Here is a 288,358-nt window from a genome sequence, read left to right on the forward strand (position 1 = left end):
GGGAAAATAGAGTACGATAGGAAGCTTGCCAGGAACATAAAAACTGACTGCAAAAGCTTCTATAGATATGGGAAGAGAAAAAGATTAGTGAAGACAAACGTAGGTCCCCCTTGCAGTCAGATTCAGGTGAATTTATAATGGGGAACAAAGAAATGGCAGACCAATTGAACAAATATTTTGGTTCTGTCTTCACGAAGAAAGACACAAATAACCTTCCGGATGTACTAGGGGACCGAGGGTCTAGTGAGAAGGAGGAATTGAAGGATATCCTTATTAGGCGGAAATTTGTGTTGGGGAAATTGATGGGATTGAAGGCCGATAAATCCCCAGGGCCTGATTGTCTGCATCCCAGAGTACTTAAGGAAGTGGCCCTAGAAGTAGTGGATGCATTGGTGATCATTTTCCAACAGTCTATTGACTCTGGATCAGTTCCTATGGGCTGAAGGGTAGCTAATGTAACACCACTTTTTAAAAAAGGAGGGAGAGAAAACGGGTAATTATAGACCGGTTAGCCTGACATCAGTAGTGGGGAAAATGTTGGAATCAATTATTAAGGATGATAGAGCAGCGCATTTGGAAAGCAGTGACAGGATCGGTCCAAGTCAGCATGGATTTATGAAAGGGAAATCATGCTTGACAAATCTTCGAGAATTTTTTGAGGATGTAACTAGTAGAGTGGACAAGGGAGAACCAGTGGATGTTGTGTATTTGGACTTTCAAAAGGCCTTTGACAAGGCCCCACATAAGAGATTGGTGTGCAAAATCAAAGCACATGGTATTGGGGGTAATGTACTGGCGTGGATAGAGAATTGGTTGGCAGACAGGAAGCAGAGAGTCGGGATAGACGGGTCCTTTTCGGAATGGGAGGCAGTGACTAATGGAGTGCCGCAGGGCTCAGTGCTGGGATCCCAGCTCTTTACAATATACACTAATGATTTGGATGAAGGAATTGAGTGTAATATCTCCAAGTTTGCAGATGACACTAAACTGGGTGGTGGTGTGAGCTGTGAGGAGGATGTTAAGAGGCTGAAGGGTGATTTGGACAGGTTAGGTGAGTGGGCAAATGCATGGCAGATGCAGTATAATGTGGATAAATGTGAGGTTATCCACTTTGGTGGCAAAAACACAAAGGCAGAATATTATCTGAATGGCGGCAGATTAGGAAAAGGGGAGGTGCAACGATACCTGGGTGTCATGGTTCATCAGTCACTGAAAGTTGGCATGCAAGTCCAGCAGGCGGTGAAGAAGGCAAATGGCATGTTAGTCTTCATAGCTAGGGGATTTGAGTAGAGGAGCAGGGAGGTCTTACTTCAATTGTACAGGGCTTTGGTGAGGCCTCACCTGGAATATTGTGTTCAGTTTTGGTCTCCTAATCTGAGGAAGGACGTTCTTGCTATTGAGGGACGTTCTTGCTATTGATGGAGTGCAGTGAAGGTTCACCAGACTGATTCCAGGGATGACTGGACTGACATATGAGGAGAGACTGGATCAACTGGGCCTTTATACACTGGAGTTTAGAAGGATGAGAGGGGATCTCATAGAAACATATAAGGTTCTGACGGGACGGGACAGGTTAGATGCGGGAAGAATGTTTCCGATGTTGGGGAAGTCCAGAACCAGGGGACACAGTCTTCGGATAAGGGGTAGGCCATTTAGCACTGAGATGAGGAGAAAAGTCTTCACTCAGAGTTGTTAACCTGTGGAATTCCCTGCAGCAGAGAGTTGTTGATGCCAGTTCATTGGATATATTCAAGAGGGAGTTAGATATGGCTCTTACGGCTAAGGGGATCAAGGTGTATGAAGAGAAAGCAGGAAAGGGGTGCTGAGGGAATGATCAGCCATGATCTTATTGAATGGTGGTGCAGGCTCGAAGGGCCGAATGGCCTACTCCTGCACCTATTTTCTTTGTTTCTATGTTTCCAGCATGTCTGCCGAACCTCAAACCGGTCTCGCTCCGCTTTGCGGAGGAGAGTAAAAATAACCTAAGAGACACGCGTTGTTCAGAGTGATTTAAATAAGCTGTCTCCAGGTTTTGGCGCGCTTTGATGTTAGGGAATTCTAGCGCCTCGGGTCAAGGTTCCAGAATCCCGGGTCAAGGTTCTAGAACCCCAGCCCGGATCCAGTGGCCAGGGGCCGGTCGCGTGCTGGAATGAGCGGATTCACAAGCAACTCGACTCAAGCGCCGCGCTGCCCCCCAGGAGAAGAATCTCATAATCCCACCGCTCCGCTGGAGCTCACCTCTTCGGTCGAGGCCGACCTCGGGCGATCCCGAAAGTTACCGAAGGGCCTCGGTTGTTTTCGTCACCGGCCCACCGGCTGGCAACAAATGCAGTAAAATCAAAACCCGGATGCGCAGAAATACTTCGTGTCGCTTTTGAATGTTAGTGCAACCCCAGAAAGCAACTATTGGCGGGCTGCAGTTTTTTGCGTTTCATGACTGTGACTTTACCCAAAAATCATCTACTTCCGCACAGGCCTGTAACGCAATATCCAAGATGGCGGCGCCTGGGAATGAAGATGAGGAACTAACGCAAGAACAGACAGAGAAACTGTTGCAATTTCAGGTAAATTCGTTAAACTAACATAATTTCACAGCGGATAACATAAGTTATTGTTCTAGGGTACTTTATAATTCATTTGTTAGATTCATTTAATCGTGCTGTAGCCTCTGCACCTGTGGCATTTTTCTCTGTACTCAACATTTTCTGGTAAACCCCCATCTGGCATGATGTACTTTTTTTCTTCCTCTGCCAATGGCAGTTTTACTTAACCATTCTAAACAGCAGGAACGCTGCCAGTTATAAAGTAGAATTAATTTAATCCACGTTTAGTGCTAAGTAAACATTACCTGACAAAAATCTTAACTAACCAATTTAACTTTTTCCAGAAGAAACATACCTAGTACATTGATGTTAGTCGTAGAATTGATGCATACTAAACTTACTGTGAAACATTTAAATTGAGGTTTTAGTAAAAGTATAGTATGCAATGCAGAAACTTATGCAAAAGAGTTTAATGTCAAAACTAGTAAACTAAAATGTAAGTATTATAGGTTTTGGCTTAGTGGCATTTTTAGGTGAGATGAAGCCAAGAATTTAAATAGATTCAATATTAAACTGTTTAAAAAAATATATGTAAGTTATTTGAAAACAATTTATAAAATTCTGTTCATTGGGAATGTACTGAAAAAAAAACAATAAATGAAGGTACATTTTTGGAAATTTTCTTTATAGTAATTAGTTGGAAGTTGTGAAAGCAGAAATCATAATTACAAGCAAGTGCTTTTGAAAAGAACCAATAACATTACAATATTCAGGACTCTTGAATGAGACATTGTAACCATATGGCTTTACATCTATATCCTGTAGTAAGGGTTTAAATCTGGTGGTATATAAAAACTAATTTGATTTGATGATTCTTGGACTGCCAGGTAAGCTGTTGCCTAGGCAAAAGTGGATGAAATTGAATGCACTTGCAGCTGTCTGGTGGATTCCTCAGATGGTTTGTTCTGGCCTCCGCCATTTTGGGGAAAGGGTTGCAGAGTGGAGGCAAGACAGTCTCCTGCCTGCCCTTGTAAAGGGTGGAGCATGAAAATAAAATAAAAGGACATGTCTGAAATGTTAGTTTAGGCCCTAAGGTACAATAAGCCATGGTGTTTTAAGTTATAACTGAAAACTTGTTAATTTGTTTTGCATATTTAAGTTAACAACTTGCATAACATAGTGACTTTAACGTAGAAAAATGTTCCAAGGTGCTTAAAAAGGGTGCCTATCAATCTAATTTTGACACCGAGTCACAGAAGGGGATATCAGGACAGATGACCAAAAGCTTGGTCAAAGCGGTCGGTTTTAAGGAGCGTCGGGAAGAGAGGTGGCGAGGGTAAGGGAGGGAATTCCAGCCAAGGCAGCTGAAAGCACAGCCACCAATGATGGAGTGAATAAAATAGGTGATGCGCAAGATGCCAGAGTTGGAGGAGCCTAGCGATCGCAAAGTCTTGTGGGGCTGGAAGAGGTTATAGAGATAGGGAGGCGCGAGGCCATGGAGGGATTTGAAAACAAGGATGAGGATTTTAAAATCGAAGCATTCTCTAACCATGAGCCAGCGCAGGTTAGCAAGCACGTGATGGGTGAATGAGACTTGGTGAGAGTTAAGATGTGGGCAGCAGAATTTTGGACGAGCACGTTTATGCAGGGTGCTAGATGGGAGGCCTGCCAGGAGAGCATTGGAATAGTCAAGTCTAGAGGTAACAAAGGCATGGATAAGGGTTTCAGCAGCAGATGAGCTGAGGCAGGGTCAGAGTTGGGCGATGTTACAGAGGTGGAAGTAAGCAGTCTTGGCGATGGAGCGGATATGTGGTCGGAAGCGCATCACGGGGACAAACTCAACACCGAGGTTGCACACAGATTGTCTTCGATTCAGACAGTTGCCATGGAGAGGGATGATAATGGTGGTCAGGGAATGGAGTTTTGGTGGGGACCAAAGACAATGGCTTTGGTCTTCCCAATATTTGGTTGGAGCAAATTTCTGCTCATCCAGTACTGACTGTTGGACAGGCAGTGAGACAAATTGGAGACAATTAACTTAACATGTAATTAGGTACTTAATTTTGAGTACCTTTTAGATCATTTATCTTAAGTACTTTAACTGTTGCGCACCAGTTCCTCAGATCTTGGTGTCGAGACAGATGAAGAATTTTGGTTGCAAATATAAAAAAAGAACCTACCTAAAAACACATACAAAGGCAATAAAAAGTCAGCCAATCACTTGAAGTACCAGAACACATACCTATGTATTTTTTAAATTGATAATTGAATGCAACCTTGCTGTCTGTACTTTTTTTTAATAAAAGACATTTTTCTTATTTCATTCCTCTGCATAGGACTTGACTGGTATCGAGTCAATGGACCAATGCCGCCGTACACTCGAGCAGCACCATTGGAACATTGAGGTGAAAAGGAAGCGAACTACAAGATTACGTGTGCAAAATATTATAATTGGCTATAGCGTTGATTTGAAAATCATTTTAAATGTGCTACTTCCTATTTAAGCAAACATTTCTGATGTTAACCTGTCATAGTTTGGCAATTCTTTGTTTTGATATGTGGATGTTAACATTGCAGCAGACATCAACAGAAAGTGATTGGTGTCTTAATATAAACAATATGATCTGTAATGTGTTAGCTGAAAGAACTTAACCCATTTTATGGATTTCTTTTTCTGATCATTTGGATTACTCTTAATCCTATTGTTCCGCCTCTTTTTCCCCTCCACCCCCATTTTATCTTCTAGGCAGCTGTCCAGGATAGGCTAAATGAACAAGAAGGAGTTCCCAGTGTCTTCAACCCACCTTCCTCTCGTCCACTTCAAGTCCACACAGCAGATCACAGGGTCTATAGTTACGTAGTTTCAAGGCCTCAGCCTAGGGTGAGAACACATTATGGTTGTTTTAATCAGATTAATTTTTTGCACCTATTTTGTAAAAGTTAATTGCATTACAGTTGAAATTGTATTGTAGAATTGTATTTTGAGTTGTTTATAACTAAATTTGATTTTTGTTTTTGGCTTTACTTAGGCTTATTTTGTAACTCAATATTAGTAAAATGGTTGGGAATTCCTTATCAGAGATGTTGAACTTTAGTTCCATCTTACATTATCTGCATAATCCACATTTTATTCCCTTTTGCTCATGTTAAGTATTTCTTGGTAGGGCAGAGGAAATCATGCAATTAGTTATGACAGTTTCGAGAGGTAGATCAATGATGTCTGTTGGGGTGGCGAAAGATCAGGTTCAGGAAATTAGTTTATGTTGAAGGGTGATTTCTGAACACATTTAAATACTTGTTGTTTGCATTGTATCTGCTCTCCATATATCCAATGTAGCTTTGTATTCATTATGTGCCCTGGACAGTTAGTATGGTCAAGTAAATAAGTAAGTTCTGCTCACCTCATCCTGTGTGCTAAATTAGACTAAATTTAAATTATTCTTGTTTTATTGAACAAGCAACAAAAAATACTGGTTCATACAGTTTTATACTCAAGTGGATAACAATGATAACTGTTGAATTTTGCAGGGTCTTATAGGATGGAGTTATTACTTGATAATGCTTCCATTCCGATTCACCTATTATACGCTACTGGACATCTTTAGGTGAGATATTGAGAGAATTTTCAAAAAATCATAATTTTAGAAAAGAAAATTATTCTGAATTTGAACTCTGTTTTGCATAGGTTTGCTATACGGTTTATACGACCAGATCCGAGAAGCCGTGTTACTGATCCTGTTGGGGATGTAGTTGCATTTATTCAAAATTTTGAGGAACAATATGGAAGGATCCATCCAGTCTTCTATCAAGGAACCTACAGTCAGGTTTGTACAAAAGGTCATTTTTAAACTTTTGTTTTTAAGTTTGCAATTGAGGACATTTTACAGTCCTAATGATTTGAAGTTTATCTTTTCTGAGTGGACTTGTGCATTTTAATTAACCCACTCTCTCCAGCTCTGCACAAATTATTTCCCATTCTTTTAAGATAGTGAATCATATTGAGGTGCAGTTTCACAAGATAGAATTCAGGCTACTCCCGATATTTTTTATTTGTGCTTCATGCAAAAAGTCGGTTTCCTAAGCAAGCCAGCGCTTCGTGTGGACTGAAAATGAGCCGTGCACTTAAGTGTATGAGGCTGGTTATCTACTGTACATTATGAACCTTTGTACTATGGGAGCAAGCACCGGAAGTAGTATGACTTGCCTACCAACTGTGCTTCAGGTATCTCGGTAAACATAAAACAGACCATATAGCTCCGGATAAAAGCCACAATTCAATTTAATTTAAAAAAAAAATTGTTCTGGGATGTGGGTGTCGCTGGCAAAGCTAGCATTTATTGCCCATTCCTAATTGTCCTTGAGAAGGTGGTGATGAACTGCCACCTTGAACCGCTGCAGTCCATGTGGTGAAGGTACTCCCACAGTGTTGTTAGGGAGCAAGTTCTAGGTTTTGACCTAGCAGTGATGAATGAAATATCCAAGTCAGGATGATGTGTAACTTGCAGGTGATGGTGTTCCTTCTAGGTGGTAGAGGTCAGGGGTTTGGGAGGTGCTGCTGAAGAAACCTTGGCGAGTTGCTGCAGTGCATCTTGTAGGTGGTACACACTGCAACCACGGTGCGCCGGGGGGGCGGGGGAGTGATTGTTAAGGTGGTGGATGGGATGCCAATCAAGCGGGCTGCTTTGTCCTGGATGGCATCTAGCTTCTTGAGTGGTGTTGGAGCTGCACTCATCCAGGCAAGTGGAGAGTATTCCACCGCACTCCTGACTTGTGCCTTGTAGATGATGGAAAGGCTGAGGTGAGTCAGGAGGTGAGACACTCTTCACAGAATACCCAGCCCCTGACTCGCTGTTGTTGCCACAGTATTTATGTGGCTGGTCAAATTAAATTTCTTGTCAATGGTAACCCCCAGGATGATGATGGTGGGGGATTTGGAGATTGTAATGCCATTGAATATCAAGGAGAAGTGGTTAAATTTTAATTTGTTGGGATAGTCATCACCTTGCACTTGTGTGGCGTGGATGCCATTTACAGCCCATGCTTGAATTGTAATAAATAAAATTGTACAGAAGCAAGAATAAATCAGCAGGTAAACATTATAAATAGACATGTCCTCTCCCTTTCAAGTGGACATTTCCACTTTAGACAGGAATTGTTTCTCTGCACAGACACATTCTGAGCAGATGCCCAGTTATAAACTTATTGCACTACTTGACCTAGCTACAAATTAATAGAAAAAGATAAAATATTGAATTTCTTTTGAATTGAAACTGCATGGCCTCTAGTTTCCAACAAATGGGTAAGCCTCTGATGCCTGGTCAAAATAACTATTCTTTACGTTTGGGCACAGCTGATCACACATGTTTGGGCACATCTGATCACCGCTTATCCAGATCATGTTTATGGCTGATATCCACACCGGCACTTTTGACAAGGGTCACTGGATAATAATTAGGAGCAAAACCCTGGCCAATTTTCCCCACTCAAGAACAATGAAGCCAATTGTTATGCATCCACTGCATGCTAGAGGAGATCCCTTTCAAATAGTTTGAACTAGCTTTAAAATAGCTTTAATCTCATTTTTTAATAATTTATTTTCACCGGTTGAATACAGGCACTGAACGATGCCAAACGGGAGCTTCGCTATTTATTAGTTTACCTTCATGGAGACGATCATCAAGACACAGATGAGTTCTGTCGGTAAGTAAGTGAGTGTGTGGGGCATGTCATACTTCTGAGCTGGTTTGTCATTTAATCTGAACCAACACTCGTCCATTGACCTTTTCTTATGAATTATAATTTGAGTTTTAAAAAAAAAAAAAATGCTGCTACTTACATGGAAATTGTTTGAACATTTTGAGGATGTTTCCAGTAGAGTGGATAAGGGAGAACCAGTTGATGTGGTATATTTGGACTTTCAGAAGGCGTTCGACAAGGTCCCACACAAGAGATTGATGTGCAAAGTTAGAGCACATGGGATTGGGGGTAGTGTACTGACATGGATTGAGAACTGGTTGTCAGACAGGAAGCAAAGAGTAGGAGTAAATGGGTACTTTTCAGAATGGCAGGCAGTGACTAGTGGGGTACCGCAAGGTTCTGTGCTGGGGCCCCAGCTGTTTACACTGTACATTAATGATTTAGATGAGGGGATTAAATGTAGTATCTCCAAATTTGTGGATGACACTAAGTTGGGTGGCAGTGTGAGCTGCGAGGAGGATGCTGTGAGGCTGCAGAGCGACTTGGATAGGTTAGGTGAGTGGGCAAATGCATGGCAGATGAAGTATAATGTGGATAAATGTGAGGTTATCCACTTTGGTGGTAAAAACAGAGAGACAGACTATTATCTGAATGGTGACAGATTAGGAAAAGGGGAGGTGCAAAGAGACCTGGGTGTCATGGTACATCAGTCATTGAAGGTTGGCATGCAGATGCAGCAGGCGGTTAAAAAAGCAAATGGCATGTTGGCCTTCATAGCGAGGGGATTTGAGTACAGGGGCAGGGAAGTGTTGCTGCTACAGTTGTACAGGGCATTGGTGAGGCCACACCTGGAGTATTGTGTACAGTTTTGGTCTCCTAACCTGAGGAAGGACATTCTTGCTTTTGAGGGAGTGCAGCGAAGGTTCACCAGACTGATTCCCGGGATGGCGGGACTGACCTATCAAGAAAGACTGGATCAACTGGGCTTGTATTCACTGGAGTTCAGAAGAATGAGAGGGGACCTCATAGAAACATTTAAAATTCTGACGGGGTTAGACAGGTTAGATGCAGGAAGAATGTTCCCAATGTTGGGGAAGTCCAGAACCAGAGGTCACAGTCTAAGGATAAGGGGTAAGCCATTTAGGACCGAGATGCGGAGGAACTTCTTCACCGAGAGAGTGGTGAACCTGTGGAATTCTCTACCACAGAAAGTTGTTGAGGCCAATTCACTAAATATATTCAAAAAGGAGTTAGATGAGGTCCTTACTACTAGGGGGATCAAGGGGTATGGCGAGAAAGCAGGAATGGGGTACTGAAGTTGAATGTTAAGCCATGAACTCATTGAATGGCAGTGCAGGCTAGAAGGGCCGAATGGCCTACTCCTGCACCTATTTTCTATGTTTCTATTATACACATCAGTTGTAAAGACGCGTTCACATTATGGTAGGGTGGGTGGACGCTTGTGTGAAGTGTAAACACCAGCATAGACCACTTGGGCCGAATGCCCTGTTTCTGTGCTGTAAATTGTATGTAATTCTATGTAACAATACTGTGCTGCAGTCACCAGTCTGTAAAAGATTTTCATTGTCCCGGCTGGATCATTAAACCGGCAGGGTGAATTGCCGACCCATTGGAAATTAAATTGAGTGCTTTCTGTAACGAGCAGCCGATCTGCTCTGCCGGTTTACTGGCCAAGGGGTGAAAATGGAAATTACTGCCCTTGCTTCAAAAATAAAGTCTTTATGGAGGGTTCCTGGTGGCTCGGTGTGTAAATGTACCAAATTATATGGTACTAAAATAAGAGGAGCCCAGGTTTGATTCTGGTCTGCTGAGCTGCTGGTGTTTGCTATAAATACAATAATTGCATGTGGGTAAAAGACAAGGAAAGGATTGGACTCTTTCACTTGGGAGTTTATAATTGAATAGCCAGTTGACACTTGTTGCCCTGGCTGTTGTGTGAAGAATGGCTATTTAAGTGAAATAGTAGTGTTCCAGTGACCATGGAAATGTAGTGTAGTATTTGTCGCTGCCTTTAGGAGTGGGGTATAAAGGGGAGTAAATTTGGGACGAAGATGTAAAGAATGCCTTTCATCGATTGGGAATGTCTCTAATGGCAGGGATTCATAGTGACCCCTTTGGGAGCTCTGAGCTGCTGCAGAGTGTGGTTTGAATTTAGAAATATTTGAAATTCTGATGACAGTAAATACTTTATTTGCAGAGGTCTGTACTTTTGATTTATGCTCCATTTATACTGAATTAATTGCGGCATTATCAAGGACAGTTTCATTATCCAGTTTTCACCCCTGTGATTTGTGCTGAGGTAAGATTTCACACGCACCAACTTGCCTCCAGTAAGTTGCCCAAGTGGCCATTATTCATGTGCATGTGTAGGGAGAGAGTGTAAAGATGCTATCTGCGCTCCTCAAATTCTGGCCTCTTGAACATCCACCATTGGTGGCCGTACCTTCAGCTGCCTAGGCCCTAAGCTCTGGAACTCCCTCCCTAAACCTCACCGCCTCTCTACCTCTCTTTCCTCCTTTTTAAGACGCTCCTTAGAATCTATCTCTTTAAACAAGCTTTTGATCATCTGCCTTAATTTCTTCTGTGGCTCGGTGTCAAATTTTCTGTTTGTCTAACACTGCTGTGAAGCGCCTTGGGATGTTTTACTATGTTAATTTTATTTATATAGCATTTTTATTTATTATTTGAGCAAAGAGGTATGTATCACAGCAGTCTATTAATGTTCACGTGAAAGGTTACTGAATGATGTTTAAGTGGCTTGCTGACATCCATTGAATTAGACCTCAGCATAACAGTAGGATTTGATAGCTTATTTATGATGGATGACTAAATGTCAGTTTGTTTCTACCTCAGTAATACAGTGTGCACCCCAGAGGTTGTAAACTTCATCAACACTAGAATGCTTTTCTGGGCCTGTTCCACCAGTAAGCCAGAAGGCTACAGGGGTAAGTGTTTAAAAAAAAATCTTTACAAAAGTAAAGTCTGCTGGTGCACTGATCAATTTTACCCTGTTTTAAATTTAATGAGATGATTGCATGGAAAATAAAATCCTGCCTGAAGCTATGGGTCATTCTACATTTCTTCCAGCTCTAATAACTGTTCCTGATGCCAACAATAGTTCCCATGAATGATTGTGGTTGTCAGCCTGTGCTCAATAGCTATGCTGTTAAATATATATGTATTATTAGACCTCCTACAGCATAACTCAATGACTATTATCTTTTGTTATAGTGTACAGTGTGTATGCCTTACCTGTTTGTGCTGTCAGTTAGTGCTTCTGTCCGTGTCTTTTTATTTGCATTGAGTTATTAATCACTTTGTTTTTCTGTTTTGCATTTCTCTGGTCTGTTTTGGTTGTCCCTTTCTTGCTCTAATACTGGAAGGCCTGTATTACTGTTGCTTAATTACCCTTGGCTCCTCCAATAGCTTCCTGCTTTCCCCCTCAGCCAACTGCTTGATTCTACAACCAACCAACTCCATTCCATTTAGTAGCCTCCTGCCGCTCTTCATCATCATTATCCAACCTGCAACCTCTTGATCCCTTTTGGTAATATTAGTGGCTATTGTTGCACTTAACTTTTGAAATGCTGCTGAGTTGTCTCCTGTGTAGCAGTAAAAATTGCACTGGTATTTCAAAAGCAATTAACATTACTAAACAGGGTCAGAAGGCCAGAGGTTGGTTAATTGGAAAGATAGTGGAGGAGGGAAGGGGGGGTGGTCAGGATATCATAAATTTGGTGACTAGAGCCATGAAGGTGAGCGAGTGGGAGCAAGAGGCCTTGGCAGAGGGAGGCAGCAGGCGCAAATGGTTTAGAGAGTGGGCTTAAGGTCAAAGGATGGGGGCTGCAACAAAATAAAACTTGCTTACTATGGCTGTTGAACCATGGCAATTCTTGCTACAGTACTGGAAGGCAAATATAATGGTAATTTTAACAGGTGTTGCCTATTAAAGCTAAAATAATTAGCCATTACCAAATGTCCGGTTATGATCCAAGAAGTAAGAGTGTGATGAAGGTAGAACGTCTGAAATCTGGAAACCTTACGACTGAGGCCGTTACGGATTTTGGAACTTCTTTTGGACGTCCCGAATATGAGCGAGAGGGAGATATATAATGTGGGGGGGGTGGAAGGAGGACAGTGAGGAAAGGGGTGGGGTGGGAAGAAAAGAGAGAGGTATGGGGGGAGGGGAGAAGAGAGAGATCCGGGCGGCTGAGCGGAGGAGTCTGGCGGCTCAGCGACAGGTCCGAATTTCGGAACATTTTCCGGATTCCGCACGACCCCACCACTGATCGGTCCGTATTTCGGAATTCTGGATTTTGGACGCTTAACCTGTAATGGGAAGTGCATGCGGTTGCAATACAATTAATTATGTATCTATCTATATAGAAGAGATTGGAATGTTTATGGATTGACAGATTGCTGGTTTTCCTCTTTTGCAGGATGAAGTATTTTTCAGATTTCACCTCCCTAGTCATAATTCTATTTAGATCACTTGCTTGTTTGCAAAAATCTTGCAATATTATACTTAGAAATACATGACTGATGTCATTTTATCTCCCATCAGAAAAAATAGCCCAATGCATCTTGCATAACCTGTGTGGCAGAAGCTGAACATTTCTACCACACCTGGTCTAGAACCTTGAAGTGAATTTTGTTCAAGTAAAATACAGAGCATGAATTCCCCATCAAGATCCTTTTGTGTGAATTGTGCTAATTACTTCCATGCTAATATGTTTAGTAAATTAATGAGGAAATCCATGTTCCCTTTTGATCTTTTTCATGTGTTTTTAATAGAGTAAAAATCGCTTCCATCAACATAGTTTACTTTTCTATCAGATGTTATTTTTATTCTCCTCCCTGTGCACCGTTGGCAGTTTCATTGAGCGTCAAGAAGACGTTTGTACTGAAATTGGGAGATATTGTAACTAAATGTCCAATTTACACTAAGTGCAAGTGACTCGGGTAGAAATTGCCCTCCACCCGAAATGGGGTGCACCAACCGTTTTTTAAAGAGTTTTTCTCCACCCCATAATACCGGGGAAATTAAGCACTTTGGTTTTATTCTCTGTGGTGCGGTGTTCCGGTCAGAAGTGCCCCTGCAGTGGGTCTGCCGCCCCGATCAGTTGTCAGCGCTGTGCTGATGACGTCAGCATGACACAGACATGTCCCGTCGCGCTGATGCGTCACAACATCTCCCCCCTTCAGTTAAAGGGGAGAGTAACTGCGAACTCTACAGCCACTTCAGTGGTGCCCACTGGGTCTCCAGGGAGGGTTTCGGCCGGGCCAGCGGCCTGGCATCCCAAGAGGGGGTGCCAGGTTGGCTGTTGGCAGCCCGGCCGAACACTGGGGCATAATTGCCAGGCCGATCTGGTAATCGGCCGGCAAAAACAAAAAAACATGGCGGCCGCGGCAGTGCACCCTCGCCTTTAAGGGCGGCCATTTCACAGAGTGCAGACAGCAAAAGCTGTCGGGGGCACCGACTGGTGGCGGGGCCACTCTCGGGTAGTTTCACGAGGGGATCCCTGCCTGATGGTAAGCGGTCGGCGCGTGTGCGCTGCGGCGGGTAAACAGACAGAGCGGTCCCAGACACCGCTCCAGAGGAAGGGCAATCTCTCAAATGGCGGTCCCTCCACGAAGAGACGGCGGCAATTCCGCGCCGCCCCGTGGCAGCTGCTTTCCGCCGTTCAGAGGCCTTATCGAAAGGGGCAATTTTGACCCCCAAGTTTCTTGCTTTTGGGCTTGACCACTGTTGGAGATTTTTATTTTCCAGATTGCTTTTGCAAATACTCATGGTTACATATGATGGGACAGCTTGAACTACGTCCAGAGTTTCCATTCATAATTGCACTTTTTCCAAAATCAAGTTTTTTTTTTAATAACCTAAAGAATTAGTTACAGTGTGAAAGCAATATAAAACCCACCAAGTGGCATCCAAAATAATAAGAAAAACTTGAGCATTCTTGTTGGTTAATAGTGGTAGATGAAAGAATAAAAGTTCCATGCTTTAGACATTAGGTCCGTGATCCACATTATTTTTGAAACTTAGAATATTATTTCTAAAGTATCTTGAATGTAGCTCCAGCGTTATAGCATTTGACTTTGCAGTCAGAAGACTGGGTTCACTTCCCAACCTTATCTGACATTCAAACTGTATTTCACTCAGTGACTAGTTAGTTGGGTCTTGCAACTGTTTTGCTGGGCCTCGAGGTCAAAGCAAAGCTCAACATTTGGACCAATTTCTCCAGCTGCGACATGTCCACATTGGTGTGAAGAAGTCTGAGCACATGCCTCACTTTTTAAGCTAAATGAGTGCCATTCAGTATTTTGTCGTGTTTCTCTAGTATTTGGATGGTGCCTTCCCCAAGCAATGGTGCCGAAATCAGGAACTTGCCATGTGGAAAATCATGGGTACAGATCTATGTCCTACATTAGATCCTGCTTGTTGGAATACTGGTGCTGGATATTTTTAAATCTCACTGCCCTCCCTCAATCTGACGTGCTCTGGTTAACAGCGAACCCTTATGCATGCTTATTCCTGCCCCCTAGCTCTGTACAACAACTCCCTCCTTTGCAAGCCTGTTCCCTCCCACTTGCTCAGCCCACTTCCATCCCTCCCCTCTCTTGCACACATTTGCTCCTTTCACATCTTGCACATGCTCCTGTCTCTGTCTCTCTCTCTCTCTCAGCCGCTCCTCCTTCCCACCATCTAACTTGTCTGTGCATCTCTCCCTCATTCATTCTCTCACTCTCATGCACATCCACTTCTCCCTCAAGCATGCTCATCCTCTCTTTCATGTGCACACGTTCATCCATCTCCCTCCCAAGCAACTGTTTTCTCGCTCGATCTCTTGCACACCAGCTTTTCCCTTGTCCCCCTCTCTCCTGTGTTCATTTTCTCTCCTTGTCCTCCTTTCCCCTCCTGTTTCTGTTTGTGTTTCCTTTTGTCTGTCTGTCTCTCTCTCTGCCCATGTGCCTGCTGTCATTGTCACCTGATTTCTGCTCTGTAATTTGGATTCAGCTGTCACTACCCAGGTTACCCTTTAAGAACATCATTCCTTCCTTGAGTAATTGTAATCAATTATATACATATACATTTGGACTCTGGAATTTGTGGATGACACCAAATTGGGGAGTGTAGTTTAATATGGAGGAGGACTGTGGCAACACACAGGAAGACATTAATAAACTTGCAGAATGGATGTGTAATTGGCAAAAAAAGTTACATGCTACTTGGAAAATAAATGCTTAAATGAGGTAGAGGAGCAGAGGGAATCTAGGAGTACAGTTACACAAATCACAAAGTAGCGACACAAGTTAATGCCATAAATAAAAGCAAATAAAGCACTGGGGTTCATTTCTAGAGGGATAGAATTGAAAAGCAGAGATGTTATGTTAAACTTGTCTTTAACCTTGGTTTGACCACACTTGAAGTACTGTGAACAATTCTCCGTATTATTAAAAAGGACCGAGGCACTGGAGAAGGTGCAAAAAAGATATGTTTAGAACGGTACTAGATCCGAGAGGTTATACCTATTCGGAAAGATTGAACAGGTTGGGGCTCTTTTCTCTTGGATATAGAAGATTGAGGGGTGACCTGGTCTTTAAGATTATGAAAGGGTTTGAAGACGTAGAGAAGATGTTTCCACTTGCAGATGAGACCATAATTATAACATAGTAACTAATAAATCCAATAGGGAATTCAGGAGCAACCTCTTGACCCAGAGAGTAGTTAGAATGTGGAAATTGCTGCCACAAGAAGTAATTGGGGAGAATAGTATAGATGCATTTAAGGGAAAGCTAGATAAGCACATGAGGGGGAAAGGAATAGAAGGATATGTTGATGGGGTTAGATGAAGAAGGTTGGGAAAAGATTTGTGTGGAGCATTAAAACTGGCATGTATCTGTTGGCTCGCATGACCTGTTTCTATGCTGTAAATACTTTGTAATGGAGAATCATATTTCCAGTGGCAAAAGAACTTGCACTTGGTGGCATTGCTTAAACAGTTGCTGACTATTGGAAAACCAGACCAAGTTCTACCAAAAATGAGGTTTTCCGTTGGGCTATAACTGGGTGAAATATACAGTGGGATGGACTTGGTCGGTGAATTGTTGTGCAGCTCTGACCTGGATGGAAAGCTTCAGGTGGCTAGGTATTTATTTCAAGGAGAAACAAATGCAGGGATATTGGGAAAGAGCGAGGGAGTGGGACTAACTGGATTGCTCTTCAAAAGAGCTAGCGCAAACCCTAAGGGCCGAATGGCCTATCTGTGCTGTACTAATCTATAACTACTATAAGAAATCATTGCGGCGGAGCTAATTAATGCTGTAGCTGCATGACTTCAGCTGATCCGTGATTGATTTTGTATGTGGGATCCACAGTCTAAATCTTGGCGTAGCGGCAGCCAGGCAAAATGTGGGAAAATGAGATTAATTTAATGAATTTTTCAAATATAAGCTAACACATTTGGTTATATATTTCAGTGTCTCAAGCTTTACGAGAGAACACCTATCCCTTTTTGGCAATCATTATGTTGAAAGAACAAAGAATGACGGTAGTTGGTCGTTTGGAAGGCCTTCTTCAGGCTGAAGACTTTGTCAATCAGCTGACATTTATTATGGATGCTAATGCTACATATTTGGTATCAGAACGACTTGATAGGTATGATGTGGAATAACGCTTTCCTGCTGTAAATGTCAGATAATGTGTCCATGGTCTGGACTCTGCTAAGAGTAAGAGCTGTTTCAAATAATTTAGTGCTTTTTATTAAAAAAAAAGTACTTTGGTGTTCAATAAGCTTAGTATTTTAAAAATATTTTTAATTTTTATTCGTTCCGGGATGTGGGTATCGCTGACAAAGCCAGCATTTATTGCTCATCCCTAATTGCCCTTGAGAATGTGGTGGTGAGCTGCCGCCTTGAACTGCTGCAATCTGTGTGGTGAAGGTACTCCCATAGTGCTGTTAGGGAGAGAGTTCCATGATTTTGATCCAGCAACGATGAAGGAATGGCAATATATTTCCAAGTCAGGATGGTGAGTAATTTGGAGGGGAACTTGCAGGTTATGGTGTTCCCATGCCCTTGTCCTTCTCGCTGGGAGAGTTCACAGGTTTTGGAGGTGCTGCCGAAGAAGCCTTGGCAAGTTGTTGCAGTACATCTTGTAGATGGTACACACTGCAACCATGGTGGGCCAGTGGTGGAGGGGAGTAAATGTTGAAGGTGGTAGATGGAGTGCCAATCAAGCGGGCTGTTTTGTCCTGATGGTGTCGAGCTTCTCGTGGTTGTTTGAGCTGCACTTATTCAGGCAAGTGGCGAGTATTCCATCATACTCCTGACTTGTGCCATGTAAATGGTGGAAAGACTATAGGGAGTCTGGAGGTGAGACACTCGCTGCACAATGCCCAGCTTCTGACCTGCTCTTGTTGCCACAATATTTATGTGGCTGATCCCAGTTAAGTTTCTGGTCAATGATGACCCCAAGGTTATTGATGGTAGGAGATTTGGCGATGGTGATGCCGTTAAATGTCAAGGAGAGGTGGTTAGACTATCGCTTGTTGGAGATGGTAATTGCTTGGCACTTGTGTGGCACGAATGTTACTTGCCACTTGTCAGCCCAAGCCTGAATGTCGTCCAGGTCTTGCTGCATGTGGGCATAGACTGCTTCATTTTCTGAGGAGTTGCGAATGTAAGTGAACACTGCAATCATTCCCACTTCTGACTTTATGATGGAGGGAAGATGGTTGGGCTTAGGACACTACCCTGAGGAACTGCTGCAGCGATGTCCTGGGGCTGGGATGATTGACCTCCAACAACCACAAACATCTTCCTTTGTGCTAGGTATGGCTCCAGCCAGTGGAGAGTTTTTCCCGATTCCCATTGACTTCAGTTTTACTAGGGCTCCTTGATGCGGCACTCAGTCAAATGCTGCCTTGATGTCAAGGGCAGTCACTCTCACCTCACTTCTGGAATTCAGCTCCTTTTTCCATGTTTGGACCAAGGCTGTAATGAGTGGTCCTGGCAGAACCCAAACTGAGCATCGGTGAGTAGATTATTGGTGAGTAAGTGCCATTTGATAGCACTGTCAATGACACCTTTCATCACTTTGCTGATGATTGAAAGTACATTGATGGGGTGGTAATTGGCCAGATTGGATTTGTCCTGCTTTTTGTGGACTGGATATACCTGCGCAATTTTCCACATTGTTGGGTAGATACCAGTGTTGTAGCTGTACTGGAATAGCTTGGCAAGATACATGGCTAATTCTGGAGCACAAATTTTCAGCATGGCGGCCGGGTTGTTGTCTGGGCCCATAGCCTTTGCTATATCCAGTGCGCTCAGCCATTTCTTGATACTACGTGGAGTGATTCAAATTGGCTGAAGACTGGCTTCTGTGATGGTGGGGACCTCAGGAAGAGGCCATTATGGATCATTCACTCGGCACTTCTGGCTGAAGATGGTTGCAAATGCTTCAGCCTTGTCTTTTGCACTTGCGTGATGGGCTCCGCCATCATTGAGGATGGGGATGTTCATGGAGCCTCCTCTTCCCGCTAGTTGTTTAATTATCCACCACCATTCATGGTGGCAGGACTGTAGAGCTTTGATCTGATCTGTTGATTGTGGCATAATATAGATCTGTTTATAGCATGCTGCTTCTGCTGTTTAGCATGCATGTCATCCTGTGTTGCAGCTTACCCAGGTTGGTACCTCATTTTTAAGTATGCCTGGTGCTCCTCATTGAACCAGGGTTGATCCCCTCACTTGATGGTAATGGTAGAGTGAGGAATATGCCGGGTCATGAAGTTACAGATTGTGGTGGAATACAATTCTGCTGCTGATGACCCACAGTGACTCATGGGTGCCCAGTTTTGAGCTGCTAGATCTGCTCTGGATCTATCGAGCATGGTAGTGCCACACAACACGATGGAGGATGCCTACAGTATGAAGATGAGACTTCGTCTCCACAAGATACTGCGGTGGTCAATGCTGCCATGGACAGATGCATCTGAGACGGGTAGATTGGTGAGGACGAGGTCAAGTAGGTTTTTCCCTCGTGTTGGTTCTCTCTCCACCTGCTCCAGGCCCAGTCTGGCAGCTATGTCCTTAAGAACTTAGTAGTGGTGCTACCGAGCCACTCTTGGTGATGGACATTGAAGTCCCCCACCCAGAGTACATTCTGTGCCCTTGCTACAGTCTGCTTCTTCCAAGAGGTATTCAACATTGAGGAGTACTGATGCATCAGCTGAGGGAGGGCAGTAGGTGGTAATCGGGAGGTTTCCTTGCCCATGCTTGACCTGGAGCCATGAGACTTTATGGATTCCGGAGGCAATGTTGAGGACTCCCAGGACCACTTCCTCCCGACTGTATATCACTGCGCCGCCACCTCGGGTGGGTCTGTCCTGCCAGTGGGACAGGACATACCCAGAAATGGTGATGGAGAAGACTGGGACATTGGCAGAAAGTATGACTCGGTATGTATGACGATGTCAGGCTGTTGCTTGACTAGCCTGTGGGACAGCTCTCCTAATTTTGGCACAAGTCCCCAGATGTTAGTGAGGAGGATATTGCAGGGTCGACTGGGCTGTGTGTGCCGTTGTCGTGTCCGACGTCGATGCCGGGTGGTCCATCTGATTTTAATATTTCTATTGTTCGTATTGGGAATGAAACCATTTCAATTTTCGTCAGGCATTCCTAAGTTGGGTATGACAGCCATATTCTAAGAAAAATCCAGCACACACTCTCTCTGTCCCAACCGCAGAAAAGTAGTTGCTACTTGCACTAGGTTGATCAGCCAGTGCTGAATTTGAGCTCATGTCCCAGCTGTGAAAGGCCAGTGTCTAACTTGCTGCACCAAGAGCAAACTTTTACTCAATGGGTCGAGGGGTGGGTGGGTATGGGCAGTTAATTCTGGTTGGAAAGACTGTTAGATATATCGTGTATTTAACAAAATCAGAAATGTTTACTTTATAAATGAACGATTAAAGTTCAAAATGAGTTGTCTTCAGGAAGAGAACAAGGGAGAATAGAAGGGAAAATTGGAGGAGTAAAAAAATGATCCATTTTGAGGCTCCACTTACAACTTTGTTTCATCCTTTAATCATAAGTTATCATTGAAGTTCTTTATTTAATTTCTAAAAAGAGAATGTACTTAATGTAGCCTTTTCTCTGTGGTGTTCCTTGTATCAAGCGGCTTGTACTTGAGTTTAGTCTCTGTTGATATGTCGATGTTCGCGTCTCCTATCGATGATATGACAGTATCAGCCATGTCGCTGGGTGCACTCTTGACCAGAGGGGTGGGTAGTGTTTGAGCAAATAGAAGCTGCAACAAATATTGTGATGATGCTCTTTGGACCTGCCCTTTTTTAGTAACAAAACCAGAAATGCTTTCAAGAGTTTTCAGTCCTCTGAGTGGGCAGTCAGTGAAGTTGGGTAAGGGATAGAAAAAGAGCGGGTAATTCTTCTTTGGACTATTTCGCCATATCTTATGCAATCCCAAATAAATTAGCTTTTGTTTTTAGCCAATATTTACTTTGTTCTCCGGCAAAAGTGGTTTAATCAGGATTTGCTGTCTTTAAATAGTATGTAATTGAAGCTATTGGTGATCTGTTGACAGCTAAATATGTTCCTATACGATATTCTTGCTATTCAATCGACAGAGAGGAGAGGAATCAGACGCAAGTGTTAAGACAACAACAAGATGAAGCTTATTTGGCTTCACTTCATGCAGACCAGGAAAAGGAAAGGAAGAGAAAGGAGGAACAAGAAAAGAGGAGAAAGGAGGAGGAGGATGTCAGGCAGCAGATACTTGCAGAAGAAAGAAGACGACGAGTAAGAAGGTTTCTTGTTTAAGAAACTGTGAAACTATTTTGAAATGTGCTTTCATTGTAGGAAGGTTAGATATGTAATAAGACATTATCCATCCACTTGTGAAGGTTTAACAGATGCTCTTGCTTCCCTGATGGCTCAGCTGTTTAAGGCAGTGAATGCCTGAGCCGTACAGACCAAGATGGTCTGTAGTTCAATCCCTGGTTTAAATGATCTCGGCCATGTTTGGAGGTAAAAATTGGCCTCCCTGCCAATGGCTAAAGGAGGGAAAATTCAGCCAGGTTTCCTGTTCTTGATTATTATCCAGTAACATCTACTGACACTACACATGTTGGCTTTGGTTGAAAACTGTATCAGATTTGACTGCGATGACTGAAAATGGCCATGTCATAACAGTGTAAGTTACCCATCACAGTGAATTCTCACCATAATAATTCAAATAATATATGAAATCCCAAGCTGAGGTTCCTGTCATCCTGTATTAAATGTTATCTTGCATATTTGTGTAAATGTGAGGAAAAACAATTTTGTTTTGTGACTGCAGAATTTGCAGGATGAGAAAGAACGCAAGTCTGAACGTCTTCCCCCGGAGCCTTTTGCAGACAATCCAGACAGTGTTAAAATTGTCTTTAAGTTGCCAAATGATACTCGAGTGGAGCGACGATTTCTATTTACCCAGCCATTAACAGTAAGAATTTTCTATGCTTCCTATTTACATAGTGAAAACACTGGAAATGTTGTGTTCCTTAAATCCTTAAAAGCTTATCAAACTGCATTTCATACAGTTTGTTATTGGCATTCCTACAAAATGCAGTAGTTCTTTTTAGTGACTGCAATAAACTGTCTTATTTGTTGTACAAATGCTTTTTTTTGTTTACAGATTTGAGTTCGGCATGCTTGTGAAAGTGTATATTGATTAAAATTATGTGTGATAATGGTTATCGTATTGCATGAGATTGATTTTGGCCAATAATGCTTTTGTAATTATCAAACTGGCGTAGTTACCATGCAACACTTTCTTCTCCTTAACTCCTCCTCCCCCCCCCCCCCCCCCCCCACCTAACAGTTTAATAGTTGGGCAGTAGGTAACCAGATCTTTAAAGTCATGAAGCCTTTTCTTTTGTGATCGTCTAATCATTTTTCTATATTTGACCATTGCTCCCAAATACTATGGTGCAGAACAATACTGGAAGTTCTATTTATAATTTCATTTGTTGCCAAAAGTCTAATGCAAAGCAATACAAGATATTTATGCACCAGCGCATACAGGCAAATACCATGACAATTTCTTTGTCCACAAAATGGGACCAGAACACTGCTATTCCAGCTCCCCTGCTTGCTGTATGAGTTTACCCATTGGGTAACTGAACCACATAGACCAGCAATTCCCCATGCCCCTGCTAATTAAGCAAATTTTGACCATGGTTGTAGTAGGAACACTGCTTCAGCATATGGAATAAGGGAGGAGAAAATTGGCCCGTTCTCCCCCTCCATTACTATCCACTAATGCCTCCTTGAAGTGCGCCTGTGTAGACATTGTGGAGGACAGTATGTCGCCTGTGATCTCTTGCCCCCATCCCCCGAGTAGTTAATCTTGCAATCACCGTCTTGGCTTATACATCAACAATGGGCACATGAGTGAGGTACTGGTGAATGCCCAGCACTTGTAGAGGTCTGCTTCAACAATGAGTTGGCGCCAGGAGGGAAGGGAAACGAGAAGAAAGACTTGCATTTTTTTTGAAGGTATAACATTTTTTAAATTCTTCAAGAAATGAATATTTTTTTCTTTCATTGCAGGTAATACATGACTTTTTGTTCTCCTTGAAAGAAACTCCTGAGAAATTTCAAATAGTTGCTAACTTTCCACGCAGAGTACTGCCCTGCTTGCCCACAGAGAGAGAGCCAAATCCTCCCACCCTGCAGCAGGCAGGATTGAGCCGCTGTGAAGTCTTGTTCGTTCAAGATCTTACTGATGATTGAATCAGAAGCCAACTATATGGGATCAGTTTTTAATAGCTGCACAGTATAACAGATCAGAAACTTTCTCACAGACGAGCCAAGTTTCTGCTGCATTGGTTGGCAAAGGTCTATGCAGCTAGGTCGCTCGTCATTTCCTGGGATGAACTGCGCTGTCCATCACTATGCTATTTAAAAAAAAAAACACACAAAACCCTGCAATGTTCAGCGGTTTTTGATCAGAAGATATAAAAATAAATAAATCCATTTCTCCACCTTCATAGACCCAAGTTGCACCATTGGAGAGCCCCTACCCCTTTTTCTGCTAGTTTTGTTTTCCACTTACCTATATTTATGTTGTATTTCTATTAAAAGATGAAAAAAAGAAAGACCAAAGGAGGGTTGGCTGTTATTGAATTGTTAGAACCTGGACTGGTTTAAGTTCTTAATTGCCATGGCCTTTGCCATGGTGAAGCCTCAGTAAGTAGTTTGTCAGCCTATAGTGCCTGTGGTAACTAGAGCCTGCTCCATGTTTAATACCTGAGCAGGCTTGTCGTACTCGAGGTGTAATTTATTCCAACAGTATAAATTAAAAACAGTTTTAGAATTTTATTGTGTTGAATCATTTTTATATGCATAGATTTCTTTTTAAACCATTTTCTGTAACTTAATTACAACCGATAGTAGCTGTTCACAGTGCGCCAAGTAGTCGAGTTGATGTATCAACATTAAAAGACTATATTGTCTCCACTCATTTGTTCTCTGAGCTTCCTATCACAGTGTTTAGTTTTGTTTTACTCATTCTCCACTATTGTAGTGACACGAACAGTAATTTGTTACTTTAAATGATTTTTTTTGCTAGTTTTGATGCACCTATTTATAAAGTGCTGTAAATCTTTATTTCTTTATTATTGAAAAAAAGTACCTATCCTGTGAGAATATGACCAACAAAATTAACATTTCAGTGGAGAATGGCCCCCTTTTAAACTGTGCCTGATGGCTTCATGATCAGTTTGTCGCAAGGCATCAAGTATATGTACTGTTTCTTCGCTACTGTTCGGTCAGGAATATTGTTTAGGATTATTGCACTTCTTTCACTAAATGGCATCTTAACCATTTGCATGTTGTCCATTGTCTTGCTGTTCTACCAAGATGCATTATGACTTGTGTCTCAATCTTGAATAGATTTTGGGTGGCAGTTAATAATGAAATTATTCTACCACTGAAGCAGCTGTTGGCCTTAATATTATTCTACTAGTTCATTTAATTATAATGAAGTGATAACATGGGTATTGTTTTCCTTTTTTGTTTTGTCTGTACTCCAGGTAGGCGCTTGTGGCTTTTTTTTTGAAAACACCTATAACTTAAAGTTTTTTAAACAAAAACTTGTGGATATAGTTTTAATCATTCTGGAGTGAGTATATACACTACTCCAAGATTAGAGGCCTGAGTTTTCTTTTAGCGTGCATTATGAATGTAAATGTTTTCAATTTAAGTTGGGTTACAATTACTAAATTGATAGTGTTCAGATTTGGGATATTCATTTAAGCTTTTGTTTACAGCGTAGTTGACCTTGCATATAAAATGGATTTTTAAATATACCTATAATGCCAATCAGTACTATTTTGGTTTCTCATGACTGACATCCAAGGTAGTCAACACTTCCAGTTGCTATAATCATTTGAGTTGAATGTAGATGAAAGCAGTGGTGTTACAGAATGGCAGCCAGTATTGGTTTTGTTAAACTCCTCCAATGCTATGAACTTGTAATTAAGCTTATAGTTTTTCCTTTTTTTATTTTTAGAAACCTGACTGACATCAGTGACCATGGTTTCTTTAGTCTCTGTCTTGTGCTTGCTATTATCAATTATTGAATTATTCACATAATTGCCATTACATTCCATAGGTATGGAGCAGACTGTTAGGTTTTCATGTCAGGCTATAATCGGTGCAAAACAATGTAAAAATCTTTGCATTCTAAATGAATTGCTATGCATATGACTGCAAATTGCAGCTGCCAAGAGAAGCAATCTCACTTAATGTTTGTGTATAATACCTATTTATTGAGTAGCCTGTTCAGATTAGGAATTTAGATGTCTGAAGTGCAAATTTGTACTTCACGGAGTAAGGTTTTTCCTGTCTTGGATATTTGCTCCCAAAATATTGCAGCTTCAACATAACTTTTGTTGACCTGCTTGAATAAATCATGCCCTTCCAAGTGCATTTGAGGATGTTCACTCAAGTCAATGCAGTTAGTGTAAAGTTCTAAATTTCAGAATTGTGCAAACTACAAAGAAACAAGTATTGACTGGACGATCAAATCTTGGGGATACTTCTACGAGAGACATATCCCCAACAGTCTAATAATGCCCAAATAGCAATTTTCTCAGACATTTTAACTGCCAGATTGGTAGCCTACTGCTGTAATTCTTGTTCTTTTTGAGCACATGCATGAAAAGTATATTCCTGATAGTACTTGTAATAGGCTTACTTGTGAAAAATCCAGGCAAAGGGCCACCATTTTGTTGTTTCTGTTTTCTGTTTAATGTTTCTCAGACATTCAGTTTTTAAAAATGCCAAATTCAATTACTCAAATATTGAAAGTGAAAATGCTTTTTGTAAAGCCGTTTTGAAAAATTAATTTTTTTAATGACCATGCTAAGTTTCCTTGCTACGTTACCAGAGGATAATCTTTTTGTATTTCATGGATTTTCTTTGTAAATGTTTAGATCAACTTGTTTGTCACTTTTTTTTTACATTTCTGGAGCAGAACAAATTTTTGAACCACTTGTTCCTGTTCAGACTGAATAGATTTATGACATGCACCAAGAGTTAAGAGAACTCTAAATACCTGTACAAACCTTGAGCCAAAATCTGCTACCCTGTCCATCTTAAAAATTACCATCTTCAAAGCAGCCCCCTCCCCCCTCTGAGACTGTTCAAAAGATTAACAAGAATAGGGCATTGAGTGATACTGCATCTGAAATTGAATTCTGAATATAATTTTCCATGTTCAAAATCTGAAATTGAAGTTGCTATGTATGATGTAAATTCAGATACTCATCCCATGTCTTGTAACTTATTGAAGTTGAATGGAATACAAAATATTAATTACTTGAATGTGTGAGTAATTTGTAATTAAGATTTTTTTGTTTTAACTTTATAAATTGGTCAAATAGGTTTGTGTCACCCAAAATGTCGAAAGTATTACTGAATTTTATTTGTCCACTGCTTTTATCCTTGTTCTTAGATTTTCATTCACTGCAGCATAAAAAACAAAACCTTGTTTTCTATAAAGTTGTATGTTTCAACAGAAGAAGCCACTTGCACAAAACCAGCCTCTAGTATCCACTTTATCGTGTCATTCTTGTACAGAAATGGTAGAATACACACTTGCCTTGGCTCCGTGCTGGTGCTTTTGGTCTGAAGGTTGTGGGTTCGTCACGACAGAGACTTGAGCACATAGTCTAGGCTGACACTTCAGTACAGTGCTGAGGGAGTGCTGCACTGTCGGAGGTGCTGTCTTGTGGATGAGACATTAAATCGCATCCAGATTGCCCCCTCGGGTGGATGTAAAAAAAATCCCATGGTACTATTTGAAGAGCAGTGGAGTTCTCCTTGTATCCTGTCGAATATTTATCCCTCAACCAATATCATTTTCAAATCTCTGGCTGCAGGTGTGGTACTGGACGACTGCTAACATTGTACCGTTGTTTAAAAAGGGAGAGATTAATCAAGGACAAACCGAATGGATTTGTTAAGAGAAGGTAGTGTATGACTAACTTGATTGAATTTTTGGAGGTGGTAAAAAGGAGGGTTGATAAGGGTAGTGCGATTGACGTGTATATGGATTTTAGCAAGGCTTTTGGTAAGGTTCCACGTGGCAGACGGGTCACGAAAGTAAAAGCCCATGGGATCCAAGGGAAAGTGGCAAGTTGGATCCAAAATTGGCTCGGGCAGGAGGCAAAGGTAGGTGTTGTTGTGACTGGAAGGCTGTTTCCAGTGGGGTTCTGCAGGGCTCGGTACTAGGTTCCTTTTTGTCATATATATCAATGATTTAGACTTGAATGTCGGGGCTATGATTAAGAAGTTTGATGATACAAAAATTGGAGGTGTGGTTGATAGTGAAGAAAGTTGTAGACTGCAGGAAGATATCAATGGTTTTTGTCAGGTGGGCAGAACAGTGGCAAATTGAATTCAATACGGAGAAGTGTGAGGTAATGCATTTGGGGAAGGCTAACAAGGCAAGGGAATACACAATAAATGGTAGGTCATTGAGAAGTGTAGAGGATCCGAGGGATCTTGGAGTGCATGTCCACAGATCCCTGAAGGTAACAGGGCAGGTAGATAAGGTGGTTAAGAAGGCATACAGCATTCTTACCTTTATTAGCTGAGGCATAAATTCAAAGAGCAAGGAGGTTATGCTTGAACTGTATAAAACACTAGTCAGTCCACAGCTAGAGTACTGTGTGCAGTTCTGGTCACCACATTACAGGAAAGATGTGATTGCACTAGAGATGGTGCAGAGGAGATTTCTGAGAATGTTGCCTGGATGAGAATTTTAGCCATAGGAAAGATTGGATGGGCTGGAGGTTTTTTTTCAGAGGAGGCTGAGGGGAGACCTTATTGAGTTGTATAAAATTATGAGGGGCCTAGATAGAGTGGATAGGAAAGACCTATTTCCTTTAGCAGAGGGGTCAGCAACCAGGGGGCATAGATTTAAAGTAATTGATGGAAGGTTTAGACATTTGAGGGTAAATGTTTTCACCCAGAGGTGGTGGGGGCCTGGAACTCGCTGCCTGAAAGGATGATAGAGGCAGAAACCTTCATATATTTAAAAAGTACTTGGATATGCACTTAAAGTGCTATAACCTACAAGGCTACGGACCTAGAGCTGGAAAATGGGATTAGACTGGATGGCTCTTTGTCGGCCAGCACAGACACGATGGGTCGAATGGCGGCCTCCTGTGCTGTAAATTTCTATGATTCTAAAATATATTATCTAGTCATGATCTAATTTCTGTGTGGGATCTAGCTGTACGAAAATACGCTGCCATGTTTCCCTACATTGCAACAGTGATTACACTTCAAAAGTATTTAATTGACTGTAAAGCGCTTTGGGACTTTGTGAAAGGCGTTATATAAATGCAAGTTAAGTCTGTCTGCCCAGCCTAAGAGTTCACATTCAAGTTCAATAGCGCTGTGGATGAATGCATACCTCAATGGAACACATCCAGAAGCTAGTTTTCTAGCTTCAGGACTAGATGAAAATTAAGTTACAATGTAGTAAGTCACCATGTAATGCACATCTGCTTTGCTTTTAGTGCAGTTTAGTTTGTTGAATTAGCTGGTTGCAGCTGGGGTGGTAGAGATACTACAACTATAGTAAGGCCCTTAGGAAAGCTCATTCCTCTGCTGCCACAAAAGAGGCACCTGATTATTCTGTACTGACAACTGGGTCGTCGGTGTGTCATGCCCAGTAGTATGGTGGTATAGCATTGGGGGTGGAAGAAGTATTACATTGTCCAATTCATTCCAAAGCAGAATCCTGTTTTCCTTAAATAGTAATTTGGTTTTCGGTACAACTTCTACAAGCCCAGATTATTAATAAGGCTGAACAAAGGTTTTGTGGCACAAGTACATGTTTAATTAAAAAAGTAATTGTATTTCAGAACAATAAAATTGAATCCTTAATGTGGATATTCTTTTAAAACTTAGGAGAAAATAATTGATGAATTACAGGCATTTCCCAAACCTGAGATGTTAAACAACTTGACTTGGGTGGAGTGATGAGCGAGGTTTACTGGTCACAATCTTACCAATAGAATAGAGAGACCAGCTGGCTAGAGGAAGGCCATTGATTCATTTGATTGTAGACGATGTAATGGACAGTATACCAGGCATTTTCTCATCTGCATTTTAAACATCACTGCTTTGGTGTTGATTTTAAAAACAATGTTTTATACCTTGATAAGAGTTGATGGGTATTGTTTAGAGAGGCAGTAAAAGCACAGCAGGATTTAAAAACTACAAGCGAGTCCGTATCTTGTTATATTTCTATTAAAGTGAAAGTATTGATCACGGTTTGCGATATTTATTTAGAATTGATGGAGAATGAACATCGTAAGCAAAATATGTACAAAGGCTTTTGTAATGCTGAATGCCACAGCCCTGAATAATCTTGCTTGTAGAGGTTTAGGCAAATTATGTGTAGCTTCTCGGCTGCTGATTCATTTGTGCAATAGAAAAGTTCTGTTCCAACTAACTGAAATGAATACACAGCTGTACATTCAACTGAACTTAAACCACTCTAGTACTAAAAGCTTTGGGAATTTTTTAAATTGTGGAGTACTGCATGATTTCTGTATTGTAGCAAAAATTCATTCCTTGAATCTGATGAGGCAAAAATCAACATCAACAGGTTTGTGAAACCTTCAAGTTTGGCTGCCATTACTTCCCCCACACAGTTTGTTATACTCCTTTGCTTTACTGCAATAAATGAGATATTTATGAGGTCTCCATCAAAATTTGAGTTATTTGAATGACTGACACCTTGATAGCTGAGAGTTTATCCTGTTAGTAGCTGAGCTATACAACCCAGGCAGGTCTTATGTTTAATCCTCTGATTTTTAAGTCCGCATAATGCTGCGTTTCACCTCAAAACAAAAATTATCTGAGGTTTCTACTGTGATTTTCTTTTTTGTTTGGTTTGGTGGCTATGCCTTTTTAAGGAGTTTTGTTTTAAATTAGCTTTCAAGTTTCATTCTGTTGCTGACAAGACTTGAGGAAAAAAAGCAAAACATATTTCAAATATATACACTGATTGTTCAGTTATGCTTGACAGCCAGTTATTTTGAATCTGAATGTCAGTTATTAAAAACCAACAAGCTTTGGCAACTGGTAAAAGGGTATTGGTGTAGTTGAGACTGTCCATAAAAAAAATTAGTAGAGAAGCATTAAGATTATTACCTATCTTAAGTTAGTGCGAATGTATAGCTAATATTTGTTATCCTGTCCGCAGCTAGATTAAAGAATTCCTCCTGTAAGTTTGTGCGCTCAATTAGTGTATTTATCTTTTGTAAAATAAATTTATTTAAAATTAGAATCAGGTCTGAAGTTGTGATATTTATCAAACTGGATGCAGTTGATGATCAATGGAATGGCGGTTTGGTTTCCTTTTGTGGGTATGTTACTGCAGGCTTGCTGAAATATCAAAGCAATTGAAGACACTGGGTGATGGGACCCACCTATGAGTGATTTAAAATTAAGAAGCTAAAAATCTAAAGCAAGAAGGATCGAAAAGACTCTAATAGAATGATACAGCACAGGAGGTCATTTGTCACATCATGCCTGTGCCGGCACTTGGAAAGAGCTATCCAATTAGTCCCACTCACTTGCTATTTCTTCCCCCCCCACTGCCAAAATCAAGTATTTATCCAATTCCTTCCCTTATGAAAGTTATATTGAATCTGCTTCCACCACCTTTCAGGCAGTGCATTCCAAATCACAACATCTCGCTGTGTTTTAAAAAAAAAAAAAGTTTCCTCGTGTCGCCTCTGGTTCTTTTGTCAATTACCTTAAATCAGTGTCCTCTGTCCTCTGTTTCTGACCCTGCTGCCACTGGAAACAATTTATTCTTATTTGCTCTATCAAAAGCCCTTCATAATTTTGAACACCACTATCAAATCTCCCCTTGACCTCTCTGGGAACAATCCCAGTTTCTCTAATTTCTCCATGTAATTGAAGTCCTTCGTCCGTGGGACCATTTTATTAAATCTCCTTTGCACCCTCAAGACCTTGACATCTTACCAAAGTGTGGTGCCCAGAATTGACCCACAATACTCTAGCTGGGACTTGACCAGTGTTTCATAAAGATTTAGGATAACCTTTTGTACTCCTATTTATAAAGCCGTGCCTTTTTAACTTGTCCTGCCATCTTCAAAGAGTTGTGTATATACACCCCCAGGTCTCTCTTTCTGCACCTGTTTTAAAATTTTATCATTTAGTTTATATTGCCTCCTTATTCTTCCTACCAAAATTAATTACTTCACACTTCTGCATTAAATTTAATTTGTGTCTGCCCATTTCACCACTCTGTGTCCTCCTCACAGTTTACTATATATTTATATATACACTCTCTGCTTTCTGTGCCTTAGCCAATTTCATATCCATGCTTTCACTGCCCCTTTAATCCCATGGACGTTAAATTTGGTAACCTCTGATTGTTATCCAGCAGCCATCTGAAACCTTGATTATATTCCAGCCTCTAACTCGCTCTCGGGTATCTGTTATTCTGTACATAAGGCATCTAAGCATCTCGATTAGATGTTACCTTTAACTCACATTCAAGTATGCTATTTTATATATTAAACCACCCAGACCCCTTGATTCTGTCTAACTTATTCCTGAGTGTCTGTTTTACATATAAACCATTTGTACTGAATTAGATTCCAGTCTAACTCGGTCCCAGGTATCTATCTTTTTTCCCTCCTCCTGTGTCTCTGCCTGTATCTCTCGTATTGCACTCTACCTATACACTTCTCTATCTCATACGCTCTCTCAAATCTCTGTCTCTAGCTTATCTCTAAGATATGTCTGTCTGCCTGTCTCTTTTTGTCCAGAGAAATGAGATTATCTGTTAAATAGTGCCAAAGATACAGCAAAGCATGATGGCAAATGTTTTGAGCGAAAAAAAAAATCCTTGGGTCATAATGTTTTTGTCTGATCAAAACAAGATGTGTGTTTGAAGCAGCTATTTTTTGTGGTCAATCTTGAGATGGATTTTTCAGTGTTTCACAACTTCCTACTTGGATATTAGTTCTACTTGTTAAGTATCAGACATATCCAGCCTCTGGGAGTTACAATCCATCAGAGTGACACACAATCATGCTATTGTAGTGCATTCTTGGAATTGTAGTTCATCAGTGTGACATTGGTCGAATGATACTGGTGCATTATTAGTGTCAATTATTTGGTTTGGTCTCTTCATTCAGGTATGGCGCAAGCTGACATCACAACACGAGTCCCTGGCTCCAGGGGATATAAATACAGAACATTCTGAAAATATGCAACAAGTCAGGTACAGCATCTGTGGAGAAGTGACAATTTATCATTTCAGACATTGCCTTCGATCAGAACCAGCCATTACACCCAAGCTGGCAGAGGAAGAAAGAGACACAAAATGTCTGCTTTTTAATAACATGATCTTGGATCCAGGCCGCTTCTCATCTGCATATGCACCTCCACAGATACACTGGATATGTTGAGTCAATGGAGTAGAAACTCTTGATGTAAGGATTCCCCACACTGGCTACACCCTTCCAATGATGCCTGCATTGCAAAGGGCAGACAGGTTCGACCCCTTACAAGACAAGTCAGAAACCTGAAAATAACAGATCCAACACAACCAGCTATTTGCTATTTTCCAGGTGGGTGAGCTGGAGTCTTTATGGGAGATTGGCAGAATCCCTTTGGTCCCAATTATCTTTGTGCAGGGTGGGCTTTTGGGGAAGCAAGATGGTTACTCAAAAGGACTTGGAGTAATCATCGGTTGTGGCATTTGCAAATTTTGAAAAAATAAAATGACTAATTTTGATTTGAGTTACTGGTTCCTGCTGGGTAGTTTTTATTATCTGTGTATGTACGAGTGAATAAACATGGTTAACTTAATAGATCATGAAAATCATGATGAATTTTTAATGTGTTAGGCACATTTAAGGGATGACTGCTTAAAGCACAATTTTTACTGCATAAATATGTTACATCACTTGCAATTTAATTTTATAATTTAATTTGCCTAGTTTCTAAATTGATTTTGAAATTAAGAGTTAGAGATTAAAACATGGAACTATAATTTGTATCCATGGAGTCAGCACTATGTGGAGATTCTTACCAGTCAGTATTTAAATATGGAAGATGAAATGGAAAATGTGAACCTCTATCATAAAATTAAAAGCCTAAATTAATTGTGGTTGAGTCAAATTTTTGTTTCATTGATTCATTTTAGAAAAGTAAAGGAAGGATACACTAAGCTGTTAAGATTGATTTTTTTAGTTACTTAATGTTTTGTTTGATGCAGAGAATAGAATTTTAGTTTATCCCAAGCCCAATGGATACCGCTTAAATTAACTGCAGTCAATAACTAAAAAAGATGCTGAAATAGTAAGACCCCAACACTGCATGAGGTAGAAAAAGTCATAAGACAGCTTTAAACACAAGGCTACAGGTGCGGATGGAATCCCTGCTGAGGCATTGAAGTATGGCGGAGAGGTACTGCTGGCACGAATACACCACCTCTCTCTCTAAAAATGAGTCCTTAGGTGGCTGAACAGTCCCTGTCGCAAGTGGGACAGATATTCGTTGAGGGAAGGGGTGGATGGGACTGGTTTGCCGTACGCTCTTTCCGCTACCTGAACTTGGCTTCTGCATGCTCTCGGCGATGAGACTCGAGGTGCTCAGCGTGCTCGCGGATGCACTTCCTCCACTTAGGGCGATCTTGGACCAGGGACTCCCAGGTGTCAGTGGGAATGTTGCACTTTATCAGGGAGGCTTTGAGAGTGCCCTTGTAACGTTTCCTCTGTCTACTTTGGCTCGTTTGCCATGAAGGAGCTTTAACATGGTTAGCAATGAGCATTTTGGCTATGATGTATGATACTATTTGGCCACCACCAGAAATCCTATGAACTTCTGATGTGTGACTATCATTTGTAAAGTAATTATCTGAATAATTGTCAATTTTTGACTTACTTTCCAGAAAGGTAGGAAATATGAAATAAAACACTTTGCATAAGAAATGCTATATTTTAACAATATATTACCTTATTTGGTAAAACCACAACTGCAACCACAAGCAAAAGGCAGATGAATTTTAAGGAACCCTGCAAATATAGTTGCCCGAGAGCCACATGGAGTTTAAACTCTAGTACCTGGTCCTCAGAACCCAAGCAACGTAGTCCTATTTGCGTGCTTATTTCTCCTCTATCTCTGATTTGTCTCACTGCTTACCTGACATCCAGTACTGGATGAGCAGAAATTTCCTCCAACTAAATATTTGGAAGATCAAAGCCATCGTCTTGGGTCCTTGCCCTAAACTCTGTTCCCTAGCCACAGACATTATCCTTCTTCCTGGCCACTGTCTGAGGTGTAACAAGACTATTCACAACCTTGGTGTCGTATATGACCCTGAGATGAGCTTCCAACTACATATCTGCTCCTTGACCAAGACTCCCTACTGCCACCTCTAACATCGCCTATCTCCACCCCTGCTTTAGCTCATTTGCTGCTGAAACCCTCATCCATGCTTTTGTTACTTTTTGAACATTCCAACACATTCCTAACCAACCTCCATAAAGTTGAGCTAACCCAACACTCTGCTGCTCATATCCTAACTTGCACCGTCACCCCTAAGCTTGCTGACTTGTATTAGCTCCCAGTAGAGCTGGAGCGCCAGGCCCTGGAACATTGTGAGCTGCCCCGACATCTGTGAGAACACCACTGCAGGTTGGGGCTATAAATAGGGCTGGAGCGCCGGGCCCTGGAACATCATGGCAGAGGTGAGGTGAATGAGGGTACGGGGCCCAGCAGAGCCGAGGGCCCAGAGGCAGCACGGACCTGCCCATACTGCGATGTGTGCGTGCACTAGGTCCATGCAGCAGAGCAGGTTTCCAGTCGTCCTGGTTAATCCTTGCACTGGATAAAGGCCTAGCTCTGTCAAGCCCGTGTGGTGGCTGATGTGCAACAGTCATCACACGTTTTAAAAAAAAAAAATCCACGCACAGGCATCTTCCACCCCCTCAACTGGAACTTCGGGTCCTTCATTGAAACATCTGTGAACTCTCGTGGAAGCATGTCATCCTCGTTCGAGAGACCGCCTATGATGATGACGATGATCACATTAGCTCCCAGTCCGGCACCACCTCTATTTTAAAATTCTTATCCTAGTTTTCAAATCCCACCATGGCCTTTGCCCTCCCTATCTCTATAATATCTTCCAGTACTATAGCCCTCTGAGATCACTCTGCTCTTCAGGTCGCTTGTGCATCCCTGATTTTAATCCTTCCACCATTGGTGGCTGTGCATTCAACTGCCTGGGCCCCAAGCCTCGAATTTCCTCCCTAAACCCCTCTGCTTTTATCTCTGTTAAGACGCTCCTTAAAAACTACCTCTTTGACCTAGCTTTTAGCCACCTGTTCTAATATCTCATGGCTCGGTGTCAAGTTTTGTTTTCTAACACTCCTAACGTCTTAAAATGTCCCATGGTCCTATACAAATACAAGTTATTATTCACTGACTTGTCCTTTTTGAGAGCCTGGAGGTTTGAAGAGAGGTGTTCTCTCACTTGTTTCATTGCTGGATGACTCCCAAGCCCAAACACTGCGATCTGTTAGAAACTTGGGATTATTTGAAAATCACTGGGATTACGGCTATAAACTTTATATGTGCCCCAATCCTCCATAGTATGTATCTATACAGATAAAAGCTTGGACACTCCTGAAAGAAAAGGTTTAATGTTTTGCAACAGTGCTGTCCAGTACCCATTTGTCTATGAAGTTGAACAGTTTTTTTTTCTACTTGACCCTCCTCGACGACCAGATGTAATATACAATGACTCTGGTATCAGAGGTTTGCACTGTAAAATGGGTGGTCTGGATGATATTTTATCCTGGTCAATAAAGTGCTTTTAAAGTTATGGAAGCAGGTCTATCTTTTTAATGCTTGGATGACACTGGATTTCTCGTGGCATGTTGTCTAAAACAAGCTTCATGCCCATTAATTCTATCATCTGGTGAACAACCTGGTCCTCAGAAGGTATTTATGCCATCAAAGAGCACTTCCATGATGAACATTTCTGTGAGGCTCAGCTCAAACATCTCGTCCTTAGTTTCATGGTGGTACATGTTGCCTGATTGCATAGTATCTCCTATATAAGTCTTAGCTGTATCCCATGTAAGGGCTTGTAAGATTCACACTCGCCAGCTTTCTCAGTTTAAGCTATGTGGTGGACCTAATATATGGCAATGTCAGCCTTGAAGTGATGTCTAGCAATCTTGGTGTGTATCACTGAGCAGCCTCGACTGCAGAACTATTGTGCTTTTATGGCTGGGTTGTGGATTTTCGGTCTGGGTGATAGTGAAGGTAGATGCTTTTGTAATTGTATTCTGGATTTCGATTCTTCTGTTTTTACTTTGCCCAATCAGAGTCATCAGAGAGAAAACATCCTCATCCCTCTGAGCTGTGAAGAGTGGATTGATAAACAAGTTGGGAAGAGACCCTACACTTACACCAAGTTCCATGGTGGAGCTCTGGGACATCACCTTTGCTTGGTAGGACCAGAGGACAACATTGCAATTGGTGATTTGGTCTGGTCCCTTACATTGCCCCTGTATGTTTCTGCCTAGTTATAGATCTTTGTAACTTGCAAGAAGTGTCTAATGCTAACATCCAAATAAAACTACTGAAATCAAGACCCAATGCCAATTGTTGACTAAGCCTATTATTCAGATGTTGTATTGGAAGATCAGGTAGGAGTATCAGTCAATTATATCTCACAAAGAGCAGGGCATGAATCAGGGCACTTTCCCAACTATTGGTAGCAGGGAAAACACTTGAGCACATAATCTAGGCTGCAGGATTAGGTGTTACATTATCAGCTGTGCTGTCCTTCTGAGACTTTAGTTGAGACCCAGTAGGAAGTAAAAAATCCTGTGGCAATTTATTAATGAGCTGGGAGTTCTCCTGGTGTTCTGGTCAACATTTGCCCCCTCAACCAATATCAGCAACAAATGATTTGTTCATTTATCAATTTGCTGTTTGTGGGATCTTGCTTCATTTGTCTGCATAAGTGATTACACTTCAAAACTCACTGATTGTAAAGCATTTTGGGACAGAGAGAATACAAGCATCTATATAAATCAATTCTTTTCAGGGAAATATTAATGTTTACAGCATGAAATGCTCATCAATAGAGAGAAAAAAAGTATGAAAGGAAGTAAGCACAGTTTCAAAAGCAATAGGCCATGTCTTGTGAATCTTTGAGAAGGTGCTACAATATAATTTGGAGTTTCAAAGTATTTAGAAATCCCACTTGTGAACTTTGCCAAAGATAGAGGTCTATGGACTACATTACCATGGCAATTTATTAATCCGGTTATGAAAAGCAAATAATGAATGTTTCCAAGGAGAGGAGTGCTGGACTTCAAAACATGGAGAATTGCACTTAAAGTAAAGCTACATGGCCAGATTCCCACAACATTTGCTCTCACCTCAGAGTCTTGAGCACAAAAATCTAGGCCGACTGTGCAGTGCTGAGGGAGTGCTAGACTGTTGGAAGTGCCGTTAAACCAAGGCCCAGTCTGCTCTCAGGTGGATATAAAAGAGCCTTTGGTACTATTTCGAAGAAGGACAGGGGATTTTCTATCGGAGCAGGTTAAGTGTGTAACAAAATGTTTTGAATTCAATTGTGTGATCCTTCAATTCCACACCTGTACAAACAGTATCCTGGCCAACATTTATCACAATCAACATCACAAAAACAGATTATTTGGTCATAATCACATTGCTGTTTGTGGGAGCTTGCCATACACAAATTGGCTGCCTCATTTGTTACATTACAACAGTAATTACATTTCAAAAAGTACTTCATTGACTGTAAAGCATTTTGGGATGTCCTGAAAGGCGCTACATAACTGCAAGTCTCTCTTATCTGGCCAAATTTTAAAGGGTCCAAGGAACAGCAGGATAGAATTCAATGTGTAAAAAAAATGTAAATGAAATAGCTGCAGATAATAGAAAGGTCCTTGTGTTTCTTTACTTGTTCCGTTGCCATCTCCTTTTGACATTTATCTCTCCTGCCTTCTACCTGATCACAGACCTCCCCTTCCCCATGTCTCTCTACTTGCTTAAAACCCGTTGCATCTCTAACCTTTTCTAGTGCTAACAAAAGGTCCCATCAACCTGAAACGTTAACTCTGTTTCTCTCTCCACAGATGCTGCTGACATGCTGAGTGTTTCCAGCATTTTCTGTTTTTATTTCAGATTTTCAGCATTCACAGTACTTTGCTGTTGTATGGAAAGGTCCTAATTTGGGTCTCTGGTAAAAGTGGACAAGAAAAAAAAGATTTAGGTAGAACTCACTGAAAATGTCCCAGGCATGAGGCCATTTCCCAATTCAGCATTGATTGGATATCTCAATCAGATACGTCACAGGATGGTTGATAAGACAGATGGAAATTATTACACTGATACAGTAGGGATATGGCAAGGCATACTTGAAGCAAACTGGGGTCCTGACAGGGATACTAGGGCTCCATAAGATCAGATTTACCTTGTTTATTATTATTTCTGTTGCAGTATCCCAATTAATAAAATGTTTTCTGCAATTGTAACAGTTTTGCTTTAGGTTGCAACATAGTGGTTTGGAAGTTAGCACAGCAGGTCTCCCAGAATTGTCAATATTTGCAGGGGTTCCTCAGGAACATGTCAATATTTGCACAAGGTCACTTAAATGTTTGAAAACCACTGTTGCAAAGAAAGCTTTATTCTGATCAGTTGTAGCAGAGTTAGACAAGGAGAGTGCTTCATGCTGACACTGGGTGTTGTTTTGCAGCAATAACGCTCACTTTAATGAACACCTAAAATCCACAAAAAACTTGGAAAGAATGGTTATTTCAAGTTCCATGATTTTTCTCTTATGTAGGGAGTTTGGTGGGTGGGAAGTGGAAGAGATCCATGGATGTGGCTCAAAGTCTTGGAAAAAAACCAGATCATTAATTTCATTGATAAGCTAACCTTGCGTGTATGTGAAAGTTAATCATTAGTGCTTGTATTTAGTGCTCACATTAGCTCAGAGGGAACAAGGCCATTGTTGGTGAAGCACACAAGGAGTGTTATCATGTGAGTAAATTATTCTAACATTGCATGCATAAAACACAAAATGACCAGTTAGGCAGTCAAAAATATGCACAGAATTTCATAACCATTAAAAATAAACATTTGGGCCTTACAGGATATGGTGAAAGTTGACCACTTGGTTACAAAAAAATGCAATTAAGCCTGAATACAGTTAAGCCAAATCAATAAAGCAGTTAACTTAATAAGTGATGGATACTGCAGCTGCTTAAACACTACCTGCAGTGCAGCAACCACAAGAAGTTATTCATCAAAGCTCGAGTGAACCACAATCCAATGCACTGTCCTCTCCACCCATACCTGTTAAGTAGAAATGAATTCACGTATTGATTCTTATTCAGGCCGGGGAAGGGAAACATGTACACACACGACAATGTAGTAACGTGTCCGTGGTTCAGCACAAGTTAACATCCACACACTAACCTGTGTGGTGCTGGCAGTCACTCACTTTAATGAGCACATAAAATCCGCCAAAAAACTGTTGGAAACAATGGTCATTTCGAGTGCCATGATTTTTTTTCTTGTTATGTAGGGAGTTTGAGGGGGGACATCCATCTACCTCCCTTTAGGCTCAGTATCAGTAATACAATCTCTGAAGTTAGAAAATGAAATTCAGCCATGGAACATGGTTATGTTGGTATACATCATACATTTATTAGTGAACAACCCTCTCAAATCAGCCACAACAATAAAAAATGATTGCACTACCTGGTAAAGCATAACTAGCAACTTTCATAAAAAAAGTACAAATCTGTTAAAAATTTCGTCTCTGAAACAATTTGGTTTACAGATGTATAATACATTATAACTAGTTATGTTAAATGCTACAACAATATGATTCAAATGGGATGAAAACACAAAATGTTTAGCATCAGAACCATTTCCTATATATATATTAGCAAATTTCAAATACATACATGGCAAAATGAGGTAACTGTAACTGTGCAAGTACCAAAGCAAAAATCTTCCTAACACAGAACACAGGGCCCTGGCCCCTGGCCAATGGGTCTCCTACAGAGTCCGCCGTCCCTCAGGTCAGGACTAATTAAAACAGTAAACAATCCACTATCCCACCACATAAATCATTGGTAAACAATTGGTGGCATCTACAGAGCAATCAACAACCACAAATCCTAAATAATTTAGCTGCTTGGAATAATTTTTGCACCACAAAGGCTGTGAGCTTAGGTATGTGTGCAGTACAGTGCATGGCAGTAATAGCTGAGCACAGATTCCCACCCCCACCCACAGCTGGATAGAGCTAGTCATCACCAGTCCAAGCTGGCTGGACACGCATGCATATGTGCACATTAAATATTTTCCCTCCTCTAATCTTTCACTCAAACACACTCACGCACTGTTATTCATGCAAACAATACAGGAAATATTTTGGAAGTGGTTAGGATAGTGTGTGCAAAGGCACACAGGAGAACTAGACCAGTGTATGGTACAAATACAAGAAAACATGGATAGGTACATTCAGACATTACACAGATAACATACAGACACACGCACACGCACACACATCTCAAACATCCTGCTTCGCTCCATCAGTACAGTATGCTGGAGGGTTTATTGGGCAGAGTACCCCATCGTCTTCCACCTACTGTTTCTTTTCGAGCATATGATGAAATCACAACCCCTCGAATTTCGTGTCAATACTTGGAATGATCATACAAACTATAAAATGTTAATACACATCAAAATACACGCAGGTTAAAATCTTTGGAGTTTGGAACACAATGTTAGTACAACACAACTCCATAACTGTTTCTAAGCGAAGATACTAGGTGTTTGCTGAAGTCATCAAATCGCACGGTGCAAACAGAGGTAACAGGACTCCAGATAAGATCCTAGATTGCTGTTGTTCAAGGGGAAGGCTTAAGGTAACACGGATGAGTGGGTGAACAGTGTGCTCCCCCACGTCACCTAGGTAACGTCTTCAATATTGTGCTGTGGAAATGGCTTTACTCTAAATCTCGGTGAACTTCAGAAGCATCAGCTCGACAGATAGGACATGTACGATTGGTCTGGGGAAAGAAGAAACAAAAAATTACTATTGCTATTCCGAATGCTGCAACAATGATCTATATATTTATTAAAATCAATAGCACTATGCAAATATACCAATTTCTTCAAAATGAACATCACAGTGAAAGAAAAGCTCCATAAATTACAAGAGAGGTATGCTCCATTGATGTCTCTTCAGACGAATACACTGCCTGGCATTATGCTGTTCCGCACAAATATAGATATTATCTACAGTGAGGTGATGGACCCAAGTATCCTTAGTTTGTCTAAGGCATCTGGTCCTGATGAATTCATAACAGAGCATCAAAGGAGGTGGGAAATTGGTCACATCACAACAGATACTTTAAGGGAATCAATGAATATAGGAGTTGTATCAAAAGATTGAGCAGCAAAAAAACGTGGTGACAATTCATAAAAACAGAAAAATAATCCGGGGAACTATAGATGTACAAGCTTGACAGTAGTACTGGGTAAAAATAATAGAATGCATCATGAAAGAGAATGGTGAAGTCTCCATTGATAAGTAATCAATAGTTTTTACAAGTAGATCTGGCTTGATAAATCTACCAGAGTTTTTTCAGAATATAACCGAGTGAGCTGACGAGGATAAAATCTGTAACTTCAATCGGGTTGAACATACGAGGTGCACATGTGCCCATAGGGGATGCCCAAGTTCCGGGTTTAGGCATGCACTGAAACCTGGAACTTGTGATCTGCCAAGAATTCTCTTGATAGATCATATGAATCCCCGGGAAAGGGGCATTTTCTGGCAGAGTGTTTTGCCCAGCTTCTGTCCAGCGAATGCCCGTGAAATTCTTATGCCTACCAACGGAAGTTTTTTTTTAAAAACTGAAATTTTTTTTCAATCATTTTTACAGTAAAAGCCCTGAGCAAGTTTATTTTTTAGCCCTGTGAAAACATGTACATTTATTTTTCAAAACTTAAATTTGTGTTAAATATTTAATTAAATGCCATTTTAATTATTTTTAATTTATGTGACGTGTAGAGGTATTTTTTATATTCTTATTGATTCTTATGGGAGTTTCATACATACGGTCTCCCCATAAGCATGATTGGGGATTTCCCTTCTTTGATTGGTTGGGCCGGCCCACGTGATCCCAGGGTCACTTGCGAACCGCATGTGCCCGTGGTACATGGGCCTCTATGTAAGCCTACATGTAGAGGCCCAGGAGTGCAAGTATCTGAACCTCCTGGATCATCAAGCAAGCTTGTAGATGTATGTAGCACTCAAATCACTGACTCCACACAGTGAGTTGTAGTAACTGCTGTGACCTTCGTCCTTTATTGTGTAACTCCAGAGTGCCTCACAGGTGTGGTGGGCAGCCTTTTATACTCTGTCTTGCAGGTTCTATCGGGTCTCCCACCACAGCGCCCCTGTGGCGCACTATACATTTAATGTACCTGGACAATACATAACAGCACTCTTACTTCTGAATTAGTACTTCTGAACAAGAAGGTTGTGGGTTCAACTTCAGTGCAGTTGTGAGGCACTCTTAACTGTCATCAGCGGTGAAAAACAAAACAAAAACAAGATCCTGGGATCTATAGCTCAAAGAGACAAGCACAAGTCCCAGGAAGGGATAGTCAGCTTGTATGAAAAAGTAGGCTGCCTTCACCGTGAATATTTGTGTAGAGTTTAAGTACCGTACTGCAGGGGGACATTCTGGCTTTGGTAGGAGTCAAATAGGAACGAAGTTGATAAACTGGATTGAGCTTGAGTGCTACAAGGAATGGATATGGCTTCTAGGGATTTCTACATTGGAAAAAAATGGTTGTAGGTGATCTTATGAAGGCATTTAAAGAAAGAACTTGCACTTATAATACACCTTCCACATCCTTAGGATGTTCCATAACGCTTCACAGTCAATGAAATACTTCTGAAATGTGGTCGCTGTTATGCAGGTATGTGCAAATGAAGCAGCCAATTTGTGCACAGCAGGATCCCACAAACAAACGAGAGGTAATCTGCTTTCTGGTCTTCTCGCCCTTTTATTTGTATATAGTGCAAGGTGGGCCCAGGTTTGATCACTGGTCTGTGCTCATTTAGTAGAGCTCAGCAGCAGGGAAAAGTGGTGAGGGCATAAAAAAGAATTAGCCCCAAGCTCCCATTTCCCACGGTTATCGAATAGCCCCAACTGTGTGGAGTTAGGCAAGGGCAGCACAGATGCAACCCTCCCCCACGATTCCACACCCTGCTAACAAACTTTGACTAAGCTCACATTATGGAGCATGGCCACATGGACAGATGGGTCCTGTTTATGGCACCATGCCCCCAGCATGAATCAATACCTTCAGGAGAAAAGGGGAAAAGCAGTGAGAAAATACCTTTTTGTACAACTAAAAGTTGATGCCTAGTATTCGGGATAACAGAATATCAAAAGCAGCATCTTGATAATAATTGATAATTTAAAAAATGAGCTGGCACAATTAAAATAATCGTGCATTTTTAAGTTGCACAGCACTTAACCCTCAGTTTCAGCACAAGCACATTCCTCATGATAGCGAGGTGTTGAACTAACATACAGAAATAGGATATGAAAACATGTTTAGAAATCTAAAATAATTATTCACCATCACACATAAACAGTGCCTTCAGGGACTTAAGAATGCAGACGAATTTCACAGGAGAATTAACATGAACCATGTATCTCCCATGGGATCTTCCACATGGAACCCGCCAATGAATCTCCAGCACGGCAGTCATTTATTTTTACAAACAGGCCAGTACTCCCCCATCAAACAATGGGAAGGAGAGGGGGATTGTTCGTCCAGCAATTGTCATCATTCAATTAAACAGGATTATTGCGGTCAGTAATCATCTTGTCTCACTCTCTCACTTACTGAATATAGAACAGGTAGCTTGCAGAGAGTTACATGGTTGTGATTCAATTAAATGGTTCTGATGACATTATGAACCACAAGAGAATATCAGATTCCTGAAACTGAATTGCAGCTTTAAATGTACTGGCAGCTATTTGATATTCTCCAGAACATAAAACACGATAGGTGCTCCCCCTATGAGCCTATCGAGTAAATAGCTGCACTATACAGATTAGGAAGGTCCTGGGTTTGATCCCCACTCTGTGCCGAGGGGTAAAATTACCCGTGGTAGCTGCACCTGACTATTACCCAGAAGCCCCTGCTGGACATACAGCTGTGCAGATATTGGGTGAGGACATGTTTGAGTGAGTTGTGATTCCCATCCCCACCCCATTGGTCAATAGCTCACATGCATGGTCATGGCTCACATATGAATAATAACCATTTCGTGGAGATACTGAAGAGAGTGGACAGTGCCCATGGAACTGGACTCCAGCAGACCATTAACACCTCTAGAGGAAAATAAAAAACACATTTTTAATTTTACAAATAATATCCAATGACCATGTGGCAATGTCTGGTAGATTGGTGTGAATGAAATGACAATCTTGAGAAAATTAAAAAAAATAGATCATAAGTATAATGTTCTAAGTTTTTCTGCCAATGGATCAACAGTTGACATGACTAGCCTGTATATGTTCTGATGAGTACCCAACGGTATATTCTCTTTATTATTCATACAAATTTGTTTGTAGCTGACAGACATTAATCTCTAGTGGGGATAAATTCATTAACTCAAGGAATCATATATGAATCAGTCTTTGAACTCCAGAGCCATACAAAACAGATTTCTTACCTTCAGCCATTTATCAACACACTTTGCGTGGAACTCATGGTTACAGGGTAAGACTCTAAGTAGCTGCCTTGACTCAAAATCGCTAAAGCACACTACGCACCTAGACGGATAGAGAATGAATGTGCTGTTATAATGTACTTGAATGAATTGTAACCACAGTATCACATTGACTGCAAAAGCTTCTATAGATATGTGAAGAGAAAAAGATTAGTGAAGACAAACGTAGGTCCCTTGCAGTCGGATTCGGGTGAATTTATAATGGGGAACAAAGAAATGGCAGACCAATTGAACACGTACTTTGGTTCTGTCTTCACAAAGGATGTACTAGGGGACCGAGGGTCGAGTGAGAAGGAGGAACTGAAGGAGGAACTGAAGGATATCCTTATTAGGCGGGAAATTGTGCTAGGGAAATTGACGGGATTGAAGGCCAATAAATCCCCAGGGCCCGATAGTCTACATCCCAGAGTACTCAAGGAAGTGGCCCTAGAAATAGTGGATGCATTGGTGATCATTTTCCAACAGTCTATCGACTCTGCATCAGTTCCTATGGACTGGAGGGTTGCTAATGTAACACCACTTTTTAAAAAAGGAGGGAGAGAAAACGGGTAATTATAGACCGGTTAGCCTGACATCGGTGGTGGGGAAAATAATGGAATCAATCATTAAGGGTGAAATTGCAGCGCATTTGAAGAGCAGGGATAGGATTGGTCCAAGTCAGCATGGATTTATGAAAGGGAAATCATGCTTGACAAATCTTCTGGAAGTTTTTGAGGATGTAACTAGTAGAGTGGACAAGGGAGAACCAGTGGATGTGGTGTATTTGGACTTTCAAAAGGTTTTTGACAAGGTCCCACACAGGAAATTGGTGTGCAAAATCAAAGCACATGGTATTGGGGATAATGTACTGACGTGGATAGAGAACTGGTTGGCAGACAGGAAGCAGAGAGTCGGGATTAATGGGTCCTTTTCAGAATGGCAGGCAGTGACTAGTGGAGTGCCGTAGGACTCAGTGCTGGGACCCCAGCTCTTTACAATATATATTAATGATTTAGATAATGGAATTGAGTGTAATATCTCCAAGTTTGCAGATGACACTAAACTGGGTGGCGGTGTGAGGAGGACGCTAAGAGGCTGCAGGTTGACTTGGACAGGTTAAGCGAGTGGGAAAATACATGGCAGATGCAGTATAATGTGAATAAATGTGAGGTTATCCACTTTGGGGGCAAAAACACGAAGGCAGATTATTATCTGAATGGCAGCAGATTAGGAAAAGGGGAGGTGCAGCGAGACCTGGGTGTCATGGTTCATCAGTCATTGAAAGTTGGCAGTCGGTGAAGAAGGCAAATGGGCCCTACCTGGAATATTGTGTCCTAATCTGAGGAAGGACATTCTTGCTATTGAGGGAGTGCAGCGAAGGTTCACCAGACTGATTCCCGGGATGGCTGGACTGACTTATGAGGCGAGACTGGATCAACTGGGCCTTTATACACTGGAGTTTAGAAGGATGAGAGGGGATCTCATAGAAACGTATAAGATTCTGACTGGACTGGACAGGCTAGATGCGGGAAGAATGCTCCCGATGTTGGGGAAGTCCAGAACCAGGGGACATAGTCTTAGAATAAGGGGCAGGCCGTTTAGGACTGAGATGAGGAGAAACGTCTTCACTCAGAGAGTTGTTAACGTGTGGAATTCCCTGCCGCAGAGAGTTGTTGATGCCAGTTCATTGGATATATTCAAGAGGGAGTTAGATATGGCCCTTACGGCTAAAGGGATCAAGGGGTATGGAGAGAAAGCAGGAAAGGGGTACTGAGGTGAATGATCAGCCATGATCTTATTGAATGGTGGTGCAGGCTTGAAGGGCCGAATAGCCTACTCCTGCATCTATTTTCTATGTTTCTATATACAGAACTGTAATCAACAATGATTTTGCAAAACAACTCGCATTTAATTGTTTTACTTTTTTTGGTTGATGTTTGTACTCATAATTTGGGATATCTGTGCTAAGAAATGAAACATCCCAACCCTCTGCTCTTCCCCAATAATATGTATTTACCCCCATCACACAGCATCACTCTTCCTGCACCAGTGTGAATTTATTCATCCCCACACTAGCCATCCTAAAGGCTTCTCCAAGTGAAGCTGGTACTGCAGCAGCTGAAATTCTGCTCGGGTGGGTTGATAGTATGAACACCTGTGTGCTGGTACATTTATGAAGCGGAGATAGGGTTCGTCTCCCTGGGTTTCCATTTATAAACTGTGATTTTGTCATACGCTGGCAACACAGAGGTGGGATTGGGTTTCCTAGGTGCAAGTATAAATATGCTGCTAGCAGAATGAACTCAAACTCACCGTTCTACTTCCTCCCAGAATACCAATAAGCATTGTTCTGTGTGTTGTGTTTATTTTCAGGCAGCAAAGATCCTCCATCTTTATATGGACAGTATTTATTCATAACGTGTGGATGGGGAAAAAGAGACCAGAACAAAAAGACAAGCTAACAGTGTAAATGCTACTCACAAGGTTTGTTCTGACTGGTGATTTTCAGGGTTAAACCTATAGGACGGAAGCTGCTCTATGTCTGCTTTGGTGAGTCCCCGCGGCTTAGCTTCTCCCAGTCGCTCGGCCAAGTTAAGCAGTGCCTGTAAACATAAAAGGCCAATGATAGAGTATGAAGAATCAAAAGATTTCAGCGATATTTTATTCTGACAATACAAGTAAATACTAGCATAGTTTGTTCAATATCTCGGAGAGATCTGTAATCTTGATCGATCCAAAACATGAGGGGTGGAATTTCAGTTGGAATCCACATGGATTAAGTCTGAGGCGGAGACAGTAACTGAGATCTGCAATAAAAACAGAAAATGCTGGAAATCTCAGCGGGTCAGGCAGCATCTATGGAGAGAAACGTTTTGGGTCGATGACCCTTCGTCAGAGCTGGAGAACACTTCAACGAAGGGTCAGTGATCCGAAACGTTAACGGTTTCTCTCTCCACAGATGCTGCCTGACCCGCTGAGATTTCCAGCATTTTCTATTTTTATTCCAGATTCCAGCATCTGCAGTATTTTGCTTTTATACTGGTATAGTTTGTGCCTCTTCCCCCAGTTAAGCAAAAGCTGCTCTGGAAAATGTGAACTGAGCTTGTTTCTTGGTAACTGAATCAACTAAAGCTCCTAGTCTCAATGAACTTATCTCAAAAGTTTTATAAGGAAACGTTTGCAAGTGGGTGGATTGATTCAAGGAAACTTTTAATTCTATTTGAACGGCACTTCAAAAAAATTACGTTCAATTTACACAACTGCATTAAATTAGGATTGTAATGCAACAGGACTCGCAGCAGTGACAATTTACAAAATTGTTGTGTGTTTATTTCAATTTCCAGCAATTGTAGTTTTTCTTTTTTTATTGGTCATGCACACTCAACTTGACTGCAGTAATAAACACAGTGCACTCTACATCAAATACAGCAGTGTGTGCGGATGATTTAATGCTACATTATTTTAAAACTAGTATGGAAGGGCTGCTCCATATTCAGTTTATGAAAAACACTCAGGCCTGCAAATATTGTATAGAATCATACAAATGTTACAGCATAGAAACAGGCCGTTTGGCCCACTGAGTCTATTGCAGTGTTTTTGTCCACATGCGCTACCTAATCTAATCCTACTTTCCTGCTCAAATCTCATACCTATTATAGTAGTATTCTTTTTCAAACGAATTTCCTTTTAAAACAATTCATGGACTCTGCTTAAACAATCAGTGGCAGAAAATTATACATTCCAATCACCTTCTGTGTAAAGAGATATTTTCTAACCTAATTTGTGTGATTATTTTAACGTTAAGAGTCTTGCTGAAAAAGCAACACACTTTCCCCACCTCATCACAATCATTCAGAATCATCCTCCAGCACTCTCCGCTCCTGTCAGAGCCTCCAGCTTCCCTCAGAATCCTGGGATGTAAAACGTCTGATTTGTCTATCTTATGTTTGATCAACTTATTTTGTACCATTTCTCTTTGAATAATCATCGCCACTAAATTCTACACCCACCTCTGGTGGTACTACAATTCCAGTATCAACCTCCTGTGAAAACTGAAGCAAAGTACTTGTGTATTCTATCTGCCATTGCCTCACGCTTGTCGCCTTCATTTCTGAATGGCCCTATCCCTACCTTGATTATCCTCTTGCTACTAATGTGTCTATATAAAAAAAAACACATTATCCTTTATGCTTTTTTGCTAATTGCCTCCCATACATCCTTTCGGCCATACTAAACTCCCATTTTCTTATATCTATAATATATTAAATATCGGACATCTGCACAGACATCCTGACAACTTTTGACATTTTAAATTCCAACCCCACACTGATAATGGAAACTGCCTGTGTAAACATTCCATGCTGTAGTTACACCCTCCCAACAGTGTTGGTGCAGTAGCACCTCTCCCAGCTCCACAGCCTCTATTGCACAGAAACTCTTGATCTCCAACTAACTCTACTTTGCTTACCAAATTCCTGCATGTTGCTATTTAACAAAAAAATAAATTAAATTATATAAAAATAAGGACAAAATCGGACTTTAAATAGCAACTGAACTACATCTACATGCTCATTTCCAATTATCCGCCACCTCTAACTCTGCTTCACCTGAACGCAACACTTGTTCTTCATAAATCGTGTAACACCAAGGGAGATCAACCAGTTCTTTACATCCTTGTTGCAGTAACAACGCACTGAGAAAACAGTCCTGAACACATTACAAACCGCCTCCTTTCACCACAGACATTTTCTCAATCCCCATTTATTTTCTGATGATTAGAACTGCCTACAATTGTAGCTCTATTGTTAATATATGTCTCTCATTTGTCCACGAATTGCCTCCTTGGTTTCCTTTCCACTGTTTGGCAGTCCAGATCCATTACTTTTCCTCAGCTCAATTCAAAGGAATTCTTTTAGAATCACTTCTCTATTTAAATCCTTATGCACAAATGCAACAATACTGTCTCTAATTAATACTGCTATTGTTCCGGTTTTTCTTCTTCTGTATCCATCCTGAAAGTTTCATATCCAGAAATATTTATTTGCCAACCCTGATCCATCTGCAGCCAGCCAGTTAGTTACTACATGCTGCATTCATATTTCCCAATGTTCTCCCTTGCTCTTCTGAAGGCACCGACTCCTGCTGGAGTGCGATTCCAAGATCGGCGGTACCTCACCCAAGTGGATATTTGTCATGCACGTCCGAGACAGCAAGCATCAACAGAATACCTGACTGCAAAAAAGCTCCCTCCTGTTTCAACATGTCCACACATGTGCACTTTCCAGCAGGAGTTACAGGATAGCGATCAGGAAAACAGCAACAAGCATTCATATGGTGCCTTTGCGATAGTAAAGTAAATGTCCCAAGTTGCTTGACAGAGTAAAAACATGGACTGTGGCATAGAGCTGCAGTAGGTTGCAGAGGCAAGATGAGGTGACTCTATGGAGGAATTTATAAATGAGATTGAGAAGTTTGAACTAAAAATTTCAATTATTGTTTTGTACCATTGACCACAAATCAAGTACTGTCAATTTCACAAACTGTTCCTTTACTTTCTGAATCACCTTAATGCTCTACCTCCTTAATAACGGAGTTGGCTTCGAATGTTACCACAAAAACACAAAATAGATGCCTTGAAACTCTTCTGAAAGGATGTTTTAAGAACAGAAGAACATAAGAAATAAGAGGAATAGGCCATACGGCCCCTCGAGCCTGCTCCGCCATTTAATACGATCACAGCTGATCCAATCATGGACTCGGATCCACTTCCCTGCCCGCTCCCCATAACCTCTTATTCCTTTATCGTTTAAGAAACTGTCTATTTCTGTTTAAATTTATTCAAAGTCCCAGCTTCCACAGCTCTGAGGCAGCAAATTTCACAGATTTACAACCCTATGAGAGAAGAAATTTCTCCTCATCCTAGTTTTAAATGGGTGGCCCTTTATTCTAAGATTATGCCCTCTAGTTCTAGTCTCCCCCATCAGTGGAAACATCCTCTCTGCATCCACCTTGTCAAGCGCCCTCATAATCGTATATGTTTCGATAAGATCACCTCTCATTCTTCTGAATTCCAATGAGTAGAGGCCCAACCTACTCAACCTTTCCTTATAAGTCAATGGAATCAACCTAGTGAACCTTCTCTGAACTGTCTCCAAAGCAAGTATATCCTTTCGTAAATATTCCAGGTGTGGCCTCACCAATACCCTGTATAACTGTAGTAAATCTTTCCTGCTTTTATACTCTATCCCCTTTGCAATAAAGGCCAAGATTCCAACTGGCCTTCCTGATCACTTGCTGCACCTGCATACTAACCTTTTGTGTTTCATGCACAATTACCCCCAGGTCCTGCTGTACTGCAGCACTTTTCAATCTTTCAACATTTAAATAATAACTTGCTCTTTGATTTTTTTTCTGCCGAAGTGCATGACCTCACACTTTCCAACATTATACTCCATCTGCCAAATTTTTGCCCACTCACTTAGCCTGTCTATGTCCTTTTGCAGATTTTGTGTGTCCTCCTCACACATTGCTTTATGTGTACTGATTTTCACACTAAGTTTCCTAACACCTCTTCCGCAACTGTATACATTTATATTGCTTGTGATGGACACCTCCATTCCCAACCGCCACAGAGTCAACATCATGGACATTGACAGAATCCAACATGAGCCTGTTTCGCATGTGCACATTACTGCACTGCTGCTGTCCTGCACTACCCAGGGTATTACAATTTGACAGCTCCCTAAACTCATTTTGCAATCGTCGGCTCCATTTTTTGGTTGTTGTATTGTAATAAATTGAGTAGAATTTTTGAATAAATTGAGGTCAAGTTAATGCTGAAAAACCATTTAGAAGGTGCGAGAGAGTCCCCAAGTTAAGTGCATAATGCTGCAGATGTTAGTTTAGTAAAGCTCCAAGACTTGACAAATGAGAAGCACACACCTCATAATTTTCCACTTCCACATCCTCCACCTCGAGTTCCACACTAATGGCTGGTCCCACTGCAGGAGGCACTGGAAGCATTGATCTATTACAGGAAACAAAAGTAATTTAATCTTCCATGTGAAACAAATCCTTCATTTCATTTATTAGTTCAGAAGAACATATTATCTGTCAGGGTGGATTCCCCCCAATCCCTAAGCATAATAAGTAGCCTGCCTTTTAAAGTACCTCAAAACAAACCTTTTGATGCTGTAAATTACAACAGTGACTACACTTCATTGGCTGTAAAGCGCTTTGAGACATCCGGTGGTCGTGAAAGGTGCTATATAAATGGGTCTGTCTTTTTTCTTTTAAATGCTCCTCCTTCAGACTCAGAGGAATTCGGATCTTTACTTATGAAAAAATTAAAACATAGATAAACATTACTGATTCTTCAGCCAATGGAAACAATCTTCACTATTTACCCTTTTATCATTTTGAAAACCTTGATTAGACCCCTCCCTAATTTCCTCTGTCCAGTGAAAAAAGCCCCAATGTTGAAAGCCTTTCTTTATAGCTATAAGCTTTCATTCTCCATATCATTCTGTACCCTTTCCATGTCTTTAATATATTTCCTACAATGGGGTACTTAGAATTGCAAGCAGTACGACAACTGTGGCTTAACTAATGTCTTATACAGACTTAGCATAACTTCCTTGTTTTTTTATTCAATGTTCCTAAATATAAAATGCAGAATCCTATTTGCCTTTTTACGGCCTTTTCCAGTTGACGGGCACCCTGAAAGATCATTGTATTTCCATCCATAAATCTCTCGGTTTCACCTCTCTGAAAAGAATCTCATCATGTGGGGTATACTTTTTTTGTCGAAATGTCTACACCATATTTATCTGTTTTGAACTTCTTCTGCTAACTGTCTGATCACACTGCTAACCTGTCTATATTTTTCTGCATCTTCAACACAGTTCACTATGCTCCCTAATTTGGTATCTTCTGTAAACTTCAATAACATCCTCTTGAGCCTATGCCCAAATTATTTAAATACAAATGGAAAACAAAGAAAAAAAAACGATCTTAGCAGATCCTAGGGGCACAGCCCTGACACATTCTGCCACTCCCAAAAAATGTCCATTTACTTACATTATTTGATGCCTGTTAGCAGCAAATAATATGTAGCTAGGTTCTTTTATCCAAGCAAGTTAAATAAAATCCAAATAAAGCTTGTGCCAACTGTCTGGTTTTACTTTAAAAATAATGGCCAAGAGTTGTTTATGCCTGTGACAAACACACCCTTGCACGGATTAAATAGGAACTAGCCTTTGACCCAGTCTCTATGCTTGAAGCAGTAAAATAATTCAATAAAGTCAAGTGTCCATCTAACAGGCAGTACTGTTAGCAGAATGGACATTAAAAACAAATTGGGCTGCTGAGCAATTAAGCGCACAAATCTCAAGGTCATAAAAATTAATGGAGTATTTTGGAGAGCCGACACACTAGCTCCCAGCAATGAGTTCCTACAATTTTTGATTTAAAATCATCACTCACTGCCTTATTTTGAATGTAAACGGGATAGGGATTCTGGAACTATCAAACAATGATGGATAGTAGAAGAATTAAAGTTCCACTTCCACATCTGGAAAGGTCAGTGAAAGAAGATTTTGAATGTAATGCAGTGAAACTTCAGATCCCGAACCCCCTTCTCCCTCCCAACCAGCTTCTCGTCAGGAAAATGGACTTGGAGAGCAAAACCAAAAATCAAAATAGGGTTGGATGACATGGAACAAAGCAAAAGAAAACATGAGAGATGTACCAAGGGATGAAAACAGAAAATAAATTATAAGATGACTGAGGAGGGAGGGGGCAGTGGAAAGAGGAGAACACTAGTAACAATTAATTACCATATGGGGGAGAAAGAGACGGAGGCCAAGGATGACAGCTAGGCTGGATGCCTGTAGGATCATCAAAACATAAATGAAAAAACTGGGGAAACAAAAAAAACAAACGGCACCAGAGACATTTAGAAGAGACATGCAGTGAACAGAGAGTGAAAGCCAACAGTTGCAAAGAAATCAGCAATTATTAAAAGACTGACCCACAACTAAAAACAACAATCTGACGGCCTGGTGGATAAAAAGCACCACCTGGTTTAACACTAAACAGTACAGACCAGAAGATCCTAGAGTCCCAGTCTATGAGCTGCACTTAGAGCGTAACAATGCCCCTGGGCTCTATAGGGGAAGAATCAAATAGGGTTTCTGCTCCTAATCACTATCCAGCAATCATTGCTAGAAAGTGCACATGTATGAATTATGCTGGCCTGTGATGCTCCCTTTGGTTAAATAGCCTGTCAACAATAAGTGAAGAATGGCCACTCGGGCAGGATACCAGAGGGCTGCCACACCCGGTGGACCATACTCTAGCAAGGATCATAGCCTACAAGAGGAAGGGAGGAAAGGAGACAAAGTTAGCAACAAAAGAAAAACACCAAGAATAAATACAACAGGATAAATACATCAAAATCAAACATTAAATAAAACCAATGCTACAGTTGAAGGCTGTTTACAAATGTACTTGCAACAGAATGAATAGTAAAGATCATTTTTATTGGCTCAGCCTGAACTTGGTTCAAGCTGGAAAATGGCTGGCTCAGCCACTTTTGCTTATTACAGCATCATGGGTACAATTTTAACCTCACTCAATAATTGTACTAGCAGAGGACTGACAATTCACAACTGCTGTGGGATGGACAAACCTGACTCAATATAAATGATTTAGTGAATCATACACCCAGGGGTAGATTTCTAACTTACTGCTTAAGCAGAAAACTAGTGTTGCAGCTCAGCAAAGCATTCTAGAAATCGCCTGATTTTCATATCCACTGCCAGGTGCCAAGTTGAAAATCGACCTACGACCCATGTTAACTAATTAAGCATCAGAGAACGTTAACAGCCTTTCTTACATCTGTGACTTTTGTTAAATGTCTCTGGCAGAGATCTAAGCTGGGCAGGAACTTATACAACTGGGACTGGGATGGTGTGTTGCTGCAACCCGTCATTGTAAGATCAAGTGAACTATGACCTTGACTGTAGTGCTCACTGCTTATGGTGCTCATAAAACACAAAGTGGTACGTGTACAAAACACAAAACCAGTCAACAAGTCTTCACTGTAATGGGCAACTTGTTCTACAGCTTTCTTACAGTTCCCAGACATGCTGCTACAGAGTCGTCACTTGATCTTCACATCCAATTACCATCATGCCCCTAGCCATTCTGTGATTGAAAGTGAACAGGCAGGTACAGCAAGCAATTAGGAAGGCAAATGATATGTTAGCCTTTATTGTAAGGGAGTTGGAGTATAAGAGTAAGGAAAACTTGCTGCAATTATATAAGGCTTTGGTGAGACCACACCTGGAGAATTGTGTACAGTTTTGGTCTCCTTACCCAAGGAAGATATATTTGCTTTGGAGGGGGCCCAACCAACAAAGGTTCTCTAGATTGATTCCTAGGCACCCTGAGGAGAGATTGACTAGAATGGACCTATATTCTCTGGAGTTTAAAAGAATGAGAGGTGACCTCATTAAAACATATAAATTCTTAGAAAGCTTGACAGGGTAGAGGCTGGGAGGTTGTTTCCCCTGGTTGGAGAGCCTAGAACGAGGGTCATTGGGCTCAATTTTCCCCAATGCCATTTTTTGGCGTATTGCAAGACTTACGCCCGTTTTTTTGGCCCTGACTACTCCAAAAAAAAAGAGCAAGTTTTCCGGTTCTATTTTTTGAAATTGCCGTCGCACAGCCTGTCCTTTAGCTTCGGGGGTGGGGTGGAGCCTAATATCTGCGCTGAATAAACGACCCCCCGCCCCCAGCTTCTGCGCATGCGCAAAAAACAAGGATATTTGTGACTGACTGCTATGGGCGCGCATGCCCAGTACAGCTCCCAGTCTGCATTCGACCATTTCTAAAGAGCCAGTTGTGTGTGAGAACTTTCATTCTCATTGGAAAAATTGGAGCTGCAATACAACGTGCAACGCGGCTCAAGGACCAATAATTTTTTTACAGGATGAAGTGGAGGTACTAGTTACTGTGATTGAGGCAGATGGCACGAGCTGGACACCAGCAGAGGTCACATAAAAGTTTCACCAAAAGAAATGAAGAAACACGAACCAACTTGCAGAAGATTACTGTGCAATGGTGACCACCCCGAGGTCTGGAGGCCAGTGCAAGAAGTGGCAGGACCTTGGTCAAGTAGTTAGTGTAAGTAATATTTTCATTTATTCAATGGAATTGCAATTGCAAATGTGACCATCTGTATATGTCCCACCCAGCAGAAAGACACCCTCTCTAAAAAGTTATATTTTCATCTTTGCAGAGGAAGGTAGCACCACAACAAAAGGAAAAGAACTCGAACAGTAGGAGGCCCGGCAAATCTGCACCCACTGACACCCTTGGAAGAGAGGGTCGCTGCTTTGATGGGTCCTGCCTGGAGAACAGCAACCACCACTACACAAGCTGGGCCCAGACTCAAGGGAGAGGGGTAAGTTCTGTAAATTCCACAGTCTGGCTTTGCTAAATGTTAAGTACAGCGCGGGCTAGCTACGCTTCGGTTGACGCAATGTGCTATCATTCATCATGGTTCTTCAAATGAGCCTGTTCTTTGCATTGTGTGAACCTACTCATGCCACCCACCCTGCCCCCTCCTCTGCTGCGAACTATTTGTCTGTTCTGTTATATTTTGCAGAACTTGAGGCCAACCCGGACGAGGCTGAAGTCGATGTAGAAGAAGATTCAGACGAGGACGAGCCTGAAGAGGAGAACATCTTCCAATCCCACCTTCCAGACCAAGAGATGAGGGGGAGGGGCAGGGGGGAGATGGATGAAGCCCCCGCTGTTGTACTCACTCTAGAGGTGTAGGTGCCGCCCATTGAGGTGCCAGACCCTTTCCTGAGCGGTACGAGTGTTGGGACATTCCATGGTTTCTCACAGTCTGAGGCTGGGGATTCTAATGCTGTGCAGTGAGGCACACGCAGGGCCCCACCGTTCCAGGCTGCGGGTCCCAGTGGGATGTAACTGGAGTGCATCATCACCCCCGGCAACCAAATTTTAATTTGAACCATTATAATAAAAAGTTCATTTGTTTATTTTTTCGGTTTTAGTGCCCCTTTAATAAGGGGGCACTTGATTATTGTTTCAACTTAAAATAGTTGCAACGAGGCACACCCAGGGCCCCACAATCCGAGGCTGCGGGTCCCAGTGGGATGCAGCGAGTCACACCCAGGGGAGGGGAAACATGGAAACATAGAAAATAGGTGCAGGAGTAGGCCATTCGGCCCTTCGAGCCTGCACCGCCATTCAATAAGATCATGGCTGATCATTCCCTCAGTACCCCTTTCCTGCTTTCTCTCCATACCCCTTGATCCCCTAAGCCTTAGGGGCCATATCTAACTCCCTCTTGAATATATCCAAAGAACTGGCATCAACAACTCTCTGCGGCAGGGAATTCCATAGGTTAACAACTCTCTGAGTGAAGAAGTTTCTCCTCATCTTAGTCCTAAATGTCCTACCCCTTATCCTATGTCCCCTGGTTCTGGACTTCCCCAACATCGGGAACATTCTTCCTGCATCAAACCTGTCCAGTCCCGTCAGAATCTTATACGTTTCTATGAGACCTCCTCTCATTCTTCTAAACTCCAGTAATAAAGGCCCAGTTGATCCAGTCTCTCCTCATATGGCAGCCCAGCCATCCCTGGAATCAGTCTGGTGAACCTTCGCTGCACTCCCTAAGTAGCAAGAACGTCCTTCCTCAGATTAGGAGATCAAAACTGAACACAATATTCCAGGTGAGGCCTCACTAAGGCCCTGTACAACTGCAGTAAGACCTCCTGCTCCTATACTCAAATCCCCTAGGTATGAGGGCGAACATACCATTTGCCTTCTTCACCGCCTGCTGTACCTGCATGCCCACTTTCAATGACTGATGAACCATGACACCCAGGTCTCGTTGCACCTCCCCTTTTCCTAATCTGCCGCCATCCAGATAATATTCTGCTTTTGTGTTTTTGCCCCCAAAATGGATAACCTCACATTTATCCACATTATACTGCATCTGCCATGCATTTGCCCACTCACCTAACCTGTCCAAGTCACCCTGCAGCCTCTTAGCGTCCTCCTCACAGCTCACACTGCCACCCAGTTTAATGTCATCTGCAAACTTGGAGATATTACACTCAATTCCTTCATCTAAATCATTAATGTATATTGTAAAGAGCTGGGGTCCCAGCACTGAGCCCTGCGGCACTCCACTAGTCACTGCCTGCCATTCTGAAAAGGACCCGTTTATCCCGACTCTCTGCTTCCTGTCTGCCAACCAGTTCTCTATCCACGTCAGTCTATTAACCCCAATACCATGCGCTTTGATTTTGCACGCCAATCTCTTGTGCGGGACCTTGTCAAAAGCCTTTTGAAAGTCCAAATACACCACATCCATTGGTTCTCCCTTGTCCACTCTGCTAGTTACAACCTCAAAAAATTCCAGAAGATTTGTCAAGCATGATTCCCTTTCATAAATCCATGCTGACTCGGTCCAATCCTGTCACTGCTTTCCAAATGCGCTGCTATTTCATCCTTAATGATTGATTCCAACATTTTCCCCACTACTGATGTCAGGCTAACCGGTGTATAATTACCCGTTTTCTCTCTCCCTTCTTTTTTTAAAAAGTGGTGTTACATTAGCTACCCTCCAGTCCATAGGAACTGATGCAGAGTCGATAAACTGTTAGAAAATGATCACCAATGCATCCACTATTTCTAGGGCCACTTCCTTAAGTACTCTGGGATGTAGACTATCAGGCCCTGGGGATTTATTGGCCTTCAATCCCATCAATTTCCCTAATCCAATGTCCCGCCTAATAAGGATATCCTTCAGTTCCTCCTTCTCACTAGATCTACTGTCCCCTAGTACATTCGGAAGGTTATTTGTGTCTTCCTTCGTGAAGACAGAACCGAAGTATTGGTTCAATTGGTCTGCCATTTCTTTGTTCCCCATTATGAATTCACCTGAATCCGACTGCAAGGGACCTACGTTTGTCTTCACTAATCTTTTTCTCTTCACATATTTATAGAAGCTTTTGCAGTCAGTTTTTATGTTCCCTGCAAGCTTCCTCTCGTACTCTATTTTCCCCCTTTTAATTAAACCCTTAGTCTTCTTCTGTTGAATTCTAAATTTCTCCCAGTCCTCAGGTTTGTTGCTGTTTCTAGCCAAATAATATGCCTCTTCCTTGGCTTTAACACTATCCTTAATTTCCCTTGTTAGCCATGGTTGAGCCACCTTCCCCGTTTTATTTTTACTCCAGACAGGGATGTACAATTGCTGAAGTTCATCCATGTGATCTTTAAATGTTTGCCATTGCTTATCCACCGTCAACCCTTTAAGTATCTTTTGCCTGTCTATTCTAGCCAATTCACGCCTCATACTGTCGAAGTTACCTTTCCTTAAGTTCAGGACCCTAGTTTCCGAATTAACTGTATCACTACTCTCCATCTTAATAAAGAATTCTGCCATATTATGGTCACTCTTCCCCAAGGGGCCTCGCACAACAAGATTGCTAAGTTCTCATTAGACATCACCCAGTCTAGGATGGCCAGTTCTCTAGTTGGTTCCTCGACATATTGGTCTAGAAAACCATCCCTAATACACTCCAAGAAATCCTCCTCCACCGCATTGCTACCAGTTTGGTTAGCCCAATCTATATGTAGATTAAAGTCACCCATGATAACTGCTGTACCTTTATATTGCACACATCCCTTATTTCTTGTTGATGCTGTCCCCAACCTCACTACTACTGATTGGTGGTCTGTACACAACTCCCACTAGCGTTTTCTGCCCTTGGTATTCCACAGCTCCACCCATAATGATTCCACATCATCCAGGCTAATGTCCCTCCTTACTATTGCATCAATTTCCTCTTTAACCAGCTTGACAGCGCTCTCCTGAGGTGCAGGAGCTAACAGACGTGGTTCAGATGATGGCAATGAATGCGGAGAGCATTGACCTTACATGATCACTCCTGGACACCATCAGTGGGGTGGGTGATGAGATATCGGGACAGTCGGGAGAAGTAACAACACTCTCACCTGAAATGGGAACATAACCCGGGCACATGAGGGAGGGAATGTTGCAGGCAACTGATACAGTGTCAGTGGATACGAGGGAGGGAATGTTGCAAGAGTTGAGACACTGTCAGGGCACAAGAGAGGGAATGTCGGAGTTAGCTTCTGCAATAAGGGAACACACCCAGATCCAGCGCCCATTGACAATCAACTACCACTTCCACTCCAATCCCCAGACCAGCATCTGAAGTGGCTCAAGCCCGGCCTTCCACATTACCGAGATGTTCGAAAGAATAAGCTTGGTACCAACCCAAGAAACGTTGAGGGCAGGGGTGGAGTCAACAAGACCAAGCGCAGCGGGCGGTCTATGAATTAAGGTGGAGGAGAGATGGGTGCAGCCTTTCTTTGCTGCTGCTGCTGCTGTTATTATTATTGTTGTTACTCTTGTAACTGTTCTCAAATTAAAAGCTTTTTGTAATTTATGTAAATTTACAAGTTTAAAAGTTTGTAAGTGATCTTAACTGAAAACTTAAAAGTTTGATACAAGAATATTTTTAATAAAGTTAAGTACAAACAAGTGTTATATTTAATTGAAAAGTTTAATTTAAATTATAACTGAATCATTTCCATTAACACAACACAACATTACAGAACAGGTCCAAACAGTAAACATGGTCCATTTGGAATAGTTGCCGCTGAGCCTTCAGGCAGCAAAGCGTTCACGGATGAACTGCTGGCACAAAGCTCAAGCATTCGTTAAAAGGGCACGATGGCCCGCTCTCCTCCACCATCGTGCTCTGGGTTCAGGTAGTTGCATGGCTTCCTCGTCCTCCTCCTAGTCTTCTGCATCTTCCTCCTCATCATCAGCCATTATCACCTCAGGTGGGTCTTCTAATATCGGCTGCTGCTGCCTCATGATGGCCAAGTTATGCTGCACACAACAGTAAACTAACCGACAATCTCTCCTCCGGAATGGTCCAGGCATCGGAAACGTTGTTTCAAGATGCCAATGGTCCTCTCTATTATGCTGTGTGTCGCAACATGAGACATGTTGTATTCCCAGTCAGCTTCCGTCCGGGTTACGCGTAGGGGCGTCTTGAGCCAGCTCTGCCCTTCTGGCTGCTGCTGAAACATGACAGATATAGCGCTCTCGCGTAGGATGAACACATTATGAGTGCTCCCAGGGTATCTCGCATCAATTGACATGATACAATACATGTTGTCACACACAAGCTGCACATTAACAGAGTGGAAGCCTTTTCTGTTCCTGTACATCTCCAAAAGGTGCTCGCAAGGCGATGTGGGTACAATCAATACAGCCCTGTACCTTTGAGAAGCCAGCAATCCTGGAGGAGAAGCCCACAACCCTTTCATGCATTGTCTGGGCGGTCATGGGGAACTTTAGGTAGTCATTCCTCCAGGGACATAGGGCAGCAGTCATCTGCCGAATGCAGATATGTGTTGCATGTTGAGAAATGGCACACACATCCCCATAGAATGAAAGTGCAGCTGTAACCTTCACTTCAACTGACAAAGCAGTCTTCATGACGCTTCTTGGTTGCAGGTCTGTTTTTACTAACCCAGGGATCTCAGTTACAACTTCTTAGCGGAAACGCAGCCTTCTCACACAGTCTGCATCACTCACGTGCAGGTATGAACTCCTGACAATATACCCGACAAAGGTAAGACCTCCTGCCCATCATCCTACGCGCTCAGAGGTTCCTCATGTGATGATGTCGAATCAATCGTCTCCTCCACAGCACCATCATGCAGAAGGCTTGCATGAGGTATGGCATTGTCAATATTGCCCCCATAATTAAATTGTAGATTTGCAAGAAGCTCAAAACAGCAGGACAAGGAGTTAAAGCTTCTTTCCTCTCTTTCTCCCCAAGGTCGACGCCCTAGTATGGACCACACCCAGATCTGTGCATGCGCAATAGGCTTGCTTAGAATGGGAAACTAGGCATTGAAATGAGGACATTTGGGGCAACGAAGTCTAATGCAATTCTTTAATTTTAGTTTCCCCCCCCCCCCGACCCAAGTACCATCCCACCACCGACCAAACGTCTCTTCACTGGGCTCGAGTGTCGACCGGCAGAATCGCTCCCTCGCCCGGTCTCAGGGGCTCAGCATCCACCCCCCACCCGGGTTTCTTTTGAAGCTGCTGCATAGTGTAAGGCTTCTCATGCCTTCAGTTCGGCTTCCACCCACCCCCACGGCTTCTTTTGAAGCCAAGCCCCGAGCCCTGTGTCCGGTGAGGGAGCGATTCTGCCAGCCGATGCTCCGACCCTCGAGCCCAGTGAGTAGACATTTGGTGGTGGCGTGGCACCTGAGAAAAAATCCAAAATTAAAGAATTGCATTAGCTTCCATTTTCTCAGTTTTAAGTTTGAAAAAATTAAGCTTCATGATGCATAGTTAATGTCTTCTTGACTCCCTCCAAAACTTTGCATAAAAACAATGGTGTCTTTCTGCGCTGATTTTTTTAATGTGCACTGGTGTTTAAGTGCCCAGAAGGTTTTTTGGGAGTGTCTTAGGAGAAATGTAAATTGGCCAAACTTGCATAAAACTGAAAAATTGGCACAGACATCAGGTTACTCAAAAAAATACTAACCGTAAAAAGATCATAACTGAGTTACACTGACACACAAACTTTGGGGAAACTTGGATATTTTAATTTAGGCCAAAAAAAGCAGCGCACACCAAAAAAACGGTGCAGATAACTGGGGAAAATTGAGCCCATAGTCTCAGAATAAAGGGTCGGCCATTTAAGACTGAGATGAGGAGAAATTTCTTTACTCAGAGGGTCGTGAATCTTTGGAATTCTCTAAACCAGAGGGCTTTGAAAGATCAGTCGATGAGTATATTCAAGACTGAGATAAATAGATTTTTGGGCACTAGGGAAATTTAAAGATATGGGAATAGGGCAGGAAAGTGGAGTTGATGTAGAAGTTCAGCCAGGATCTTATTAAATGATGGAGTAGGCTCGATGGGCCATATGGCTGACTCCTGCTCCTATTTTTTTAAGTTCTTAAGGAATACACACACAATAAACCTACATTTTAGGGACGTCTTAAAGAGAATGATTGGTAGCAATGTGTAGACTGATGCAGTAATGTCAGCTTTAAAAACTTGGTACAAACAAATCGAACCAGCCACAATCAGGAGTGATACATGTATGCAAGCTTCTTAAAGACTGGATCAGCCACAGCAAACCAGTTTAAATGACGTGAAATTAATATAAATCAAAGCTGAACAACTGCTTTATCATTATTTAGGTTAGGTATATATTTACATTTAGAAATGTAGCTGTAACTGAGAACATTTAAGAAATGTATCAGAAGAAATCTGAAGACTAAAGGTGACCTGCTGGATGCTACCCACTCTGCCTTGCAATATTTCACTTCACTGTTCAGCTGGTAACAACACACAGCACTTCGAGCCCACCCGCCTCCATACTAACAAATGCATGACTTACAGGAAATATGGCAGGAAGCTGGGGTAATAAGGTGGAGGTGGTGGCAAAGGCTGTTGTAAGCGGTATCGTTGTCCAGTCATTCTCCGTGGCATAACATGTGGGTATGGCTGTCAAAATAAAGACAGGATGTTTCAATTAAAACTCAAAGTTGCTCCCTGCAACATACTAATTCTAGGCCATTATCAAAATGTTCTTAGATTATTGATCCTAACATAATAACAGTAGAATACTACTTTCAATCTACTGTGTGCAAGGCCAGTGGGAGCGGCGACTATGAAGAGAAATGTAACATTTCGGAGTCAGGTGATATGATTAAGTGACTAGTTAACTACTCTTGCAATAAAATATTTAATCTTAAAATTCACAAAACCTATAAATGCAGAAATAAGGTAGATTAGTTTGTGTTCAAGGCCTGTGATTAAAACCAAGTTTCAAGAATCTGGCTTTAGGTACAGCCTCCATGTTAGTTACCTCACTTCCACAAACCTTCATTGACACATTATAAAGAAAAAGCTGTGGATTTATCATGGGAGTTAGCACAAGGTAATGCCAAGGCTAAAATACATCCTCACCTATACGCAGTGCATTACAGTTGCAAAAGGAGATCAGGTTCACCGCAAAATCTGACCCCCAATTGCCAACATCAAATGCCCAAAGAACAAATTCCGAATCAGCATCCGTGTAAACAAGATCCACCTCGGGGACCAGTCTCATGCTAGTACCAATTAGGATAAACATGGATGCCTGCAAGCATAAATTGGATGTGGATTTGCAGCCCAATTCCCCATGGATGCATTCCTCTTTCTGCTTTCACACATCCCATACTGCTTGCCACCATGAAATACCTGAAGTAAAATGTTTGTCTACATATGAATGGGGCTACTGTGTCTGGACATAATAAAGAGAGAGTGTGCACGAGAGCGAGTGCGTGCGCGAGAGTGAGTGAGAGAGATTACGTTTTAGCTAAATGAGTGGCTTGACTAACTCTGTCTAGATGTATGGCAATTTTTATCCCAGATTTAGGCATCATCTCAAAGCATATATAAGGCACCAAACAAATGAACACCGCCACATTTCTCATTGTGCCAAATACACATTATCTAAGAATTCTCCTGCTCCCACCTTAACAACAACTAATATTTATATAGGGTCTTTAACATAATAAAACATCCCAAGGCGCTTCCCAGGAGAGTTATCAAAAAAAGTCACTGAGCCATATAAGATGATGTTAGGGCAGGTGACCAAAAGCTTGGTCGAAGAGGTAGGTTTTAAGGAGTGTCTTATAGGAGGAAAGAGAAGTGGAGAGGCAGAGAGATTTAGGGAGGGAATTCCAGAGCTTAGATCCAAGGCAGCTAAAGGCACGACTGCCAATTTAAAAGCAAGGATGTCAAAAGGCCAGAATAGGCAGAGCGCAGAGATTTAGGGGGATTATAGGGCTGGAGGAGATTACAGAGATAAGGAGGGGCGAGGCCATGGAGGGATTTGAAAACAAGGATGAGAATTTAAAAGTTGCTTAACTGGGAGCCAGTGTAGGTCAGCAAGCATAGGGGGGATGGGTGAGCAGCTCTTGGTACGAGTTAGCACATGGAAGGCAGAGTTTTGGATGACCTCAAGTTTATGGAGGGTAGAACTCGGGTGGCTGGCCAGGAGTGCTGGGTATCATCAGCGTACATGTGAAAACTCATGTTGAATTGCCGGATGTCATCGAATCAATCAGTATTTCCAACTTAAACTTGATGTAGATGAGAAACAGAAGGGGGCCAAGGATAGATCCTTGGGGTACACCAGAGGTGACAGTGCGGGATTGGGAAGAGAAGCCATTGCAGGCGATTCTATGGTTACAACTGGAAAGATAGGAATGAACCAGCCGAGTGCAATGCCATCTAACTGTGCAGAGGTGTTGGAGCAGAATTTTGTGGTCAACTGTGTCAAGGCTGCAGTCAGGTCCAGAAGGATGAGAAGGGATCGATGTCCTTGTCACAGTCAATTAAGATGACATTTGTGACCTTGGTAAGAGCAGTTTCAGTACTGTGGCAGGGCGGAAGCCTGATTGGAGGGATTTGAACAAACAAGGAGTTCTGGGAAAGATGGGCACAGATTTGGGAGGTGACAATATGCTCCAGATCTTGAGAGGAAAGGATGGTTGGAGATTCGGGCGATAATTTGCAAGGACGGAGGGGGTCAGGAATTGTTTATTTGAGGAGAGGGGTGATGATGGCAGATATGAAGGAAAGGGGACAATACCAGAGGAGAGAGAACCGTTAACAATATCTATTAACATGGGAGCTAGGAAGGAAAGCTGGGTTGTCAGCAATTTAGTAGGGATAGGGTCGAGAGAGCAGGAGCTCGGTCTCATTGATAAGGTGAGCTAGGAGAGAAAATAGAGAAATATGCAAATTTGAGGTTCAGGCAGGGGAACAATAGAGAGGAAGTGGGCTAGGGGGAGGGAGGGAATTGAAAGCAGAACTAGTTAAACTGATGTTGTCGATCTTTTTAAACAAAGAGTCCGTGAGCTCCTCACATTTATGGTTGGAGGGGAGTGAGGAAGAGGCGGGGGAGGATGGTTGGAGAAGACGGTTAGTGGTGAAGTGTAGCCTGGTGTTATTTTTGCCGCTCTGTAGTGGGCGGTTTTAGTGATAGAGAGTAGGACCCGGTAGTGCTTTCTATGATTTAGCCAAATCCTGTGATGGATTAGACCAGTTGTCTGCCAAAGATGTTCAAGACTGCATCCCCTGGACTTAAGGGAGCGGAGATGAAGGGCATACCAGGTGGAATGACTAGAGTGAGAGATTGTAATGATTTTAGTGAGAACAAAGGCATCAAAGGTGCTGGAGAGGGTGTGATTTAGTAAGTCAGTAGCATGAAGAATTGTAGGTCAAAGGCTAGGTAGTTGGGAATTAGAAAGTGCAGTGGTAAGGGACTTGAGGGAGTTTTTTTTCCAGGGGTAGATATGAAAAGAAGTGGTTTTAGGAGGGGCATGAGGAATCATTATCATCAAAGGCAGTCCCTCAAAATCGAGGAAGACTTGCTTCCAATCTAAAAGTGAGTTCTCAGGTGACTGTACAGTCCAATACAGGAATTACAGTCTCTATCACAGGTAGGACAGACAGTCGTTGGAGGAAAGGGTGGGTGGGGAGTCTGGTTTGCCGCACGATCCTTCCGCTGCCTGCACTTGTTTTCTGCATGCTCTCAGTGACAAGACTCGAGGTACTCAGCACCCTTCCGATGCTCTTCCTCCACTTAGGGCAGTCTTTGGCCAAGGATTCCCAGGTGGAGGTGGGGATGTTGCACTTTATCAAAGAGGCTTTGAGGGTGTCCTTGAAACGTTTCCTCTGCCCATCTGGGGATTTCTTGCTGTGTAGGAGTTCAGAGTAGAGCGCTTGCTTTGGGAGCCTTGTGTCGGGCATGCGAACAATGTGGCCCACCCAACGGAGCTGGTCGAGTGTGGTCAGTGCTTCGATGCTGGGGATGTTGGCCTGAGCGAGAACACGGACGTTGGTGCGTCTATCCACCCAGGGGATTTGCAGGATTTTGCGGAGACAGCATTGGTAGTATTTCTCCAGCGATTTGAGGTGTCTACTGTATATGGTCCACGTCTCTTGAGCCATACAGGAGGGCGGGTATCACTACAGCCCTGTAGACCATAAGGTTGGTGCCGGATTTGAGGTCCTGGTCTTCGAACACTCTCTTCCTCAGGCAGCCGAAGGCTGCGCTGGTGCACTGGAGGTGGTATTGAACCTCGTCGTCGATGTCTGCCCTTGCTGATAATAGGCTCCCGTGGTATGGACAGTGGTCCACGCTGTCCAAGGCCGTGCCGTAGATTTTGATGACTGCGGGGCAGTGCTGTGGCGGGGTCAGGTTGGTGGAGGATCTTTGTCTTATGGATGTTTAGCGTAAGGCCCATGCTTTCGTACGCTTCGGTGAAGATATTGACGATGGCTTGGCGTTCAGCCTCTGAATGTGCGTAGACGCAAGCATCGTCCGTGTACTGTAGCTCGATGACAGCGGATGGGACAGTCTTGGATCTAGCCTGGAGGCGACGAAGGTTGAACAGGTTCCCACTGGTTCTATAATTTAGTTCCACTCCAGCAGGGAGCTTGTTGAGCGTGAGATGGGGCATTGCAGTGAGGAAGATCGAGAAGAGGGTTGGTTCGATGACGCAACACTGCTTGACCCCCCCGGTCCGGTCGTGGATTGGGTCTGTGGTGGATCCTATGGTCAGGATCACGGCTTGCATGTCGTCATGGAGCAGGTGGAGGATGGCGACAAACTTTTGGGGACAGCCGAAACGGAGGAGGATGCTCCATAATCCCTCACGGTTAAGTGTCAAAGGCCTTTGTGAGGTCAAAGGCGTCCACGTACAAGGGTTGGTGCTGTTCCTTGCATTTCTCTTGCAGTTGTCGTGAAGATCATATCCGTTGTACTCCATAGTGGACGGAATCCGCACTGTGACTCTGGGAGGAGCTCTTCAGCCACAGGGAGAAGACAGTTGAGGAGGATTCTAATGATGACTTTCCCAGTGGCCGACAACAGGGAGATTCCTCTGTAGTTGCCGCAGTCGGACTTATCCCCCTTTTTAAAGATGGTCACGATTACGGCATCTCAGATTTCCAGGCATGCTGTCCTCCCTCTAGATGAGAGAGATGAGGTCATGCATTCGCACCGATAGTGCCTCTCCGCCATACTTTAGTGCCTCAGTGGGGATTCCATCTGCTCTCATTGCCTTGTTCTTGAGCTGGCGGTTAACCTTTTCTACCTTGTTCAGGGCTGGGGTTTTGCTGGGATGGTGGCAGGTAACATGCTGCAGTATGGAGTCGAGGACACTCATGTCAAAGGCAGAGTCTCGATTAAGGAGATCTTCGAAGTGCTCCTTCCAGCGGGCCCCGACTGCCTCGGTGTCCTTGATGAGTGTCTCTCTGTTCTTGGCCAGCAGTGGGGTGGGGCCTTGGGTGCTTTGACCGTAGGTGGACTTAACTGCAGTGAAGAATCTTCGTACGTCATGGCTGTCAGCCAGCTGTTGAATCTCCTGTGCTTTCTCCACCCACCATCTATTCTTTAGGTTTTTTTGTTGGACCTCAGCCTTCAGCCGTCTGTAGAGCTGCTTTGCTGCTCTGCTGCTCCAGAGTTGCTTTAGGTTCAGAAATGCCCTGCGCTTCCGATTTATTAGCTCTTGGATCTCTTGGTCATTCTCATCAATCCAGTCCTGGTGTTTTCTGGTTGAATGACCGATCATTTTTCGCAGGCATTGGTTATGGAGGCCTGGAGGGCAGACCCAAGTACTGTGGGCACTCCACGTCTCGGGGTCATTGAGGGTCGCCAGGTTGGCAGTGAGGTGCTGACTGTATAGTGCTCTCTTAGCTAGGTATTTTATGAGTGCCCCGGCGTTGACTTTTTTGCGGCACTGCTTCTGCTGCTGTCGTCGCTTTGGGGCTATGTTGATGTTGATAATGGAGCGGATTAGGGGTTAGTCCATCCAGCAATCGTCGGCTCCTATCATGGCGTGGGTGATGCGCACGTCCTTGCGATCCCTTGCGTGAACGATGATGTAGTCGAGTAGGTGCCAGTGCTTGGAGCAAGGGTGTTGCCATGATGCCATGTACTTGTCGCTCTGACGGAACAAGGAGTTGGTGATGACAAGGTCTCAGCATTTTGTCAGGAGTAGGTTTTCCCCATCGCCTCTCTGCCGATCACACCTCCCCAGAGGGCTGTGTCCTTACCGACTCTGACGTTGAAGTCACCGAGGAGGATCAGTTTGTGGGGAAGCGGGACAGGGATTGTTCGAGGCTGGAGTAGAATACCTCTTTGGCCTCATCTGTTGCGTCGAGTGTTGGAGCGCACAGGTTCCGCACAGGGATAGGGTGAACTGGAGTCATGAGACGTTTGCTAATCCCACAGGGGGAGTCTCCGAGGCAGTCGACCAGCTCGTTCTTGATGGCGAAACCAACTCCATGGAGGCAGCATTCTTCTTCTGGTTTGCCTTTCCAGAAGGTGGTGTAACCTCCACCTTGTTCTTTGAGCTGGCCTACCCCTGCCATCCAGGTCTCGCTTCGGTCGGCGATGTTGACGAAGTGTCCAAATTCCTGGGCAACGATGGCAGTGCGGCATTCCGGTCTGTCGCTTTTGGGAGAGTTGTCCACGAGGGTCCTGACGTTCCAGGTCCCGAACTTCATTTTGAAGGGTGGAAGATGCCTTTGCGTGAGCTCTTTTAACGTGGGGTGGCCGTTGCACACCGGCTACCTCACGGGCCGAGCAGAGCAAGGTCTTGGTCCAGTGGCAAGGGGGTCCGAGATGACTGGAGACCAGACTCTGGTGTATGGGCTTAGTTGCCCACAGCGGGGTGCGAGCCGTAAGCTCGGCGCTGAGCAGCGCCCTTCGGTGAGGTGGTAAGAAAAACGAGGCCTGGCTGAGGGCAGGCATTGGGATGGTCAGAGGTCCACTTCGTGGAAGGAGGAGGTCAGAGTGCTCACAGCCATTGTGCACACCACATGCTCGACAGAGACTCTGCCGGTGAGTGGGGCCAGTGGCCGGGGGGCAGCCCGAACATCGCCGGTGGGATGGAGGCCCGAATATAAACTGTACAGGGTCTCACAATTCTCTGTATTAAATTCCAATTGCACTGTTCTGCCCACCTGACCAGTTGATTGATATCTTCCTGCAGATCGCAGCTTTCTAGTCGGACTTTGCTGAGCTTACATAAGAACATAAGAATTAGGAACAGGAGTAGGCCATCTAGCCCCTCAAGCCTGCTCCGCCATTCAACAAGATCATGGCTGATCTGGCCGTGGACTCAGCTCCACTTACCCACCCGCTCCCCGTAACCCTCAATTCCCTTATTGGTTAAAAATCTATCTATCTGTGATTTGAATACATTCAATGAGCTAGCCTCAACTGCTTCCTTGGGCAGAGAATTCCACAGATTCACAACCCTCTGGGAGAAGAAATTCCTTCTCAACTCGGTTTTAAATTGGCTCCCCCGTATTTTGAGGCTGTGCCCCCCAGTTCTAGTCTCCCCGACCAGTGGAAACAACCTCTCTGCCTCTATCTTGTCCATCCCTTTCATTATTTTAAATGTTTCTATAAGATCACCTCTCATCCTTCTGAACTCCAACGAGTAAACACCCAGTCTACTCAATCTATTATCATAAGGTAACCCTCTCATCTCCGGAATCAGCCTAGTGAATCGTCTCTGTACCCCCTCCAAAGCTAGTATATCCTTCCTTAAAAAAGGTGACCAAAACTGCACGCAGTACTCCAGGTGCGGCCTCACCAATACCCTGTACAGTTGCAGCAGGACCTCCCTGCTTTTGTATTCCATCCCTCTCGCAATGAAGGCCAACATTCCATTCGCCTTCCTGATTACCTGCTGCACCTGCAAACTAACTTTTTTGGGATTCATGCACAAGGACCCCCAGGTCCCTCTGCACCGCAGTATGTTGTAATTTCTCCCCATTCAAATAATATTTCCTGTTACTGTTTTTTTCCCCCCAAGGTGGATGACCTCACATCTTCCGACATTGTATTCCATCTGTCAAACCTTAGCCCATTCGCTTAACCTATCTAAATCTCTTTGCAGCCTCTCTGTGTCCTCTACACAACCCGCTTTCCCACTAATCTTTGTGTCATCTGCAAATTTTGTTACACTACACTCTGTCCCCTCTTCCAGGTCATCTATGTATATTGTAAACAATTGTGGTCCCAGCACCGATCCCTTGGCACACCACTAACCACCGATTTACAACCTGAAAAGGACCCATTTATCCCGACTCTCTGCTTTCTGTTAGCTAGCTAATTCTCTATCCATGCTAATACGTTTCCTCTGACTCCGCGTACCTTTATCTTCTGCAGTAACCTTTTGTGTGGCACCTTATCGAATGTCTTTTGGAAATCTAAATACACCACACCCATCGGTACACCTCTATCCACCATGCTCGTTATATCCTCAAAGAATTCCAGTAAATTAGTTAAACACAATTTCCCCTTCATGAATCCATGTCGAGTCTGCTTGATTGCACTATTCCTGTCTAGATGTCCCGTTATTTCTTCCTTAATGATAGCTTCAAGCATTTTCCCCACTACAGATGTTAAACTAACCAGCCTATTTTTTTTCTATATGAACATTTAACTTTTTTTTATTAAGAAGACAAGAACGCTTTAGTAGTTTTTGTATTTTTTTTGCTGTAAAAATGGCATACATGAACTGATACAAAAAAAATGTGTGGGAACATAGGAGAGATTCTATCAACACACAAATTTGCCCATGTACACCAGAAATAAGAAATGATCTAAGCAAACAGCTTTAGTGCCTAAAGATCAAACCTAATGGACATCTCTCCGTTCTCTCTCTGCCATTACACACAACGCGCATGCTCCAAAATGGGGAATATGGGTAGAGGGTGATACAAGGAAATGGTCGGAGGTTGCCACGGATACAGAGGGGATAGCGAGGCCACGTGAGATGATAAGTTTGAAGGGGTGGCCGTGTATATGGGTAGGGGAATTGACATGAAGGGAGAGATTAAGGGAGGATAGGAGGCTAGCGAACTCAGAGGAGAGGGAGTAAGATGAGTTGAGATGGAGGCTGAAATCACCGAGGATGAGAAGTCGCTTGGTGCAGAAGCAGAGGGATGAAAGCAGAGAAGATATCTCATTGAGAAAATTGGAGTGCTATTTAGGTGGGCGGTACAGAATAAGGATTTTAAAAGAGAGACATGAGGGGTGGAAAAAGGCGAGATGCCCAAGGGAGGAGAAGTTGCCGGAGGAATAGGGAGACAGATCAAGGTGTGATTTAGATATAAGGGCTATACCACCATCATAGCGGTCTGGGCTTGGAATATGGTGGAAAATATAGCTTCATTAAGGGTAAAGGCGTCATCATTAACAGCAGTAACTGACGTACAACAAAAGGTTCTGACCTAGAGTGACATCATTTATGCATCTACAGTTACCCTCTGACATCAGAATCTTGCTGCAATCAATTAGGGCGATAAAGCAAACCCGGGCCTGTATTTACTGTTACGATATATATGCACAGCCGCAGCTTTTTATTGCATCAATCCAATTTACACCTGTACAAAAGACCATCCACAATGATCTTTTTCCTCAGAGTAAAAAGAGCATGAGTTTGCTCCCTTTTGCCAAAAAGAATTAAAAGATTTTACGGACACAAGCACAGATAGCATTAACACAATCCCTCCTTGAATATTCTTGGCATTTTTGTAAAAATTCTTTTGTCCCCATCAATTGTGAAGCACACACGGAGCAAGTAAAATTCACAATTCAGCAGCAGGAACAAAATGTTACTAGTGATGTCTTTCCTTTCATTACAATATTCAGTCTGCCTTCCACTAAATTATTGCTGCCATTTCTAAGATATTCCTTATTCCTCAGATCACAGCAGTCTCTGCTCATCTATTAAGCCACCTTGGGTTGCCATGGAATCTTTGTTGTACGAAGCAGAGGTAAATTATGTAATCTTGTATTCTTAGTCCCTGTGTGAAGCACCTCCTGAATAACATCAGTTTCATTACTGAAGCAGAACGAAGGCTGTATATGTAGAGATGAGATGCAGTTCAGTCAAGGTGCCTGCAGTGACACAATGTGCCTATACTGGACAAAAGTTATAGCCACCTGCTTACAAAATCACTTTGTATTAACTGCAGTCAATCCAGAAATCATTGATTCTGGAATTATTTGCTGCATCAAATTAAATGGTGCCGTTGTTTTTCTTTAAAAAAGGAAAAAGGACAGTGATTATAGTTACAGCAGCAACAGGATGATGCACAAATTAAGGCAGAGAGACGGCATCATTTATCTCTAGATCACAACTTTCTCTTCTCTTGGCAGTGTGATTTTTTATCACCTTTGGACTCATTGTCACTATTATCACACTATCAAAAAGCCTCAATCATTAGCCCCATTATACAAAGACAGTTGGAGGGAATACTCACCACTCCAAAGGGCAATTCCTGGTGTAAGGGGTCATGAGGAAGATACTGCAGTGGGACGGAAGTAGGCATGGCAGGGGGATGATGCGAAGGTGGGTATGTAAAACCACCAACTGGATGCTGGTCCCCTCTCATTTCTACTTCATTCTCTATCCTCTGCAGGGGCTATTGAGAAGTAAGTAAGAGGTAGAATAGATTCAATCAGTATTTCTTACTTAAACTTGAAGCCAAAGCAGTTTTTCAAAATACTAAATCAACTGGAAGTACAACAGTGCGAGTGTCCCGGCAAGCAGAAAGTCGAGCTCCAATCTCCAAATACTGGGTTGACATCCAGAAGGGTCCTCGTGCTCACTGGAGCAGAGTGGTGACCAATGCTCTCTCACGCGGGACAACCCAATTGGTGTGTAGCCATGTGCCCGCGCATTGCCGTCATGGCAGCGCCCCCCCCACCCCCCCCCCAACTCTCCTGATGGAGTTGAGAGTCAGGCTAACCAGCAGTCCACATAAAAAGGGACGTTGCTATGGAAACAACCCGGAGTATGATCTGCCGGATATCAAGCAGTGGAAGAAATGGATTGCTGTTACGCACAAAAGACTGGAAAAAGATGACGATAAAAAGATGAATAACTCCGTCAGCAATGTATATCTGGACTTATTCAGCACGTCAAGAGTGGCAAAAAATAATCAGTGTCATTTACAAGCACCATGGGATCGGAGACCTTTCTCACAAAATAAATAAATAAATGCACTATAATCATTTGTATTTCATAGAATCATACAGCACAGAAGGAGGCCATTCATCTATCATCTGGCTCTTTGAAAGAACTGTCCTTTTAGTCTCACCCCACTGCTCTTTGCCCATAGCCCTGCAAATTTCTCCTTTTCAAGTATATATCCAATTTCCTTTTGGAAATTACTGTTGAACCTGCTTCTACCTTCTCAGCTAGTAAATTCCAGGTTATAGCTCGCTGCGTAAAAATAATTCTCCTAATTCTGCCCCCCCTCCCCCCCAGTTGATTTCCATCCCACCTCCTCTGTAAACTAGGAGTGCAGAGGCCAGTTGCAGCACTCCTTGCACTGTCACAACTGAGGTCAGTTAACTCTGCACACAGAGGATTGAATCTGATCGCTCTCCCCTCACCCACAACCCCGGTATGCCTGGCTTGGCTACATGGATAAACACTTCAATGCATTTACCAGCAAATTTTAAACTGTTCCTTTTAAAATAAAAATCAAATTCAGAAAATAAAAACTGCAATTATCGATAGAGTGGTTTAAAAATACTGCTGTTGGGATGTGGGCAGCAACATGCACTGTTTTACAAAAGTGCTTTTTGTAACATAAGAACATAAGAATTAGGAACAGGAGTAGGCCATCTAGCCCCTCGAGCCTGATCATGGCTGATCTGGCCGTGGACTCAGCTCCACTTTCCCGCCCGCTCCCCATAACCCTTAATTCCCTTATTGGTTAAAAATTTATCTATCTGTGACTTGAATACATTCAATGAGCTAGCCTCGACTGCTTCCCTGGGCAGAGAATTCCACAGATTCACAACCCTCTGGGAGAAGAAATTCCTTCTCAACTCGGTTTTAAATTGGTTCCCCCGTTTTTTGAGGCTGTGCCCCCTAGTTCTAGTCTCCACGACCAGTGGAAACAACCTCTCTGCCTCTATCTTGTCTATCCCTTTCATTATTTTAAATGTTTCGATAAGATCACCCCTCATCCTTCTGAACTCCAACGAGTAAAGACCCAGTCTACTCAATCTATCATCATAAGGTAACCTCCTCATCTAGGAATCAGCCTAGTGAATTGTCTCTGTACCCCCTCCAAAGCTAGTATATCCTTCCTTAAGTAAGGTGACCTAAACTGCACGCAGTACTCCAGGTGCGGCCTCACCAATACCCTGTACAGTTGCAGCAGGACCTCCCTGCTTTTGTACTCCATCCCTCTTGCAATGAAAGCCAACATTCCATTCGCCTTCCTGATTACCTGCTGCACCTGCAAACTAACTTTTTGGGATTCATGCACAAGGACACCCAGGTCCCTCTGCACCGCACCATGTTGTAATTTCTCCCCATTCAAATAATATTCCCTTTTACTGTTTTTTTCCCCCCCCCCAAGGTGGATGACCTCACATTTTCCGACATTGTATTCCATCTGCCAAACCTTAGCCCATTCGCTTAAATCTCTTTGCAGCCTCTCTGTGTCCTCTACACAACCCGCTTCCCCACTAATCTTTGTGTCATCTGCAAATTTTGTTGCACTACACTCTGTCCCCTCCTCTAGGTCATCTATGTATATTGTAAACAGTTGTGGTCCCAGCACCGATCCCTGTGGCACACCACTAACCACCGATTTCCAACCTGAAAAGGACCCATTTATCCCAACTCTCTGCTTTCTGTTAGCCAGCCAATTCTCTATCCATGCTAATACATTTCCGCTGACTCCGCGTACCTTTGTCTTCTGCAGTAACCTTTTGTGTGGCACCTTATCGAATGCCTTTTGGAAATCTAAATACACCACATCCATCGGTACATCTCTATCCACCATGCTCGTTATATCCTCAAAGAATTCCAGTAAATTAGTTAAACATGATTTCCCCTTCATGAATCCATGTTGCGTCTGCTTGATTGCACTATTCCTATCTAGATGTCCCGCTATTTCTTCCTTAATGATAGCTTCAAACATTTTCCCCACTACAGATGTTAAACTAACCGGCCTATAGTTACCTGCCTTTTGTCTGCCCCCCTTTTTTTAAACAGAGGCGTTACATTAGCTGCTTTCCAATCCGCTGGTACCTCCCCAGAGTCCAGAGAATTTTGGTAGATTATAACCAATGTATCTGCTATAACTTCCGCCATCTCGTTTAATACCCTGGGATGCATTTCATCAGGACCAGGGGACTTGTCTACTTTCAGTCCCATTAGCCTGTCCAGCACTACCTCCCTTTGCACCCTTCCCTTTTATGGTATATGTACTGTGACCCAAGTACGCAATTCCTTGTGTTCGTGTAGACAGCGCTCGTTGGCAGGCTGGCCGACCACAGGAGCATCCCATGCTCAATTTCCTTCAGATAAATTAGCAGTAATTCTGCTAGATTTTCGTCTTGCTAACCCAGTGGCTGAGGCTGATTGTGCCACCCCTACCGCCAATTCAGCTGAGATCAGCTAATCAACACAGACCATCAGTCAGACCCAGGTCTTGCTGCATCGTGTGACTCCGTTACACAATTCTTTTACTAAATAGCAAATGAGGGCGTTGAAAAATAGAACTAGACGACAAATTTTTTTTGGTGTGGTACCGAGGGTCGAAATTCGACTCGAGTGGGGTTGCGAAACGGGCAGCGTCACATCTGCTCCCAGTTATACATCCACCCAATATTCAGTTCCACTCACTTCAATGCAACTGAATATCGGGCAGGCACATGTCTGGTTGCAGATGTGATACCGCCCATTTTGTGTCCCCGCCCCAGGCGAATTTCACTCCTGATGCTGAACTCAAAATTGAAATGTATACGGTTTCAATGGGAAAAAAAATACGTGAAACATTATTGCCTTTCGCAGCATTACTTCCATTACAGACAGAGTGCCTTCACTGAATATTTTGGCCTCAGGGTTAGGCATTTTTTTTTCTTTAACTGTTTTACTTACCAGTCGTGGGTGCTGTGGCTGGATTGGAACAAACTGGCCCAAGGGAGGAAGGTGGGGATGCTGGTGGGGTGGCAGATGGGGAGGGTGCAGTATAAAATGTTCACTGGAGATAAGTGGAGGAAAGGCTTGGTAAGAGACTGGCAGATGCTGCATTGTGCACGCATGAATCAGCTGAAAAACAAGATTAAGAGACATTTACAAGGTGAAAAGGATGATCCCTGGAAGAACAACAAATGGCACTAGATGGATAACAGTAACAGATGCACTCACGCTATTACATTTCTCGGAATTTTGAAAAATTACATGCTTTGGTTATCTAACGACCAAGTGTTAAGAGATTTACAATATGTACTGAACAGCTCACTTTCGTACCATTTGATCATATGAAACAGATTATATGCAACAATGAACACGCAGGAAAACAGAAGTTATATTCGTTATAGATTGATACTGGTTGTTAATAGAAATGCTTTCATTGTTGTTCAAGTGAGAGCACTGTTCGGCCATTGAAAACATTATTTTTCCCCTTCATCTCTTTGCCGCATTAGTGTCCTACAGGTGCCACTTATCCTGCAGTATCACACCCAAGTGAGTACTGTTCTCGCATGAAGCTTGATGTAGGCCTTTATTGCAAGGGGAATAGAGTATAAAAGCAGAGAAGTCCTGTTACAACTATACAGGGTATTGGTGAGGCCACACCTGGAGTACTGCATAAAGTTTTGGTCTCCGTATTTAAGGAAGGATATACTTGCATTGGAGGCTGTTCAGAGAAGGTTCACTAGGTTGATTCCGGAAATGAGGGGGTCGACTTATAGAAACATAGAAATCTACAGCGCAGATGGAGGCCATTTTGGCCCATCGTGTCCGCGCCGGCTGACAAAGAGCCGCACAACCGACAAAGAGCCGCACGGCCCTTGGTCAGGAGCCCTAAAGGTTACACATAAACCTATGAACAATGACGGAAAGGCAAAGAACACCCAGCCCAACCAGTCCGCCTCACACATCTGCGATACTCCTTATAATGAAACATGCTACACTGCACCCCAACTGGAGCCATGTGATCTCCTGGGAGAGGCAAAAAACAGAAAAACCCAGGCCAATTTAGGGAGAAAAAATCTGGGAAAATTCCTCTCCGACCCATCCAGGCGATCGAAATTAGTCCAGGAGATCATCCTGGCCGTATTCTATTCCCTGCAGTACTTACCATTATATCTGCGCCGTCCAACAAAAAGTCATCCAGTCTAATCCAAATTACAATCTCTAGGTCCATAACCCTGCAGGTTTCGGCACTTCAAGTGCCCATCCAGCCATCTCTTAAAAGTGGTGAGGATTTCTGCATCCACCACTCTTCCAGGCAGCGAGTTCCAGATCCCCACAACCCCCTGCGTAAAAAAGCCCCCCCCTCAAATCCCCTCTAAATCTTCCACCAACCACCTTAAAACTATGCTCCCACGTAATAGACCCCTCCACCAATGGAGATAGGCCCTTATTATCCACTATGTCCAGGCCCCTCAATATTGTGTACATCTCAATGAGGACTCCTCTCAACCTCCTCTGTTCCAATGAGAACCAACCCAGCCATTCCAATCTGTCCTCATAACTAAGGTTCTCCATTCCAGGCAGCATCCTAGTAAATCTCCTCTGCACCCTCTCTAGTGCAATCATGTTCTTCCTATAATATGGCGACCAGAACTGCACACAGTATTCCAGCTGTGGCCTAACCAAAGTATGATACAATTTAAGCATAACCTCCCTGCTCTTGTATTCTGTGCCTCGGCCAATAAAGGCAAGCATCCCATATGCCTTCTTAACCACCTTATCTGCTACTTTCAGGGATCTGTGGACAAGCACTCCAAGGTCCCTTTGTTCATCTATACTATTAAGTGGCCTACCGCTTAATGTGTATACCCTTTCCTCATTAACCCTCCCCTTGTGCATTACCTCACACTTCTCTAATTAAATTCCATTTGCCACTGCTCTGCCCACCTGACCAGTAGATTGATATCCTCCTGCAACCCATGACTTTTCTCTTCATTATCAACCACAGCCAATTTTAGTGTCGTCTGCATACTTCTTAATCATACTCCCTTTATTCAATTCTAAATCATTGATATATATCACAAAAAGCAAGGGACCCAGTACTGAGCCCTGGCGGAACCCCACTGGAAACATCCTTCCAGTCACAAAAACATCCATCAATCATTACCCTTTGCTTCCTTCCTCCAAGCCAATTTTGGATCCAGCTTGCCACTTTGCCCTGTATCCCATGGGCTTTAACCTTCATGACCAGTCTACCATGTGGGACCTTATCAAAAGCCTTGCTGAAGTCCATATATACTACATCGTACGCACTACCCTCATCGACTCTCTTGGTTACCTCCTCAAAAAATTAATTCAGGTTAGTCAAACACGATCTTCCTTTAACAAATCCTTGCTGACTGTCCCTAATTAATCCTTGCCTTTCCAAATGCAGATTTCTCCTGTCCTTATGAAGATAGGTTGACTAAGTTGGGCCTATACTCATTGAAGTTCAGAAGAATGAGAGGTGATCTTATCGAAACATATAAGATAATGAGGGTGCTCGACAAGATGGATACAGAGAGGATATTTCGACTCATAGGAGAAACTAAAACTAGGAGACATAGTCTCAGAATAAGGGGCCGCCCATTTAAAACTGAGATGAGGAGGAATTTCTTCTCTCAAAGGTTGTAAATCTATGGAATTCTCTGCCTCAGAGAGCTGTGGAGACTGGGTCATTGAATATATTTAAGGCGGAGATAGACAGATTTTTGAGCGATAAGGGAATAAAGGGTTATGGGGAGAGGGCAGGGAAGTGGAACTGAGTCCATGATCAGATCAGCCATGATGTTATTAAATGGCAGAGCAGGCTTGAGGGGCCAGGTGACCTACTCCTGCTCCTACTTCTTATGTTCTTATGATAGTGAATTAGTATGCTATTCAACTGCAGGGAATATCACCACCAAGTCTAATCCTGTCCTCAACCCTGTTCACATGGGCTCAATTTCAGCAGAGGTTGCTGGATAGCCTGGAGTGGGAAGCTTGGATGACTTTGTCTGCCCAGCCGAGGCGAATACTAGTGCCCATATTGCTGCTCTGCCAGAGACTGCAAACTTGGCACATACCGAGGATCAAACCTGGGACCGTCCCAGGTCTGTGTGGTTCACTTGCTCGCTGGCTAAACTCAACCATTGGGAAACCTTTACAGTCTTTCAATCCCCAACCTTTTCATACACAGACACATATTCCACTTGGACTAACTGAATATAAAATGTGTACAACACCAGAGTTAGTCCTGATTTCACTGGAGAAATGAATGACACCACGGAAAATAATCCATTCACAAAGAAACTTATTTTCCTAGATTCAAAACATATTGGGCCAGATTTGGCTCTCAGCGGTGAATGAATGATGCCAGACTTCCTATGGGATTTTTCACTGGACTTAGTGTAAATTACAGAGCCAAAAAGGGATCTGGGACCTGTGTAAACAGGACAAGCAACTGTGTTTCTGTATCTCGTTAACCAATCAGATTGAAGAATCGTTAATGAGCAACACAGAGTCTGAATCAGGAAGTGTAAATTAGAATATTTAATTAAATGTAAAATTAGGTACAGAAAGAAAAATTAAGAGGGGGAAAGAAAGGTAAAGAGACAAAAAAGTTAGTTGTTTAAAAAAAAACTCCAACAATAATTAAAATCTGAAGGAATGAGACTCCACACTTTTTCAGTGCCAGCTGTTGTTTGGCAGTAACTAAGACTTATCACACTTGTAAAAAATGTTACTTATACTAGAATGGACTATCCCTAACTTTTTCTGGTGCATTGAGAGATTATATCACGCAATTACAGTAACTTCGTGCCTTCCATTTATTTCTATGCCTAATCTCTCAGTGGGATTCCATTCTTGCACAGCTTCTGGAGGAGCAGGAAAACTCGGGACAGGAATTTCTGGATTTCCGTGTATAACTGCACATGCTGTCGTCATTAGTTGCTGTCCGATTTACACTTCAATAACAGCAAGCGCTTGTTAGCAAAATCTGGCCCATATAGTTTCTATTTCTTAGCATTATAATAAAACTATCAATTTCTACTGCTAGACATGAGATCCTTTAATTGGGAACTTGAGGCTCAAGACATGCTCCCCTACAGGTGCTTCTTCAGTAGGTTCAGCATCTGACAGATCATTTAAATGCTGAAGAGATCCCCCACAAAACCTAGTGACATTTATTTTACAATTGAAGAAAATAAAGCAAAATATATCCCCAATCTGCTTAAGCAAAAACAAATGGGGAGAGGGTAAAAAGGAGAAGGAAATTTAAAATGGCATATTTATACCCCTGCTCGTGCAAAGACTTTAGTTATACAGCTACTATTCCTAAAGAGACAACAATTATTTTACACTGTTATAAAATTATCTAAACAAAAGTGGTACAGTTAACTAAATAAACAACTATGTTTTTTAATTTCATGTTCCGAGTCAGTTTTAAAATACTACAGGTAGGAAGGGCAATGCCAATCGCATAAATTGACACATTCGATTATCCTGTCATGAAGCAGCAAGCTGGGGTATGGGATTGTACCTAGTCGTCACTGAAATCCACATGCAGAGCAGGCAGAGGACATTGCTGCAATTGCGAAATCAGCTGTTAAAATATATTTTTGCTCCTCCGTTCTGGTTGTACAGTCTAAACTGAAGCACTTAATTCAGCACAATGTTAACACATTATTGAGTGCAAATAGAGTGGAGGCATCACCACATGCTAACATGTTTAAAGTGGGTTCAAGTGTCTCAATTGTCCATCATTTAGATAATGGATAAAATATGAAATGTACAAAATAATCAGTTGATTTATTGATAAAGCATTATAAAATCCACGAAGGTTAAAAACACAAAAGGAGTGTCCTTGAGTATTCCTTACAAGACAATAAGCAAAGATGTTGAACAATCTTCCAGCAAATTGAAGATCAAATTGAATTTAAAAAAATGATGAGACGACTATTTTATTTCAGTTTTTGAAAAAGTCTCTCTGCATTTCTGAAGACTTTTACAATGAAATATCCCTCTAGAATTTAACAGCGATTGTACACCATTAAACAAACCCCATTTATACGTTAAGCATAACTTGTGAAAATATCTATGCATCCTTCAAATGGTTACTCAAAAATTACTGAAGTCACAATGAACAAGAAGCTGGAACTTTACCCCTGCATTTCAGTTCTCTTTAATGCAAGACAGAGGCTGAGTTTAGATGAATGTGCACCCTTGAATTCATTACCATCAAATTTTTTATAATTTAAAAATGTGACCATATGAAACGTTATTGATGTCAGAGAGGCTGCTCGGATACTAAAGAATATTTTAGAAACGCAAGAATTTTTTTGGAAGGTGTCAATCATAACTACTTCTAAACTAACAATTCTTTTGCCAGCCAAAGAATACGGGATTAACATGCCACATATTAAGTTGCAAAACTCACAGGTGGTGGAACGCAGCAGACCGGGTAGTGCTGTCCACTGAACATTACTGAGCATGCTGGGACCTGTTGCGTGTTGCACCCTGGGATATGTTGCCCCGCATGGAGTGGGAAACCATGTGCTGTTACTGTGGTTACAGTGTAGGACACAGGGACTGTTCCTTGATGCATCTAGAATTAAACAAAATGGAAGAATTATTACTCACAAGAGGACTGCAAATAGAGTTTTAAGACATCAGTGCTGAAGTGACACTAACAGCAAGCACATTTGATTCATGTTTGCCTATACATCTGGATGAAGTTAATTAAACAGTTCCTACTATATGAAGCAAGTAAGATTTCATGTCTGAACTGGCTTACTAAGATTCTCAATAATTTGGCCAATTTACAAACTGTAAAGCTTTTTCAAATGCGTTTATTTAGAAGTTTATTGATACAAGGGTACTAGACGTGAGCAGGCTGCACAAGAAGTCATTACCTAGTTCAGCACAAAGTATTACTTTACAGTACGGACAATAACTAGCCAATGTCTTATTTATTACCCATCTTTGCTTTAGGTCACTGCATCATGAATCATTTTCCCAGCAAGATGAAATACTCTCAGTTGCAAACCAATATTGCTCCCAATCCCATCCTTGGGAATAAAGAAATTCAGCCACCCCATTCCCTATGATTGGGAATAAACTGATGAATATGGGCGCAAGACTTTGAGCAACTGGAATACACATGCACAGATCTACTGCAGTATTGATCATTGTGAACCAGACGTTTTATAAGAACAGGGGTGTTATGCCGAGCAGTGTTACTGGAGGCACTGATTTAGCAGACCAGAGGGATGGCGCTGGGATATGGGAACATTAGGAGGGGACCTAGGGGTTTAATAGTACCTGTACTGGGATAAAGGGGGGAGGGTGGGGGGTGTGGAGGGGGGAGGGAGGTTCTCCGGATCCAACATTATTTTGGGGGTTTTCTGGGTGTGGGAACACCATGACAGGTCCTGGAATCTGGGAGAACTGGAATTGGAGGTTTCGGGGTATAATTATATTGGGGGTGGTCCTGAAGTCAGGGAGCACTAAGAATGTAGTCTAAGAATTTATGTAGACTGGAGTGAATCACAAGATCTAAAATTGGGGAGTGGGTGAGGCCCAGAGTCTGGCAGCAGAAAGCAGGGTCTAGTGGTCTTGTGAGGTAGGGAAAACCCAGGAGAAGGACTGTTCTTGGCCCCTTTTGGACCATCAGGCATCAGCCCTCTCAACTCCATTCCCATCTCTCAGCCTCCTTTCTGATTCATCCATAGGGACTTTTAAACCCTCAAGGAAACAGGGTCACACAACGAGGGTGGGTGTTAACATGCAGTGCTTGACTGCTATTCCACTTTAAAGCCAAATGAATTTAAGGCATTTAAATGGTGTATTTTTAGTTGGCAAACTCACAATGGTGCTAATTCTAGCACCATGTGACAGCCAGTTAATTCAGAAAGTAGCTGAAGAACAGAGCATCATTTATCTGACAAGGTGGTAAATGACTCTAACCTGTTCGTGGAGATCCACCATGACAGGATTTTGCTGCGGAGGATGTGCAGCAGGGTGAAGCATACGTGGTGATAAGTTTGTGTGATTGTAAGATCGGTTTTCATCTATAGGCAGTTGCTGTGAATATGGAGGATGGTGGTAGTTTTCATCCTGGTTGATGGGATTATGCAAAGGCCTGTCACGCCTACCCCACTGGCGTCGCGCAGGAGGACTGCAACAAACCGGCAAGAATGTCAAAAGATTGAAACTGTAAAGAGAAAAGATGTAAAAATATACACCAAATCTAAACAATTTTTGCATTCTCATTTTGAAGTTTATTTATTTATCTGCATTGATCCCCTTTTTCTCTCCCCTTTATGTCCCCCTAGACTTTGGTTATGATGGGAAGGTAACTAGATATTTCCAACCCCCTAGTGTCGCTGTGAAAATACAACCAGACACACATCCCTTGCTAATTTTAATTGACTTCTCTTAATTAAACAACTGGCACTGAATATCTCAGCGAAGAGATTGGCAACTGTGCACGAAAGAGATAGTAGGGGTGGAAAGAGATGTTGTCAAAATGCAAATTAGGATTTGAATCCTATCTCAGTTTGATAAATTCAGTCCATGAGTCTCTCCAACTCAATATTCCCCTCTTCCATTTTTCCCCTCCCTAATGAAACCCTAAACCACACATTAGTTCTTAGCTACATTAGAGGGAAGGGAAGCAACTAGCTTCCAACCAACCATAAAAGCATGGCCAGGGTAAGAGTGGAGAGAGAGAGAGAAAAGGCTCCTTTTTTGATTTTTTTCTCTCTCTGGCAAAGTGCCTTGTGCCCTGGTTCAGCTCCACCTCAGCGTTCACCATTCCAACACCTATCATGTTGGAACAGCCAAGCACTGCGCGCTCACTAGAGTTACTTTTAGAGTCCCTGAACTAGACCCCTTTTGCACATCTCTCGACCTCCCCACTGCCCGTGTTACCAGACTGCTTGTCTGACATCCAGTCTTGGATGAACCACAATCTCCTCCAACTAAACTGTGGTAAGATGGAAGCCATCACCTTTGCTCCCACAACAAACTCTGAACCACTGACATTGATTTCATCTCCCTCTGCTACCACCGCCTCAGGCTGAAATTGTTTGTAACCACTGCGTTCTAGTCGCTCCGAAGCATAGTTTCCAAACCCATATACTCTCCACCACAAAGACTGCATATTTCCCAATGTATAACACTGCCCACCTCTGGCCCTGCCTCAGCCAGCTTAGACTGAAACCCTCATCCATGCCTTTGAAATAGTAAAGTCTGGAGGCGACAATGTTCTCTTGGCCAGCGCCTCATCCTTCAACTCATACAAAATTCTGCCATTTCTTATCCTTTCGGCAAAATCATTTTTCTAATGATGGAGGTAATCAGAAGAATGAAAAAACCATCTGCTTGACTGCTGATCAGATTGTATATATATTTATACATATAAAATATATATTTTTTTAAACTGTCCGTTCAGCCTGCTCTTCTTTATTGAGCTATATATATATCCTGCACCAATCCACTTTCTTTTTTGTGATTATTTTCCTACCTCCCTTATGTTAAAACCAGTAAAGATTGCTGGATAAATAACAATCGAGAACCAAGTTGTCTGGAAGCTATGATGGTCTTTCTCCTGAAGAGGATAAATTCCATATTGATTTTTTCCCATGACACAAATGATTTGTACCATAGAAACACACTGAAATATAATCCAGTTTTCAGTGTCAGGCTGGCACTGGTAGCTGTTCAGGTGCTTTGCAGTGTCACAGATGTCTCCATCAAAGCAACAAAGTTGATTTACTTTATTTCCTCTGAATGTGTGATGATAACATTTATCAAATAGATGTTATCTGGTGTGTGGCACAATTCCTCTATTACTTAGTCTCATATTGCCAGATTATCAGTGCAAATATTGAGTAATTTCAACTGAGGTACAGCCGAGAAGTACCAGAATCCAAAATACTTCTGATTACAGACCAAGCAGACCCAAAATGTATACTTCATTACTTCGAATGAGCAATCTGACTAGCAAAACAGGAGGGGGTTACTTAAATCATATTAGAAAATGTATATTCTTAAAAACCACCATTACCTACAGGTAGAAACAATTAATGATCAGCCAGTTTTATGATGGAATATGGAACTGAAAGTAAATTCAAATGCCGGGACATTCATTACTATTTCATTACTATTTTATGCATTCATATACACTACAACAACAACTTTAATCTAGAAAAATGTTCTACGGAGCATCACCAAAACACACAGAAAACAACACCAAATCAAAGCAACAGAAAGGTCAAGGTCCAACTCTACAACCCTCCAAAAATTCTGCATTTCTTCAACTCTGGCATCTTGTCCATACCCCATTCCCTTCAACCCAACAATTGCAGCTGCATCTTCAGCTGCCTGGACACTAAGCTCTTGAATTTCCTCCCTAAAAGGTCTCCGCCACCCTCTCCTCCTTAAAGCCTACCTCTTTGACCAAGCTTTTTGGTCACCTGTCCTAATATCTCTTTATGTAGCTCGCTGTCAAATTGGTCACCTATCCTTGTGTCTTCTTCTTTGACTCGGTGTAAATTTTTGTCTGATATCGCTCCTGTGAAATGCCTTGAGACGTTTTACCATGTTAAATGTGCTATATAAATGCAAGTTGTTATTGCTGTTCAGAGGGACTTTTCACAGATGATTCCAGAGTGTTCAGCTCCATTCACAGCTCCTCTTGCAATGAAGCAACCCATTCCAGCTTAAAGCCAGACCTGGATAACGTAACATGCAGGCCACAGAAATATTGGGCAATAACCATTGTGAACAAGAGAAGGCCCAGCCATCTCCCCAACCTTCAGTGCACCTTCATCGCCTGGGTGAGAACTCAGTAATGTGTGGCTCACCTCCTAACATACATTCAAGGTACTTGGAAAGGAAAGTCAGTAGTGAGCGGGGAGAGGGGTCAAGAGTGTTTTTTTTTCAGGAGTGAGATGATGATGATGGTAGTTTTGAAAAGTAGAGGAGAGTAACCATTAACAGTATTAGCTAAAGGGGATCAGGAAGAGGAATTTGGTGTTCAGGACTTTATTGCGAATGGTGTATAAGGGTTAGGATGTATGTTTTGTGGATGTGATGAATGTGGAGGCAGCAAGAAGAGGAGAGAGAGCGAGAGAAAGAAAGATTGGTCGAAATGGAGGGGGGGGGGGAAGAAAGAGAATAAGAGAGTGTGTGTATTCAGGACTGGGGTAGGGATAAGGCTAGGGAGAGTTTTGGCTAAGTGGGTAGTTGAATGTATGGTCTCTTTCTTGGAGACAAAGAAGTCAATAAACTCGTCTTGCATTTGTTGTTAGAGGCGAGGGGAGAGGAGGCAGGGGAGAGGAGAGAGGGGTTTATAGCAACAGTTGGGTAATGGAGGAAAGCAGCCCTTCAGAATGAGCCTACAGTACTGAGTCATTTTGGCAGAGGAGAGTGAAGATTGGTAGAGCTCAACATGGTCAAGCCAGACCTAGCAAATGAACGGCTAAGCCAGTTGTGCACCAGGTACACAAATTTGTGCCTCGTGGACTCAAGGGAGCAACGGTGGAAGTGTACCAGGAAAACATTTGGGATAGGCAATCGGTTTTGCTGGGGACAAATTAACAACTGCAGAGGAATCATAGCAAATAGAGGGCCAAATTCTGGCACTATGGATTACAAGTGTTTTTTCCAGTGCGGACAGAGAGAGAAAGTGAAGTTGAAGGAGGTATAGCAATATGGGTAGTGAGGAATACATGGGGAGGCCAGAGATTGCCTTGTTGGTAATCAAGACCATGAAGTAGCGAGGCCACAGGAGATGGCGAGGTCGAGGGAAATACGAGCAGGAGAGTTTGCATGGAGGGATTGGTTTAGGGAGGACATGAGGGCAGTGAATTCAGGAGAGGGGAATGAGAGCTGAAATGGAGACTGAAATATATGGATGCATGTATGTACATATCTGTGGATAGCTGAGAATTGGGCTGTTCCCCTGTTTAGAATGAGGTTTTGCTTTGCGCTTGCTTGTTTGGAAATGAACATTTATCTTTACTTCCCAGAGAAAGGATCAGTCAAGCAGCTGAGTAGTATTGTATAGAATAGCATCGGTATACAACTCTTTTGAATTGCAGATAAAGGGGATGCAAGCACTTACAGCCTCGAGCTCCTGCTTGGCAATGAAAATAGGAAATCAACATGGTATCTGAAAGTCACAGGTAAAGGAATATTAAAATACTCTAGAGCAATGGTCAGAGTATCAGTAGACATATTCCTGCTGTAAGGAGCAGGAAGGTGGTGGTAAGGTTGGTCAGCGTTATGCGTTCTGCACAGCAAGGTCCCATAAACAGCGAACGAAAAAAATGACCATTAATTTGATTCTGTGGTTTTGGTTGAGAGCTGAAATGCTGGCCAGGACACCAGGAAATCTCTGCTGCTTTCTTTGAATACTGCCACGAAACCTTTTATGACCACCTGAACCGACAAAGCCTCGATTTAAAATCTCAGCTGGAAGGAACATCTCCTACAATGCAGCACTACTTCAGTAGAGAACTGACATGTCAACCCAGATGATATGCTTGGTTTGGGGGCGAGGGTGATATCTGGGAACAGGGAAGTGTTCTTCTCATGGCGGGGGTGGGGGGGGAAGTGGGGTGGGGGTGAGGTGACACCTATGTTGAGAGAGGAGTATAAAGGAAAAAGCAGAATGGAGCCCCTCTGGATCTCAGGGGAAGGCATAATAAAAAGGCATAGGAAGCTGAGGTTAACAAAGCTCCCGCTCTGACAATTTCCAACCAACGAATTGCCTCAGGAGATCGCAAATCCCCACACTTACATCTTTCAAACTCATTGGCAGCAGTTATCAGAATGAAATAGAAAGGAGCATATATAACACCATCTTTAAAAAAAAAAAGGACAAGGGATGAACCCTCAAGTTACCACCATTGTGGGGTACGTGTTCGAGACGGATGAGGAATATCATACAGTATCCTCTAGAAGTACAGGGTCTGACTAGAGACCCACCAGAAGGGGCAGGTTGTATCTCACCAATTTACTGCAATTTGCTGAGGAAGTTACAGATAAAAGTAGATGTTATCTACCTGAATTTCAGGGAAAAATGTGACACTGACCTACATAATAAGTGATTCACAGGCTGCGTGTCTATGGAAGTGCAAAGTATTCAGCAGGACTGATGCATGACTGAAAGATAGATTAAACAAAGATAGGTGGAACCCAGTTGTCAGTGGATTTCCACAGGGGTTGGTGTATCGGCCATTGCACTTTGTAATTTTTATAAATGACTTTATAAGTGCCTACTGATGCTCACCAATGTGTGATAATCCAAAGGGATCTGGACAGGCCAGGTCTGGACAGGCTAGGTCTGGACAGGCTAGGTCAATGTGCAAAGAGTTGGCAGATGGAGTTCAACATGGATGAGTGTATGTCATGAAATTAGGTAGAAGAAGAATATAGATTACATATTAAATGGAAATGTGATTGAGATAACAGAATATGAAAAATATGTGAGGGTATTCATGGATAGGCCATTAAAGCTGTCAGTTCAATGTTGGGATACATAGCTGAGGATGTGACTTACTTAATGTTGAGGTTGGTGAGGCTGCAACTGGGAGTTTACGTTTAGCTTTGGTCTCCATATTACAGAAAAAAATTAGTGGTGGTGGTCTGAGGAGGACTATGAAGCTGATTCCTGAACTTAAAAGAGCTGAGTTATGAGTAAAGATAGCCTACCTCGGGAACTGGAAAGTGAAAGAGTACTTGATTTTAAAAAAAATTTCACGGGTATGGAGAATTTGGGTCCAGGATTTGAGGGCTAGGGGACACCATTTAAAATGAAGGGCATCAAAAGTAGTAAGAGTGATAGATTTGTAGAAAAATTAATAGGGTGGTGGAACAGGAAACCATGGCAGATTTAAAAATAGAACTAGATGAATTTCTATTTGAGAAGGAGTCATAGGCGGTCCCTTGAGCGAGGATGACTTCCACAAGAATTCACAGATGTTTCAATGAAGGACCCGATGTTCCAGTCCTGAACTCCAATTGAGGGGGTGGAAGATGCCTGTGCGTGGATTTTTTTAACGTGTGGTGACCATTGCACATCAGCCACCACACGGGCTCAACAGAGCTAGGCCTTTATCCAGTGGCAAGGGTTGAACCAGGACAACTGGAGAACTGCCCTGCTGCATGGACCTAGTGCGCACACATATTGCAGTGTAGGCAGGCCTGTGCTGCCTCTGGGCCCTCGGCTCTTCTGGGCCCCGTACCCTCATTCACCACACTTTCACCCACGATGTTCCAGGGTCCGGCGCTCCAGCTCTATTTATAGCCCCGACCTGCGGTGGTGTTCTCACAGGTCGGGGCGGCCCACGATGTAGGAGGCCACTAGTTCCAGAATCATGGTCAGCAAACTGGAGAGATTTGGAAGGATAGGATAGATGGACCAATAGCCTTCTTCTGCACAAAGCATTATTGTGTAATGTCACAACTCAATAGACTATATACTAAGGAGCCAATTTTAAATGTTAATCAAGTTTGTTCTAATTCCTGGTAACGACAGGCATACTTCAAGAACCCACTCACTATTATGAAACAGTAATGCATCGGAATGTTGCACCCCATACAAGACAGAACATGGCAACCACAGATAGCAGGATCCTCCCTCCTCAGCTACATGCTAGAATTTATCAAACCAAGATAGCAAACTTCAGAAGGAAAAAAGCTCCAGAGGAGCTTGGCTGTAAAATCGGGTGAAGAAATTTAGCGCTCGCATGTTTGGACATGGATAGAAAGTACCACTACTAGCCAGATCTGCAGCAAACTGTACATGCCCTGAGAAGCTGGAGGTCTACCTCCAATGTGGCACTCACCTCCTCCTGTGATGTGCTGGTGTGTTGCAGCGTTCCCCTGAGAATCGTCGCTGGTTGAAAGGGGCTGAGGGAGGCCGCCTATTCACTGTTATTTCCCATGGTCGCATTGGTGGCGTCTGGGGAGGAGATGCACTCTGGATCTCAAGGACAGAATGAGAGAGACGCCGGCGTTTTGGGCTGGGACTGTCGTCGCTCTGCAAAGTGCAACACAAGGAGAACAAGATGTAATCGAAGCACGACTGCCATTTTTATAACTGACATGGGCAGGAAGGGAAAGTTAATGCCAACTGGAATTGTGACAAGTTTTCAGACAAGATTTCACTAGAGGTGGTGAATTTTGACCATGAAATTACAGAATTAAAGAAATCAGACACCAACATAAAAGCAATTTAAAAACACTGATTACCTGGAGCCAAGACACATTCTATTTCAGGTCAATGAAAGATGCGCTTGAACAATTTCTCGGAACCTTGCCTTTGTGTAACTTGCACACAAGAACAACTCTAATAGAGGGGGGGAAAGTCAGCATTCTACAGAATGGCGAATGGAATTCAGGCTGAGCCAGATTCTTGTGCTGATTTAATCATTTGGCATATTCTTCTCAAAATTAAACAAAACAGATATTTATCAAAACCACGATTTTCAAACTAGAACTAGTAACGGGTACAACGAGACACCAAAAGCACGCTAATTGGAGTAAAACGTTCGAGTACCAGAAGCAGCAATAGGGAAATTTGCCTCATAATAAATGATTGAGATTTGCAGGGTTATAACTACAGTGCAAAATGCTACAACACTCAAAAGGTGAGGGGCTCAAGGACTGCAAGGACCAGGAAGAGTGGATTTGGGAGGAGGCCGGGAACTTGGTGCAGGAAGGAATAGGTGGCCAGGGCTTAGGAACGAGCAAGGAGCCCTGTAGATTTGGGCATGCTCTTACAGTAACATGATAATTATTGGTAATATATGATTCTGCTATTTGGGTGACTGAAATTAAGATTTAATTTCCCACTGTTAAATGGAAAAACAAAACCTAAAGAAACTCCACTTTTTCTATTCAGTCAACGAAATATTTCAATCAGTGACAGTGTGATTTCATTTAAGCAGCTGCAGGTCATCATATAGTGCAAGGAGTGATATGGGAAGAAGTGGAAATTATTCCAGATATAGCTGCAGCACAGCTTTTGTTTTTTTTAATGTGTGCAATTTGATAGTGGACATTTCATTTAAAGAAAAAGGGAAATTTCAGAATGTGCATTTCTAATTCAATGAAATGGAATTTTAATTAATCTGCTGAAATTACCAGTTATCAGTTTCCATGTTAGTCATTGGCTCAGTTCTCTTCCCAAGTCATTTTTCATCACAGGAATAAAAAAAAATCCATGCCTATTTTCTGTCCATGATTCCCAGTTGTAGTGTAACTGGGCTTGTCATTTACTTTAGTGAGTATATAAGCTAGTTCTTATTCTCACCACTAATGGCATTTGCTGGTTTAGTACTGTATATTTCTACCATTTGATTTTGAAATAACAGCTTTTCACCACACTGTAACGAGCATATTTTAATATACATGCATTTTGAAAAGTGTGTTTATATGGAATCACAGCATTAATTATACAGATTGCATCTTGCTGGCCTCGAGCTTTAGCCTGAGATGCTGGAAGAGTATACTAGTGAACTTTCATTACACTGTGGACCCTGTTGGCCTCGACGCATTCACCTTCCCTTCCCCTTACAGGCACTTCGATATCAAGTTTGGCAAATTCGAATACCCAATTGGCAATTTTTCTCATCTTCTCAACTACAGTGGGCTCTTAAAAAACTACAGTGGGTTCTTAAAAAAAAGTCCACACACTATCTCAACACTACCCAGAAGTTAATGCTCATGTTTTTGTCAAGAAATTCAAACATACATTGCTGACTTCCAGAAGCCGAGACTTGGTTACACCATCTGTCAAGCCTCAATTCTGTGGCAGTCTCTATTATGGCATCATACACCCATCTTTAAATTCTCCAACGCAGGAATCTCTGAAATCCCAGTGGAGAAGTCATTGCTTGAAGCAGGTGGTTTACATCTGGGAGTGACTTTAGCTGACAGTTAGAATAGAAGCATTCAGGCTTTTTTTTTGGGGGGGGGAGGGGGGGGGGGGGAAAGACGACATTTTTTTGCTGCCCAAAGTGAGGGGTGCAAGCACTGCAAAATGGAACATTGAATATTTCAAGCACTTAGTGTCAGTATCAAATACTTCATGGTTCGTAAAGTAAAGTGTGACTCAGCCCCAACATTAAAAAGAACTCCTGAGTGCGCCAGTATAACATTTTCCATTTCCCACACTAGCCAACCAACCCATGGCCTTTGAGTGAGATGGACAATTGGGGTCAGTTCTAGCAGCTGGGTTGAATCGGCCCAGATCATTTCTCATTAAGATTCTTATGGTCAACAGGCAGAGGAGACAAGCTTTATTTTTTATCAAAATATTACAATTTAGTGGCAGTAGAAATACACAAGTTTTGTTTTAAAAATTGGTAATATTTGTTTGAGTCAAGAGGATATACTCTATCGCATAATGCCACACAAGCGGCTGGCATTTAGTTTATGCGGGTTTTCAATAAAACACTTCATGACAACAGAAATTACTGGAAATATGTCTCCTTACTGCCTACTTTCTACAATTATATCAGAATATAGTCAGAGAGATTTGGGCTGGAATTCAAAATCCATCCATAATTCAGTTAGGAGATATTAAAATCATTTAAAGAGTTAAATCTAGTATTTTCAGCTCTCATCAGCAGAATTAAGTACAGTAACACAGCTACAGTCATTGACTGATTCAGCATTATCTGCAATATAAATAGTCATGTTAAGTCAGGAAATACAATGGCTCAGAAATTCAATCGGGTCTGAAAATGTGCAGGGAGAGGCCAAGCTACATGTATCTGTTCATGTGGTTGCAGCGACCACGTTAAATTGGTGTGGTCAGATCATTATAAGGAGTCAGGTATGCAGCCAGCGCTACCTCAGCTCTTCATGGCAGTTAAAGGCATTCAGAACCTCTTAAAGAGGTGCACTCTGGCAGAAGATAGTAGAGGAATGCTGTGAAAGGTTTAAAATGCCAAGAGTTACTGACAGGAACCCAGCTTCTCTGATGCATCTTTGGAGGCTGTCAACAGGAGGAGAATCCTGTTCCAGGAAATGTCTCTGTCACCTGTGAGAAGAGGTTTCAGAGAAGGTTAATGCCAGGAGCTTAGCTCCCAGAACATGGCAAAAAATGTTCAGGACACGGTAATAAATGTTCAATGCCCTCTGCTGAGTTTTCAAGGCAAGAATCATACCTCTCACCTCCACCACTTGCAGCCACACTAGCAAAAAATCCAGGAAGGGATTATTACTTAAATGGAAAGAAAATAATGGTCATGGAAAATGGGAGAGGATCTTGGGGTCCTGATTGACAATAAATTGAAACTACTGCAACAATGCTCGGTGGCAGTGAGTAAAACAAACCAGATGTTGGGATGCATTAAAAGGTCAATATCGAGCCAAAATAGTGGGGTAATCCAGCTAAATAATAAGGTAATCCTGCCACTTTATAAATCATTGCCGCACTTGGAATATGGTGTACAGTTCTGCTCGCCACAGTGCAAGATGGATATTGGCAGCTATTGAAAGGACACAGAAGAGATCAAACAGAATGACTGAGATAATGGAGGGATTGGATTATGAGGAGCTATTCTGTAAATTGAGCATGCTCTCATTGGTAAAGAGAATGGCGAGAGGTGAAGAGATTGCTGATTTGGGGATTTTATATCGGACTGGATAATGCAGACGGTTATGTATGTAAACCTGTAAATACCTTGTTTAACCACCAGAGGGCTCATCCCCTGGAGTCCCAAGGGATCCCACAATCCCTTGCGAGCACCTGTACATAAGGAGGCCTCACAGGCTGGAGAGGCACTCTGGAGACCTGAATCAAGGACTACGGTCACACATTACTTTGAGCTCACAGTATCTGGTCAGATTCTTTATGCAAAACATAACAACTGGCGACGAGATACAGATAATTAACCCCACCGCAGCAATGCAGAGAACTGTGGGCATCCTGGAGAAATTTTCGGAGGGAGATGATTGGGAAACCTTTGTGGAGCGACTTGACCAATACTTCGTGGCCAACAAGCTGGAAGGAGAAGCAAACGCTACCAAAAGAAGGGTGATCCTCCTCACCGTTTGCGGGGCACCAACGTATGGCCTCATGAAAAATCTGCTTGCTCCAGCGAAACCCACAGAGAAGTTGTACGATGATTTATGCACACTGGTCCAGGAGCATCTAAACCCGAAGGAAAGCGTTCTGATGGCGAGGTATCGGTTCTACATGTACAAGCTCAGAGATTTCTTTGTACTTGGCATTGGCCATGAAGTAATATTTCGATAACTTTTGACTGTAGAGACTCCAACCTTGAGTAAAGCCATAGCGATAGTCCAGGTGTTCATCGCCACCAGTGACAATACCAAACAAATCTCTCAGCACACGAGTGCTGTTGCAAGTACTACGAACAAAGTAATGTTGTTTTCGAATCGTAACGTACAGGGCAGGATTCACATGCCTGCAGCTGCACGTCCGCAGATGTCTCAGAGTCCACCATCAAGGGTGGTGAATGCAAGGCCATTAACACCTTGTTGGCACTGCGGGGGTGATCATCGCTTCCATTCATGCCGCTTCAAAGGATACGTCTGCAAGGGCTGTGGAACAATGGGACACCTCCAACGTATGTGCAGGCAAGCTGCAAACCCTGCTAATCCTGCAAACCACCATGTTGCAGAGGAGGAGGATCATGATGAACTAGAGCCTCAGAGGAGGCAGATGTATATGGGGTGCACACATTTACCACAAAGTGTCCCCCGATAATGCTGAAGGTTGAATTAATTGGTCTCCCGGTGTCAATGGAGCTGGACACGGGCGCGAGCCAGTCCATAATGAGCAAAAAGACTTTCGATAAATTGTGGTACAGCAAGGCCTAAAGGCCAGTCCTGACTCCCATCCGTACGAAACTGAGAACGTACACCAAGGAACTGATTCCCATAATCGACAGTGCTACCGTAAAGGTCTCCTACGATGGAGCGGTGCACAAATTACCACTCTGGACGGTACCAAGCGATGGCCCCACGTTGCTCGGCAGGAGCTGGCTGGGAAAGATACGCTGGAACTGGGACGACATCCAAGCGCTCTCTTCCGTCGACGACACTTCATGTGCCCAGGTCTTAAACAAGTTCCCCTCGCTGTTCGAACTGAGTATCGGGACGTTCCAAGGAGCAAAAGTGCAGATCCATTTGATTCCGGGGGCGCGACAAATCCATCACAAGGCGAGAGTGGTACCGTACATGATGAGAGAGGATGGAGTCGAGCTGGACCGACTGCAACGAGAGGGCATCATTTCGTCGATCAAATTCAACGAGTGGGCCAGTCCGATTGTTCCAGTCCTCAAGGAAGACGGCACCGTCAGAATCTGTGGTGATTACAAAGTAACTATCAATCGTTTCTCCCTGCAGGATCAATACCCGCTACCAAAGGGTGACGACCTATTTGCAATGCTGGCGGGAGGAAAAACGTTCACAAAGCTGGACTTGACCTCGGCCTACATGATGCAGGAGCTGGAGGAATCATCGAAAGGCCTCACCTGCATCAACACACACACAAAGGTCTCTTCATTTACAATAGATCCCGTTTGGGATTCGATCAGCCGCGGCGATATTCCAGAGGAACATGGAATGCTTGCTGAAGTCAGTCCCGCGCACTGTGGTCTTCCAGGACGACATCTTGGTTGCAGACACCGTCGAGCACCTGCAGAACCTGGAGGAGGTTCTTAGTCGACTTAATCCTGTGGGGCTCAGGTTAAAACGCTCGAAGTGCGTTTTCCTGGCGCATGAAGTGGAGTTCCTGGGTAGAAGAATTGCGGCAGACTACATCAGACCCACCGATTCGAAGACGGAGGCAATCAAGAATGCACCAAGACCACAGAATGTGACGGAGCTACGGTCGGTTCTAGGACTCCTGAACTACTTTGGTAACTTCTTACCGGGTCTCAGCACACTGTCAGAACCACTGCACTCTTTACTGTGTAAAGGAGATGAATGGGTATGGGGTAAAAGCCAAGAAAATGCCTTTGAGAAAGCTAGAAAACTTATGCTCAAACAAATTGCTTGTGTTGTATGATCCATGTAAGTATTTGGTACTTGCATGTGATGCGTCGTCATACGGTGTCGGGTGTGTATTGCAACAAGCTAATGAATCTGGGAAATTGCAACCAGTTGCTCATGCATCCAGAAGTCTGTAAGGCTGAGGGCCTACAGCATAATCGAAAAAGAAGTGTTAGTGTGTGTTTACGGGGTAAAGGAAATGCATCAATATCTAATCAGGCTCAAATTTGAATTGGAAACCGACCATAAGCCGCTTATATCCCTCTTTTCTGAAAGTAAGGGGATAAATACAAATGCATCGGCCCGCATCCAAAGATGGGCGCTCACGTTGTCCGCATACAACTACGCCATCCACCACAGGCCAGGCACAGAAAACTGTGCCAATGCTCTCAGTAGGCTGCCATTGCCCACCACAGGGGTGGAGATGGCACAGCCCACAGATTTAGTTATGGTAATGGAAGCATTCGAGAGTGAGCAATCACCTGTTACTGCCCGACAGATTAGAACCTGGACGAGCCAGGACCCCTTACTGTCCTTAGTAAAAAACTGTGTGCTCCACGGGAGTTGATCTAGTGTCCAGTTAGAGATGCAGGAAGAAATAAAGCCGTACCAGTGACACAGAGATGAAATGTCCATACAGGCAGACTGCCTCTTATGGGGTAATCGGGTAGTGGTGCCATAAAAGGGCAGAGACACTTTCATCAGTGACCGCCACAGTACCCACCCAGGCATTGTAGTGATGAAAGAGATTGTCAGATCCCGCGTGTGGTGGCCCGGTATTGATGCGGACTTAAGAGTCCTGCGTGCACAAATGTAACACATGTTCACAGTTAAGCAATGCACCCAAGGAGGCGCCACCAAATTTATGGTCCTGGCCCTCAAAACCGTGGTCCAGGGTCCATGTCAACTATGCAGGCCCATTCTTGGGAAAAATGTTCCTAGTGGTTGTAGATGCATAGTCCAAATGGATTGAATGAGAGATAATGTTGGAGAGCACATCCGCTGCCACCACTGAAAGCCTGCGGACCAAGTTTGCCAAGCACGGCCTGCCCGATGTCCTTGTTAGTGACAATGGGTCGTGCTTCACCAGTGCCGAGTTCAAAGAGTTCATGATCCGCAAACATGTCATTTCTGCCCCGTTCAAACCAGCATCCAATGGTCAGGCAGAGCGAGCAGTGCAAACATCAAGCAGAGCTTGAAGAGGGTAACTGAAGACTCGCTGCAGACTCTCCTATCCCGAGCCCTGCTTAGTTATCGCACAAGATCCCACTTGCTCACTGGGGTTCCCCCCGCTGAACTGCTCATGAAAAGGGCACTTAAGACAAGGCTCTCGTTAATCCACCCTGATCTACACGAACAGGTAGAGAGCAGGCGGCTTCAACAGAATTCATATGATCATGCAAATGTGTCACACGAAATCGAGATTAATGATCCTGTATTTGTGTTAAAACTATGGACAAGGTCCCAAGTGGCTTCCTGGCACTGTCGTGGCCAAAGAGGGGAGTAGGGTGTTTCAGGTCAAACTTTCAAATGGACTCACCTGCAGAAAACGCTTGGACCAAACCAAACTCAGATTCATGGACTATCCAGAACAACAGTAAACTCTACCTTTTTCGACCCCCCAACACACACACAAGTGGCAACCAACCCAGCGGTTGACCACGAAGCAGAACCCATCATTTGCAACAGCCCAGCAGGACTCTCAACACCCAGCAGCCCAGCGAGGGCCCAACAAATGACTCACCAAAACCAGCCTTTGCACCGAGACGATCAACCAGGGAAAGGAAGGCCCCAGATCGACTCACATTGTAAATAGTTACACTACTTACTTTGGGCAGGGGTGGGCGGGAGATTGTTGTTATATATGTAAACCTGTAAATACCTTGTTTAACCACCAGAGAGCTCATCCCCTGAGTCCCAAGAGATCCCACAATCCCTTGCGAGCACCTGTACATAAGGAGGCCTCACAGGCTGGAGAGGCACTCTGGAGACCTGAGTAAAGGACTACAGTCACACGTTACTTTCAGCTCACAGTATCTGGTTAGATTCTTTATGCAAGACATAACACAGACCACGACAAGCGATTTCATCTTCTCCAGTAGAACTAGAGGATATGGCCTGCATTTGAAGGGGGGGGGGGGGGGGGGGGGTGGGGGGGGGTGGGTGAGAGGCGGTAAATTCAAAACTAGTTTGTGGAAACAGTATTTCAGTGAGCGAGTGGTCAATCTATGGAACAGGCTATGTGGGGAAGTGGCGAAGCGGTTAGTACTGATTCATTTAAATACAAATTAGATAGATTTCTTTCAGAAAATAACATTTTGTGATACAGAACACGAGTGATTTGAGACATGACATGTGGTAAGTGTAGCATGTCTGGGTGTATTGTAGACTAATTGATAGACTGATTGCTATGAACAACAACGCCATTATCTTTGCATCATGCGACTACCAGGATGGTAAAAAAAACCTAACTAGATTGAGCTTGGTCTTTTTTCGTCTAGCAATTCCTCTGTTCCCTTCCCCCACTTCCCTTCACTCTCCTACAATCACTGAACCACTTCACTCCACCTCCTTTTCCTACTCCTACTCACACACATTGCACCTCATACTTACACCACTATTGCAACCCTCACTTCCCCACATCTCACCTCTTGCACACAACATCCGCACTATTTGATCTTTACAGGTACATTCTCAAGGCTGTCGCTAACACAGTCCATTCTTTTTTGCAGAGAATGTTGCGTACATGTGGGAGGAGCCAACGACCAGAGGATACTGATCCCGCCTGCATCGCCTTTCCCCTGGAAGAAAACTTGCTGGCCATCACAGGCAGGGGGAGAGTCATGGTGTGCCGAGCGGTAATGGTGGAGGCGACATTGTGCAAGGGTTTCTTCGCACCTTGTCCTCCTTTGCCCATCTCGCCCTACACATTCTACGTGACAAACTGCAGTTGCTTTTACCAGTGACTCATCTCTCTCTGCTCTCCCTTTACATCAAAGGCTAACTCTTGTCCCGTTCTTTCATTCCAGGCGCTGAAGATGACGATATCTCTGTGCCACATCAGGACTAAGAGGAGAGTCTTACTGAAGATGCACCATTACGTAATCTGACCCGAGGGAGAGCATTTATATAGCGCCTTTCACGGCCTCAGGACATCCCAAATCGACTCACAGCCAATTAAGTCAATTTGCTGGGTACGACAAACAGCAATGCGATTAAATGACCAGATAATCTGAAGGAGGGTTTGCCTCCCAGGTCTGTTGAGGACAGAAATGAGGACTTCAGGGGGCCAGCAATGAGAAGAAAATGGCTTGCTTCACATAATCGGTTATATTAGGTATTGTACAGCCTGCCAAGGAGTGTACACCACCATAGCTGAAAGCACGAAGGAGGACTTTCGTCAATGTGGTGCTTTTTCGCATGATATCAGCACTTTGCAGTCGACCATGAAACATATGGCCATCTCCAGGGACATTGCAGCCGGGCCCTCGCAACAGGCTTTGCAAGCTTTGGAAGCAGCTCAAAACAGCTGCCATGCAGCCTCTGGGCTCGAGCCTGTGCTCTGCCTCAGAGGCGCAGATATTTGCCTCGCAGAGATTGGTGGAGTAAATTGATGGAGTCACAGCGTCACTCACCTCCTGTAAATCAGTGGAAGTTATGAGGCCCAGCCCCACAGGAGTGGCAGTGGCACAGCGGGAGCACAGTGTTGCCTTCTCACAGGATGTCAGTGCACCTGCTTCCTCACCACGCCCTCAGCCAATACCAACCATGATGCCAGAAAGCCAGCTGGGCCAGACTGTCCCATCAGCTAAGTACTGCAGTCTGCAACCGAGCCCTCAGAGGCTCGAGTACCCAGAGGTCGTCAGCCACAAGCATCTCAGGGTCCCCACAACGAATAACAGCAGGCTTCTACCAGCTTTGCTGAAAGCACTGGGGGAGCACCTCAGAGGGTTGGGTTAAAGTTGACGCCATAGTATACAAGAGTAAAATGCAGCCCATTGATCATTACTCCTGTTCTTCAGTTGCATGCATGTCCCTGGTTCTTACAAAATTGTGAACATTGAGCTCAGCTGAGTTCTAATGGGACAATCATGCCAGAGAGAACACGGACTTCACTGCAAAGTGAACGGAACTGCAAGCACCATTTGGTAGGAACGTTTGTCCTCTCCAGCACCGGTTTTGTGCCAGTAGGATGCTGGTGGATGTAAATGCTGCTACACCACAAGGAACCGTTGGTTGATCTTTTCCACCGTCCCCAAAATCTTGAAGCAACAGGGATACATGCGTGATGATTTGAACCCAATACAAAGGTGTCTATTTTTCAGGTTTGAAACTTCAATTTAATTAAATATTCTCAAGGGCCCAATACAAGCAACCCGCCCTACGCGCCAAAATAAAAATCACAAATAAACTTTTTAAACGACTAATAATAGCCTATACAGCTATAATTAATTATATAAAGCGGAATCTGGCATGTACATGGTACAGTCATTCGCTACAAAAATTACAGAACAAACCTGGCTGCTTTAAGCAGTCAACAACAATTCTGGGGTCCTGTGCCTCAGGCTAATTTGAGGCGGAGAGGAACACTAACAAAAATAGCATCACCCCCATCTGAAAATGGATTAGCACTTTGATCTTGTAATAAGTGGTCCAAATCTTAAGTAACATGTAAAAAGAAAAAAAGACTTGGATTTATATAGCGCCTTTCACGACCACCGGACGCCTCAAAGCGCATTACAGCCAATTATGTACTCAGTAATACAAACAGACATAGCTCCTAGATTATATTTTTGGTTCAGAAATACGATTGGAGAAGTAGTCCCACCATCTCACTTCACACAAATGGTCATCACCTCACAGCCACACACAATAAACCCAGTCTACAGCGTGCAAAGGAAAATCTCTGCATTTTCACAAGAAACTTTTAGCACCACAGTTCAAGTTTAGTTACAAATTAACTTGTTACAGTACATCATAAATCCTGAGAGTCAGTGCATTGATATTACAAAGCACCAGACCAACTAAAACTTGCACCATGGTGTTATCTAGCTTTTAATTTAAAAAAATGAAGTGAATTCAAACTTCTTTCTATTAGGAGTAATATTGGTTGTTCACACACACCTGCAGAGTACACAAATAGCTTAATGTCAGTTGCACAATTACTTACCATTTTGTGTGTGTGTGTTGTGTTTCTAAATTACTTATGATGTTTTATTTGAACAGTGGGACACATTCATGAAAACACAAATTTACTGAATAGTTTTTGACCTTGAAGAAGCATTGACTGCTTCCTCATTTTATTACTTTCCATTGTATAATCACAAATGCTGTTGACTACCACACAAACACGAGCTACCTGTGAACAGGTGCTGCTTGGGAACAAGGAGCATTGTAAATGACAGTGACATTTCAATTCTTAAGTGGGCTGTACAGTAATGCTGTGGATCATAAGCATACACTGGCCTGGAAGAAACTGTGTCTCCAATTATTGACAATGTTCCTTTCATGAATATGCACCTGAGGAGATGTGCCACACAACTGCTGTAACATTATTATTCGTCACTGCAGGAAAATCTTTTCACAGAGATTCTGGTCATTGAGATTCTAGCACCAACATCATAGACACAAGAACGAGAATCTTAAACACAATCCGAAGAAACCTCGGCTTCAATGAGTATCAGGATTCCATTCAGAGGCCCTTCCAAATATTCTTTCACTGGCCTCTTGATCTTTGCTAAGGTGGCAAGTTTAGAAAAACTACACAGCACATCTATCAGGCTCAGGCAATAGGAACATAAAATGTCACAGTGGTGAGTCTAACTAGTTAAAGAATCTACTTCCAGAAGTCTTTGCAGCTTTAGTATATGCTAGGACAATATTGTGGTGGGTACTTCATGTAGGTCATATCCTACACTGGCCTGCCAAAGGATATGTCCACACACAGTCTGCATGAACACATGTACATCTATGTTCTTAACGTCTGTCTGTACAGCAATCAAAGCCATTCTGAAGCAGCCCTGAACAGTGACGAGGGCAAGCAGGTCAACTTGTAGGACAGCCACACACTCCTGGTGGCTGTCATGCTGAAGGGATTGACATATATTCCCATTACAAATACTGAAACATCAGTGGAGAGGGTAGCTATGATATCATACTTGGCTTCACTGTACAAGTAAAACAAAAACCAACAGAAGACTATCAGTTCAGGCTCACACCCAGACCGTTGCCAACTTCATTATTTAGTATGAGGAAACTGCAGGGTGTCCACAACCAGTTTGTCACCCTTTGATGCCATCGCATCAGAACAGCAGATGTGGGAGAAATCACACTCTAACCAAAGTCAGCTCAAATTGACCATTTCACTCAGAGCTCACAGATGGCTGGTGTGGAAAATGAAAAAATTCCCACTGGTGAGATTGTGGCTATGGCTCAGTATTTGTGCAGATATAGAGAGGAACTTGCTATATGTAACCTGAAAATGCTCAATGTTGACACTAGATACCCAGAATGGAAACATATTTAATTTCCAGCACTGAAATTCTAATCTATGCATAGCAGTTACAATAATATATACCTCCTTTGGCAAGTTCCCCTCACTTCAAACTTTCATTATAAAACATGTAGTGGTTCATACAGAAACAAATTGCCATGCTGGTTTGTTAAAACCAATCCAATGTCAGATGAGAAGTTATCACTCAGAAATCTTGTGTAAATCCACTAACAGGTAACAATTTGCTAAATATTTAGAGACATAACAAATTGAGAAGGCTGTTAGAAAGGCACACAGGACCATTGGCTTTATAAATCGAGGCATTGAGTACAAAAGCAAGGAAGTTATGCTAAATCTTTATAAAACAGCTCCAATTGTGGCCAATTCTGGGTGCCACACTTTAGGAAGGATGTGAAGGCCCCGAGAGGGCGAAGCGATTTATTAGAACAGTTCCAGGGATGCAAACTTTCAGTTATGCGGAGAGACTAGAGAAGCTGGGATTGTCCTCCTTAGAGCCGAGAAGATTAGGGGGAGATTTGACAACAGCGTTCAAAATCATGAAGAGTTTTGATAGAGTAAATGAGGAGAAACTGTTTCCAATGGCAGAAGGGTCATTAAGGGACCAGCTCCGTTGGGCAGGCCACATTGTCCGCATGCCCGACACAACACTCCCAAAGCAAGCGCTCTACTCTCAACTCCTACATGGCAAGCGAATTCCAGGTGGGCAGAGGAAACATTTCAAAGACACCTGCAAAACCTCCTTAATAAAGTGCAATACCCCCACCGACACCTGGGAATCCCTGGCCAAAGACCTCCCTAAGTGGAGGAAGAGCATCCGGGAGGACGCTGAGCACCTCGAGTCTCCTCACCGAGAGCATGCAGAAGACAAGCGCAGGCAGCGGAAAGAGCATGTGGCAAATCAATCCCACCCACTCTTTCCCTCAACAACTATCTGTCCCACCTGTGACAGAGACTGTAATTCCCGTATTGGACTGTTCGGTCACCTAAGAACTCACTTTTAGAGTGGAAGCAAGTCTTCCTTGATTTTGAGGGATCGCCTATGATAATGATGATGAAGGTAATTGGCAAAAGAACCAGAGGCAACGTGAGGAAAAAAAACATTTACGCAGTGAGTTTTTATGATCTTGAATGCACTTCCTGAAAGGGTGGTGAATGCAGATTCAATAGTAACTTTCAGAAGGGAGTTGGATAAATACTTGAAGGGGAAAAGCTTGCAGCCTATGGGCAAAGAGCAGGGGATTAGAACTTATTGGATAACTCTTTCAAAGAGCTGGTGTTTTTCGTTCCTGGGATGTGGGCGTCGCTGGCAAGGCCAGCATTTATTGCCCATCCCTAATTGCCCTTGAGAAGGTGGTGGTGAGCCGCCTTCTTGAACTGCTGCAGTCTGTGTGGCGAAGGTACTCCCACACAATGCTGTTAGGGCGGGAGTTCCAGGCTGGCCTCCTTCTGTGCTGTATCATTCTATGACTGGATGCACTGAGGTTTCCTAGCCTGTTTTGTTTTCATCAATGTATAAGAGGACATTACATGCCAATTTTTATGATAGTCTAGATGTGAGTGTTAAGGTGCTGAAGGGCCATTGCATGTTACACATTTTGGTATATGTCAATTTGGAAATTAATGGTGAGGGAAGGGGATGCAGCACACAGCAATATAATTGAGGCACAACATATTGAAGTACTACGTGCACACAGCAAATTCACAATCTCTGCTTTGTTGGGGTGCTTCTTATAGGCACTACAGGGGCCTTGAAGCAGGCCAACTGCACATACGAGTATTGTAACCAGGATTTCAGTAAAACAGGATGGTGGGTGTCTAAAATATTCATAGTATATCCACTTGAATAATGAAAACCACGCAATCAACCAACATCTGGAGAATGTGAAAGACACTAAACAAATCTAAACATAATCCAACCTAGTTGCGACAGTAACTGTATTACAGCAATGTCACCAGTGGCAGTACTCATTTGAGGTGGTAAATCACCACAATAGTAATAGCACAACATTAAAGCAGGCTGGATAAAGTACAAACTTTGCTGAACCACATTCATACTCAGCACAAGTCTAGTGACAGCACTAGACTCTATTGGTCAAGGGATGATGAATGTCATCCTGATTCAATGGCAGCAATCTTACTTTTGAGTCAGAAGATTGTGTGTTCAAGCCTCACTACAGACTTAAGCACATAATCAAGTCAGACACTTCTGTGCTTTTCTAGGGAGTCCTGCATTGTAGGAGCTGCCATATTTCAGGTGAGATATCGAACTAGGACCCGGTTTGTCTGTTGACGTGCATGTATAAAAATCCCATGGCACTTTTTTGAAGAGCTGGGAGTTGCATGGCGTCCTGGTCAACATTCATCCTTCATCAAACTCTGCCAAAGCGGATTATTTTGTCCTTCAATTCATTGGTACTTGGGGAACCTTGTGTGCAAATTGGCAGCCACATCTGTTTACAAAATAACTGTGATTATACTTCATTTGCTGTGAAGAGCTCTGGAACATCTGGAGAATGTGAAAGGCACTAAACAAATCTAATTTTTTCTTTTGTAGTGGGAACAGGCTGGAAAATAATTTTGAAGTTATTGGGCATATTAATATTCAAAGACAGATGGACAATACCATATTATCAATTTTCCTTCCTGTCTACTGACTGAGGAATTACAAAAGGGTATGGCAATTTCTACAGTATAGGCACACAATAACTTGCATTTATATAGCACATTCAATGCAAGAAAGGCACTTCATAAATGGATGTAAGGAAAAGGAATGTCAAGTCAGGATGTGAGAAATTAGGAGGGTTGACCAAAACCTTTGTCTTGAAGTGGTTTTTAAAGATGAAGGGAGAAGTAGAGAGACAGAGAGTTTTAGGTAGAGAGTTGTGAAGATTAGGACCAAGATGCCTGAATACTCTGCCACCAATAGTCAGGCAAAGGGAGGGAGGTCTGAGTTAGTGAACAAAACATTCTGGAAGAGATTTCAGAGATATGATGGTGCAAGGTCACGGGGGGAGCTTATAGATGAGAATGAAGATTTTAATTGCAATATTGTGGTGAATTTGGAGCTAGTTTATGTTAAGGAGGGCAAGGCTAATGGGTGAGCAGAACTTAGTCAGAATATATAAGTGTTTTGGTCAAGTTGAGTTCATGGAGTCATGGATATCAGGTTAGCAAGGGGAACATCCAAGTAGTTGAGTGGAGGTGATGAATGTGGAGGGGCTGAGATAGGAATGGAGACTGCTAACTTTTAGAGGTGAAAGTAAGTGATCTTGGTGATGAACAAGATGTAGGGTTTAAAGCTAAGCTATGGGATTCAACAGAACACAAGATTAGGAATACTCTGGTTCAGAATGCGGCTAGACACAGGAAGTAGTCAGTAGTAAGCAAAAGCTTAGCATTTCCATGTGTGTGTGGGGGAAGACAAGGGAGAAAGAGATCGACAGAGTAAGTGTCATACAGGGACTAGTGTCGAATGCTCAATGTCTCCGAGCAACGCCATGTCCACTTGACGCACAGGTATGTGTCATGTACAACGATGAAAGGTACAAAAATCAAAGACGCATCGAGTTACAGTTGTAGTGCATTTGAGTTTAGAGACAGAGAAATGAGAGAAAGGAATCAAGAAAGATATAGAAGGGGAGGGTATGGTAGAAAAATAGTGCGAGAGAGAGATAAAGAGAGCAAGAGAGCAAGAGGGGTGAGTGGAAGAAGAGAGCGGCAACATGACAGAAAAGCAGAGAGAAATAAGATAGTGAAAAAGAAAAAAGGGAACACAAACACAAAATCAATTCCTCTCTTTACTCAACCTTTACCAATGCTGTCATGGACGATGGCATTATGCAAAGTAAAGAATGAAGTAAAGAAACCTATGTATTTTCCACAAACTAATGAAAAAAGATTAAACTGGAAAGCATTGGAGAAACTGTACATAAGTATTAAAAGTGGCTGCTTATTGAAAAAAAATACTTTGAATTTACTGTGCTCTGCCTTTATCCTCAAAACTTCAATAAATGCAGGTTGAACCTCACTAGTCGAGGACTCTTTGATCCGGTAACCTCCCTGGTCCAGCATCATTCCCGGCAGGGGGTGGGGGGTCACGATTGTCCTGGGGCTGGCTGCTCCCCCCCCACCACCACCTCTAGTGTTCCCTCCTCGGTTGGGTCACAGCGTTGTCAGCAGTACCTGGTACGTTTTTAGTGTAATGTTCATTTTGGACAGAGACACCAGCTCTCGGAGCAGCGGGGTCAATGTGTACCTGTGGGGAACATCAGTGAAGTGTGGCCGTGGGCTGCAGGTCAGCCGAGAAAGATCGGCAGTGTTTACAGCGGAGGATAAATCCTTCCAACTGATGTGAAGTCCAATATCTGATGTTGAGAGTTTGTTTTAGATGAGCGATCTTCATTGTTTTAAGCATTAGTTCTGAGAGCCTGCAATACCTCAGCCAACTTTATCCTCTCAGCTACAAAACGTGCCTAATCGTCAACATCAGTTTTTAAACAAATTTTTAAAAAAAATAATCAACCATGTATGATTCACGCATAAAGAGAGTGAGAAAGTGAGAGAAATGGATGGATGGATTGTAGTTGGATTAGAACATGATAAAACTACAGGTGGGTAAAACATCTCTGTTTTATTTCATGAACTCATTCTGCTCGGTGGTAATGAAACACGATTAGTAGACAATCTGTAGAGAATACAGACCAGGGCGTCAACTAGCTATAGGCTCGCTTATTTCATTTGTTTTCATTCAAATGTACTACACAATAGGAAAGCAGACAGGGATGTGTCTGATCTGCGTGTTGAAGTGCATTGCTTTAACCGTCAGTGCTAATCTTGTTTCATTACCACTGAGCAGAATGAGTTTGTGAAATGTTTGCTTAAAAACTGATATTGACAATTAGGCACGTTTTGTAGTTAAGAGGACAAAATCGGCTGAAGTATTGCAGGCTCTGAACTAATGCTTAAAACAATGAAGATCGCGCATCTAAAACAAACTCTCAAGATCAGACACTGGACTTTATATCAGTTGGAAGGATTTACCCTCTGCTATAAACACTGCCGATCTTTCTCGGCTGACCTGCAGCCCACGGCCACACTTCACCGATGTTCCCCACAGGTACACATTGATCCGCCTCGCTGCTCCGAGAGCTGGTGTCTCCGCCCGAAATAAACCATTCATTACATTAAAAACTTACTGGGTACTGCTGACAACGCTAGGATCAGCGTGACTTCCCACTGTCCGGCAAATCTTCTTATCCGGCACAGGCCAGGTCCCGAGGGTGCCGGATAAGAGAGAGGTTCAACCTGTACAATAACTGGACTTTAACAGGGTATGTAATTGCAAATCTTATCCCATCTTGGAGTTATCTTTCTATCTATCTGTGAGTTCAGCTAACCGTGCACATGTTTCTACATCCAATCTACAGAGAAAAAAAACATCCTAACGCTCTGTGATCTCTTTTTATTTTACTGTTCAGTGTGATTTTCTTTTTAAACTAAACATTTAACATTTTCAAAACTATAATATACTACAATATCGTTAAATCTGCTGTGATAGGACTAAAAATCTATGTGCACAGATGAGATAGCACATATGCCAATGGGCTCAGCCTACACAGAAACAAGGAGCAATCTGAATACTTTTGCAATCATATACACTCCATGACATGGGCACACTGTGCAAAAGCAATCGCATTGACTAAACTACCGATGTGCGTGTTCATATGAAAGAACCAACAACTTGCATTTATACAGTGCCTGTTTAGAGTGAGGCCATAAACTTCAGCCCCCCAAAAGATAGTTAACTGGCTTATGTGCGTTGAGAACGTTTCTGATCAGTAACTTAAAATAAACTCCTCTGTAGTTTAATTTATACTTGTGTGGATAGAAACAAGGACTGTAAGAATCAGTAATTTTATTGTAGTAACCTGTAGTGTTAAAAAGTGCCACATTCATCATTTTTTGAAAAGTCAACAATGCGGAGGAGAGGCAAAGGGAATTCCAAAGCACAAGGCCGACGCAGCTGAAGACACAACCACCAATGGTGGGGTGAAGCGAGGGGAGAATACACAAGCTTTGGGGGGATTGTATGGCCAGAGGAGATGCCCAGAGATGGGGAAGGATGAAGAAATTTAAACACAAGGATTAGAATTTTAAATCTGAGGCAGTGGGGGGGGGGGGGTCCAGAAGCCAATGTAGGTTAACAAGGATAGGGGTGATGGGTGAGCAGGACCTGGTGCGAGGCAGGCAGAGAAGTGCAGCAAGGTTTTGAATGACCTGGAGTTTATGGAGGGTGTAGGATGGGAGGCCAGCTAGGAAATCATTGGTATAGTGAAATCTGAAGGTGACAAAGTAATGGATAAGTTTTTACTGCTGGTGGGCTGATGTAGGGGTTTAGACGGGTGATGTTATAGAGATGGAAGTAGATGGTCTTTGTAATGGAGAGAATATGGAGTCAGCTGGTCAGCATAGTGTTGATTAGAGCCTGAAGGTTAAGCCAGTCTGATTCACCCCAACACAGTAGCTGGGGAGGGGGGTGGAATTTATTGGCAAGGGTAGAGTTTTTAAACCAGAGCCAAAGATGATGAAATTGAGGCTCATCCAAGACTGGATTGCAGACAAGCAGTCGAACAACACAGTGGTTGAGTCGAGAGAGGATTTGGAGTGGTAGAGCTGGATGCTGTTAGTATACATGTGGAATCTGACCTCATATCTTTGCACGATGTAGATCAAGGAGAGGATAGATACTTGGAGGACAGGGACAGGAATAGAAACCATTGTAATAGATCAGTGCTTCTCAAATTGGGATCCACGAACCCGTGGGGGTCCTTAGAGACTTTCCAGGGGTTCCGTGAAATAATGAGTGTACCAAGCAGGGGCGGCCTTATGGGACATGTGACGGCCGCACTCCGCACCCGACTCGCACCAAGCTCGCCTCTAGCCGCTGCTCATTCTCTTACTCTTGACATAAGGATATTTCATTGTACAGTAAAGCGTAACTCAGTAAACAGATTGGCCAACTGGGATTATTTTTTTTAAATGGTGATGTAATAAGGAACTAAATCTAATATACCAGAGCCTGATAGAGAGCATCTGGAAGAGCAAGGAACTGTCATTTTCATACCAAGGATAGACGGACTCTACAATAAGAAGCAGACACACCCATCTCACTAATACCCGTTTACTTAAATGCATTATTAAAACACTCTTTGCATGCAGCACTTTCATAATATGCGTATTATATAGTATTGTAATTTAGGACAAGGGAGGGGGTGGTTCTGTACTTGGTTTTGGGGAATGAAGCTGGGCAGGTGGAATGGGTATCAGTGGGACAGCATTTTGGTGCTAGTGATCATAATTCAGAAGGATTTAGGGTAGTTATGGAAAAGGGCAAAGGGGGACCAGGAATAACATTTCTCAATTGGGGTAAAGCCAATTTTGCTGAACTGGGATGGGATTTGGCCAAAGTGGACTGGAAACGGCTACTTGATGGTAAATCAGTATCAGAGCAGTGGGAGGCATTCAAGGAGATGATCCTGAGGGTACAGAGCAAGTATGTTCCCTTAAAAAAGGGTGGGGCGAACAAATTTGGAGCACACTGGATGTCAAAGGACATAAGGGGCAAGATAAAGAAAAATAGGGAAGCTTATGACAGATACCGAGAACTCAACACTGTAGAAACTCTAGAGGAGTATAAAAAGTGCAGGGGTGCAATTAAAAAATATCAGTAAAGCAAAGAGGGAGCATGAAAGAATGTTGGCATGTAAAATCAAGGAAAACCTAAAGATGTTTTATAAATACATTAAGAGCAAGAGGATAATTAGAGAAAGAATGGGGCCTATTAGAGACCATAAAAGGAAATCTGTGTGTGGAGGCAGAAGATGTGGGCATGATTCTTAATGAATACTTTGCATCTGTTTTCACAAGAGAGGAGTAATGCAGACTTTGCAATGAGGGAGGAGGAGTGTGAAATATTAGGCAAGATAAACATAGTGAGCGAGGAATTATTAAAGGGCTTAGCAGCTTTGAAAGTGGATAAATCCCTCGGCCCAGATGAAATGTATCCCATGCTGTTAAGAGAAGAGGAACTAGCAGAGGCTCTGACCATCATTTTCCCACCTTCTCTGGCTACAGGTGTGGTGCCAGAGGAATGGTAATGGTGTATCTTTGTTTAAAAAGGGAGAAAGGGATAGTCTGAGTAATTACATGCCAGTCAGCCTAACCTCAGTGGTGGGAAAATAATTGGGAAAAAATCCCGAGGGACAGGATAAATCTTCATTTGGAAAGACATGGATTAAATCAAGGACAGTCAGCATGGATTTGTTAAGGGAAGGTCATGTCTGACTAACTTGATTGAAATTTTCGAGGAGGTAACTAGGAGGTCCGATGAGGGCAGTGTGTATGATGTAGTGTATTGGATTTTAGTAAAGCTTTTTATAAGGTCCCACATGGCAGACTGGTCATGAAAGTAATAGCCCATGGGATCCAGGGCAAAGTGGCAAGTTGAATCCAAAATTGTCTGGGAGGCAGGAAGCAAAGGGTAATGGTTGATTGGTGTTTTTGTGACTGGAAGGCTGTTATTCAGTGGGGTTCTGCAGGGCTCATGCTGGGTCCCTTGCTTTTTGTGGTATATATCAATGACTTGGACTTAAATGTTGGGGTTATGATTAAGACGTTTGCAGATGACATTAAAATAGGCTGTGTGGTTGATAATGAAGAAGCTGTAGACGGCATGAAGATATCAATGTACTGGTCAGGTGGGCAAAACAGTGTCAAATGGAATTCAATCCAGATAAGTGTGAGGTTATGCATTTGGGGAGGTCTAACAAGGCAAGGGAATACACATTAAATGGTACGACACTGAAAAGTGTAGAGGAACAAAGGGACCTTGGAGTCGAGGTCCACAGATCCCTGAAGGTAGCAGGTCAGGTAGATAAGGTGGTTGAGAAGGCACATGGAATACTTGCCTTTATTAATCGAGGCATGGAATACAAGAGCAACGAGGTTATGCTTGAACTGTATAAAACACTGGTTAGGCCGCAGCTAGAGTACGATGTGCAATTCTGGTCACCACATTACAGGAAAGATGTGATTACACTGGAGAGGGTACAGAGGAAATTTACAAGAATACTGCCTGGACTGGAGAATTTTGGCTGAGGAAAGATTGGAGATGCTGGATCTGTTTTCTTTGGAACAGAGGAGTCTAAGGGGAGATCTGATTGAGGTGTATAAAATTATGAGCGGCCTAGATAGAGTGGATAGGAAGAACCAGTTTCCCTTGGCAGAGGGATCAACCACCAGGGTGCATAGATTTAAAGTAATTGGGGGGAGGTTTAGAAGAGATATGAGGGGTAATTTCTTCACCCAGAGGGTGGTGGGGTCTGGAACTCACTGCCTGAAAGGGTGGTAAAGGCAGAAAGCTTCACCACATTTACAAAATACTTGGATGTGCACTTAAAGTGCCGTAACCTACAGGGTTACGGACCAAGAGCTGGAAAATGGGAATAGGCTGGATAGCTCTTGTTTGGCCGGAGCGGACATGATGGGCCGAATGGCCTCCTTCCGTGCTGTAAATTTCTATGATTTTATGAGGCGATGTGGCATCCATGATTACTAATTCATTTGAAAAGAGTTTAACCAAAAAAGTTTGAGAACCACTGTAATAGATACTCAGCTACGATTGGATAGATGAGAATGAAAGCAAGTAAGGGCTCGCCCACTGAGAAGGAAAACAGAAGAGGCATTGAGGAAGGGTGATGTCAAAGGTTGCAAAGAGCTTGAGGACAGATAATGCACCATGGCCAATCACAGGATACCATTTGTGACTTTTGTTAAGGCTATTCTGTTGATGTGGCAAGGAGTGGAACCTGATTAAGCATGACTGGTGCTGGGAAGTAGAGTCAGGTAAAAAGGCTTCAGTGAATGGCAAGATATTGCCACCCGCAAGCCAAGTTTCAGTCAATGCAATTATGCACAATAGGGTCACGGATGACAAAGAACTTCTTCATATTTTTAAGCATGCAGGTAGCCCTTTGTAGTAGCTTCACTTCTAAGATATACCTGGTGCTAATATTGTTATGCCCTTCTACATTCCTCTTTGAACTAGGGTTGGTCTCCTGGCTTGATGATCAAGGAGCGAGGGATGTGCCAGGCCCTGACGTTCGATTGTGGTGGTATATAATCCTGCTGCTGCTCATGAACCATAGTATCTCAAGTTTGAGCTGCTGGATCTGTCCTTAGTCTATTCAATTTAGCACAGCAGTCATCCTACACTACATGATATAATGTGTTCAAGGTGGAAATAAGACTTTATCTTCACAGGGGCTCTGTGATGGTCGCTTCTTCCAATGCCATCTTGGACAGATATGTCTGTGACAAGTAGGTTGGTGAGATAGAGGTCAAGTAGGTTACCTCCTCATGTTGGTTCACTCAGCGCCTGATAATAGGCCAAGTCTGGCAGCTATATCCTTCAGGACTCAGCCAGCTTAGTCAATGTTCATACTACTGAACCACTCTTGGTGGTGGACATTGAAGTTCCCCCACTGGAGTACACTCCGGTTTTGTTTCCCTCAGAGCTTCCTCCAAGTGATGTTTAACATGGAAGAGTAATGATTAGTCAGTTAAGGGGAGGGTGGAAGGTGTTGATCAGCAGGAGGTTTCCTCAATGTTGTCTGACCTGAAGCCATGAGGTCCAGTCAAGGATGAGATCTCCCAGGGAATATCACTGTGCCTCACCTCCAGTGAGTCCATCCAGAAGGATTATGGAATTTTGGCTAATGGGCATGACTCTGTGAGTATGACTGTGTTACAAGTCAAGTCTGCCAAATTGGACAACAACAACTTTTATTTATATAGCGCCTTTAACGTAGTAAAAAGTCCCAAGACAGCAGTGCTTAGGAAGGAGAACTTTGAATAGTTGACTGGGCTGAAATTACTGTAGTCTTATCCTGGTAAGATGCTTGGGTCTTTTCCAATAGGTTTGTCCAATTTTCTTCTTATTGAACAGCATATCAATTGTTTACAAATGGGTGGCTTGCTCGGTTACTTCAGAGACATTAAGTCAACCACATAGTGTGGGACTGGAGTCACATGGAGGATGCAGGCTCTGAAGAACATTAGGTGAACCAACTGTGTTTTTATGGCCTTCCAGAAACTTTTATTGATATTTTTCTTATCATGGTGGGATTTGAACTCGTGACCTCTGGATTGCTAGTCCAGTACTATCACTATCACCATACCCTATGGCACTGGTTGCATTGCCGCTGAATTTGGGGCTGCTACTGGCAGCATGAAGATAAATCCTATACCCCCATTTGCATTAATTGGTAGCAGAGGATTATTCTACGAATAAATCTTTGGATTAGAAACTTCCCATAAATGGACTGCCATCTGCACAGATGGGTTGTGCCTCTTTCCATATTCTGAAATTGTCCTTGATGTCTCTTTAACTCTATATAACTATTCATCCGGCTACCTGTGTTTATTGCCACAATTGGTAATTGGCACAAAAACAAAGGTTGCAGCCAACAATAGGCAATGCTCAAACTGACTTGTTGGCAAGCATGCTGATAAACATTGGGGAAGCTGGCAGTGGGAAAATGCAAATCAGATGAGGGCTGCATTGGGCTCCAATATCGTCACAGTCAAAAAGCTTGCCAAGATTCACCATCAAAGTTTCACATGGACACTTGGGCGAAATATTGGAGGGCAACCAGCGCTATTATACCATATCCCCAACAGAGTCAATGCTTTCAGGAGAGGAGTACAGGGAGATAATTAGCAAGAAGTAAACAGTAGTAGGGTTACTTACTGAGGCTATCAATGCGAAAATGAATATGATTGCGAAAATGAGTAAGACTATAGCAGACGAATGTGGCCAGATTCAGTAAGGGAAGACAATGCAGTTGCATACAGAAACCCAATTCAACATGCAAACTAAGCAATCCAACATTACATTGTAAATATAGATTAAAATCCCACAGCACAATAATACAAACAGAATGGAAAAGTAGTTTTGCCACAAAGTTCTTAACAAGCTTTCATTATAAACCTGGGGGCTTTAAACATTGTTCCAGACTGCCTTTTGTGGCCCACACAGTTGGGTTGTAAACAATCATTCTGATTTCCACTTTATTTGGTGTGATCCTCAAAAGACTGAAATTACTAACAATACCCAGACACAGGAACATGTTATTCCAGCTAGCATCCAAACCACTGCTTTATTCTTTGGCCTTTTTAATCATTTTTAAGTTTCCAAGGGCACCTGGCTGCCCTTACCTAACCTGGCCACATTCATCTGTTCATCTGCTTGGAAGGTTAATCATGCAGACCTTGATTCACTTGGACCTGAAACGTCTAATGTTTATGTAGCACCATGACCATTTAAGTATGCTCGACACAAGTTTATTGCAATCCTATCATAGTTCCTCGGGAGTTCTAGTGTAATGAGAAGTGATTTAGGATAAATTTGTGAATCGTTTTGGTATTCTCAGCAAGCTGGCAGATGTACTGGAGGTGTTTATTGGTGGATAAGCTTTGCACTCATTTGGAGATCTATATAATCCCAGAGATGAGATGGCTTCTTTTGTTAAGTGCACCATATAATTCAAACTCCCACACAGGCCTATTCCTCAACTCATCAATGCAGGCCCCAAAACTCTGGAGACCCCAAAACAAATGATCTCACTATGCACTAATCATGCTTAAAGCATCACCTTACTGCTGTATAAATCTATTCACTGGAGATAGGGAGGTAGAAAGAGAGAGAGAAGTGATGCTTTCATTCTATGATGCAACAAATTCCTTTCAATTCTGAAAAAAAGACTATATAGGAACTTATATCTCCCTCGAGGACTTCCACAAGCAGACATTACAAGCTATGGCTAGAGAGTGCATTACACTGTACACTTCAAGACCAGAAATCAGACAGATTCAGTAAAAGGATTCAACTAGATTTGTCCTGAAAAAAGAAAGGAATTCATGTAACCATCTATATTACATTGTACTTGTTCAACCATTTATAATCTAAATGGAAAAATATTTTTGGGTTAAACAAGTTTTATTTGTATTGGCATTTATGGGAAGTGATTATGTGAATATCCTTTTCATTCTCAAAAAGCTGCCACTACACTTGGGTGTTTTAGGACATGAAAAAATACGCAATAAAAACAAACAGAACATAAATTATAACAGAGGAACCGATGACATTAACCTTGGGAGGATTTCCAAATTTTCCAGCAGAAATCCTGCATACTAGTTGGTGGGTGCTCTTATTACAGTGGTCTCCTGGATTCTTAAAGCAACACTCTGCAATATCTTTCATGTAAAAGGAAAAATATTATTTTCCAGAGTGTAACATTTTGGTGAAATATAGAGCAGGGAGAAATTACAATTTACATCAGATAAATTTAGTTGTTGTCAAGTGTTTTAATAGTGATCTAAACAACATAAATGTGTTTAGATTTTCACCAATAATTGCCTTTCAGCACATTTAACTAATAAAAGACAATAGTATGATTCAAAAATCATCTGTGTCTCAAACATGAGCTTAAGACCAGCCTAAGTATGAGGCAAGTCATCATAGGCAGTCCCTCGAAGTCAAGGAAGACTTGCTTCCGCTCTAAAAAGGGAGTTCTCTAAAAGGCAGTCCAATACGGGAATTACAGTCTCTGTCACAGGTGGACAGATGGTCATTGAAGGAAAGGATGGGTGGGGGAGTCTGGTTTGCCACATGCTCCTTCTGCTGCCTGCACTTGACTTCTGCATGCTCTCGGCGACGAGACTCGAGGTGCTCAGCGCCCTCCCGGATGTTCTTCCTCCACTTAGGGCGGTCTTTGGCCAGGGATTCCCAGGTGTCGGTGGGGATGTTGCCCTTTATCAAGGAGATTTTGAGGGGGTCCTTGAAACGTTTCCTCTGCATACCTTGGGCTCGCTTGCTGTGTAGGAGTTTTGAGTAGAGCGCTTGCTTTGGGAGTGTTGTGTCGGGCATGCGGACAATGTGGCCCGCCCAACGGAGTTGGTCGAGTGTAGTCAGTGCTTTGATGCTGGGGATGTTGGCCTGATCGAGGACACCCAACGTTGGTGCGTCTGTCCTCCCAGGGGATTTGCAGGATCTTGCAGAGACATCGTTGGTGGCATTTCTCCAGCGATTTGAGGTGTCTACTGTACATGGTCCATGTCTCTGAGGTGTCTACTGTACATGGTCCATGTCTCTGAGCCATACAGGAGGGCGGGTATCACTACAGCTCTGTAGACCATTAGCTTGGTGCCAGATTTAGCTCTACAGGATGTAAACTGTGTGCATAATCGCACATAAACTTTAGTATCACCGCTAAGCAGCTTCTGCTTCATCAGGACGCCGAAGGTGTTGTGTAAACGAGGGCTAGCAGCACTCATAGCGGACCACATCAAACTGGAGACACAGCACTCCAAACCCCAGCGGACAATGGTTTAACACCAGAGCTGCAGTCTTCTAAAATTTGCGCTCAGGAAGGGAAGATAAGTGAATGGCTGTGACACAATGACATCAACATGGAATGATATAATTTGGTCAAGCTCCTCCATTCTGCTGCTAAACGCAAATCCATTGGCAGGATAGACACACCAACGTCAGTGTTCCTGATCAGGCCAACACCCCCAGCATCGAAGCACTGACCACACTCGACCAGCTTCGTTGGGCAGGCCACATCGTCCGCATGCTCGACACAAGACTCCCAAAGCAAGCGCTCTACTCGGAGCTCCGACACGACAAGCGAGCCCCAGGTGGGCAGAGGAAACGTTTCAAGGACACCCTCAAAGCCTCCTTGATAAAGTGCAACATCCCCACCGACACCTGGGAGTCCCTAGCCCATGACCGCCCAAAATGGAGTAAGAGCATCCGGGAGGGCGCTGAGCACCTCGAGTCTCATCACCGAGTGCATGTAGAAACCAAGCGCAGGCAGCGGAAAGAACGTGCGGCAACCCAGGCTCCCCGCCCACCATTTCCTTCAACCGCTGTCTGCCCCACCTGTGACAAGAGACTCTAGGTCCCGCATTGGACTCTTCAGTCACCTGAGAACTCACTTTCCTCGACTCCGAGGGACTGCCTATGATGATGAAAGAATGTGTATGCCCAACTAAATTTTAAGCTTCCCAATAAGAGAGCTTTAAATATCAAACTTTTTCTTCTGGTGAATACACTCTCAGCCATCATGGTGCCATTGCGAAGATGTTCTGCTGTCAGTGTCTACCAACTTCAGACGTTAAATCCAACAAACTCAGATCAGGTTTTGAAGGTAGCAGTATTAATCAACTAATCTCAAAGCAAACACGGGATACAAGACAAAGAGTACAGTAAGAAAGACTTGCATTTATATAGCGCTTTTCACGACCACCGGACATCTCAAAGTGCTTAACAGCCAATGAAGCACTACTGGAGTGTAATGTGAGAAACGCAGCAGCCAAGTAGCGCACGGCAAGCTCCACAAACAGCAATGTGATAATGATCAGATAATCTGTTTTTGTTATGGTGATTGAGAGATAAATATTGGACCAGGATACCAGGGGTAACTCCCCTGCTCTTCTTCGAAATAGTGCCATGGGATCTTTTACGTCCAACTGAAAGATTAGACAGCTCCAGTTTAACGGCTCATCTGAAAGATGGCACCTCTGACAGTGTAGCACTCCCTCAGCACTGCACTGGAATGTCAACCTAGCTTTACGTGCTCAAGTCCCTGGACTGGGACTTGAACCCACAACCTTCTGACTCCCACTGAGCCACAACTGACACTCCATTCGCTCTTCGTTCAGCCTTGCCTCAGTGGTAACACTCTTGCCTCTGAGTCAGAAGATTCAAGCTCCACTCCAGAGAATTAAACACATGATATAGGCTGATACTTCACTGCTGTATTGAAGGAGTGCTGCACTGTCAGAGATGCTGTTTTTTGAATGAAACATTAAATCGAGACTCTGTCTGCCCTCTCAGTTGGATGCAAAAGATCTCATGGCACTATTCAAAAACAGGGGAGCTCCACGATGTACAGGTCAATATTTATCTCTCAATCAGCACCACTAAAAAAAGATTATCTCATCATTTGCCTCATTCCTGTTTGTGCAACCTTCCTCTGTGCAAAACTGGCTGCTGCGTTTCCTTACATTTCAACGGTACTTTATACTGAAGATACGAAAGGGGCCATACAGAATGAGAGTTATTTTACTCTTTTATTTTAAAAACAATATACCTTCAGTAAAATGGAACAACCTCAACTGAGGTCCTCGTGGCCACAAGCCCACATCTCAGCATTGGATCAGCAATTTCAGAAAGAACACTCTTCTCATGTTAGAGTTTAAGATACATCGTTGCAGAACAGGTTTTACTCTGCAGCTGGTCTTGATGTACCTGGTCTGATTGGAGTGTACTTCCATTGGGGTCAAAATGGAAGTGTTCCATCTTCAAGCATAAAAATCCCTCACCTTGATAACGTCAAAAGTTATCATATTTTAAAATAAAAAAGGGACAACAGAGGAACTAGAATGTTTCCTTTCTCTTTCACAATTCTTAGTGCTGTGGGAATTTACTGTATGGGACCAGAAAAGTTCATTGTGGCCATTTGGCTGGTCCTAAAGTTCAAAAAGTATCACATCTTACTCTTGCACATACCCGGTTATTGTTTTGCCAATAAACTATCACATTCTCTCGTGAATTTGCTGGCACCCTCTGCCTCCACTGTGTTGCTTTGCAGTCTGTTCCACACATTCACCAACATGTATGTGAGTTACTTCAATCTGGTCACATTCCTTCTTCTGAGCTTGTTTACAGATTTTATTTGGGTGTCATTTATCTAGGACCATTAGAATCTTGAAAACGTTGATGCAGTGTCCCTGAGCCTTCTAGTCTTCAGTATAAACATTCCGTAGTCTCTTCTCATAACTCAGGTGTCCAATCCCAGGCATCAGTTCAGCTGCTCTCAATAACCTTGCCAAAGTCAGGTTGGCCCTCTTTTGTACAGTGATCAGAACTGTATCAATACCCCAAATGAGAAACCCACTTTAAAAAAAATATTTATTTTTCTTAATTTGAAATAATTTATAAACACGTTTTATTTCTGAAATTACTTTTTCAAAACAGGCTCATTGTCTTATAGAAAGAGAATAAATTAGAAATTTGGTTATGGTCTCAAAAACATTTTATCTGACAAAGCTATACTTGTAGCTGATTGGAGCTGCAAAATAACACCCAACATCACAGCACGCGAACGCTCAATCATTGGCTGCGGTATAGGGCCGGATTTTTGAGAAGTTTGCGACCAGGTTTACGTCGTGATTTGACCCTTTGCGGCGAAAACCCGGTCGGGATCCTTGGCTCGTTGTTTGCGGTGGCGATGGGACGTACTGCTGGGGAGAGGTGCGCTGACGGGCAACACCGCGGATTACGTTACCGTCGGACTTTCTACTCTCTCCTGACCCGTACGCCACACCCAGAAAACTGGCAGATCAAACCTGTTGGTGCAGCCCTGCCAGCAGCGGTACGTATGAACACTTGTAAAAAAGGTAGATTAAAGTTTTTATTTTTAATTTTTTTTTTCAATGATTCAATAGATAAGTGTCTTGTCAATATTTTTTGAATGTTTTTTGGAATTTTTTTTTCTCCCTCCCAAGGCCTCTCTTGCAGCGCTCCCGGCCCCGGACTACATTTGGCGAAACTCGCATTTTTGTGGCGTGAATCCTCGTGCAACGCTTCCCTTACCGATGTCTGCCGCATACGTAAAACCTGAAAGTTCGGCTTAAAACTAGTAAGTTTCATGTGTCGCTACCGTTTTCGGCGAAAAAACCCAAAAGCCAAAAATCCGGCCCATAAACTGGAACACAGCCCAGATTAAGTCCATATTTAAATTCCACTTTCCACTATCTAGTGCACAATACCTTTTCCAAATGCCATGGGAAATTCTAACATACATCTGTGGTTACTTGAGATATTGCTAAACAATCCTTTTTGCCTGGGGTACCTCTCTCTGAACACTGACAGATTGAGTAAATCGATCCCCCTCTTCTCTGCACAAAACTGGAATGAGATCCTTTACTGAATATGAAACATAGACCTTTCTGTGTTTTCATGCGTGTTTGTTCAATAAGGATGAGGTCAAAAATGAACCTTCCTTCCAGAATTAATTATCTGATCTCAACTCACCAAGTCACAATTCATGAAAAAATATTTTCAAACAAACCATCTCTTCAGTGCATGGGAAGAAAGCCAAACTCAGCCTAATTACAATACAGAAGACAAGGATTCAGCTGGGTTCCAAATTCCCAGACCCCATTTGACAAATTTATCAAAAGTAAGTTGTATTCCATTGGTCATATAATTATCAATCTTCTCAGGCTGGATTTAACTCAGAAAGCCAGCTAACGTCCCACATATATTTCTTGCATCCGAACTCCCTAACAGCCACAGCAGGAAAAGATACCATAAGAACAGAGGACAATTTGGACCAGTGCACAGAGAGTTTCTCTGAATGTATTCTATGGCTCTGCATTTAAAAAGACATTAAATAAAATTATGCTTATTGCTCTAAAAATGGGCTATCTGCCTGGAGGGTATATACCAACATTCAGCTTTTCATGCTGACTGTCCCACAAGCCGTTGACTGTCAGTTTGTCAGCAGTTGCCAGGAATTATTTGCTGCAAGCGCAAGGCATTCTTGGACTGGAAGCAGCAACACAACTCGAGAGCAAGAAAGCAGCTCTACAAACGTCTGAAGGCTGAGATCCAACAGAAAACCCACGACCTAAAGAACAGATGGTGGGTGGAGAAAGCTCAAGAACTCCAGCAGCTAGCCGACAACCACGACGTGCGAGGATTCTTCAGCGCAATCAAGACGACCTATGGCCCAAGCACCCAAGTCCCTACCCCACTACTGGCCAAGAATGGAGAGGTGCTCATCAAGGACAGAGAGGCAGTCAGTGCCCGCAGGAAGGAGCACTTCGAGGATCTCCTCAGCCAAGTCCCTGTCTTCGATGCAAGTGTCCTCGACTCCATCCCACAACATGCCACCCGCCACCATCTCAGCACAACCCCAGCCCGGCACGAGGTTGAAATGGCCTTCCGACTGAAGAACAAGAAGTCATCAGGAGCAGACGGAATCCCCGCCGAAGCACTAAAACAAGGCGGAGAAGCACTATTGACGCGGATCCATGAGCTCATCTCTCTTATCTGGAAGGAGGAGATCATGCCAGGAGATCTCAGAGATGCTGTAATCGTGGCCAGCTTCAAGAAAGGTGACAAGTCCGACTGCGGTAACTAGAGGAGTTTCCCTACTGTCGACTACCAGGAAAGTCATTGCAAGAATCCTCCTCAAATCGCCTTCTCCCTGTAGCTGGAGCTCCTCCCAGAGTCGCAATGCGGATTCCGCCCACTAAGGGGCACAATGGGAACTGTGCATAGCAGTAACAGATACAAGAGAAATGCAGGGAACAGCATCAGCCCATGTACATGGCCTTCTTGGACCTCACAAAGGCCTTCGACATGGTCAACCACGAGGGATTATGGAGCGTCTTCCTCAGATTCGGCTGCCCTCAAAGGTTTGTCACCATCCCCTGCCTGCTCCATGCAAGCCGTGATCCTGACCAACGGATCCATCACAGACCCGTTCTACATTCAGACCGGGGTCAAGCAAGGCTGTGTCATTTCATTAACGCTCTTCTCAATCTTCCTTGCTGCAATGCTCCATCTCACCCTCAGTAAGCTCCCCGCTGGATTAGAGCTAAATTACAGGGGAATCTGTTCAACCTCCGCCGCCTCCAGGCCTGATCCAAGGTCGCCCCATCGAATTACAGTACGCAGACGACGCTTGCATCTGCACACACTCGGAGGCCGAACTCCAAGCTATCGTCAACACATTCACCGAGGCGTACGAGAACATGGGCCTTACACTAAACATCCATAAAACAAAGGTCCTTTACCAATCTGCCCCTGCCACACAGCACTGGCCCCCCAGTTATAAAAATCCACGACGAGGCCTTGGACAACGTGGACCATTTTAATACCTCGGGAACCTACTGCCAACAAGGGCAGACATCGACTACGAGGTCCAATACCAACTTCAGTGTGCCAGTGCAGCCTTCGGTCACCTGAGGAAGAGTGTGTTTGAAGACCAGGGCCTCAAACCTGGCACCAAGCTCATGGTCTACATAGCAGTGGTGATACCTGCCCTTCTATATGGCTCAGAGACATGGACTATATACAGCAGGCACCTCAAAACACAAGAGAAGTTCCACCAACGCTGCCTTCGCAAGGTCCTACAAATCCATTGGCAAGATAGGCACACCAACGTCAGTGTTCTCACTCAGGCCAACATCCCCAACATCGAAGCACTGACCACGCTCAATCAGCTCCACTGGATGGGCCACATCCTTCGCATGCCCGATACTAGACTCCCAAAACAAGCGCTCTACTCGGAGCTCCGACACGGCAAGCAAGCCTGAGGTGCACAGCGGAAATGCTTCAAGGACACCCTCAAAGCCTCCCTGAAGAAATGTAACATCCCCATCGACACCTATGAATCCCTGGCCCAAGACCGCCCAATGTAGAGGAAAAGCATCCTGGAAGGCGCTGAACACCTACAGTCTCTTCGCCGAGAGCAAGCTAAAGCCAAGCGTGACAGCGGAAGGAGTGCGCGTCAACCCAGGCATCTCATCTACCCGTTCCTTCAACCACCGTCTGCCCCACCTGTGACCGAGACTGTCGGTCCCGCATTGGACTCATCAGTCACCCGAGAACTCATTTTTAGTGTGGAAGCAAGTCATCCTCAACCCTGAGGGACTGGCTATGACTGACTGACTGAGTTGCTGACAAAAACCATCAGGCTGGTGGCGCCCCCCCCTTCCCATGACACTTCTACCAGAGTTCTGCCATTAATGTAGGCCCTAAGCTATGGAATTCACTCCGTAAACCTCTCTGCCTCTCCACTTTTCTTTTCTCCTTTAAGACTTTCCATAAAACTTACCTCTTTGAGCAAGCTTTTGGTCACCTGTCCTAATGTCTCCTTCTTTGGCTCGGTGTCAATTTTTGTTTGTTTACGATCCTGTGTGACACCTTGGGATCTATTATTACATTCAAAAGGTGTTATATGAATGCAAGCTGTTGTAAATTAATGATACTATAGGGGAGAGGAAAGGGAGTAGAAGAGCGTTAATTGAAACGGGAGGGAGAGGGGGCGTGGGTTGAAAGAGGAAGAAGAGTGGCAATGTAAACCTGAGGAAGGAAGCAGTGAACAGTACCAGCTGGAACTTAAGGAGTGAAAAGCTTAACCTTAACCAGGGTGGAAGGAAAGAAGAGTGTCAGGTTAAAAGAGAGAGAGAGAAAGAGAAGTTTGCTAGTATGACCAGGGAAGTTTGAAGAAGAGATTGTGTGAAACGACGGGCAGTTGAATGGGCTAGTGTCTCTGAACTAGGCCCAGAAGGTGTAAACTGCTATTGCAAACTGAAATGGTGAAGTTTGGATGTTGGAGTTACATTTGAAGTAACTTTTAATGAAGTGGAGGTTTGATTGAAAATACAAATGTCACGTTTCTATTTTTAAACATTAAAAATCTATTAATTGTGATATATAAAATGATTTTTTTCTACGTTAAAGCTGATATATAAACACAAGTTGTTGTTTAAAATGATGCATTCTGGTTAATTTTATGTAAAAGTTCAAAGTTTAGCAGGGGAGCATGTCCCCTTGCTATCTAAAAATTCCCCATTAATTTTCTCTACAGGCTTTCATGTACTTTTGTTCCCCTCCACCAACCCCGCCCAACACAAGTCAAAGAATATTATATGTAGCTACAACTTAAGTTACAAAGCCCCTACAACCACTTGTTTTCACACGTCAGGTCTATTCTTGAGATGATTGGATCTGTTGCTCAGCTTTTGCTTGTGTTCCAGGTTGGTATTTATGTTGTAGAAGATGCGATAGACAAAGTCTCCAGAAGGCAAACAGATATTTCAGGCCAATTTAGATCACAAAACACTATTGGAAAAGGGAATCATTCATTATTTCAGAAAATCTGTGTGTTGATGCATTCTTTTATCTTGCTGGTCTACCTACTTTAGCTGGTCTATCCAGTTCAGTAGCATCTTGCTGATTTATAAGGCATCATATTCTTTTCATACCAAATTTTACACATGGATCACAGGTGTCCAAATCTCAATTCTAGATTGATGCAAACACAACCATTCACGACTTGATCCAAATAGTCCAGCTAATTCTTCAAAATGTCTGGTTTGAACTCCATTCTTACAAATTCGTGAGTTTTAGAAGACACAATTGGCCTCCCATGAAATAAAAACAATAGAGCATTGTGCTGATCAGAGCGTGTTGAAGTGAGAGGACAGTGATAAACTATATTAATTTACTGTCCCTACAATGACAAGTGAAAAGCAGGTACCAGTTGTGATTCCAACCCTATTTCTATGAAGATTCTGCAGTACCATACTGTTATAATCATTTCAGATCTATACTGAAACAAACAAAAAGTATCTGATAATAGACCAAAAATTCAGTGTGATACAAATCTGATATCCTGCATTAGTCAAAGGTCAACGATAGGACTCAGTCACTCGTGCAAAAAGATTTAGGTTTCCATGGTTCAATTAATTATCATAGAGGACAATAGATGATGTTGGTATTTCTCTGGTTTTAATTCCACAAGTAAAGTTAATCTCACCTGGAGCAGCAGGTAGTGACTAAGTTGCAAAGATCAGCTTCACAAATGGAAGAGCTACTGTATAAAAACAATCTAAGTTTACTATTTTGATAGTAAGGCATACCACATATAGTTGAATTTGTAGATGCAGTTGTCACTCAGACAGAACACAAAGAAAGGAAGAAAACACAAAGAAAAACACATGTTCAATGTGGCGTGTGAGGAGCAGCTATTTGAGGGGATTGGGGTGATGATCAGGATTCTAGAATTGAGTAAAAGATTCTAAATGATTCAATCTGCGGCATTAAAACAGTCATGTGCTTAAAGTGTTCTGCTATTCTGGGCTGATGTCTGCCGTTAAAAGTAGGCACTGTTTTGACTTGTACATCAGTGATGCATGAACACTTCAATTTATATCATTAAGTAAATTATAGAAGGATTTTACTGCCTTTCATGAGCTAAAGTTCTAAGTAGGTGGGCCACAGCATTGTCAAGTTTATACAGGAGTGCTATTCTGACTATTATTTTTGTGATGGTTTAATTATCTTGCGGCAGTCTACAGATTTTTTTTGGACAGTTGCATTTAAGGTCGTTACTGGTTTAAACATTTTTTAAGTCTTTGTCCAGAATGTAAATACTGTATTGGGGAGCTTAAAACTAGGTTAATAATGGTTACCAGGTATGGATAATGTGTGGAAGCCTGTAGAAATGAGTGCAGCTGCTCTGAAAAAGTAGTGCCGGATACAATTTGCTGTGCAAATGTTGGTCAATTTAATCAGACATATGGAAGAGCAAAAAATAATCACACTGAATTTCACAATATGTAAGACTAAACTGTATCTTGCCACTAGCTGCCAATAGTTCATTTAGAACATTTAGCAGACACATTAATTTAAATCCTTACACCACAGACAATTATGTGGAACTTAGTTAAAGAGAAAAGATTAAGCCAGACAAATGAGGCCACTCTGAACTAAAATTGCATGCACCAGGCCAAAAGAGTAGAATTTTATTATCCAATCAGAAAATGTCTTAGCTAGATTTAAGTGTTATTACCAGACTTGTTTACATGTGGGGGCAGCAAGCAAGGGAACTTCTGTTTGCTCATCATCATCATAGGCAGTCCCTCGAAAGAGGATGACTTGCTTCCACAAGAGCTCATCAAGATGAATGGTGTCTGTACTAGGGAACTGAACATTTGTTTTGGCTTTGGTTATCCAATGTCAAGATCTAGCATTCTCAATTAAGATGCAGCAAGTGCCAGATTATGGGGGAAAAAACTCCCTTTACTCTACCTAACTTATCCAAAACAGCAGAATACACTTCAGAGGAAGTTGTAATCAAACCACACAGTGTTTTGGCCGGACTATACCTTGATTACTGCATCCAGTTCTGGTCATCAAGATACAAGGGAGAGACATTCAAGTGCTGGAGGCAGTGCAAAGAGGACCCACAAAGCTGATCCGAGGATCAGGGACATGAGTTATAAGGAAAGACTAGAGAGAATTGGGCTTTTTAATCCCAAGAAGGCATGAGGGGTTGATCTTGAAGAGGTATATAAGATAGTTAAGGGCATGGAAAGGATAATCTGGAATACTACTTTAAATTAAACCATGGGAGTAGGACAGAGAAACACATGTTCAAATCAGTAATAGATCATTTAAGGGCTGATATCTTCATGTAGAGATATATAGAATGGATTTCCAGGCAAAAACCCTGGAATCGTTTAAGAAACGATTAGATGCAACAATGTAACAATGGGGAAACGATGGGCTGAATGGCCTGCCTCCTCTGCAAGTATCTTGCGCTCTTAACTCCAAGTTTGATGAGCAGCTACTACTGTAACAGTGTGGATCTTTCTACTTTTCACATGAGCCACCCCAATAGCCTCTCGAAATGATACTACCAACTTATACTGTATTTTGGGCAGTTCTGTATTGTGGGCCTGCTCTCTCCAGGAATTGGATGAAGATTGACCAGACTTCTTTCATCCCATTAATTGGGTGGAATTCAAAAGGTAAAAACAAGAGTATTCTAACCCAGTGTATCTCAGTCCCTAGACCCAATTACGTTAAAAGTACCCGATAATGTAAAATTTTGTCAAGTTACCCAATCATGAAGCCAATTTAAAGTTGGTAAAAAGTGTAACCATTATGTTGTTTAGGCACTGTGTAAATTTGGAACTGAGACTGAGCAAAGTAATGGCAGAAAGTTTTATATACATCAGTACATGAATTGAGTCTACAAAAAAAACTCAATACAGTATAATGACACTTGTATGTAAATGCTAACATTGGTAAATTAGTTTGTTAATGACAATTGCCAGATAGGTCTAACTGATTCTACTAAAGTCATTGGATTAAACACATGCTACACTGTCTCCAGAAACAAACTGGCTGAATCTGGACTGTTGATATGTTGTTGCTTTATTGTCTACCAGGATCAACTTTGGCAGTATCTACTATTTAATAATGATTAATAATCTTGCAAACAACAAACACTTAATCTAAAATTAAAGAGGAAAATCCCCAAAACTGAAACTTTGCCAGATACCAAACTTGCAGAAAACACAAGAGGAAGACTTGCATTTATATGTCACTTGGTAATGCCTCAAAGCACTTCACATACAATAAACTAGTTAAAAAAAATTGCACTGACTGTCTTCATGTAAATAAACAGGGTCGACATTATTTCACAGAGCAGCGTCCCACATCAGCAATAAGGTTAATAATCCATTAATTTGTCTTTGGTGATCTTGTTTGAGTAAAGAATATGGATTATGGCTCCAGGAAATCTCCTTGCTTTTCTTCAAATAGCACCATGGGATCTTTAATGATTACCTGAACCACAGAACTCAAGTTTACTGTCCTATCCAAAGTGTTTGTTAATCCACTTTATGACCAAAAAGTGTAGGCAAACTAGTTGAATTCAAGCAAAGAAAAACTCAACTTGGTGTTGGTGCAAAAGATCCAAGTCAATATGCTGTCTGGAATGATCATTCTTGTAACAGACAGCAACATACATAAGTTATCAAATTATTTTTTGAATAGGCAAATTATTTTTTGACCAGGAGTTACACAGAACAAAAGTATCTGATAAATAACTCCTAATAGCACTTTGTGAAACATTGGTGTAAGTCACGGTCACTGTGGGGACAATTTCTGGTACTCAAAGCTTAAAATTCACAAACAGGAAATAAATACCACCAAGGCCCACTTTTCACAATGATTCTATTTCTATAAATGTAGGACTGTTTTCATCAATTTGCACCAAAGGGCAAAGTTAGGTTATTAATATGAAGCCACTGGCATATGATCCAAATGTGTACTGGCAACATTTCCATACATATTACTGCAACTGACTTAAGGACATACATCTGCAAGCTTACTGAACTGCAAGGAGATATTAGCTTACTTAAATCAGAGTTTGAAGAATGCCTCTCTGTCCTCAAACAGTTATCACTCATTTGCAGAATTGATGACAAGGAAGTTCATGGTGAATGAAAGAACTTGCTTTTATATAACACCTTTCATGACCTCAGGACATCCTAAAGTGCTTTACAGCCAATGAAATAGATTTGAAGTGAAGTCAATATTGTAACGCAGGGAAACACAACACAGTTAATTTCTGCACAGCAACGGCATCCTACAAACAGCAATGAGATAATGATCAGATCATCGGTATTAGATGTTGATTAAAGGATAAATATAGGCCAATATTGGCAAATAACGCCAGGGGATCTTCTATATCAATTTGAGGGAACAGACATTTAACATCTCATCCAAAGGACATTTCTTCAGTACTGCACTAAAGTGTCAGTCTAAATTATGGGCTCAAGACTCTGGAGTGGGACTTGAATCCATGATTTTTTGACTCAAAAGCACGAGTGGTACCACTGAGTCAAGGTTCATGGTGTAGATAATCTAGAGCACAAATCTGCATCCTATCACTTCACAGTACAATACCGCACAGCCTCAGCCACTGTGTTGTTCCTCAATATCTAAGCACCACTTCAAAATGTAAACTAGATTACCTGATAAAAGTTTGTTTCACAAACAAACAACAACAACCTGTATTTATAGAGCACCTTTAACGTAGTGAAACGTCCCAAGGCGCTTCACTGAAATATTATGAAATAAAAAATTTGACACCGAGCCGCATAAGGAGAAATTAGGGGTGAACAAAAGCTTGGTCAAAGAGGTAGGTTTTAAGGAATGTCTTCAAGGAGGAAAGAGAGGTGGAAAGGTTTAGGCAGGGAATTCCAGAGCTTAGGGCCTAGGTAACAGAAGGCATGGCCACCAATGTTGAGCGATTATAATCAGGAATGTTTAAGAGAGAAGAGTGCAGACATCTCGGGAGGTGGTGGGGCTGGAGGAGATTACAGAGATAGGGAGGGGCGAGGCCATGGAGGGATTTGAAAACAAGGATGAGAATTTTTAAATCGAGGCATTGCTTCCTGAAAGCCAATGTAGGTCAGCAAGCACAGGGGTAATGGGTGAGCGGGGCTTGGTGCGAGTTGAGACATGGGCAGCCGAGTTTTGGATCACCTCTAGTTTACGTAGAGTAAAATGTGGGAGACCAGCCAGGACTGCATTGGAATAGTCAAGTCTAGAGGTAACAAAGGCATGGATGAGGGTTTCAGCAGCGGATGAGCTGAGGCAAGGGCTGAGACGGGCGATGTTATGGAGGTGGAAATGGGCGATCTTAGTTATGCTGCGGATATGTGGTTGAAAGTTTATTTCAGGGTCAAATATGACACCAAGATTGCGAACAGAAGTTGGGGAGAGGGATGGAGTCAGTGGTTAGGGAACAGAGTTTGTGGCAGGGACCAAAAACACTGGCTTCGGTCTTCTCAATATTCAACCGGAGAAAATTTCTGCTCATCCAGAACTGGATGTTGGACAGGCAGTCTGACAATTTAGAGACTGTGGAGGGGTCGAGAGAAGTGGTAGTGAGGTAGCGCTGGGTGTCATCAGCGTACATGTGGAAACTTATGCTATCTTTTCGGATGATGTCGTCAAGGGCCAACATGGATGAGAAATAGGAGGGGGCCAAGGATAGACATTTGGGGGAACACCGGAGGGCAGGAAACCAAGGTTATAAAATCACTCACCTACTGCCCCTTTCTCTCACACACACACCCTCCTAGCTGTCAGGGAACTTAAAATAAGTTTCCACAATATTTGTAAACAATGCAACATATACCTTTTGTTAAATCAAAACACCACAACCTGTTACAATCTATTCAAGCTCAATGTACATGTCTCATTGTCCAATGATTTATCACAAACCTAATTTAGTGCACTAAAAAATTCTTGCTGCAAAAACATTACTTGCTGTAGCATTGTGAAACAAAAGTCTTAACTGTTACACTATTCCAGTGATGTTTTCCAGAAAACAAAGCGGTTTGGCAATTAGATTTTCTGCCGTAGGTTTAGGTACAAGCCATTTTGCAAGTAACATTACTTAACACTTTCGTCAATGGATTGTTTTGTTATAAAGTGTTCAAAGCCCCATGTGCAATGTACCTAGACAGATATAATTAGGATCAGAAATTCCACTCAGCCAAAGCTTCTCTTTCCTTTCAAATTGCCAGTAAACAGCATACCTTAAGATTTTTACTATGCTATTTTGCAGAGTTAAATCCTACTACTGAAGGAGTTGTCAGTTGACTGCGAATTAGGGATGCTAGCAAAGTTTTGGCCATCTGAAAATAAAACTCTTAACAAGGAAAAATATCGGCAACAACCCAGTTGGAGGAGGCTTCTGTGTCAGGCTTGTACAAAGTGCAAACTAGATGGGGATATAACTGGATTGATGTATGCACTCACATCCAAACCAGAAATCATTTTCAGGATTTTGTGAAAATATCAGGAATCGATGTAAAACAAAACACACTTTGAATTGCTATTACTATTGCATACCAGACAGCCCACCTCAACCCCATCACAAATCCAGAGATGTTTAATATCCGACAAGTAGGCTGGTAGACAGACAAGGGAAGCATTTGGCTGACACTGGGGCTTGAGGGCCATATGCTGCAACCAAATGCCCAGAATAAAACCTTGTGTGTATCAGGTCAAGTTTTCAATTTGCATCTCAATTCAACTTGAAATTTAGAGAGTCGCGAACTTACTGTAAGTAAAACTTCCCAGTTGTGACCGTGATATGTTTTGGTTTTGCTATCCAGCAGTCGGAAGGAGAAAGAGTACACAATGTAGCAATAGCTGCACCATTTTAAAAAAAACACGGGGTTTTGCTCTGCCCAGCCTGGAGCACCGTTCAAAGCTGCTGCTGCATCGGGGTAAACCCGAGCACGTCTTTCAGCTCACTCATACAGCGGATTGTGTCGCAAAAAAACACTAAAGTGGGTAAGCCGGATCGGCCAGGTGATTTGATACAACCCCCTCCAATGTACAAACAATAACACAAGGATTGCAAGTGCAGCAGCGATTCGGGGCCGCGCCGCCAGGGCACCACGTGTTCGCAGCCAAACAAAGCAACAATGAATCTCCGGAAAGCAAAGGAGCAAAGCCCAGCCCGGCCCGGCACAAGCAGCCGCTCCGAGCCCGGCCCAGCCAACGATCCCAACTGTCTCCCCGGGCACGGGGGTGCGGGGTAATAAACGGGACCATTCGAGGTCCATGGATGTCAATCCTCTAACCGCCCCCGAACCCAGAAGCCGAACAATAGGATCAAAATAACAACAGCGAAAGAGAGAGGGTGGGGGAGCCCGAGTTCAGTTAAACAGCTCTCATTCCTTCTCCTCTGCGGGTGGGGGTATTTATTTTAAATGGGGATCCCAGCCTAGGCTTTTTGAAGAGTGACAGAAACCCAAGGAACCAACCCACCCCATCTCTCCCCCCATAGACTGGAGTCCGTTTCATCTAAACCGCGGCTCTCCCTGTCCAAAAACCAGCCCCCGCAGATCAATAAATACATGAAGTAGAGGGAGAAAGAGCCCATGACAATAAAGCCCCCCAGTGCCACCCCCAGCAGCCCCCTGCCCCCGGGGAGGAGGCAGGCTGGGAGCGGGTCAGTTTGAAGGAGCCGTGCTATTACCTGCTGAAACTGATCAGGAGCCGCTCCAGCTGAAACAATGTATCGAGGGCAATGTATCCACCCCGCGCTCTCACTGTCTCACTGTCTCTCTCACTCTCAGCCGCCTCTCGCTCCTTTCTTCCCCTCTGGCCCGCAAGCTCTCGGCTCTGCCTTCTCCCCACCAGGCTCGGTGTGTGTGTGTGGAGCTTTTTCTTCTTCTAAATTTAGGTTTAGTGGGTATTTTTTGTTTGTTTGCTGGTTGCAAGGCTCCGCTTCTCCTCCCGCTGTCGCTTAAGTTTGCGATTAAACTCCCGGCTCCGAACGGGCACAACCTTAAAAAGTTTGATTCACAACATTCGGGGGCGAGCGCGCTCCCGCGGCCGGCGCGTTCACGGAGTCCAGCCTCGTGTTTATAGGAGAGAGAGAGAGTCGGTCACATATCATACGGTGCGTACCCCCCAAGCAGGTCAGACACAGACTATCGTTAAAGGGGGGAGCAGATTCAGCCAGCTTACACTTGAAGTCTATCCCTCCAGTTCCCTTTCCCAATAGCTTCAACATGTTTGCACAAAGTGCCACATGGAGGGCATGATCCTATTGTTTTGATTTGTGTTGCTGCCTCCTAACTCTTTACACAAAAGCAGCATGGTCTTCAGGAACGTGGAAAATTGTTATTGTTTGAGGAGAGAAAAGGGACATGTTTTTGTTATTAAATCAGGGAAGTACGTTTTCAAATACAATTTACGTTCTCTAGATGTATGTTTGTAAACAAATGAAAAAATATTTGCTGAGCACCTTCTTCCTATAAAGATGGTGCTCTTTTAAAGCACCAAGACAGTTTGCTTTGAATTTTTCTTGTCTCACCAATTTTCTCCTCGTCATTCATGGTCTAGTCTCCTTGCTGGGTACAGTTCCATGGGGACCAGGTGTCCCCCAAATGGTTATTATTCATGTGCTAGTGTTAGGAGGTTATTCAACACAAGCAAGCTCAACCTGTCCTCATCTAATACCAACATGTGCACTCCTGGTGGTGGTCCCCAAGTAGCAACCAGGAGTCGGAACCTTCGTCAATCCTAACTGTGACACCCTCATCAACCTTCCCAACTCAGGTAAGCTGGACCGCTGACCCAGAACATGCTGGGAATCAAATCTGGGACCTTGCTGTATGGCCAAGCTCACTGAACCACCAGAGAGATCAGAGCCAGAGTCTAACTACCTACAGCAATGCATTTTTCAAGGCTGTCCATCTCCTCAGCCCTCTTGCCAAGTCAAGAGAGAGGGATTGTCCAGTCCATGGACATCATTAATGCTGATCTTTGATCAACTGAATGTGAGGTGCAACACAAAAGACAGAAAAGGTCATTTCCACCCCAGACCTCCAGGAAAGAACAAGAACTTCTCCTCCCCCATTCCCCTGCCTCCTCACTCCCCTGAGGAAGGCCAAGTGGAGGCATCAGCTGAAACTGATATTCCAGCTCATGCCTCTGAAATCAGAGTACAGTACTATATTGCTGTAGCTGCTACATTACTCCAAAGATTTGATTTACAATGTGGTCTAAAACAGTTGAGCATATGAGGAAAGGTTGAGTAGGCTGGGCCTCTACTCACTGGAATTTAGAAGAATGAGGTGCGATCTTATCGAAAAGATTATAAGGGGGCTTAACAAGGTGGATGCAGAGAGGATGTTTCCACTGATGGGGGAGACTAGAACTAGAGGGCATGATCTTAGAATAAGGGGCCACCTATTTAAAACAGATGAGGGGAAATTTCTTCTCTCAGAGGGTTGTAAATCTGTGGAATTCGCTGCCTCAGAGAGCTGTGGAAGCTGGGACATTGAATAAATGTAAGACAGAAATAGACAGTTTCGTAAATGATAAGGGGTTATGGGGAGCGGACGGGGAAGTGGAGCTGAGTCCATGATCAGATCAGCCATGATCTTATTGAATGGCAGAGCAGGCGCGAGGGGCCGTATGGCCTACTCCTGTTCCTATTTCTTATGTTCTTATATTACTTAGATAATCTGTTAAAAGCAGAAGTGGTTGATCAGGATTATAAGCAATGGTATGGACACTGATCAAAAAAAGTGTAATTTTTCTTTCCGAGCCCCAGGGGAGGGTGGGGTGAAGAAGCTTTACTTTTTTGTAAAACTTTAAGGAGATTTATCTAAAAGTGCAGGATTTTCAGAAATGATATGTGTTTTAAACAAGTAAAACAGGCACTATTTCACTCCAATTCTTGGATCTGTAGCTCTTGATTAAATTAGTGAAAATATCATATTAAGTAAGTATTTAGTGCAGAATATTTGATTATGGCACATTCATATTAAGTCAGCTTGACCTGTAATTGGTTTTTCAGCTATATAAAAAAAATCAGTGTGTAAGATTGCATTAAATTGATTGCAGAGATTCACAATATTCACTGTATACAGCAACTGTATACATTCCACAGATATAAATTAAATAAACAAATTTGTAGATGGACTCGAGCAGAACCCCTTTTTATATCTGCACACTCGTAGACCACAAAAGCACATCTATTCCATTCCTTTGACTATAGCAACTGTTAACCAAATATTAACTATACATTATTCTGAGTTCTTGTTTCAAATACTAAACACAAAGCAAACAGCAAATAAATACACAACTGCAGATGCACATGCATTCACAGAAATTCAGAGCAAACTGTACTGCTCGATACATAGTTCTCACTGGCACTAGAGGGTATAGGTATGCATTACATACACAGCATTTGCTGTATACACGTGCTCCACAGCTATTATTATACAGGTGACAAAGTGCAGCTTATTCATGCCTTTACAATATATGTATATCCAATTCTCTGGACTGCAGAGATTTTCAGTTCTATCTTGTAAAAAGATACTGTTTCTCACTCTCTTCCACTGCAACAACCTGAAATGTAGAGGCCCTCATATCTTTATTTGATATCTATTAATTACAAAAGTCATACAGATGGAAGCTGAGTGGTTAAAAGTTTGCAACAAAGCCAATATTTCTAATAATTCTAATTTTTAACTATTTTCACAATGAAAAATCTCTAGTTATATAATTAAATTCAAATGAACAAAGCATACCTGTAATTAATATATTTTAAAATTACTTTATTAATAAATATGCAACCGATTTTTGTAATCGTATATTCTATTGATCAAAGAGATTAATGCAATACAGAGAAAATTATAATACTAGAAATAAAGAAACACTTCCTGCTCAAATGGATACTCAGCTATTACGGAGTATCCAATATTTATTATTCTCACTGAGCCCGACTCCCTTTTGGCTATACTTTTCCACATTAATAAGTATGCCAATTAGCAAATAATTAAAAAAAATAATTGTTCGATGGCTTGATGACAAGATCAGTTGATTTACCTTTTCATCAATTAAAATATTACAATACATTAGCCTGTTAGATTAATTGCTGAACACACACAACGATAGCCATCTATATAACCAAGATGTCAGTCTTGGCTCAGTAGTAGCAATCTCGCCTCAGTCAGAAGGATGAGTCAGGTTGAAGGTCCAGAGAAGAGAGCACATAATCCAGGCTCACACATCAGTGAAGTACTGAGGAAGTGCTGCACTGTCAGAGGTGCTGTCTTTCAGATGAGACGTGATAGTCAGAGTAGGAATCGCAGGATAGCGCAGATGAATACGTGGCTTGAGCAGTGGTGCAGCAGGGAGGGATTCAAATTCCTGGGGCATTGGGACCGGTTCTGGGGGAGGTGGGACCAGTACAAACCGGACGGTCTGCACCTGGGCAGGACTGGAACCAATGTCCTAGGGGGAGTGTTTGCTAGTGCTGTTGGGGAGGATTTAAACTAATATGGCAGGGGGATGGGAACCAATGCAGGGAGACAGAGGGAAACAAAAAGGAGCCAAAAGCAAAAGACAGAAAGGAGATGAGGAAAAGTGTAGGGCAGAGAAACCCAAGGCAAAGAACAAAAAGGGCCACTGTACAGCAAAATTCTAAAAGGACAAAGGGTGTTAATAAAACAAGCCTGAAGGCTTTGTGTCTTAATGCAAGGAGTATCCGCAATAAGGTGGATGAATTAATTGTGCAAATAGATGTTAACAAATATGATGTGATTGGGATTACGGAGACGTGGCTCCAGGATGATCAGGGCTGGGAACTCAACATTCAGGGGTATTCAACATTCAGGAAGGATAGAATAAAAGGAAAAGGAGGTGGGGTAGCATTGCTGGTTAAAGAGGAGATTAATGCAATAGTTAGGAAAGACATTAGCTTGGATGATGTGGAATCTATATGGGTAGAGCTGCAGAACACCAAAGGGCAAAAAACGTTAGTAGGAGTTGTGTACAGACCTCCAAACAGTAGTAGGGATGTTGGGGAGGGCATCAAACAGGAAATTAGGGGTGCATGCAATAAAGGTGTAGCAGTTATAATGGGTGACTTTAATATGCACATAGATTGGGCTAGCCAAACTGGAAGCAATACGGTGGAGGAGGATTTCCTGGAGTGCATAAGGGATGGTTTTCTAGACCAATATGTTGAGGAACCAACTAGGGGGGAGGCCATCTTAGACTGGGTGTTGTGTAATGAGAGAGGATTAATTAGCAATCTCATTGTGCGAGGCCCCTTGGGGAAGAGTGACCATAATATGGTGGAATTCTGCATTAGGATGGAGAATGAAACAGTAATTTCAGAGACCATGGTCCAGAACTTAAAGAAGGGTAACTTTGAAGGTATGAGGCGTGAATTGGCTAGGATAGATTGGCGAATGATACTTAGGGGGTTGACTGTGGATGGGCAATGGCAGACATTTAGAGACCGCATGGATGAAGTACAACAATTGTACATTCCTGTCTGGCGTAAAAATAAAAAGGGGAAGGTGGCTCAACCGTGGCTATCTAGGGAAATCAGGGATAGTATTAAAGCCAAGGAAGTGGCATACAAATTGGCCAGAAATAGCAGCGAACCTGGGGACTGGGAGAAATTTAGAACTCAGCAGAGGAGGACAAAGGGTTTGATTAGGACAGGGAAAATGGAGTACGAGAAGAAGCTTGCAGGGAACATTAAGGCGGATTGCAAAAGTTTCTATAGGTATGTAAAGAGAAAAAGGTTGGTGAAGACAAACGTAGGTCCCCTGCAGTCAGAATCAGGGGAAGTCATAACGGGGAACAAAGAAATGGCGGATCAATTGAACAAGTACTTTGGTTCGGTATTCACTAAGGAGGATACAAACAACCTTCCGGATATAAAAGGGGTCAGAGGGTCTAGTAAGGAAGAGGAACTGAGGGAAATCTTTATTAGTCGGGAAATTGTGTTGGGGAAATTGATGGGATTGAAGGCCGATAAATCCCCAGGGCCTGATGGCCTGCATCCTAGAGTACTTAAGGAGGTGGCCTTGGAAATAGCGGATGCATTGACAGTCATTTTCCAACATTCCATTGACTCTGGATCAGTTCCTATGGAGTGGAGGGTAGCCAATGTAACCCCACTTTTTAAAAAAGGAGGGAGAGAGAAAACAGGGAATTATAGACCGGTCAGCCTGACCTCAGTAGTGGGTAAAATGATGGAATCAATTATTAAGGATGTCATAGCAGTGCATCTGGAAAATGGTGACATGATAGGTCGAAGTCAGCATGGATTTGTGAAAGGGAAATCATGCTTGACAAATCTTCTGGAATTTTTTGAGGATGTTTCCAGTAAAGTGGACAAAGGAGAACCAGTTGATGTGGTATATTTGGACTTTCAGAAGGCTTTCGACAAGGTCCCACACAAGAGATTAATGTGCAAAGTTAAAGCACATGGGATTGGGGGTAGTGTGCTGACGTGGATTGAGAACTGGTTGTCAGACAGGAAGCAAAGAGTAGGAGTAAACGGGTACTTTTCAGAATGGCAGGCAGTGACTAGTGGAGTGCCGCAAGGTTCTGTGCTGGGGCCCCAGCTGTTTACATTGTACATTAATGATTTAGACGAGGGGATTAAATGCAGTATCTCCAAATTTGCGGATGATACTAAGTTGGGTGGCAGTGTGAGCTGCGAGGAGGATGCTATTAGGCTGCAGAGTGACTTGGATAGGTTAGGTGAGTGGGCAAATGCATGGCAGATGAAGTATAATGTGGATAAATGTGAGGTTATCCACTTTGGTGGTAAAAACAGAGAGACAGACTATTATCTGAATGGTGACAGATTAGGAAAAGGGAAGGTGCAACGAGACCTGGGTGTCATGGTACATCAGTCATTGAAGGTTGGCATGCAGGTACAGCAGGCGGTTAAGAAAGCAAATGGCATGTTGGCCTTCATAGCGAGGGGATTTGAATACAGGGGCAGGGAGGTGTTGCTACAGTTGTACAGGGCCTTGGTGAGGCCACACCTGGAGTATTGTGTACAGTTTTGGTCTCCTAACTTGAGGAAGGACATTCTTGCTATTGAGGGAGTGCAGCGAAGGTTCACCAGACTGATTCCCGGGATGGCGGGACTGACCTATCAAGAAAGATTGGATCAATTGGGCTTGTATTCACTGGAGTTCAGAAGAATGAGAGGGGACCTCATAGAAACGTTTAAAATTCTGACGGGTTTAGACAGGTTAGATGCAGAAAGAATGTTCCCAATGTTGGGGAGGTCCAGAACCAGGGGTCACAGTCTGAGGATAAGGGGTAAGCCATTTAGGACCGAGATGAGGAGAAACTTCTTCACCCAGAGAGTGGTGAACCTGTGGAATTCTCTACCACAGAAAGTAGTTGAGGCCAATTCACTAAATATATTCAAAAGGGAGTTAGATGAAGTCCTTACTACTCGGGGGATCAAGGGTTATGGCGAGAAAGCAGGAAGGGGGTACTGAAGTTTCATGTTCAGCCATGAACTCATTGAATGGCGGTGCAGGCTAGAAGGGCTGAATGGCCTGCTCCTGCACCTATTTTCTATGTTTCTATGTTTCTATGTAAACCGAGGCTCTGTCTGCTCTCGGGTGGATGTAAAAGATCCACGGCACTATTCAAAGAAGAGCAGCGGAATTCTCCTGATCTCCTGGCCAATATTTAGCCCTCAACCAATGTCACTGAAATAAATTATCTGTCATTTATCTGTATGTAGGACCTTGATGTTCACAAATTGGCTGCTGACTTTCCTTACATTATAACAATGACTACACTTAAAAAAAACTGAATTGGTTGTAAAGCACTCTTGTATTTCCTGTGGTGGTGAAAGTGGCTATGTAAATGCAACTTCTTTCTTTCTTCATAGCATCCTCAATGTAGAAACATTCCAATGTGCTTCACAGAGGCATAATGAACAAAATGGATGCCAAGCCAAGGAAGCAGATTTTAGGATGGGTGACCAAAAGCTTGGGTTTTAAAAAGGATCTTAAAAGGAGGTGGTGAGATGGAAGGGTTTAGGGTGGGAATTCCAGAGCTTAGGGCCTAGATAGCTGAAGGCATATATGTGAAGAGGGGGTGGGTGGAGATGCACAAGAGGGCAAACTGCGAAGAAAGGGGAGTTTGAGCGGGGTTGCAGTTACAGAAATAGGAAGGACAAGCCACGGTGGGACTTAAAACACAAGGATCAGAATTTTAAAGTTGAAGCATTGGGGGGACCAGGAGCCAATGTAGGTCAGCAAAAAACAAGGGTGATGGCTAAGAGGAACTTGTTGCAGAATAGGATGCAGACAGCAGAATTTTGGATAAGCTGAAGTTTATGAAGATGGGAAGCCGTCCAGGAGAACATTGGAATAGTCGAATCTGGAGGTGACAAAAACATGGATAATGATTTCTGCAACCGATAGGCTGGGGCAGGGATGGGTGATGTTATTGAGATGGAAATGGGATGTCTTTGTGATGGAGAGGCTATAGGGTCATATAGGACACCGAAGTTGCAAACATCCAGAAGTAATGGTGTGGAGCTGGGAGACAAGCTATTGGTACAGATGTTCTGGCGACTATCGAATAGTTAAGAATGAGGGCAGTCATACTAAGCTGGACAACAGAGGAGAGGTGTTGGGGGAAAATGGTCTGGTCGACCATGTCAAAAGCTACAGAGATAGATTGAGAATGAGCAAAGGGATAATGCACCACATAATTGCAAATAATGTATTTCATTACTTTGATCAGGAAGGATTCAAACAGGGAATTGCAGGAAAAAGAGTCACAAATTTGAGAGGCAAGAAAACGTTCAAGGACTTTGGAGAGGTAAGGGAGGTTAGAGGGGAGGGCAATATATTTGCAAGAACAGTGCAGTTGAGGGTTTTTTGAGGGGGCGATGATAAAAGTTTTGAAAGAGGGACAGTACCCGAGTAGAGGGAACATTTGCAGTACTAGATGGCACTGGAACTAAGAAGGGAAATTGGGTGGTCAGCAGTTTAGTGGGAATGGGGTTAAGGAAGTGGGAATGGATTTAAAGGGATCAGGAGGTAGGTCTTATGGATGAGATGAGCTTGGATAGGGCATGAAAGGAGAGTGGAGAGACACCTGGAGAGAAAACCCACTTGATTGGCACCCCATCCACCACCTTCAACATTAACTTCCTCCACCACCGGTGCACCGTGGCTGCAGTGTGTACCATCTATAAGATGCACTTCAGCAACTCGCCACGGCTTCTTCGGCAACACCTCCCAAACCTGCGACCTCGACCACCTAGAAGGTCAAAGGCAGCGGGCGCATGGGAGCCCCATCACCTGCAAGTTTCCCTCCAAGTTACGCACCATCCTGACTTGGAAATATATCGCCATTCCATCATCATTGCTGGGTCAAAATTTCTGGAACTCCCTCCCTAATAGCACCTTCACCACAAGGAATGCAGCAGTTCAAGAAGGCGGCTCACCACCACCTTCTCAAAGGCAATTACGGATGGGCAATAAATGCTGGCCTTGCCAGCAACGCCCGCAAATTTTTTAAAAAGATGGGATTTCAGAGCTAGGGTAAAGGGAGCCTGGGCTTGGTGGGCAAGGATGGAAGCATTAGAGGCAGCTGAATGGATGATCTCTATCTTGGTGATAAAGAAATCCATGAACTCTTTGCATATGTTAGATTTGAGGGCTTTTACCAATTCATGGCATGGTGAGATGTACAATTAAGTCTCTAAACAATCAAGTTCTGATGAAAGGTATTGACTTGAAACATTGACTCTGTTTCTCTCTCCACAGATGCTGCCTGACCTGCTGAGTATTTCCAGCATTTTCTGTTTTTATCTCTAAACAACATACACATCACCCAAACCTGTCTACAACATTCTCTCTGGACTTCACATCAGCTCACAGAATGTCAGGAAGCTTTTAGGACTTTTTTTTTTAAACTATTAGGGCTAAAACCTATTACTCTGTACCCACTTTATAAATTACTTTCTCCCCTCTTTAAGTCCCCAATCCACTATTCACCAGCTACGAGAGAGAAGCAGGTTACCTGCTCCCAAACCTCTGGTCAATCGAACCAGTCACTAGAAGGCACGCAAGAACACTGTGGGTTAAATCTGCTGTTGGATTTCTCTTCCTTCCCTCTGCTGAAACACCAAACAGTATATCCAAGATCAGAAACCCATGTCCCACTGTCAACGCTGCAACAATTTTAGACTTTTAGCATTCCATGCAAAACCTCATTTTAGCATTCTTTTCAGGTGGATGTTTAGGGCAATGAAAAGATTCATGGGTCATAATTTGTCAAAATAACAGAGAGGCTAATGACACTTGCCGTTATTTATGCACAAATACTACAGAAACTTCAGGCGAGAGCCGATGCACAGTTAAACGTGGAAATCCAAAAATTACTGTCCAAGATGCGCCACTCCACCGTTAGCTTTACAAAAATAGCATCTCAATGTCTGCCTCACCACTGAAATACATCGAACGGCGTTAAGTTACTGCATTTGCGCAGGAGATACGAACTAAACTCGCCACAGATAGTTAAGTATTGTCCATTTCAGTCCAAGTACCCTTTTAATGACGTGATAAGTGTTAAGTACCGTCAGTCAACCTCTCTGGCACCGAAAAATAGCTATTACAAGTGTAGAGTCTCAATCCTTTAGGTTTTAATTGTTGTTGGAGATTTGAAAAATGTATTTTTTTTAACTTTTCCTTTCTGTCTCTTTTCTCTCTCCCTTAATGCAATCTTTTTTTCCCTTCTCTTTATTTCTCTTTCTGCACTTGATTCAGCAATGAATTCACCCACTCTAATTTGCACTTCCTTCTCAGTCTTTGCAATGTTAACTTCACAATGCTTCAATCTGATTGGTTAAGAAGATACACAGTTGCTTGCCCTGTTCACTCAGGTCCCAGATGTCCAGTTTCCCTCACTGTGACGTTATCAGCTTACACTTTCAGCAAATTGGCACACCAAAAATTTAAAAACCTAAACGTGCAAGGGCAAGTCTAACTAATGGCAGAAGCCATTAGATGCCCTGCTACAGCAAATCATAGCCCAATATTCAATGAAACGTTTGAGAAACAGTGCCCAAACAATTACTGCACTACGTCAGAGAGGGTGTCTTCAATGTCACAAGCATTCCAGTAGAATTACTAACAAAAACTGATGTTCGATAACTTACTTTCCGACTACTTTACACCACTACTTTTTATGGCGGGGGAGGAAGAAAAGTGTTTTTAACAAAATAGCTAGTTTCTTAAAAAAAAGCTGAATGTTGTAAACATGTCTGCAAAAAGAAAATAAATACTGCACCACTGTGGAAAGGAAGCAAAACCAAGGCAGAGAAAATATTCAAACAAATGAGCATCTGGTGGCAAATATCCAGCCCGCACTCTCATGAATACATGCAAAATGCATTGCTTCATGTGAAAACATCACTTAAGAGTCTTCACCAGCCCAGGACTCCTAATATTTGCTCAAAAACGTACAAAGGTCTCAGACACGCAATTTCAGGGCCTCATCTCTTTTGTTCCTCCAACCAGCTGCTGATTTTCTGATCAAGTCTCATGCGACCTCCTGGGTGACACTGCCCACTGGGCCTCTCTTTCATGCACTGTCTGCACGTTAGCAGTGGCAATGGTCGTAGGGAGTCTCCCTAAGCAACAGCAGCAGGGAAACATCATAAAGGTAGTGTTGACACTGGACTTGGACACTTCAGTCATTGGAAAAGGAAGGCAAGAAAAAGATTAAAAATAAAGAGAGACAGCAAAAGGAAAAAAAATGATGACTGTTTACTTTCTCAGTAGTGCAATGGAAACACCCCCTTCAGTGGTTGGTTGAATAATTAACAGGACTGCTACTCTATTTCTACATGTGCATGTAGTTGCTGCACTGTCAAGTGTGTTTTGTAAACATTTGAAAACTTGCATAAATTGAGAAAAAGATATAAGGAAGCCTGAAAGATAAAAGTGAATGATTACAAAAGTAAATGGAAGTCTAAAAGAAAAAAAATGTACAAAAGTGAAAGTATAAAAAAGGTAACAGTTTAAAAAAAAACACCCTTTTTAAAAGCAGATGAAAAAAAAGTATGAACAGACAGAAATCTTGTTCACAAAACCATTGGCACTTTTGAGCAGAGCTATGTTAAGGCTGTGATGGTCAATGTTAGGTGTGGAATTTTTGTATAAAAATTTAACTTTTACTAAAGGTCATTTTGGCACAAATGCTATGCTCCTTCTCCCGCTGAAAAATATATCATCCTTCAAGTCCAAAAATTAATTGCTTGGGCTTCCAGCACAAAACCAATCTTTTTACAAATAAATAAATCACTTCGAATCACCTGGAGAAAGGAAAAGGGGACAGATTTGCAATTTTGGGGTGTGTATTCTATAGAATGCATTACCACCACATCAAAGGTCATAACTTGTTAATGACACAGAACTTTAAAAAAAAATCCTCTCTGTCAAACCATACCTACGTGACCCAACTACCAGCCCTTAACGGTCAACTGAGAAAATAGGGGGAGGGGGGGCTGTCACAGTTGTGGATCCTATTTCCATTCTTGAGTTGTTTAGTGCTTAAATTCTGTGAACTGTAGAGTCAAAACATGTAGATATGTACTTACATAGTATGTCCCATACTGTTGGTGTAAAACCAAAGCAGGTATGAATTTAAACTGGTAAATGTAAATTAAAATCCAAAATGAAGATGGAGATGGTAGGATTTTTCCAGTGCAATACTCAAAGTACTGACATTATTTATATAGCTGGAGCAGTAACAGAGCTTGCAAACAACACTGGGTCTCCTAAACCAGAACCAGTGCATTTAGCAATGGATCAGCAAGAGCAAAACCAGAATGAGTATAGATGGGAGATGGAACACATCCCAACATATACTCTTTGTACAATGTTCGCACGAGCACTAAAATGTCCCGGACAGTCACCAATGTGAAAAGTAAGTTTTTAGTTCATAGTTTTGGTAGAGCAGCAATATTGATTTATTTCCTTCGTGGATGTTTGTCACTGTGCCAGGAATTCCATTTTTACTGCTAATAAAGATTATAATAACTTACAAAGGAAAAGAGAAAGTGCCTTTACTGTTATTCAAAGATTAAACAAATCAAATTTATGGGAAAAAGTTTTTAATGCTGCCAAATGATCACTTGACAACCAAATCCTGACTCCATCGCCTGCTACAGAATTGTCCAGCTAACACCCTACAACTTCACAGCACATGGAGTCTAGAAACTACACTTGCCAATTTAGATGGCGGGAATGTTTTTTAACCAAAAACACAGTTGCAATAAAGGAAATACAGCATGTTATACTAATGATGGTGGATTATTGGTTTTATTTAACAAGTGTGGAAAGAGACATTTCTCAAAAACAGTTCCATGTGGCAAGTGGGTTAAATAAACATATCCCACATGTGAAATAAAAGCAGAATGCACTGTGGTGGTTGTGTTGTTCATTGTACAAATAGATCAGACATTTAGGTTGAGTTTAAAAGTCATCCGAAGTGCAGTGTGGACTTTTAAGTGATCATTCAACATTTTTAAATGTCACTGTGAGAATTATCACCAGTAAGTTTAGACATGGGATAAACTTTTGTTGCACCAATGATATACGAAGTGCACCAGATATAGGGAATAGACAGCTGATGGCAAGTTTCAAGGTAGTGATTTGATTGCACAATTTGAACATGAAAAACAATGAGACTGAACTACTAAGTGAAAACTTGTATTTATAGAGCACCTTATTTTCAGGACATCTCAAGGCATTTCACAACAATTTTTTAAAGCTTCGGTCACTATTATGTAGGCAAACTCAGCGTTCAATTTGCACACAGCAAATTAGATGAATGACTTGTTAATCTGTTCTGCTGGTGTTGGTTGAGGGAGAAATGTTGATATTGAAACGAGAGAATGCCCGACTTTTTAAATAATGTCATGGTATGTCCAATTGAATCACTGGAACAGGCATATAGAACCTCGATTTAACATCTCATCAAAAAGATGACACCTTTGGCAATATAGCACTCTCTCTGCAGACCTGCATTAAAGTATCAGCCTAGATTACATGCTCAAGTTCTAGAGCAGGGCTCAGATTCTTAACCTCCTTATTCAAAGGTTGGGGGTGCTACCAACTGAGGGTTAAGCGCACATTTATAAGACTCACTGCTGGACTTATCCAAAGCTCATTTCATTAAAAAACTGCTACCCTGGCCATTATTGATAATGTAAATAAAAGGGTAATTAAAATGATCGTACAAGGCCATATACCTTCAACCCCTACATCACAATAAAAGTATTCATAGAGATTCTTTGCTTCAGACCATCAGGTAATATGATTCACTCTGCAAATCATAATGATGCAGCATTCTCAGTGTTCTGTAACCAATCTTGCATTACTTGTACAACAGGAGTCTCCCTATAGGTAAACAAAGAACACCCATGGTAACTTTAAAACCAATCGAAGCTCATTGCATAGCCCACAATAATTAATTAAATAAATGCAGATCCAACAAAGCTTCGCTACAAATTAAACTCCAAACTTCTAAGGAGAGTAGTATTTAGTCAGCCATTGTGTAATAAAAGCAATGAGCCCCTGCAAAATAGATATAGAAATATAAATAGGCATTGTCCCCGCAGTGATGATATATGGCTAGTGCACCCCCCACTACTTGCCAAATAGTGTTGTTCTCCCCCAACCCGGCCTTCTCCAAACAGCAACACTGAAGAGATACAGTACACCGAAGACAGAGTTCTGTTATTACCTCGGAGAACAAGCAGCCCAGTTCACACCACACAAGAACCAGGGCAATGCACAATGAGGCAGCTAGATAAAGGGAATGAGGAAGGTGGGGATTGAGGACATTTTTTTTTTTAAAGTGGAGTATGGAGAATGTTGGTGAATAGGGAATAATGAATAGGGTTTCTTTTATATATTGGGCAGAATTAACTGCCTATATAAGTGTAAATTGCATGCTGAATTTCAAATTCATTTTATTTTAATCACACAAAATCAGAATCTCAATGTGATCAACACAAGAAATGCTTCTCATTTGAGAGGTAACTGCTCCCTAGGGCACAAGTGATACATATAATATTGTCAAACTGGTAGATAACAAAACATGCAGAGTTTGTTTTAGATCCCATTTGTTTAAAATGTTAGTTCTTTGAAGCTAAAGGCCAATATTAACTACATAGTATGTTTTAGTGAAGAAAGAAGTTTTGCAGAATTGGAGCCAGACTGAAGTATACAATCTTGAGTTTGCAATAAAGGCAACAATTCAGGCTAAAACTGCCAATGGAAAAGTGGGATCTGGCTTTTCCTCTGGACTGTTAAAAGTTTGTGAAACCCACTGAATCCAAACAGCAGCAGTGAAAACCTAAATGCCACAGAAAGGCTTTGCAGTGAGATTCTATCACATACCTCAAATCTTAGGCTATTTTCTAATTTAAAAAAAACACTAGTTACGTTGCACAAAAATAGTTTTTTGAAAATAATATTTTATATAATTACATATGCTGGTGGAAGAGGAAACACACCCTCCCTAAAAATTAAATAAATAAATGGCCAAACAGTGCGCTAAAGCTTTGTTGGGTCACTAAAATCCGTCACTCTTGCTCATCTGTAATTACTGTACATCAAACAGCTAGAAGGCCAAGGGCCTTTGTATTCCTCCCAATGCAGACACAAATGTACAGTTGCAATTGAGGCCTAAACACGATCTTAAAGAAATGCAAACGAACCCAGCATTGACCATGCAATAATCCCAATAAATACAAAAAAATAACCGACGCACTAAGTCGCCGCGTAGCCCGAGCAACCACTTAAAGGAAAGGGGGGAAAATAAGGAAATAAAAATATAAGACAGCACCAACAAAAACAAGGCGGGGGCTGTGATCTGACGGCGGTGCACGAAAAAAAGCAAACAAAAGCCAGCCAAGGCTGGAGACTCATATGCAATCGGAGCAAAGCTGGCTTGGTGCAACCTTCGTTCAATGCAAACATACGCCCAAATATCGCTATTCGAAATATGCGCAACACTATGCAAAGCCTTTAAAAGCATTCTCGTATACCTGATTTAGGTTTTTAATCTGACATCACTTTAATCGCTGATCTTGCCCACTTCATCCTCCTTCACCTCTCACTACATGTTCAGTGCTTTCCTATTATCTAAGAGCTCTCTTTCTTTCTCTCGTTTTTTTCCCTGCTGGTCCTCCAAGGCTCAAAATGGAACCGTCCAGGGGCGTCACCAAACATAAATAGGTAAGTAATCGGTCTCGATCTTCACCAATGCGGTTCTTTCGCAGATTGTTGTTTGCGAGGCGGACTCCCGATTGCTGCATGGGGCGGTGAGCAGAGCCAGCGAGCGGGTGGTGCTGGAGAATGCTGCGGACGGCAGGGCTAGCAGCCGCTGGCACAGGCTCGCCTTACCCCCGGCGTGTGGATTTCACTCGCGCTGAAACTGGCGACGCCAAACAACGCCGCTGATTGACAGCTCAGCCCAGTGCCCAGATCCGGGGCAAGCGGCTCCACAGACAGACTGAGAGACTGAGAGGCAGGCTGCACCCACTGCCACACACACCAGCTCCACCTTTCTGAGGTTGCGGGACAACAATGATACAGGCGCAACAACAAAATGCAGTATCTGTGCTAATGACTCACTTGTTTCAGTTAGTGAGGCAAGGCAAGCTAAGGAGTTTGTTGGCGTTACCGCAAAGACTCGTTTACTGTTCTTTGTATTGCATTTCAACCCATCACCCTCTTTCCAGGGGCTACAGCGGTGAAAGGGAACTATATTAATGACTTTTTTTTTTAAATAGTGAAAATAAACTCGATCAGCTGGCCTGGACTGACGTGAGGTCACATTTTAGTTACTTCCTGCAGCAAGAAGACAAGTGGCACGATCACATCGCCTTCTGCGCGTGCCCAGTGGTGAGCTCACAGTGCTGGATTATATTTGGAGGTGCTTCTACATTAGGGGGTTGTTTTTCTCAGGGTTTCCGGAGCACGACCTTCATCTGCCATTCTTCTTGGAGCCATTGGAAGCCACCGGAGGGGACTCCCAGGGCGATGCAATTTGAGTGCCACCAAGCTTCTAGCGGGGAAAGCCATCAAAGAGTTAAGTTATTAAAGTGAGCCGGAACCTTTAGACACCTGGAGCACAGGACCTGATGCCAAAATAGAATACATCGTCTTTATTTCGAAAAAAGGACAACATTCAAAGTTGTGCTGCTTTAAAGCTCAGTTTACAGTGGTTTTCAATGCCGAGTTGGTTCTGTTCATGGGAACCAGCACAGTGCATTTAGTGAAGTAGGAGGGAACAGCAGATCCGGTGGCAGACTGCTCCACCCTGGATAATCTGAATCTATGTCGTCACTGAGGACAGTGGAGATTGGGCAATTTATACTGCCAAAACACCCAACCAAAGAAGAGAACTGCATGTTTGCTTTCAGCTGCCTTATAATCCTATTTTGTAATTAAAGTGGTTCTCAGTGGATTTGAAAATTATTATGCATGAGAAGTATAACAGTTAAAATGCTGTCACTCCTGTCATTATATGATGCATTCTGGAATCAGAATTGCAACTCCATTGCATGCAGATCGTCAGATACAAACAACTTGTGATTATATATGCACCTTTAACGTAGAAAAATGTCACCAAGATGCTTCACAGATATGTAATCCAAAAAATGGATGCCAAGCCAAATGAGGAGATGTATGGTCATATATGACCAAAAGCTTGGTCAAAGAGGTGTGTCATAAAGGAGGAAAGGGCTGTGAAGTGGCAGAGGAGTTTAGAGAGTGAATTCCAGAGCATGGGGCCTAGATAGCTGAAGGCACACCTGCCAATAGTGCAGCAATGAGTGAGGGGTGGGGGGGACAGTGCACAAACAGTCAGACAAACTAGAGAATTTGGGAGTGGGGCAGAAAGAGATACGGATGGGAATCGGTAGCCTGGGTGTGGAGTTTGTGGCAGGGATTAAAGATGACTGCTTCTGTTTTTTTAATATTTCCTGGAGGAAATTGTGGCTCATCTAAGACTGGTAGTGGTCAGTGAAGCCTGATGATGCTTGATGTGGTCTAGCCAGATCTGGTGATGGATAGTTCATTGTGCGTCAGATATACTCATGTCTGTGTACCTTGGATATGAGGGAGCAAAGAGGGGGGCTATACCAGTGGAAATGACGAGGACGGACGAGAATAAACATTTTGCTGGTGACAAGGGCATTAAAGGTGGAGGTGATGAGTAGATGACTGAATCAACAGAGAAGTATCATGGCAAATGGAGGACCAAATGAGAGGCAGTTGTAAATTTGAAAGTGCCATTGTAAATAACTTGGGAGTAGAGTTATTTTCAAGAATTGGGCACAGAAGGAATTGGGGTTAGAAGCGGGTTGAGGGACATGGATGGTGAGGGCTATAAGGAGGTTGTTGAAGATGGCTTTGTAAGTGATCCGGGCCAAGAGAGTAGAGAGGCCAGGGGAGATGGCAAGATCAAGGGCGTGTCATTAATACTGTAGGAATGTTTTTACGCGGGGGGGGGGGGGAGGGCAAGAGAAGAACTTGGGAGGACATGAATGTAGTGAATTCAGAGGAGAGGGGGCAGGAAAAGCTGAGCTGAGATTGAAATTAAAAAGAGTCACCACTCAGTGCAGAGGCTGAAGGACTGTGGAGGGAAGTATATCTCGGGGAGAAACTTGGGTGGGGCTGGTGGAGGAGCAGTAGATAAAGAAGATTTTAAAAAAGAGATGAGATGGGTGGAACAAGGTGAGGTAGTTAAAGGAAGAGAAAGTGCCAGTGGAGCAGGAGGAGAGTTCAAGGTGTGACTTGGTGATAGGGGCCACAATGCCACCATGGTGGGGCGGAAAGGGAAGATAATGTTGGAAAGTGTAGCCTGGTAGGAGGCTTCGGTAAGGGGAAAGGTGCCACCACCCATAAGCCACGTTTTGGTCAAAGCCAGGATGTCAATGCAATCACCCACAATAGAGGTCCTGGGTGGCAATGGCCTTGTTTGTGTGTGAATGGACATTCTGGGAGGAAATGTGGAGAGAGGAAGTGATTGTGGATCTGATGGGAGAATTCAAGCGTGCAGTAGTGGGAAAGAGGCTGCCATAGGTATCCCCCAGGAGGCATTCTGGGTGGGAAGGTTGGCGAGAGGAGGACCAGGTAGTTGGGGTTGCTGTCCATAAGGAGGCAGCAACATGTGCCTTGATGGGCCCTTCAGAGAATGTCAAGAGGGTCAAAGAGGGGAGCTGTGGGCTTAATCATTGCGGATTTGCAGGAGTGTAGGACAATAGAGTAGGGTAGAGAATAGGTTGGGGGAAGGAAACGTACCCAAGAAGGGAGAAATTAAAAGGTATATGGCTGGGTGACCAGTAGGAGATACCACAAGAGAGAATGGCGGGGAGGGGTCAAAAGAAAAAGTTGTACAGTTATGACATGACGAATTTCCTACAATTTTCAGTGGGGGATGTTAAGCAGCTGATTATGAAGGTTATTTCCTTTCTTATCATTTTGCGGTGCACACCTCAAAATCTCACTATTGTACATTGGTTAGCTATTCCTCAACCAAGCCAGTAGTCAGGCAGCCTGCTCTAGGCCTTTGACAAAACTGCTCTGCAATGAAGTTGCACAAGAGTGGAGGATGGGTGACTCAACCTCCAATTTATGCCTTCTTCCCTCCCTTGTTTGTGCTCATTGGCCTTTGGTTGATCTTGTGGCAGAGATTGGAAAATCACTCAGTAGGTAAATTTCAAGTGTAAACCAGTGTGGATTCCATGACATAGAAACAAAGAAAATAGGTGCAGGAGTAGATCATTCGGCCCTTCGAGCCTGCACCACCATTCAATAAGATCATGGCTGATCATTCACCTCAGTACCCCTTTCCTGCTTTCTCTCCAGACCCATTGATCCCTTTAGCCGTAAGGGCCATATCTAACGCTCTCTTGAATATATCTAACAAACTGACCTCAATAACTTTTTACGGTAGAGAATTCCACAGGTTAACAACTCTCTGAGTGAAGAAGTTTCTCCTCATCTCGGTCCTAAATGGCTTATCCCTTATCCTTCGACTGTGAACCCTGGTTCTGGACTTCCCCAACATCGGGAACATTCTTCCTGCATCTAACCTGTCCAATCCCTTCAGAATTTTATATGTTTCCATGAGATCCCCTCTCATTCTTCTAAACTCCAGTGAATAAAGGCCCAGTAGATCCTGTCTCTCCTCATATGTCAGTCCTGCCATCCCGGGAATCAGTCTGGTGAACCTTCACTGCACTCACTCAATAGCGAGAAAGTCCTTTCTCAGATTAGGAGACCAAAACTGAACACAATATTTCAGGTGAAGCCTCACCAAGGCCCTGTACAACTGCAGTAAGACCTCACTGCTCCTATACTCAAATCCCCTAGCTATGAAGGCCAACATGCCATTTGCCTTCTTCACTGCCTGCTGTACCTGCATGCCAACTTTCAATGACTGATGTACCATGGCACCCAGGTCTCGTTGCACCTTCCCTTTTCCTAATCTGTCGCCATTCAGATAATATTCTGCCTTCCTGTTTTTGCCACCAAAGTGGATAACCTTACATTTATCCACATTATACTGCATTTGCCCACTCACCTAACCTGTCCAAGTCACCCTGCAGCCTCTTAGCATCCTCCTCACAGCTCACACCGCCACCCAGCTTAGTGTCATCTGCAAGCTTGGAGATATTACACTCAATTCCTTCATCTAAATTATTGATGTATATTGCAAATAGCTGGGGTCCCAGCATTGAACCCTGCGGCACCCCACTAGCCACTGCCTGCCATTCTGAAAAGGACCCGTTTATCCCGACTCTCTGCTTCCTGTCTGCCAACCAGTTCTCCATCCACATCAATACATTACCCCCAATACCATGTGCTTTAATTTTGCACACTAATCTCTTGTGTGGGACCTTGTCAAAGGCCTTTAGAAAGTCCAAATACACCACATCCACTGGTTCTCCCTTGTCCACTTTACTAGTTACATCCTCAAAAAATTCAAGAAGATTTGTCAAGCATGATTTCCCTTTCATAAATCCTTGCTGATTTGGACCGATCCTGTCACTGCTTTCCAAATGCGCTGCTATTTTATCTTTAATAATTGACTCCAACATTTTCCCCACTACCGATGTCAGGCTTACCAGTTTATAATTCCCCGTTTTCTCTCTCCCTCCTTTTTTAAAAAGTGGTGTTATATTAGCTACCCTCCAGTCCATAGGAACTGATCTAGAGTCGATAGACTGTTGGAAAATGATCACCAATGCATCCACTATTTCTAGGGCCACTTCCTTAAGTACTCTGGGATGCAGACTATCAGGCCCTGGGGATTTATCTGCCTTCAATCCCATCAATTTCCCTAACACAATTTCCTGACTAATAAGGATTTCCTTCAGTTCCTCTTTCTCGCTAGACCCTCGGTCCCCTAGTCTTTCCAGAAGGTTATTTGTGTCTTCCTTCGTGAAGACAGAACCAAAGTATTTGTGCAATTGGGTCTGCCATTTCATTGTTCCCCATTATAAATTCACCTGATTCTGGCTGCAAGGGACCTACATTTGTCTTCACTAATCTTTTTCCCTTCACATATCTATAGTAGCTTTTGCAGTCAGTTGTTATGTTCCCAGCAAGCTTCCACTCATACTCTATTTTCCCCCTCCTAATTAAACCCTTGTCCTCCTCTGCTGAATTCTAAACTTCTCCCAGTCCTCAGGTTTGCTGCTTTTTCTGGCCAATTTATATGCCTCTTCCTTGGATTTAACACTATTTCTAATTTCCCTTGTTAGCCACGGTTGAGCCACCTTCCCCATTTTATTTTTATTCCAGACAGGGATGTACAATTGTTGAAGTTCATCCATTTGATTTTTAAATGTCTGCCATTGCCTATCCACTGTCAACCCTTTAAGTATCATTCGCTAGTCTATTCTAGCCAATTCACGTCTCATACCATCAAAGTTACCTTTCCTTAAGTTCAGGATCCTAGTCTCCGAATTAACTGTATCACTCTCCAACTTAATAAAGAATTCTACCATATTATGGTCACTCTTCCCCATGGGGCCTCGCACAACAAGATTGCTAATTAGGACTTTCTCATTACACATCACCCAGTCTACGATGGCCGGCCCTCTAGTTGGTTCCTCGACATATTGGTCTAGAAATCCATCCCTAATACACTCCAGGAAATCCTCCTCCACCGTATTGCTACCAGTTTGGTTAGCCCAATCTATATGTAGATTAAAGTCGCCCATGATAACTGCTGTAGCTTTATTGCACACATCCCTTATTTCTTATTTGATGCTGTCCTCAACCTCACTACTACTGTTTGGTGGTCTGTACACAACTCCCTCTAGCGTTTTCTGCCCTTTGGTATTCTGCAGCTCTACTCATACCGATTCCACATCATCCAAGCTAATGTCCTTCCTTACTCTTTAACCAGCAAAGCTACCCCACCTGCTTTTCCTTTCTGTCTATCCTTCCTGAATGTTGAATACCCCTGAATGCTGAGTTTCCAGCCTTGGTCACCCTAGAGCCATGTCTCCGTAATCCCAATTATATCCTATTCGTTAATAGCTGCCTGCGCAGTTAATTCGTCCACCTTATTATGAATACTCCTCGCTTTGAGGCACAGAGCCTTCAGGCTTGTCTTTTTAACACACTTTGTCCCTTTAGAATTTTGCTGTAATGTGGCCCTTTTTGATTTTTGCCTTGGGTTTCTCTGCCCTCCACTTTTACTTTCTTCTTTTTATCTTTTACTTCTGCCCCCATTTTACTTCCCTCTGTCTCCCTGCATAGGCTCCCATCCCCCTGCCATATTAGTTTAACCCCTCCCCAATAGCACTAACAAACACTCCCCTAGGACATTGGTTCTGCTCCTGCCCAGGTGCAGACCGTCTGGTTTGTACCGGTTCCAATGTCCCAGGAATTTGAATCCCTCCCTCCTGCACCACTCCTCAAGCCACATATTCATCTTAGCTATCCTGCTTTTTTTACTCTAACGAGCACGTGGCACTGGCAGCAATCCTGAGATTACTACCTTTAAGGTCCTACTTTTTAATTTAACTCCTAGCTCCCTAAATTTGTCTTTTCGGACCCCATCCCATTTTTTACCTATATCGTTGGTACCTATATGCACCACGACAACTGGCTGTTCACCTTCCCCCTCCAGAATGCCCTACAGTCGCTCTGAGACATCCTTGACCCTTGTACCAGGGAGGCAACATACCATCCTGGAGTCTCCGTTGTGACCGCAGAAACGTCTATCTATTCCCCTTACAATAGAATCCCCTACCACTATAGCTCTCCCATTCTTTTTCCTGCCCTCCTATGCAGCAGAGCCACCCACGGTGCCATGAACTTGGCTGCTGCTGCCTTCCCCTGATGAGCCATCTCCCCCAACAGTATCCAAGGTGGTGAATCTGTTTTGGAGGGAGATGACCACAGGGGACTCCTGCACTGCCTTCCTATTCCTGTTCTGCTTGATGGTCACCCATTCCCTATCTGCCATTGTAATCTTTACCTGCGGTGTGACCAACTCACTAAATGTGCTATTCACGACATCCTCAGCATCGCAGATGCTCCAGAGTGAATCCATGCGCAGCTCCAGCGCCATCATGCGGTCTGACAGGAGCTGCAGCTGGATACACTTCCTGCGTACATAGTCATCAGGGACAATGTCCCTGATTTCCCACATAGCACAGGAGGAGCATGACATGGGACTGGGCTCTCCTGCCATGACTTAATCCTTAAATTAATTTAATTTGGCAACTGTACCAAAGGTTACTTACTGATAAGAAAAAGAAAACGATAAAGATAAGGAAAAACTACTCACCAATCACCAGACAATTACTTACCCCCTTGGCTGTAACGTCACCTTTTTATTTGTTTTTACTTTTTTGCCCTTTCTCCCTGCAGTAGCTTGCTGCTGGGCCTTTAGTAGGCCTCTCACCTCTCGCTGCTCACTGCTCTGCCTCCCGACTGCTGCTCCCGATGCTGCTGGGCCTTTAGTAGGCCTCTCACTGCTCACTGCTCTGCCTCCCGACTGCTGCTCCCAACGCTGCTGGGCCTTTAGTAGGCTTCTCACCTCTCGCCGCTCTGTCTCCCGACTCCTTTCTTATTTCCTTTCTTATCATTTTGCTGTGCACACCCCAAAATCTCACTATTGTACATTGGTTAGCTATTCCTCAACCAAGCCAGTAGTCAGGCAGCCTGCTCTAGGCCTTTGACAAAACTGCTCTGCAATGAAGATGCACAAGAGTGGAGGATGGGTGACTCAATCTCCAAATAATGCCTTCTTCTCTCCCTTGTTTGTGCTCATTGGCCTTTGGTTGATCTTGTGGCAGAGATTGGAAATTCACTCTGTAGGTAAATTTCAAGCGTAAACCAGTGTGGATTCCATGACAATACATGTCAATACAGAGAGTTCAAAATTCTTGTAGTTGCTTACAATTGGTCTTTTCCAATTCTATCTTGGCCATCTCCTCCAGTTCTATGCCCCAGACTGTATCATGTGGTGCATCTCCCCTTCGCAGTGTTCCTCACTTGGTGGCAGAATTTTCAGCTATCAAGATCCTACCTCCCTCACTTTCCTCTCTTCCAGTCTTTAAATCCTCATCAAAACCCATTATTTTGACTGTGCTTTGGGTCAACTCTTAATTCTCCTACGACCAAATCAGTCCTTTCACTCAAACAAAACACCTTGGGACATTTAACAACGTTAAATGTGCTATATAAATGCAAGTTGTCGGTGCACACTCATTTGTCTTATTTGATAGTTAGGAGCTGTCTGGGAGGGGAATTGTGAACAAAGAGAGAATGAGGCCATGGACCCTTTTCCCCAAAGAAGGCCCAGCAATGTCACTTACAATTGGCTGGAGAGTAGTCATGCACAAAAAAAAATCATGCATAATTTATAGCCTTCTTCAAATTAGGTGAAAACATCAATTCAGGGCAAGGGTTTAAGAAAATAAGCAGTGCCTGTAATTACAATTCACTCATCTTAATTCAAAATAGTTTAAATCAAGTTATCTGATCATTTAATTTTTCTTAAGCAATAAATGCCCACTTGCTGTATTATTTACGTTACTTCATTCAAGCTATTGGATAGTTCCATTTTTTTTTAAAGCACAAAATAACTTTGAATGATCAGGAGTGGATTGTACTAATTATTGCCCTTGAATTTACAGAAGATCCGCGTGAGACAATTTAGCAGCCACAATGCGAGTGTCTCATTTCAATGAATGGACCCCAATTTAAACGTTAGGCTCAATTAATTTCACGGTAAAGCTTTCGTGGTCTAGCGAGTCATCTGAACGAAACCTAGCAAGACAAAAGACCGTTCCTATAACTATTAAACACACTTTTTTGTGTGGTCTAACAAATATTTACAAATACTCAGCAGATATCAAGAAAGAAAACAGAACAAGTCCAACCCTTTCAACGGGACGATGTAAATGTTGAAGATGCATCACCAAATAAAAAGTCCAGTTTCATTTTTTTTGTCCATTCTAAATACAGTCACTTTTTAACAGGTAACAGCTATGGCCTTGAACTTTTGTCATTTGATGGAGTTTACAGACAATAATCATGTGTTCTATAAACTAGATAGCATCATATTGTCTACTCTTTTTTTTGAAACTGCAAATTGGTAAAAAGCAATAACCTGTACACTATATTCAAAATACACAATTACAAAAATATCTTGCTTCATGCCAGAGTTAGAGGTAGAGGAGGAGAATTTATGTCCATGAATACCAGCATTCAACTTGAACATACAAAGCTTTAAACATATATTAACAACATTTAGCAAGTGATTTCCTCTGCACAATTCCTGGATTCTTTTCCACATAAACAGACAGAGATTCCGTATTTGAAAATCAACAGGTCACCCCAATATTTATTTTTGAAATGTTCGATATTCACAAATCTCGATGAAAGAATTGGTTCCTTCTGGCATTTGGCAAATTAGTAACAACATTGACTTGTACAACATCCATTTATACAACAACGCACATGGAGTTCTGAGCTCAATTTGGTTGGACTCCTTTAGGTTTTACCCAGAGTTAAATGATCCTCTAAAACTGTCCATTTATGCTTGTGTAATACTAAATTAGACAGTGGAGTATTCAGAAAAATAAATCCATTTCTGAAAATGTAACTCAGCTTTTTTTTGGCCAATTTGCTCCTCTTCCTCACTTGAAAATAATGACTTCTGCTGTTAAACATTTCCACGAGTGCTGAAAACTATCCAGCCCATCACCCAAGTGGTAATTCTTCGTGTGTGAGTCGAGTAACCTTTGGTAGACTATTTTGTCATGGCAGCATCAGAGTGTGCTGATGGGGGTCTCACATAAAACCTACATGTAGACTTGAGTAGAGGTCACTAGAGTACAATTAGCAACAAGATTTTCCCCTCCCTAAACTAGAGATGGGGGGAGGGGAGGGGGGAGGAGGGGCTGAAGCTAAATGTAGCAATTGTACCATCGCCTCAACAGAGATCAGCTTTAGAACATGGGATCTTCTGCTCTACATAATATTTCCCTTATTAATTGAACCTCAACCCAAAATACCATCCTCCACATGCATTTTTATTCATATGTTACAAAAATAAATGAAACTTCCTACATATGCAAAATGGGATTGTGTGTACAAACATTTTATAATGGGAAATCCATATGTAAACATTACACTGTCACGGTTTGTTGATGAACCAATCAAAGTCACTCAAAATGCTTTTTGAAAACATACATTTTTTCTAATGTCCAAAAGGTTTGAAACAAAATTTTAAAGTTCAAAAGAGTACTTTTACACAGAACATGATTATGTTTATCCATTCAATTGTTTTTATGTCTTTCAATATCTTCATTAAAGTTTTTACTTGAAGCTCTCACCATCTCCCATAAGCCTGGGCATGGACTTAATATTTTTGCCCTGAGCAATTAAGCAAATGAGAAGGCAGATTCTGCAGTGAGGATCTAAAGTGTGCACATTTTCCCAAGATGTACCAACAGCATCTAAACTAGCCAAATGATAGAATGCTTCTCTCTCAGTCTCTAATAAAACCCATTTGCTTGTTTTTCAAAGTTAATTAAACAATAGCCAGAGGACAAATTTGAAAAACTTTATTCAAATATAATTTATATTGAGTATATTTTTTTTTAAAGTGAGGATGTGATAGATCGATGGATAGAGATATGACTTATACACACAAATCTGTGTCCTTCCACTCTGCACAATTGAATGCGAGGTGTTCTAATTGAAACATATAAAATTCTTGAGGAGTTTGACAGGGTTAATGCTGAGAAAATGTTTCCCCTTGCTGGGGAATCTAGAACACGAGGTCACAGTCTCAGAATAAGGGGTTGGCCATTTAGGACTGAGATGAGGAGAAATTTCTTCACTATAAGGGCTGTGAATCTTTGGAATTCTCTACCCCAGAGAGCTGTGGATGCTCAGTCATTGAGTATATTCAAGACAGAGGTCGATACATTTTTGGGAACTAAGGAAATTAAGGGATATTTGGATAATGCGGGAAGGTGGAGTTGAGGCAGAAGATCAGCCATGATCTTGCTGAATGGCGGAGCAGGCTCGAATGGTTCTTATGTAGTTGAAAATCAAGTCTCATTAAAAAACTGAAAATTAATGGGAAATTTTGTGCTAATGTAGACTGTAAGGGTGAGTTACACAAAAATCCTTTTGCTGTTTCTGACAAGGCCCAACCTCAAATCATACATGGAATTACATATTTCCCATACTTCCTCCAAGACTCACTAACACCCAGGAATTAAGGTTGTCCGTAAATGCGAATATTCAAAATATATATATCTATACATAATTTGCCTTCACAGCCTTCAAAGAATTGGTAGGCAACAAGACAAATTGACTTCACCTTCAGAATACAAACCTAACTTTCATGATATGTGACTCCTCCAGTTTCCTACCCAGGCTGCCCCAAAGCTACCGACCACCAAGCTTTCCTGTTTGAAAAGTGCCGCAGGGCTAAGTGTCCTGGGCTCAGTGCCACAGAACTTTTAAATCACAGCTGAGCCTTTTCACAGTTGAATAAACTTGTGAATACATAATTCTAGCAACATGTCCACAATTTTAGGAGTGTATAGATGCAAGAGCAGAAAATCACCATCAAACGCCCTCCCACCTTAATTTTCTTAGGGAGGCTCTGAATATATATCTGCAAAAATCATTTAATGTAAAGACCTAGTACTAAATATCATTCTAAATTCTTCAAATGTGCATAACATTTCCACTCACAACATTTGAATAAACAGTTGATTGTATTTCTTCTTATGCAGCAGAGATGGGTGGATAAAAACAAGTTGACATGTGTTTCTGGAACAGGAAGAGGGCAAAATCTTCCTCTGCCTCATCTCAAAATGGGCGCTCAGAAAATAAACATTCAATAGTGACAAAAGCCTCTGCAAAAACAAAAATGGCTAATTCAAATTACATTTCCTCAGGGCAGACCCTCCTTGTCTGAGACTCTGCCTGTAGCCTGCTCTGAAACTGATATAGGCATGGTTTAATACATTTGAACATGAACAACAACAACTTGTATTTGTATAGCGCTTTAAAGTAGTAATACGTCCCAAGGTGCTTCACAGGTGCATTATCAAACTAAATTTGACACTGAACCATATATTAGGGCAGATGAAAGAGGTAGGTTTTAAGTAGTGTCTTAAAAGGAAAGAGAGGCAGAGAGGTGTACGGAGGGAATTGGTAGCTGAAGGCATGGCTGCCAATGGTGGAGTGATTCAAATCAGGGGTGCACTACAGCCCAGATTTGGAGGAGCGCAACAATCATAGAGGGTTGGGGGAGCTGAAAGAGATTACAGAGATAGGGAGGGGCGAGACCATGGAGGGATTTGAAAACATGGATGCGAATTTTCAAATCGAGGCATTGCTTAACCGGGAGCCAATGTAGGTCAGCGAGCACAGGGGTGATGGGTGAACAGGACTTGGTGCAAGTTAGGACATGGGCAGCAATGTTCCCTTTAACTTCCTTTTTGGGTGTCTGGCCCATTCAAATTTCCCCGCATACACGGGTTTTCCCATTGTAAAGACAGAAAGCAGGCTGCGCAGGAACTTCAGATCACCGTGCAGTTTAACGGAACATTGACGAGCAGCGGCGTTTTGGATGAACTTAAGTTTATGAAGGGTGGAAGAGGCGAGGTTGGCTAGGAGTGCACCGGAATAATGAAGTCTAACAAAGGCAAGGATGGGGGTTTCAGAAGCAGATGAGCTGAGGAAGGGGCGGAGTTGGGCGATGTTATGGAGTTGAAAATAGGCAGTCTTACTGATGGCACAGATATGTGGTCGTAAACTCATTTTGGGGTCAAATACGACACCAAGTTTGCGAACAGTCTGGTTCAACCTCAGAAAGTTACCAGGGTGAGGGATGGAATTGATGGCTAGGGAGTTTGTGGTGGGGACCAAAAACAATAGCTTGTGAACCAAATTCACCTTGAAAATGGCATCATGATGATAACTATATATTTGCATTGGAAGAAATGTCTTAAATGTGGCTTTTACAACTGTGTTGCATGGTGTTTGCTTGCTGTACTATCAGTAAAAGTATTTAGTTTTTTAAATTCATTTAATTTACCTTCCAGTTGATTTACTCATTAGAGATAACAAAATAATTCCTCTGGTAGTTAGTGTTACTGGAAAAGCCAATGTCATCACAAAACTAAAACATTTCTGATCATTATTTCTGTTAACCATCAAGGCAGGCAAGCAATATAGGACAACTGAGCAAGAATGCCAGTAATTCAGTGGAAAATTCTATCATTAACACAGACAAGTGCAACATATTATAATGAGGCAACAATTCAAAAACTGAAGCATCAAGTCGACTTTTCCTGTGTTAATTAGGACATTAGTATGCAATAAATTTTATTACAGCAGTGAGGAAAAAGGTACAATTCAAAGGCTTTCAAAATCAATTCATTCCTCAGTCAGTTATCAAAGATACTTTAGATTAAATAACCACCATTCATGAAGACATTTGCAGGAAGTATTTATCAAAGCAAGTACAGGAACTATAGAGTGATCCACACAAAACAAGGGATTATAAAAGTGGTGGAACGGGAAACAGTTAGCCAAGAAGCTGGCCGTGATAAATCCAGTGACAGTGGAAAACCCATATTCTCAGGTTTTAAAAGCACTTCTGCTTGAAGCAGTTCTGTGATTTAAGCACATTGTAAATTAGTTGCTGAACTGGGGCACATATACTGCAGGATTTAAAAAAAAATTAAACTTTTATCCATCCTGTCTTTCCTGAAGGCAGTGAAGGGTAGTTTTTCCAAATATGCAGCATGCTTGCCGTTTTCTGATTTGAACTGCCAATGGGTGAGCTTTACTGCTACCATCATGTCATCATCATCACAGGCAGTCCCTTGGAATCGAGGAAGACTTGCTTCCGCTCCTGAAGTGAGTTCTCTGGTGGCTGAGCAGTCCAATACGAGAGCCACAGTCACAGGTGGGACAGATAGTTGTTGAGGGAAGGGGTGAGTGGGACTGGTTTGCCGCACGCTCTTTCCGCTGCCTGCGCTTGATTTCTGTATGCCCTCTATAGTGTATGTAGGAACCTTCAGTAATGACTCCACGAGGCAGGGTATAATACTTAAACTGTGTAGACCTGTAGTCCTTTATTTGCAGCTCTTCGAGTGAGGACACCAAGCTGTGAGTTCCTTTATATACTGGGTTACCTGCAGTGTGCAGGTAACCCTTAGGTCTCCAACAGCAGCGCCCTCTGGTGTACAGGTAAGGTGTGTACAGTGTAAGGGTACATTCAGTGTTTCATAACAGTGTTACAGACTTTACAAAGTAAACAGGCATATATATACAACAACACTCCCCTTTCAGCATTTTTTATATCCTTATTGTCATGACCTGGGGAGGTGATCAGTGGTGGGCTATGGGAGGTTGTGGTCAGGGTTGTGTGGTTGCCAGGTGTGATCCCTGTGCTTGAGGCTGGCCTCATACATTGCCCCTCCCTCACACACAGGCCAAGTGGGTGTCACTGTTGTGGGATCCCTCAGTGGGGTAGCCACAGCAGTAGTGGGTGTGGTGTATTCTCTGTGATGTGGGTAGTTGTGGGGTGGTGGGCAGGGCCACAGTACTGGGTGGGCTCCTTGTCCACCAATTGGGATGAGGGTCAGGTCATCCCAGAGTTTGCCAGAGAAGCTGGAGGGTATTGGCCTTATGCTTCTGGTGTTGGCCCTGGTGGCCAGGGGTTGTAGAGCTGGTCTGGTGCAGGTTGCCATTGGTGGTGGCTGGGCTGCCCATTGACCACTGTCCCTGTAGTGGGTCTGCTCCAACTGGGTGTGTGTGTGTGTGTGTCCTGCAAGGGGCATCACATTTGTTCCAAAGGGCCAGGCTACATGGTTAGGTAGCCTGCTGGACCTGGGGGTCTCCCACAGGGGGATTCCATTGGCATAAGCATGGTCCCTGTAGGACCCAATATCCTTTGACAGTGTCCTACCAGTATATATGACACCTTGGCTTTGATCACACATAGTTGAGCCTACATTTTACATTACAGCATTTGCATCATTTTTGGGTATCCTGTTCTCAACAGATATGGTTACATTAGGCATTTCACATTCTCTATCATTATTGTTAAGCATAATAAACTTGTTCTTAACCTTACTGACACCCGCATTCATCTCATTAGTCACATTCGTTAAATCAGCATCACAATTTCTGGTTACATTTGCAAACATTTTCATACTTGCACCCTTTAATTGCATCTTTAGCTTTAAAGTCCTTGTACTCAAATAGTTGAAACTGTCTCTTTAAATTTATTTGGTTACTGGTCTCCTTTAAGGGAGCCTTCCCATCTGATTGGCTGCTCGGTGCCACGTGATGCTCTTCCAACGCTGCCCTTCGTTGTATAGCTGTGGCCATTTTGATTTTGGGTTCTGCTCCTCGTGATGCGGCAGCCATCTTCTGGCTCTCCTGCAGGTAGACTGTGGTGCTCTTTTCTTCCACAGGTTTGACCCTGGACATCGGGAAACCATTTCTTTCATCGATGTTCCTCTTTTGGAGTGCTGCCCCGGCCCGGAAAGTGGAGTTTGGATCCTCAGTTCTGGAGATTTCGCCGGGGTGCTGTGGAGTCATCATTGCGCCATCGAGCTGGACTGTGGAACCTCCGGATGCAGCGATGGATCCATGCTCGAGGTCGATTGCCAGAGCCTGGAGGCCTGGGAGCAGCTTCGCTTGGACAGGATGCCATTGTGGTCGATTGGCGGGATTCATCCAAAGTTCTTCAAAGGTCGTTTGACTCATCGCAGACTAACTCGCCCCTGTGTCGCTCTCCATAGAAACTGGGACCTCATCGACGTCTACTTTCATCGCCCATGGAGAACTTTCGGTGGAGCAGGTATGAGTTCCATACTCTTCTTCCAGGGGTTGAACAACTTCACCTTCATCTGTGTCTGAGCCCCGGTGATCAGCCAACTCATCCGAGACGCGGTGAGTACAGCTTTTTCTGCACATTGTTTGAAGGTGCCCTTTCTCTTTGCATGCATAGTCTTTGTAGCGGCAGTGGTGGGCCCTGTGATTTCCTCTACAGCGCCAGCACGGGGCTATCCGGTTTGCCCCATGTGGCGCACTCAGGGTTGTGGGACTCGGGTCAGCGTTTCTGCCCTTAGAATTATCCCTGCGGTGCACTGCTCTCGTCGGTTTAGAGTCCCTTAGTGCTTCATTTATGTGGTCGCCAAAGTCGCACGGTGCAGCCAGTCTCCTTAAGTGTTCCAATCTTTCTACAAGAGCGTCCCAATCTTCCCCATCGGTAAATTGCTGAAAGATGCTGAGATTCGACATGCTGAGCGTGTGGTTCGTGACCTTGTATTCTCGTCGCCAGTTGTAGTGTATGTAGGCATCTTTAGTAATGACTGCACGAGGCAGGGTAAGATACTTAAACTGTGTAGACCCGTAGTCCTTTATTTGCAGCTCCTCGAGTGTGGACACCAAGCTGTGAGTTCCTTTATATACTGGGTTACCTACAGTGTGCAGGCAACCCTTAGGTTTCCAACAGCAGCACCCTCTAGTGCACAGGCAAGGTGTGTACAGTGTAAGGGTACATTCAGTGTTGCATAACAGTGTTACAGACATCACACAGTAAAGAGGCATGCATATACAACACTCTCGGCGTTGAGACTCGAGGTGCTCAGCGCCCCCTCGGATGCATTTCCTCCACTTAGGGTGGTCTTAGGCCAGGGACTCCCAGGTGTCAATGGGGATGTAATACTTTATCAGGGAGGCTTTGAGGGTGTCCTTGTAACGTTTCCGCTGCCCACCTTTGGCTCGTTTGCCATGAAGGAGCTCTGAGTAGAGTGCTTGCTTTGGGAATCTCGTGTCTGGCATGCGAACTATGTGGCCTGCCCAGCGGAGCTGATCGAGTGTGGTCAGTGCTTCAATGCTGGAGATGTTAGCCTGGACAAGGACGCTGATGACAAAACACCATCATGTACTGGGAACATGACTTCCACCTGACTGGGATCTGGTTCCACAGCTGCCAAGGAGGCAACATTATAGAATCTGATCTGTCCTCACCCAAGGTCCACATGCATCTTCGCCAGCAGGAATCAGCAGATAAAAGGCAAGAACAAGATTTTGCCTAATTTCCTGCTCCCTCCCTCTCAAGCACAGGGGCACTAAAGCTAATTGCAGCACCCTGTTGCTGCTCTGCTGATATGAATTAATTCAGCACAGACCATTCCTTGTCTTGATGGCTCAGTTCCACACTGGTTAGTGCCCCGTCCAAATATATACAATTAGAGGGAGTGCAACAAAGGTTCACCAGACTGATTCCTGGGATGAGAGGATTGTTCTATGAGGAGAGAATGCGTAGTCTAGGCCTAGATTCCCTAGAGTTTCGAAGAATGAGAGGCGATCTCATTGAAAATTAGAAAATTCTTAAGGGACTTGATAGGGTAGATGCTGAGAGAATGTTGCCTCTGGCTGGGGAATCTAGAACACGGGATCACAGTCTGAGAATAAGGGGTCGGTCATTTAGGACTGAGATGAGGAGAAATTTCTTCACTCAAAGGGTTGTGAATCTTTGGAATTGTCTACCCTAGAGGGCTGTGGATGCTCTGTCGTTGAATATATTCAAGACAGAGAGCGATATATTTTTGGATATTAAGGGAATCAAGGGATATGGGGATAGTGCGGGAAGGTGGAGTTGAGGTAGAAGATCAGCCATGATCTTACTGAATGGCAGAGCAGGCTCAAAGGGCCGATGGGACTACTCCTGCTCCTATTTCTTATGTTCTTATGATTTGATACAGGAGATTCATTCTTTGACAAATCTAGCCTCACCTAGAGTAAAATATGAAATTGAGCAAGAACAGGTTTTCCGTTCAGTTAATTCAGAGATCAATGCTGACCAAGAGGTGTGCGCTAGTTTGTAACATTTCCCAGATCCACATTACAACATGCACCGGAAGAAAGTTACAATAGGCTTCTTCGATGGCTCAGTGAATTTATCCAGTGATTAGCTGATGCAAACATCAGATACAAATGTTCCAGGTTTGAACCCTTATCTGTGCTGAGTTAGCTGATGGAACACTACAATTGGAAGGGGGAAATCAACCAGGGTTCTCAACTCTTGATTACTAACCAGCAACCCCTGCTGAAAGTGTGTAAGTGTAGACTTTGGGCAAGGGTAATAATGTGTCTCGATTTACATGTAAATATTGGCCATTTGGTGGAGCACTGAAGGGTGATTATAATCCATGGAACTCTATCTCAACAAGGAGGGAAGGAGAAAACAAACAGACAAAATAATGGTAAGATAAAAGTGTTATTATAAAATATAACCAATCTTCTGGTCAGAAATTTAGAAACAAATAAACTTTAGCTATAGGTCAACGCTGCTGGTTACATACTTCGACTATTCAAATCTCGCGCCAATGTAAACCATAAAAATTAAAAAGAGATACAGAAATCCAACCACTGTTTTTGTAGAATTACTCCATTTTGCCCAATAAATAAACCTTAATGTTACAAAATGGATATTTTCTACAGCAGAATTGACAGAAATCTTAACAGATAAAAAATGTTCTTTGCACCAAACCTTCTTAGTACCATTCCAAAGTTCAAAATCTTATCAGCTGCAGGAGATAGGCGTCATTTGTTTTTGGTAAGATTTAAACAATATCTGACAGTAATTCACACATCATTCAATATTGTACCCAAAGTGAATACTCCACCTCACAGACTGCGGAGTGCAGTGACAAAGGGTTCTATGCATTCAGCAGGATACAGGTTAAATGTACATTTTAAATGTATCGGCAGTTAAACAATTTTGAGAAATTATATCCAAATGTTCATTTTTTTGGTTTTATTCTAAAGTAGCCGATTGTTAAATCACAGTTCAAATAAATATTAAAAAATACTGAATAATTATCAGAATCGTTTGAACATTAATTGATTGTGAACCAAATTCGGTTTCAAAAATAGGCCATGATGATAGCTATCTATTTGTATTGGGAGAATATTCTCAGAAATTAGTTTTATGGCTGTATCAACTCCATTCTTCTACTTATTACATAGAATTAACAGCACAGAAACAGGCCATTCAGCCCATCTAGTCTATGACAAGGTAACCGTTTTTTTGCCATCGCTGATTCCAATTCAGCTTTCTCAGGATCTCAAAACTATAAAACTCCTTACTTCCTTTGATCTTCCCTTCCTCCTATAATGCACAGAAACCCAGACTACAATGGAGATGTTTTCTCAACAGGACCACCTAATCACTATTTGTCTATTCATCTTGTTTTATCTTCTGCTTCCGCCACCCACCCATCCCCACCCCCGCCACTCCCTTACCAACCTCAGAGGTCTTCTGCACTATAGGCTTTGGGTCTTCACCAAGGATATTCTTTTTTTTTAAGTAGAACTGCAGGACATCTGAGCAGCAATCTACACAACTCTAACCTTGCATTCTATATTGGATATTCTATTCTGCATTTGTAGGAGTTTCGACCTATTAATAAAGATCTGGGGACAAGCCATTGGTAAATAAAGGTGATTACAGATTGTCAAAATGGTCTGCATTTGCTCTTGATGTGCCTCCTGTACAGTGCCCATCAACTTCACATCTTTTCCTTTGGATTTTATAGCAGTAAAACAATTCACTGTCCTCACTACAAGCATGTCATGTATTCCATAATATTTACACGACTCACAATTCAAATTCATTATAATCTATAAAAAGATCAGTTAGCTTTTGAATGAAAAGTAAAATGAATTGTCAATAAACATTTGAATTTGGGACATAGAAACATAGAAAATAGGTGCAGGAGTAGGCCATTCGGCCCTTCAAACCTGCACCACCATTCAATAAGATCATGGCTGGTCATTCACCTCAGTACCCCTTTCCCGCTTTCTCTCCATACCCCTTGATCAATTTAGCCGTAAGGGCCATAGCTAACTCCCCCTTGAATATATCCAATGAACTGGCATCAACAACTCTCTGCGGTAGGGAATTCCATAGGTTAACAACTCTCTGAGTGAAGAAGTTTCTCCTCATCTCAGTCCTAAATGGCTTACCCCTTATCCTTAGACTATGTCCCCTGGTTCTGGACTTCCCCAACACCGGGAACATTCTTCCTGCATCTAACCTGTCCAGTCCTGTCAGAATTTTATATGTTTCTATGAGATCCCCTCTCATCCTTCTAAACTCCAGTGAATACAGGCCCAGTCGATCCAGTCTCTCCTCATATGTCAGTCCTGCCATCCCGGGAATCAGTCTGGTGAACCTTCGCTGCACTCCCTCAATAGCAAGAACATCCTTCCTCAGATTAGGAGACCAAAACTGAACACAATATTCCAGGAGAGGCCTCACTAAGGCCCTGTACAACTGCAGTAAGACCTCCTTGCTCCTATACTCAAATCCCTTAGCTATGAAAGACAACATGCCATTTGCCTTCTTCACCACCTGCTGAACCTGCATGCCAACTTTCAATGACTGATGTACCATGACACCCAGGTCTCGCTGCACCTCCCCTTTTTCTAATCTGCCGCCATTCAGATAATATTCTGCCTTCGTGTTTTTGCCACCAAAGTGGATAACCTCACATTTATCCACATTATACTGCATCTGCTATGCGTTTGCCCACTCACCTAACCTGTCCAAGTCACCCTGCAGCCTTTTAGCGTCCTCCTCACAGCTCACACTGTAACCCAGCTTAGTGTCATCTGCAAACTTGGAGATATTACACTCAATTCCCTCATCCAAATCTTTAATGTATATTGTAAAGAGCTGGGTTCCCAGCACTGTGCCCTGCGGTACCCCACTAGTCACTGCCTGCAATTCTGAAAAGGACCTGTTTATCCCGACTCTCTGCTTTCTGTAAGCCAACCAGTTCTCTATCCACGTCAGTACATTACCCCCAATACCATGTGCTTTAATTTTGCAAACCAATCTCTTGTGTGGGACCTTGTCAAAAGCCTTTTGAAAGTCCAAATACACCACATCCACTGGTCCCTTGTCCACTCTACTAGTTACATCCTCAAAAAATTCTAGAAGATTTGTCAAACAGGATTTCCCTTTCATAAATCCATGCTGACTTGGGCCAATCCCGTAACTGCTTTCCAAATGTGCTGCTATTTCATCTTTAATAATTGATTCCAACATTTTCCCCACTACTGATATCAGGCTAACCAGTCTATAATTACCCATTTTCACGCTCCCTCCTTTCTTAAAAAGTGGTGTTACATTAGCCACCCTCCAGTCCATAGGAACCGATCCAGAGTCGATAGACGGTTGGAAAATGATCACCAATCCATTCACTATTTCTAGGGCTATTTCCTTAAGTATTCTGGGATGCAGACTATTAGGCCCCGGGGATTTAATGCCATCAATTTCCCTAACACCATTTCCCGCTTTATAAGGATTTCCTTCAGTTCCTCCTTCTCGCTAGACACTCGGTCCCCTAGTATTTCCGGAAGATAATTTGTGTCTCCCTTCGTGAAGACAGAATCAAAGTACTTGTTTAACTGGTCCGCCATGTCTTTGTTCCTCATTATAATTTCACCTGAATCTGACTGCAAGGGACCTACATTTGTTTTCACTAATCTTTTTCATTTCACATATTTATAGAAGCTTTTGCAGTCAGTTTTTATGTTCCCAGCAAGCTTCCTCTCATACTCTATTTTCCCCTTCCTAATTAAACCCTTTGTCCTCCTCTGCTGTATTACAAAATTCTCCCAGTCCTCAGGTTTGCTGCTTTTTCTGGCCAATTTATATGCCTCTTCCTTGGATTTAACACTATCCTTAATTTCCCTTGTTAGCCACCTTCCCCGTTTCATTTTTACTCCAGACGGGGATGTACAATTGTTGAAGTTCATCCATGTGATCTTTAAATATTTGCCATTACCTATCCACCGTCAACCCTTTAAGTATCACTCACCAGTCTATTCTAGCCAATTCACATCTCATATCATTGAAGTTACCTTTCCTTAAGTTCAGGACCCTAATCTCTGAATTAACTGTGTCACTCTCCATCTTAATAAAGAATTCTACCATATTATGGTTACTCTTCCCCAAGGGGCCTCGCACAACAAGATTGCTAATTAGTCCTTTCTCATTACACATCACCCAGTCTAGAATGACCAGCCATCTAGTTGGTTCCTCAACATATTGGTCTAGAAAACCATCCTTAATACACTCCAGGAAATCCTCCTCCATCGCATTGCTACCAGTTTGGTTAGCCCAATCAATATGTAGATTAAAGTCACCCATGATAACTGCTGTAGCTTTATTGCACGCATCCCTAATTTCTTGTTTGATGCTGTCCCCAACCTCACTACTAATGTTTGGTGGTCTGTACACAACTCCCACCAGCGTTTTCTGCCCTTTGGTATTCCGTAGCTCCACCCATACCGATTCCACGTCATCCAAGCTAACGTCCTTCCTTACTATTGCTTTAATTTCCTCTTTAACCAGCAACACCACCCCACCTCCTTTTCCTTTCTGTCTATCCTTCCTAAATGTTGAATACCCCTGGATGTTGAGTTCCCAGCCTTGGTCACCTTGGAGCCATGTATCCGTGATGCCAATTACATCATATCCGTTAACTGCTATCTGCGCAGTTAATTCGTCCACCTTATTCTGAATACTCCTTGCATTGAGGCACAGAGCCTTCAGGCTTGTCTTTTTAACTCACTTTTCCCCTTTGGAATTTTGCTGTAATTTGGCCCTTTTTGCTTTTTGCTTTGGGTTTCTCTGCCCTCCACTTTCACTTTTCTTCTTTCTATCTTCCGCTTCTATCCCCATTCTACTTCCCTCTGTCTCCCTGCATAGGTTTCCATCCCCCTGCCATATTAGTTTAACTCCTCCCCACCAGCACTAGCAAACACTCCCCCGAGGACATTGGTTCCGGTCCTGCCCAGGTGCAGACCGTCTGGTACCAACTCCCCCAGAACCGGTTCCAATGTCCCAGGAATTCGAATCCCTCCCTTCTGCGCCACTCCTCAAGCCACGTATTCATCTGAGCTATCCTGCGATTCCTACTCTGACTAGCACGTGGCACTGGTAACAATCCTGAGATTACTACTTTTGATGTTCTACTTTTTAATTTCGCTCCTAAATTCGTCTTGTAGGACCTCATCCCATTTTTTACCTATATCGTTGGTACCTATATGCACCACGACAACTGGCTGTTCACCCTCCCTCTTCAAAATATCCTGCACCCGCTCTGAGACATCCTTGACCCTTGCACCATGGAAGCAACTAACCATCCTGGAGTCTCGGTTGCAGCCGCAGAAACATCTATCTATTCCCCTTACAATAAAATCACCTACCACTGTAGCTCTCCCACTCTTTTTCCTGCCCTCCTGTGCAGCAGAGCCACCCATGTTGCCATGAACTTGGCTGCTGCTGAACAATGAAAGAGAGAGAGGGAAAGGGAGATGGAAAAAAGAGTGAAAGAAAGAGAGTGAGAGAAAGAGTGAAAGAGAAAGAGTGAGAGATAGAGAGAAAATGAAAGAGTGAGAGAAAGTGAGAGAAAGAGAGAGTGAGAGAGAGAGGTTAAGGGAAGGAGAGATTGAGGGAAAGAGAGGTTGAGGGAAAAAGAGGTTGAGAGAAAGAGAGAAAGTGAGAGAGAGAAAATGAGAGAAAAAGTGAGAGAGAGAAAGTGAGAGAGAAAAAGTAAGAGAGAGCAAGTGAGAAAGAGCAAGGGAGAGAGAGCAAGAGAGAGAGAGAGAAAGGGAAAGGGGGAGAGAGAGAGAAAGGGAGAGAGAGAGGGGGAGAGAGAGAAAGGGAGAGAGAGAGAAAGGGAGAGAAAGAGAGCGAGAGAAAGGTAGAGCGAGAGAAAAAGAGGGAGAGAGAAAAAGGGGGAGAGAGAGAAAAAGGGGAGAGGGAGAAAAAAGGAAGAGGGAGAAAGGGAGAGAGTAACGGAGAGAGAGAAAAAGGGAAAAAAAGGGAGAGAGAGAGAGAGAAAGGAAGAGAGAAAGGAGAGAGAAAAAGGGAGGGAGAAAAAAGGAGAGAGAGAAAGAGAATGGGAGAGAGAGCAAGGGAGAAAGAGGGAGGGAGAAAGGGAGAGAGAGAAAGGAAGGGAGAAACGGGGAGGGGGTGGGGTGGAGAAAAGGGAGAAAGGGGAGAGAGAGAAAGATCGATAGAGGAAAAGAGCTAGCGAGAGAAAGAGCAACCGAGAGAAAAAGGAGAGAGAAAGGGGGAGAGAGAAAGGGGGAGAGAGAAAAAGGAGAGAGAGAAAAGAGGGAGAGAGAGAAAAGAGGGAGAGAGAGAAATAAAGGCAGAGAGAGAGAAAGGGAGAGAGAGAGAGAGAAAGGGAGCGAGAGAGAAAGGTCGAGAAAGGGAGAGAGAAAAAGGGAGGGAAAGAAAGGGAGAGAGAGAGAAAGGGAGAGAGAGGGAAAGGGAGCGAGAAAGGGAGAGAAATAATAGAGAAAGAGAGGGCGAGAAAGGGTGAGAGAGTAAAAGGGGAAAGAAGAAAAAGGGGAGAGAAAAAGGAAGAGAGAGAAAATGGAGAGAGAGAGAGAAAAAGAGGGAGAAAGAAAAAGAGAAGAAAAAGAAAGGGAGAGAGAGAGAAAGGGAGAGAGAGAAAAAGAGAGCAAGAAAAGGAGAGAAAGGGAGAGAGAGAAAGGGAGAGAAAGAAAGAGAGGGAAAGGGAGAGAGAGGGAAAGGGAGAGAGGGTAAGGAGAGAGAAAGAAAAAGGGAGAGAGATAAAAAGGGTGAGAGAGAAAAAAGGAGCAAGGGGAAGAGAGAAAGGAGGAGAAAGAAAGGGGAGAAAAGGGGAGAAGGAAAGAGGAGAGAGAGAAAAGGGGGTGAGAGAGAGAAAAGGAGTGAGAGAGAAAGGGAGGGAGAGAGAAAAAGGGGAGAGAGAGAAAAGGGGGAGATATAGAAAGGGAGGGAGTGAGATAGGAAGGGAGGGAGTGAAAGAGAAAGGGAGTGAGTGAGAAAGGGAGGGAGTGAGTGAGAGAGAAAGGAAGGGAGTGAGTGAGAGAGAAAGTGGGGTGAGAGAGAGCGAGAATGGGGGGAGAGAGAGAATGGGGGAGAGAGAATGGGGGGAGAGAGAGAAAGGGAAGGTAGAGAGAGAGAGAGAAAAGGGAGGGAGCGATAAAGGGATGAGGGAGCTAATTCCAAATAGTGGGGCCCAAACATCTGAAGACCCAGCTGTGGGTTGTGATTTGAAGGGAGGAGGATGCACAAAAGGGCAACAAAATGAAGGTCATAAAAATAGGGAGGGGTGTTGGACCAAAAGTCCTAAATAAAATCATGTGATGCCAAACTGTCACGAATAACTATTATTTGTATTAATTAGCATACTAAATATTGTAAAAACTGACAATGTGTTTTATCTATAAAACAATTACCACTTTGTATCGTGACAGTGTTTTTGTGCAACCACATTTTCAGGTTCTTTTAATTGTTTGAGAAGTTGATCGCTATGGAATACTGTTTTTTTTCATTCTATGAAGGTCAAATGTCCTCCTCATGATTCCAAATGCATCCATCAAATGTATTGTTTAGTCTGCTGTTTGAAAAAGAGAAGTTTGTAAAAAAAAGTTTCAATAAATGTACTCGTCACACATTCTGAAATTTGTTGTGAAATTCTCTCCATAACATCGTATTATGGGGTGAGGAGGAATGTCATTGCTTCTGCCTCATTAGAGCACTTCGGGTAACAGTCCAGTGACATGATGACCATTTTAGTGCCTCAACAGCTGCCTCAGTTCAGATCAGCAAACTCATGAAAGATCAGTGCCTTCTGGTCTGTGCCACCTACTGGAGAACAAATATTGGCTAGCTACTGTTTGGTTCTTTGATATATTAAAATTTCAATTGCCCCAGGCTAGGGGTCACAATGACTTTAGTAACTTTCCCTCTCCCCTCTCTCCTATGGCGGCTCCACTAAACTAGGCAGAAAAAAATATATCAATTTCTGTGTTAACTGAGGTAATTTGCTCCACACCAAACTGCTGCCATGGCAGTGATGAACTCACTGAAATTAACCCTTTAGTATTCAGTCTTGTGAAATAGGACCATGCACAACCATCTTCTCACTTTTAGGGGATCGGAATATAGGGCTCAATTTTCCCCAGTGATTTGCGCTGTTTTTTTGGCACGCGCCGCTTTTTTTGGCCTAAATTTAAAAATCCAAGTTTCCCCAAAGATTGTGCGCCAGCGTAACTCAGTTAGTTATGATTTTTTAAAGTTAGGTTTTTTTTGCGTCATGGGGGCGTAACCTGACGTCTGCGGCAGTTTTTCACAATGATGCAAATTTTGCCAACTTACATTTCTCCTAGGACGGCGTATGTGACCACTCCCAAAAAACCTTCTATGCACTTAAGAAAAACCAGTGCACATCAAAAAATCGGTGCAGAAAGACGCCATTGTTTTTAGGCGAAGTTTTGGAGGGAGTCAATAACACCTAAATATGCATCATCAAGCTTAAATTTTTCACTTTTAAAACGCAGAAAATAGAAGTTTCACGGAATTCTTTAAGTTTTAATTTTTTTTTTAAAGTACCATGCCACCACTGAACGTCTCCAAACCGGGCTCGAGGGTCATAGCGTCGGCCGGCAGAATCGGTCCCACACCCGGACACAGGGGCTCGGGGCTCGGCTTGAAAAGAAGCCCGGGAGGGGTGGGGGAGGGGATGTGGAAGGTGAATGGAAGGCATGAGAAGCCTTACACTATGCCACTATGCATCAAATGAAACCCGGAGGGGGAGGGGGCACAGGCGGTTCCCAATCATTGCGCCTGCTCAGACCTGGGTGTGGTCCATACTAGGGCTTCGACCTTGTGGAGAGAGACAACAAAGAACTTTGTCCTGCTTGCTATTTTGAGCTTCTTGCAAAGGTACAATTTAATCATGGGGGCAATACTGACAATGCCATACCTTGTGCAAGCCTTCTGCATGATGATGCTGTGGAAGAGATAATTGATTCGACGTCATCGCATAAGGAACCTCAGAGCACATAGGACGATGGGCAGGAGGTCTTACCCACGTCGGGTATATCGAGACAGGCGTTCATACCTGCGCCTGAGTGAGGCAGACTGTGTGAAAAGGCTGCATTTCCACAAATAAGTTGTAACTGAGATCTGTGAGTTAATAAAAGCAACCTAGAAGTGTCAGGAGGACTGCTTTCTCAGTTGAAGTAAAGGTTACAGCTGAACTTTCATTCTATGCATCTGGACCATTCCAGGCCACAACTGGGGATGTGTGCGCCATTTCTCAGCATGCAACACATATCTGCATTCAGCAGGTGACTGCTCCACTATATGCCTGGAGGAATGACTACATAAAGTTTCCCATGACCGCCCGGGCAATGCGTGAAAGGGCTGTGGGCTTCTCCAGTATTGCTGGCTTTCCAAAGGTACAGGGCTGCATTGATTGTACCCACATCGCCTTGCAAGCACCTTTGGAGGATTCCGAGATGTACAGGAACAGAAAAGGCTTCCACTCCGTTAATGTGCAACTCATGTGTGACGACATGCATCACATCATGTCAGTTGATGCAAGATACCCTTGGAGCACCCACGATGCATTCATCCTACGCGAGAGCGCTATATATGCGATGTTTCAGCAGCAGCCAGGCGGGCAGAGCTGGCTACTGGGAGACAAAGGGTATGGCCTCGCCACCTGACTCATGACTCCCCTATGCGTAACCTGGACGGAAGCTAACGGGGAATACAACATGTCGCACATTGCTGCACGCAGCATCATAGAGAGGACCATTGGCATCTTGAAACAGTGTTTCCGATGCCTGGACCATTCTGCAGGCTACTTGCTATACTCCTCTGAAATTGTCGGTCAGTTCACTGTTGTGTGCTGCATGCTGCATAACTTAGCCATCATGAGGCAGCAGCCGCTGTTAGTAGAAGACCAACCTGAGGTGAGAGTGGCTGATGAGGAGGAAGATGCAGAGGACAAGGAGAAGGAGGAGGATAAGGAAGCCAGGCAACTACCTGAACCCAGAGCACGACGGCGGAGGAGGGCGGGCCATTGTGCCCCTTTAACGCTGTGCCAGCAGCTCATCCGTGAATGCTTTGCTGCCTGAAGGCTCAGCGACAACTATTCCAAATGGACCATGTTTACTGTTGGATCTGTGTTGTGTTAATGGAACAAATGATGGAAATGATTCTTGTTTACTTCAAAACATTGTGTTAATAATGGAACAAATAATGTAAATGATTCAGTTATAATGTCAAATATATTTTATTCAAAAGTTTAACAAACATTTGTTTGTACTTAACTTAACTTTAATAAAAATATTCTTGTATCAAACTTTAAAGTTTTCAGTTAAGATCACTTACAAACTTAAACGTTACTTACAAACTCTAAGATCACTTAAAAACCTTAAGATCACTTACAGACTTTTAAATTTGTAAATTTGCATAACTTACAAAAAACTTTTAATTTGAGAACCGTTACAACAGTAACAACAATAATAGTAACAACAACAGCAGCAGCAAAGAATGACTGCACCCATCTTTCCTCCAACTTATTCTAAGACCGCCCGCAGGCGGTGGTGCAGCGTTTCTCGGGTTGGTACCAAGCTTATTCTTTCGAACATCTCGGGTAATGCGCACTTCTTGATCGGGGGCGTGGGCAGGCGGTAATGTGGAAGGCCCAGCTTGGGCCTCTTCAGAGGCTGATCTGGGGATTGGAGTGGGAGTGGCAGTTGATTCTGTCAATGGGCGCAGAGTCAGGGCATGTTCCTTTATTGAAGCAACTAACTCCGACATTCCCTCCCTCTTGTGCCGTGACAGTGTCTCAACTACCTGCAACATTCCCTCCCTCATGTTGAACAGTGTGTCAAATACCTGTAACATTCCCTCCCTCATGTTTGCCGACAGTGTTTCAACTACCTGCAACATTCCCTCCCTCACGTGCACTGACATTGTATCTGCTGCCTGAGACATTTCCTCCCTCATGTTCCCGGACGGTGTTCCCATTTCTCATGAGAGTGTTGTTACTTCTTCCGACAGTCCCGATACCTCATCGCCCACCTCACTGATGGTATCGTGTAAGGTCAATACTCTCCGCACTCATTGCTATCATCTGAACCACATCTTTTCGATCCTGCACCTCAGGAGAGCCCTGTTGAGCTCTGCTTCCACTCCTCACCCTGGATGTGGCTCGCTGCATCCCACTGGGACCTGCAGCCTGGGACGGTAGGGCCCTGGGCGTGCCTCACTGCACCCCACTGGGACCTGCAGCCTCGAACTGTGAGAAACCATGGAATGTCCCAACACTTGTACCACTCAGGAAAGGGCCTGGCACCTCAATGGGCGGCACCTGCACCTCCTCCAAAGTGAGTACAACAGTGGGGGCTTCATCCATCCCCTCACCCTCTTGGTCTGGAAGGTTGGATTGGAAGATGTTCTCCTCTTCAGGCTCGTCCACGTCTGAATCTTCTTCTGCATTGTCAGGGTTGGCTTCAAGTTCTGCAAAATATAACAGAACAGACAAATGGTTAGCAGCAGAGGAGGGGGCAGGATGGCATGAATAGGCTCACACAGTGCAGGCAACAGGCTGATTTGAAGGACCACGATGAATGATAGCACATTGCATCAACCGAAGCGTAGCCGACAGAGATATCCCCATGAACCGAAGCATGGCTAGCCCATGCTGTACTTAACATTTAGGAAAGCTAGTCTGTGGAATTTGCAGGACTTACCCTCACCCTTGAGTGTGGGCCCAGCTTGTGCACTGGTGGTTGCTTTTCTCCAGGCAGGACCCATCAAAGCAGCGACCCTCTCTTCCAAGGGTATCAGTAGGTGCAGATTTGCCGGGCCTCCTCCTGTTTGAGTTCTTTGCCGTTTGTTGTGTGCCACTTTCCTCTGCAAAGATGAAAATATAACTTTTTAGACAGAATGTCTTTCTGCTGGGTGGGACATATACAGATGGTCACATTTACAATTGCAATTCCATTGAATAAATGAAAATATTACTTACACTAACTACTTGACCAAGGTCCTGCCACTTCTTTTTGGACTGGCCTCCAGACCTCAGGGCACAGTAATCTTCTGCAAATTGGTTCCAGCGTTTCTTCATTTCTTTTGGTGAAATTTTTTTGTGACCTCTGCTGGTGTCCAGCTCGTGCCATCTGCCCTCAATCACAGTAACTAGTGCCTCCACTTCATCCTGTGAAAAATTCTTGGTCCTTGAGCCGCCATTGCCTATTGTATTGCAGCTCCAATTTTTCCAATGAGAATTAAAGTTCTCACACACAACTGGCTCTTTAAGAATGGCCGAATGCAGGCCAGGAGCTGTACTGGGCCTGTGCGCCCATAACAATCACCTCAAAAACGTATTTTTTTTCGCGCATGCGCAGAAGGGCGGGCGTCATTTTTTCGGCGCAGACATTAGCCTCCACCCCTGAAACTACAGGACAGGCTGAGTGGCGCCAATTTCAAAAAATAGAATGGGGAAACTTGCTACTTATTTTTTTGGAGTAGTCGGGGCCAAGAAAAATGGATGTAACTCTAGCAATTGGGGAAAAGTGAGCCCATAATACTGAACAAATTCAGCTCTATCTTCCAATTTCTGGTTATGGGCCAACATAAAATATTCACAGAATTGCAAATACACTATGAATTGGCACCTGATGAATATTGAACTTTTCTTTCTTTTTCAGTCTTAAATGCTCCAGCCACTTTGTTTTCTTCAGTTACATTATGGGTTGTTACAGGCATGAATATTTAGTAGTTTAATTATTGTCCGTAGAACTGGAGGATTGCAAATATTACACCTCTATAAAAAAAGGGGAAAGGTAAACTTGGTACCTGCATGCCAATCAATCTAATGTCAGTGATGGGAAAAGTACGAGAGACCATTGTCAAGGACAAAATTGATTCTCACTTGGAGAAAAATGGGTTAATCAGAGGCAGCCAGCATGGAATTATTAAAGGCAAATTATGTCTGCCTAACCTGATTGAGTACTTTGATAAAGTAACAGAGGGTTGTTGAAGGTAGAAAAAGATTTGCAGATATATAGTGCCTATCATGACCTCTGGACGTCCCAAAATGTCTTACAGCTAATTAAGTACTTTTGAGTGTAGTCACTGTTGTAAGTGGGAAATGCTGTAGCCAATTTGCACACAGCAAGCTTCCACAAACAGCAGTGTGATAATGACCAGATAATCTTTCAATGAAGTTGATTGAGAGATAAATATTGGCCAGGACACTGGGGATAACTCCCCTGTTCTTCTTTGAAATAGTACCATGGGCAACATTCCTGCTAAGATGCACAGTGGTCTGGAGGTCCAGTGCAGGCCGCTCACCGGCTTTTACATGGAAGAAACTGTGTATGCGTGGAAATTTGAATGGACCACGCAGCCAGTTAAAAGAACTGTGCACATAAAAAAATCAGAGGGATCATTTATATCCACCTGAGAGAGCAGACAGAGCCTTGGTTTAATGTCTCATCCACAAGATGGCACCTCCAACAGTGCAGCACTCCCTCAGCACTGCACTGCACTGGAGTGTCAGTCTAGATTTTTCTGCTCGAGTGGAATCTTCTGACTCAGCGTCGTGAGGGCTACCAAGTGAGCCACAGCTAACACTATGAAGTTGTATATATGGACGTTCTAAAGGCATCTGATAAAGTACCACATAACTTATAGAATGACACAGCCAGAGAATTCAGCACAGAAACAAGCCATTTGGTCCAACTGGTTTGTGCATGTGCCTCCTTCCAACCTATTGGCAGATCCTTCTATTACTTCTCCCTCATGTACTTATTTAGCTTCCCCTTAAATGCATCAACTTCAACTTTTGTTTCAACTACTCCATGTGATAGCGAGTTCCACATTCTAACCACTCTCAGGGTGAAGAAGTTTCTCCTGAATTCACTGTTGGATTTATTAGTGACTATCATATATTTATTTAAATAACATATATATTTGGGCTCATAAATTGTAAAGCAAAATTGTTTTTGTAACTTTAAAAAAAACTTAGAATAAGGTAAATTCCACAAAAATAAAAATTGCAATGAGATGATTGGCCAGTTAATCAATTGTCGACGTGTTGGTTGAGAGAGGGCAGCAGATTAATGCCGTGCTCTTTGAATAGTCCTGTGGACCTTTGGTATCCACCCAAGCAGGCAGCCTGGATCCCGTTTTAACACATCACCTAGCATTCTGACAGTGCAGTACTCCCTCAGTATGACATTGAAGTGGCATCTCAGAATATATGCTCATGTTCTGGAGTGGGGTGTGAATCCACAGCTCCCTGGATCATGGGCGAGAGTCATTACCAACTGAGCCAAATTGACTTTGAGGAAATGTTTGACCATCTACCTCAAGTTGTCAAACTCAACCATGCTCCTATGGAAGGTTAAACACCCACATCCCCAGTTCAGAGCAAAGAGACAGAGGGATAAGAGTCCCTAACATATTTCCTATCTGCCTGCTCAGAGCAGCCTGGGATGTCACCTTCATCCTCTGTTTAGAAACACATGGGATGAAAGGGACAGTGGTAACTTGGATACATCATTGGCTAAGATACAGGAGGCAGAGAATAGTGATGAACAGATGTTTTTCTGACTGGAGAGAAGTATGTAATGGGATCCCCCAGATATCAGTATTGGGACCATTGCTCTTATTGGGTATAAGGACTTGGGTATAAGGAGTATACTTTTGAAGTTTGCATATGATACAAAATTTGGCAGCATAGTAAACAGTGAGGAGGATAGTAGCAGACTTCAGGAGGGCATAGTCAGACTGGTGAAATGGGCAGATACATGGCAGATGCAGGCAAGTGTGAAATGATGCACTTTAGGAGAAATAACATGGAAAGGCTGTATAATCTAAATGGTAATTTTTTTGAGGGGGTGCAAGAGCAAAGGGATCTAGGGGTGCATATTCAGAAAGCTTTGAGGGCAAGTTGATATGGTGGTTAAGAAAGTGTGTGGGATACTATGTCATGCTAAACCTTTATAAATCACTGGTTAGGCCTCAGCTGTAGTATTATGTACAGTTCTGGGTGCCACACTTTAGGAGGGCTCTCAAGGCCTTGGAGAGGGTACAGAGGAGGTTTACCAGGATGATACCAGGGATGAGGGACTTTAGTTATCTAGAGAGATTGGTGAAGCTGGGATTGTTGTCCTTAGAGCAGAGCAGAGAAAGTTAAGTGGAGATGTACTAGAGGTATTCAAAATTGAGGGGTTTGATCGATCCTCTGGCAAGTGGGTCAGTAACCAGAGGTCATAGATGTAAAATAATTGGCAAAAGGACTAGAGGGGAAATGAGGAGATTTTTTTTCCACACAGAGGGTTGTTAAGATCTTGAATGCACTACCTGAAAGAGTGGTGGCATTGTGTTCCATGGGAAATTTCAAAAGGCAATTGGACATGTACATGAAGAGGCTAATTTGCAGGGTTATGGGAAGAGAGCTAAGGTATGGGATTAAATTGAACAGCTTTTTCATAGAGCCGGCACAGGCATGATGGGCTGAATGGCCATCTTCTGTGCTGTAAGATTTTATGAAATACTTTAAGTCTAGTTACTGAATGATAGATTTTTTTCTACAATTAAGATTGGACATTTATGAAGGGGTGACTAAAAGTAGATTTAGTTATAATGTTTATCTGTGGGTTTGAAGGTCAGGTGGAACAGCAAACCAAAAATAACTAACTGAACAAGTTTAGACTTGATTAAAAATGGCAGGTTTTGGTTGGTTTGGCCCTTCTTTAAAAAAATGAAGACAAACCTGCACCTTTTGGCACTGGGACAAGATACTTGTTTCTGTATACGTGGTGCTACTTTATAACCAGGTGTGTGTTAGAGCAGTTGTGGCCAAGTGACGACTGTCTATCCCTGGCAGTCTAATTCAGACAAACCACTTCATAATGTGCACTCCGGTGGTGTACAGTGCAAAATGTCATTAGTTCTTAAATATAATCCTTGCCATTAGATCAGTTTCATTTACAGTAAGTAGCCTGGGGGGAAACACTACTGTACTGTACTAATCCTAAAAGACTCAAATTTAGGTTGCTCTGAACCTGAAGTTAGTATCAACAAAAACTTGTATTTATATAGCCCCTTTCACATAGGAAAATCTCCCAAGGTGCTTCGCAGGAGCATTATCGAACAAACTTTGACACCGAGGCACACAAGGAGGTATTAGGGCAGATGAAAGAGATAGGTTTTAAGGAGCGTCTTAAAGAAGGAAAGAGAGGTAGAGAGGCTGAGAGATTTAGGGAGGGGAATTCCAGAGCTTAGTTCCTTGGCCACCAATGGTGGAGTGATTAAAATCGAGAATGCTCAAGAGGGCAGAATTAGAGGAGCGCAGATATCTCGGGAGGTGGTGGGGAGGTGGTTTGTGGGGTTGGAGGAGATTACAGGGATAGGGAGGGATGAGGCCATGGAGGAATTTGAAAAAAAGGATGAGAATTTTTAAAATAGAGACGTTGCTTAAACAGGAGCCAATGTATCTCTGCAAACAGAGGGGTAATTGGTGAACGGTACTTGGTGCGAGTTGGGACACGGGCAGCCGTGTTTTGGATGATCTCAAGTTTACGGAGGGTAGAATGTGGGAGGCCAGCCAGGAGTGCATTCCCTCTCAGAATCTTGTATGTTTTAATGAGTGTTGGATAAGCAACAGTCAATGCAAACAGTCACCAACAATTTAAAGCATCCAAAGCGAGGGACTGGCTGGTGCAACAAGTTCGCACATCGTCTTTTCATCACCACGTCTTGGGCTTGAACTCAGTCCAGATTAATAGAATGAAAGCTTTTTCTTTCTGCCAGCTGTAAGAGTTGTAAGTGACAGGATTGGCCAGTTTCAACCCAAGCCCAGGAGGCAAACTGGCACTATGTATAAAAAAACTTGTGTTGTGGCATAAGTTTCAGAGAACCATAAGGATACATGACATAGGAAATGCAAAATTCAGTGGTGTAGGAGAGATTGCTGTTCTGAGGGCGGCATTAAGACACAGACAAATGGGCCATAGAAAATCGGCAGCCCGTTTTACACCCTTCCCAATGATCTTTTCCATTTATATCGTGTCCAAGCTATACATGGCCATTGGGCACCCCTCCTAATATCTCTTTCTGTGGCTTAGGATCCATTTTTGTCTGCTCATAACTCTGTGAAGCACTTTGGGATTATTTTTCTGTGTTAAAGGTATGAATGCAAATTATCGCTGTTGGTGCTGACAAAGGGAAAAGTTGTCCCATCTCTCTAGTACTGACATTCCTCGTATTGATGCTTGTACAACTTTGTTGTATTGATGCAGTTTTCTAAATTGCTACCAGATTTCCACAATATGATTTGGGATTTTGAAATGAATAAATGTTCTTTTTTTCTAACTAGACAGCTGCGTATGTAATAACCATCAAGGAATTCACCAGATTTATAGTTTTGACCATTTAAAAAAAGCTGTGTTTAGTAGCTGCTAATTGTGTAGCATCTGACTATTGACAGGCCAATGTTTAATCTGGCTGTCAAGATGTTGGCCTATTGACAAGAACTAATAAATTACTCACAGTGGCGCAAGCTTCCTTTAAATGATGCATCGTTATTAAATTGTGACCCAATGACATCTGCCTCAAAATTATCAGCAAATTGAATTGGTCTTTTCTGGCTTTGTCATGCAAATCCCAGTTGCCATCTTCAGTAGTTCTGATGTTCATTAATTCCCAACACTTTCCCATCACTGTTAATATACAACAGGTGCAGGGCAGTAAAATCCTACGGCTCTTGGCAGGGTCCCATGGAACCGATTTGAAAACACCAATTGTTTGAACCAGATAATATCCTGAAGTTTTATATACAAAGGGCCCAGTATTTGGAAAATAAATAATAAACATTTGCACCCACATTTGCTGCAACTTAAGATTAGGAAATAAATAATTTATACTATTTATAAATATACTATTTCAGATGTTCTTAATATAGTGAAAGAGAATTATTGTTTATGAAAGAATACAGAATGGAGTTTACTTCATGTATTCGATCACAACTAGATATCAAGAAGATAGTGCTTAAACTTTGAATAGTGATTATTTGATACATGTATAGTGTGATGCAGATAGTCTCAAAATCTTACTCAAATGTGTAGTATTTAATATACGTTTTGACTGATCTCCACCTTCAAATTAAAGGCTATTCTGCATGGAGTACTGTGTTGGTAATGTATGTACAGTGAACTAATTACTTTCTGCACTGGAAATTTGTAAAAGTTCCTTCATATTAGAATTTAAATGATAACACAATTGTAGATGTATATGCTTATTGCTCAACCTTGTGTTTCATCATGGTGGTTTTCGGACATAATTTAGTGGGATGCCCTGTTACAGGGCTTGGGAATAGAACATAAAAATCATTGGCCCTAAATTTGCGGCCTCTACAGGAGTGTAAGAGGTACGCACTCATTCGTAGGGGCCCCGCAAATTTCAGGTTTAGGCATGCGAAGCGCATGCGCCTAAAGATGAAGAGGGACACAATTCAGAGACGAGGGTCCTGAACTTAAGGAAAGGTAACTTTGATGGTATGAGACGTGAATTGGCTAGAATAGACTGGCGAATGATACTTGAAGGGTTGACGGTGGATAGGCAATGGCAAACATTTAAAGATCACATGGATGAACTTCAACAATTGTACATCCCTGTCTGGAGTAAAAATGAAATGGGGAAGGTGGCTCAATCGTGGCCAACAAAGGAAGTTAAGGATAGTGTTAAATCCAAGGAAGAGGCATATGAATTGGCCAGAAAAAGCAGCAAACCTGAGGACTGGGAGAAATTTAGAATTAAGCAGAGGAGGACAATGAGTTTAATTAGGAGGGGGAAAATAGAGTATGAGAGGAAGCTGGCAGGCAACATAAAAACTGACTGCAAAAGCTTCTATAGATATGTGAAGAGAAAAAGATTAGTGAAGACAGTGTAGGTCCCTTGCAGTCAGATTCAGGTGAATTTATAATGGGGAACAAAGAAATGGCAGACCAGTTGAACAAATACTTTGGTTCTGTCTTCACGAAGGAAGACACAAATAACCTTCCAGAAATTCTAGGGGACCGAGGGTCTAGAAAGAAGGAGGAACTGGAGGAAATCCTTATGAGGCAGGAAATTGTGTTAGGGAAATTGTGTTAGGGAAATTGATGGGATTGAAGGCCGATTAATCCCTGGGGCCTGATAGTCTGCATCCCAGAGTACTTAAGGAAGTGGCCCTAGAAATAGTGGATGCATTGTTGATCATTTTCCAACGACTCTGGATCAGTTCCCATGGACTGGAGAGTAGCTAATGTAACACCACTTTTTAAAAAAGGAGGGAGAGAGAAAATAGGTAATTATAGACCGGTTAGCCTGACATCAGTAGTGGGGAAAATGTTGGAATCAATTATTAAAGATGAAATAGCAGCGCATTTGGAAAGCAGTGACAGGATCGGTCCAAGTCAGCATGGATTTATGAAAGGGAAATTGTTATATATGTGGACTTGTATTTACTCTGTACAGCCACCAGAGGGCTCATCCCCTGTAGTCCCAAGGAATTCCATAATCCCTTGGGAGCACAGGTATTTAAGGAAGCTTCACAGGTTGGAGAGGCACTCTGGAGACCTGCAATAAAAGACTAAAGTTACACTTTACTTTGAGCTCACAGTGTTCAGTCTGACTCTTTCTCCATACACAACAACTGGCGACGAGATACAGATAGCGAACCCAAAGATGCAGAGAACAGTGGGCATCCTGGAGAAATTTTCGGAGGAAGATGATTGGGAAACTTTTGTGGAGCAACTCGACCAATACGTTGTGACCAACGAGCTAGATGGGGAAGAGAGCACTGCCAAATGAAGGGCGATCCTCCTCACCATCTGTGGGGCACCAACGTAAGGTCTAATGAAGAATCTGCTCACTCCAGCGAAACCCACGGAGAAATCATACGACGATTTGTGCACACTGGTCTGAGAGCATTTGAACCCGAAGGAAAGCGTTCTGATGGTGAGGTACCGGATCTACACCTACAAAAGGTCTGAAGGCCAGGAAGTGGAGAGTTATGTCGCCGAGCTAAGACGCCTTGCAGGACATTGCGAATTTGAAGGACATTTGGAGCACATGCTCAGGGACTTTTTCCTACTTGGCATTGGCCACGAAACCATACTTTGCAAACTTCTAACTGTAGAAACCCCAACCTTGAGTAAGGCCATAGCGATAGCCCAGGCGCTCATTGTCACCAGTGACAATACTAATCAAATCTCTCAGCACACAAGTGCTGCCACAAGTACTGTGAACAAAGTGATGTTGTTTTCGAATCGTAACATACAGGGCAGGTCACACATGCAGCTGCACGTCCACAGATGTCTCAGAGTCCACCATCAAGGGTAACGAATGCAAGGCCACTAACACCTTGTTGGCACTGCGGGGGTGATCATCGTTTCCATTCATGCCAATTCAAATGATACATTTGCAAGGGCTTTTATGGAACAATGGGACACCCCCAACGAGTGTGCAGGCGAACTGCTAAGCCTGTTAAACCTGCAAACCACCATGTTGCAGAGGCGGACAGATCCACGGAGGATCACGATGAACCAGAGCCTCAGATAGAGGAGGCAGAGGTACATGGGGTACACACATTCACCACGAATTGTCCCCCGATAATGCTGAATGTTGAACTAAATGGACTCCTGGTGTCAATGGAGCTGGACACGGGTGCGAGCCAGTCCACCATGGGCAAAAAGACTTTCGAAAGGTTGTGGTGCAACAAGGCCTCAAGGCCAGTCTTAACTCCAGTTCGCACGAAACTAAGAACTTACACAAAAGAACTGATTCCTGTAATCGGCAGTGCTACTGTAAAGATCTCCTACGATGGAGTGGTGCACAAGCTATCACTCTGGGTGGTACCGCGCAATGGTTCCACGCTGCTCGGCAGGAGCTGGCTGGGAAAGATACGCTGGAACTGGGACGACGTCCGAGCGCTATCGTCCGTTGACGACACTTTGTGTGCCAAGGTCGTAAACAAATTTCCTTCGCTGTTCGAACCAGGCATCGGGAAATTCCAAGGAACAAAAGTGCAGATCTACCTAATTCCGGGGGCGTGACCCATCCATCACAAGGCGAGAGCAGTACCGTACATGATGAGAGAAAGGGTAGAGATCGAGCTAGACCGGCTGCAACGAGATGGCATCATTTCACTGATTGGGTTTAGTGAGAGGGCCAGTCCTATTGTCCCAGTCCTCAAGGGAGACGGCACCATCAGAATCTGTGGCGATTACAAAGTAACTATCAATCGTTTCTCCCTGCAGGACCAATACCCACTACCAAAGCCCGACGACCTCTTTGCAACACTGGCAGGAGGAAAGACTTACACGAAGCTGGATCTGACTTCAGCCTACATGATGCAGGAACTGGAGGAATCATCGAAGGCCCTCACCTGCATCAATACAAGGGTCTTTTTGTTTACAACAGATGCCCGTTTAGAATCCGATCAGCAGCGTCGATATTCCAGAGAAAGATAGAAAGTTTACTGAAGACGGTTCCGCACACTGTGGTCTTCCAGGACGGCATCTTGGTCACAAGTCGGAACACAATCGAGCACCTGCAGAACCTGGAGGAGGTTCTTAGTCGACTCAACCACGTGAGCCTCAGGTTAAAACGCTCGATGTGCCTTTTTCTGGCACCTGAAGTGGAGTTCTTGGGAAGGAGGATTGCGGCGGACGGCATCAAGCCCACCAACTCGAAGACGGAGGCAATCGAGAATGCACCGAGGTCACAGAACGTGGTCGTTTCTGGGACTCTTGAACTACTTTGGTAATTTCTTACCGGGTCTCAGCACAGTGCTAGAACCACTGCATACCTTACTTCGAAAAGGGGGCGAATGGGTTTGGGGCAAAAGCCAAGAAAATGCCTTTGTTATGCTCAAACAAATTGCTTGTGTTGTATGATCCATGTAAGCGTTTGGTACTAGCATGTGATGCGTCATCATATGGCATCGGGTGTGTATTGCAACAAGCCAATGATTTCGGGAAACTGCAACTGGTTGCTTATGCATCCAGGAGTCTGTCTAAGGCTGAGAGAGCCTACAGCATGATTGAAAAAGAAGCGTTAGCGTGTGTCTATCAGGTAAAGAAAATGCATCAATACCTGTTTGGGCTAAAATTCGAATTGGAAACTGACCATAAGCCACTTATATCCCTGTTTTCTGAGAGTAAAGGGATAAATACCAACGCATCGGCCCACATCCAGAGATGGGCGCTCACGTTGTCTGCATACAACTACGCCATCCGCCACAGGCCAGGCACAGAAAACTGCGCCAATGTTCTCAGTAGGCTGCTATTGCCCACCACGGGGTGGAAATGGCACAGCCCGCAGATCTAGCCATGGTAATGGAAGCACTTCAGAGTGAGCAATCACCCGTCACTGTCCGGCAGATCAAAACCTGGACAAGCCAGGACCCCTTATTATCTCTAGTCAAAAGCTGTGTGCTTCACGGAAGCTGGTCCAGTGTCCCAGTGGAAATGCAGGAAGAGATAAAGCCATTCCAGTGGCGCAAAGATGAAATGTCTATACAGGCAGACTGCCTTCTGTGGAGCAATCGAGTAGTGGTCCCCAAGAAGGGCAGAGACACCTTCATCAATGACCTCCACAGTACCGTAATGATGAAAGCGATAGCCAGATCCCATGTGTGGTGGCCCGGTATCGATGCGGACTTAGAGTTCTACATTCACAGATGTAATACATGCTCGCAGTTAAGCAATGTATCCAGGGAGGCGCCGCTAAGTTTATGGTCTTGGCCCTCCAAACCGTGGTCTGGGGTATACGTCGGCTATACAGGCCCATTCTTGGGTAAACTGTTCCTTGTGGTTGTAGACGCGTACTCCAAGTAAATTGAATGTGAGATAATGTCGGCTAGTATGTCCGCTGCCACTACTGAAAGCCTGCAGGCCATGTTTGGCACACACGGCTTACCCAATGTCCTGGTGAACGACAACGGGCCATGTTTTACCAGTGCTGAGTTCAAAGAATTCATGACCCATAACGGGATCAAACAGGTCACATCTGCCCTGTTTAAACCAGCGTCCAATGGTCAGGCAGAGAGAGCAGTGCAAACCATCAAGCAAGGCTTGAAGAGGGTAACTGAAGGCTCACTGCAGACTTGCCTATCCCGAGTCCTGCTTAGCTACTGCACGAGACCCCACTCACTCACTGGGATCCCACCTGCTGAACTGCTCATGAAAAGAGCACTTAAGACAAGGCTCTCGTTAGTTCACCCTGAACTACATGAACAGATAGAGAACAGGCGGCTTCAACAAAGTGCATACCATGATAGCGCAAATGCATCACGCGAGATTGAAATCAATGATCCTCTATTTGTTTTAAATTATAGACCAGGTCCCAAGTGGCTTCCCGGCACTGTCATGGCCAAAGAGGGAAGCAGGGTGTTTCGGGTCAAACTTTCAAATGGACTCATTCACCGGAAACACTTGGACCAAATCAAACTCAGATTCATGGACTATCCTGAGCAACCCACCTTGGACCATACCTTTTTTGATCCCCTAACATACACACCAGTGGCAACCGACACCATGGTTGACCACGAAGCAGAACCCATCATCCACAGCAGCCCAGCAGGACCCAACACACCAGGCAGCCCAGCAAGGCCAGCTGCACAGCAGACCAGCGAGGGTCCAACAAATGATTCAACAACATCAGCTTTGACACCGAGACAATCAACCAGGGCAAGAAGGGCCCCAGATCGACTCACATTGAAAATAGTTACACTATAGACTTTGGGGGGGGGGCGGGGGAAGTGTTGTTATATATGTGGACTTGTATTTACTCTGTACAGGGCTCATCTCCTGGAGTCCCAAGGGACAAGGTAATGATTTCGGGAAACTGCAACCGGTTGCTTATGCATCCAAGAGTCTGTCTAAGGCTGAGAGAGCCTACAGACTAGGAAAAGGGGAGGTGCAACGAGACCTGGGTGTCATGGTTCATCAGTCACTGAAAGTGGGCACACAGGTACAGCAGGCGGTAAAGAAGGCAAATGGTATGTTGGCCTTCATAGCTAGGGGATTTGAATATAGAAGCAGGGAGGTCTTACTGCAGTTGTACAGGGCCTTAGTGAGGCCTCACCTGGAATATTGTGTTCAGTTTTGGTCTCCTAGTCTGAGGAAGGACGTTCTTGCTATTGAGGGAGTGCAGCGAAGGTTCACCAGATTGATTCCAGGGATGGCTGGGCTGTCATATGAGGAGAGACTGAATCAACTGGATCTTTATTCACTGGAGTTTAGAAGGATGAGAGGAGATCTCATAGAAACATATAAGATTCTGACGGGCCTGGACAGGTTAGATGCGGGAAGAATGTTCCCGATGTTGGGGAAGTCTAGAACCAGGCGACATAGTCTTAGGATAAGGGGTAGGCCATTTAGGACTGAGATGAGGAGAAACTTCTTCACTCAGAGAGTTGTTAACCTGTGAAATTCACTGCCGCAGAGAGTTGTTGATATCAGTTCACTGGATATATTCAAGAGGGAGTTAGGTATGGCTCTTACGATTAAGGGGATCAAGAGGTATGGAGAGAAAGCAGGAAAGGGGTACTGAAGGAATGATCAGCCATGATCTTATTGAATGGCAGTGCAGGCTCGAAGGGCCAAATGGCCTACTCCTGCACCTATTTTTCTATGTTTCTATGTTTCTATGACCCCATAATCCCTTGGGAGCACAGATATTTAAGGAGGCTTCACAGGTTGGAGAGGCACTCTGGAGACCTGGAATAAAAGACTACGGTCACACTTTACTTTGAGCGCACAGTGTTCAGTCTGATTCATTCTCCACACACAACAGAAATCATGCTTGACAAATCTTCTAGAATTTTTTGAGGATGTAACTAATAGAGTCGACAAGGGAGAACCAGTGGATGTGGTGCATTTGGACTTTCAAAAGGCTTTTGACAAGGTCCCACACAAGAGATTGGTGTGCAAAATTAAAGCACATGATATTGGGGGTAAAGTTCTGACGTGGTTGGAGAACTGATTGGCAGACAGGAAGCAAAGAGTCGGGATAAACGGGTCTTTTTCAGAATGGCAGGCAGTGACTAGTGGGATGCTGCAGGGCTCAGTGTTGGGACCCCAGCTATTTACAATATACATTAATGATTTGGATGAAGGAATTGAGTGTAATATCTCCAAGTTTTCAGATGACACGAAACTGGGTGGCGGTGTGAGCTGTGAGGAAGATGCTAAGAGGCTGCAGGGTGACTTGGACAGGTTAGGTGAGTGGGAAAATGCATGGCAGATGCAAGATGCAGTATAATGTGGATAAATGTGAGGTTATCCACTTTGGTGGCAAAAACACGAAGGCAGAATATTATCTGAATGGCGGCAGATTAGGAAAATGGGGGGTGCAACGAGTCCTGGGTGTCATGGTACATCAGTCGTTGAAAGTTGGCATGCAGGTACAGCAGGCGGTGAAGAAGGCAAATGGCATGTTGGCCTTCATAGCTAGGGGATTTGAGTACAGGAGCAGGGAGATCTTACTGCAGTTGTACAGGGCCTTGATGAGGTCTCACCTGGAATATTGTGTTCAGTTTTGGTCTCCTAATCTGAGGAAGGACGTTCTTGCTATTGAGGGAGTGCAGCGAAGGTTCACCAGACTAATTCCAGGGATGGCAGGACTGACATATGAAGAGAGACTGGATCGACTAGGCCTGTTTTCACTGGAGTTTAGAAGGATGAGAGGGGATCTCATGGAAACATATAAAATTCTGACGGGACTGGACAGGTTAGATGCAGGAAGAATGATCCCTATGTTGGGGAAGTCCAGAACCAGGGAACACAGTCTAAGGATAAGGGGTAAGCCATTTAGGACTGAGATGAGGAGAAACTTCTTCACTCAGAGAGTTGGTAACCTGTGGAATTCTCTACCGCAGAGAGTTGTTGATGCCAGTTCATTGGATATATTCAAGAAGGAGTTAGCTATGGCCCTTACGGCTGAAGGAATCAAGGGGTAAGGAGGGAAAGCAGGAAAGGGGTACTGAGGGAATGATCAGCCATGATCTTATTGAATGCTCGAATGGCCTACTCTTGCACCTATTTACCATGTTTCTATGTAAACCTGGAACTCGCAATCAGTCAAGAAACCTCTTGACAGATCGCACGCATCGATAAGTAAAGGGCCTCCGCAGGAGGAGAATTGGGCTATTTGCCTAACTTTTGCTCAGCGAATGCCCTTAAAATTCTTACGACTGATAAAAGCAGGTGTAAGGCTATTAAAGGACAAAAAAATAATTTTTTTTCAATAATTTAATCATTTAAAATCCTGTTAAATAAGGTACATTTATTTTTAGATCCTTTAAAATATATTAACTTATTTTTCAAAAAGTTACATTTTTGTTTTAAATCATTAAATAAATTCACTTTTGATTTTTTTAAATGTGTGGGACCCGAACTTGGTGGAAGCTAAGTTCTGCCCAAGTGCCGCCCAAATGACCGCCGAGATACCTGATTGTACTTTGGGCGGAGTTTCTTTTAAAAGTCCTTGAAAGACTGCCTGGCGGCAATAAAGGGACTAACGCCGTGAATCTGGGCGGCAACGGGCCAGAGCTCCCAACCTCGGCAGAAAATGCAATCCTTGCCAAAGTGCCGCTGAGGATAGAGTCGGGCCCATGGAGGGGGGAGCACATAAAAATAAAAATATACACACAAAAAAATCCCAACTGGAAGACCTTCAGGAGACCCCATCCACATAAATCGCTTTAAAATAAATAAATAAAAGACGTTCACTAACCTTTTTTTGCAGGTCTTCATACTTACCATTGGGGTTAGACCTGCCTCCACGCAGCAGTCCTTCCCCCTGCTGCCACCGACTCCCACCCAGAGCAATCTGGCAGCTCGGCAGGCGGGAGAACACTTACACGCCTTGCGCGCTAGCGGGCGTCAGTGGGCGGTTCCCAGAGATCCTCCCCTCCCGCCGACGTGAAGCTTAGTGGAAGCTGGCACCTAGGGCAGACTGCCGAAAATCATGGTGGCAGCGGGTGGTAAGGCCACCAAGTTTGGGCCTGTGATGTTTAAAAAAAAAAGTATTTTAAGTGTTTATGTGTTTTTGGGGGTATTCCCATTCATACTCACCACAAGTATGAATGAGAATACCTCCATTTTGATTGGTTGGACCAGCCCACGTGATCCCAGGGACACGTGCAAAGTGCTTACGTTCCTGGAATACCTGGCCATCTATGCAGGCCTTTGCGTGGACCGCAAGCCTCCGAACTTCCTGGGCCACCAGGTAAATTCGTAGAAATTTTTCTGATCGGAGGCATCCGCCTGCAGGAAGCCTCCAACCGCAATTTCTGGGCCATTCATTTTAATACAGCAGTTTCAATATGGCAAAACTCCAGTGTTGAAGGATCCGAGATCCCTATAGAGGACATTGTTGGCCAGCGTTATGTTTCATGGTAAATTTAAAACAGTTGATTGATCATCCTTCATAAATTTGCCAGTTTCCCTTTTTCAGTGATTGGTCAGTGAAGTTCGGTCAGGTAATGGTTACTCAAATAATAACCATTAGGCCCCAAATGCAACCAACTACTCATTTTTACATGGGTTACAAAAATTGCATTTCCTCACACACTTTGAATTTTTGTCAAATCCTTTTTATTTTTGAGTTCTCGTCAACTGATTCAAAAGTAAAAAATAAATGATCTAGAGAAAAAGATTTAACTGAGTGGACTGTCGCCACATCTGTGGCTTTCCCCAACATTTTGAAATTATTTATTCATGTTGGTTATGGCCTAAAATGTATTGTGAAACACCTACCTTGTTGTCACCGTCCTCATTACAATTATAAGTTTGTTGGCTTGCCTGGTACTGAAAAGATGGACTCAGCTCCCCTGCTTAAAGAAAATAAAAGATATAAATGAAAAAGAATAAAGCTAATAATCAACCTAAATAAAGCTGTGTTCAAAGCAGTTAATCGTAGTAATTGTTTAACTAAACAATAAAAAACACACTGGTGTTATCAAGCGAGCTGTAACACACCTCATTAAATCATTGTTTAAAATTTATCAGATTCATTTTGTCTTGCAAAATTGTCAGCTTTTTTGTCATTTTGAAGACTTTTGGGTGCATTTTGCATAGCTCTGGTACTTTCCAATTAATCATATTTACAGTCTGCTAAGGTTTCCTTCAGAAAATGGACTCCCCTGCATGCACATGGTTTGACCAGAGTCAGTTGGCAATTAATCCATTATTTCAATTCCAATAAAAAAAAACAACCCAATTTCAAATGAACTGCCTTTCCAGTAACATTCAATCTCAAACCTCAGAAGGATTCAAGTGCTTTCATATTCAAGGACATGATGCAAATAGACAGATGCTATTCATCATCATGCAACTAGTTAAGAAAACCACATTGTTTCAGAATAGTCAGTCAAATATGTCCATACATTGATTTGCAATGGTGGGTGGCAGGGGGAGATAGATTTAAGATTAAGAATACTATAACTATACAACAAATATGCCAAATAACTACCATTGGAATAGGTTTTTAAAATTGCAAGCAAAGCAGCTATCCTGTTGTAATTGGGCAGGTTGGAGCTGTACGCACTCATCTACCTAAACTGTGACAGACACAATAGGTTCAGTAAATTATCTGTCATTTCTGCTCACCTGGAAGGAAAAGGATCATGGAACTGGTTCCCCAATTTTCTGAATACAAAATAAAAACAATGTACCTTATGAAGAAATAAAAGCATGCGGCTGATTTGACATGCATCCTCTCTCTCTCCAAAAACAGAATGTCAAATAAGGTGTTTGGTATATTTAACATTCTGTTGCAGATATCCTCAAGAACATTGCTGTTATTGGATTTGTGTTCCAGTCGATGTCATGGGTCTAATTCTCAGAGTTCATACATCAAATAACTGAATGAAAACAGACTACAGGGTAAGCATCTCTTCCCCATTGCCACAAAAAACACACATACAAAAAAAAACATTTCCTTAACAAACCCTTTGCTAAATTCAGCAATACTATACAGGCAATTTCCAGATTATATGCATCTAAGCATCTTTGTTTAAAAAAATTAATTGGTATATTGAAAACTGTTATTGCATGCAATAATGTTATCTATTAAAATCGAAATGAATGTCAGGGTTTAAGCTGGTCCCTATCAAATAAAAGCTAAGTAGAATACTGTATAGATTTTTTTCAAAAAAAAAATGGTTTTATAACTGTTCTCTAGGCAGTTTAGGCTGAAGTCAAACAACAAATCATTGTTGCGTGTGTTAAGAGTTTGAAAGCTGCTGCAAGCTATTCGTCTTTTTAGTTATTTATGGCTCTTTCCTCCCCTTCCCACAAAACAATGTGCACCTCCTCTCCTGCTGGCACTGACTCATCGTTGAGCACTGTGCAGCCTCCGTTTTTATGATGTGATCCTAGACAGCGAGTGCCAGCAGACTTTGGGGAGCGTCAGAGCTAAGCCTGATGTTGTCTTCACCAGATGTCCACGCATGCAGACTTTCCAGCATGGGTCACTGAATAACCATTAGAATGGGGAGCCCCATCTGATTTTTCCCTCCACAGCCCAGGGATGTTGAGCCTAATTAAAGTGCCGCTACCGCTATACTGGTTGAGGTTAGTGCATTGCAGCGAGGAAGATCAAGAAGAGCTTTGGCGCAATGACGCAGCCCTGCTTTATCCCGGTCCAGACGTGGATTGAGTCAGTGATGGATCCAATGGTCAGGATCACGGCTTGCATGTCGTCGTGGGGCAGGCGGAGGATGGTGACAAACTTTTGGGGGCAGCCGAAATGGAGGAGGACGCACCATAGTCCCTCACAGTTGACAATGTCAAAGGCCTTTGTGAGGTCAAAGAAGGTCATGTACCAGGGTTGGTGCTGTTCCCTGCATTTCTCTTGCAGTTGTTATGCGGTGAAGATCATGTCCGTTGTACCCCTTAGTGGACGGAATCCGCATTGTGACTCTGGGAGAAGCTCTTCAGCCACAGGCAGAAGACGGGTGAGGAGGATTCTAGCGATGACTACAGGGCTTATGGTCTGCAGGGCTATAGTGATATCCGTCCTCCTGTATGGCTCAGAGACATGGACCATATACAGTAGACACCTCAAAGCACTGGAGAAATACTACCAGCGCTGCCTCCACAAGATCCTGCAAATTCACTGGGAGGATAGACGCATCAACATCAGTGTTCTCGATCAGGCCAACATCCCCAGCATCGGAGCACTGACCACACTCCACCAGCTCCGTCGGGTGGGCCACATCGTATGCATGCCCAACACGAGACTCCCAAAGCAAGCACTCTACTCGGAACTCCTACACGGCAAGCAAGCCCCAGGTGGGCAGAGGAAATGTTTCAAGGACACCCTCAAAGTCTCCTTGATAAAGTGAAACATTCCCACCGGCTTCTGCGAATCCCTGGCCCAAGACTGCCCTAAGTGGAGGAAGAGCATCTAGGAGGACGCTGAGCACCTCGAGTCTCATTGCCGAAAGCACGCAGAAACCAAGCACAGACAGTGGAAGGAGTGTGCGGTAGACCAGACTCCCCCCCCCCCACCCCCCCACCCTTTCCTTCAACCACTGTCTGTCCCACCTGTGACAGAGACTGTAATTCCCGTATTGGACTGTCACCTGAGAACTCACTTTTAGAGTGGAAGCAAGTCTTCCTCGATTTTGAGGCACTGCCTATGATGATGATGAGATTAGCACAGATCTGGAATTGAACCTGGGACCTTCTAGTCTGTATGGCTCAGTTATATAATACTTTTATGAGCTGAGCTATTATGGGAGCTTCACTGCTACAGTTTACTGAAACATTTGAAATTTAAACTGCTGCAGAACAAATGAATGATTTAGCAACTATTTTTAGCTCATCCTTTACTGTTGAGCCACACAAGGCCATCCAGGTGTGATCCCTGGTCCAGCTCACAAGACCCAGGCTGGGAAGTGAAAAATAAGCAGCCAGGATTCACACTCCATGACCTTTACTGGAAAGTGCCTGTGTGTTTGGATATCAGGTGAGGCCAGGACTGAAGTGTTAGCATTCAGTGAAGAATAACCACTCGAGAGAGGCACTGAAGACCTGTCAGCATCCATGGAACCACACCCCAGCATGACTCGCTACATTCAAAACAGGAGGGAAGGGAAGTAGTTCTATCTGTATAGATGCAACATTAAGTTAAAGGCATACGTCAGTACTGAAAGTTGTAAAATCAAGTTTGAGTGTTTTTTTTGGAGTTTCACATTAGGAGATATTCTGAAATAAACTGGTGCTTGCAACTCATTGAGAGAAGACTGAAAATGGAAAGGTGCATCCATTCACTTTATAACAGCGCCAGGAAAGTTCAGGATGTATGAGTCAGATTTGAAGCTCAGCCACTCCTCTGAACACGATGATGCTTTCTAGCAGATTAGTCAAATGAAGATGTACGTCACCACATGAAGCCAATCCTGTGTCTGCACTGTGAGTGATCAAAGCAATCCTTGATCTTCCACTTTAAGAGCCCTTGTACAACAGGAACACAGAACAGGTCAGTCGAGGGGAGTCGTCTTTTAAATGTAGCTTTTCCTGAGGCCCTAATCATCCCATCGGATTATAGTGTTTACTTAATAGGACTGATTGCATAAAAGGAATACTATATTCACTATTGTGGGATTCTATAAGCTTCTACATCAGTACAAGTGTTCTGGGAAATCTAAACAATGAAATCTCATCTCAGAAAAACTATTTTAAAATTTACACAATGTAGAAAGTACAGCCCTGTGGTTCCATTGTAATTCCCCTAAATTGCTGTAGAACATTTACTTCATCAGTTTGGGATTTATAAGCTTTAGAATAGTTTATCTTTTGTACTTTACATCAGCCGACTTTCCCCCTCTAATCTCAAACAGTTTGCTATTTCAGAAAGTATAATTGTTTTCATTTATTCATCAAGCGTGCTGTGGCCTAAGGGATAAGCAAATACTGTACATGGAAAATATCAGCAATGACTCAGGTTCATGAGACATCGTGTGTCTCAGTTTAGCCGACCATGAACAAAACAGCCATGAACACACACTGATGTTTTAGCTTCCCCCATTTAAAAGCTACATCAGTTTACCAGCACACTGGGCATTTAGTAAATGCTAATGTTCTATGGGAACTGTATTGTTTGATGTCACTATTTGCAAATCTACAGGTAAAACATTGTACAAAATATCTATTGCTTACAGAATATATTTTTTAATTCTTCTCTCCTTTTTTGTGTTTTGTTTTTCTTCTTGGCAATTTTTCCCCTCCTCTCCAAATCCGAAGGTGTTGACCGCTTGCTGGAGTATGGTTTCATGCTCTCTGTAATGTCACTCAAGTGGCCATTATTCATGCCTGAGTCTCAATAGTATTAGTGTTATTTAACTCTGCTGTGGACAGCATCTCACTTGATCTCTCCTCATCTAACTTTCACACATGCACACCTCCAACAGAGGGTGCTGGATAGCTATGGAAACGAGGAGTCCCAGCCAATTTTCCCATTCCTAATTAAGGGGATCCAAGGCCACTTCTAGTGTCCCATCCTTGGCTGAGATCAGCTAAATTTAACACAGACGGGACGGGACCAAAATCTTCCTGGTAGATGTAGCTCAGCTACTCACTACGTATATCTTCTAAGCTGTCAGGAAAACATTTATGTTCAGTAAGGAAGAACTCCTTTAATGCAGCCGGTTTTGCTGGTTTCCGGACAGATTCTCAGGGCCAAACAGAGTGATGGACAGGATAGTGAGCCTATTACATCTGTCAGTGAAAAAAGCGCTGCCCTGGCAACAGGGTCAGGCTGCAGATGGGAGAAAACATGTAGATGCAGTTCTGTTAGTTCACTCAAGTAAGAACATTGATGTTAATGCTGCAGCACTCCTCCACCTTTTATAAACAGATGCTTTATTACCGATAGTTTGGGGTTTCGTTTCTCACAGAATCATAACATTACCAATTCCAGTACAGGTACTAACAAGTCATATCCAAGCATGTAGTTCTTTCAGTGTTGCACAGTGTCCCTCCACCCCCCCCCACCCCCCGCCACCAAAAATAATCAGGTCCTGTCATTTGTTTGCAATGCAAATTAAAGCATTTCACTGTAAAGTAAAATCCTACTGTTCACAAGAGAATTTTCTCTATTTAATGATGTTGATGATTTGCTGCATGTAGCTCCTTTCAGATTTATTTATGCAAGAGTTTATCAGGAATTTGTGATCAAATACTGAAACGTTATCAGTCATTTGCTGTGTCAACTGTATATTGTAAAAACTGCAGTACAGATCAGTTATAAATCCAGTGGTATGGACTTCGAAACATTACACAAATAGTACAGGTGCTGTCAGACTACCCAGGTAATGAGACTACATCCTGCTCCAACATAAAAGATACAAATTAATTTGTTACAACTCTAATTACCTCAACTACCAAAATAGGAACAGGAGTAAGCCATTCAGCCTGTCCAGTCTATTCGCCATTCAATTAGACCATGGATGATCTGTACCTCAATTCCATTTACCCGCCTTTCTTCCATAGCCCATGATGCCTTTATTTAACAAACATCTATCGATCTCAGTCTTGAACATTTTAATTGACCTAACATACATATCCTTTTGGGGAAGAGAGTTCCAGAATTCCACTATCCTTTATTGTGAACAAATACATCCTGATTTCACTCTTGAATGGCCTATCTCTAATTTTAACATTGTGCCCCTACCTTCCTGTTCTGGATTCCCCACTAGAAGGAATTGTTTCTCTGTATCTACCCTATTGATTGCTTTATCATTTTAAACACTTCAATTAGATCACCCCTCAACCTCTGTCCATGTCAAAGTGATATATAAAGTTGCCGGATACAAATGCAAAGTCCATTACCAATTAAATTTTCAGCTTAAATACATTTTTTGAGTTTTCCAAAAGCAGTAAAGTGAGAAATGTTACAAATCAATGCAAATTATAATTATGCCCAGTGAAACTAATGGCAATGAAGATAACGGCCAACCAAAGGGCTGGGTTAGACAGAATACCTCTTTCATATGTGCAGTCTACACTTGCTTCCAACAGGAAAGTAGGTTGGAAAATTTCATTAGTCGCCCATCTTTGAAAAACTGAAAACCCAAAGCAACTAACAAACTTACAAGTTTGACTATATGGGCCTTTATGATAGCTTGAATCCAACCATTCTCAGGTTCTGTTCTCCTTGATCAAAGAAATTGACATGCAGTGATGTGCCTCTCGTCACAGCCAAGAGGTTGCCATGATAACTACATTAATCCACAGTGCATCCCAGCTACTTCCTGTTCTAAGGAGAGCATGGATTCTTTCAAGAGAATGTATATAAGTGATCATCTATTTTTCAGATGTATGATTGTATTCTGAAGTGTCTATCCTGCCAGCAGCAGCTGACCTGGGTATACCCCCATAAGAAAGGTTGCACTATGAGTATTACAAATGTAAATAGTACAAAGCTCACCGAACAAATCTTAACTAACGAGATAAATTAAATTAAGTTATTACTTTTACAGCAGATGGTAAGACCTTTGGGATGCAGAAGAGTCCAGAGTTGGAGGAATGCATATGTTTCTTGGAGGGTTGTAGGGCTGGAGAGGGTTACAGGAAATTGCGAGGCCACGAAACGATTTAAACACAAAGATGAGAGGTTTAAATTGGATTCCGGGAGTCATTATAAGTCAGTGAGGTCAAGTGTGATGGGTAAGCGGGACTTGGTGTGGGATAGGGTATGGACAGCAGAGTTTTGGATGAATTGAAATTTATGGAGCGTGGAGGATAGGAGGCCGGCCAGGACAACAATGGATTAGTTGAGTTTGGAAGTGAATAAAGATATTGGTGATGGTTTCAGCAGAAAATGGGCTGAGACAGGGGCGGAAATGGCTGATGTTGTGGAGGTGGAAGTAGGCAATCTTTGTGATAGAGAGGATATGGGGTCCGATGCTTATCTCTGGGTCAAATAGGTGCGATGCGCTCAGTAATGCAAACTAATGCCTCTCTTTTGTTCTCTCACAATAAGTCCAAGTAAGTACCATTTGCAATGGAGTGCATTATACAGGCTGCATTCAACAGAAAGGTTGTATTTTAGATTTCCACATTATGCTGATAGATATGTCCCAGTATTAACAGGTAGAATGGTACAAAGTGGTAATCATGCTACATCAAGCAATGAAATAAAACAATAACTTGGGGATATCAGCATTACAGGTGACAAATTTCACCTCATATTTCATTAACCTTTCTTAATACATTCAGGAGCAGTGTGTGCCTGGGAGCCTGCTTTAATTATCCCCATTATTAGTGCATTATTTGTTTGCATTGCTTTTTCATTTTTGTGTCTGCAGGTTTAGTCGAAATGCAACATGACTCGCAGATAGCTTTAAGATCAAACATAAATGGATGCAATACATAAACATTTCACCATGGTGAGAATCTACTCTTGTGGTTGAAGGAGTTCCTCTCGTTTGTAATTTTGAAGCAAGGCAATACAACGAAACATAGAATGTGCAAAAAAACGTCAGTCAGGCATGATTTATAACACAGTAATTTCAGATAGCCAAGTGCATAAGCCCAAAGGCACAGTTTGTTGAGAAAGAACAGAGTATACAGCAAGAACAGCACAATGTTAGTCCCAGCTCCATATAATTCAGTACACAGCAGATAGATGTTTCACAAAAATTTAATACATCTTATTTTGTTATGTTGCGGGTGACATATGTGGTGGAACAAGAATATCTGAATGAGCAAATGCTATTCCAGTGTCCAAGTTTAACCATTGTATAATGAGAAGAACTTTATATTTTTTTTAACCCAGACTTGGTTTCTTCCCAAATATTCAAGTACATCTATGAAGATTTCACAACAGATTACTTGACAGCACAAAGAATTGCTCACATCTTTTCCAGCTTTTATAATGGAGCAACTGGTGCAAATGTTGATGAGAATAAAATGGTGTGTACTCGCTTCCTTAAAAATGGACATTAAAAAAAGACTTGCATTTATATAGCGCCTTTCACAACTTTATGATGTTCCAAGGTGCTTTACAGCTAATGAAGTATTTTTCGAAGTGTAGTCACTGTTATAATGTAGGAAAGGCACCAGCCAATTTCTGCACAGTTGGTCCCACAAACAGTAATGTGATAATAACCAGATAATCTGTTAAATATTATCAGATTAATAATATTAAAAATATTGTCCAGGACACCGGAAGAACTCCCATGCTCATCTTCAAGTAGTGCCATGGGATCTTTTACATCCACCCAAGAGGGCAAACGGGGCCTCGGTTTAATGTCTCATCCAAAAAATGGATGGGACACTTCATCAGACTGCACCAATAAAGGTTAGTCAAATGGTACTACAATGAATGCAGCTTATGAAAAAATATTACATAGAACCAATGGAAGGCCAACACCGGGGTTTTGATACAGCAATCACTGGGCACACAATTCTGTAGTTAAAAGCAAAATGGTGTAAGAGATTAAAATAAATTAATAAACAGAAGCTTTGCACGTATAATAAATTTCAAACTCAAAAGGACTTCCAATTCAGAAAAAAAAATTCCTAAGTGTGAGATAATTATACAGTCTTTTTAAAAAGAAACTACTGTAATTAAATATCAGCATGGGAAACCAATGGGGCCAATTTTAGCTCTCCCCACACGATAGAAACTGAGTGGGCGGAAGGTTAAAATGTTCCACACTGATCCCACTCTCTTCCCACGGATTCCAACATTAACCTGAGCAGACGAGAGATACCCACTGGAATCCATCAGCACCCTTCTTTGTATATGCAAATTGAGCTCAGATGACATCTTCGGGCCACAACTGCCATTTTAACCGGAGGCCTGCGCAGAGATGATGTTGTTGCATCCCCATCAGGCCAATCTGTCAGGAAGATGAGCTGGGGCTAGAAGAGCTGCAATTGATAAAAAAAACTTTCCTTGTGGGTCCAGGAGGAGCTGGACCATAAGACCCTCCCAACCACTGAATTTTAGGGACGAACATTCAAGTGTTGGATGAGCTGCAATTTTCACCAGCTAGGCCATCATCTTCACCTCAAACTCTGTACCTTCGAAGCTGATTCCATCCCCTTCCCTGGCCACTCACAGGCTGTTCACAGCCTCAGTGTTCTATTCGACCCTGTGCTGAGCTGCTGACCCCATATTCTCTCTCTCCATCACAATGACCGCCTACGTAACGTCGCTCGCCTCTACCCTAAATTTACCTATCTTCTGATGGAATGTTCTCCTGTCCAGTCTACTATCCTTCACCCTCCATGAACTGCAACTCATCCAAAACTCTGCTGTTTGTATCCTATCCCGCACCAAGGCCTGCTCACCCATTGCCTCTATCCACGCTGACCTACATTGACTCCCGGTACCCCAACTCTTCAATTTTAAAATTCTCATTCCTGTGTTTAAGTCCCTTCATGGCCTCAGTCCTCCTTGTTTCTGTAACCTCCCCCAACACCCCCTCCTGAACTTTCCATTCCTCTGACCTGGCCTCTTGTGCATCCTGCCTCCCTTTGCTCCACTATTGGCAACCATGCCTTCAGCTTCCTATTCTCCAATCTCTGCAATTCTCTCCGCCTCACCACCTCCCTCTTCTCCTTCAAGGCCCTCCTTAAAACCCACCCCTTGGTCACCCCTTCTAATATTTCCCTCTTTGGCTCAGCATCCATTTCTTTCATTACATCTCTGTGAAGCATGTTGGAATGTTTTTCGATGTAAAAGGCATGATATAAATGTTGTTTGTTGCAAATTGCACTGACTTTTCAAAAATCTAGGTGGGGCAATTTTTAACACTACAGGTCACAATAAAATTTGCAGTGAGTCTTTCTTACAGCAACTGTTTCTAATCACACATGTGTTATAAGAGAAACAGTATAGACAAGTATATTTTCAAGTTACTGATGAGAAAATCATCTCTGCATACACAATTTATCTAATTTACTTTTGGAGGGTTGAGATTTGTGCGCTCATTCTCTAAACAGGCAGTGTACAACATTTTTGATGATTTTATATTTGATCCTTTTAGATTCAGAACTATCATTTGCTGTGCTACTTCTCTCAGCGAGGAGGGCAGGATTCTTTCGGGCACTTCAATAGGCATCATCAATACAGCTCTGTGGAGCTGGTGAGCTACACTTATGTAGGACTGGAGTGGTCCTGCCAACATTTCCCCTCCTCCCAACTGGAAGTAGAGCACTCCATCACCACAGTATCGTCAAGTTTCTAGTCAAGTATCAGCTTCCCATGGTGATGACATTTCATAGACATTTTATTGCAAAACAAAACAAAAATGTAATTTTATAGTCTAAAAGTTAAATGCGCACCATTTTGTTTCCTTTCAAGACACTGCACACCCCTGGCAGTTGTGTCTGACAGCAGCTGACCATTACCATAGCAACAGGAGATTATTATACAGACAATCCCTGTGCTCTTCAGAGGCTGTGTGTTACGTATAATGTCAGAGGGTAGAATGACTGTGAGGAATACATTCCATCTAATGGGCTACACTGTTCAGCTCATGGGAACTCACGAGCATGAATGTTTTTTTACAGAATGACCTTTGTTCACAATAGGCTCATCCTGGAACTCTCAAATCAGATCACATAGCCGGCATGAATTACTACATGATGTTCAATTATCTTTCTATACATTCCATTAGTGCTCAGTGTAGTCATAGTAATTAATCTAATACTAGTCATTCATATCTATATATACCTGTAATTTTAAAAAGTATAATAGATAATCATTTGCGAAATCTTAATATTACTAGTTGCGAAGTTGGTAGCAGCTGCTGGGTACAGGTCACTTTTTTAAAAAATTGTACACATTTTCTCTTGATCCACCTTAACCACTCTGTGGCCAGATATGCCTCGTCACATGGTGACGAATTTAAAAAGAGTCACTCATCAAGTGATTCCAACCCCAAATGCTGTGAACTTCTATGACTCCATTACACACTACATGCTCTTCATCAGTGGTGAGGACATCTTAGTTTTATTTGTATTTTATAAGCTAAACTCTTCTACTTGCGTGTTTCTATTTAAACCCACGTATAAATGAAAAGCATTTTGTAGATAGTACAACCCACCCCAACAGGCAAGCCCAATGTCATAACATTATTCAATCAGCCTGTCAGATATATAGATTTAACTGGTCACAAATACGGAGCTTCTATTTTAAAAAAGAGAGAGAAAAAGATTGCTTCTTTATATTTGGCTACAATAGCCACAAACTTGGTAAATCAGCTCCTATTGTCTCTCTGTTCTTTTGAGTTGTAATCATCATTTAGACCTTTTCCTGCTGTCAGACATTTGTGAAGAAAATTCAATAGAATAAATGTTAAACCTAGCTCAAATAGAACTTTTTTTCTAATGGAAGTTCTTGAAATCCAGAGCTTACATTGAAGAAATAAATATCCTGCTGTTTTGTTATTTCAGCAAACATAAACAGATGTGGATTCAACCAAACAGCAGGGCATAGTAATAGTCGGCAGCAATACAAGTCTGTCAAATAATTTAATTACTTTTATATGGTTTATCAATGAACTGGAATAAACAGATTACTGTAATTTAGCATCAAAAGCAGATATCATTTATTTTATGCTTTTGAGTTTTTGCTTTGTCTATGTAGTTTTTCAGAGGTCAGACCAGACGCAGAATCAGTTAAACTTCATTCTCGGAAATGTATAATTTAGGCTCATTTTAGCGTTCCAAATCAGTGTCAATGTAAATCAAATTCAGTTCAGGTTTCTTTCACAGTGGCACCGATTTGAACAATTGCCATTATAACTTGGCAGCTTCCTCAGCACCAAAATCTCCCTTTGTACCGCATCCCTTTAATTTCATGTTCCAACACTGCTCACCACATTCTGTATCCTTTGAGCCCAAAATAATTCTGTTGTGGAGCTGCACTGCTGAAAATATCCTACATAATTAGAGCATTTAATCCATATGCTTGGCTGAGACCTACAGATCCTGGGCTCTGACACAAGTGAAACACTTGCTTTACTGCATATGCAAAGGAACTGCACCTGACTTCAGAACAGTGGCAGTATCTTCAGAACCTGAACTTTGCCACTGTGAAAGCAGCAATGTATTCCTGCTCACATTAGAGCTGCCAACTTGGAAGAAGACACTTGTGCCTGCTGCCATGAATCAGACACAAACCTCCAGAGCGATATTAGGGAAAATGGAGACAAAGAGGGGGGGGGGGGGGGGTCGTGTAAAAACTGGAATGTCTGGGCTCATTTTCCAGAAATCCAACATATGTCAATTGTGCCAAAAAAGACACCCGTCCATCAAGGGTGTCTGGAATTAGGCACACTCAGAATTAGAGATAAATTCTTGCTCAGACTCCAACAGTGACAAAAGTTCACTTGAGTGAGTCTAAACACATTTCATTTACTCTCGACATATGAAAGTGGAAGATAGTGACCAAACATCCATTGCATGTCTGAACGCATTCTGAAGTGCATGCCTATTGATAAAGTATTAATCAAATCAAAGGGCAGCCTGAGGTTACCAGTCAGCAACATTTTCAGAAAGGTAACCAGGACCTGGAAATCACAAAAAAAGAGCAGGTATTGAGAAAGCCCATCAGCCCGCCCCCTTTCCCCTCGGACTTTTAACAACAACAAGCGCCGCTAAAATATCCCGAGGCCGCCGACGGGTTGCGCTCAATGCGCTCCTTACCTGCGGGGATCCTCACACTGCGCCCAGGAGCCGGCAGCGCCCCCGGGCCGGCCCGAGGAGCAGCCCCGGGCCCGGAGGGAACACCCGGGGAGCGGCGGCTGGTGTCCAGAGGCTGCATCGAGAGGCGGCTCTCCTGCCGATCCGGAGAGGCTGGGAGCCGAGCGGCTGCCTCCCCGATTCCTCCCCCTTGGCACCGAGCCCCGCGCTGGGCTGCGAGCGGCGGGCTGAGCCGGCACCGCAGGCGGGGCTCCCCATTCGGGTGGCAACTACTCACAATCGGCATCTTTTAAAATAGAAAATCTATATATTTAAAACATCCTTTCCCTCCCCACCTTTTCTTCAAAGCCAATCCTTCGGCTAAATCACAGACCTTAAACTTTCCATCACACGGACGACAGTCTTGGCCCTTTAAACCGATAGGGATTTTTTTTACCTCCTCTCTCCTCCCCCTTTTTTTCCTAAATTTAATCCACAAACTAGGCGATCGCCAAACTTAAAAAGTCCAACACGCACAGAATGGTCAAGCCCAGTGCCAGGGACAGGCGGCACCTTCCAGCTGCTCCTCGTCCCCCCACCCCATCCCCGCAGAAAAAGACACGATCGTTTCCGCCTCTCCAGCAGGAGAGCTGGTCCCCCCAAAAAAATCACTTTATGGTGAGTACAGTAACTTCTGAGCACACACACACACACACAGACACACATACATACAGTGACACACAGACACATACACAGACAGACACACACAGACACACACAGAGACAGACACACAGAGACACGGACATACGGACACAGACTCACACACAAACGCCGCGCTGATGGAGCCTGGTTCTTCAGTGGCTCTGCCTCATTTCCCACTGTGTGTGTGTGTCTGTCTGTCTGATTCTGTGTGTGTGTGTGTGTCTCTGTCTGTCTGGCTCTGTGTTTGTGCCTGTCTGTCTCTGTGTGTGTCTGTCTGTCTGTCTGGCTCTGTGTGCCCTGTGTGTGTCTGTGTGTCTGGTTGTGTGTGTGTGTGTGTGTCTGACTCTGTGTCTGTGTGTGTTGGTGTGTGTGTGGCCCTGTGTGTGTGTGTGTGTGTCTGGCTCTGTGTGTGTGTGTGTGTCTGGCTCTGTGTCTGTGTATGTGTTGTGTGTGTGTCTGGCTTTGTGTGTGTGTGTGTGTGTCTGGCTTTGTGTGTGTGTGTGTGTGTGGCTCTGTGTGTGTGTGTGTGGCTTTGTGTGTGTGTGTGTGTGTGTCTGGCTCTGTGCCTGTGAGTGTTTGTGTGGTGTGTCTGGCTCTGTGTGTGTGTCTGCCTGGCTCTGTGTGTGTATGTGGCTCTGTGTGTGTGTGTCTGCCTGGCTCTGTGTGTGTGTGTGTGTGGCTATGTGTGTGTGTGTGTGTGTCTGTCTGTGTGTGTGTATATGTGTGTGTTTGGCTCTGTGTCTGAGTGTTTGTGTGGTGTGTCTGCCTCTGTGCCTGTGTGTGTCTGGCTCTGTGTGTATGTGTGTCTGGCTCTGTGTGTATGTCTGGCTCTGTGCCTGTGTGTGTCTGGCTCTGTGTGTATGTGTGTGTCTGAGCTGGGGCGATGCCGGCTGGTGATCGAAGGCTGCAGATTTTTACACTGAATACAGGCTCGCAGCCGATATAACAGTGTTCAGCTCAACCTTCCCGGAGCCAGCGCTGCAAAGCCACGGTCAGACTCGACACATCGACACCCCATCGCGGGGATGCCGGTGAGATCTCACTTCGGCCCAGGTTGCCCGCTGATGTAACTCTCGCCATTTCTGCCAGCAGACCTCGTCCCATTTAGTGATATTTAGTCAGATAAGTGAGCCTTGCCATTTCAGTGAAGGGCACTGCAACGTTCATCTTCTTGACTCACTGATATCTATGAAAATACTTTGCACCATTAGATTGCTTATTATTTTAACCACACAGTGTAGCATTGCATGTATTGGTTTTCCAATTTAATTTGGGAAACCAGTAAATATGCATTTTAAAAATAAATTCATAAACTGAATCTAGAAACTAGCGATCAGTTGTTTTAACCTAGTTCGCGACTGGTGATTCCTTTTAACGCATTTTCTTACTGTTTTGTTATTATGACATAGCTCCCACTGCAATATATAGCATTTATGAGAAAATAAGTTTTAAAAGATCTTTTAGATAGATTTCTGAAATCTGTTCAAACCATGTTGAAAAGCACTGCTTTGAGAGGCATGGTCAAATATGGCTTTGTGCTCACCCAGTTATTTTCCCCATGCTCTCCTGAAGGTCCCGCCTCTGGGTTGCATTTCCTTCCACTTTTCATGTGAGAGCCTAGCTGGGAGGCTATTTTAGCTCGCAGAACATCACAGTTGAGCCAGATCTTGTTCACATGCACTTCGGTGAGGGTCACTAGATAGCCATGGTGTGATAAGATAAACTGTAGCTCCCAAATAGGTGCTGTGGCTGAGAAGAGCTATCTCAGCACAGACCAGGATATCTGAGTCTGGGACCATTTGGTCGAAATGACTTATTCCTGGAAGTGCCTTTACCGACTAAACAGAAACTTTTTAAAATGCGGGACTGGAATTTCCTCGTAATTTTCGATGTACCAGTGGTGTAAGAGCCGCGTTGCACCAATTTTTACTGAGGAAATAAGCGTATGTGACTTACGACAGTTTTACGCCAGAACCTCGCTGCGTGCAAATTTACTCAATCATTTACGCAACTACTGAGTTATAGCTCCCAAAACCCGACGTAGCTCATGGATGTAGCTCTGTCTTTATCTAAAAGACCAGGGGATGAAATTTTCCTGCATTTACCCCAGTCCTGAACAGGCATAAATGTGCACCCCAAAATTTAGGCGGAGCACGTCCCAACCTAACCTGAAATCAGCGCAACTGCGGAGTTTCAGCCTTCAACAGGGCACAAACTTTATTTCTGAGATTTGATGGCAATTTTCTTAATGAATTCATCTTTGAATCTATAACATTAAAAAGAAAAAAAGCTTCCACAATTGCATTTTCTTAAACATACAGTCGTGTTTAATGTTTATACATGATGGTTCGATGGCTTTGAACTCATTTTCATAACATCAATAAGATAAAAAGGGACTTAAAGAAGGAAGATCTATGTTGAGCGTGTTTGTTCAGGTCCCTAATGGTTACGCAGAATTTGTGCTTTTATGCAAGTTTTTAACGTTCTGACGTATGCAAATGAGATCTGCAGGCAATTGCAGAGTAAATTGCAGACAGCAAGATCAGCATAAGTTTTGATGTAGATTTCAGCGTAAATTAGACTAAGGAAATTCTGGGCCGCAAGTTGCTACTGTGACCCTTCCATATGGGACTGAGTACCAGTATTTATTTTATTATTACAAATTTGTAATTAGTTTTGGGCAGCTCTAATTTTAAAAATCTGATTAGTGGTAACATAACTATCATGCTATTAGTAAATCACCATCTTTGTGATTCTACCGATAGTGTACAGCTTATTAAACAACATACATACATATTTATATAGATATGGGGCTGGTTGTTATTGTTCAATTTAATTTATGTTGTATAGCAGACATATATCTTTGTGTTGAATATGAAGTTTATTCCACAAGTAGAAGGCTGAATTAATTATCATGAACCAAATCACAAATGTTTTGTGTGAGTCCACTATTTCTCTACTAGAAATAGGATAAATTACTATAATAACATTTAATAAACATCTTTTATTTATGTGGATGTGTTTTTATCAAATATTATCATAAAACTAATGTTATTTTTAAAGCTACTGCTTTTCAGGGTATACAGTATACTACACAAGTTATAGAAATTGGAGCTGGTTGCACCCATATTACCAGTGTAAAATTAGCGCAATGAGGCCCAATTCTGCGGGCCAATGTCCTGCGCCCTGAAGATGCCTAAAAATATCCAACCCGATGTTGGGTCAAGCCATTTTTCAGGCCCACCTGGCGGCCACCAGAAGCAGACGTTGAGTTCCTTACATATGTAAAGTAGGGCCTAATTCCTATTTTCGATTCCATGAGCATCAAGCCTGTTCTGATCAGGATTCTTCAGTGGTCACCAACTAAAAGCATGTTTTTATAAAATTGCAAGTTTTACAGCAACTTTCGTGGAGCCAGGAGGAGCAGAAGTGCCCCCCCACCCCTACAGTTGCTTGCACCAACCCCCTTCCCAGGACTTGCCTTCTGCCATTGCTGGTGAGGCAAACAGCCCAACATTCGTCCTGTTCAAATGCACAAGCTGCCTGTGGAGGCTCAACAGTTTATAATGTTTATAAGGCCCGAGGCCCAATTTCAGGCTGGTCTCGCGCTGCTTGGCTGGGTGCGCCAAGTCTGGGCCCAGATGAATTTCTGCCCCAATGTGTCCATGGAAAATCAGTTTCGAAACATGGCACTCATTTCAAAGGCAGCTATTATAATTCTGTTAGACAATTCCATTGTCCTCATGATATCAAACTGGGACTGCTTTCCCATCACTGTTGAGGTCTTTGGGTACCTTTGGAAATCGTCCAGGCTAAAATTAAAAGTAAAATTAAAAGCTTTTTCTCCCTCCCACTCCCACCGAATAAAAATACTTTGATTATCACAAAATGAGTTTACATGTCCAATCTTGAGGACAGCCCTGGCACAGCTGTACTGTATAAATGTATTTAGAATGTGAAATTATATTCTAAGAGTCCAATGAGACAAAGTTATCAATGTGAATCCATTCCTGAATAAATTATTTAAAACATTTAATTTGCACTATTACTGTAGTATTGGGAAGAATAGAAAAGCAGTCCCAGTCCCACAGCTAAATACATTTTGTAAATGGAGTATGAATTAACTTGGATTAATCAAACATTTTGTACACACATACAGAGGTATAAATCTTAGTTTTTGAGTGTTTTATATATTGGTAACATTGCTGCAAAAATTAATTATGTCACAATTTGCATTGTACTAGTGTTTATGTAAATAAATATTAATATCAATAATTGGTCTAATTTTACCATATGTATATGGGGTTAATTTATAGCAATGTGGGAGAAGTTTAGCATGTTAAGTCCTATACTTTTAAAGAAACGAATGTATAAATTTAAAAAATCTGTGATGGTAGATTGGACTTGTGTCAGATACAGGGCATGCAAATCAATATACAGGATTGTTCCATTATCCCGTTAACCAAGCAGAAAATAAGAACATTGACTTCCCCAGCTTTTATTTTTGTCAGTGTATGCTCAATTGTTATTAATTTCCCTTGCTCTACTGGAACGGTGTGTGAAGGGATTTCTGTTACTGTGCTGTCTTCTCATCTATCAGACTGTGAGGACTACTCCTTTCCAATAACTTAGAAGTTGTTTGCTGGATATTAACTAAGCTTTTTTTCCTTCATCAGTGGATGAAGTCAGTGTCAGCTGTGGCTCAGTTGCCTCTGAGCCAGAAGGTTGTGAGCTCAAGTCCCACTCCAGGGACTTGAGCACAAAATAATCTAGGCTGACAGTGCAGTGCTGAGGGTGCCTGTGCTGTCGGAGGTGCCGTCTTTCAGATGAAATGTTAAACCGAGGTCCCGTCTGCTCTCTCAAGTGAATGTTAAAGATTCCATGGCACTATTTTGAAGAAGTGGAGGAGTTTAATCCAGTGTCCTGGCTAATATTTATCTCTCAATCAACATAACAAAAAAAAATTATCTGGTCATTATCACATTGCTGTTTGTGGGAACTTGCTTGTGCACAAATTGGCTGCTGTGTTTCCTACATTACGACAGTGACTACACTCCAAAAGTACTTCATTGGCTGTAAAGCACTTTGAGGTGTCCTGGGGTCATGAAAAGCGCTATATAAATCCAAGTCTTTTTTTCATTGGACATCCATTTACATGTCAAAGAAGCAATTTGATAGCTTAATAATAGCACAAGAACTTGGGAAGAGAGGAATAGGATATACTGATAGGGTTAGATGAAATGGGGTGGGAGTAGACTGATGTGGAACATAAATAGACCTGTTGGGTCGAATGGCCTGTTTCTGTGCTGTAGACTATAAATTATCACCTGACTTGACAAATCGTTTTCTCTTATCACTCTCAGTATTTTTTGAAACAGACATGCTGGAAAATAATGCTTTAGATTGCATGTGTGGTAATTATCTCTACTCAAACCCTAAATTCTCACCTTGGTAACAGCCATTTTACTAGATTTTCACTGAAATTGATAGGGAACTTTTTTCTGCTTAAATTCTGTTCCTTTTGATATTAGGTGAGCAAGAAATCAACCTGAGTAAGTGTAAGAGTCCATAAACAGTTTTGCATCCTCAATAAGTTAGACTTTATTAAATATTGATTATAATTACAAGGGCCACCTCTAATTAGACATTAAGTTAAATTTTTTTAATGTACATGGTAAAAATTCTCCATTTATCACAAGCTTTATTCACAAAATTGTGCACTCAATTTGCATCCTGTTACAAATGTCACTGTACTCATTGACACTGCAAAACTCACATTTAAAAATCATATGCAACATTAAGATAGCACAAATTTATTGTGGACTGTAATTCAGCAAAATAAGTTTTATAACTACATCCAAGCTTGGAAATAGGGCCTTTTTAGTTATCAGTGTCTGTAGATATTCTCCCCTTGTTAGAGTTTGTCAGCTTTTTGAATAATTTGCATAACTAACTAGGTTTGGCAAACGGAACATGTGTTTTAAAAAACTTTTTTATGAGTTTCCAAAAGCTGTAAAACCATCGAGTACAGTTACCTGAGTTGTAATTCTAACTCATTTAGCCATTTTACAACCCCGTTACAACAGAAGAATTAAATTCTCAACAACGAGCAGCTAAAGTTGGTTTGATGTTATATCTTATTTTACTCATTACTTTCCATCAGTATAAAAGCAGTGTTCAATCTATACAGATGTAAAGTAACCATTGTAAACACTACCGCATGTTAAATTACTATTTTGAAATGATCAGAATTCACTAGTTCCTGAAAGACTTTTTTACACCCTGAATTTGGTTTTGTGAAGTATAAACTGTGGCACCACTAAAACACATTATTGTGGTGCACCTGGTGTGTTCGTATATGGTATGAATTAAATGTGTGATTCAAAATACTGCAACAGCAAAAGAACGCAAATGAAAGTGACTGTAGTTGGTTTCTTGCCCCATTACAATGCTCTGTGCATAGGTGTGGAAGGGTGTGTATTAATGACAGGAATGTGCTCATGATTCCTCTACATTGCTTTTGCCCTGATGGTAGGCACCTAACTGGGGGGAATTGACTCATAGAGCCCAACTGTTTCTCCACAAGGAGGAACGAGCTCTCTAACTTTTTAAACCTCCAAATCAGTCTCTTGTTTTCTTTCCCCTTCAATGCTCTCTGTATTTTTTCTCTCCTTTCTTTGTCTCATGTTTTTCTGAATTCTACCTCTGAATCGTTATCCTCTCTGTCTCTTTTCTATCCTGTTCTTTCCTTCCCTCAGCTATTGCCTCTCTTTCTCCCCTTTTCTGGAATCTCTATTTCATTCACCATTCTCATTCTTCCCCCCCCCCAGTCATTCACCATTCTCACTCTCTTCCCCCCCTCAGTCATTCACCATTCCCACTCTCTTTCCCCCCCTCAGTCTTTCACCATTCCCACTCTTTCTCCTCAGTCTTTCACCATTCTCACTCTCCTCACCCCGCCCCTCAGTCTTTCACCATTCCCGCTCTTTCCCTTCAGCCTTTCACCATTCCCACTCTTTCCCCTCAGTCTTTCACCATTCCCACTCTTTCCCCTCAGTCTTTCACCATTCCCACTTTCCCCTCAGTCTTTCACCATTCCCACTCTTTCCCCTCAGTCTTTCACCATTCTCACTCTTTCCCCTCAGTCTTTCACCATTCCCACTCTTTCCCCTCAGTCTTTCACCATTCCCACTCTTTCCCCTCAGTCTTTCACCATTCCCACTCTTTCCCCTCAGTCTTTCACCATTCCCACTCTTTTCCCTCAGTCTTTCACCATTCCCACTCTTTCCCCTCAGTCTTTCACCATTCTCACTCTCCTCACCCCGCCCTTCAGTCTTTCACCATTCCCGCTCTTTTCCCTCAGTCTTTCACCATTCCCACTCTCTTCCCCCCCTCAGTATTTCACCATTCCCACTCTTTTCCCTCAGTCTTTCACCATTCCCACTCTTTCCCCTCAGTCTTTCACCATTCCCACTCTCTTCCCCCCCCTCAGTATTTCACCATTCCCACTCTTTTCCCTCAGTCTTTCACCATTCCCGCTCTTTCCCCTCAGTCTTTCATCATTCCCACTCTTTTCCCTCAGTCTTTCACCATTCCCACTCTTTCCCCTCAGTCTTTCACCATTCCCACTCTCTTTTCCCTCCTGCTTCCTTGTTCTTTGATCGATCCTGTAACGGTAGATTGCTCCAAGCTGGCTCCTGATTGCCTCGGTTCCCATCTGTGGGTCTCTCCGCTCATTTATCTAGTGATCGGCACAGCAGCTGATTGTAGCCGCAGCGCAATTTGTGGGATGTTCTGATCCGAGCAATTCAATCGGGTGAGAGCAGGCTAGACAGCTGCCCCCCCAAATATATTCTTTACGAGAGGTGGCGTCTGCTCCTCTCTGCATATTTAACCGGGTTTGCAGTTTCTTGAGAAACTCGAGCTGGCTTCCATGGCAAGGAACAGAAATCACCTTGCAAACAGGTCCGGGGATACACAAAAACAGGTTAGGGCTCTGGAGATGTGCACACGTCGTGCTCAGTTTTCAGTGGAAAATGAGCCATTCCAAACTTTCATGGTCTTAGAAAAATAAACTTATCCAATCCGGGGGTCACATCAGCCAGTTCTTCGCTCCTATGCTTAAAGCCATTGTAGTTTTTCAACCCTTTTAAAGTGACACAGATGTGTGACACAAGCAATGTGTTTGCCATTGTAGAAATGTAAATTCACGACTACCCATTATTTAAAAGAAGCAAGAAAAAAAATCCCTTAATTACCTAGGATTTATGTATTGCCGAAACACACACCATTTCTAATCCTATTTACACACGAAGTTCTCGCACTGCTGTGGCTCCAGGCGTTTTAAAGGAGACTATATAAGTTTTCATTGTCTATATTAGTTCAATAGATATGCCAATAGAGCAAGGTAAGACTTCTGGCTGTCAACCGCAACAGAGTCAACAATGAATGTACAGCGGTAGTGCCAGCCTTAAGAGGTCAAGAATCATAAGAACATAAGAAATAGGAGCAGGAGAAGGCCATATGGCCCCTCGAGCCTGCTCCTCCATTTATTACGATCATGGCTGATCCGATCATGGACTCAGCTCCACTTCCCTGCCCGCTCCCCATAACCCTTGACTCTGAAGGTTTCCACGTCTGTGAGCTCCTGGAGGACTGTAGGCAGAGTCAGCACGTTCAGAAAAACATTGGAGAGAAAAAAATTACAAGAACAAATGACATTAATGCAAACAAAGTATTAAAAAGGAAATCTTTCAGAAATCGTATCTGGGAGCTGAATCATGCCTTTAAGCAGTTAAGTTGTAAGATGTCTGGTTTGTAACTTCCACAACAAAATGTAATGCTCAGATTCTGCTGACAACATTAGATTTCTAACTTAACAGGCTCAGGCTGAACATGAATTTATTTAGATTACCCCCTGAGAAAATGAGATCAGAGCCACTAGTACATGCCAACATACACGCACCGAGGATGTGCAAAGAGGCCTCTTATTTCACTTCAATGCAGTTTAAACCAAGCTTGTAAAGCTTTGAGCCAGAATCAAACCACTGAAATATCTGCCCCCTCATCAATAAGAAGTGAAAAGCTGGCAAAACTTCCAATTTTTAGCCCAAAAGCACAAATTCTGCCACTTCGAAACAAGTCAAGAATTTTGAAAACATGCTGTGCCAGCTTTATTAAAGTGGCCAAATTCAGACTAGCTGAAACTTCCGGATTGCATTTGCACTTCCGTTTAGTGTGCACTTTAAAAAAAGCAGTGACTCTAATGATCTGTTTCTCTTTGTTCCATACACTGTATTCCTTTAAAGGCAGAACACGTGCAAGGTCTGATCATTCACTGTATATAGTGGAAAACTGGCTTACAGAAACAATTTCAACTGTTGGTTACTGTTTTTTTGGCAGAAATCCAAACATACATCCCAACTGATCCATCATTCCATTAACGGATAGAAACACGTTAAACAAAAGCAATAGTCAGAATTTAAATTGCATGTGCTTAGTCAGGCTTTGCAAGGAGTGGTGATTAAGTAGTTCCTAAATGGATCAGGTGTGGCTGGTGTGATTATAGACATTTTGCATAATCATCTTTTACTACAATATAATTGAGTTGGTGCCAAGGAGTTTAATGTGCCCTCTTAAATCCATAGGTTAATTTTATCCCTTGGAACCTTCCAGTGCATAGAACAACAACTTGTATTTTTATAGCACCTTTAACTTAAAACAAGGCACTTCACAGGAGTGTTATCAAATAAAATTTGACACTGACTCACATTAGGAGATATTAGGACAGGACTTGGTCAAAGAAGTAGGTTTTAAGGAGCCTCTTAAAGGAGGAGAAAGAGAGGTGGAGAGGTTTAGGAAGACAATTAAAGCGCTTGGGGCTGAGGCAACATGGCCGCCAATAGTGGAGCGATTAAAATTGGGGATGGGCAAGAGGCCAGGGTTGGGGGTATGCAGAGATCTTGGAGGTTTGAAGGGCTGGAGAAGGTTACAGAAATAGGGAGGAGTGAGGCCATGGAAGGATTTGAAAACAAGAATGATAATTTTAAAATCGAGGGGTTGCCGGACTGGGAGGCAATATAGATCAGCGAGCACAGGGGCGATGGGTGAGTAAGACGGGCAGCAGAGGTTTGGATGAGCTCAAGTTTGAGAGGGTGCAATGTGGGAGGCCGGCCAGTAGTGCATTGGAATAGTCAAGTCTGGAGGTAATAAAGGCACGGATGAGGGCTTCAGCAGTGGATGAGCTGAGGCAAGGGCAGAGACGCACGATGTTAAGGAGCTGGAAGTAGGCAGTCTTGGTACTGGTGCAGATATGGGTTCGAAAGCTCATCTTGGGGTCAGATAGGATGCTAAGTTTGTGAATGGTCTGGTTCAGCCTCAGACAGTTGCTAGGGAGAAGGGTGGGGTTAGTGGCTAGGGAACGGAGTTTGTGGCGCAGTGGTGAGCAATACTTCTGTTAAACTGTGCGGCCACGCAGCACTCTAGAGGTCCTGTGCACTGGCATTTCAATAGAAATAATCACACATGCAGAGACATTTGAATGAGTCGCGCAACCTGTTAAAGGGGTCGGCGCCCAAACAAAATTAAAGGGAACATTGGTGGTGAGATAGAGCTGGGTGTCGTCAGCATACATGTAGAACCTGATGTCGTGTTTTTGGATGATATCACCAAGGGGCAACATGTAGATGAGAAATAGGAGGGGGCTAAGCGTGATCGGGGCCAGTGTCGAAAGCCTTCATTTCGCTGCTGACTGTAAATTCCAGGCCAATATTGTATTTTATTTCAGTCAAAGCAGAAATTTTACATTGTGGCACTACAGAAGCCCTAATATTTTTTCAACCAGTTTGCAGACCTCAGCAAAAATAAACACTAGCTCATTTGCCATTTAAAAAAAAAATTGTCCTTGGTTTGTGGGAAGCACTAGCAAGGAAATATTTATTGTCTATCTCTCGTTGCCCTGAGGTATTCAGAGTCACCAACATATTTTGGGACTAGAGTCATCTATGGGCCAGACAAGGTAACGATGGCAGGACCCCTTCTCGGAAGGACATTAGTGAACCATATTGTTTTCCTTGACAATCCAACAGGTTTCATGGTAATTTTCTGATACTAGCCCATAAATTACCAGATTTTTTGAATTCAATTTCATAACTTGCCATGGTGAGATTTAAACTCATGATTTCTGGCTTGTGAGTCCAGTAATATCACCACGTGGCAATCATTCACATTTCGTACTGGATTTTAAATCTCAACGTAAAGCCTCCCAACATCATTGGACAGGAGTTCTAAATAACATTCATGCAATTCCATAATAATCTGGTAGTTCTTTCAAAATTATTTGAAGAAAGGATGGAAGACATGGACCATATACAGTAGACACCTCAAATCGCTGGAGAAATACCACCAATGATGTCTCTACAAGATCCTGCAAAGCTCCTGGGAGAACAGATGCACCAACGTTAGTGTGGTGTATGTAGCACACAAATCACTGACTCCACACGGTCTGGTGTTGATGTAACTGCTGTAACTCCAGAGTGCCTCTCAGGTGTGGTGGCCAGCCTTTTATACTCTGTCTTGTAGGTACTTTCAGGTCTCCCACCACAGCGCCCTCTGTGGCACACCATTGTACTTATATATTTAATGTACCTGGACAATACATAACATCTCACTCCCCCTTAGTTCCAAAAGCCATTGCCGGTGACCTCGGCCTTGTTCGTCCTGGTTGATTTGTGAGTGTGAGTCCATGACCATCCACTTCCCTCTTCTCCCCCATGTGGTGGACCCGGTGAAAGCATGTGGTATTTGCAGTCCTTACATGGGTGATAAGGTACATGAGCATAATCTCCCAACAGAAAGCAGGTATACATAGATGGTACATTTGTATGGTACATATAATATGTGGTACAGATGTTATGTCAAAAGGTTGCAGGTCCACTAAACAATTACTTAATCCCAGCTCCTCTAGGTGAGGTACGGTGGTGGTACACAGCCCTTTTTTTTACCAGAGGTAATGGGCTACGCTGAGACAGGTTATCAAAACTGGTGCGTTGCCTCTGTTCTCATGAAGTAGTCGCCTTAGTAGCCGCTGAACCATTGCATGAATCCCCTAAATTGAAAATCGCATTAGCCCGTTGATAATGTTAGACATGGATCCATGTCCCTTTTACTAGAAACTCGTGGTATTAACTCTTTCCGTAATTCATATCCATTATTTTAAACACAGTAATCATTCAGCATTAAAAATATTAATTCTTATCATAAATCCATCATCCTACATTCACATAACTCATTTAGACTCGCTCTTGCCTTAGAAAAGTCTTTATGTGGGGGCTGCCAACGGTGTAAGGTCCTTTTAAGACTCCCGGGTGCATTTCCCTTTTAAGACGCCACCTTGTGGCTCTCACGAGGCTTCCCTTGGGTGCCGCCATCTTAGGTGTTCTCCTGGCCTTTGTCTGCAGAGCTCCATTGCCACGAGGCTCACCGCCATCTTGAACTCGCTGGCGAAGAAAGAACAGAAGGGACAAGGAAGAAAGGAAGGGGAAAAAATGGCCCAGAGCAACCCATCTTTGCAGAAGTGGCTCCCTGGACTCGATCAGTCACAGTCCCTGTGAGTCCCTCCGTACTTGCTGCTGCATCCACTGCTCTGGCTCGCTTTCTCCTGAGTCACGCCAGCCGCCGCCGCAGCCTCCGCTCCCACCGTTGTCTCCGCACTTGCCGCCCCTCCTGCGGCCGCCGTAGCCGCCTCTCCTGCAGCCACCATAGCTGCCTCTCCTGCGGCCGCCGTAGCCACCACCATCACAGCCGCTACCGCTGCCCGGCTTTTCCTCTGCGTGGGCCCCCCAGATCCGCCGGGCCCTCGATGGACCTCCCGCTCATCGCCCGCAGCACCCCGCCGGCCCGCAACCCAGCAATCGGCCCCCACCTGCAAACTTGTTCTTCCAGGGCCTGCTCATCTGTGGAGGCTGAGGCTGCAGAATTGCTTGGGGTCAGGAGTTCTGGGCTGCTGTCGCCTGTGTGTGGATTTAGGCTGTAGCTCCAGCTCGGTTGGCGCTGCTCTTTGGGAACCCGGGGAGGAGCAGTCTGTGGAGGAATTAAGTCTTCCCAGCTCCCATGGACCTTTCCCATCCATCTTCTGCTGAGAAGCGTTGGCCCATCGCCTGCAATGACCCATAAAGGTAAACCGTGTGTCTCGCCCCCATGAGATACCTGCACATCCGCTCTGCCGAGAACAGGTATCCGTTCCTTGGTGTAGGTACGCAGTTTTGCCGTGACCAGGGCCAGCTTGGGTTGTGCAGCCGGGTTACCCCACAGTTTCTCAAAAGTTCTCTGACTCATCAACAATGGACCCGATCCCGTATCCACTGCCAAACTCAGTGGGACTCCGTCAATTTTTACTTCCATTATCACTGGGGGTGAATCGTCGGTGCACATATACAGTCCCAACACCTCATCTTCTTCTGCCTGCTCCTCGCTGAACAGTGGATCATCCACCATCTCCTCAGCCACATGGTGAGTCCGCTTTCTTTAACACATACGCTGAAGGTGGCCTTTCAGGTGGCAGGTATTGCACGTATACTCCGCAAACCTGCACCGGTGAGCCACATGGCTTCCTCCGCAGCGCCAGCATGGTGCTGCTTGATTGGCCCCCCTCAGCGGACTCTGAGTTCTAGGACACCGACGTCTGTGCTCTCTGCCCCGGGCAGAGCCACGTTCTGCAGTTTTGTCCGTGGTGGGCGCTATCCTGTGGACAGTGCCTGCCGGGTTCGAGACTGTGTGGATCATTTGCTTGGTGGTGCAAGTCGAGGTCATATATGCCCGGCTGATGGAGATGGCTTTTGTCAGGATGACTGTGGGATCCGTGGCTAGCAGCTTGTGAAGAAGGCCGTCGTGGCCAATCCCCATAACAAAAACGGCCCGCAATGCCTCGTCAAGGTGTGCGTCAAAATCACACGACGCCGCGAGTCTCCTGAGGTCCGCAGCATATTTGATGACATCCTGGCCCTCGGGTCTGCAGTGATGGTAGAATTTGTGTCTGGCCGTAAGGATGCTCTCCTCTGGTTTCAACTGGACACGAATGAGTGCGACCAGCTCCTCATATGACTTGTCCCTGGCGCTCGCGGGTGCCAGAAAATCCCTGATGAGACAGTAAACCTCATCGCCACAACTGCGTCTGTGTGCCCTGTCAGGTAGTTTGCTGTGAAGTAGTACTCGAGCCTTTCCGTAAAGGCCTCCCAATCATTGCCCATGGCAAAATCCTTTAGCGAGCCCAGAGTAGCCATGGTTGTGTGGAGTTCGTCCGCTTCCTCGTCGCCAATGTGGTGTATGTAGCACACAAATCACTAACTCCACACGGTCTGGTGTTGATATAATTGCTGCGACCTTAGTCCTTTATTGTGTAACTCCAGAGTGCCTCTCAGGTGTGGTGGGCAGCCTTTTATACTCTGTCTTGCAGGTACTTTCAGGTCTCCCACCACAGCGCCCTCGGTGGCGCACCATTGTACTTATACATTTAATGTACCTGGACAATACATAACAGTTAGTGTCCTCGATCAAGCCAACATCCCCAGCATTGAAGCACTGACCACACTCGACCAGCTCTGTTGGGTGGGCCACATTGTTTACATGCTTGACACAAGACTCCCAAAGCAAGCGCTCTACTCAGAACTCCTACACGGCAAGCAAGCCCCAGGTGGGCAGAGGAAACATTTCAAGGACATCCTCAAAGCCTCCTTGATAAAATGAAACATCCCCACCAACACCTGGGAGTCCCTAGCCAAAGACCACCCTAAGTGGAGGAAGAGCATCCGGGAGGGCGCTGAGCACCTCGAGTCTCTCACCAAGAGCATGCAGAATGCAAGCGCAGACAGTGGAAGGAGTGTGCGGCAAACCAGACTCCCCACGTACCCTTTCCTTCAACGACTGTCTGTCCCACCTGTGACAGACTTTAATTCCCATATTGACTGTTCAATCACCTAAGCAAGTATTCCTCGATTTAGAGGGACTGCCTATGATGATGATGATGATGATGATATAAAATAGTATATTCACCATCTCACCATGAGGAATGTTATCAAATAAATAACTTGCATTTATATAGCGCCTTTCATGACCTCAGGATTTCCCAAAGCACTTTACAGCCAATAAAGTGTAGACACTTTTGTAATGTAGGATATGCAGCATCCAATTTGCACACTGAAAGTTCCCACAAACAGCAATGAGATAATGAGCAGATTATCTGTTTTTTAGTGATGTTGGTTGAGGGATAAATATTGGCCTGGACACTGGGAGGCTCCCCAGATCTTCTTTGAATGGTGCCATGGGATCTTTTACATCCACCTGAGAGAGCAGACGGAGCCTCGCTTTACTGTCTCATGCAAACAACGGCACTGCTGACAATGCAGCACTCACTCAGTCCTTCACTGAAATGCCATCCTAGCTTATGTGCTCAAGTCTCTGGAGTGGATCTTGAACCCAAAATCTCCTGACTCAGAGGCGGGACTGCTGCCAAGGAACCAAGATTGTGACCTGGGAGAACTGCTAATAAATTCATAAAATAATTAAGAACATAAGGATTGGTAGATGAAAAAAAACAAGGTCCATCTAGTTCAAAAGTGAAGATGTTGAAGAATCATGGCAATCAATCTCTATCAATTAGTCTACAGGAGACCCAAACATGAGGCGAGGAAAACCCACCAATGGCAGAAAGCTTTAGGAACCATAGGCCCAAAGTCACCTGTTCCTTCCAAGCGTGCTACACTTATATATCACGTCTCAAATTTATCATATACTGTATCCCAAAATATCATTTCTGAAAGAAGTTATCTAATTTGCATTTGATTGAATCAGCACTTTTTGCTTCCACTATTTCCCCAGGGAGTCTATTCCATAGACTTGCTCACTAAAGAATGATTGTGCAGATTAGATTTGAATTTACCCCGCTTCAAGCGCAGGTCATGTCCTCTGGTTCTACTGTTCTAGACAAAATGAAATAGCTTGCCATGGTCTACATTATCTACTTCCTTTAGAATCCAAAAAACAACAATTATATCACCTCTCAACCTTCTCTTTTCCAGGAACAACATGCTCAATTTCCATAATTACTCTTCATAATCTAATCCTCCATCCTCTCAATCATTCTGGTCACCCATTTCTGTATCCTTACAGTAGTTGCAGCCAGAACTGTACAGAGAATTCTAAGTGGGGATGCACCAATAATGTATAAAGTGATGGGATTATCCCACTATTTCAACTCAATGTTGACCTTTTAATGCATCCCAACATTTTTTCATTCATTCATTCACTCAGGAAATGGGTGTTGCTAGCAAGGCCCCAGCATTTATTGCTCATTCCTAGTTGCCATTGAGAAGGTGGTGGTGACCTTTGCGGTGGTGATGATGATGGTGGTGAGCCTTCTCCTTGAACTGTTGGACTCCATGTGGTGAAGGTCATCATCATAGGCAGTCCTTTGGAATCGAGCATGACTTGCTTTCACTCTTAGAATGAGTCCTTAGGTGGCTGAACAGTCCAATACGAGAACCAGAGTCCTTGTCACAGGTGGGACAGATAATCGTTGAGTGTAAGGGAGGGTGGGACAGGTTTGCCACACAGGTGCGTCGCTGCTCGGCTCTATCCTTCGAAAATTTCTTCTGCAAAGGTGAGAAGAGCATGGCATGGCATATCATTGCTAATTATTTTGACAGATAAAACAGATAACAGATTACTGACAGATATCATTTTCATATAATATTACACAACAGAACATGCAGACAATCCACAATTCGTCAGCCCATGCTAAACATAGTCACCATAAACGTTATACATAGCGCATGCATGGTTATATCTACCATCTGCGAATAACTTGAATAAGATCGAGGTTTGGATTAAATGATTATCTGTCTAATTACAATATATCAGATCTGCATTTAAATTTATCATTGCATCATTGCAATTACAATTACGATTATGTAAATAAATATAAATAAATGTAATACTTACTCTGCCTGACCCAACAAGATCATTCCAGCAGGTCCAGCATTGGTTGGGCTCCTTTACCTCGTGAGCATTAGCAGATATAACCTCTGCAATCTCGGTCCAAATCCTTTGATAATCCCGGTGGAGGGGGGAGGGGGCGGTCCCATGCCCACCCTGGGTCAATTGTGCCCACCTATTTTCCACTTCTGCCACTAAGGCAGCATTGGCCTCCTTGCTAAAGCGCTTTGTGCGCCCATGTCCTCCCATTTCTCCTGCCTCCGCCACTCATTTCTCCTCCTCGCTCATCCTTCTTTCCATTAAAGATTCAAATGGATCCATTAGATTAGAAAGATTATTTCACATAATTCAGAAATTGCTGAAAAATTGCTGAAAATTGCAGAAAAATAACTATCCTCTTCAAATACTCTTTCAATACTCCACACACCACACTACCAGCTTTCTCCTCTCTCTCTCTCTCTCTCTCTCTTTCACTCTCTTTAGCGCACGTGCAGATGACCCCTAACCTCCTGAAATGCGGGAAAAGACTGTTGCTATGGACGCCTGCCTTGCATGACTGAAAAAAACGCTAACGCCCATTTCACATCACTACGGCTAATGCCCAAATTAAAAAGTGGAAACTAGCGGATTTGAAAATGGGCGATATTCCGGCGATCACAAAAAACAATATAAACACTAACGCAGGAAATACCGCCCACTTTTGGGCGATCTGGAGACTAATGTAAAGTCTAGCCCAATATCTTTTGGGAAAGGAAACCTGCCATCCTTACTTGGTCTGGCCGATACGCAATGCCAGTCCACAACAATGAAGTTGACTGAATGAATTTAAATAACTATTTTAAATTATAAGGAGAACAACAATTTGTATTTATATAGCACCTTTAACATAGTAAAATGTCCCAATGTGCCTCTTATAAGACAAAAAATAATTTAGAAAGTAAATACTTGAATAAATCACACTGAATGTTTGTATTTGAATTGAAGAGTTTGCTATCACCCCACTAAACATTTTTATTGATTGGTGCAATATTTTGTAACAAAATGATCTGGAACATTCTTTCCTGAATGAAGCCGGTTTTTAATTCCTTATGTCCTGTGACAGAATTCCAGGAGCCAGTAACAAACTAAATGTAGAGAAAAATACTTCATTTTGTCACATCCTATTCATTTTAGATAAATGATGTGAATTGTCAGCAATTCCTGGCTTACACTGGTAATAAATAGCAAATGTAAGCATAAATTTGCACCTAAACTTCCCTTAGAGCAGCTATAGCTAAAATGTTGGTGGTTATATTTATTGTTAATGCACCATTGATATGTTTTTGTCTCTTATGATTTTACATTAGTGAATTTGTCGGCATCATATTGCTTGCAATATCTATTTGCTTTATTACATCATCCAAGGGACCATTATTCAAAAAGAACACTGCCTGGTGCCTCAATGAATTGAGCTAAGGGTAGCAGTGAGGGAAAGGCGCCGAGCGACAGAGCAGCGGTGAGGTTGGTGCCGAGGAGCAGCGAAAGATCGGGTTGGAGGAGAGGCGAAAGATCGGGGCGGAGGAGAGGCGAAAGATCGGGGCGGAGGAGAGGCGAAAGATCGGGGCGGAGGAGCGGTGAAAGATCGGGGCGGAGGAGCAGCGAAAGATTGGGGCGGAGGAGAGGTGAAAGATCGGGGCGGAGGAGCAGCAAAAGATTGGGGCGGAGGAGAGGTGAAAGATCAGGGCGGAGGAGAGGTGAAAGATCGGGGCGGAGGAGCAGCGGGATCAGGGCGGAGGAGAGGCGAAAGATCGGGGCGGAGGAGCGGTGAAAGATCGGGGCGGAGGAGCAGCGAAAGATTGGGGCGGAGGAGAGGTGAAAGATCGGGGCGGAGGAGCAGCAAAAGATTGGGGCGGAGGAGAGGTGAAAGATCAGGGCGGAGGAGAGGTGAAAGATCGGGGCGGAGGAGCAGCGGGATCAGGGCGGAGGAGAGGCGAAAGATCGGGGCGGAGGAGCGGTGAAAGATCGGGGCGGAGGAGCAGCGAAAGATTGGGGCGGAGGAGAGGTGAAAGATCGGGGCGGAGGAGCAGCAAAAGATTGGGGCGGAGGAGAGGTGAAAGATCAGGGCGGAGGAGAGGTGAAAGATCGGGGCGGAGGAGCAGCGGGATCAGGGCGGAGGAGAGGCGAAAGATCGGGGCGGAGGAGCGGTGAAAGATCGGGGCGGAGGAGCAGTGAAAGATCGGGGCGGAGGAGAGGCGAAAGATTGGGGCGGAGGAGCAGTGAAAGATTGGGGCGGAGGAGCAGTGAAAGATCGGGGCGGAGGAAAGGTGAAAGATTGGGGCGGAGGAGCAGCGTGATCAGGGCGGAGGAGCAGTGAAAGATCGGGGTGGAGGAGAGGCGAAAGATTGGGGCGGAGGAGAGGTGAAAGATCGGGGCGGAGGAGCAGTGAAAGATCGGGGCGGAGGAGAGGTGAAAGATCGGGGCGGAGGAGCGGCGAAAGATCGGGGCGGAGGAGCAGTGAAAGATCGGGGCGGAGGAGAGGTGAAAGATCGGGGCGGAGGAGCAGTGAAAGATCGGGGCGGAGGAGAGGTGAAAGATCGGGGCGGAGGAGCGGTGAAAGATCGGGGCGGAGGAGCAGTGAAAGATCGGGCGGAGGAAAGGTGAAAGATCGGGGCGGAGGAGAGGTGAAAGATCGGGGCGGAGGAGAGGTGAAAGATCGGGGCGGAGGAGAGGCGAAAGATCGGGGCGGAGGAGCAGTGAAAGATCGGGGCGGAGGAGCAGTGAAAGATCGGGGCGGAGGAGAGGTGAAAGATCGGGGCGGAGGAGCAGTGAAAGATCGGGACGGAGGAGCAGTGAAAGATCGGGGCGGAGGAGCGGTGAAAGATCGGGGCGGAGGAGAGGTGAAAGATCGGGGCGGAGGAGAGGTGAAAGATCGGGGCGGAGGAGAGGTGAAAGATCGGGGCGGAGGAGAGGCGAAAGATCGGGGTGGAGGAGAGGCGAAAGATTGGGGCGGAGGAGAGGTGAAAGATCGGGGCGGAGGAGAGGTGAAAGATCGGGGCGGAGGAGCAGTGAAAGATCGGGGCGGAGGAGAGGCGAAAGATTGGGGCGGAGGAGCAGTGAAAGATTGGGGCGGAGGAGCAGTGAAAGATCGGGGTGGAGGAGATGCGAAAGATTGGGGCGGAGGAGAGGTGAAAGATCGGGGCGGAGGAGAGGTGAAAGATCGGGGCGGAGGAGCAGTGAAAGATTGGGGCGGAGGAGCGGTGAAAGATCGGGGCGGAGGAGAGGTGAAAGATCGGGCGGAGGAGAGGTGAAAGATCGGGGCGGAGGAGAGGTGAAAGATCGGGGCGGAGGAGCAGTGAAAGATCGGGGCGGAGGAGAGGTGAAAGATCGGGGCGGAGGAGAGGTGAAAGATCGGGGCGGAGGAGCAGCGGGATCAGGGCGGAGGAGAGGCGAAAGATCGGGGCGGAGGAGCGGTGAAAGATCGGGGCGGAGGAGAGGTGAAAGATCGGGCGGAGGAGCGGTGAAAGATCGGGGCGGAGGAGAGGCGAAAGATCGGGGCGGAGGAGCAGTGAAAGATCGGGGCGGAGGAACGGTGAAAGATCGGGGCGGAGGAGCGGTGAAAGATCGGGACGGAGGAGAGGTGAAAGATCGGGGCGGAGGAGCAGTGAAAGATCGGGACGGAGGAGAGGCGAAAGATCGGGACGGAGGAGAGGCGAAAGATCGGGGCGGAGGAGAGGTGAAAGATCGGGGCGGAGGAGCAGTGAAAGATCGGGACGGAGGAGAGGTGAAAGATCGGGGCGGAGGAGCAGTGAAAGATCGGGACGGAGGAGAGGCGAAAGATCGGGACGGAGGAGAGGCGAAAGATCGGGGCGGAGGAGAGGTGAAAGATCGGGGCGGAGGAGCAGTGAAAGATCGGGACGGAGGAGAGGTGAAAGATCGGGACGGAGGAGAGGTGAAAGATCGGGGTGGAGGAGAGGTGAAAGATCGGGACGGAGGAGAGGTGAAAGATCGGGGCGGAGGAGCGGTGAAAGATCGGGGCGGAGGAGAGGTGAAAGATCGGGGCGGAGGAGCGGTGAAAGATCGGGCGGAGGAAAGGTGAAAGATCGGGCGGAGGAGAGGTGAAAGATCGGGGCGGAGGAAAGGTGAAAGATCGGGACGGAGGAGAGGCGAAAGATCGGGCGGAGGAGCGGTGAAAGATCGGGCGGAGGAAAGGTGAAAGATCGGGCGGAGGAGAGGTGAAAGATCGGGGCGGAGGAAAGGTGAAAGATCGGGGCGGAGGAAAGGTGAAAGATCGGGCGGAGGAGAGGTGAAAGATCGGGCGGAGGAGCAGCAAAAGATCGGGCGGAGGAGCGGTGAAAGATCGGGGCGGAGGAAAGGTGAAAGATCGGGGCGGAGGAGAGGTGAAAGATCGGGGCGGAGGAGAGGTGAAAGATCAGGGCGGAGGAGAGGTGAAAGATCGGGGCGGAGGAAAGGTGAAAAATCGGGGCGGAGGAGAGGCGAAAGATCAGGGCGGAGGAAAGGCGAAAGATCGGGGCGGAGGAAAGGTGAAAGATCGGGGCGGAGGAGAGGTGAAAGATCGGGGCGGAGGAGAGGTGAAAGATCGGGGCGGAGGAGAGGTGAAAGATCGGGACGGAGGAGCAGTGAAAGATCGGGACGGAGGAGAGGCGAAAGATCGGGGCGGAGGAGAGGTGAAAGATCGGGACGGAGGAGAGGCGAAAGATCGGAGCGGAGGAAAGGTGAAAGATCGGGGCGGAGGAGAGGTGAAAGATCGGGGCGGAGGAGAGGTGAAAGATCGGGGCGGAGGAGAGGCGAAAGATCGGGGCGGAGGAGAGGTGAAAGATTGGGGCGGAGGAGAGGTGAAAGATCGGGGCGGAGGAGCAGTGAAAGATCGGGACGGAGGAGAGGCGAAAGATCGGGCGGAGGAGCGGTGAAAGATCGGGCGGAGGAGAGGTGAAAGATCGGGGCGGAGGAGCAGCAAAAGATCGGGCGGAGGAGCGGTGAAAGATCGGGCGGAGGAGAGGTGAAAGATCAGGGCGGAGGAGAGGCGAAAGATCGGGGCGGAGGAGAGGCGAAAGATTGGGGCGGAGGAGCAGTGAAAGATCGGGGCGGAGGAGAGGTGAAAGATCGGGGCGGAGGAGAGGTGAAAGATCGGGGCGGAGGAGCAGTGAAAGATCGGGGCGGAGGAGAGGTGAAAGATTGGGGCGGAGGAGCAGTGAAAGATCGGGGCGGAGGAGAGGTGAAAGATCGGGGCGGAGGAGAGGCGAAAGATTGGGGCGGAGGAGCAGTGAAAGATCGGGGCGGAGGAGAGGTGAAAGATCGGGGCGGAGGAGAGGTGAAAGATCGGGGCGGAGGAGCAGTGAAAGATCGGGGCGGAGGAGAGGCGAAAGATTGGGGCGGAGGAGCAGCGTGATCAGGGCGGAGGAGCAGTGAAAGATCGGGGTGGAGAAGAGGCGAAAGATTGGGGCGGAGGAGAGGTGAAAGATCGGGGCGGAGAAGCAGTGAAAGATTGGGGCGGAGGAGAGGTGAAAGATCGGGGCGGAGGAGAGGTGAAAGATCGGGGCGGAGGAGAGGTGAAAGATCGGGGCGGAGGAGCGGTGAAAGATCGGGGCGGAGGAGAGGTGAAAGATCGGGGCGGAGGAGAGGTGAAAGATCGGGGCGGAGGAGAGGTGAAAGATCGGGGCGGAGGAGCGGTGAAAGATCGGGGCGGAGGAGCGGTGAAAGATCGGGGCGGAGGAGAGGTGAAAGATCGGGGCGGAGGAGAGGTGAAAGATCGGGGCGGAGGAGAGGTGAAAGATTGGGGCGGAGGAGCGGTGAAAGATCAGGGCGGAGGAGAGGTGAAAGATCGGGGCGGAGGAAAGGTGAAAGATCAGGGCGGAGGAGAGGTGAAAGATCGGGGCGGAGGAGAGGTGAAAGATCAGGGCGGAGGAGAGGTGAAAGATCGGGGCGGAGGAAAGGTGAAAGATCAGGGCGGAGGAGAGGTGAAAGATCGGGGCGGAGGAAAGGTGAAAGATCGGGGTGGAGGAGAGGCGAAAGATCGGGCGGAGGAAAGGTGAAAGATCGGGGCGGAGGAGAGGTGAAAGATTGGGGCGGAGGAGCGGTGAAAGATCGGGGCGGAGGAGAGGTGAAAGATCGGGGCGGAGGAGCGGTGAAAGATTGGGGCGGAGGAGCGGTGAAAGATCGGGGTGGAGGAGAGGTGAAAGATCGGGGCGGAGGAGCGGTGAAAGATCGGGGCGGAGGAGAGGTGAAAGATCGGGCCGGAGGAGCGGTGAAACATCGGGGCGGAGGAGAGGTGAAAGATTGGGGCGGAGGAGAGGTGAAAGATCGGGGCGGAGGAGCAGTGAAAGATCGGGGCGGAGGAGAGGTGAAAGATCGGGGCGGAGGAGCAGCGTGATCAGGGCGGAGGAGAGGTGAAAGATTTGGCGAAGGAGAGGTGAAAGATCGGGGCGGAGGAGATGTGAAAGATCGGGGCGGAGGAGCGGTGAAAGATCGGGGTGGAGGAGAGGTGAAAGATTGGGGCAGAGGAGCGGTGAAAGATCGGGGCGGAGGAGAGGTGAAAGATCGGGGCGGAGGAGAGGTGAAAGATTGGGGCAGAGGAGCGGTGAAAGATCGGGGCGGAGGAGAGGTGAAAGATCGGGGTGGAGGAGAGGTGAAAGATCGGGGCGGAGGAGATGTGAAAGATCGGGGCGGAGGAGAGGTGAAAGATCGGGGTGGAGGAGAGGTGAAAGATTGGGGCAGAGGAGCGGTGAAAGATCGGGGTGGAGGAGAGGTGAAAGATCGGGGCGGAGGAGCAGTGAAAGATCATGGCGGAGGAGTGGCGTGATCAGGGCCCAGGAAAGTTGAGAGATCGGGGCAGAGGAGCGACGAGGTCTTGGCCCAGGAGTGGTGAGGTCGGAGTCTAGGAGCAGTGAGGTCAGAGTTGAGGAGCAGTGGAGTCGTGGCCCAGGAGTGGTGAGGTCAGAGTCAAGGAGTGTCGAGGCTGGAGTCAAGGAGTGGCGAGGCTGGAGTCAAGCAGTGGTGAGGTTGGAGTCGAGGAGTGGCATTTTCGGAGTCAAGGAGTGGCAGGATAGTGGCCCAGGAGCGACGGGGTCATGGCCCAGGAGTGGTGAGGTTGGAGTCGAGAAGTGATGGGGTCATGACCCAGGAGTGGCGAGGTTGGAGTCGAGGAGTGGTGAGGTCGGAGTCGAGGAGTGGCGAGGTTGGAGTTGAGAAGCAGCGTTTTTGGAGTCAAGGAGTGGCAGGGTAGTGGCCCAGGAGCGACGGGGTTGTGGCCCAAGAGCGACAAGATCGGAGTCAAGGAACCCAGCGTGAAGCAGAGACCCAGGAGCAGCGCAGCATATAACAACAGTGGGGTCGGGGCTCAGGGAAGGTATAGCATGGGCCAGCCCACACTGCGACCTATGAATTCCAAGGACAGTAGGAGTATGTGTGCACACTCAGTCCATGCAGTAGAGCAGGTCTCCAGTCGTCTTGGGTAACCCTTGCCACTCGATCAAGACCTAGCTCTGTCAAACCCGTGTGGTGGCTGGTGTGCAATGGCCACTCCACGTTAAAATAATTGACGCACAGGCATCTTCCACCCTTCAAGATGTAGTTCGGGACCGGAATGTCAGGTCCCTTATTGAAACACCTATGAACTCATCCTATTTTGGTGTGGAAGCAGGTCATCCTCGACAGGAGGGACTGCCTAATACTAATACTATACAGCAGGTCTCAGCAATCCTTAGGGAGATTAAAAATCAGCCAAAGGTTTCTATTCCTGATTGGTATCCAATGACCGCTTGTGGAAAATGTATATATGTGGATGTTGAGTGATACAGTCTGCAAAAACTCAATATCTAGCCTCACACATACAGGCCTGGATTTTGCCGGTGCTCAGAGGGCAGGTTTGGAGGCAGGTCTGCTGTCAAAATCTAAAAGATTGACAGCGGGATTGTATCCCACTCTGAATCCATCTCTTTGTAAGTTTCCCAAGTGTCAGCTCTGCCTGCGCTTTGCAGTCCCGGCACTAAGAGGCAGGGAAGGCAATTGAAATACTTAAGAAGCTGTTTAAAAATATTTAAGCAGCATCTTACCAGCTACTAACCATTTTTCCAACTTTTTCAGGAGGTTCCCATCACTCGGGGATCACGTCAGGTAAGTATGTCGGGTTTTCAATGACTCTCCATTGCTTTGAATAGGTGACCGCTGCAAAAGTGGTATAAAAGCTACCATTTCACAGCTGTTCACTTTCCAATCTTAGAAGCTGGAGCCTTCAGGATTTGGAATACACTTTTCAGCTTTAGGAAGGTTGGAAGTGTTTGGAGTATTTGTATCCACTGTCACCTCCTTGGGAACAATCTATCTAACCATTGACCGATCGCTTCTGTCATCTCAACCTCAGCTGCCATCTATTCCATCAGCAACAGTGCCCTTGAAAAAATCTCACCATGGTCCTCAGCATCCCACCACAATCAGCCCCAAAACCAACATTACCAGGCACACCAGCAACACCAACAACAGCACCAACCTTCTCCACAATCACCTGATATTGGACAGGACATAGAGCATCAGCACCTGACCACATTGCTGTCCAGGAGACCAGGGATGGCCTCACCATGGCCAGATTTACTTCACTTGATGCTGTGCACCCTGGCTGCCACATGATGCGCCAGGTTGGCACCACCCCACAACAACACCACAACGTATCTCCACAATGCCCAAGGCATTCTTTTCACACTCATCTTGCGGGGGGTACCGTTATGTCTCACCATTCACTGCAACTCACTAAGCACAACTCACAAAGAAGCACATAAATCTGTCCTAGAAGGCAAAGTGTTGAAAATAAAGATTTCAATGTTTGGCAACACTTTAACAGAAACTTTACATGAACATTGGCTAAAAAACCCAAGTGCGTACCCTTGTGTGTTGTTATTTGGTATGATTGGACAAGGATGAGGGCGAGTGTGAGGGGTGGCTAGTGAGATGGGGAAGTGATAATGTCGATAGAGAGAGAGGGATGGGTGAAGGTGCAAGGTCAGTTGGTGTAAGTAAGGATGTGCAGGAATAGGGTAGGGAAGGTAGAGTGACGGGGATGTGATGAATGGCACAGCAGGATAAAGCTGAGTTTGTCTTTGCAATAACATTTCGTGATCTACTGAGATCATTGAAAGGTTTGCGCCACTGCAGCCTGGCCCTTCTGATAACATCCCTCCTTGTGCACTCATGTGCAATGTGTAACCAAGCTGTGTTGGTCTCCTGGAGAGATGTCTTCCACCCATTGGAAGGGAAGAAAACCTCCCTGCTTGGTGTGACTCCCTCCATAAGCATATGGAGGGAGTCATGGGAGAGCCTGGATGCAGCTATGCATCTCTGTGCAGTGTTTGTCAGTGTTTGCAGCACTTCAATGCTGTAGAACACTGACAGAACAACTGTCAAAATTAATTCGGACATGCTCCCTTTAAAGGAACCGGCTGATGACATGTCATCAAATTACATAATTACATCATCAGACCCGCTTCCTTTTAATTGGCTTGGAACCTCACAAGCCCCATCAAGGTAAAATCAGTTCAATAGAGCGGGATGGAGCCGGCAGTGGGGTTTCAATCTGCACCCAAAGTTGCCCGTTCTTTCCCCGACTGGTAAGAAAATTCGCGGCCAAAGACTTTAGAGTCCGTGTGGCACCATATCCCAGGGGAGGAGGGGAGAATAGAAAGGTAACATTTACATGTCCTGACAGAGGACCAGTAACCTGTTCTGAATATTCTATATGTCCCTGGCACACTGGTTGCTGGGAATAGCTTGTATTATATTGTGTATCTGGGCATTTATTTTCACTTCGAGCACCCAGGCTTTAATCACAATCTAAATTACATAGAAACTATTGAACTGAAATCATTTTATTACAATAGTACAACATAGGACATTTTAGACTGAGTATATCTGGAAATCACCAGCTAGTTTATGTAATTTTTCTATCATTTATTATTAATAGATTGTATTGGTAATGTTCCGTTCTAGTCCAAGTGTTGAACCTTCTAAAAGTTAAAACCAAGGATGGCTCGCTTTGAATACAGATTTTCAAAATTGATATTGTACGGTTCTGTTAGTTCTCAAACTGTTTTTAGGTTACTCTTGTTATTAATTACATCTCTCTCCTGGCATAAAAGATGTCCATGTAATATGAGTGACCTTCATAATGTGTCAGTAAGTACTTGCTGGCAGGCCTCCATGGCTTGTTTTGTGAGAAAGATTGCATTGAAATCCCCTGAACAGTACTGTCTAATGTTTTCTATGGTGGTTTCGTAGAAAAATAATTCAGTTTTAGGAACAAAATTGAAAGCAAAAAGACGTAATTTAAACTTATGCTTCATTCGCATAACCTTGTTTTTAATATTTCAAAATATATACTTTACTCATATAAAAATTTGCACGATACATTGGAAGGCAGTTCAATACATTTGGATGCGGTCAGCAATTCCATACAATACATTTGGATGCTGACAGCAGTTCCGTTCAATACATTTGCTTGCTTTACATTTCAGGTACAATTCAGTACAATCCAGGATACATTGTAATACAGTCATCAAATTCTGTTACATGTGGCACTATACAGTACACGGAATGGGTGAGGGTACAGTTATTTCTTTTTACAACATACATCACTAAACAGTTGCTGAACTTACATTATTCATGGCACTGCATAGGTGTTTTCAGATCATGGTGCTCTATGTATACAAAGGTTTACAAGTACAGCCCGAGGGGAGTTTTATACTGATTCCAGCCCCTGGGTTTACCGTGGCGGGATGGCCTTAAACTGTGGCTCTTCCCCACTGTGCCTTTGTGGCAACTGAACCAATTTTTAGTGCATCCCTCAGCACGTACTCCTGGATCTTGGATTGCGCCAGTCTGCAACATGCAGACGTGGATATCTCCTTGCTCTGGAAGACCAGCAAATTTCGGCAAGACCAAAGTGCGTCTTTCACAACGTTGATGGCTCTCCAGCAGCAGATGATGTCTGTCTCGGCGTGTGTCCCTGGGAACAGTCCATAGAGCACAGAGTCCTGTGTTACGGAGCTGCTTGGGATGAACCTCGACAGCAGCCACTGAATCTCCTTCCAGACCTGCCTTGCAAATGAGCAGTCCCAAAGGAGATGGATGACAGTCTCGTCCGCACCACAGCCAACTCGGGGGCAGAGTGCCGTATCTCTGAAACCCCGGCTGTGCATGAAGGATCTGACGGGTAGGGCCCTTCTCATCACCAACCAAGCTACGTCTTGGTGCTTGTGTGAAAGTTCTGGCGATGAGACATTCTGCCCAACGAATTCGACAGTCTGCTCGGGGAACCGTCCGACAGGATCCATCATTGTCTTCTTTTGTAGGGCGTCCAGGACCTTGCGAGCCGACCACTGCTTTATGGCCTTGTGGTCAAAAGTGTTTTTCTTGATAAACTTTTCCACGAAGGACAGGTGCTGAGGCATGGTCCAACTACTCGGAGCGTTCCGTGGCAGCCTGGCCAGACCCATCCTTTGCAACACCGGGGACAGATAGAATCTCAGCACATACTGACACTTGATGTTTGTGTACGAAGGGTCTATGCACAGCTTGATGCAGCCGCTCACAAAGGTGGCCCTCAGGATGAGGGCTACGTTCGGAACGTCCTTTCCCCTCTTGTCCAGAGATTTGTACATCGTGTCTCTGCAGACATGGTCCATTTTTGATCTCTAGATGAAATGGAAGACGGCTCGGGTGACTACCACGGCACAGGAGCGGGGTATGGGTTAGACCTGCGCCACGTACAACAACAGCGAGAGCACCTCACTCCTGATGACCAGGTTCTTTCCTGCAATGGAGAGTGAGCGCAGCTTCCACCATCCCAGTTTATGTTTCGCTTTAGCGATACGCTCCTTCCAGTTTTTGACGCATGCCCCATCCACTCCGAACCATATTCCAAAACCTTCAGGTAATCTGACTTCACGGTGAAGGGAATAAAGGATCAGTCGGACCAGCTTCCAAAGAACATGGCCTCGCTTTTGCTGCGATTTACCTTCACTCCCGAGGCCAGTTCAAACTGGTCGCAGATTGTGAGCAATCTGCGGACCGATTGTGGATCCGAGCAAAAGACGGTGACGTCATCCATGTACAGGGAGGTCTTGACCTGAGCGCCTTTGCTGCCTGGGATTGTCACCCCCCTAATGCCCGCATCCTTCCTGATGGACTCGGCAAAGGGTTCAATACAGCACACAAACAAGACAGAGGAGAGGGGACAGCCTTGCCTGACTTCAGACCTGATTGGAAAGCTTTCAGTTTCCCACCCGTTGATTAGAACTGTGCTACTGATGTATGTGTAGAGCAGTTGGATCCAATTGCAGATACCCTCCCCAAACCCCATTTTGGTGAGCACGTCCATCAGGTACGTTTGCGATATCCTGTCAAAGGCCTTCTCCTGGTCCAAGCTGATCCCGCACGTAGGCAATCGTATCCCTGAGTAGCGCGAGGCTATCAGAGATCTTCATGCCGGGGACAGCGCAGGTCTGGTCCGGGTGGATCACCAGCTCCAGAGCAGACTTGACCCTGTTTGTGATGACCTTCGACAGGATCTTGTAGTCCACATTGAGCAGCGAAATGGGCCGCCAGTTTTTGATTTCCTCTCTCTCCTCCTTCTGCTTGTAGATGAGGGTGATGATGCCTTTCCTCATTGATTCTGACATACTGCCAGCCAGAAGCATACCCCCGTACACTTCCAGCAGGTCTGGGCCCATCCAGTCCCACAGAGCCGAATACAACTCAACCGGCAAGCTGTCGCTTCCGGGAGTTTTACTCGTCGCGAGGGACCGGACGGCCTTTGTCATCTCGTTCAGAGTTAATGAGTGGTCCAGACTCTCCCGCTGTCATCTAAGACCTCTGAGATAGACGACAGGAAAGACAGGGAGGCCGTGCGGCCTGTGGGCTTGATGTCATACAGCCCTGCATAGAAGGATTTGCTGATCCTCAGCATGTCGGGCTGTGAAGACGTCACAGAACCATCTTCTTCCTTTAGGCTGCTGATCACAGAGCTCTCCCTGTGTACCTTTTGGAAGAAGAAATGTGAACACGTCTCATCTTGCTCGACAGGGCAGACTCTGGAACGGAAAATGATTTTGGAGGACTCTGAGGCAATGAGCGAGGCTTGCTGGCCCTTCACCTTTTGGAGTTCCTCCGCGACATCGACCCCCATCGACTGCAGCAGGAGCAGGTTTTGCATACTCTTCTGGAGTTGGGACAATTCCCTCTGTCTCCCTCTCGCCTCCTGAACACCTTTGAGGATGAAGGACCTCTTGATGTTTGTCTTGATTGTTTCCCACCAGTGCATCGGGGAATCACAGAGGGGTTTTACGGTTCTCCAACCTTTGTAATCCATCTTGAGTTCCTCAGCGTTTTCCGGGGTCAACAGTTTCACTTTGCGCTTCCATATCCCCTTGCCAACTTTTTGGTCTTCCTGTGGGAGGCAGTCGGCCAGTAGGAGGCAGTGGTCAGAGAAGAACACCGGCGTGACGTCGGTGGATCTGACCTTGAGCATGTGGGACACAAACAGGAAGTCTATTCTGGAACGGACAGACCCATCTGGTCTCGACCAGGTGTATCTGCGTGGTGCTCCATCTGCAGGGTTGCTGAAGACGTTGCACAGCTTGGCATCTTTTACCATGTCCATCAGGAGTTTGGATGTGGTGTCCAGTTTGCTGTCGGCTCTGCTGGATCGTCCAGCTGCATCGATGATGCAGTTGAAATCACCACCCAGAACGACCGGTCTGGATGTCGCCAGCAGCAGTGGGAGCTGCTGGAGAAGGGCCAGCCGCTCGCTTCTGAGAGGCGAGGCATACACGTTAATTAGCCTTAGAGGAACATTTTTGTACAATACATCTGCTGCGAGGAGGCGGCCGCCCACCACCTTCTTAACTTCAGTGATGGTGAAGTGGCCTCCCCGCAGCAGAATACCCAGGCAGGACCACCATTGCGACCACTACCGGTAACTGCTGAAGTGCGACAGGCTGCACTCCTGCAAGAATAGCAGGTCTGCCTTGACCTTGGCGAGGTACCGCAAGGTGGAACCACATTGTGTAGTTGACTTAATGCTACGCACGTTAATGGATGCAATCTTTAAACCCATTTTTAAATTGGTGATTACAATCCAAAAATTACATTTCGAACACGCAGTCCTTTGGCCCTGTGGCCTGTTCCCATGTACATAGGTTAACTTTAAACTTTTCAACTGCACCTTGGCTGAGATATGGGTTGTCCTCTGCCTTGGGGATGGTTCGACCAGGGGACGCCAGCAGTGTGGACGGGGTGCCTCCATGTCAACTGGGCAGCCCTCGCCTGGTGTTGGTTGCTCCTTGTGTGCATCCCCTGTGGTGTCGTCGCTCCCAGCGTTCTGGAGCTGGGGTGCATCTGTCGCTTTGTCGCTCCCGGAAATCCGGAAATGGGTTTCTTCCGTTGCTTCGTTGCTCCCGGAAATCCGGAGCAGGGGTGCATTGGTGACATCACTGCTCCCGGGGTCCCGGAGCTGGACTGCGCTGGTCGCATTGGCGTTTTGCCTCTTCTTCTGCTGGTGGTAGTGGGGGCTTTTGCCTCGCCCTTCATCATCGGATGAGCTGCAGCCACATAACCTGAATAAAACAAGATGCAAAACAGTCGAATGGAAAGGGAAAGCTGCTCTTACTCAGGTGCCTCTTGCAGTTGTATTCTGTTTAGACAAGGTGGCTGCCTGACGGATGAGGCAGGAACTGTGTAGGTACATGGTTCCTTTCATCTGTGAATTTATCTGGCAGACGAAGGCTAGTCTCCTCTTTGGCAGCTTGTAAGATTCTGGAGGAAACAAGCTGATAGTTATATAAAAGCGAAATACTGCAGATGCTGGATTATGAAATAAAAACAGAGAATGCTGGAAATCTCAGCGGGTCAGATAGCATCTGTGGAGAGAGAAACAGAGTTAACGTTTTGGGTCAACGACCCTTTGTCAGAATTGCCGAATGTTCGAAAAGAGCACCTTCTTAAGCACTGAAAGGGGGAGGGGAAGAAAGAACAAAAGGGAAGGTCTGTAATAGGGTGGAAGGCAGGAGAGATTAGAGAGACAAAAGGGATGATGGGCCGAATTGAAATGGTAATGATAGAGGTTAGAAAAGTTAATCTGGATCGGGTGTGAATGGCATAGTAATGACCAGCTGCCATTATAGACAAAGAGAAAAAAAAAAGAAAGAAAAACATAAGATGGGGGGGAGGGAAAGGGAGCCAAAGATGACCAGAGGTTATGCTCTGAAATTGTTGAACTCGACGTTGAGTCCAGAAGGCTGTAGAGTGCCTAAACAAAAGATGAGGTGCTATTCTTTGAGCTTGCGTTAAGCTTCATTGGAACAGTGGAGAAGTCCGAGGACGGGGATATCAGAATGGAAGCGGAGTGGAGAATTAAAGTGGCAGGCAACCAGAAGCTCAGGGTCACACTTACAGACTGAACGGAGGTGTTCAGCAAAGCGGTCACCCAATCTACGCTTGGTCTCCCCAATGTAGAGGAGACCACATCGTGAGCAGTGAATACAGTATACTAAATTGAAAGGAGTACAAGTAAATCGTTGTTTCACCTGGAAGGAGTATTTGGGACCCTGGAACGTGGTAAAAGGCAGGTGTTGTATCCCTTGCGCTTGTACGGGAAGGTGCCGTGGGAAGGGGAGGGGCTACTGGGGGTGACTGAGGAATGGACCAGGGTGTCGCGGAGGGCGTGGTCCCATCGGAATGCTGAGAGGGGAGGGGAAGCAAAGATGTGATTGGTGGTGGGATCGCGCTGGAGATGTCAGAAATGGCAAGGATGATCAATTGAGCGTGGAGGTTGGTGGGGTGAAAGGTGAGGACAAGGGGAACCTTGTCGTGGTTCTGAGAGGGAGGGGAAGGGGTGAGAGTAGAGGTGCAGGAAATAGAATGGACATGGTTGAGGGCCATGTTAACCATGCGGAGGGGAGTCCTCGGTTGAGGAAAAAGGAAGACATGTCAGAGGCATTAGTGTGAAAGGTGGCGTTGTTAGAGAAGTTGCGACGAGGACGGAGAAACTGGGAGAATGGAATGGAGTTCTTACAGGATGTAGTATGGGAGGAAGTATAGTCCAGGTAGCTGTGGGAGTCAGTGGGCTTATAGTGGATACTGGTCGAAAGTCTATCCCCAGAAATGGAGACAGAGAAGTCGAGGAAGGGAAGGGAAGAGTCGGAGATGGACCATGTCAAGGTGAGGGAAGGATGGAAATTGGATGCAAAGTGAATTAAATTTTCAAGTTCAGGGCGAGAGTAGGAAATGGCACTGATACAGTCATCAATGTACCAGAAAAAGAGATGAGGGAGGGGACCCGAGTAGGACTGGAATAAAGAATGTTCCACATATCCCACGAAAAGGCAGGCATAGCTATGACCCATGCGGTTTCCATAGCAACACCTTTAATTTGGAGAAAGTGAGTGGCGTTAAAGGAGAAGTTGTTCAATGTGAGAACAAGTTCAGCCAGGGGGAGGAGGGCGATGGTGGATGGGGACTGGAAGGGCCTCTGCTCAAGGAAGAAGTGGAGCGCACTCAGGCCATCCTGGTGGGGGATGGAAGTATAGAGGGATTGGACGTCCATGGTGAAAAGGGTCAGGAAACTGGAAACTGTTAAAGTGACGGAGGGTGACGGAGGAGTCGTGGTTGTAGGTGGGAAGAGAGTTGACTCGGGGAGAAAAAATAGAGTTGAGATAGGAAGAAATAAGTTCTGTGGGGCAAGAACAGGCTGAAACTGTTATGTCTTTAGATGCTCTGATAATGACTCCACGAGGCAATGTGTCGTACTTGAACTGCAGTGACCTTAGTCCTTTATTGATAACCCCAGAGTGGCCTGCCTTTTATACTAGGCCTGGCACACCTGTACAGGTAACCTACAAGTCTCGCACTGCCGTGCCCTCTGGTGGCACACCTTGTAATAGTACAAACAGTAACCATGTAGGATACATGACATCACTCTCCCCCAAGCCTTTAGTGCAAATCGCCTCTGCATTAACTGTGCTCTGGGCTTAGCTCTATCTGGTTAACCCATGGCGGATCGTTTCCATCTTGCATGAGTGGGTGGTGTTTTGTTGGCAATAGAGTGTTGGTGGTTTCTGTTTGTGTGTCCATGACCACTCCATTCTCTCCCCCCCCCACATGCAGATGGTGCCGCTGGCTCATTACATTCATAAACATTCACGTCCCCAAAAAAATTTGCATTTACAGTATTGCATTCGTTGGACATGCTTGGAATATTCTTGGGGTCAGTGATGGGGTCAGCGCTGGTGCGTGAGGACAAACTAGTGCCAGGACTGCTGGATGGTGTCCAGGTAGTCTGGTGGCAGCGCGGTGCCCAGTGCTGGCAGTGGGAACCCGGTTGGCTCAAGTTGCCTGCTCTCGGGGCTTTTGCCGTTGCTCCTAGCGTCGGGCAGGTTCACAGATGCCTGTCGCCTCCCTGTCCTCTCCTTGCACCCCGGGTCGCTGCTGCTCCCTGAGGAGCAGTCATCTAGCAGTGCACAGGGAACAACTGACTCGCTTGCCTGGGCGTTATTTGGTTTGGGATCCTGGCTTGTCCCGGTCCCATTTGGGAGAACTGTTGCGGGTGACCCTTTGTTCCCGGGTATGGCCTTGGTGGCGATAGGGTTTGGGGGCTGCGCCTTGGCACAGTTTGCTCTTTCAGGCTCGTGGCGGTTGGTGCCATCGGGTGCCTGAGAGGTGGAGCCGATTAGGGGCAGGGTATCGATACCAGTGCGGTTGCTGTCCTGAGATCACTTGCTCCGCAGATTGTATGTATTGGCTGCTTGTGGCCACACTCCATAGTGCATAACTCTGGTCCCAGGGACGCAGGCTACTACATTGGGTAGCTCGCTGGACCTGTGTGCTCCCGATGGGTGTCTGCCCGCTGCATTGACTGAATGCAGTTAAAATCCTACATCGTACAACGTTTCATTACTCATTGTAAATAACCTATAGCTCCGATCGTGATCGCGCGACTTTTCTTTGCTTATTGCATGTACACAACTCGGATCATCAATTACATATTTTACATCTAACTCACAGTTGCTATTACATTGAGACTTTTCTTTGCTTATTGCATGTACACAACTTTGATCATCAATTGCACATTTTACATCTAATTCACAGTTGCTCTTACATTGATTGAGAATGTGGAACTGTCCCTTTAAGTGTGGTGGGTTGCAGGCCCCCTTTAAGAGAGCCTTGCTATCTTTACCCCAATCCTCTTCTCTGTTTAGTGCCACGTGTTGCTCCATCAGCGCTGTACCTCATGATCTGGCCGCTGCCATCTTTTTCTTCAGCGCATCACCTCGTGGTTTGGGTGCCATCTTTCCTCCATCCACGATGTCGACTGCGGTTATCCTCTTCTCCCCGGGTTCTGCCACCGATGCTGGGAAGTTGCCTTTGGATCTGATTTTCTTCCTCCGGAATCTTGCCACTGGAGCCTGGAAGGTGCATTCGGGTCGTCTCAGCTGGATCATCTCCACGCAGTCGTGCTGAACAGTCTGTGTCTCGGGTGCTGTGCTGGTCCGCTCTCTGGTGACGGGTCCAACCTCAGGTGAGGGCTTGCTGTGCCTCTGAGCGCAGAGGACGTTGATCGCTGGAGGGATGAAATCTTCCCAGCTCCAATGGATCTTCTCCATCCACCTTCTTCCGAGTAATGTTGGTCTATCACCTGCAACAATCCACAGAGGTAACTTATGTACCGCGCCATCATGGAGTACCTTTACAACTGCACTACCAACAACTGGGATAAGTTCATCGGTGTAGGTGCCCAGCTTTGCCTGAATCGGGACCAACTTGGGTTGGTCAGTTTGATTGTCCCATAGCCTCTCAAAGGCTTCTTGACTCATTATTGACTGGCCCACCCCCATGTCCACTTCCATGAAAACTGGAACGCCATTTATCTCCACTTCCATCCTCAACAGGGAACACTCGGTGGTGCAGGTAAACATGCTGTATACCTCATCGTGGGGCTGAGCTGCCTCTCTGACTATCGTTTCATAATCCGCGCTGGATTCATGGCCATCTGCAGACTCTTCATCAACACAGTGAGTCATATTTCTTTTACATATTCGCTGGAGATGGCCCTTTGTGCTGCAGTCTTTACACACATAGTCTTTAAAGTGGCACTGGTGAGCCCCGTGATTCCCTCCGCAACGCCAGCATGGAGCTACTCAGTTAGCCCCCCTCGACGGACTCTGAGTTAAGGGACTCAGGGGCCTGTTCTCTCTTCCCTGAGAAGGTTCACGTTCTACAGTCCCGCCTCTAAAAGGCGCCACTCTGTGCACAGTACTTTCCGGGTTTGAGTCCTGAGGAAGAGTCATCTGCCTAGAGCCGCAGGTCGAGGTCATGAATGCCTGGCTCACGAGATGGCCTTCTGCAGTGTGACTGTGGTATCCACAGAGAGTAGCTTATGAAAAAGGCCCTCATGGCCGATTCCAATGACAAAGATATCCCACAGCGCTTCGGTGAGGTGGTTACCGAAATCACAGGGTGCCGCCAGCCTCCTGAGGTCTGCAGCATATTTTGCGATTTCCTGGCCTTCGGGCCATCGATGGGTGTAAAACCAGTGTCTAGCTGTGAGGATGCTCTCTTTGGGCTTGAATTGTTCTTGGATCAGCATTACAAGCTCCTCGTACGTCTTGGTCGTCATCTTTGCTGGTGCCAGCAAGTCCCTGACGAGGCCATCGACAGTGGGCCTACAACTGGTTAGCAGGATAGCTCTGCGCTTATCAGCCAATGTGGCCGGATTGTCGCCTGCCAGGTCATTTGCTGTGAAGAAATGGTCGAGCCTCTTCACAAAGGCATCCCAATCATCACCATCGGCGAACTGCTGCAACGTACCAAGGGTAGCCATTTTTGCATGGAGGTCCGTAATCTTGTTACCAATTGTTATATCTTTAGATGCTCTGATAATGACTCCACGAGGCAATGTGTCGTACTTGAACTGGAGTGACCTTAGTCCTTTATTGATATGTCCAGAGTGAGGATCACACCTGGTGGCCTGCCTTTTATACTAGGCCTGGCACATCTGTACAGGTAACCTACAAGTCTCCCACTGCGGTGCCCTCTGGTGGCACACCTTGTAATAGTACAAACAGTAACCATGTCGGGTACATGACAGAAACGATGGGTTTACCGAGGCAGTCCTGTTTGTGGATCTTGGGAAGGAGGTAGAAGCGGGCTGTGCGAGGTTGGGGAACTATGAGGTTGGTGGCTGTGGAGGGAAGATCTCCAGAGGAGATGAGGTCAGTGACGGTCTGGGAATTGATGGCTTGATGTTCAGTGGTGGGGTCATGGTCTAGCGGGAGGTAGGAGGAGGTGTCAGAGAGTTGCCGATCAGCGTCTGCAAGGTAGAGGTCCGTTCACCAAACAACAACAGCACCATACTTGTCAGCAGGTTTAATTACAAGGGTAGGGTTGGATCTGAGCGAGTGGAGTGCTGCAAGTTCAGAGGGAAGTAGGTTGGAGTGAGTGAAGGGACCAGAGAAATTGAGACAGACGATGTCCTGTCCGCAGTTTGCAATGAAAAGATCTAGAGAGGGTAAGAGACCAGAGGGAGGGATACAAGTAGAGCGAGAATTCTGAAAGCATGAGAAAGGGTCAGCTGTGCAGGGGGAAGACTCCTGGCTGAAGAAGTGGGCACGGATGCGAAGGCGGTGGAAAAAGAGCTCAGCATTGTGCTGAGCTCGAAATTCATTGAGGTGGGGTGGGGAGGGGTAAGGGGATGAAGCTCAGACCTTTGCTGAGGACTCATCGTTCGGGGTCAGAGAGGGGAAGGTCAGAGGAGATAGTGAAAAGATGGCAGGGGGTGAGATTGGAAAAGGGGATGTGATCAGATGGAAGTGTAGGGGAAGAAGGTTCTGGAAGGGCGTTGGTGTCCAAGAGTTGTTGAAGTTTATGATCCTTGACACCTGAAAGGAAGGAAAAAAGATTTTGGTTAAAGCGCCGGATGAGGCGAAGGATGAAATGGAACTGTGGACCAGGACAGCTTAGAGATAGAGTGAGTCGGTGCTGCCGGAGAGAGAGGTCGAGAGAGTGCATGTGGTAGTGCATAGCATTGAGTGTGGATCCCAGGATACGGCGAGAGCAGTGGGTGGAGGAATGCTGAATATTTCGAGATATCTGTAATCCTGGGTGGATCCAAAACATGAAGGGTGGAATTTCAGTTGAAATCCACGTGGATTAACTCTGAGGCGGAGACAGTTACTGAGGAAAGAGATGTGGCTGTGAAAGCGCGTCTTGGCAGATACTTGATCAAACACGAGAAGGGAAACAGAAAGCGAAGAAGATGAACAAAGTAAAAGAGACAAACGGAAATCCCGTCTGAGGGAAGAGCAGAACTTCTTCAAGGTGGGCATTCCTATAAGAGAAGTGGCAGTGATTTAACACTAATACAAAAGCAAAATACTGCGGATGCTGGAATCTGAAATAAAAACAGAGACTGCTGGAATGCTGGACTGAGATGAGGAGAAACTTCTTCACTCAGAGAGTTGTTAACCTGTGGAATTCCCTACTGCAGAGAGTCGTTGATGCCAGTTCATTGGATATATTCAAGAGGGAGTTAGATATGGCCCTTAAGGCTAAAGGGATCAAGGGGTATGGAGAGAAAGCAGGAAAGGGGTACTGAGGTGAATGATCAGCCATGATCTTATTGAATGGTGGTGCAGGCTCGAAGGACCGAATGGCCTACTCCTGTAGCTATTTTCTATGTTTCTATGTTTCTAAATCATTCAGGCAGCATCTGTGGAGAGAAAAACAGAGTTAACGTTTCTTCGTCAATGTGAACTCATTCTACAAAACTGTATTAATATTCAAATTAAATGGCATTAATTTGCCAATCTTGTTCTGATCCAGTTCAACACTAACATAAAAAAAGACAAACCTCAAGTTTAAAAACATGCAACACCCATTTGTTGCCAGTTAAATTTGATTTCCTGTACTTTTAGAAATCCTGTACTAAGCTACATCGCGGGCCGCCCCGACCTGTGTGAAAACACCACCGCAGGTCGGGGCTATAAATAGAGCTGGAGTGCCAGGCCCTGGAACATCATGGGCCGCCCCAACCTGTGTGAGGCAGGTCTGGAAGAAGATGCAGTGGTGATCCACCTGGACCAGACCTGCGCTGTCCCCGGCAGGAAGATCTCTGATAGCCTTGCGCTACTCAGGGATACGATTGACTATGTGCGGGACAGGAGGGTGGACACCTGTTTAATCAGCTTGGACCAGGAGAAGGCCTTTGACTGGATATCGCACACGTACCTGATGGACGTGCTCTCCAAGATGGGGTTTGGGGAAGGTATCCGCAATTGGATCCAACTGCTCTACACAGACATCACTAGCACAGTTCTAATCAACGGGTGGAAAACTGAAAGCTTTCCGATCAGGTCTGAAGTCAGGCAAGGTTATCCCCTCTCCTCTGTCTTGTTTGTGTGCTGTATTGAGCCCTTTGCCGAGTCCATCAGGAAGGATGTGGGCATTGGGGGGTGACAATCCCAGGCAGCAGAGGCGCTCAGGTCAAGACCTCCCTGTACATGGATGACGTCACCGTCTTTTGCTCAGATCCGCAGTCGGTCCGCAGATTGCTCACAATCTGCGAACAGTTTGAACTGGCCTCGGGAACGAAGGTAAATCGCAGCAAAAATGAGGCCATGTTCTTTGGAAGCTGGTCCAACCGATCTTTTATTCCCTTCACCGTGAAGTCAGATTACCTGAAGGTTTTGGGAATATCGTTTGGAGCGGACGGGGTGTGCGCCAAAAATTGGAAGGAGCGTATCGCTAAAGCGAAACATAAACTGGGATGGTGGAAGCTGCGCTCACTCTCCATTGCAAGAAAGTACCTGGTCATCAGGAGTGAGGTGCTCTCGCTGTTGTTGTACGTGGCACAGGTCTAACCCATACCCCGCTCCTGTGCCGTGGTAGTCACCTGAGCCGTCTTCCACTTCAGCTGGAGATCGAAAATGGACCATGTCTGCAGAGACACGATGTACAAATCTCTGGACAAGGGGGAAAGGACGTTCCAAACGTGGCCCTCATCCTAATGGCCACCTTTATGTGCGGCTGCATCAAGCTGTGCATAGACCGTTCGTACGCAAACGGCAAGTGTCAGTACGTGCTGAGATTCTATCTGTCCCCGGTGTTGCGAAGGATGGGTCTGGCCAGGCTGTAGCGGAACGCTCCGAGCAGTTGTACCATGCCTCAGCACCTGTCCTTCGTGGAAAAGTTTTTCAAGAAAAACATTTTGACCACAAGGCCATAAAGCAGTGGTCGGCTCGCAAGGTCCTGGACGCCCTACAAAAGAGGACGATGATGGATCCTGTCGGACGGTTCCCCGAGCAGACGTCGAATTCGTTTGGCAGAATGTCTCATCGCCAGAACTTTCACACAAGCACCAAGACGTAGCTTGGTTGCCGGTGAGAGGGCCCTACCCGTCAGATCCTTCATGCACAGCCGGGGTTTCAGAGACATGGCACTCTGCCCCCGAGTTGGCTGTGGTGCGGACGAGACTGTCATCCATCTCCTTTGGGACTGCCCCTTTGCAAGGCAGGTCTGGAAGGAGATTCAGTGGTTGCTGTCAAGGTTCATCCCAAGCAGCTCCGTAACACAGGGCTCTGTGCTCTACGGATTGTTCTGTGTACTGTATAGTGCCACATGTAACAGAATTTGATGACTGTATTACAATGTATCCTGGATTGTATTGAATTGTACCCTGAAATGTAAAGCAAGCAAATGTATTGAATGGAACTGCTGTCAGCATCCAAATGTATTGTATGGAATTGCTGACCGCATCCAAATGTATTGAACTGCCTTTCAATGTATCGTGCAAATTTTTATATGAATAAAGTATATATTTTGAAATATTAAAAAAAAGATGCTGTGGTTGCTGTCGAGGTTCATCCCAAGCAGCTCTGTAACACAGGACTCTGTGCTCTGCGGCTTGGTCCCAGGGACGCACACCGAGACAGACATCTTCTGCTGCTGGAGAGCCATCAACTCGGTGAAAGATGCACTTTGGTCTTCCCGAAGCTTGTTGGTTTTCCAGAGCCAGGAGATGTCCACGGCCGAGTGTTGCAGACTGGCGCAATCCAAGGTCCAGGAGTACGTACTGAGGGACGCACTAAAGATTGGTGCAGTCGTCGCAAAGGCACGATGGGGAAGAGCCACAGTTTAAGGCCCTTCCGCCACGGTAAACCCAGGGGCTGGAATCAGACCCCCCTCGGGCTGTACTTGTTAATCTGCTTGTATACATAGAGCACCATGTACTGAAAAACACCTGTGTTGTGCCATGTATAATGAAAGTCTCTGCACTGTTTAGTAACTTGTAAAGAAATGTAAATGTATCCCCATCCATTCCATGTACTGCTTTCATCTGCATAGTGCTACATGTAACGTGATTCGTGATCGGTATTGAAATGTATCCTGGAATGTAATGTAAACCTGTTCTCATCTGCTCCATGTAATACCCTTATTTGCACAGTACTACATGTATCATGATTTACGGATTGTACGAAACCGTACCTTGAAATGAATGTACGGAACTGCTGTCAGCATCCAAATGAATTGTATGGAATTGCTGACCGCAAGGTACTGAGCTATTGTCCAGTGTATTGTGAAAATTCTTTTGAATAAAGTATATTTTTGAAAAAAACCCACAGGTCAGGGCTTTCAATAGAGCTGGAGCACCGGGCCCTGGAACATCGTGGGCGAAGGCGCAGTGAATGAGGGCACGGAGCCCAGAAGTGCCGAGGGGCAGCCCGGCCTGCCCACACTGCGATATGTGTGCGCACTAGGTCCGTGCAGCAGAGCAGGTCTCCAGTCGTCCTGGTTTAACCCTTGCCACTGGATAAAGACCTAACTCTGTCGAGCCCATGTGGTGGCTGGTGTGCAACGGTCACCACACGTTAAAAAAATCCATACACAGACATCTTCCACCCCCTCAATTGGAGTTCAGGACTGGAACATCGGGTCCTTCATTGAAACATCTGTGAACTCATGTGGAAGCAAGTCATCCTCGTTCAAGGGAGTGCCTATAATGATGATGACTAAGCTCCATGATGGCTCCATGATCGGAGCAAGCCAGGGAGTGGAAGGAGCAGTGTGGCGGCCTACCTCTCCAGGGAGCAGCAAGTACTGGAGCAGGAGAGCAATGGCAGTGAAGAGTGACGTCATCAAGGTCCAAGTCGGTGATTGGAGAGTGGGCAGATACAGCAGGAGCGGTGAGGTCGGGGCGAAGGAGCAGCGAGCGGGGTCGAAGCAAAGGAGTGGCGAGAGATTGTAGAGGGACGTGATCGGGGCCCAGGAGAGGCGAGGGCCCAGGGGCAGCACGGGCCAGCCCACACTGCGATATGTGTGCGCATTAGGTCCTTGCAGCAGAGCTGGTCTCCAGTCGTCTTGGGTAATCCTTGCTACTGGACCAAGACCTAGCTCTGTCAAGCTCGTGTGGTGGCAGGTGTGCAATGGTCACCACACGTTAAAAAAATCCATGCACAGGCATCTTCCACCCTTCAAGATTTAGTTCGGACCTGGAATTTTAGGTCCATCATTGAAACACCTGTGAACTTTTTGACGTGGAAGCAAGTCATCCTCGATTCGAGGGACTGCCTATGATGATGATGATAATGATGATGGCTCCATTGATGGCTTCCACTAACTGCTACTGAGGCAGGCAGATCAGAAGAGACCCAACTTCAATCCTTGGTCGATGCTGAGTTAGTTGATCTCAGCAGTGGAAGTGCTGCTTTTGGACTCCGTTCTCCTGGATCAGGGAGAGGAAAAATCAGCCAAGGTTCCTTGCACTTTGGATCACTATGGAGTGGCTCCTGCTGGAAAGTGTGCATGGATGTTAAGGTCAGAAAAATGCTGAGCTGCGATCCTCCCTATTGTCTAACCGTCTGCCTACATTTACTGTCCTGGCTCAAATGGGAAGAATAGTTATTGGGGAGAACATTTGAAATTGTACCCCTCCAAGAACCAGCACCATTAGAAGAGGAGGAGAGAACAGGAAGAAAATTAGAAAGGAAAATAAGAATGATCTATTATGGTTATAAGGTGGAGTTTACAAAGTAAATTCTTTTGTATTGAATTGCCTTGTATGGAGGAACTTTGATAATCTGCTTTTGGTGTTGTTTTTTGGTTTGGGGTTGGTCTGCCTACTTCCTGCATCGGGGAGGGAGAGAAATTGAAAGTAGTAGAAGTGAGGTTGCTGTTGTAGTCTCCTGGCCCTATTTTCCTTGATTTTCCGATTTTAAGCAGTATAGCAGAGGAAAGGACAGCCCTCTTCCTCATATGTTAAATGACTGCCTTTGCTTCTTTACGCTTTCAAATAAAAAGTGTGACGTACATATTTGAGTGTGATGAAAAAGAAATGTGCACTAGATGTACCAGTTTTATGATGTCGATATAGATTTATTAAAAAGAAGGAAAGAATTGGATTTATATAGCGCCTTTCACGACCATCGGACGTCTCAAAGCACTTTACAGTCAATGAAGTACTTTTGGAGTGTGGTCACTGTTGTAATGTAGGAAATGCAACAGCCAATTTGCGTACAAGCAACTCCCACAAACAGCAACATGATAATGACCAGCGAATCTGTTTTTTTTTGTTATGTTGATTGAGGGATAAATATTAGCAGTGACATCAGGGATAATTCCCCTGCTCTTCTTCGAAATAGTGCCATGGGATCTTTAACGTCCACTTGAGAGAGGTTTAACAACTCATCCGGAAGATACTAGTCGATTCCCTGCAGCATTGCAAATGGTAAGTCAGAGAAAATGGTCCGTCACTTGCCTGTCTCTGTTTCTCTGTCACACCTCTTGCCATCTCTCTTTCTTCTCAGCGTCTCTTTCAGCAACTCTTCTTTTTGCTTCTCTCTTTGTCCTCTTCTTCTTTCACTCATTTTCCTTCAGTCCTTTTGAGTGGGTAGGTGAGGTCATGTGGCGTAGTGTGGTGGGGGACGTCTCCAGGCTGTATTTCAGGTGGGAGCTACGGTGAAATTATGGCACTCAATGGCGTAATTCCCAAACCCTCCCTCAATCACTCATATTCACTCTCACCCCCTTGCTCCCAGCATGTTCTCTATCCTGTCGCCTTCTGACTGCCTCCTCTCCTTACTACTCTCTCACTCCCATCACAATCTCCAGCTTTTTGTTTTTAAAACTAGCTACTCAACCCCTGGCTTCCTCTCTCTGTCTCCACTGTCATTCACATCACTCTCGACCCTCCATCCATTCTCCCCCACTCTCACTCATTCTCAATCTCAGCTTGTTTTCCTGCTCCCGTCCCTCCTTCTACCATCCTTTCATATCTGTTTCTCTCAAAGAAGCTTTGATTGCTTTCATAATTCAATCTACATTTTTTTTCAGTAAAATTCGATTTGAGAAAACAAACAGTGTATTTCTCTTTTTCTCATAGCAGTTAGCCTTTAGAGCATTTACCTTTTCTAACTATGAAGAAAACATAGATGATCTTCAAAATTCAACTGGTATTTTTTTGAAAATTAAGAATAGTGTGAGAAAAAAATATTCACTCTGTCTTTCCTCTTTCTCTTTCTCACCCTTCTCTCTCCCTCCATGACCCCAGTTACTCTCCCTTTCCCACAACTTAATGCACTTTCTGAAGTTTATAAGGTGTAATAGGTTTGAAATCAATACAATGTAATTTTCTCATTGTCTCTCTCACACACACTACTGAGTACCAAAAAAAAATACTCATTATAAATCTTTGCCCAAAAGTCAAAATTGACCCATACATCTTCGTGAAAATCTTATGTCTGGGCCCTCCCTGTCCACAAAATCTTATTTCCTGATGTCACTCTTTGTCACATTTCCGTGTAAGATTATTTCAATTATAAATTCCTATGTCAATGTATATAATGGAATCTGTGTAAACGCGTCACACTGTAATTGCACAATTTAGCCACCAGATGGCTATTCCCCACAAGTTGCTCAAATTGTTTCCTGAGTTTTTTTCAGTTGAGATTTGTGGACTGCCTTTTTTCATTCCTCAGCAACTGAAATTTCTATCGTATCAAATAAGGCTTTAAACGAAAAATCAAAAATTACATTTTTGAAAATATCATGATTAAATTTAACCATTGGCTTGTCTTTTGTGTCTTTTAATGTCTTCAGTAAACATAAGAACATAAGAAATAGGAGCAGAAGTAGGCCATTTGGCCCCTCGAGCCTGCTCCGCCATTCAATAAGATCATGGCTGATCTGATCTTGGTCTCAATTCCACTTCCCTGCTCACTCCCCATAATCCCTTATCCCCTTATAATCCACCTTAAAAATATTCAATGACCCAGCCTCCACAGCTGGAGAATTCCAAAGATTCATAACCCTCTGAGAGAAGGTTAGAATTTCCATTTTAAATGGGCGACCCCTTATTCTGAAACTATGCCCCATAATTCTAGATTCCCCCATGAGGGGAAACATCCTCTCTGTCTCTACCCTGTCAAGCCCCCTCAGAATCCTATACATTTCAATAAGATCACCTCTCTATCCCCCGTGCAATAAAGGCCAACATTCCATTTGCCTTCCTAATTACTTGCTGTAGCTGCATGCTAATGTTTTGTGTTTCATGTACAAGGACCCCCAGATCCCTCTGCACTGCAGCATTTTGCAACCTCTCCCCAGTTAAATAATAATTTGCATTTTTATTTTTCCTACCAATGTGGATAATCTCACATTTTCCCACATTAAACTCCATGTGCCAATTTTTTGCCTACTCATTTAGCCTATCTATATCCCTTTGCAGATTATTTGCATCCTCCTCACACATTGCTTTCCCACCTCTCTTTGTATCATCAGCAAATTTGGCAACATTACACTTGGTCCCTTCATCCAAGTCATTAATAAATATTGTAAATAGTTGAGGCCCCAGCACTGATCCCTGTGGCACCCTACGAGTTACAATTTGCCAACCTGAAAATGACCCATTTACCTTGACTCTGTTTTCTGTTAGTTAGCCAATCCTCTATCCATGCTAATATATCACCCCCAACCCCAGGAGCTTTTATCTTGTGCAGTAACCTTTTATGTGGCACCTTATCGAATGCCTTCTGGAAATCCAAATACATATCTACTGGTTCCCTTTTATCCACCCTGCTTGTTACATCCTCAAAAAACTCTTACAAATTTGTCAAACATCATTTCCCTTTCATAAAACCATGCTGACTCTTCATGACTGCATTATGATTTTCTAGATGTCCTGCTACTACTTCGTTAACGATGGACCCCAGCATTTTCCCAATGACAGATGTTACTCTAACTGGTCGATAGTTCCAACTCTCTTTCTCCCTCCTTTCTTAAATAGGGGCGTTACATTTGTCCGCTGGGACCTCCCCAGAATCCAGGGAATTTTGGCAGATTACAACTAATGCATCCACTGGCACATGCAAAAAGTATTATTTGGATAGCAATGTACCACAAAATATATTTTTCATACTTTGTAGCAATGACATCGGAATACACAAAGGTGGCAGCATAAGAAACTGGATCAAAGTAACATCGGCAGCTGATTGTGTCAGTGGCACACACAAGTTAATGAAAATATTCCTGTCTCTATCAAGTGAGCACTGATTCCCATCAATGAAGGAAATACAATTGAATTACTTATATTTAATCGGGATGGGGGAGGGGGAGTTCTAATATTTTTTTGAGTAAAACTCTATATTTTACAGTAATCAAAAATATTACGATATGCATAAAATAAAATATACCACACTGCAAAATATTTTAAAATGAGAAATGATGATAGCTTAATCACTGGAGCAGATGAAGCATGACCTAAATTGTGCTAAAAGACCCAGAATAAATATTATAGCGTGTTAATTCTGGATTTCAATTTAATTTCAACTTAATGACTGACATAACTAAAACAAATGTAGTAAGCTGGAAAATAAATGACATAAGTGCTGAAAATTTACATTTGGAACATGCTGAGGTACAAATTAAGTGATCTAATTATTTCTCCTTCATTGATTGCCTGCAGTAATTCTATCAGTTATCTAGTTAGCATAGCAATCATGTGAAGTTTTATAGAAATTATAATGCATCCTCTGGAATGGTTTCAGTTTTCTTGCCATTATGAGGATCTTAGTATTCAAAATGAGCCACAAGCTCCATATGGGAAAGAGACCTGTTTATAATAATCATCCCTTTACCTGTTTTGCTTGGATTAACAGTGTTTGGCACAGAGGGTCCTGGGAGTGGCAAGAGTAAGACAACTGCTACAAAAATGGAAGTTCAATGAATACGCAGCTTATGCTGTGCTGTGAACATGCTGCAGTGGCAACTTTATATTGTCAATTGCTTTGTGCTCACATAAGTAAAGGCTCAGTGATACTGCTTTAATTTAGTAATTTAATTGTAATGAATCGAAAGGGTAATACAGAAACATAGAAGCATAGAAAATAGATGCAGGAGTTGGCTATTCGGCCAATTCGAGCCTGCACCACCATTCAATAAGATCATGGCTGATCATTCACCTCAGTACCCCTTTCCTGTTTTCTCTCCATACCCCTTGATCTCTTTAGCTATAAGGGCCATATCTAACTCCCTCTTGAATATATCCAATGAACTGGCATCAACAACTCTCTGCAGTAGAGAATTCCACAGGTTAACAACTCTCTGAGTGAAGAAGTTTCTCCTCATCTCAGTCCTAAATGGCTTACCCCTTATCCTTAGACTGTGTCTCCCGGTTCTGGACTTCCCCAACATCGGGAACATTCTTCCTGCATTTAACCTGTTCAGCCCTGTCAGAATTTTAGATGCTTCTATGAGATCTCCTCTCATCCTTCTAAACTCCAGTGAATACAGGCCCAGTTGATCCAGTCTCTCCTCATATGTCAGTCATGCCATCCCGGGAATCAGTCTGGTGAATCTTCGCTGCACTCCCTCAATAGCAAGAATGTCCTTCCTCAGATTAGGAGACCAAAACTGAACACAATATTCTAGGTGAGGCCTCACTAAGGCCCTGTACAACTGCAGTAAGACCACCCTGCTCCTATACTCAAATCCCCTAGCTATGAAGGCCAACATACCATTTACCTTCTTCACCGCCTGCTGTACCTGCATGTCAACTTTCAATGATTGATGTACCATGACACCCAGGTGTCATTGCACCTCCCCTTTTCCTAATCTGCCACCATTCAGATAATATTCTGCCTTCATGTTTTTGCCCCCAAAGTGGATAACCTCACATTTATCCACATTATACTGCATCTGCCATGCATTTGCCCACTTACCTAACCTGTCCAAGTCACCCTGCCGCCCCTTAGTGTCCTCCTCACAGCTCACACCGCCACCCAGCTTAGTGTCATCTGCAAACTTGGAGATATTATACTCAATTCCTTCATCTAAATCATTCATGTATATTGTAAATAGCTGGGTTCCCAGCATTGAGCCCTGCGGCACCCCACGAGTCACTGCCTGCCATTCTGAAAAGGACCCATTTATCCCGACTCTCTGCTTCCTGTCTGCCAACCAGTTCTCTATCCATGTCAGTACATTACCCCCAATACCATGTGCTTTAATTTTGCACACCAATCTCTTGTGTGGGACCTTGTCAAAAGCCTTTTGAAAGTCCAAATACACCACATCCACTGGTTCTCCCTTGTCCACTCTACTAGTTACATCCTCAAAAAATTCTAGAAGATTTGTCAAGCATGATTTCCCTTTCATAAATCCATGCTGACTTGAACCGATCCTGTCACTGCTTTCCAAATGCGCTGCTATTTCATCGTTAATGATTGATTCCAACATTTTCCCCATTACAGATGTCAGGCTAACCAGTCTATAATTACCCGTTTTCTCTCTCCCTCCTTTTTAAAAAAGTGGTGTTACATTAGCTATCTTCCAGTCCATAGGAACTGATCCCGAGTCGATAGACTATTGGAAAATGATCACCAATGCATCCACTACTTCTAGAGCCACTTCCTTAAGTACTCTGGGATGCAGACTATCAGGCTCCGGGGATTTATTGGCCTTCAATCCCATCAATTTCCCTAACACAATTTCCTGCCTAATAAGGATATCCTTCAGTTCCTCCTTCTCACTAGACCCTCGATCCCCTAGTACCTCCGGAAGGTTACTTGTGTCTTCCTTCGTGAAGACAGAACCAAAGTATTTGTTCAATTGGTCTGCTATTTCTTTGTTCCCCATTATAAATTCACCTGACTCCGACTGCAAGGGACCTACATTTGTCTTCACTAATCTTTTTCTCTTCACATATCTAAAGAAGCTTTTGCTTTCAGTTTCTATGTTCCCAGCAAGTTTCCTCTCATACTCTATTTTCCCCATCCTAATTAAACCCTTTATCCTCCTCTGCTGAATTCCAAATTTCTCCCATTCTTCAGGTTTGCTGCTTTTTCTGGCCAATTTATATGCCTCTTCCTTGGATTTAACACTATACTTAATTTCCCTTAAGAGCCACGGTTGAGCCACCTTCCCCGTTTTATTTTTACTCCAGACAGGGATGTACAATTGTTGAAGTTCATCCATGTGATCTTTAAATATTTGCCATTACCTATCCACCGTCAACCCTTTAAGTATTGTTCGCCAGTCTATTGTAGCCAATTCACATCTCATATCATTGAAGTTACCTTTCCTTAAGTTCAGGACCTTAGTCTCTGAATAACTGTGTCATTCTCCATCTTAATAAAGAATTCTACCATATTATGGTCACTCTTCTCCAAGGAGCCTCGCTAAATAAGATTGCTAATTAGTCCTTTCTCTTTTACTTCAATAATAAATACCAAAAGGTTGAAAAACACATTGGTCCGGAGCTGCTCCGTTACTGTGCTGGTTCCATTCCGACTCTGGCAGCTGTAGAAAACTGGCCCAAATGTACACGTTCTGACCAAAGAAGTCATAAAAGTTACTTGCAAGGCCAAATATTTTAGCGTAAAATAAACAGTGTGACAAGCATTTGCACTGGTAAATAATCTTTGAAAATTGGGCCCAGGGTTTTGCCTGTGGGATGTGGGAGATGTGGGAGTTGAACATCAGACTCTTTATGCAGTAATTTTGGAATTCTGTAAGCTAATGATTCTGTGAACCCAGAGCAGCAAAACTGGTTTTATCGACACTTTACTTTTACGCCTCAGTTCATTTTTGAATGTGTTTTTCAACCTTTTGGTATTTATTATTGAGGTAAAAGAGATTGATTTCTGATTGAACTGTTTAGTAATGATACAGTGCTAATTGGTGTTCAATGCAATCACTAAAGTAATGTGACTACTGATGGAGCATAAATTGGATTGCCGATAGCTCCCCAAGAAGACATCCATATAAAACTCTCTCTATTTAACATACCCTTTGCCTTTTGTATTGTTCCCAAAGACTGTATTATATAAAGAGGTACACAGCTGGACTTGCATGGAAACTGGCGAGGTGACACATTGACATCCATTGATATTATCATGCTGCATTACCGACAGCTAATTTTGTTACTTGCAAGTGTGAAAACAGCTGGCAGATGAGAGCTGATGTAACTACTAGTGGGGGAAGATGGCTACAAAGCATATAATGCAGTAGGATTAATCAGCAGCCAAGAATACTTGTCAAAGAAATAAATATTTTTCTGTTGTTTCCATTCTTATTTCTGAGTGTCACCTGTGGCTCAGTGGGTAGCACACTTGCCTCTGAGTCAGAAAGTTGTGGGTTCAAGTCCCACTCCAGGGACTTGAGCACAAAAAAAACCTAAGCTGACACTCCAGTGCAGTGCTGAGGGAGTGCTGCACTGTCAGAGGTGCTGTCTTTTGGATGAGATGTTAAACCGAAGCCCAGTCTGCTCTCTCAGGTGGATGTAAAAGATCCCATGGCATAATTTGGAAGAAGAGCAGGGGAATTATCCCTGGTGTCCTGGCCAATATTTATCCCTCAATCAACATGACAAACAGATTATCCGATCATTATTACATTGCTGTTTGTGGGAGCTTACTGTGCGCAAATTAGCAGCTGCATTTCCCACATTACAACAGTGACTACACTTCAGAAGTACTTCATTGGCTGTAAAGCGCTTTGAGATGTTCGGTGGTCATGAAAGGCGCTACATAAATGAAGTCTTTCTTTTGCTTTGAAATGGAGTTAGTTCCTGATGATCAATCATGGGTCTATTTTCAGACCACTGGGTTTAAAGGCAGGTTGTAGTAGTAACTGTATGTAGTTACCAGTGAGCTAATCATATTTTTAACTTTAATTTTTAGTTTTAATTTACTCTCAGTCAACAGGAGAATGAAGCAAGTGCAGTAGTTTCAAAGTCCAACCAGCTGCTGCAGAAAGTAGCCTGTAATATAAATGGAAATTTTCTCTGCCTTTCCCCCCTCTCTTGAAGGTGGTGACTCTTGCTGGAATAAAACCCTCCAGTACCCCACATAAGTGATTCTTCTTCTTCTGTGGTGAGTCAGAAGGTGAGTGTCGGCAGGCTATTGTGAACCCAAACCTGTTCTGGAGCAGGAATCCTGGTTGACTTTTCCCCATTCCAGCCCAGGGACATTGAGGCCCATGCTAGCCAACTACTGCTGTCTTAACAGTAGCTAAATGAGGACAGACAATAAATTGTTCTGGTCTGTATAGTTTAATGCTTCACCAGGTGATACTTACATACAAATGTCACACATAAGAACATTGGAGCAGGAGTAGGCCACCTGGGCCTGCGAGCCTGCTCTGCCATTTAATAAGATCATGGCTGATCTGATCATGGACTCAGCTCCACTTCCCTGCCCGCTCCTCATAACCCTTTATTCCCTTATCGCTCAAAAATCTGTCTATCTCCGCCGTAAATATATTCAATGACCCAGCCTCCACAGCTCACTGGGGCAGAGAATTCCATAAATTTACAACCCTCTAAGAGAAGAAATTCCTCCTCATCTCATTTTAAATGGGTGGCCCCTTATTCTGAGACTATGGGCTAGAACCTCCACTTTTGTGCTTATCGCCCCAAAATTAGTGTTGTTTCCGGCATGGGTGTTAAAAAAGGGTTTTCAGATCACCGGCATCTCGCCCATTCTCAAAACACCTAGTTTACATTTTTGAAAATAGGCATTACCGCGAGCGAGATCAAATGGGCAGTAATGTAAAAATTTTTTGACCTTCTGCCATAAAGTGTGGCCATCCTTAGCAATGGCATGGCAATGCTCGATTCCCGCGATTCTGGAGGTCAAGGGTCACCATGATATGCGCAGGAGGAGACAGAGAGAGAGGGAGCTCAGAGGGACTGAAGGCGTGGCTGGGTGTAGTGTGGCTGCTTTGGGAGGAAGGAGGGAGACTTTAAAGCTTCACAGCAAGTAGCCAAACAAAAATTAGCTGTTACCAGCCACATATTTGACCAAATTTGCCCTATGATGGAGGGAGAGGAGGAGACATCACAGCATGCTGTGGAGACTGATGCTGGAGAGAGCAGTGAGGTGGGAGAGGAGCACATTGGAGGCCGCAAAAGAGCCAGGAGGTTCTCGGACGAGGCAAATGCCTCCCTCCCGCAGGAGGTCGAGTTTCGCTGGGGTGATTTGACACAGGGAGGGCATAGGAAGCCCACCCCAAAGGCCTACCAGAGGATATGGACCGAGATAGCAGAGGTGGTCTCGTCGGCGACCAACGAGGTGCGTGAGGGCAACCAATGCCGCAAACGATGGAACGACCTTGTGGGATCCGCAAGAGTAAGTATTACATTTATTTTACATGTACTTATGTATTTATATAATCTGATTTGTAACAGTCATGAGTGACTATCAGCAGATGTGAGGTCCTGCACTTTTACCGGGAATGTTTTACTCAAAGCCTGTGATCACGGTGCACGTCTTTAGGTAAAGAATGATAATAATCATAATCATAATTACATCTGTCTGTTATGTGTTGTATCAATCTCTGTGACAGTGCCTAGAAATGATATCACAAAATGATCTCATGTCATGTCGTCCTGTCACCTTTTACAGAAGAAGCTCTCGATGATGAGGTCCGTGCAGAGGTGAACAGGTGGGGGACCACCAGTCCCCAATGACATCACTGAGATGGAGGAGCGAGTGCTCACACTCGTGGGGAAGCACTCCCGGACAGCCACGTGAGTAAAGCTTACACCATTGCGTGATGTAAAGTTAATAGATGCCACACCAACTCATATACGAACAATCGTATATGATAGATGATGTCTAAAAGTGTCATAGAAATAATGCTGGCCTAATGAAAATCACGGCAATGCACAATGTGTTGATGGTCATGAAATGTCATGTCTGCGATGATTTTGAGAGTGGTGGTGCTTTTGTCGTGCATATGCTGTCTGTAGCACTGGACTCACCTTGTCACCCTAGAACCATCTTCTCCTCTAATAACCTCATTTGTGTTTTGCAGCTCAGCCAGCAGCGCGGCCCCAGGCAAGGACACAGAGGCCAGAAGGTGGGGGCACGGGGCAGGAGTCGGCAGACGATCCTACATCTGGTGCTGAGGAGCTCCGATTATCGCCCGTCAATCTGCTGCGTCTGTTCTTGATGGATGAGAGCGCCATCTTCGAAGAACCTGCATCGCTACGCTCCAGAAGCCATTCCACCCCAAGGTCATCTAGTGGTCCTCCGGTCATTCCCGCCTCCACTCTGGAAATACCGGCCCCAAGCACCTTTCCACAGGGCACCCCATTTGTCCCCAGGACAGTGCCGACCCCGCAGTGGCCTCGTGGTCACGGCAGGTCTGTTCCACGAGCGCGACATGACAGCGGAGAGATGGTACAGTTGTCCAGGAGGACTGTAGACATTGGTGACCAGCTCATTGAAGTATTGGGGGCATATCCTGACACCTGGCCACCATGACTGAGTACGTTCCATGCATGGCGGAATCCCTGGATGCGATAGCCAGGAACACTGCTGCCACAGGCCTCCCAGTGGTCCCCAAGCATAGCACTCCACCCCTAGGTTCCACACCACCAGTGCGAATGACAGATGAGAGCAAGGACCAAGATCTTTCTTCTGCATCAGAAAATGTTTCCCCCTTGGCACCCTCCGCTCCCGTACTCGTACAACCACCGCATCTGCCTTCATCCCCCCCAATGAGGAGCTCCTCAGCTGGGTGCCGTGAAGTGAGGAGGGGAAGGGATACAGATGGGGAGAAGGAGAGGGGGGAAGGAAAGTGAGGTGCGTGTGTGCAGGTGATGGCTGTGTTATATCTCCATCTGGTGTATGCAATTTGTTGCAATGTATGGGGGCTGGGGACTACACTCCTGCTTTGCCTTTTATTCTGTGTTGGTGGACATGTTGAACATGTGATTTATGTCAGTGGTGGGCAGGGGTTGGGTGTGGGCGGGGGTTGGGTGTTATTGCCTGTGATACCTATGATTTCAGAACAATGTTGATATTAAATTTTTGTTATTGAACATTACCTTGTTGCGCATTGTCTCAGATAGCTGTACCATTAACACTGGTGATTCCTTACCATGAAAGGGTTAAATACAACTTAACATCAATCAACGTTAAATTTAACTGGCACCAAGTTAATGGGCACCATTGATGACTGAGCTGCACACACACAGCAGTGTGTCAGCATTGTCATTCACATCAGCCCTCTTTCAGGCAAATCTTTCTGATATCAGCTCCTCACATAAGAATGGGAATTTACAAATGCGAGCCACACTGCTGCCATTCGTTCCGGTTAGTTCCACTTTTTGTGGGTGTTTTTTTGAGCAAGCAATATTGTGGGCGATATGTGTGCGAGGTGGTGAAATTGACGATGGGCAATCTCCATGGCCGCTTGTTTGGGTAAATATGCTCTTTACGACAAAAAACAGTGAGCGGGCGTTAATATTGAATCTCGGTGTTAATTCCGTGCGGAAAGCAACGCTGAGCGATATTAAGGGCGTTGATTTCGCCCTTTCTGTTGATTCCGCACAAAAAAGTGGGCAGGCGGTAATATTTTTTCCCGGCGTTAAGTCCGTTGGGAAAATAACGCTTGGCGATAAGTCTCCTTAAAAAGCCAGTCAGTTTCCATTTTGTGCCAAAATGGGCGATATCTGGGTGTTATACGTCATTTCAGCGGTAAAATGGGTGTTAAGTGGGCGAAGCATGCAAAAAAAATGGAGGTTCTAGTCCCCTCGTTTTTGTTTCCCCTATGAGTAGAAATATCCTCCCTGCATCCACCTTGTCGAGCCCCCTCATTGGGCTCTATTTTCCCCAGTGATTTGCGCCGTTTTACGGCCTAAGTTTAAAAAACCCAAGTTTCCCCGATTAATTTGCACCAGCGTAACTCAGTTAGTTATGATTTTTTTAGGTACGTTTTTTTTCAGCCAAAGGGGCGCAACCTGTCACCCACGCCAATTCTGGCCAGTTAGGCAAGTTTGGTCAGCTGAGAATTACTCCAGTTCTTCTTAGGCCAGCATACGTGGCCTCTGTAGAACAACCTTCTTGTGACGTAAGGAAATTGGCGCAGGTATTTGCAGCTGATGCCTGGATAGCAGCAGCAGGGTTAGGGTATAGTTAGGTGTGGAGTCTGGGAGGGAGGAGGCCATTCGGCCTGGGACAGTTGCGGGGCAGAGGACCAGGTGGCCATTCAGCCTGGGATACATGCGGGGAAGCGGACTGGGAGGTCACTTGGCCAGGGCTAGGTGCAGGGTGCGGGACCGGGAGGGCCTACGGCCGGGGAAAGGACCAAGGATCGGCACCGGCATCGGGAGTGGGGGCGGGGGTGGGGGGACTTTAATAATTTAATGGAGGTAAGTTGCTGCAATGTATTTTAAGGTGCTTGTGCAGGTTGCGAGCTGGTTGTATGTTTCACTTTCCAGCCTCAGCTCGCATTGTGTCCCTGGTTACTGTGTCAACTGTTGTGTATGGAGAAAGAGTCAGACTGAACACTGTGAGCTCAAAATAAAGTGTGACCGCAGTCTGTTATTGCAGGTCTCCAGAGTGCATCTCCAACCTGTGAAGCCTCCTTAAATACCTGTGCTCCCAAGGAATTATGGGATCCCTTGGGACTCCAGGGGATGAGCCCTCTGGTGGCTGTACAGAGTAAATACAAGTTTACAGATATAACAGCAACCTGATCTTTTTGGCGCTGATCAAGGCTCCACCCCCAAAACTAAAGGTCAGGCTAGGCAACGCCAAAAACGAAGAAATCAAGCGGGGAAACTTGGAACATTTTTTTTGGCATATTTGAGCCCTCCAAAAAATGGGTGTAACTTTTCAAGTGCGCCACAAAAAAGCTTTGGGGAAAATTGAGCCCATTAACTCACATGTTTCGATAAGATCACCTCTCATTCTTCTGAACTCCAGTGTGCATAGGCCCAACCTACTCAACCTGTCTTCATAAGTCAACCCCCTCATCTCCGGAATCAACCTAGTGAACCTTCTCTGAACAGCTTCCAATGCAAGTATATCCTTCCTCTAGGTGTGGCCTCAGCAGTACCCTGTACAGTTGAAGCAGGACTTCTCTGCTTTTATTCTCTATTCCCTTTGCAATAATTTGCCTTCCTGATTACTTGCTGTATCTGTACACTAACTTTTTGTGTTTCATGCACAAGGATCCCCCCAGGTTTCTCTGTACTGCAGCACTTTGCAATTTTTCTCCATTTAAATTATAATTTGCTTTTCTATTTTTCCTGCCAAAGTGGATAACCTCACATTTTCACACATTATACTCCATCTGCCAAATTTTTGCCCACTCACCTAGCCTGTCTATATCCCTTTGCAGATTTTCTGTGTCCTCCTCACAATTTGCTTTCCCACTCATCTTTGTATCATCTACCTAAACGCACGCAGCATTCGAAATAAAGTAAATGAGTTGACGGCAAAAATCATTACAAATGGGTATGATTTGGTGGCCATTACAGAAACGTGGTTGCAGGGTGGCCAAGACTGGGAATTAAACATACAGGGGTATCTGACAATTTGGAAGGATAGACAAGAAGCGAAAGGAGGTGGGGTAGCTCTTTTAATAAAGGATGATATCAGGGCAGTTGTGAGAGACGATATTGGCTCTAATGAACAAAATGTTGAATCATTGTGGGTGGAGTTTAGAGAGAGTAAGGGGAAAAAGTCACTGGTGGGCGTAGTTTATAGGCCCCCAAATAATAACTTCACGGTGGGGCGGGCAATAATCAAGGGAATAATGGAGGCATGTTTAAAAGGAACGGCAGTAATCATGGGGGATTTTAACCTACATATCGATTGGTCAAATCAAATCGCATGGGGTAGCCTGGAGGAGTAATTCATAGAATGCATACAGGATTGTTTCTTAGAACAGTATGTTACAGAACCTACAAGGGAGCAAGCTATCTTAAATCTGGTCCTGTGTAATGAGACAGGAATAATAAATGATCTCCGAGTAAAAGATCCTCTTGGAATGAGTGATCACAGCATGGTTGAATTTGTAATACAGATTGAGGGTGAGGATGTAGTGTCTCAAACGAGCGTACTATGCTTAAACAAAGGGGACTACAGTGGGATGAGGGCAGAGTTGGCTAAAGTAGACTGGAAACACAGACTAAACGGTGACACAATTGAGGAACAGTGGAGGACTTTTAAGGAGCTCTTTCATAGTGCTCAACTAAAATATATTCCAGTGAAAAAGAAGGGCGGTAAGAGAAGGATAACCAGCCGTGGATAACCAAGGAAATAAAGGAGAGTATCAAATTAAAAACCAATGCGTATAAGGTGGCCAAGGTTAGTGAGAAAATAGAAGATTGGGAACATTTTAAACGACAGCAAAGAATGACTAAGAAAGCAATAAAGAAAGGAAAGATAGATTACGAAGGTAAACTTGCGCAAAACATAAAAACGGATAGTAAAAGTTTTTACAGATATATAAAACGGAAGAGAGTGACTAAAGTAAATGTTGGTCCCTTAGAAGATGAGAAGGGGGATTTAATAATGGGAAATGTGGAAATGGCTGAGATCTTAAACAATTATTTTGCTTCGGTCTTCACAGTGGAAGACACAGAAACCATGCCAGAAATTGGTGGTCACAGGAATGTGGGAAGGGAGGACCTTGAGACAATCACTATCACTAGGAGGGTAGTGCTGGACAGGCTAATGGGACTCAAGGTAGACAAGTCCCCTGGTCCTGATGAAATGCATCCCAGGGTATTAAAAGAGAGGGCGGAAGTTATAGCAGATGCATTCGATATAATCTACCAAAATTCTCTGGACTCTGGGGAGGTACCAGCGGATTGGAAAGCAGCTAATGTAACGCCTCTGTTTAAAAAAGGAGTCAGACAAAAGGCAGGTAACTATAGGCCGGTTAGTTTAACATCTGTAGTGGGGAAAATGCTTGAAACTATCATTAAGGAAGAAATAATGGGGCATCTAGATAGGAATAGTGCAATCAAGCAGACACAGCATGGATTCATGAAGGGGAAATCATGTTTAACTAATTTACTGGAATTCTTTGAGGATATAACGAGCATGGTGGATAGAGGTGTACCGATGGATGTGGTGTATTTAGATTTTCAAAAGGCATTCGATAAGGTGCCACACAAAAGGTTACTGCAGAAGATAGAGGTACGCGGAGTCAGAGGAAATGTATTAGCATGGATAGAGAATTGGCTGGTGAACAGAAAGCAGAGAGTCGGGATAAATGGGTCCTTTTCGGGTTGGAAATTGGTGGTTAGTGGTGTGCCACAGGGATTGGTGCTGGGACCACAACTGTTTACAATATACATAGATGACCTGGAAGAGGGGACAGAGTGTAGTGCAACAAAATTTGCAGATGACACAAAGATTAGTGGGAAAGCGGGTTGTGTAGAGGACTCAGAGAGGCTGCAAAGAGATTTAGATAGGTTAAGCGAATGGGCTAAGGTTTGGCAGATGGAATACAATGTCGGAAAGTGTGAGGTCATCCACCTTGGGTAAAAAAAACAGTAAAAGGGAATATTATTTGAATGGGGAGAAATTACAACGTGCTGCGGTGCAGAGGGACCTGGGGGTCCTTGTGCATGAATCCCAAAAAGTTGGTTTGCAGGTGCAGCAGGTAATCAGGAAGACGAATGGAATGTTGGCCTTCATTGCGAGAGGGATGGAGTACAAAAGCAGGGAGATCCTGCTGCAACTGTATAGGGTATTGGTAAGGCCGCACCTGGAGTACTGCGTGCAGTTTTGGTCACCTTACTTAAGGAAGGATATGCTAGCCTTGGAGGGGGTACAGAGACGATTCACTAGGCTGATTCCGGAGATGAGGGGGTTACCTTATGATGATAGATTGAGTAGACTGGGTCTTTACTCGGAGTTCAGAAGGGTGAGGGCTGATCTTATAGAAACATTTAAAATCATGGAAGGGATAGACAAGATAGAGGCAGAGAGGTTGTTTCCATTGGTAGGGGAGACTAGAACTAGGGGGCACAGCCTCAAAATACGGCGGAGCCAATTTAAAACCGAGTTGAGAAGGAATTTCTTCTCCCAGAGGGTTGTGAATCTGTGGAATTCTCTGCCCAAGGAAGCAGTTGAGGCTAGCTCATTGAATGTATTCAAGTCACAGATAGATAGATTTTTAACCAATAAGGGAATTAAGGGTTACGGGGAGCAGGCGGGTAAGTGGAGCTGAGTCCACGGCCAGATCAGCCATGATCTTGTTGAATGGCAGAGCAGGCTCAAGCGGCTAGATGTCCTACTCCTGTTCCTAATTCTTATGTTCTTATGTTCTTTTGTTCTTATATCAGCAAACTTGGCTCCATTCCAAGGTAAGTGCAACTGATGCCTGGACAGTAGCAGCAGGGTTCGGGTATAGGTGCTTTCATCCAAGTCATTAATATAGATTGTAAATACTTGAGGATCCAGCACTGATCCCTGCGGCACCCCACTAGTCACTGTTTGCCAACCGGAAAATGATCCATTTATCCCGACTCTCTGTTTTCTGTTAGTTAGCCAATCCTCTATCCATGCTAATATATTACTCCCAATCCTGTGAACTTTTATCTTGTGCAGTAATCTTTTATGTGGCACTTTATCGAATGCCTTCTGGAAATCCAAATACATCACATCCACTGGTTCCCCCTTATCCACCCTGCTCGTTACATCCTCCAGCAAATTTGTCAAACATGATTTCTCTTTCATAAAGCCATTCTGACTCTGCTTAATTGAATTATGCTTTTCCAAATGTCCTGCTACTGCTTCCTTAATAATGGACTCCAGCATTTTCCCAACGACAGATGTTCGGCTAACTGGTCTATAGTTTTCTGCTTTTTGTCTGCCTCCTTTTTCAAGTAGAGGCGTTACATTTGCGGTTTTCCAATCCACTGGGATCGTCCCAGGATCCAGGGAATTTTGGTAGATTGCAACCAAAGCATCCACTATCTCTGCAGCCATTTCTTTTAAGACCCTAGGATGTAAGCCATCAGGTCCCGGGGACTTTTCCGCCTTTAGTCGCATAACCTCTTTCTTTGTCCTATCTATGTCGTTGGTACCCACGTGGACCATGATAACTGGATCTTCCTCCGCCCATTCCAAGTTCTTTTCCAGCCCAGAGATGTCCTTAACCCTGGCATTGGGCAGGCAACACAGCCTTCAGAACTCACGCTCTCGGCTGCAGAGAACCTTATCTATCCCCTTAATGATACTATCCCATACCACGACAACATTTCTTTTTATTCTCCCCACTGGAATGGCCCCCTGTCCCATGGTGCTGTGGTCAGTTTGCTCATCCTCCCTGTAGTCCGTGCTCTCATCCACACAGGGAGTAAGAGCCTCGAACCTGTTGGACAAGAGCAAGGGCTGAGGCTCCTCAATGACTCCATCCTGAGTCCCCATACCTTCCTCACTCGTAGTCACACCCTCCTGTCCCTGACCACGGATCGAATTTGAATTAATTACTTTAACTGGTGTGACTAGCTCCTGGATCACGGCGTCCAGGTAACTCTCCCCCTCCCTGATGTGTCGTAGTGTCTGCAGCTCGGAGTCTAGCTCATCAATGCGGAGCTGAAGTTCCTCGAGCTGCCGGCACTTGCTACAGATATGGACCTCAATGGGGTAAACCAGCTCTCACATGCAACAGGTGAAACACACTGCCTTTCCTGCCATCTCTAATGTATTTAAATAATTAAATTTAGTTTTTAGTTATTAATCCCGGCCCCTAATCTAAGGCCTTTAATTTAAAGCAAGAAAAGAGAGAGTAAAGCTTACCAACCAATCACTTCGCTGCTTTCCTGTGACGTCGAATGTTGACGCCCTGTTCTCCTTTGTCACCCTCTATTACCTGTTCACCATCACTCCTGAACTGTGCCTCCAGAGTCCTCCATGCATCGATCCTTGGTCACCTTCTCTTTCTCATCAACATGCTGATCCTTGGTGACATCATCCACAGACATGGATACACCTACAACACCCAACTCTACTTCTCGTTCGACCCTCCTACTATCTTCGTGTTGTCAGATTGCTTGTTCGATGTCCAGTCGTGGACGAACCGCAATTTCTTCCAGTTACACATTGATAGGACTGAAACTACCATCTTCACTCCCCATCACAAATTCTATACCCTTGCCACTACAGGGGCAGTCTTAGGGCCATGGAACCCATGCAATTGCAGGGATCCCTGGGCCAGTCAGAGGCCCCGAGTGGATCCAGTGAAAGGACACCTGTGCTGAATGCAAGGCGGACTGCCACAATGTGCAGAGATTGCCCCAGCTGGACGTTTACTCCACTGTTCTGCTTCAGCCAGTTCGGTGTAAGCTTTTCCTCAAAAAAAAAGGCATCAAGGGGTATGGGGAGAAAGCGGGAATATGGTGTTGAGATAGAGGATCAGCCATGATCATATTGATTGATGGTGCAGGCTCAAAGGGCTGAATGGCCGACTAAGGCTCCTATTTTCTATGTTTCTATGTTTGCGATCTTGCACTTTGTGGGACATTACCTGATATCTGCAATGTTTTCACACCAAGGGGAGGTGGCTCTCTTATTGCAGATAAGGAACATTCTCCTGTAAAATTTTATTTAATTGACTTGTCCAAATCTTCGTCAATTTTAATGTTTATTTCAATAGAATGCAACTTGAATGCAAATGACTACTCTCTTATAAAAATATAGGGTCCGATGGCCGCCGAGGTACTGGATGGTACTTTCGGCGGGGTTTTCATCGCTGAGATCCCTCGAATCTGGGCGGCAGCAGGCGAGAGGTCTCATTCTCGGCAGCAGAGGCGCATGCCGCCCAAGTGCCCACAGAGGGTCGAACAGCTGAAAATAAAAATCATATAAAATGTTCACTAACCTTTTTTTCAGGATCTTCATACTTACCGTTGGGGACAGACCAGCCTCCAGCCAGCGGTCCACCCCCGTTCTGGCGCCGACTCCCACCGACTCCCGCCGACAACCACCCGCATCAATATGGGAGCTCGGCTGGTGGGAAGTCAATTGTGCCACTCGGCTGTCCGCTGACATCAGCGGGCGGTTCCCGGTGGCTCTCCCCTCCCGCCCACTCCAAGCCATGTCGAAAGTGGCACTGGGCAGATCTTGCAGAGGAATATCGGCGGCAGTGGGCGACAGTGGGCGGTAAGTTGATCAATTTCGGCCCCATAGTGTTTAGAAGAATAAGAGGTGACCTCATTGAAACATACAAGATTCTTACAGGGCTTGACAGGGTAGATGCAGGGAGGATGTTTCCTCTGGCTGGGGAGTCTAGAACCGGGGGTCACAGTCTCAGAATAAGGGGTCAGCCATTTAGGACTGAGATGAGGAGAAACTTCTTCACTCAGAGGGAGGTGAATCTTTGGAATTCTCTACCCGAGGGGGCTGTGGAGGCTCAGTCTTTGAGTATATTCAAGATAGAGATCGATAGATTTTTTGATATTTAGGGATTCAAGGGATACAGGGACAGTGCAGGAAAGTGGAATCGAAGTAGGAGATCAGCCAGGATCTTATTGAATGGTAGAGCACGCTCGAGGGGCCAAATGGTCTCCTCCTGCTCCTATTTCTTATATAATGGAGTTGCTTTTTGCATTTTTGGCCAAGCCCTTGCTTCCTTCCTCTCCTGGCCTTTGTTGGGTTGCATGGATGGCAGGTGCCCTCTGGGACCTCAGCAAAGTGGCCATCCTTCATGTGTGAATTTGGTCAGTGGGTATCCCAGCCCAGCCCAACCCAGCCCATTCTGTCTCAACCAGACTTACACACACTTTCTAGCAAGGGTCACTGGATAGGATCAGGAGCAGGAACCCTGACTGATACTTCTCTATATTCCTAACCATTACCTAGGGTGCTGAGGCCGATTATAGCACACAGACTGGTAATCAAACCGAGAAGTTTTGATTTAGATGGCTCTATACCACAGCATGGGGTAAATGTACCCATTATGTTTTTGCTTTAAATAATACATATACAAAATCTCACAGATCGAAGCTTAATTGTTATGGGTTTTTACACAAAGAAGCACTCTGAACATAAGAACATAAGAACATAAGAATTAGGAACAGGAGTAGGCCATCTAGCCCCTCGAGCCTGCTCCGCCATTCCACAAGATCATGGCTGATCTGGCCGTGGACTCAGCTCCACTTACCCGCCCGCTCCCCGTAACCCTTAATTCCCTTATTGGTTATAAAATCTATCTATCTGTGACTTGAATACATTCAATGAGCTAGCCTCAACTGCTTCCTTGGGCAGAGAATTCCACAGATTCACAACCCTCTGGGAGAAGAAATTCCTTCTCAACTCGGTTTTAAATTGGCTTCGCCGTATTTTGAGGCTGTGCCCCCTAGTTCTAGTCTCACTGACCAGTGGAAACAACCTCTCTGCCTCTATCTTGTCTATCCCTTTCATTATTTTAAATGTTTCTATAAGATCACCCCTCATCCTTCTGAACTCCAACGAGTAAAGACCCAGTCTACTCAATCTATCATCATAAGGTAACCCCCTCATCTCCGGAATCAGCCTAGTGAATCGTCTCTGTACCCCCTCCAAAGCTAGTATATCCTTCCTTAAGTAAGGTGACCAAAACTGCACGCAGTACTCCAGGTGCGGCCTCACAAATACCCTGTACAGTTGCAGAAGGACCTCCCTGCTTTTGTACTCCATCCCTCTCGCAATGAAGGCCAACATTCCATTCGCCTTCCTGATTACCTGCTGCACCTGCAAACTAACTTTTTGGGATTCATGCACAAAGACCCCCAGGTCTCTCTGCACCACAGCATGTTGTAATTTCTCCCCATTCAAATAATATTCCCTTTTACTGTTTTTTTTCCCAAGGTGGATGACCTCACACTTTTCGACACTGTATTCCATCTGCCAAACCTTAGCCCATTCGCTTAACCTATCTAAATCTCTTTTCAGCCTCTCTGTGTCCTCTACACAACCCGCTTTCCCACTAATCTTTGTGTCATCTGCAAATTTTGTTACACTACACTCTGTCCCCTCTTCCAGGTCATCTATGTATATTGTAAACAGTTGTGGTCCCAGCACCGATCCCTGTGGCACACCACTAACCACCGGTTTCCAACCCGAAAAGGACCCATTTATCCCGACTCTCTGCTTTCTGTTCACCAGCCAATTCTCTATCCATGCTAATACATTTCCTCTGACTCTGCGTACCTTTATCTTCTGCAGTAACCTTTTGTGTGGCACCTTATCGAATGCCTTTTGAAAATCTAAATACACCACATCCATCGGTACACCTCTATCCACCATGCTCGTTATATCCTCAAAGAATTCCAGTAAATTAGTTAAACATGATTTCCCCTTCATGAATCCATACTACGTCTGCTTGGTTGCACTATTCCTATCTAGATGTCCCGCTATTTCTTCCTTAATGATAGTTTCAAGCATTTTCCCCACTACAGATGTTAAACTAACCGGCCTATAGTTACCTGCCTTTTGTCTGCCCTCTTTTTTAAACAGAGGTGTTACATTAGCTGCTTTCCAATCCGCTGGTACCTCCCCAGAGTCCAGAGAATTTTGGTAGATTATAATGAATGCATCTGCTATAACTTCCTCCATCTCTTTTAATACCCTGGGATGCATTTCATCAGGACCAGGGGACTTGTCTACCTTGAGTCCCATTAGCCTGTCCAGCAGTAGCCCCCTAGTGATAGTGATTGTCTCAAGGTCCTCCCTTCCCACATTCCTGTGACCAGCAATTTCTGGCATGGTTTCTGTGTCTTCCACTGTGAAGACCGAAGCAAAATAATTGTTTAAGGTCTCAGCCATTTCCACATTTCCCATTATTAAATCCCCCTTCTCATCCTCTAAGGGACCAACATTTACTTTGGTCACCCTTTTCCATTTTATATATCTGTAAAATCTTTTACTATCCGTTTTTATGTTTTGCGCAAGTTTACCTTCGTAATCTATCTTTCCTTTCTTTATTGCTTTCTTAGTCATTCTTTGCTGTCGTTTAAAATGTTCCCAATCTTCTATTTTCCCACTAACCTTGGCCACCTTATACGCATTGGTTTTTAATTTGATACTCTCCTTTATTTCCTTGGTTATCCATGGCTAGTTATCCCTTTTCTTTCCACCCTTCTTTTTCATGGAATATATTTTAGTTGAGTACTATGAAAGAGCTCCTTAAAAGTACTCCACTGTTCCTCAATTGTGCCACCGTTTAGTCTGTGTTTCCAGTCTACTTTAGCCAACTCTGCCCTCATCCCACTATAGTCTCCTTTGTTTAAGCATAGTACGCTCGTTTGAGACATTAATTCCTCACCCTCAATCTGTATTACAAATTCAACCATACTGTGATCACTCATTCCGAGAGGATCTTTTACTAGGAGATCATTTATTATTCCTGTCTCATTACACAGGACCAGATTTAAGATAGCTTGCTCCCTTGTAGGTTCTGTAACATACTGTTCTAAGAAACAATCCTGTATGCATTCTATGAATTCCTCCTCCAGGCTACCCCGTGCGATTTGATTTGACCAATCGATATGTAGGTTAAAATCCCCCATGATTACTGCTATTCCTTTTTCACATGCCTCCATTATTCCCTTGATTATTGCCCGCCCCACCATGAAGGTATTATTTGGGGACCTATAAACTACACCTACCAGTGACTTTTTCCCCTTACTATCTCTAATCTCCACCCACAATGATTCAACATTTTGTTTATTCGAGCCAAAATCGTCTCTCACAACTGCCCTGATATCATCCTTTATTAAAAGAGCTACCCCACCTCCTTTCCCTTCTTGTCTATCTTTCCGAATCGTCAGGTAACCCTGTATGTTTAATTCCCAGTCTTGGCCACCCTGCAACCACGTTTCTGTAATGGCCACCAAATCATACCCATTTGTAATGATTTGTGCAGTCAACTCATTTACTTTATTTCGAATGCTGCGGGCATTTAGATAGTTTTTAAACATGATTTTTAGTTTTGACCCCTCCTGCAGCCTCTTTATATTCAGTGACCCTTTTTGTTTTTTGCCTTGGGTTTCTCTGCCCTCCACTTTTACTCATCTCCTTTCTGTCTTTTGCTTTTGTCTCCTTTTTGTTTCCCTCTGTCTCCCTGCATTGGTTCCCATCCCCCTGCCATATTAGTTTAACTCCTCCCCAACAGCACCAGCAAACACTCCCCCTCGGACATTGGTTCTGGTCCTGCCCAGGTGCAGACCGTCCGGTTTGTACTGGTCCCACCTCCCCCAGAACCGGTTCCAATGTCCCAGGAATTTGAATCCCTCCCTGCTGCACCATTGCTCAAGCCACGTATTCTTCTGAGCTATCCTGCGATTCCTACTCTGACTAGCACGTGGCACTGCTAGCAATCCTGAGATTACTACTTTTGAGGTCCTACGTTTTAATTTAGCTCCTAGCTCCTTAAATTCGTCTGGTAGGATCTCATCCCTTTTTTTTACCTATATCGTTGGTACCAATGTGCACCACGACAACTGGCTGTTCACCCTCCCTTTTCAGAATGTCCTGCACCCGCTCCGAGACATCCTTGACCCTTGCACCAGGGAGGCAACATACCATCCTGGAGTCTCGGTTGCGGCCGCAGAAACGCCTATCTATTCCCCTTACAATCGAATCCCCTATCACTATCGCTCTCCCACTCTTTTTCCTGCCCTCCTGTGCAGCAGAGCCAGCCACGGTGCCATGAACTTGGCTGCTGCTGCCCTCCCCTGATGAGTCATCCCCCTCAACAGTACTCAAAATGGTGTATCTGTTTTGCAGGTGGATGACCGCAGGGGACCCCTGCACTACATTCCTTGCACTGCTCTTCCTGCTGGTCTTCCATTCTCTATCTGGCTGTGGACCCTTCACCTGCGGTAGGACCAACTCGCTACACGTGCTACTCATGTCATTCTCTGACTCCTGTTATTGGATTTAATGGAGTATTGAACGAAGAATTATATATTAAATAGAAGGAAAGAAAAGTTAAATTCATTTTTGTTGCACAAGGTAGATCTTCAAAGAAATTTGTTTACTGTCACATTGTGTCTATATGAATTCTTTGAGGCTCAAAACAATAAATTAAATTTAATTAATTTACTCAAAAATGCTTATTGATTGCTTCATTACTATCTATTAATCAGCTTATTATTTTGTCAACTATTTTTATAATATCTATTGCAAACATGCCTTTTCACGATTGTATGTGTATGGATTTGACTCCAGATTGTTTGCTTAGTAAAATGTAGGGGCCCCAAACTGAATCTTTGCACGAGGTCCCCAGAGGCAAACGTTGCCACTGATTATATCCCTCTCCCCAGTTAATGGGGTAGAATTTGGCCAGTACAGATTTCTGGCGCACTCACCAGAGGTGCGTTGCTTTTGACTGCCTCGAAGTGCTCCAAAAGTCTTCGGGCCGAGCTTGGACGCTCCCCAGCCTTTCCTCGATGGTGGTGTCATGTGGCCACTGGATTCGGGGGTGGAGCCAGGTCCCAGCGCTGAAAACAGTGCCGGGACCTCGGCACATGCGCGATAGAGTGTGTGCGTTTGCGCAGTAGCTCCTTGCCCCCAGATTCTGTGAGTGTGTGCTGCATGCTGTGTGGGAGGGGCCGAAGCATGCCGCCCCTATCCCTGGCCGAATGGGCTCCCTCATCGGCGGCCTGCTGCCTTCCCGTGTTTTGGTAGGACTTCTATTTTTTATTTGTTATTGATTGATTGATTGGTTATTACTTTGGACTTGATGCTTTAGGTGCAGAGTTCCTTCTATTTTTTATTTGTTAATTAATTGCTTATTACTTTTTGTGCTTTGTTTAGTGCTTTGTAAGTCTTGGTGCAAGATGGAGGTCCTCTCAGCTTCCTTGTATTTTTTATTTGTTGTTGAATGCTTATTTTTGTGCTTTGTTTAGTGCTTGGTGCTTTAGAATGTATTTACCTGCACTGATTTCTTAACTCTCCACAAGAGTTTTCTGTTCGAGCCTCAAGTGGCCACATACGCTGGCCTAAGTTAGTTTGAAGCAACTATTAGCTGTCCAAACTGGCTTAAATGGCCAAAACAGGCATAGGTGGCTGGTAATGCCTCCCTTTTGAAAAAAAAAACAAAACTAAACAAAATCCTAACTAACTCACTTACACTGGCACAAATTAAATGTGCAGAATGGGGATTTTTAAGATACTCTAGAAAAATCAAGTTGCTCAAAAAAAACGGAGCAAATCCTGGCCAAATTTGGGCCCACAGTCTCAGGCTGAACCAGACTGTTTGCACTCTCTGTGTCTTATTCGACTCCAACCCTTATGTCCTCTTTATCACAAAGACTACCTACTTCCTTCTCCGTAACATTGTCTCCTCTGACCCAGCCTCAGCCCAGCTGCTGCTGAATCCCTTATCCATGCCTTTGTCAGCTCGAGAATTGACTTTTCGATTGCCATGCTGGCGCATTCTTCACCCTCTGTAAACGTTAGGTCATCCAAAACTCTGCTGCTCATTCCTTATCTTGTAGCTGGATCTGCTCACCTCTCACCCCTGTGACCTATTTTGGCTCCCAACCCCTCACCAGCTCAAATTTAGAATTCTCATCCTTGTGTTAAAATCTGGCCCTACATCCCTTCCCAAACTCTGTGTTCCTTTAACTCTGGTCTTTTGTGCATCTCCCCTTCTCTTCACCCCACCATTGGCGGTTGTGCCTAGGTCTTGTGCTTTGGAATTCTACTTCTAAACCCCTTCGCCTCACCATCTCCCACTTCTCCTTTGAGATTCTCATGAAAATTCACTTCTTTGACCAAGCTTATGGTCGCTCCTCCCAACATCTTCTTTGGCTTAGTATTCATTTTTATCTGATTAAGCCTCTGTGAAGTGCCTCGGGACATTTTTCTGCATAAAAAGGTGTTACACAAAGTCAAGTTGTTGTTGTGGTTGTTGAACAGCTCTGCATATACTTTATGTTTTGAGGAAGTGGATTATGGAAAAGGAAAGTGGATATAGAACGAACATACCTGTAATGAAAAAAGATTCCTCTATCTCTGTTACACCTGTGACCTGTTGCATTCAAATAACAGATCGTGCTTATGAGAAAATGAAGAAATACAAAATCTTCCCATATTAATCAAATGTAACATATTTGGGGAAGGGATATTAACTCAGTGAGGACTGCAATAAAATCCTGCATGAATAGTCAAACTGCACATTAACAGCATGTTAGGCTTTGTTTATCTGAGTACTAAATAAAGGAACGTCCTGTACAATGTTCTGAGCATAATCTTTAGTATTAGAACTGGCTTTGAAGAGACAAAACTTGAAAAGTTCTTCTTGTACTAAAGCATTAAGTCTTCAACTTCAGTTAAAGTTCTAGCAAGATGATGGAACAATATTAATTGCCAGCAACACTAACCAAGGGGTTAATTTTATTTGGTAATACACTACTTAAAGTATTTGTATTAAAAATGTGTGGCCTTTTTTAATGCAGTCTTATTATTTTAAATTGGTTAACGACCGCACAAGACGGGATTTTATACAAAAGTTGTGAGCAGTGCACTACCAGAGGAACTCAAACCAATCGCAATCTATGGATAGTTACACCAACACTTTGTGTCACTGCAAAACCGTTTCCACATTGCACTAACGCAAAAGGGACAGGATAGAGATCCTAATTTGATTGGGGAATGTAATGATATCACAGTCCCTCGAGGACGTTGCCTCAGATTACTTGCACAGTATAACTGCACCCTATCTCTATTTGTCCACCAGATGGCACATCCACTTCAGGGAATCTCTTCTATGTCTCTTTCTGGCTGATGTGCAAAATAGTGTCAGAATGAAAAGAGGAAGGATATTCACAAACAAAATCAGGAACATGCATTGATTCTGAAAGCTAGGGCTAAACAGTGGCAGCTAAAGAGTCATCATCATAGGCAGTCCTTCGTAGTCGAGGATGACTTGCTTCCAGTCCAGAAGTAAGTATTCAGGTGACTGAGGAGTCCAATGCGGGACCTACAGCCTCTGTCACGGGTGGGGCAGACAGTGGTTGAAGGAAAGGGTGGGTGGGGAGCCTGGGTTGACGCACGCTCTTTCCGCTGTCTATACTTGGCTTCAGCTTGTTCTTGATGATAGGGCTTGAGGTGCTCAGCACCCTCCTGGATGCTCTTCCTCCATTTTGGGCCTTCGTGGGCCAGGCATTCCCAGAAGTTGGTAGGAATGTTGCACTTTATCAAGGAGGCTTTGAGGATGTCCTTGAAACTTTTCCTCTGCCCACCTGGGGCTCACTTGCTGTGTCGAAGTTCCGCGTAGAACGCTTACTTTGGGAGTCTCGTGTCGGCATGCGGACGATGTGGCCCGCCCAACGGAGCTGATCGAGTGTGGTCAATGCTTTGATGCTGGGGATGTTGGCCTGAGTGAGAACACTGCTGTTGGTGCGTCTATCCTGCTAAAGGATTTGCAGGATCTTGCGGAGGCAGTGCTGGTGATACTTCTCCAGCGTTTTGAGGTGTCTGCTCTATATAGTCTACGCCTCTGAGCCATATAGGAGGGCAGGTATCACTACTGCCCTTTAGACCATAAGCTTGGTGCCGGATTTGAGGTCCTGGCCTTCAAACATTCTCTTCCTCAGGCGACCGAAGGCTGCACTGGGACACTGAAGGCGGTGTTGGACCTCGTCGTCAATGTCTGCCCTTGCTGACAGTAGGCTCCCGAGGTTTTGAAAATGATTCACGTTGTTCAAGGCCTCGTTGTGGATTTTGATAATCGGGGGGCAGTGCTGTGTGGCGGGTGCAGGTTGGTAGAGGACTATTGTCTTATGGATGTTTGGCGTAAGGCCCATGCTCTCGTATGCCTCGGTGAAGGTGTTGACGATGGCTTGGAGATCGGCCTCCAAGTGTGCGCAGACGCAAGCATCATCTGCGTACTGTAGTTCAATAACAGAGGATGGGACGACCTTGGGTCTGGCCTGGAGGCGGCGGAGGTTGAACAGATTCCCAGTTGTTCTATAATTGATCACTCCAGCGGGGAGCTTGCTGAGGGTGAGATGAAGCATTGCAGCAAGGAAGATCGAAAAGAGCGTCAGGGACAGAGAGGCAGTCGGTGCCCGTTGGAAGGAGCATTTAGAAGATCTCCTTAACCGAGACTCTGTCTTCGATGCGAGTGTCCTCAACTCCATCCCGCAACATACTATCCACCACCATCTCAGCACAACCCCAGCCCAACACGAGGTAGAAAAGGCCATCCGTCAGCTGAAGAACAACAAGGCAACTGGAGCCGATGGAATCCCCGCCGAAGCACTAAAGCGTAGCTGGGAAGCACTTTTGGCACGAATACATGACCTAATTTCTCTTATCTGGAAGGAGGAGAGCATGCCTGGAGATCTTCGGGACGCCGTAATCATGACCATCTTCAAAAAAGGGGACAAGTCCGACTGCGGTAATTACAGAGGAATCTCCCTGTTGTCAGCCACTGGGACAGTCATCGCAAGAATCCTCCTCAATCGTCTTCTCCCTGTGGCTGAACAGCTCCTCCCAGAGTCACAATGCGGATTCCGCCCACTAAGGGGTACAACGGACATGATCTTCACTGCGTGACAACTACAAGAGAAATGCAGGGAACAGCACCAACCCTTGTACATGGCCTTCTTTGACCTCACAAAGGCCTTTGACACAGTCAACCACGAGGGACTATGGAGCGTCCTCCTCTGTTTCGGCTGTCCTCAAAAGTTTGTCACCATCCTCCGTCTGCTCCATGATGACATGCAAGCCGTGATCCTGACCAACGGATCCACCATAGACCCAAACCACGTTCGAACCGGGATCAAGTAAGGCTGCGTCATCACACCAACGCTCTTTTCGATCTTCCTTGTTGTAAGGCTTCATCTCACCCTTAGCTAAAGTGTATATTGGTGTTGCCACAAGATTTACTTCATCCGAGAATAACAATCTTGTGCTTGCCATGTCTTAACAGCCTAGTACATAACTAAGATCATTCAGTTTACTAAGATATCTACTATTAACAGTGAGACCTTACTTCACAGCAAAACTACTGCACTTTATCTACTATGAGGAAGAAGGAAAGTAGGGATAATTCTGTGATGCTTTGCTCCTGGTGCAGAGCCCAGCTGGCAGTAAGCACAGCACAACAACAACAGCAACTTACATTTTTATATAGTCACCAACACTTACACTATCCGCACAGGCAGACATCTAGATTAAGCAAATGTTTGTGTGTGGATTTGAATCCAGATTGTTTGGTAAAAGGGGCCCCAAACTGAATCGATGCATTGGGCCCCCCCCCCAAAAGGCAAACGCTGCCACTGATTATATCCCTCTCACCAGTCAATGTCTCAGCCTGAACCAGACTATTCACACTCTCATTGTCCTATTTGACTCCAACCCTTATGTCTGCTCCATCACAAAGACCACCTACTTCCTTCTCCGCAACATCGTCCCCTCTGACCCAGCCTCAGCCCAGCTGCTGCTGAATCCCTCAGCCATGCCTTTGTCAGCTCTAGAATTGACATTTCCATTGCTCTGCTGGCCCATCCTTCACCCTCTGTAAAAATCAGCTCATCCAAAACTCTACTGCTCATTCCCTATCTTGCAGCTGGATCTGCTCACCTTTCACCCCCATGACCTACATTGGCTCCCAGCCCCTCATCAGCTCCTCACCCTAGGTGTCAATTACAACGGCGCCGCTTAAAACGTATTAAGCGTGCCAGCTATTTTGGGCAGAATAATGAGCCGGAATTTGTGGTGCATGACCCGATAAAACAAATCCACGCCTACCTGCTGTTTCTCGGGCTTCGGAGACTTCGGGTCATGGTCCTGCAGGCGTACGCCTGCGTAAAGGCCCACGTGATCCCAGAGATGCAGCGGTTGGGCATCATCCCTGGGATCACGTGGGCCAGGTCCTCCTATCAGAAAGGAATATTCCTCATATGCTTGTGGAGATTCCGTTTACGAATGGAATCCCAATAAGTATGAACCCAATCCCCAAATAATTAAATAATTTACAGAACTGGAATAAAAATAAATGTGCCTATTTTCAAATTTAATTAAAAGTCCCTTTAATGAAGCGTTTACAAAAAAAAGTTTAAAAAAAAAAATAATTTTTTGAAAATAGCCCAACTTTGCACCAGCAAAAATGATTTTTGGGTTGTGCAGATGAACTGTCAAGGTGTACCTCGATAGATCACAAGTTGCGGGTTTTCACGCATGCGCAGCAGATACGGAAAACCAGAACTTGCGGGGCCTTTCACAAGGCTTACGACGGCGTGCGCCATGCCTACACAATCATGGGGAATGGAAAATCTGGGCCAATGTATTGCCTCAGCTGTTTGCACCTTGTTAAAGTGCAATTGCCATTAAGTCCTTTCATAGTTCTTGGTCCCCTTTCACGGTTACATTTTTTAAGGTCAAGGGAAGAATATGACTGTAATTGGAACTGCTTGTACTCATTCAGATATGCAACAGCAGCCTTGCCGCCTCCAGTCATCAGTGACTACACTTCGAAAAAGTACTTAATTGGCTGCAAAGCGTTTTGGGATCTCCTGAGGTCATGAAAGGTGCTATTTAAAGTTATAAATAAGTTGCTATTTCTTTTCAGTACCGCCAGGACCTTTAGAACTTCTGCGAGCCCTTCTTGTTGGCTTAATGAGCTTCTCATCATTATGGGGGACGAAGCATGACTTCTTGTTGTGCTGCACTGCGTTGCCTGCCAGCTCCTGGATCTAGGCCGTCCGGTACACAAGGACCCTGGACCCAATGCTTTCACATTAGCTTTGGAAGAAGCGAGTACTCTTTGGCACCAACGTACTATTTAAAAATGTCTTTTTTACATTGTCCACCACATATAGAAGACAAATCACGTTGACACCAATGTGCCCGCTATATACCTTAGGCACTGTAGTGCCTTAATGTAAAGAATGTCCCAATGTGTTTCACAGATGGGGATAAGGAAAATGGACATTGATCCAGGAAAGGAGAGGCTAAGAGAGGTGACCTAAAGCCTGGTCCAAGAGATTTTTTTTTGAGACGGTTTTTAGAGGAGAGGAAGGTGCGAAAGGTTTATGAGGGAATTCCAGAGGGTGTTGCGGCAGGTTCAAATTCACAAAAGGCCAGAATTGGGAATATTCCAGGGCGGGCGGGGGGTGGGCAGAGGAATATAGAGCTGGAGCAAATTGCAGAGATAGGCTGGGATAAGACCATGGCTAAATTTAAAGATCATAATAAATAGGAGCAGGAGTAGGCCAAATGGCCTCTCGAGCCTGCTCCACCATTCAATAAGATCATGGCTGATTGGATCATGGACTCAGCTCCACTTTCTTGCCCGCTCCCCATAACTCTTCATTCCCTTATCGTTCAAAAATCTCTGTATCTCCACCTTAAATATATTCAATGATCCAGCCTCCACTGGGGCAGAGAATTCCACAGATTTACAACCCTCTGGGTTAAGAAATTCCTCCTCATCTCAGTTCTAAATGGGCGACCCCTTATTCTTAGACTACGGCCCCGAGTTCTAGATCCCCCACGAGTGAAAACATCCTCTCTGCATCTACCTTGTCGAGCCCTCTCAGTATGTTATATGTCTCTATAAGATCACCTCTCATTCTTCTAAACTCCAATGAGTTTAGGCCCAACCTGCTCAACCTTTCTTCAAATGCCAGCCCTTTCATCTTGGGAATCAACCTAGTGAATCTTCTCTGAACTGCCTCCAATGCAAGTATATCCCTCCTTAAATAAGGAGACCAAAACTATATGCAGTACTCTAGGTGTGGTCTCACCAATACCCAGTACAGTTGTAGCAGGACTTCCCTGCTTTTATACTCCATCCCCATTCCAATAAAGGCCAACATTCCATTGGCCTTCCTGATTACTTGCTATACCTGCATACTAACTTTTTGTGTTTCATGCACAAGGACCCCAGGTCCCGACGTACTGCAGCACTTTGCAATTTTTCTCCATTTAATAATAATTTGCTTTTTTATTTTTCCTGCCAAAGTGCATAACCTCACACTTTTCCACATTATACTCCCTCTGCCAAATGTTTGCCCACTCACTTAGCCTTTCTATATCCCTTTGCAGATTGTTTCTGTTCTCCTCACAACATACTTTCCCACTCATCTTTCGCACCCAGTATCATCAGCAAACTTGGCTACATTACACTCAATCCCTTCATCCAAGTCATTAATATAGTTTGTATATCATTGAGGCCCCAGCACCAATCCCTGTGGCACCCCACTAGTTATATTTTGCCTACTGGAAAATGACCCATTTATTCCGACTCTCTGTTTTCTGTTAGTTAGCCAATCCTCTATCCATGCTAATATATTATTCCCAACCCCATGAGCTCTTATCTTGTGCAGTAACCTTTTATGCGGCACCGTATTGAATGCCTTCTGGAAATCCAAATACATCACATCCACTGGTTCCCCCTTATCCACCCTGCTCGTTACATCCTCAAAGGACTCCAGCAAATTTGTCAAACATCACTTCCCTTTCATAAAAACATGCTGACTCTTCTTGACTGCATTATGATTTCCCAATGTCCTGCTATTGCTTCCTTAATAATGGACTCCAGCATTTTCCCAACTACAGATGTTAGGCTAACTGGTCTATAATTTCCTGCTTTCTGTCTCCCTCCTTTTTTAAATAGGGGTGTTACATGTGCAAATTTTTCCAATCTGCTGGGATCTCTCCAGAATCCAGGGAATTTTGATAAATTGCAACTAATGCATTCACTACCTCTACAGCCACTTCTTTTAAGGCCCTTGGATGCAAGCTATCAGGTCCAGGGTACTTGTCCACATTGAGTCCCACTATTCTACCGAGTACTTTTTCTTTTGTGATAGTAATTGTTTTAAGTTCCCACCTCCCTATAGCTCCTTGATTGTCTATTATTGTGATGTTTTTACTGTCTTCTACCTTGAAGACCGATACAAAATATTTGTTCAAAGTCTCTGCCATTTCCCTGTTCCCCATTATTAATTCCCCAGTCTCATCCGCTAAGGGACCAATGTTTACTTTAGTTACACTCTTCCTCTTTATACACCTGTAGAAACTCATACTATCTGTTTTTAGTCATCCTTTGCTGTTTTTTAAAAAATTCCCAATCCTCTGGCCTTCCACTAATCTTGGCCACTTTGTATGCCATTGTTTCAAATTTGATACCATCCTTTACTTCCTTTGTTAGCCACAGATGGTCTTCCTTCTCTTAAAGTCTTTCCTTCTCACTGGAATATATTTTTGTTGCGAGTTATGAAATATCTCCTTAAATGTCTGCCACTGCTCATCAACCTTCTTGCACTTTAATCTATTTCCCCAGTCCACTTTAGCCAACTCTGCCTTCATATCTTTGTAATCATCTTTATTTAAGATCAGGGCGCTGGTTTGAGACCCAACGTTCTCACCCTCCAACTGAATTTGAAATTCAACCATGCTATGATCACTCTTTCCTAGAGGATCCTTTAGTATGAGATAATTTATTAATCCTGTCTCATTACACAGTACCAGTTCTAAGATAGCCTGCTCCTTGATTGGTTCCACAATGTACAATTCAAGGAAACCATCCCGGATACATTCTATGAACTCTTCCTCAAGGCTACCTTGGCCAATTTGATTTGCCCAATCAATATGATTAAAATCACCCATGATTATTGCTGTACCTATCTTACAAGGCTCCATTATTTCTTGCTTTATATTCTGTAAAAGTACATATTTTAAGTTTAATACTTTGGGGGATGGGAATTCCAAGGGTGTTCCATGACCAAGGGGCAGCAGGTAGATGAGGAAGAGAAGCAGAGACAAGGATAAATCCTTTGGGAATTCCAGAGGCAACAGTGTGAGTGTTGGAAGAGAAACATTGCTGGAGATATGCTGGCTACCCTTGGAGGAGAGGCGAGGTCGGAGCGAAGAAGCGGCAAGAGTTTGTAGAGGGATGTGATCAGGGCCCAGGAGTGGCAAGGACCCAGGGGCAGCACGGGCCAGCCCACACTGGGATATGTGTGCGCACTAGGTCCATGCAGCACAGCTGGTCTCCAGTTGTCTTGGTTAATCCTTGCCACTAGACCAAGACCTAGCTTTGCCACCACCCGTTAAAAAAAAATCCACGCACAGGCATCTTCCACCCTTGAGGATGTAGTTTGGGATCTGGAATATTAGGTCCTTCAGTGAAACACCTGTGAACTCATCTCTTTTCGGCATGGAAGCAGGACATCCTCGTTTCGAGGGACTGCCTATGATGATGATGACACTTGGCTAGTAAAAATGAAACTGTGTGAAGTCAGTCACACAGAGCTGTACAACGGAGGAGTGAGTTAGAGGAGGATGGTGTGGTCACTATCATCACACTCCGTGGAGAGGACCAAGAAGGAAAAAAAGCATGGTAACAGTCACAGAGGATGTTGCTTACAAAGTTGATTTGGGCGGTTGCAGTGCTGTAATGTTGCATCTCAATTTATCCAGATTGTATCCATTCTTGATTCTGTTAAAATTTCATCTTCATCACCTAGAACCAGACCAGCTTATTCCGCTGTCAGCAATAATTAAATGTAGGTAACTCAGAAAGGGAGGAAACTCAGAAACAAAAAATAAACGTAGCAGCGACTTTAAGTCAAATATGTTAGGAATCAGACACACCATTTCTGCAATTCATAATATGATATCTTTATGTGACCTTTACCATTCTGCCTTTCCAAGCACAATGTAGGTCTTCATACCTAAATGATAACTTGGTCCTCCTGCCCTTTGCCCAGGATTCCCTCTTCTCGGTGGTCTTATAATACTCCTGTGAAGCGCCTTGGGACGTTTTACTACGTTAAAGGTGCGATATAAATACAAGTTGTTGTTGTCCTGGCTTGCCACTGGCTCATCTTGTCTGATAACAGCAATTTTACCTTTTGTCCGTTAACTTTTAATACCCACTTGCTTATGACTATTTTTAACCTTCCTCAAGGTCGTTTTACTTATTACCAATTTTCTTCTCCAGAGCAGATATTTATGATCTTGTTATCACAGTTCCAATGATGGGACTCAGTCTAACCCAGATATTCAGGTGTGATCTATTTCTCCATCTTGTTAATCTTCTGCACTGTCTTTCTCAACAACCTTGTATCTGATTAAGGTTACCTGTGTGCTTAGTGTGCTTGAGATTCTTAGAGAGAAAGCATATAAGTACTGGTGGCCACGAATAAGGAGAGATAAGAAGTATGGGAAAGTGAAGGAAAACAGCATTGTGGACTTATGTCAATCAATAGTATGATATACAACTATGCCCTGTCAATAATGGCAGACGTCGATGACGAAGTCCAACACCACCTTCAGTGTGCCAGTGCAGCCTTCGGTCGCCTGAGGAAGAGAGTGTTTGAAGACCAGGACCTCAAACCCGGCACCAAGCTCAAGATCTTCAGAGCAGTAGTGATATCCGCCCTACTATATGCTTCATAGACATGGACTGTGTACAGCAGGCACCTCAAAACACTGGAGAAGCACCACTAACACTGCCTCCGCAAGATCTTGAAAATCCATTGGCAGGATAGGTGCACCAACGTCAGTGTTCTCACTCAGGCCAACATCCCCAGCATCAAAGCATTGACCACGCTCGATCAGTTCCGATGGACGGGCTACATCGTCCATGTTGTGTATCTGTAAAGCATGCACTCCCATGTACCGCCACCAAGGAGTGCATCTCCTGAAGTCCCAAGGGATCCCAGCATCCCTTGGGAGCACTGTATATAAGCCGGCCCCTAAGGCCTGTTCCTCACTCTGGAGTGTCTTAATAAAGACTGAGGTCGCTATTACTTTAACCTCCCTGTGTGCAGCCTCATCTGTGTTAGGAACACAATAGTCCGCATGCCCGATATGAGACTCCCAAAACAAGTGCTCTATTCGGACCTCCGACACGGCAAGCGAGCCCCAGGTGGGCAGAGGAAATGTTTCAAGGACACCCTCAAAGCCGCCTTGAAAAATTGCAACATCCCCACCGACAACTAGGGATCCTTGGCCCAAGGCCGCGCAAAGTGGAGGAGAAGCATCCGGCAAGGTGCCGAACACCTCGAGTCTCTTGGTCGGGAGCAAACGGAGGCCAAGTGCTAACAGTGGAAGGACAACCCAGCACCCCACCCACCCACCCCGTCAATCAACATCCCTTCAACCACTGTCTGCCCCACCTGTGTCAGAGTCTGTAGGTCCCTCATCAGACTCATCAGTCACCTGAGAACTCATTTTTACTGTGGACGCAAGTCATCCTTGACTCCGAGGGACTGCCTAAGAAGAATGTGTGATATATATTGTAGTTTAGAGAGATAATTGCATGCCTTATAAGAGCATTTAGTTTAGTGATTTGTGGTCAAAAAAAGATAAATAAACCAGTGAGTTGCATGGGAATTTGGATTTAACCCAGGAAGATTGAGTTCAAGAACTGCATACTCAACAGATATAATTTCCTTGAAACAGGTTTGCTTGGTTTGTAAGTACTTTACTTTATTTGGAGCATTGAACATTGAATAAGTGAAACTTAGCTTGTGAGCATATCGTCTTACCATCATTGATTGAACTCGTATAAATTTAGTTAGCTAGCTAACAAAAAGGACCACGCCTACCATTCCAACAAGACAATCAGAATAACTAGAGGCCATTTCATTTAAATATGCTCCGCTAAAAGTTAGTTTGGTTTTATTTGTAGTATTCTTGCCTCTAAGTCACAAGGTTGTGGGTTCAAACCCCATTACAGGACGAGAACATGGTTTAGGCTGACAATTCCATACAGTACTGAGGGAATGCTACATTGCAG

At 44.0% G+C, this 288,358-nt stretch overlaps 2 protein-coding genes and 1 long non-coding RNA gene across 4 annotated transcripts; 2 read left to right on the plus strand and 1 right to left on the minus strand.

Annotated features, from left to right (window-relative positions):
• The first annotated feature begins 2,115 nt into the window (after nt 1-2,115).
• faf2 (Fas associated factor family member 2) lies at nt 2,116-23,786 on the plus strand. Of its 2 annotated transcripts, XM_070878479.1 has the most exons (12): nt 2,116-2,380; nt 2,475-2,564; nt 4,880-4,948; nt 5,290-5,424; nt 6,072-6,148; nt 6,229-6,367; nt 8,158-8,243; nt 11,115-11,206; nt 16,743-16,920; nt 20,912-21,083; nt 21,625-21,768; nt 22,878-23,786. In XM_070878479.1, the coding sequence occupies exons 2-12, from the start codon at nt 2,496-2,498 to the stop codon at nt 23,058-23,060; spliced, it is 1,344 nt and encodes a 447-aa protein (XP_070734580.1). In that variant the 5' UTR covers nt 2,116-2,380; nt 2,475-2,495; the 3' UTR covers nt 23,061-23,786. The 2 variants fall into 2 exon arrangements, with proteins under 2 accessions (XP_070734580.1, XP_070734579.1); XM_070878478.1 differs by having other exon boundaries at nt 2,116-2,564.
• Nucleotides 23,787-26,434: 2,648 nt separating this feature from the next.
• LOC139263023 (uncharacterized) lies at nt 26,435-36,464 on the plus strand. The gene is made up of 3 exons (XR_011593027.1): nt 26,435-26,803; nt 32,030-32,464; nt 36,233-36,464. It is a non-coding gene; the product is annotated as an uncharacterized lncRNA (long non-coding RNA).
• Nucleotides 36,465-39,592: 3,128 nt separating this feature from the next.
• On the minus strand, nt 39,593-207,941 carry rnf44 (ring finger protein 44). Its single transcript, XM_070878477.1, has 12 exons — nt 207,659-207,941; nt 194,744-194,820; nt 90,738-90,931; nt 83,845-84,091; nt 82,316-82,483; nt 76,819-76,989; nt 73,172-73,333; nt 63,225-63,331; nt 51,649-51,733; nt 47,188-47,309; nt 44,671-44,770; nt 39,593-40,972 (listed from the first exon to the last, which is right to left on the minus strand). The coding sequence occupies exons 1-12, from the start codon at nt 207,939-207,941 to the stop codon at nt 40,910-40,912; spliced, it is 1,779 nt and encodes a 592-aa protein (XP_070734578.1). The 3' UTR covers nt 39,593-40,909.
• Between the last annotated feature and the right edge of the window lie 80,417 nt (nt 207,942-288,358).

Source organism: Pristiophorus japonicus, chromosome 4 (assembly GCF_044704955.1).
Source record: "Pristiophorus japonicus isolate sPriJap1 chromosome 4, sPriJap1.hap1, whole genome shotgun sequence".
NCBI lineage: Eukaryota > Metazoa > Chordata > Chondrichthyes > Pristiophoridae > Pristiophorus > Pristiophorus japonicus.

Excerpts from the sequence above, each read along its gene's own strand:
- faf2 (XM_070878478.1), top strand. The coding sequence starts at position 2,379 with ATGTTAGTGCAACCCCAGAAAGCAACTATTGGCGGGCTGCAGTTTTTT. Across the intron at positions 6,368-8,157 it reads ATCAAGGAACCTACAGTCAG|GCACTGAACGATGCCAAACG; the intron begins GTTTGTACAAAA and ends GGTTGAATACAG. Across the intron at positions 11,207-16,742 it reads TAAGCCAGAAGGCTACAGGG|TGTCTCAAGCTTTACGAGAG; the intron begins GTAAGTGTTTAA and ends TATATATTTCAG.
- rnf44 (XM_070878477.1), bottom strand. The coding sequence starts at position 207,941 with ATGCCGATTGTGAGTAGTTGCCACCCGAATGGGGAGCCCCGCCTGCGG. Across the intron at positions 63,332-73,171 it reads AGGAATTGCCCTTTGGAGTG|CCATACCCACATGTTATGCC; the intron begins GTGAGTATTCCC and ends TTATTTTGACAG. Across the intron at positions 47,310-51,648 it reads TGGAAGTGGAAAATTATGAG|GCACTGCTTAACTTGGCCGA; the intron begins GTGTGTGCTTCT and ends TTATGTTTACAG.